At 43.0% G+C, this 288,358-nt stretch overlaps 1 protein-coding gene and 3 long non-coding RNA genes across 12 annotated transcripts; 3 read left to right on the top strand and 1 right to left on the bottom strand.

The window, feature by feature from the left end:
• Positions 1–40,460: 40,460 nt before the first annotated feature.
• On the top strand, positions 40,461–227,914 carry LOC310711681. 3 transcript variants are annotated; one of them, XR_014528575.1, is made up of 4 exons: positions 203,750–204,102; positions 213,506–213,824; positions 225,514–225,602; positions 227,405–227,914. It is a non-coding gene; the product is annotated as an uncharacterized lncRNA (long non-coding RNA). The 3 variants fall into 3 exon arrangements; XR_014528574.1 differs by lacking the exons at positions 203,750–204,102; positions 213,506–213,824 and adding an exon at positions 40,461–40,707; XR_014528576.1 differs by lacking the exon at positions 213,506–213,824.
• LOC310710452 lies at positions 75,782–77,883 on the top strand. The gene is made up of 3 exons (XR_014528069.1): positions 75,782–76,057; positions 77,333–77,446; positions 77,662–77,883. It is a non-coding gene; the product is annotated as an uncharacterized lncRNA (long non-coding RNA).
• LOC310711808 lies at positions 184,725–188,599 on the top strand. Of its 2 annotated transcripts, none has more exons than XR_014528639.1 (3): positions 184,725–184,899; positions 185,041–185,151; positions 188,495–188,599. It is a non-coding gene; the product is annotated as an uncharacterized lncRNA (long non-coding RNA). The 2 variants fall into 2 exon arrangements; XR_014528640.1 differs by lacking the exon at positions 188,495–188,599 and adding an exon at positions 187,892–188,021.
• A 3,420-nt stretch (positions 227,915–231,334) lies between the features above and the next one.
• On the bottom strand, positions 231,335–260,649 carry IRX5 (iroquois homeobox 5). 6 transcript variants are annotated; one of them, XM_083513690.1, is made up of 4 exons: positions 259,470–260,647; positions 257,216–257,655; positions 256,117–256,893; positions 231,335–231,863 (listed from the first exon to the last, which is right to left on the bottom strand). In XM_083513690.1, the coding sequence occupies exons 1-4, from the start codon at positions 259,616–259,618 to the stop codon at positions 231,829–231,831; spliced, it is 1,401 nt and encodes a 466-aa protein (XP_083369816.1). In that variant the 5' UTR covers positions 259,619–260,647; the 3' UTR covers positions 231,335–231,828. The 6 variants fall into 6 exon arrangements, with proteins under 6 accessions (XP_083369816.1, XP_083369814.1, XP_083369815.1 ...); XM_083513688.1 differs by having other exon boundaries at positions 257,216–257,621; positions 259,470–260,646; XM_083513689.1 differs by lacking the exon at positions 231,335–231,863 and adding an exon at positions 238,810–239,288 and having other exon boundaries at positions 257,216–257,621; positions 259,470–260,645.
• Positions 260,650–288,358: the final 27,709 nt, after the last annotated feature.

Here is a 288,358-nt window from a genome sequence, read left to right on the forward strand (position 1 = left end):
CCAAGGGGTTGACAGGCTGGGAGGGGTGTGTGTGTGTGTGTGTGTGTGTGTGTGTGTGTGTTAGGTATAGGCAAGTCTAGTGAGTCCCATTTTGCATACAAGATAAAGATCATATGAAAATTTACATGTTAATAGAACATTTTAGGGGGGAAATTGCCCTTTGTCAATTGATTGTATAAATATTTTATCAAGTGTAATATTAGGGGAAGGCAAGCGTGAAGGTATTCAGCAGCCTTTTTAGCTCCTCTTTTCTTTCTCTCTCTTTTTTTGAGGAAGAAATTAGGACATTATTGTTGAAGAAATAATATAAAATGGGGAGTTACAAGCGCTTGATCTAAACTGTAAAAACCTTTCATGCACTCTGGCAGAGAGGGAGCAGATTAAATCCATAATGAAATGGGTAACTTTAAGTCTGCATAAATTTCCCAAAGCAGTCTCAGTTTCCCGGGAATCTCTCTCGGCTAGATTAATGGCCGGCAGCCCGCCACATAATGAACTAGCTCGCCTTGGCAGTGCGCTCATGAATTTATTATGGTGTCCACCAGTGTGCAATACGGCCTAGACATCTTTATAAATCCTGGATTTAGAAGTGCGGCGATGAGCTATTTCAGTCCTAATGGTAAGGTTGATTTATCGCCCACGGTTTGCTCACCCCACCTCCCTGCTTCCCTTCCCTGACAGTTATAAAAAGGAAAATACAGGTCATATCACTGATGGAAATGCAATGTGAAGGTAATTAGATAATGCCAAATGGATATGGGAAAGGGTGCACTGTTGAAATGTTAAATATGTTGGTAATTTTTTCCCTTGGAGCAATTATATCGGGTTGATTTATTTTTACAGTTTATAATCACTTAACTACCTGTGGCTGATTTTTACCAGATCTTGCGCCTATGGAGAGAGAGAGAGAAGTGGAGCTTTTCACCCAGTAATTGTTTATTGTAAATTCATTTATCTCCAAATACCTAATTTATTATGCAATTTACACACGTCACAGCTCATTGCTGATGAGGAATAATGATTACCCATTTGGTTTTCTTGTAAACTCCTTTTTCTCGGCAGCTTTAGAAAAGAATTGGCTGCCCAAGCTACAAAGGTGTGTGCTTGTATATCTGTGTGTGCATGTACACACACACACACAATCTTCAGAGGAGTCCAGAAGATAACAATACTTGAGAACCTAATAACTGATTTATCTGACGTTTATTACACTTCTCTGAAAACCAACTTCACGGTATGAAGGGAAAACATTCATACACGTTTTAAACGATCATAATTAATCTCAAAGGCATTTAGATATTGAATGTGTTTTAAGGGATTATGACTGTTATTGGAGTCTAGCCAAAACTATGCACACTTTTGGCAACACTGAGAAAGTCCTCTGCTTTCGGTTATTTTTGGCACCCCTTGTGACAATGCTAATGTATTCACTTGCCTTCAGTTACCTTTATTCTCTAGGGTTGGGGGATATATATATATTTTTTAAAAAGACATGGTATATCAGTAGTACCTGTGTATGATTATGTGCATGGAGCCCTCCCATGTATCTCCACACAGGGGGAAAAGGCCAGTGGCGAAGTAAAGGCAGCCCCATGTGGGAAGGGGTGGAAAATAAATTGCATCCAATCCCTAGTTCAAGGACCACCAACCTTTGGAGGTTAATGGACACATTTGCAAACCAGGAAGACTGTTGTGGTCACCCCACACACCCCACAACCACATATGAATGTACGCACTGTAACCACACTCATTCACTCTCACCCACCATGAATTAGGCTTGGAGAAGAGCCTTTATTGGCTACAAAAGAAGGCTCAATGAAGCCTCAATTAAGCTGGGAGAAGGGTGTGGGACAGGACTTCATGGGTGCCAAGGAAGGCCTTTGTGGACCCAGGTGGACCCACAAACACCATGTTAGTGACCCATGCCCTCGGTGTTTTTCAGGGGAAAAAATATGCCCACCCTATCAAAAGGGCTACATTCTATGCAAAAACTGAACACTGGAATCATTTCACATAGATGTAATAGTTAATGTTGCAGTACAGTATATGAAAAATCTTCTTTTAATATTGCAGCATTTATATTAAAAAGAGCTCTATAAACTGGTACGTTAAGGCTTGATTTTTAAATTTTATTTCTATTATTCTTTCATTTTATATGGCATTCCAACTACTCATAACATGCACAGAAATTTGGTTTCCACTTTCACAAGGATACCTAGAGATATATCACACATGTCATGCATTTATTACATGGTTTTAGTATTTAAATGTTACTCCATTGTGACAATACAATGGGAAACCCAGCCAGATGGGTGGGGTATTATTATTATTATTATTATTATTATTATTATTATTATTAATTTAACATTGTTTTTGTATACTCCTTGGAAATGTTTAAATATTGAGAAGCTTAGAAATGATTTCAAATGAACAAATGAGAAACAGCTTACTCTAATTAATATGGCAAGCCCTAAATTGTGACTTTATCCTACAGCCCCTTTTAAAATTGATTTATTGAATGGGACTGAATAGGTTTTTCTGCAGCTCTCATGATTTAATTTAACTGGGATGGAAAAGGGAATTATAACCTTGCTGAAACAATCTTAAATGTTAAAGAACATCACTCTAAAATATATGTTGAATTTTATGTATATTATGTATTTTATTTTATTTATCTAATAACATGTATATCTATCCCTTCTTTGTACTGCTTGTAAAAAGAATTCCCAAGCAGTTTCCAAAAAAATAAAACAAACATTTAAATTCTCAGCAAAGAACAGAAGGTGGTAGTTAACTAAGTTATACTCAAAGTGGATCTCTTCAAATTAAGGAACTTAACTTAGTCATGTTCAGTAATTTCCGTGGGTCTACACAGAGTCAAAACATAGCTGAATACCACCCAGAGTTAAACAGCAGTGATTTCCAAAAGTTAATTAAAATCTAAAATAGGTTAAAACAGATTAAAACACATATCACATTCTATATCAGAGGTGCCAGCTTCTCAAGGAGAAGTGGGGGGAATCTGACATCACACGTGCACTGTCATGACGTCAAAGGAGCCAGGGCGGAGCCAGCACGATGACAGCGCAGCTTCTATGGCCATGGCTCCTCCTCCTCCTGCAGCTGCCAATGACTGGAGACTTCTTCCTCACTCCTTCCCCTCCATGGCAGCAGGAGGAGCAGGAGGAGAAAGAGCCAGTCACTGAAGCCACACTCGACTCAGTGCTTGGCCTTCTTCTCCGCTTTTGAACATCTGCATGGTGACCCCTCTCCCAAAATACTGGGCACACCCAAAAGGACTCGGCCCCTATATATCCGACCACACTTGCTTGAACAAAGTGTTTTTAGTGGGCACTGAAAACAATACAATCAAGGCATCTGCTTGATTTCACAGCTTAGCTGCTAGCACACTAAAACGTACAGTGGTACCTCGGGTTACAAACACTTCAGGTTACAGATGCTTCAGGTTACAGACTCCACTAAACCAGAAATAGTACCTTGGGTTAAGAACTTTGCTTCAGGATAAGAACAGAAATCGTGTGGTGGCGGTGCGGTGGCAGCGGGAGGCCCCATTAACTAAAGTGGTACCTCAGGTTAAGAACAGTTTCAGGTTAAGAACGGACCTCCAGAACAAATTAAGTTCTTAACCCGAGGTACCACTGTACTGCAAAAGTATTTTGTAATGCCAGGAGTTAAAAGCGCAGCTCCATTCCTCCACCAAGCTGGCAAGGCCCTACCTGTGAGTAGTGGCTATTGAGTGCTGGCCTATTACCCATTCAGGGATCTTTGGAGTGCATAATAACATAAGAAGACGCTGGTGGATCTGGCCAGTGTCTCATCTAATCCCACATCCTGTTCTCACAGTGGTCACAGTGAGATGCGGTGGGAGGTCAGCAAGCAGTGCCTGAGTATACCAGCACTCTTCCCTCTTGTGAGTCCCAGCTACTGTTATTCAGAGGCATACTGTCTCTGGAAGATGAGGGAGAGCATGGTCATAGGGACTGGTGGCCACTGGAAGCCTCATCTTCCATGAATTTGTTTTTAAAGCCATCCAAGTTGGTGGCCATCTTGTGGGAGCAAATTCCAGTGTTTAACTGAGCAATAGCTCAGTCAGTAGAGCACAAGATTCTCAATCTCAGGGTCGTGGGTTTGAGCCCCACATAGAGCAAAAGAGATGACACATGTGCCTCTTCCAACTCTAAAATTGTATGATTTACACACACCTTCATCTTACTTGATATTGGGCCTCTCGTATTAATGAAATTTCCCTTTATTTTTCTTTTGAAAACTCCGTGCCGCATTCTCTAAAAAAAAATTACAAGTGACCCACCATCAATCATATGCAGCATTATGGGATAGCAAACAATTATTACCCCCTTTGCTCTTCTCTCCTACCCCTATTTTTCATCAATTTCCCCCTCCCCCATATCTTAATTATTTTTGCTGCATAAAAGGGTAGAGTATACCAGGGCAGAGTTGGGTTAAGATGTAATCAGACCGACTTAAGGATATTAGGTGTGTGAGCAATTCTGTGGCGCCACAAAATGTAAGGCTGTGATAGGAAGAGCATTATTCCCTTGGACAGAGAACCCCAGCAAAAACATTCATGACGCTTGATATCTCTCACTTTTGCATTGACCAGCAGGTCTTTGGAACATAACAAGAATGACTTTGCATTAGATATGCTTACTGTTATTTTGTACCATATACAATATTTTACATTGTGTTTTTGGTAGCTTTTGAGTGGGTATTTTCATTGTTAGCTGCCCTGGGCTCTCATGTGAAGGGCTAATAATAATAATAATAATAATAATAATAATAATAAATTACCACCATGCTAGTGGTTCTGGTCTACATTTTTTTCCACTCCCCTTTTGCTCCATTTTAATATGGAAAATAGTGTCATACTGCAGCTGGATCTATCAAGGAAACTTGGAGGATACTTTTCTTCAAATTACAAAATAACTTTTACACAAGGATTTTGTTTTTTAAAAGAATGCTAGTATGCTTTCAGGACCAAGTTATTGTCATTTCCATTCCCAAAGGAGCTTGAAACTTGACTGAAATCGTATTTCCAAAGCACAGGTGGCACTGTTTCTGAAAGATGAGATTATTAGAAATGTAGTAGTTTGTTGTTTGCATGTTTGTTTGTTGTTGTTTTCCTGCTCACGGCAGTGGGGATTAGATTCACAACTATGTTGCCTTTAACGTGTACAAAACTATTGAAGCATTGGAAAGAAGTTTGAAAAGCATGTTTTCAGACTAGGTTGGGGGAAATCGAACGAGCAGACCAGCTCTTATCGGCCTACCTTTCTCTATCCTCCCCCCTTTAAAAAGAGAAGAATCGTTTTTCGGTGTTTTGTTGTGTAAATGAGCCGCTCACCAATTCTCTGCATCAAACGGTACAAGCAGAGGATGGAATTTCTGTGCATTCCTGGTGAAAACTTGATAATGATGCATATTTGATCAAATATTTGTTTTATAACTTTCCAAAAAAGCCCCAAACAAAACCAGAGAGAAGAAAAACCTTCACACATCACTTTGAGCGGTGATTGCAATTGGCTTGGTTCCATACTGTGTTGTAGGTAAGGCGCATGAAAATGAGTTTCCAGCACATAAACTAATCTGGAGTATCTCTGTCTTTGTATCATTTCTTTAGACTTGATCTCCTGGCTGTCCTTCAGGCAGTGCAGGCTAGTCCATTGGGACAAATGGAGCACAACCTTACCCATGCCCAGTCCAGTGGGGTTGCAATGGATGCCAGTTTCCTCCTCCTCAGTGTTGCCATTGAAGAAACAGTAGGGAGGACGATGAAGACAAAAACTGGCATTAGTTGGTTCAGCCTGCCATTGGCTCTCTGGCTCCATCTACTGTAAGGCTCCCTGCCTTCTGCCCTACCAGTCCCAATGTGCACCAGCCGTCACTGCCACCAGGAACAATGAGCCCTGAGATTTGTCCTATTCTAGTGAGCTGTGGATCAGGAGTGTTCAGTAGGTTGGGCTCTGAGTTTGAGTGGAGCCTTGGCAAAGTGCCCTCTGGTGGGACTTCTCTATTAGCACTGGAGAAAATGTTCCATCAATGAGGGCCCATCACTGAAAAGGCCCTCTTGCCTGTGCCACAATTCCTGCTGGGGAAGAGGGGTTGAGGAGCTGAGGCTCCAGTTCTTCTCTTCCACAGGTTGGTCCATCCTCTCTGATACGTCCTGACACTCATCTCCTACGCCTGCTCCATAACCCCTATAGGACATCTGTTGCCAGTATCTCAGTTTTCTAGTGACAAGGATAATGGCAGGCTGAAAATTACATTTAGCTGAAGTTTTAAGATTTAAAAGATAAGTACTGCTCAGTTGACTAATCAAATAGTCATAAAAGCTCTTCTCTGAGCCATAATTACGTTTATTCAGTCCTGCCCATGATTTATTTTTTATTTTAATTGTCAGCCCTGCGCCACCATGATGCTAATAGAAATGTTATTGCAGCCAATATGGAGCAAAATGATGTCTGATGATTATTAATGAGAGCAATAAGGAGGAATCTTCATATAAAGTCAGCATTAAAGGAGTAATTCATTTCACCTGATATAATTGGATTGTAGCATTTAAATAGCCTGGGACTTCCTCTTAATTGTGATTAGTTGACGCTTCTTCCTTTTAGTATAGCATTGAACTCTTCCTCTGCTACTTTCCCCCCTCTGTTTCTTTTATGAAGTAATTAAACATGAATTGCCCAGTGTCTCTTAATAAATACTTCTGAGGATTTAGTAGCTATTAAACACAATAGTTGCCTGTTAGAAATATTTATGGTAAGCACCCATCATTAGCGGTGGAAAGCTACTTTGAGGTTTAGGAATATGCTAGGCAAGAGTGTAATTATACAAATCCATCAGTCATTGTGGGGGAGATTCACCCCCTATAAAGACAATAATGACTTATGCTAAATAAAAGGTATCTCTGCTCCCAATGGGGCTTACTGCAAACTAGAATTTTAAAAGACTAGGTTATTGCTTTACTTGGTGGGAGGGGGGAATCTCTCTCTGTCTCTTTCACACACACTCACATTGACTTATGTGGACTTTCAGACACAAACAATTCCTATCTGCCTTGCACTAAAGCTTGAAGACATGCACCAGGGTCAGGTAGGGCTGGGGCAGAAATTCAGTTAATTTGTTTTGCACTTAGCAAACAATATACAAACCCCCAAATTTACACTTTTCTGATTTTTTGCAGTGCAGTTATCCAACCAGGTGACATGTACAAAAATGTACCGTATATGCTATAGTGTGCATAAAAATGCACATATAAGTGAAAATAACATAGGGAAAAATGCCTTGTATTAAGGAAACTTGCTGTGAAAAATTGTGTATTTTAGGCAAAATTGCATATAGAAAAGTGGTAATTTTTTAAGAAATTCACACTAAAATACTGATGAATTTTCAAGAGCAGTTAAAAATAGTTAGATCAAAGACATCTGGAGGGCATCATATTGGCTAATTCTGATTTAAAGTGTATCCGTTTTTTAAACAAAGAAGAAGAAGAAAAGCTGGACACTTTAAGTCAGAGTGAATTTGTCCATTTACTGTTGCTTGATTGATGAGTGATTGATTGATTACAACTGGCACTAAAGTGCTGTCTGAATGCACTCTGATGGGGAATTTGCACAGTTACAAAATCTGCTTTTTGAAAACCCCTGTCATGTTTTGAACTCTTGATAGTATGTTGTAGGACAGATAGATTTTCTTGGTGTATCGTTTCAACCCACAGAACAAATAAACAAGTGAAACCTCATGGCTTTCAAATCCGTAGAGGATCAGCTATTGCAGAATGAATGAGCGCAGTGGAGAAGAGCTTTTCAACAGTACAGAATTGTCTATGCATGAGGGGAGGGTCTCCAACAGAGAAGTTTGGTTAGGGATGAGTGGATTTGCTGGTTTTGGTTTCTCTCCATTCTCTCGCCATCTCATGAGCAGGTGGGCAGTGTGCATGAGACTCAGATGCTTTGTGGGCACCAAGGGAAGATTTTGAGGGCACCATTGTACACTGTGGGCACCATATTGGCAACCCCATTCTTAGACATAAAGGCAATCCTGTTTCCATTCTGCTGATGCTTCTGCCCCTATTGAAAACCTGGGCTGTATTCAACATACTATGCCCGCTAGTTGAACAGTAGCGAATGGATCCACTCTAATGGATGGCAGAATTTAAAGTCTTTGCAACAAATGAATCAGTGCCACAGATGTGCTCATAGACATCTGTTGCCTGACATCTGTTTCCTGTATAGCAATGGTTTCTTGTTGTGAAATTTGTTGTGCAACAATCCATGGTCATGCACTTGTGTTTTACCTAGTACAACAATGTTCCACCAGTGCAACAAGTATAGCACTGGATGACTTTAACTGAGCATTACACTGGGTAAAACCCTTGGATTCTGGCCCGAATATTGACTGGGTCAGAGTTCACCTGTAACTCCAGTCAGCAGTACTCAGGATCAGACCTTACATAGCCTTGGTAGAAGAAATGATCAAGCACATCCAGACTATTCTCAGGCTTCATGATGGGATGAGACATTTGGTTATTGCTTAAAGGAAGTAGAAGAGGATAAAGGGGTGGGGAAAATTAACATATATTTTAGTTGAGCATACAAAGGATGTGTCACCAGATTTATGGTGCTAATAAAACTCAATTGAATTAGAATCTTGGCTGAAACATCAATATTATTCGAGTGTTTAAAAAAGAAAAGAAAAGAAAGCATATATTAATTCATCCCACATCGATTTTTCTAGGGGAAATGTGCATTAGTTAGGGGTGAGCCAAATATCTGCAGGTTTTGGTTTTTATATTGAAACTTGCCCTCTTGCCTGACAAGGGAGGACATTTTGTTTAATTGCTGGTCATGTGATCCAAACTCAGAAGGAAACAGAGGTGTTATCTTGCTTTACTTCTTCCTACTATGCACCACTCCTGTTGATGCCTTGTTGTTGTGTGATGGATGGCACACCCAAACGATGAATTTGCTTTTGAATCATGCTGACTTAACTGAGCAATTTCCCTGAAGGTTAAAACAACAGCTTTGTGTGTGTGCTTAGTCCAGTTCCGAATTTGGAAATGGCCTTGTGCTCAAATGATGTCACTGCAACTAATGCAACATAGTTTCTTTGATTTCCTCCTACTTTTTAATTGAGTTATGCAGTAGGACATGAAGGTGAAATTGAAACATGTTTTGGTATAAATTAACAAGGGAGTTCATGTCCATTTATGAAAATCAGATGTACTGAAGGGATAGCCAATACGATGCCCTCCAGATGTTGTTGGACTACAATGTTTGTCATCCCTGAGCATTGACTACATAGTGGGAATTGGAGTTTGGCCACATCTGGAATGCCAAAGGTCCCCCATCTCCTCAAAATAACTCAGGACAGATGTGCTTTGACTCATAAGAGATCCGAAGATACATCAGACCCAACCCTTGAGAGATGCTGCTATAGGGTCTGGAAACCTGTTGTTTCCCTAGGCTTTGAAAATCTGAAAAGAGCTATGTTGAATGCTTAGGGGATCTCTGGATTTAGGAAGGATGAAGTGTGGGGCAGCAGTCATTGGAGGAGAATGCCGCACGGACGTGGGTGAATTAGAGGAGGCAGAAGTGGTTCACAATCCACACTAAACTGAGGTAGCGACTGGCCCATAGACAATACAGTGATCCCAGATCCAGTCAAACCATGATAGGTGGGCAAATTTGTATCCTGATGAATTGGCATCATCACTAGCACAAGTGTTAAAAAGACTGCTTTGCTTACAGTCTGTAGGGCTGCCCTGGTGTAAGTGGGCTGAGTGTTGTTGCTTCTTCCTCTTGTCTTTTCCCATTTAACTGGTTGTGGAAAGTGCTTGAGAGGTTCAGAGTTCAACAGGCTTGGCCGCCTGGGAGTGATGATATGAAAGCTAGCCTACACCAGTGATCTATAACTGTTAAGGAAAAGTGCATATACCGAGAGACTGGTGATGCTGAAATAGAAAGGGGTCTCTCTGAGGATGAGTTAGGACCATTTATCTTTTACTAAGAAATGCCTCAATTTCTCACTTAACATCTGTCTAGAAGTGGTCTGGGGAAGTGTGCGTATGGGGAAGGGGAAAGCACCTAGATTCGGCCTTACAAGTTGCCTGCCAAATAATATTTTGGCGTAATATTCATTGATTTATAGTTTTCTGGAATCCATAAGAAAAACTTGCCATTTACCTTCTATGTTCTTAACCTCACACTAATCTCTACGTAGTCAGTTAAAAAGGGGAATGTTAGCTCAGAAATGGTGCTCTTCATTGGCCTATGTTCTTTGCAGGTTGCTTGTGGATGGTACAGCTAATTAAGAGGTCCCAGGTGGATGACAGCTTGCAGGACCTTAGATCTGAGCTGTCCAACAGCCCAAATGAAACAAAACTGATGTATTAAGTTGAATCAAGAGTGATATATTGGCTCTGCCAACAACAGTTGAGACTTTCTCTTGCACATATGATTGTAAACTTCCGATTTTAAAAATGGGCCCAGGGACAGATCAGGGGATAGAAACTGGTGAATTCTAGTAGAAAGAGAACCAATAGGGAAATGGTTTTTAATTTCCTCCTGCAGCTGTTGGTAACAACTATTAAGGTAAGAAAAATGAAAAACCAAGAGACACAACTGACAGATTTATCTATCCCAAGTAGCAACATGTAGCAGAGAGAGCCCATTCTTGTGTTATGGGAGTGAGGCAGAAGGGGCTTCGCCCTTAGATCTGTGCAGTTGTCAGAAGTTTATTTAGATTTCCTTGTGATGCCCCCTTCGTACTATTTTAGAAGGCTATAGAGCAGGGATGGAGAACTTGCAGTCCTCCATACCTTGCTGGACTCCAAGTCTTCTCCTGGACTTTTATTGAAGCATGGTCACCCAGAAGGGCTGCAGAGTGAAGACCGCTATTAGATTATTTGTAGAATGAAAGCATGGATGCTTGCAAACCCTTGGCCACCTCAAAAGTAATATAAGTGCAACAATATATCTATTGATGTTCTATTTATGTTTTTATGGATCTTTTGTTGTTGTTATCCTTACATGGTGAACTCTGTGCTGATATATTTTAATGAAAGTGTGGATTATAAAATTGTAAGAATAAAAATGAGAATTCCACCAAATGTTTCTCTTCCCTTCGATAATTTCCGAGTGTGATTTCTTTTCTCAGTAATTGAGGGAGAACGGTAAGGGGGAAATGCATGCAGGATAAACTTTGGCCATGATGCTAATTAAAATGCTTTGATCCTTTGGATATTTCACCAAGTCTGCCTTGTGCACAGATGTGCATGCTTCTCAAGGAGCCAATGGTTTCTTGTTCACTTACAGGAGTGCACTGCTGCTCTCGTCTGCTCCCCTTATTTTCTTCCTGGGGCACGTGATCTCCCTCCTTCCCTCCCACAAACACACATGGCTCTTTATCAGCCAATACCACTTTGTTCATCTTTGCCCCCTGTTCTATCTGAGAGTTTTTCCAGGGTGGTTTTGTAGATCCCACTTCCCATTCTGGGATGCTTTATTCTCTAAGTGCAGGTCAAGGAATGGAAACCTTGCTTCAGAGTTCCCTGCCCTTGTTTTGTTTTTCTCTGCCTATGCAAACGAAGGCTTGCTCAGTTTACTGCTGGGACTTTTGCCCCTTCGGGGTTCCTTGCACGGGAGATGTATCACCAATCCTCTTATTGTACCGATATTGATCCCACCTCTCCGGTAATGAACTGTAACAGCTACTCTATTACTCCTCGCCACCTGATTGGCTGAGGATAATATGAAATTAGCTGGCATGCATTGGGCCTGTCAGTATCGATTTCACTATCCAGATTACTTGTTACAAAAGAATAGAGCTGTCTGTGCCATAATTGAACAAGTTAACTCCTTGTCTCATAAAATGTAAGCCTATATTGATTGCCTACTGTAGTATGCAGAAGCAGGAAAGTTGTAATGGTATTTAATCGGCATGGTGCTGAGAGGGCTCCTCCCTCTGTCTCCCCCTCCCCCTACAACTCCCCCCCCCGCCCGCATCATCTTCTTGAAGAAACATGTGACTGATGTTGCAAGAGGACTTGAGGCTCCCTTGCAAGCAGCCAGGAGTGCATGGAATAAATGCAAAGTTAGCTGCAGCAACCAATAGCAAGAAACCTTGTGCTATGATGAGGCTCGTCATGGTATTCTCTGACCAATGGTTGCCCAGTCGGTTCACTTAAGCACACACACACACACACACACACACACACACACACTTCCAGTCAAGCAGTCACATCAGTCTGTTGCAAGAAAAACAACAGAATAATTTTGTGCCACTGTAAAAACTAACAGATCTATTGTGACACCAGCTTTTGTAGATCATTGTAGATCTGGTATATGGCATTTTTGCATGTTTGTACATAAATCTGTTCTCTTCTGTACATAAATCTATGGTATTCATTTGTTTTTTTGTTATGGTCACACAAAAAATAGCATTCTAAAAAATGCATTTTATCCAACATTTTGCATTTTTGTACACATTTTTTTGAGTATTATTATTTAACCAAGAACTAAGGAGGGCTGTATATGTTCTTCTTTTTTGATCTTACAAATTTGAAAACATTGAGAGAGAGAGAGAAACCACTGAATATTTTGAAAAGCCCCAAAATGGTATAGAAAAATTATGAAGTGCATGATAGAGAAAGCCAGAAAAACTACCTGAAATGCAGTTTTATGAATCTGCTTTGGGCAAATAAATAAATTAATAAATGAAGCCTGTGACTGGTGTACCTACTCTAAAATCAGACTCAGGTGTAAAATCAGATGACAGAATAAATTCTACATGGCAGACAATGCCACAATAAAATGCCCTATGCATGTGAATTTAGGGTGTGTATTTACAATGTGTGGCTGATCACTTAAGCAAATCTGTTTGTTTGTTTGTTTGTTTGTTTGTTTGTTTGTTTGTTTGTTTGTTTGTTTGTTTCATTTATGAAACACTTCATTAGCAATCATATCAAAGTGATTTCACAATAGAATAAAGACAATTTAAAACAGCCAGAATCATACATGTAGAAAACAATTTGAAATGCAAACAAATATGGAATGCTCTCTCCAGAAAGGTGTCAGGATAAGACCTTTCTGTTACCCAGGCTCCTGGCTACTTGATGCTGACTCCCGTGGTGCTGCTCATCTTTCAGTAGGATGGGTAGAACTTCTCCTTTACTATATCTTGCTGGATGAGCATTGTATGTGCTTTGTATTGTCGCTGTTTTAATTTTTTTTCTGCATTTAAATTAATTTAAATTATTTTAAAATGTTGTGTTGCAGTTCATTTTATCAAGTTGCTTTGAGACTTTTTGAATTTATTGATTTATTAATAATAATCGTTCCAATTCATTCTAATACGATGCAGGCTGGGACAAACATCTCCAATCAGAAGGTTTGTTCCTTAAGTCTGCAGTTCCATGGTCCACAAAGTGGTGGGAGGATGCAGATAGATCCCAGAGCCACAGGGTATGTGCAGAGAGGGAGATCACACACAGAGCAGAAGGGAGCCATCCTTCTTGCAGTTGTAATCCTTCACTTTTCTCTTGGTGTTCCAATGACACAGGGGCTAAAAGAAAGCATTCTGGGTGAGACATGAGAGTGCTTCTTCCTTGACATTTGCCTTGAATGTTCGGGTGGGGTGTGGATTACATCATTTGTTGCAAGATCACTTGCAAGATCTCCTTACCCCATACCCGCCCTATCAACTTCTTTGATCTTCACATCTGACTCTGTTAGAGGGGCTACGTTATACTCATTTCACACTGGTAAGACCTCATTTTTTTTAGAATGGCACCACCTGCCCTTTGGTACCTTTGGGCACCTGCTAAAAATATTTTTTTGTTTCGGCAAGCCTACCTAGATATCTAGAATGCTGGCATGGGCTTTTATCTACTTTTAGCTTATCGTTGATTTTAATTATTGTTTTGAATGTTTTAAATAGTTTTATCTTTTTAATAACCTGCTCCGAGGTTTAATTACAGTCAAGCAATATATGAATTTTGTGACGGGACACCGTTATCGAATTTGCTTAACAGAGTCTGGCAATAGGTTGCAATACAAAAATTGACCAACAGAATATGACTCTCAAGCGGACAGAGACACAAAGACTCATTTACAATTGAATGGCTGCTGTTTTGTTGACCGTGTGAATAAGAGAAAGTCCTGAACTCTCATAAACACCGAGACTTTCTTGGTTGCTCTTGGATAAATCATACTCTATGCTTTACACTGCTGACTGTGTATTCTTATGCTGCACTTTCACTGTATCCCTTGAGGGTTTTTTGTTGAGGGGCTTGCATGCTATTTTCAAAAAATAAAGTTATCGAAAAGAAGGGGGTTGAAGTAAATAAATAAATTAAATCAGCATGGAACTGGTGTACTTTTTTTTCTTCAACTGGATCCCAATCTCTATGGGGAATTGTTAAAAACAATAAGGGAGGGAGGATCACAAAGGTGATGGAGAAAGGTGGAAACAAAATTTACCATCCCAATCTTCCAATATGCCAGCACAAACCCTGGAGAACTTTGGATCTGGTCGTTCATTTGCTTTCAATTCTCTCTGGGTACTCCTCATTTTTTGAATACCTTATATCTCTTTTAACTAGGTAGTAGCCTTGGCAAAGGTCCTGAGCATGGCCAGATTTTTTTCTCTCCCACCCACATCTCTTGGAGTCAGAATGCAAATCTTAGCAAACAAACAAAATATGAAAAGTCACTTTAAAAAAACACAAAACCTTCACAGCCTTTCCAAAGAAGGGGAGGGAAGGGGAAAACAAAGAACACTAATCAAGCAGCCTTTTATCAAGATACTCTTTTAAAATGCTGTAATCGTTCCTTCCTACCAAAATCCCAAATGTGTAATTTTTAATGGCTATTTAAACAAACTCTTTAGCTTGGCAGATCCTACGCAACCTGGATTGTTTTGTAGGTCGTCCTTTTAAAAAGCATGTTTGTTTGGGTTTGTTTTTTCACCACAAAGTGCCCGGATTTCCCAGGTCTCCCCTCTTCTAATTTAATGCAAATATGTTTCCAGTTCCCATCAAGAGCCAAGTCAAAACTCTGCCTATTGTGGCTGCTCAGAGCTACATGCAATCGTATACCTAATAACCTTGCCCCTAAGCAGATGAGTATTTATTTCAGTCAGTTACCCTTTATAATTACTATATTGAACCTAGTTGTCTATAAAATGGATGGTTTGCTTATACAGTTTACCCAAATAGTTCATTAGGGGTTAAACAAAATGAAATCCCATTTGCGGGGCGTATAATAAATTGTTTCATCTGTGAATTTAGCTGTTCTCCCTAATGCAGACATGGATGTTACAGTGGTTCTCCCTTGATAGGGTTATGGGTTAATGAAATGCTTTTTCTGTTGCTTATTTTCTTCTCTTCTGTGCTGAGTGATAAGTAGCTAACCAACGAAGCTTGTAATTGCAATCTTACAGAAACCGGCCCGATCTGTATATAAATCTCACCATCCAATTACAAGATGTAATAATTTTGCACTCAAGCTGGTAATGAGGTCTAATACTCGCACACGTGATAATCCCCTCTGGATGCTGGCTTGATCAGATGTTGGCTTTGTAATTAGACGGGCAGAAAATCATTATTTCATGTTCAGGAAAAAAAATTAGGTTGGTGGGAAGTTAATTTTCTCTCCACTCTCTGAAGCGTAGACAAGAATTTAATGATTTAATCATGATTGTTAGCTCTTTTGCAATCAATTTGTAATGATTGTGTAGGAACTCTCTTCAAGGGAGGCTGCATTGGGGAGGGGCAGGCAAACAGCCCACTTGGAGGGTTGATTATAAACAGTATCGCATGGCTCCCAAGCCCATTAAAATGATCTTTGTGATGACGTACCACGCGTCTCGCTGCAGCTGAATAAGCTGGAGAAGTGACCTGAGCTGTGATAATCTCAGTTAGATTCCCCCCACCCCACTTCATTTAAATAAACTGCAGGATTCTCTCGAAAAGTTAGATAATTCCACTAATGCTCTAACATTAAAGAGGACGGATCTCTTCAGAGCATCCCTTGGTCACAAGTCTTTACTGTGCTGCCTCCCTAAATTCATTCTTTTGAGTTGCGATTATCAAATCAAATGCTTATTGATATTGTTGGTGGATGTTCTAAATGGGGATTCTAAGATGGGGATTTGATGTTGCAGAAGGATTTACATTAGCAAAACTGTTTGCGGAAACCTGAGCAGAGAATGGGTTTCTGCTGCTCAGATTCCACCTTGTTCAATTTGTGCATTTGATTCTGTTATTGTTTTGAAAATCAACAATATCTCCCTCTCATATTTATTTAGTATAATGTATATACAGCTTTGTTGCGTTTTTGTGTGTGTGTTTTTTAAAGATGACAACTGAGCACAGATCTCAGTTTATAGGCTGACAAGGTCTCATTCCTGTCAGTAATAGTGTGGAAGCAAACTGCACCAACTACAGCTTCCGCATTAAGTACAAGGGGAGCCCCACATAATAATCCAGTCTTGAAGTTTTCATTACCATATCAGCATCTGTGTGGTATACTTACTTTTGATTGCCTCATGGTTTGAATGAGCAGTAACCACTGGACATGGCTATTTTTTCATTTGCCATTGCCCTATAATCTCAAACAGCATAAATTCTTGGTCATTTTTACCTGTGTTTGCCATTTTTAAATAGGTCATGATGAAGTAATGGTGGATTTTGGCAACTCACGTAAAACTATTGCAATTGAAAAAACACTTGACAGATAAATGCTTTCAATTTGACTGAAAACTAGAGATGTCAGTTAGCCATTTCAAAATTTGTTCAGCTTTCATGCAGCCCCAGTGGAACTTGGTAAAAAAGGTTAGTTAGGATCGTGAATCATGCCCAGCTTAAAATGTCAAGACCTCATACTCCCAGTTTCAAGTCTGGTGTTGGATTTGAACATACCTTGATCAACGTTTCCACTTATAAGATATATTTAGGCTTTGGTGCTCTTGTGTGCCTGGGCTCAGATTTTCAGAGCACAATGTATACATTGGAGACTCATGGATTTCATTTCCCTGTGTTTACACAGCTCCTTTGCAGGGTTTCCATAGTAAAACAATCATGGACTTGATCTAGGTTAAGTTAGTCAACCTCACTCAGTGGGAGCTAAGTTCAACTAACTTCAAGCCTTCTTCTTCTTCTTCTTCTTCTTCTTCTTCTTCTTCTTCTTCTTCTTCTTCTTCTTCTTCTTCTTCTTCTTCTGTCCTATTGTGAATGATAAGTCTTAATAAACCCTCTAATTCTAGGGTAGGGGCAGAGTTTTGGGTGATACAAATTTCCCTAAAATGTTTAGAGGTTGGATTGGTGCCATCTTTTTGTATTGTCAAGTGAGAATTTTACACAGAAGCAACACCTTTAGCCAGCCTTTCCTAAGCTGGTACCCTCCATATGTTTTGGACTACAACTCCAATCAGCCTCAGCCAGCAGAGCCAATGACCACACATGATGGGAGTTGTAGTCCAACATATCTGGACTACAGGTTGGGGAAATTTACCCATACATACAGATAGGTCTTACTCTGCTTTATAAAAATGATTACTTTGAATGCACAGGGCTATAGGAAGCTGCCTTGGACTGAGTCATTTATCTATCCAGCTTACTGTTGTCTACAGTAACATTCAGTGGCTCTCAAGGATTTAAGGCAGGGGGTCTCTTCCAACCCAACAATTGAAGCTGGGACCTTCTGCATGCAATGCAATTGCTCTCCCACTCAGCTATGACCCTTTCCCACTGAGATCCAGCCTTTCTACAGAGATGCTTTTGATCAGCTATGTGTTATAGCACATAACTGGAAGAATCCCAGGTAAAAAGCACTGGGCTGATAAAATCTTGGAGATCATGTTTATGTGTAAAGTTAGTGTGGAATAAAAAGTCACGACCCCATGTTTCCATTTATCTCTGATGTAGAAGCCCTTCAACATTCTGGTCATGTTCTAATCAAATACTACAGACAGCCATATTTTGTTCTTTTTATTCAAGCTACCAGCTCTTAGTTATTGGATCCCCCCTTTCATAGAATCTCTGGGGCACTCACTCCTTTGCCTGCCTTAAATGGGTAGGCCTGTCTTCAAAGTTTTTTTTTGTTCTTTTTTATTTTAAGAATAACAAAATCCCTGTCCTTGTTTGCTGGTTACCTCCTTGAGTCAAACCTCTGAGCTGCCTAATCGGTCCATCCTGGCATCATCCCATTGCCTCTAAAGCCTCTTTTTCATGCCTATTTAATGCCTCAGAAGTGCTTTCAAGTGGTCTTTGATAAATCATTGTAAGTGTTATCCCTGGCGCTCAATAGCTGTACCTGCTCGGGAGTCTCTTTCTCGGTTCCCAAGGTAGCTGTTCCTTCTTCCCTTATTTTACCAGTGACAGTAATTCATTCCACTTGAGCTGACTAGCTTACTTCACATTTATTTGCACATGATGAGCAATGTCACTCTCCTTACCCTCTAGACAGTAAATGGTTTTGGGTGTGTGTGTGCAGTCTTAACACATATTAGGCAAAAGGGGTGGCAAACATTTTTTTTAAAAAAAAGAAATGGAAAAAAGGAAAAGGAAAAATCTAAGCTTTGGATTTGGAGCCCAAATAAACACATCATGAATAAATAACAGCTCAGAATTATCTCAGTCATTTGGTATATGCAAAAATAAAAGGTGCGGCATAAACTGGTGGTGTTCCTTTGAGAATACACTGCCTCTTTCTCTCTCTCTCAGTTCCCTGCCAGCTAGTTTAGCTTCCTCCATGCAGAGTTAAATAAAATATTACCCCATCAGGTCAAGAAAATAATTAGTCCTGCATTATTGCCTTCTTCCTCAGCAATCAAACTTGACCCATATGCATTATGCATGCCTGGTACCTTATACCTCCGGAAAATAAAATAAAAGATGGAAGCTGCATATAGAATAGGACGTGGCTGGCTAAGTTTGGCCTAAACACACAATACCTCCAGAGGGAGAGAAAGCAGTCAATTTGCTCACTTTCCTTGAAACGTGAGTTGTGACTTCACCATGGCAATTAAAGGGAAAAAGAAAAGGGGTTTAGCAATCGAAAATGAACTGGAGTGCAAAATGGAGGGGGGTGAATGGCAGCTGGTGGGAAGGACAAATCTCTGCTTTCAGAGCAGAATGAGAGAGAATATGAAGCAGTTTGCATACTTCCACCTACAGCTCCTTCTCAGAACTCCTACACCAGGCGTGGGGAAGCTTCCTCAGCCCAAGGACTTCATTCCCTTCTGAGCAACTGTCTGGGGGTCAGAGGTCAGTGCTGGGAGGAGCCAGTGGTAAAAGCTGGTGGAGCAATGAGGGCAAAGTGGCCATGCTTGCTAGGGCTGATGAGAGTTGGGGTCCAATAGCATTTGGAGGACCACAGGTTTGCCACCCCTGTCTCCGATTTAGCAACATGACATCATTTAGGGTTGCCATATGCCTGGGAATTCCATGACATGTCCTCTTTGGGTGAAATTGTACATTTTAAAGCAAATGTCCTGGATTTTGAGTTTTAAATTTTTGTTTGTGTGCACAGGCGGCTCTGGTTTAGGCTCTGACTCTGGCATGGGCGGTTTGGGCTCAACAACTTTTTGTGTCTGGATTTTTACCTCTCGAAATATGGCAACCCTAATGTAGGCTAAACACAGGCAGTTGAGAGAGAGCACATGGCAGGACAATGCACAGGGACAGGCATACAGTTCAGAACAGAGGAAGCTGCTTTACAGCAAGTCAGACCTTTGATCCACCTAGTTCAGTGTTGTCTACACCAGGCTTCCTCAACCTCGGCCCTCCAGATGTTTTTGGCCTACAACTCCCATGATCCCTAGCTAGCAGAACCAGTGGTCAGGGATGATGGGAATTGTAGTCTCAAAACATCTGGAGGGCCGAGGTTGAGGAAGCCGGGTCTACACTGACTGACAGCAGCCCTAACTGGAAATGTCAGGAATTGAATCTGCATGCAAAGCTACCACTGAGTTATGGCCCTTCCTAAAAATTGCTGCCATTCTCTGAAATTACGGTAGTTGAAAGAAGGGATATTTTTTGACCAAAACAAGTTGTTGACAAATTGAGTGGGTCCTGCTTTCAAGCTTTCCACTGGCATCTGATTGACCACTGTGAGAACAGGATGCTGGACTAGATGAGCCATTGGCCTAATCCAGCAGGCTCTTTATACATTTTTATGTCGTATATCTCTACTACCCTGGTCCAGACAATAATTCATATACGCTAATGCTTGCTCTTGGCATGATGAGATCGCATTATCCAAGACCTTGTGATATCTTTTTGCCCATGTGTAAAAAAGCACTCCTGATGATCTATGACAAGTAGATGTTTTTAGCTGGACTTGAACCATGTGGCAGCTTTGAGAGGTCAATAAAAATGCCCATTAAAAGGGAATGAGAATGGAAAAGACCACTGACCTTAAAAAAACACACACCCCACAACTTGTGACATGATATCAGTTCAGACCCTTCCATTACATTATCCCAGCAAGCCACTAAAGGAACATTAATGCTCTCTTACCCAGTGCTGTTCCATATTACCTATTCATCAAAAATGTGGCTTTTGTGCATTTTTTATTACAAGAATCAACATTGCCCATGTTAATAAAGGGAGAGCTGATTTTTTCCCCTCTTGGAAATAAAATATGTAGAGACATCTTATCTTTGATGTTTCAGAGGCAAAACAATATATATTTGAATGTAGATAAAAGCTGTTCTTTTAACAGAAGATCCTCCAAGTCGTTTCTGATGAAATTCAAGAGCAACCATTTGGAAAAGATAAAAAAGTGAGAGGGATAGAGAAGGAGCTGTCTTTGAGGGAGGGGTATTAACTTAATGTTAAAATGTGGACCTTCCAGATGTTGTTGGCATGCAATTCCCATCAACCTTGGCCATTGGCCATGCTGGCTAGTGCTGATGGAAATTGGAGTCCCACAATATCTGGAGGGGTTGGGTTCCCCATCGCTGAATTAGGAGTGCTTCAAATGTCAGTTGGCCGTTTATACATATCAGGCATCATAGCAAGCAAATGGATGTTCATAACCAGAGTTTCTAGACTGCTTTTCAGTAAGGATAGACGAACTTTACTGAGACCTGCCTTGGTTTGGGATTTTTCTGTGTCCCACCCTCCACATGCACACAAACTGAGACAACATCCTCAAGACATATTAGGGTTCAGGCCACTCTGTCTCCTTCCTGTGCCCTGTGCCACCCTCAAGCCACCTCATCTCACCCCAGTGCCAATGCAGACCTACCTTCCCTTCCCTTCTTTCCTGCTTCTTACGACAACAGGCAAAAATGAGAGGTTTTCCCCTCACTCTCCTTTCCTCTCACATCCCGCATCTCCCAGCATTTCTGATGGAGTTGCTGGAGCTATTAAACTACAACTCCCAGAATCCACTGTGTGGCATCTTGCTTGGAGCCAGGGCACTGCTGCTGTTCCTGCTTTTCTTAGAAGCAGATAAGGAAGGGGTCTGTGTGACTACACTGGGGTGGGTGAGTAGGGAAGCTTGGGGGATGTAGGGAAAATCTGCCAATTTCTGTTTCTTTCATAGGGGTTTCCAATCTTAAATTCGAGGAGCTTATAAAGAATAAAGCAATAATATAATTAGTTAAAAACATTTAAAACATCCAGGAAATTAAAACCAGCAACAAACTAAAAACACATCAGCATTCTTTATATCTGGGTAGACTTGTCTAAACAAAAATGTTTTTAGCAATAAGAGTACCGTGAAGATGCCTGCCTTATGTTAGTAGGCAGGGAGGTCCAAAGTGTAGGTGCCACCACACATTTTTGCAAAGCCATTTCCCTAATATTATGCATTATTGTCTGTACTTCCACTATGCATTTTGATGCACACTTTACCCTAGGATATGTGTTTTTGTACGCATTACTTGGCTGGAGAATTGCATTGCAAAATTCAGAGAAGTGCAAATTTCAGAGGATAACTGCATCTCAGTTTGCATATTGTTTGCAGATCTGGTAGGTTCACCTTTGAATGTGAACAGAATCAAATTTCTCCCCATCCATAGTTGGAAGGCTCATACCCTGTTGGCCCTCGAGTCCTCTGAAAAGCAAGCCTGAAATGAACTTGTGCATCATTCCTACTCCTGAAGATGCTCATGTCTGCATAGGCATTCCCTTGATTTGTTCAGCTGAGTCTCCTGTATTAGTGGCTGCATTGTTTTAATGGAATTGTTATAGATTTTAATTATGGATGGGAATGTTTTAATGGGATTCTTTTATTGTGTCTTTTAATTATGGATGCTTATATTTTAGTGGCATTGAAGCTGGTTTTCACACTTTGCAAACTGCATAGAAAACTATATTGGCATTAAGCTGTATATAATTAATAACAATAATTTCCAATGATGACTCCCCTACCACAGAGCAATTCCATTAAACTTCTTAAAATTGGCCATAAAAATTAACCAAACAACAAACCAGCAATGCAGCTGAAATGATCAGTGGTATTGGAAACAAACAAAGAGAAACTACACCCACTTAGCTGGGCCTACATTTGACAATCAGGATAAAATGATGTCATTTTGACCTACTTTGAGCATGACATGAGGGAGGGAACGAATGAATTTGTGGGAGAGAATCCAAGCTCCACTTTCTGTTCCTTCCACTTCTGAATGGAGAGATTGAAAAATCCAACACTTTCTGTTTTGTTCAGCTTCTTATAATTTTTACAAACTTACCGTAAATTCATTTTGCCACATTTCTGCATTGGTTTCATATTTTAATGCAAAGCGTCCTAATTTGCAAATCTCCCTAATGCTTCCTGAAGCAATACAGGAACCGGAACGCAGCTATCCTTTGAACCTTGCTTTGTTTTGTTTTGTTTAAAAGCATAGCATCTTGTTCTCACAGTGGCGATTCCATAGATGCCTATGGAAAGCCCACAAGCAGCACCTGCACACAACAGGAATCTCCCCTCCTGTGTTTTCCAGAAACTGGTATTCAGAGGCAAACTGCCTACAACACAGGAGGTAGATCATAGCCATAGCTAGAAGCCATCAATAGCCATATCCAGTATGAATTTATCTAATCCTCTTTTAAAGCCATCTAGATTGAAGACCAACACTACCTATGGAAGCAAGTTTCATAGTTTATACACTGTTCCATAACTTAATTATATGCTATTGTATGGTTTTATCTTACTTTTACTGTTGCAAAACCACTTCAATATATATATATATATATATATATATATATATATATATATATATATTTGTGATATATAGCAGTATATAACTATTTATATAGCAGTATATAACTATTTTTATAAATAAAAGTGATATTAAAATATATACAGTGGTACCTCAATTTAAGAACAGTCTGTTTTAAGAATGATTTTGTTTACAAACTCCGCAAAACCAGAAATAGTTTCTTGATTTGAGAACTGTACCTCGATCTAAGAATGGAAGCCAAAAGGTGGAAGGACCCTGGCGGCAGGATGCCTCATTACGGAAAGCGTGCCTCAGTTTAAGAATGGTTTTGGTTTAAGAACGGACTTCCAGAATGGATTAAGTTCATAAACCAAGGTACCACTGTATAGTAATAATGATAATCACATGCTATGTGATTAAAGTATTTCACCACACTAAGCCACACGGAGCCAGATGAAACTATTGTCTGTTTCAGTATAAAGCAGCTTGTTTCTAAAGTCTACACTTCGGGAATTTTAAAAAGTAAAATCTTAACTTCCTAGATGTTTATTCTAACATTTTTGGCAATGGAACGGGTAAAATGGAGCTGAAAGGATGCAGAAGTTGCCATGATACTGTTGAAAAGGCCAGCGACTCATTAAATTCACCACACGAAATCAGACATGAAGCCATAGACAGTTCCGCAAACCCTGTGTGAAACCTTTTTGTGTTCTTCTACTATGTTGGTCCAGTCATTTCCTTTCTGATGGAGAGGCTAGCACGGAGGATCGCCATAAATCCAACATGCCTGCAGTGTCAAATTATTACATTACAAACCCTGTTGTAATTACACAACTTTATTTGTTTCATTTATGATCTGCCAAGTTTATTATGGCATTCTGGATTGGGCAAGATGAGGATTTATAAAGGTGCCTTCAAACTGTTATCATCTCCCACTGCCTTGCTCAGGCTGCTCCAATGGCTAAATCAATGGCAAAGGCAATGCCAATGGGACTGGGATCAATAAGCATGTAAAATTTATCACCTGCTTTCGCTGGCCAGCATTAGATTGTGGAGTTTATGAATGCTTTTTCTTCTTCTTCTGGGGCTTTGAGTTCCCTTTGGCCTGAAATATGCATCCTAATATAACGGTCTCTCTGCATGATATTAAAATTTCAAGAGCTGTAAACTGAGTAAGTTCCAGTTTCCATATTTGAAAACATTGATACCAAGTATGTGCTTGATTTTACTGTTTTATTAACACCCGGGAATGGTTATCAGAGGGATTTCTCTCTCTCCAAATATTGATTTTGTAATGTTCCTCTAGATCTTTGCATTTAATCAGATGCTTAAACTTAATTAATTGTAGCAAAATTTAAGTCTTGTGGTCTGGAGCGTCCCCTATCCAATTCAATGGTGTTTGCAAAGGAGAAAATCTCCAGAGCAATCTTAAGCAATCTCCCACACTGCATTTAGAGTCGGGCAGCAATTTATTCTTGACATTTCCTCACCTGATCACTTCCGCATTGCACACCATGGAAAAGCCACTTTTGGAAATCTAGTGGAATTCTTAGCCCGAGTTTAGTTTGTATTTATGTATTGTTTCCAGGAAGAAAAAACAAATTCACTTGCAACAACATTAACTTGGGAAATCGCAGTTTTGACATGGGACAAAATCTGGGTACTGTTCTGGCATACACACCTTTCCTGCCATTTTAAATATGGCATGATATGATGGTATATTGGTAATAAAAGCTACGGTCCCATAGCACAACAGGTACTGCATTGTGAATGGAACATTAGAAATTGGGACAGAGGTGCTAGGATTATGACCACTAAAACTAAGCAATAAATGCAACTCAGTGTAAGTCATGAAAAAATGGACCCCTATAGGACCTCCTTTTGTCCCCACATCTGCTTGTGTTTAACAGTTCACCGTCCCCCACAATTCTTGGAAACTGATGGCCTAGAACCATACTCCATCAAGGCCTGACACCTGAAACCAGGGATATTGAGCCTGGTCTCCCATCCTGCCCTAAAAGTTTTAAAGCAACAAAATCTGCAATTAGGACTTTTGTAAAATAATAATAATAATTAGGAGAATTTGATATTCATAAAGAGCAAGTAGCTGAAAACAGTTGAATAATTCTTGGACCACTGATGCATAGATGTCACATGTCACTCAATGCTGATGCAATTCCAGAGAGAACCTCCCTTCATTATATCAGAAAATCAGGCCAGTCTTCCAGTAGTGTAGGCTGATGGAGCCATTCACACACTATGTGAGTTCTGTGTCCCATGGCTGACCTCAAAATGGAAGGCTTATTTTCTCAGTATGCTTCAATTTCATTCCACTTCTGCGTAACAATTCCATTTATGTCGGACAACCTAACCCTGAGGAGACATTGTTCAAACAAAAGGCGGGTATGTATAACACAGTAAAGATTAGTCTATTGATGGAGCCTAGCTCTGGAACAATAGGGATCTCCTGTCCAGGATGTACCAGTAAGCATTCTACAAAGTAATAATTTAGAAACATTAGTGGTATGCTGTTGTCATCTTTCATCTTCATATTGCCCTGGCTCCCAACTCCATGCATTTTAGCCCTGGCACATATGCCAGTTTTTAAAGAGCCTTTTGTGGGATATTTGTCACAACCAACCAGCACTAAAAAGCTTGAGGGGATGCATTTGCATTAAAAAATAATTGCAGAGGAATTTCAAGCTCTCCCCCACTCCTTTCTTAGAGGAAAACACAAAGTTTGTGTAGCTTCTGAATTAGGAACAGTAAATGAATGAGGATGTGTATCTTTGGGGACGCGGATGAAACAGCTACTTGAAATGTCAAGGGTAATGCCAAGTTCTTCTGCCCTCATTACACTAGCCTCTGCTTCTCTCTCTCTCTCTCTCTCTCTGTGTGTGTGTGTGTGTGTATTTCTCCACCACTCCCATCTAGACAGAAAAGCAAACATTTTAGAACAATAACTCTGCTTCAGCAGCCTGACATATGGTACCACATAATCTCTGTTTCATTTTGACAGCTCCAAAAGCCAGCAGCCTCCAATAGCAGCTTTGCAATGCAAAGGGATGAATACACAGCTTTGCAAGGAAACAGTGGCACCAGCTGTATATAAACTGGAGACATATATATCTCCTTTATCTGATCATTAGCTATTTCTTAGGGGTGGCCCTCCACCCCATCCACCTGTTGCTTCCCCCTAAGTTATTTATTTACTCCACTCATGTCTCACGGGCACATGATTGGGGCCATAAAAAAGCTCTGCTGGATCAGGCCCAAGGCCCACCTCGCCCAACATCCTATTTTCCCAGTTTCCCACCAGATGCCCATGGGACGCCTGACAGCAAGACCTGAGCACAACAGCACTCTCCCCACTTGTGATTCCCAGCAACTGGCATTCAAAGGCACACTGCCTTCAGCGATGGAGGTTGCTCATAACCATTGAGATAGCTCATAGCTTTTTCCTCCATGAATTTGCCTAACCCTCTTTGGAAGCCATGCAAGTGTACGTCTTGTGGGAGAGGCCACCCTATGCCATACAAAGTCGGATCCTTTGAACTCACAGCTGTCCATGGGGGCGCAGGTCAATTCTGTGCCCAGGGCAGCTGTCTACCACCTCCAACTGGTGCGCAGGCTGAGAGCCTACCTGCCTGAGGACTGTCTCACCAGAGTGGTGCATGCCTAGTTATCTCTCACTTGAACTACTGCAATGCGCTTTACATGGGGCTACCTTGGAAGGTGACCCAGAAACTGCAATTAATCCAGAATGCGGCAGCTAGACTGGTGACTGGGAGTGGCCGCCGGGACCACATAACACCTGTCTTGAAAGATCTGCATTGGCTTCCAGTACGTTTCTGAGCACAATTGAAAGTGACCTTTAAAGTCGAACGGCCACAGTCCTGTATACCTGAAGGAGCGTCTCCACCCCCATCATTCAGCCCGGACACTGAGATCCAGCCCCGAGGGCCTTCTGGCGGTTCCCTCATTGCGAGAAGTGAGGTTACAGGGAGCCAGACAGAGGGCTTTCTCAGTAGTGGCGCCCTCCCTGTGGGACGCCATCCCAGCAGATGTCAAGGAAATAAGCAGCTTTCCTGTTCTGATTGACTGAGGCTCAGGAAGATGTATTTCCAGACACTTGCTCCCTGAGATCCTTTTAACGGGAAAGACCAGAGAATGGGATTTGATCGGGAATCTTCTGATCAAGAACCCTCCTGTGACAATCCATTACATCTACCCCTGCTCTCCACCGGCTGCATATGAAAATGGGCTGCATGCTTACAGTGTTTTCCCATGTGAAGTATCACTCTGACTGGCCCAGCATATCCTTGGCATGGAAGGGGGGGGGAAGGGGATTCAAAAGAAACCACAAATGCTTTTTGTGCTCTAACCCTTGAATCATTGTAGTCATGAGACTACAATTTGGTCTTGAAGTGATCATTAGCCCAGGGGTAGGATTCACATGGGTCCTCCTGATGAGGTTCATATTCATTTATCTGGTTTCATCCTAATTGCAAAAGTCTGACCTGGTCGCAAGCTGTCTGGCCACTAGCGTGGGGCGGACTTCTCTGCCTGGCTGACCTCCTGGCTCCCTCCATCCTGTAGCACGGTAGCAGCGTTTTAACAGGAAGATTACAGTAAATTTGTTCTCTGGTAAACTTACACCAAGCGGAGGGAGCAGAAGGCACTTCCCCGAAACCCATAATGACTGTGTGTCTCTCCAGTGCGGCTCACGTATCACTGGAAATGACAAAGTGGTTTTGAAGCTTGCGAGAACATCAAAGGCTTTCTGTTTGTTCAAGGTCTCAAATATATGGGAGCTGGTGTACAGGGAGCCTTTATGAAAGTCATGGTTCCTTGCCAACTGGAATGGATGAAACCAAAATTGGATCAAGATGCTGACGGAAAGACAGAATGTTGCATGAAACGAAAGATTAAATTGGATTGCTGTGATTCAGCTTTTTTTTTTTAACTTCTTCAAGGGAAGTTGGTGGGGAGGAGTATTTTTTTAAGCCCTCAGAAATTGATTTTTTAAAAATTCATAAGTTGCCAATTATATTAATAGGGACTACCCCTCGCATTTGAAACAGGTTAAGTTCCCACTTAAATAAATTTAAGTTCTGATGGAACTGATGGATTTTGGAGAGGACTTGCACCCTACACTACAACCAGTGTGGTGTAGTGGTTAAGAGCAGTAGTCTCGTAATCTGGGGAACCGGGTTCGCGTCTCCGCTCCTCCACATGCAGCTGCTGGGTGACCTTGGGCCAGTCACACTTCTTTGAAGTCTCTCAGCCCCACTCACCTCACAGAGTGTTTGTTGTGGGGGAGGAGGGGAAAGGAGAATGTTAGCCGCTTTGAGACTCCTTAAAGGGAGTGAAAAGCGGGATATCAAATCCAATCTCCTCCTCTTCTTCTTCTTCTTCTTCTTCTTCTTCTTCTTCTTCTTCTTCTACATTATGACTGTGATCCTCATCTCCAGCTGCCTGGGAGAAAGCCCCATCCAATTCAACAGCGCTTACTTCTGAGTAGGCATGCTTAGGATTGCACTGCAGATGTGCAAGTGGCTAACCAAAATTGGGGGCTGTGGGTGTGGCCAATGCTAACTTAAATTCAATCATTTCTATGGATTTACCTTGAGTAGGACTTAGTTGGATTCAGCCAACTGATTGCCATCTACCCATTTGCAAGACAACTTATAAAACAATGTGGAAAACCAGAAAACGTACTCCTTCTGTGTCTTTCCAATCCACCTTCTGAGTCAATGGCAGTCAACACTTGGGAGTGGGGCTTAAGAGGGGTGCATCATGGCCAGGCACATGGTGAAGTCTTCTAGACCCCATCCTGGTGTTCTCCAGATGTTTCAGACCACAACACCCATCAGCCCCAGCCAGCACGGCCACATAAACATGGGGCTGATGGGCACTATAGTCCCCTGTGACAGCTGAGCACTTCATTTCCCAAATATTTACAGAAAGCATCCAATGGAAAAGGGGATCATTACTCTTCTTTTGAAAAAACACAGTCTTATTTAAAGAAGATGTCTCCGTAGGGCTAAGAAATCCTGTGTTGCTTCCCAAGGGTGGCCACAGCCCACAGCACCGTTAAGTCGGGCTCAGTCAATCAAAGCTGAAAAGGTTCCCTGGCACATATTTTACCATATTAATTCCAAATGCTTTTTTATTGCAATATAACAGGATTTACTTTAATTGAAATGGCCAGATGGAGTGTTTTATTTTTAGTCACTTTAGTATTGGTTCAGAACCCACTAAATTATTACACTGTCATTACTTTAATTTATGAAGACTATTTAACCAACCCGTGAATCTCTAAGAGTGATTTAATTTTATGATGGAAGATTCCTAGAATATATATTTATCTCTCATGTGTGTGTCTTAACATCTCTTAAATTAAATACACTAAATATCTCATTTTTTAAAAAGAAATAAAGGATTTAAAGTCAGCTGTGAATTTTCTCAGCAGGAGTTTTTAATATTAATGCCTAAACTTTGCAAATGACACAGGACATGAGTGGGTTGGGTTTTTAAATCCAGTAATATATCGGGCTTATTTAACATTGATATTTGTACAGTATGGATGGGCCAATCTGCCCGTGTGGGTTTGCCTTGCTTTCTAATTTTTCCAATCCTAAATTCATTTCTCCACATCTCCACATAAATTTGCGTTTTTTAAAAAGTCTTCATGAAAATTCACTAGCATTTTAATGTGAATTTTTCCTAACATTTGTGTTCAGTGTTGCCTAATATACACATTTTTTTCAAAGCAATTTTTGAATAACACAATGCATTTTATCACACTTAATCCTAGTATATGCATTTCTGTTCACATTACTTGGCTGGAGAACTGCATTGCAAGATTTGGTGGAGTGCGAATTTTGCAGGATGGCTGTGTTTGGGTCTGCATATTGTTTCAGAAAGTGTGAATTAGCTGGGTTATCCTTTAAAGGCAAACTGAATTAGTTGTGGTGGGGTTTAAACAGAGTACACTGACTATCAGTGGCGACTCAAGGTGAGAAGCCTTATTAGGCCCATCAGTCTGCCTTCTAGGATCCTTACACTCCTGTTCTGCTAGGGTTTGTTGGCACTGAATAACCCACCAAGCAATCTCACTGGATAACTCATGTTTGTAGTGTTATGAGAGAAGGAGACAACCACCTCTCTGTCTCCTTCTGGCTTGAAGGGAGCAGATCCAAGGGTTCTTCTCTTCCACACGCAAGCACCATTTTCTGGCATTGCAAGGAGGCACAGGACCTTAAGGGAAAACAAGGCAGCATCTCTCGCCTTCCATTAGGAAGTTGTAGCAATGTTCTTTTTATTACTGTGATAAAAGTTCTCAAACATAAATGGAAAGTTAGTGTAGGGCATTATTTTAGGTGCCTGGTGAAAACAAGGCTGTTGGCTGTTTAAATAACTTTTGTGTTGGCTCAGGTTGTGTTTATTTTATTGACTGCTAGGTAATTTGTTAATTGGTTGGGATTCATTATTTCTTTCATAACGTGTTTGCTGTTATATCTGGGGCAGAGCAATCCCAGTAACGGGGAGCCAGGGATGTGTGGGGTCTTGGACCCTTCATGTCATCTGAGGTTCTGCCAGTTCCTGCCAACCAGGACAGGAAGGGGGGCATCTTTTTTCAACAATGCCAACTCCAGACTGTCACAAGGATTTCTTTGGGGGGAATCCACAGGGCTTTGACTCCAGCAAATCCAAAGCTGCTGGTACCCAACCACCTTCAGAAGCCTTCCTCTAGCTTCCACCAGTGGTAGCTCAGGGCCCACTTGGGTAGAGTTGGGGTCAGTAGAGAGGTGATTGTGTGCAAGCATGTCAACACCATCAACTTTAATGGATTGACATTGCTCTGTTACTATGTTTCCTTGAAAAAAAGGAAGGGTACTCCCCCCCCGCCCAGGGTACTCCCCCCCCCCGCCCAAAGAATATTGTGAGCCTACCAACTGTTTGCATTAGGTGGCCGTGGTGATGAGCAAACATAAATTATGACCCAAACTTTAATGTCACTGATGAGTCCATTTTATCAGTTATATTTGGACACACACACACACACGCTGCAATTCTGGGGTGTATGGGTAATAGGGGGGAGGGGCAGTATCTCTGGTGGGAGACATGACATGTTCCAAAGGACATGACATGCTCATGATATGACATGCTCCAAAGGTTCATCCACCTTTGGTCCCCACCCTGCACTCAGCTCTTACCTGTGGCTCTTAGAAGCTGTCAGTACATGACAGCAGCCACACTCCCAGAATGGCTTTGTCTGGCCAGCTAAACCAACTAAGGGTAGCTGATGATTCTCTAACCCTTGGTGGGTTCAGGATGTGCCCTGCATGTGAAGATAGGCTCCTGTGGACTGAGTGGATGAGACCCACTGTGGGTCTAATGGTCAAGAAGGCAGATTCTGCACATTTAGAGGGAGATGAAAGGCAGATGGGGCTCGTGAACCTGGGAAGGTAGCCCATCTAGGAGAAGGAAAACTCTGATCCAAAACCTCTGCGGCCCTGTGGATCAGTTTCAGGAGAAGAAAAGATTAAGGAGTAAACGCTACACAAATCCAGAGTGGAGCTCCTAAGGTTTTTGGATGGCTTCTTGTATGCCTCCTTACAGCAACTCCTTCAGGCAAATGTATTGCTCTGTTTTCCTTTGGACCATATGGGGGGGGGTCTTGTCATCTGGGCAGCCCAGGACTTCCATACGCACTGCCCAGGCTTGCACTCCAGGGAAGTCCATTTCTAAAATCCACCCAGCCAGCCACTCACGCATCTCCATTACGTTTATTAGTCTTTCTGTGTGCAAAACTGGAGTGAATTTCAAATCCATCTCCAGTCAAGAGTCAATTTTGATCCAATCTGTTGCAATTATCTGGTGGTTGGAGGGTTACATTAGTCTAAAGTAGCTGAAAAGCTGCCTGAAGGAATCAGGTGGTTTTTATGGTTTATGGCTGAGATTTATCACAGGCTTTGTGGCCTTTCTTCCGTTCTTCTCATATAACTCAATTAAAAGCATTTAATAGTTATGATGATTAATTCCCTGTGGATAAGAAGAAAAGCAACTTTGGTTGGGACAGAAAACCCACCTTACTCTGATATATTCACTGGAAGCTGTGTAAAGGGGACCACTTATCCCTCCACAGTGGAGGCTGACCCTTAGGATAATGGGGCACTGCCCTGCCAACCTCATTTTGCCCTCATCCAACCCCTACATGTTTCCCTTGTAGAGCAGGGAGGAGGATGGGGACAAAACGAGAATCAACCAGCTCAGTCTGTAATTGGCTCTTTGGCTCCACCTACTGTTCAGCTCCCTGCTTTCCACCCTACCAGTGGTAGTGGGCAGTAGCCACCCTCAGCCCTACATATCAAGGTTGGTGATAAACTCTCTGGGAAGGGATATGCACTTAGGCCTAATGGTTAGACTCAGTCTGTGTCTTGGGTATAGCCTTCTGCAGGCATAAAATGCACTGTCAGAATCATGCTAAGGGGAAAGCATTAACTTGTGTGACTTCCTTGCACCATGTGGGAAAGGGGGCGGCAGCACAGGGGAACCATTTTGAATGTGACCACACCATTTTAACATGCTTTGTCATCTTTTCCTGTAAGCGCTGTTCATATTTCTGTACGGCACCCGGTCATTATGGGTTTGTGGCTCTGCCTTGCGTTAATCTTTTTTGTTGTATGTTAACTAAGAAAACAAAATGCAAAATGGAATGGAATGTTTGTGCTGCATAATCAGTCGGCTGGCTGGCTTCGTATTGCTCGGGAAAAGAAGATAACTTCAGTTTTTGGGGGCTTTCCCAAGCAATGCTGGGTTTGCTTGTTAGCTAACTAGAGCCCTTTATAGACATTTTCCTCTATGTATAGGGTGAATGCGTGGAGGAAGAGGAAAGCCTCACTCCTCATTACCCACATAGTCAGAAGCAATATCCACAAAAGGATAGCCCACGCTGAATACAGGATACATATATAGGCAGTGCAAACTATCAGGAATCCTGCACAATTGGGATTCCCTGATTGCATGGAGAGCCTCCATAATAAGCTGCTGATACATAGGTTCAATTTGCCTGTTATGGAAGGCAAATGAGGGCACATGACATTGGAGGGAGTGGCCAGAGGCAGTGCCTCCCGCCATGTGCTTACTTAAACTTCCCACTGCATCTAAGGATCTCAGGGCAGGCAATGATAAAATCAATGTTAAAATATATAATCCATAACAGCTATGAGAAGAATAAAATATGCCTAACAATTAAACATAAAAACAAAGAGGGAAAGTACTACAATTCCAGCTGAACATGAATAACACCCAAAAGCCTGAGTGAAGAGCCAGGTTTTGAGTTGGCATCTGAATGAAAAAAGATGTACCTGCTGAATTTCAGAGGCAGGAAGAGTTTCCCAATCAGGGAGCCACCACAGAGAAGGCCCTCTGTCAAGTTCCCACACAATGTACAATCCCTACTTGATAGACAAACAGAAGGTGTTTCTGGAAGATCTAAAAACCTGGGCAGGTCAATGTAGAGATAAGCACTCCTTCAGATATATTAAGTCTCCCAAAATTCAGGATTTTATAGGCCAGTGACAAAACCTTTAATTCAGACCGGGATTGTTTTCTTAGTCAATCAAATTGTTTAAAGAACTGGTAAAACATGGCTCCAACTGGTCACCCCATTCAGTATCTGAACAATTGCATTTCCTACCAGCTGCTATTTGTGAGTTGTGTTCAAGGGCAGCCCTCCATAGAGCACATTGCAGTCATCCAACCAGAATGAATCACAGAATGTGGATTCAGCAAAGGAAGCAGGCTTGCAGGTGCTAATGATCAGAAGATTGTCAGCATCTGCAACCCCCCCCCCCAAACCTTTGTCCACAGACTTGATTTCAAACCATATAGGCAGAAGGAAATACTTCACCTGACATCATGGTGACATCAAGTGAGGTTTGACAAGTGGGTGGAACCACCTGTTGAACTGGCATGCAGGGGTTAGGGGATGTCAGAATCTTGTCCACTGAACAGATCCAGTTCTCTTGCTCTGCTATACACTGACTAGTGCAGGTTTCCAGGATTTCAGAGTGGAGTCTTTCTCACCCCTACCTGGAGAAGCTGGAGGTTGATACTGAGATATTTTGCCTGCAAAGCAAATGTTCTACCACTGAGGTATGCTCTTTCTCCTACACCTACATCTTACATTGCTACATCTTGCATTGCTACCTGAGGTTCAGGTAGCTGAACATCGTAGAAATGTCATGACTTGGCGTCACATGTGCGTTATGTTCCAGTTTAAAATGTCAGTCTGGCTCCCAGTTACTGGAAAGAGGCAGATAAACTATCCTTTGACAGATGGTATGAAAAACAGTGGAATATAGCCTTACTTGAGAAATTGTTTAATAATGCCTGCCTGGGATATATGAGGCAAATCAAATCCAGGAAACCACTATGCAGTTGGGTATCCTTTTTGTGTGTCTGACTCTCTTAAACACCCTCAGATACCCTCAGACTCTTAGTTCTTCCAGTCAGAAGATGATTGCTGATCTGCCTTTGAATGGGGAGTATTTTTTCCTAACCTTACCTGTGCTCAAAATAAAAAAATTCCTTCCAGTAGCACCTTAAAGACCAACTAAGTTAGTTCTTATTATGAGCTTTCGTGTGCATGCACAGTTTTGACTATGGCAGACCAACACGGCTACCTATCTGTAACTTACCTGTACTGTGTAACCTGTTTCATAAGAATTTTATTCTGTTTAATTATATAGTACCCAATTCTTTTGTACTTTGATAGGCATGTAATGTTCCAGTGTTGGGGTGTGTGTGTGTGTGTGTGTGTGTGTGTGTGTTTAAAAATGTGAGCAAGGTCACATCTAGAGGTAACTGGTCCTCTTCTGATTGCAAAGGCTTTTCAGAAATGCTGGAAATGAAGGACTCCATCTGGCAAAATGCTACTCTACTTATGCTTGTGTATGCTAAGAATACTTTAAACATTACAACTTCAACCAACACCCCAATTTTTATTTCACCACCAAACTGAGCAGGTCTGCATTATAATTACTAAGCTGCTGGAATGAAATGAATAGTTGGGGTTATCAGCAAATTGTGAAATGAGAGGGGGGAATATCGTTCCAGACCCATCTGCTGCGATGGATCCAGACCTGCTATTTACTTAATTATTTGCTTTTCCTGTCAGTGTCATCCAGACCACTGAAAAAAGCCACAAAGAGTTATGGAAGGAAATTCAAACCGTTTTCATGTGGTCACAGATCTAGGGGAATCATTTCCTCTGCATCCACATGTTCAGCACATTTGTCATGTTCTATCTTTGGGAAGATTGTGGTGCGGCTTTAAGGGAGCAAATATAGCTACCGCTTCAATGTTTCTGAGGTAAAGAAAAAGGGGGGGGCAAGCTTGTGTATTCGTAACATCCCCATTCTCATATAAAAGACTAGCAAGGAATTTGAAATCTGAAGCTATACACTAGGGTTGTGTGATGATCGATAGGCAAATATACAGAAAGGTGGATTGTGTGTGTGTGTGTGTGTGTGTGTGAGAGAGAGAGAGAGAGAGAGAGAGAGAGAGAGAGAGAGAGAGATCCCAGGTGTGGGGAATCATTGGCCTTCTAGATGTTGTTGAATGACAACTCCCATCAACTCCACCACTCCCAAGGGGCATCACTAGCTCACAACCTGGAGCAGATGGATAAGCCAGGAGGTGAACTTGGAGAAGTGGAGATACATCAAAGTCCTCTGTTGATGCCTCTGAGAAGTTCCCATGGCTTTCCCAATATCAGAGGGGGTGGCAAACAATAACTATTATTACTATTACTATTACTATTATTTTCAGTTCTTGACCTGCCTGTTGTGAGCAACAAGTATGGCATATCAACAATTTTAAATTAAAAAAAAAACCTCAATAGGAAAGCTTATCTCTATGTCCCGGGTTTTTTGCTTGTTTGTTTGTTGTGCATCATGGCTTCAAGTTTATTTTCATTTTTTTAAGGAGAGAAGAGTTTATTCCACTAAACATTTCCCTTTGTAATCCACATCAGTTATTTATATCCATGAAGAAAGACAATCCTTTCCATCAGGTACCTTCTAAGACAAATGTCAGAATCTTAAATGTTTTTAAACTACATTAGTTGACAGGGATCTCCCCTCCCTCTCCCAATGAACTTTTCCAGCTACATAACTAGGGAAATTGACAGCAGAGAACATCTGAGAATGGTTTAATGGTCCTAATTAACTCGTGATGTTTTGTGGATTTCCAAACAAGGAACAACTTCTTGTATTATAATCCAATCTCCTGCCTTGTTTTCCATGTTATTGGCAGACTCGTATTTTCTAACCACGCTTTCACCCATTTTCATCTTCGTGTCAGATGTAAGATGAGACGAACTATATACAATGAGACAAATGTCTCCAAGCTTTATGTGAAGGGTGGACTATTTGCAACAGGTGGGGAATTGATGTGTGGGAAAAGGGAGTTTAATCCTTTCACAGCTAACTGATTCTCCCCGGCAAATTCCCAGGACATTTCAACTAATGATATCACCAGGAATCATAATTACCTGGTTTCATTTAAGAAATCGACTGGTTCATAACTCTTGGGCATGATACAAATTGGACATTACTTCCACAGACGCTCTTCCAAAACAGGGGTAGCTGACATAGTGCTCTCCAGTGTTGTTGAACTACAATTCCCATTAGCCCTAGCTAGCATGGCCAATGGATGATGGGTGTTGTAGTCCAGCAAATATCCGAATGGCATCACGTTGGCTATCTCTGTTCTACAATATAATACAATTCATCCAGCATTGTCAAGTTAGGATTTTATGCTGAATGGTAGTGCCGTGTGTGTGTGTGTGATTTTTAGAGGTCACCAAAGAGGTTCAGATCTATTGACCTGAGATGAGGGGAGCTTACTTATCAATTCTAACATTCCCCACCTAGCTTTAGAGTTAGAAAATAAGCTTGGCAGTTATATTCTGCAAGTTGAAAATCCTGTTGAAAATTTGTGTGTCCAGGGACAGTAAATTAAGCATCTCCACCAAAAGATCTCCTAAAGGTATTCTTGACCTTGTTTTCAACCTTGGTCTTAGGCCCCATCTGCGCTATACACATAAAGCAGTATCATATCACATGAAACAGTTGTGGCTTCCACAAAGAATCATGGGAAGTGTAGTTTTCACATTGTTACAATGGCCAGAATTCCCTTCAAAGATGGGCTGTTAAACCACTCTGAGAACTGTAGCTGTCGGGGGAAAGGGGGTCTGCTAACAACTTGCAGAACTCTTAACAAACTATGCTTCTCATGATTCTTTGGGGGAAGCCATGCCTGTTTAAAGTGGTATGATACTGCTTTGAATGTATAGTGCAGATGGGATCTTAATGCAGATACCATGTACAGTTAAAAACTGAACCATTAAAAACATTGAGGTTTCCCAGACAATCATATATTTTTATTATTAGAAATACTCATGAAACCAAAATGTAAAGGTTTGGTGACCTCATGATTTTAAATGTTTAACTGGAAATTAGACATTTTTACAGCAACAAAATGGATTAATTGCTCTAGAATGAATCTTCCACCTGAAAACGGCTTTATTTTTATTTTCCTTAGAATGTGTAGCCATGTGGCAACTGAACTGAGGATTACATTTTACATGTAATCTCTTTGTAAACTCACTCAAGCAAAATGGCAATCAACCAGTTGGGGAGTCAGATTTGTTAGTTTCTACTGAAAAGTTATCACCTCTCTTTACAACAAAGCTATCTACCTTTCCTTCTCTACAAGTCAAAGGCCGGGTTTGGGGATATTAAATTACCATGGATCCCTTTTATAACGTTTTTTTGGTCCTTTATTTTACAGTAAAAGGCTAAAAAGCAGGAGGCACCCAGAAAAAAACAACGAACAAGATATTTAATCTACGGGATTGTGGCTACTGCTTCTGTGGCCTTTGATGTGAGGAGAAATCAGGAAATTGGGGACAGTGAACCTGTAACTCCCTTCTGCTTTTTGCCTCAGATGAAGGAACATAGGAAGCTGCCCTGAACTGAGTCAGACCACGGCTCCATCTAGCTCAGTATTGTCTACACTAACTGGCAGTGACTCTCCAGAATTTCCAACAGGTGACACTCCCAATCTACCTTGGAGATGCTCCTACCTAGACATGCCCTTGGTCTACTGGAATGGAGTCCAATCCTGCAGTCTGCAGGCCACAGGTTAATTATCCCTGCTCTAGAATAATCTAGGCTTGTTGTTGGTTATTGCTGTTGATTTTCATCTACATTAATGATGCAACAGATGTATGAACAGATCGAACAAAGGAAAACAACCCATTATATACAATTGTGACCTTTGGTTATATAGCGTGCCAAAAAGTCTATAATACACTTTCTGTGATCAGCTACAATTGATTCTGAAGGACAACTAACACCAAAGGTAATTACTGTGACAGACAGAAATGTTACATCCTCACTGTACTGTACTTTAATGTGCGGAAATAACCTAGCCTGTACTTTCATCATCTAATTAACGTTCACAGTAAGTAGACAAAGGGGCCTTTTATGGTTATTATTTGTGCCTTAATAATGCGACAGGAACATCATTTGTTCAGGGTCACTTCAACATTGTTTCACTGACCTGGAAGCTGTGAAACAAGGGGGTTAAAGTGTTCTCCTAAGTTGAAACTACAGTCCTTTTCAGCTGAGAGGGCATGGTGAGCATCAGTTTCTATATCTGTTTGGATTTTCTTAGTTTGGTGATGCTCTTAGCATAGATTAATATACATAAACAGAGCTGGCCCAAGACATTTCGGCACCTGAAGCAAACAAAAAAATGGAGCCTCCCCCACACCAGGGAAGGAGGGGTGATTGAAGATCTACATCAGGAACAAGGATGGAATAAAGATCTACTTGAAGATTTGCTGCCCCTGTGGATCCTCACCTTGCCTCATGGATGGGCTGGCCTAGTTCACAAATTCAGTACTTGATGACTGCAACTATCAAGTGAGGACCCTAGTTGGCCAAAGACATTTTGCCTCCTTAAGAGGTACCCCTGCATTATCCATGAGGTGTGCCCCAGAATCCCTTGCACTCTGCACTGGACACACTTTTTGAGACGGGCTCATTGCCAATCTTTCCTTTGTTTTGTTCTGTTTTCCCTAGTCTGAAGGGGTCCTCTTTGAACAAAATACCAAGTGACTGAAATTTGACAAGCAACACTACTCTAAATAGTTGATGTCATCTCTTCATTCTGATTGAGCTTTGATACACCTCTCAAAAAGTCAGCCTGAAATCTGTATCATTCCGAATACATAATGGGATCTTCTTTTCACCTGCACTTAGATTACAGACAGGATGTGTGGTGCCCAAAAGAGGCAAGGAGAAAAAACAGAGAGTGGGCTTCTAACCGGTGGATATGTGCCGAGCCTCCATAGGCGGTGAACGGAGCCCGCCTCCAACAGGCTCCTTGCCTGCTGCCTCCATCCACCTCTCATGGGGGCACCTGATTGCACCCCTAAAAAATGTGTTACTGGGGCCATGCCCCCCCTATGCCCCTGCCTGATAAGAGGAGGAGCTTCTGGAGGCCTGCTGAGGGCATAGACCAGGGCTGATGAACCTGTAGCGCTCCAAATGTTGTTAGGTAGCATCAGCTTGCCAATGGTAAGGGGTGATGGAATTTGTAGTCAGATAACATCTGAATGGCCACAGATTCCCCCCAGCCCATGCTATGAAGGAGTGAATTATGATTGCCACACTGGGCTGTCCCAAATGAGCAGAAAATAAGGGGGAAAGAGTTGCCATTCACTCGTGGTTGACTGATTCTCAGGCTCTCTCCTAGCACCTTTTCCCTGCTGGACTTTGACTCACCTAGAACTCCAGTCTGGTCCCCTCTGCCCACCCACTTCATCCTTAGATACAAGGAACTCTGAAGCCTCACTGTCAACAGCATCTCTCTCTCCAGCTGTTCCTTACTTGCCTTAATAGGTTCCACTGCAGGGAGGAGGACCAGCATGTCTTATCTAGCTGCAGGCTTGCCTCCCAGCTATTCCCCACCAGCAAGTTCAGCTGACCGGGTGTCTGATCCTGCAACCATGCAAGAAAAAACACAGTGGGCCATGATGGATTGGTCCATGGCAGTCCTTCACAATGGGCAACACTAGTATTGGTGCATCGGCCTTTGAAGAGGTCTAATTTATTAGCTAATGTATTTGCCATTGTTGTATGAAGAAGAAGAAGAAGAGGAGTTTGGATTTGATATCCTGCTTTATCACTACCCGAAGGAGTCTCAAAGCGGCTACCATTCTCCTTTCCCTTCCTCCCCCACAACAAACACTCTGTGAGGTGAGTGGGGCTGAGAGACTTCAAAGAAGTGTGACTGGCCCAAGGTCACCCAGCAGCTGCATGTGGAGGAGCGGAGACGCGAACCCGGTTCCCCAGATTACGAGACTACCACTCATAACCACTACACCACACTGGCTCTCTGTGTGTATGACAGTGCACTGTAGAAAACAGGCATCATCACCTTAAGATCTGGAAGTTATGGGGAACTAGACAGTGGAAACGAAGACTGCAAGGAGAAGTGCATTGATTGCTGAGTTCCCCGGTATTTTTCCCACTGGATATTGCATGCCCATCTCAAAACCTCTCTTGGCATTGATGTTCTAGGCACTCACGCTGGAGCTGACCTATTTTTATTGTTTTAACAAAATTACAGGGAGACAATATATTTGACTGTATATATTTGTCAAACAGGGTTGCTGCAGTTTCCCTGCAAATGAGCCCCTCAAGCGTGTTGTGGGGCAGGTGAGGGGAAAGTTTATTGGAAATTATTATATTTGAAAGGGCTTCAGCTATTCCCCAGAAAGTCCAGGCTCAGATGCAGGGTTGATTTCCAGGTTGACCTGAAACCACAAAGTTGATAATCACCTGCCATTGCTTATCATATCTTGAAGCTGATTTGTCAAAAAGCTCAATAAATCTGCTATTAGAAGGGGGGGAAAGTGCTTACATGCCTTTTTTCCCCCTTAAAAAAATTAGACAACAAAATAAAAAGATTGATTGACAAGACATCAATAAAGCTTCTAGCATACTCTGCTGACCTTTCTACTTCGCACCACAATCTGTGTTTATTAGAATTCTGGTCCTATAAATAGGTTTCTGTGGATAAAGGAATTTGGTGGGGGGAGAGATGGTGGCAAACAGCATCTTATAGACTTTTTGCTCAATAATTTTCCTAACTGTTTAATACACAGCTTCCCTTTGAATTCAGCCTGCCCCTCCTTCTTAAAAAATAGGTGCAGCTCCAAAAGGAAACAGAGCTAAACACAATTTTACTTTGAAATGGTGCTTTTAAAACGGGGCCATCTAGTGTAAACAGAACCTATTTAATTCTGAATTTGCTATTATCCAGAAAGGGCATGCACAGCCCTCAGTTGCCTCCTTATATCTTTGTGCTCTTAAAAATTCCCACCTGTTCTGAGTCATTTTGTGCTCTTTCCATTCCAATCTCTGTTTCAGGTTCTTAGCCTATCTGTTGAGAGCTGTTAGGAGATGCCTACAATGTGTTGCACATCTACAGTAGCACCATACGCCTTAAAGGAATCATGGCTTCCCTCTAAGATTCATTGAGACTGTACAGTAGTTTGTTTAAGGGTGCTAAGAGTTGTTAGGAGACCCCTGTTCCCCACACAAAGCTACAATTTTTAGAGTGATGGGTGTTCAAAGTTTGGGACCCTCCCAACAGCCTGGTCTAGTTCCTCATGGAACTGGTCCTTGGTTTGTATGTCAGAGCACATAGTGGGGAGTGTAGACACTAAAGATGTTAACTGGACTGGAGGCGGTTGAGAGGCAGAGGGAAAGAAAGTGCCCTGAGCCCTTGATTGGTGGCTGTATCACAGACAGAAGGGATTTCCTTACTGCGAAACCTATGCTGTGAATATGTGGTTCTTCTGCATGCCCTGCTTGACAGAAAACAGTGTAGTTCTCTTGGAGGCAACCATTTGAAGCTGCGTATTTAAATTATCATATGCAACTCCTCTTCCTTTCAGGTGATACGTTAAGTGCCCACGTTATGAAGAAACAGCCTCCCCGCTATAAGGTAGCTTCGTACTGATATCTGCAGTCCTTTACTATGTTAAAACTACACCACACACACACACATGTCCAGTTAGTCATTTTAAAATGGCAATTTGTGATCCAGCTCCTGACACATTGAGAGAGCCAGGGTAGTGTAGTAGAGTATCAAATAATAACCTGGGAGACCAGGGTTCAAATCCCCACTCAGCCATAAAGTTCACTGGGTAACCTTGGGCCAGCCACTGCCCAAGGATGAGCAGAACCAAGTGCTACACCCTGAGTTTCACAGAAAAAAATGTATAATGATAAATACAAGAAACTCTTGATAAATGATAAATACAAGAAACTCCACCTACTTTACCCCAAATTTGACAGCGCTCCGGGAGCATTCTCTCTGATGTCAGATTTGGAAATACACAGAAAGATGGGCCAGTTTCAAGTGCAGAATAATGTCTTCCTAAATAATATCTACAAAAGACAATCTTGCATGATAAATGTTTCTGGTAATTAGAATGAATGAGCCTTTTGGGGCTCATGGGACAGTCTTGGCAAAGTTCACGTGCACAAAGGAAGGTCTTTGTTGTAAATGCAATCTTTCCAAAATCTTAAAACCCACTCAAGATTCTGGTAAAAACTGGAGCATGGGCCAGGGGTTAGTTACTGCATAAAGAGTTGTAGTGTTGAGATCATAAATAGATCTGGAGGGCTTTTAGTTAAAGTAATAAAGGTGTTCTCTCTCTCCTTCTCTTGCCTCAGGAAGCACTCTGTCTGAAATGTGACCTTTGCTTGACATCAGAGATCAAATTGTTATGAAGCGAAGCAGCCATTTTATTTATTTTCTTTTTTTTAAGAGAGAGAATTTGATTTTAATAAAATATGCTCTCCCTCTCCCCCCCACTGTAAACCTGCTGTATTTTTGTGGGGAAGCAAAACATCTAAAGAAAATCTATACAATTTGGAAGTGATAAACATATTGGATAGTTAAATGTGATTCGATGAAACCAGGAGGCCTTAACAATTGTTTGATTTTAGTTTGATTGTCCCATTTATGGTGGCATAAGGATTTCCATTACAGGGCGCTGAGGGGATGTAGAAGGTACATTGTGTGTAGCGGGGGGATCAGTCGTCTCATCCAACTGACCCTCTTTTATGCTGCTATTCTTGCACAGGGGAGGGATTGAGCAGCCTATGCTCAGGTGCTCATGGTGCTAAGACCCTTCTGTCCCAGCCAAGGAGACATCCAGCCAGGTGGTTCAGACCACAGAGGTGATGGGAACTGAACTTGGTATGGATCTTCGCAAAGAAAAGAGGGAGAACATCAGCTTCAGGCATCTTCAGTCAGCAGCAGGATGCTAGATTAGATTGGTGTTGGTCTTATTTATACTGCAAGACAGTTCTTTGGTCAGGGTTGGGGAAGATGTAGTCCTCCAGATGTTGTTGGACCACAGTTCCCATCTTCCCTGACCATTGGCTGTAGTTGCTGAGGCTGATGGGAGTTGGAGTCCAACAACATCAGGAAAGCCACAGTTTCCGCAATAATAATATCAGGTTTGTGTTGAGAAGCAAGTCACATGTTTTAGCCACAGCTTCCCCATCCCCGTATGCAAGGTGCCCATTAGCATTTGAAAGCTAAGATGTCCAGCATTGGTCAACATCTGGAGTGGTATATGGCCTGTACTGTCAATTAGAGTATAGCAGTGCATAGTTAAGTTATGGAACTTGCTTCCACAGGAAGCAGTGATGGCCACCAACTTGAGTGGCGTTAGAAGAGGATTGGACAAATTCATGAAGGGTAAGGCTACCAAGGGCCACTCACTGTGGTGGTTATGCTCTGCCTGTCAGAGGCATTAATTCTTCTGAATATCAGTCACTAGAAACCACAGAAGGGGAGAGAGCTCTTGTGGTCAAATCCTGCCTGAGAGTGTCCTACAGGCATCCTTGTGGCCATTTTGAGAACAGGATGCTGGACAAGATAGGCCATTGGCCTGATACATGAAGCTCTTCTTATATTCTTACTGGGGCACTTCTAAAACTTTTGCCCACACTCTTTTTCCATTCTTCAAAAGTCTGATGCATCAAAGTCAATTTGGTTTTCTTAATTTGTCCAGAGATATGAATAGTATATATGTGTATATATGTGTGTATATATATATATATATACCCAGGAGACTTGGTGGAGGGCACATTTAGAGCAGGGTATCTTACCCACCCATCTGCAATCATGACATGAAGTGTAAAGCTAAGCGGACCATTTCCATTTCAAAGGATCATTTAATATCTTTTCTGCCAATTTTCTAATTTGTTTAATTAAAACTTACCACTCCATTCCACTTCATTAGATCTATTTAATTTTTCTTATATCTAAGCACTTTTCCAAGTATCTAATTAAAAGAATAGTTTTATAACATCAGTACTCTCCCCCACCCCACTGTTTTACATTTAACATGCATAAGAACAGGAACTATATTTTGCTGTTTATTAGCATTTGATGGGGGAAGCTTCGTCTAACTTACTAGGAAGGAAACAAGGGCAATGTCAAGCTCTTTGGCAGCACTGGGCATCATAAAATAAATTACAGGATGCAAGAGTGAGAGGCTATATCGGGGAAAGCCAGTGTGGTGCCTTTTAGATGGTACTGCGGTTCAGCTCTTCTCAGCTCCAACCAGCATGCCCTATGTTGAAATGTAAGAACATAAGAAGAATCTGCTGGGTCAAGCCAATGGCCCATATAGTCTAGCATCCTGTACTCACAGTGGTCAATCAGAAACCCTTGTGCAGTACCTGAGCAGAAGAGCATTCTCCCCTCCTGTGGTTTTCATCACTATCTTTATTCATGGAGGCAGAGCACAGCCACCATCTCTGTCATCTAAGATCATCTCTGCAGGAGCAACATTGGTCATTCCTCGAGTTGGCAAGGCTCATTTGATAACAAGAAGAAACCAAGCCTTTAGTGTCATTGTTCCAGACCTGTGGAACAAAGGTTCAATAGGTGTTGTTTTCCGTCCGTAAAAAATATGTCATAATTGAGGACTCCCAATTTGCATTGCATTTCCTTTGCATGGTGTAGAAGAACATAAAGATAACTTAACTAATTGCATATCATCTCAGCATAGCAGACAGCAAGACAAATAATGTTGTTTTTGTCAGAAGCCAAGCTGCGGTGGAATGGAAGCAGTGCTGCATGTGAGCAGTAACAGGGCAGACTGGAAATCCAGAACCTTGATGCATCCCTACCATGTGGCAAATGCTTCTCTGTATTCACCCTCCAGCTTGGATGCAAACCCAAAATTACATAGCCGACAACTGCAGTAAGGAATCCCTGATGTAGACTATTATTAACAGTGACACTCTCAATGTATGCCTTGCATTAGAATTCTTTAACACAATGAGCTTTTTTAAAAAATGTATCTCAGAGTAACGTCTAGCTCTCCTGGGATTCTTGAAATAATTCAGAAGTGTTAAGGTAATTCACCACTAGTGAACACGGTTAAACAAAGATTAATCATAGATAATGAGGTTACCATGTACTATTATCTATTTATTTAACGCTCTATAGAGAATCTGATCAAAAGCCTGTTAATGTCAATGGGAGTCTTTTCATTGTTCTTCAGCAGACTTTGGAACACGCCATAAATTATTTTTTTCCTCCTTTCTTCTGTAGAAGAAATGATTCAGGGATTTGTCATGCTATTACTGGCACTCTACTTGGAATCTCCATGGTCTCTTTGTAACAAAAGTTCACCATTTTCCTGCCTTTAGAGAGGCAGATTTCAAAATCTCCCTCCCTCCCTCTCTCTCTTTCCCACATACTTAACTGTCAAGTCTTGGATCCCCCACTGGACAATGTATTTGACTAACACAAAAATATGGTCTTTGTCTGTTAAATATTAAAATTTTAAGTAAGAGGTTGCAACATTGTTCTTTCCGAAAGCGTTTTATCTTTAGCGTTCTGCTGGAAACCACTGTTATGAAATTTTGTATTTAATTTGCATGGCTGCCGTCAACTCTTCTATTTAATGTTTGAATGACAGGTCATTCCAGAAACCCGGTGCTAGGGAATTATGAACAAATTCAATTAGCCAGGTAACCCTCCAGGAATTCACTAATGTAAGCAGAGAAGAGAAATCTCATCTTCAAACTTTCTTCTCCCTTTGACATCCTCAGCCATTTCAAGCACCAAAGAACAAGCCCTACATAATGAGCCATCTCTGGCAACTGTGTGGCAACAGAAACATCTCAAGGGCAGGCTTGACTTCTCTGCAAAAATAGCAACCTCCTGCTGGCTGGTTTATATGACTGTTTTGGAGTACAGCTGTGTGCAAATGGCCTCTGAAAAGTCTCCACTCTGTTTGTAGACAGAGAAATTTGGGCATTGGATCAAATTTCTCCTGCGGGAAGAGAAACTCTTCAGTGGCTTCTCAGGGCTGGGTCTCACCCTTGACAGTGGCATAGTTTGTTCTCTCCCTACTCCCCAGGCCTTATATATATATATATATATATATATATATATATATATATATATATATATATATATTTGTGGCCACTGTAAAATGACTACCATTTTGGATACTCCACAGTGCCCCAGACTAAGCATCATTGTGAAGCATTTGTGGGTAAAATTGTGGTAATCAATCAATCAATCAATCAATAAAAATGGTGGAGAATAATTTGATAAGTGGCCTTTTAAAAAAGAAAGGAAAGAAGAAAATTAACACATATTTATGACATGATGTAAAAGAAATAAGATGTGTGGATATCCATTTGTACACTAATAAGTGGCTACCCACTTATATCAGTTGTCTTCTCTATATGCATGTGGTATAATTAATACATTGCCAGTTTGCTTAATTTGAAAGGTATCATTGCAGCCTCTTTAGTGGGGTGGGATTTGTTATTCCTGCCTTTAATTGTACAGCTGTGTTTTAGGATTGTGGTTGTTCTTAATCATTTTAAATGTAAGACACTTTGCATCACTTGATGATGAGAAAAGTGATGTCATCGTCATCATCATGAGCTCTAACACCATCACGGGCAATCTGATGTTCGATCCGCCATAGAAATCTTAAATGCCCTGATCCTACTGGCATCCAGTGTCAGTAGGGCCAAAAGGCAGGAGTGAAACTGGGGACACAAAGGACCTCTAAACAGATTAACATATTCCATCTGAAGAACTTAAAAGCCTTCACGGTCACTCAGTGTATCCCCAAACAAGCAGAGATTTAGAGCAATTCAGAAGTCAAGCCGGCATAAACCTTTCCTAGTAATTTTGTGTGCACTGTTCCCAAGCACATAGTTAAACTCTGGAATTTGCTCCCATGAGAAGTAGTGATGGCTTCAAGAGAGGATTAAACAAATTCATAGAGGATAAGGTGGTATACCACTAGTCATGATGACAAGGTTCTGCCTCTAATGCCAGCTGCTGGGAACTGCAAGTGGGGAGAGAGCTGTTCTGGACTTCTAATTGGGACATATACTTAGCCACAGTGTGAACAGAATGCCAGACTAGATGGGCCATTGGCCTGATCCAGCTGGGCTTTTCTTATGCTTAATCTACTATGGTTTGTTGAATGAGCCCCAAACATCATTTATTTCTCCTCAGATGGTAGGAGTTGAGGGATGTTTCTTAACCATGGAAAAACGAGATACATCCCTTCATAACTAGATTGTATGTACAGCGCAGGATTGTTTGACAAGATGCTTTTGATCTTCACTCTCCCAGCTTTGGGACCATGGATGGCATAAAGTAGGGTGTTTTTGTCTAAGAAAAAGAAAGAAAGTGGGGGAAGCACAGCTCTAATTGCAAAAGGAGCTGCCTATTTATAATTAACACATATTCCTTCAAAAGGAGGGAAAGTAGAACAAATTCCCAGCCACATTTTATCTGAATGCATTGCCAAGAGTATAAAGCACACCAAACAATGCTATAAATAAAGATGTTGATGCTGAGTTGCCAGATGGTAGGCATCACGTTTAATTATAAGGTTCCCCAGAAGTTTGGAAACTTACAAGAATCTGCAGGCTTTTCTGTAAGCATCTCATTGTCGTGTTAAGTACGGAGGAGAGGATTGTTGCAATCATAAAAGTGAGATATTGGGCAAGATAAACCTTGCACTGAAACATGGCACAGTTCTATGTAAGAGGCAGGATGACAAATTCCAAATTAAAACCATTTGTCTGAGAGCCTATTTTCATCCTCTCAAAGCACTTGATCACAGCAGAAGGAAACTGCAGAACAAGACTATGAAACTTGGCAGGTTTTTTTTTTCATCTCAAGCTCCCCCTTTGGTAGCTGCATACATTTCTTAGCGTCACTAACCAATTCAATGTGGAGCTTGATTTCAACATTCACAAGTGTTCGCTTGGCACGCTTGTTTCCACAAACGCTGCAGTGTGTGAGCTCTGAACTCATGGAGCTTCACCACTGTAAAATCAGTTGCTTTTCAGAGGGATTTTTCACGGCTTTGGAAATCAGGCAACCTGCGGAACTCACTGCCGGGGGATGTTAATGATGGCTACCCAGACAAATGTCTTATTGAAAAGGATAAGTCAATGGACATATACAGAAAGCTTTGTGCACCCTTGGAATGTGCACAAAAGGACAGGACAGGCAACTCAGCTGTGGCTGTTGCTCAGTGATGGAGCATATTCCATGGACCATCTTTAGTAGGGCTGGGAAAGACCTCATGTCTGAAGGTCTGGAGAGCTGGAGCCAATCAGTGCAGAGCATACTGAGCCAGACATGGCACTGATCTAATGCACTGTAAAACACACCATTTCCTGCAGAAGGCTGCCGATTTTGCCACATTCCCTCATTATATCTACTTTAGATTGCTGTAGCACATTTTAGTTCATCTGTCTCATCAAAAACAGGACTGGAAACTTCAATTTGGTAGAGAATGCAGCAGGTAAGAAAACTTCTGGCCTGCCTTTTGGTCCTCAACAGGTGTCTCAAAGTGGTTTCTACATTCAGTAACACAAAAACCCAATGCTGTATATCAGTTGTATCAGTAACAGCCAGATGCACCATCCCCAGGATGATTGGGAGGGGGGGCTGGTGCGACGTCCTGACATCACAAACATGACATCACCAGGGGGCAGATCCAAATGCCCTCTGAACATTGAGGGAACCTGGCTCCCTCAAAAAATACATGGCGGAGGAGTGCCTTGGCCCCTAGGAGATGGCGTCTATGCTAATAGCACACCAAAGAGGCCTAGAACCACTGGAACACATTCCAGCCAGGCAAAACTATTCAGTCCTGGAGAATGGCAGTGAGGGGTGTGGCCTGGAGGTGTGAGTGGCCTGGAGAGAGTTCCAGGGGGGCAGACAGAAGTACCTGGAGGACCACATTCCTGATCCTGAGGTTCCCTGTCCCAGAGATAGACCTCTGTTTCAGCAGTGCTCTCCTAGGCTGCATTCAGACATGGAGAATATTCTGTTTGTTTGTTGGCAAAGAGGTCGCCTTGGATGCCAAGTTATGTCCCTTATCCATTTCTGATGGTGCTGACTTTACTTCTTAACAATTAGTTCTATATCTGGTGGCTGCCACTCATCCAGTGATCTCTCAAGGGTGGAAGGGCGCATCTTGTTATTTTATGTATCTATGGTTGTAAAAAGCCGTGCTCATTGCCACTTCCGAAAAACTGACTCAGAAAATACATGCCGCCAGGGGTGATGAAGACCCCTCCAACTTTGCTTCTCCTTGGGGGCCATTTGTGATTTTATATGACCAGTCTCATGGTTGGCACATTCCCACTAAACATGAGTTTATTTGACAACAGTCATGATTATTTGATATGTTTGGTATAAATATGAACCTGGTATTCCACTATGGGATGTATTTTATGTCATTCATTCTTTTTTAAGCTTCCTATCATTATTGTGAGTATTCTTTTATTTTATTTTGATTTTATTCCTTCTGCTCTTCTTGCTGTTTTTTATTATTACTTTTAGTTTGGGCAAGAAGAAGAAAAGATTTCCTGATTGTCATGCTGGCGCTACTGTCCTGTCTCCTAGCATTCCTTTCACCTTTCAGTACCTGTTGCATTGTGGAACTGTGGCTTTTGGGGATGTACCTTTGCAGATGCTTCTTAGTCCATTCTCCGGCACTCTCCAGCTCTGTGTAAACCCTGGGCTGGAACTGCTCCAGGCTCCACTGAACCAGAACACACAATATATGGACTGAATCCCCTTAACAATATGCTAGCAACAGATGTTTGGGACCACAACTCCCATTAGCCCCAGCCAGCACAGCTGGAGAGCCCCAGGTTGGTGAAGGATGGCTTAGTCCACTGTGTTTAGAAAGCAGCTACATTTTACCCGTGAAAGAGCATGGGGAGTGGAAGCCTTCCTTCTTACTTTTGATTTGATGTGCGTATTCTTCTTCTCAAGAGAACTTAGGATGGTGGCAGGTCGCTGTGGTAGGGTTATAAAATTCTAATTATCTAAGGTGTTTTGTGTTTTTCATGTTGTTTTGATTTATATTGAAGATTTTAATGAACAACTGTGGGGAAGAGATTATGTGGTTTTGTAGCATTTATATCCTTTTATTCTTTCTGATGTGCCTCGTTATAATTTATGAAATTGTTTAAGTGCGCCTTTGCTTTGAACTAGCAGGAGACTGGCAGCGTTTTTCCCCTTCTCACTTTCACTCATCTTCTCTTTTTGTGTTTGCTGTGTAAACTCAATGCACAAGGAGGTGCTGGCTTAGAATCTTTTCAGCCCGAGATGCAGGTACAGTAGATAGGGACAAAGTCTGTCCACTTTAATTTCTCTTCATTTGTCACATTTCTTCACCAGCTTGCATTACCAATAATAATAACAATAATAATAATAATTCATCAGCACTGTAGTGAGCTTTTCTCCTAATATACCAGTTTGCATATAAGTCTTCCTAACAGCCAGTGTGGTCTAGTGGTTAGAGTGTCAGTCTAGGACCTTAGGAGACCAGGCTTCAAATGTCCACTTCACCATGAAGCTCACTGAGTGACTTCAGGCCTGTCACTGCCTCTCAGTGTAACCCATCTCACAGGGCTGTTGTGAGGATTAAATTATGAGAGGGAGAACCATGTTTACCATCTTGAGTTCCTTGGAGAGAAAGGAGGGGTACAAATGCAATAATAAATAAATTATATACACATTTTTGCAATCACTTTCCCTTCACACAATGCATTTTTGAATGTTCTTTTCACCAGTATACACATTTTTAGAAACACTTTCCCATAGTTTATGGTTTGTATTTAGGTTTGGGTTTGGGGGGTTTTGCACACATTATTTGGTTAGAGAATCACCTCACATAATTCAGAGAAGTGCTTGGCTTGCCATTTCATTTCAGGAAGGATAAATCAGGGTAGATTTGCTTGAAAACTGGATGTATTCCTTCATTCCTAACTGCAGATTTTCCCAGGAAGTGTCTTGTCAACACTAATTTGGGTCAGAAGATCATTTGAAGGTTTTGTCCAGCCTACAAAGACTTCAAAAGCTCCCCTGCCTGCCCATCAGGTTCATAGCAATGGGGGCCTCCCGCTACCAGCGCACCACTGATGCGCGACTTCTGCAAAGTTTGCAACCAGGAGCATCTACTTCCAGGTTAGCGGAGCTCGTTACCCGAAGCATTCATAAGGAGGATGGTATGTAACCCGAGGTTCCACTGTAATCAGAACTTCAGAATCAATCAAGATGCAGGGTCAGAGAGCAAACAGGATCATAATAGAACTCAGGAAGGCTTTGCTGCTCATGCTTGGCTCAGCAGGAATAATAAAACTTTTTTTTTTTTTTTTACTCCTTTCTGTCCATGAAAGTCATGGTCAGCCTAAATGAACAGTCAGTCCAAGGCCTAAAGGTACTTCACTGAGAAGCTTCCACCCTGCAGTTCAAAAGTTCACCACATGGGGGAGCTGCACATGGGGATCCTACAGTTCCAAATACCTTCCCATCAACTTTCTAGGCAAAGACAACAAATCATTTCTTGATGATGCTGGTCCTAGTATTTCTGTATTGCAGTAAATTCTGAAACTGTTGAATGATTGTATTCCTTCTTTGCTTGTAGTGAAAGCAGTTGCTCTGGCTTAATATATCAGCTTCCCTCCTCCCTAAACCTATGATACCTGGGCACGCTCCTGAGAGCTGGTACTCACTCACAGAGGAGGCTGCCCAGAGTATCTCTGCATGATCCACTACACTGGGCTTGCTTCCCTATAGTTTGCATCTGCTTGGGTGTGGGCCATGCTCCCACATCTCAGCTCCAGGAGCACTAGGATCTCTCAATCATTCCCAGTGCAGAATTGAACATGACTGCAATCTCTTTGAGGAGTTTTACCAGTGCCTCTAAATAGGCCACTGTACAGTGCTCTTTGCAGTCAAAGGACCCATTCAGGTCAATCACAGACCCATGAGAACACCAGAAGTCCATCTAAGCCAGCATCGTGCTTCCCACAGTGACCTAGGTTGCCTCTCTGAATCCCACAAACAAGGTGTAAAGGCTATAGCCCTACCAGTAGCTGCTGTTTCAGGAACATACTGCCTCTGAACATGGAAAAGACCACTGTGTTAGAGCACATGCTCTCCATGCAGAAAGTATCAGGTATCAGGTTCAATCCCTGGTGTCTCCAAACAGGGCTGGGGTGAATTCCTGGCAGAAATCCTGGAGAAACACTGCCCTTCTATATGGTCAAAAGTGAGCTAGGTCATTGGTCTTCAACTGGTGGGTCGGGACCCACTTGTAGGTTACTGCCTGATCCAAAGTGGGGCGCAACAGGAAAATGACCACCATGCAAATGTGTGACACCAGACTAAGAAATGGGATTTAAAGTGGGTCCTGGGTCTGAAAAGATTGAAGACTGCTGAGTTAGATGGACCTGACTTGGTATAGGTTTATTCAGTGAGGGGACTTGAAATCTGGTTTTGGGTGTGAGGAGTTCAAATTGCAATTATTTTTGTGATTAGACAACATTTAGCTTGGTAAGTCTACGTCTGATGAAGAAGCACACAAACTGCTATCGGAAAATGAAGAATTTTAATTTTACCTTCTGAAAATGTCAGGTGACGCTAAATAATATTAATATATAATATAACGGCAAGTATTTGGCAATCATTTTTAATGATTTCTATGCAATTTCACACACATTTTATTTACCAAGCAAAATTAAATTATATTAACATATTCTGAATTCCCAAGTCACAACTTTTTAGCACCTCTCATTTTCGGAATTTGAATGCTGACAATTTCAACATGCCCTAGGGTAGCGGGTAGGGGAACAAACCATTCCTCACGTGGCCTGTACTCAGGGAAGCAAGCAGCCTCCCCATCCCCCTCATGCTCCCCTTCCACCATCCCATCAGAGCAACACGGGTCATGCCCCCTTCCCCTTCTCTCTCTTCTGCTCCTCCATTTCAATGTCCCTTCTCAGCTCCATGCTCCAGTTAGCAGAAGCATTTGTCGGTACGGCCACTGAAACTGCTTCTACAGTGTGCGAACACAACGCTGACAACAAGCTCTAATTAACCTGGCAGTCTTGCTCCCGAATCTTTTCAGATCAAAAGCGAGGAAGTCACCCAAGACGTTGCAATTTCTCTCCTCCTTTGTTTGTTTGTAATAGCAACTCACTTTGTGTCAGGCCCTTTCGGAATACCTGGTACCATGTTTAAAAATATATAGGAAATTCTCTATCTAAGCTGAACTAATGTAACCTATTTGGCTTCATCATAAATTTAGCACTCTTCTGGGAATCTTTATTTTATTTCTTTTGTTATATTTACCCCAAAAGTGATGAGAGGAGATATAATCTTGATGGGAAGGTAAACAGAGTTTTGTTCAAAGGCAGTTGAATGAAGTTTGTCAGTTCGATGGTAGCCTGATGTTGGGAAAGGGGTGGGGGGTGGGGACAATGATCCATAAAAAACAAACTGTAATGAGAAGAACTCACATTCGTGGGGGAATTTCATGAATCATGTAAAGGTATGCATAAAAAATTGAATATGTACACTTTAGATCTCAGATCCGATAAATATTGCATTAGATTAAAAAATGCACTCTTGAAGCTTACCTGTGTATAAAACATAAGGCTGCATTATGGAGTTAATAAAGGTGCTCTGTCAAATTAACACACTTGAGACCTTGCGTTTGTGTCTGTCAAACATAATAGTTCTAAGAAGAAATTTAAGGGTGGATATATAGACCCATACCATCAAACGACCAAGCCTCCTAAAAACAAAGGGCTGTTTCAAGAAGGTAACAAATGAAATCTGCATTATGCAATACCGCTCTTGATAAATGGATGCTCCCAAGGGGACTGCAATAAAACTCTCTTTATCTGAAGGATCCTCTTAAGTGGAGTTTGCTATTGTGCATGCTATGCAGACAAAGGCATCATCAAAAGCCATTCCCAATTGACTGCCATGCAACTATGTAATAATTCCCATTTCTCTGGAGCTTCTCCCTGAATTCTTTTAGAGCTAAGGTGGTCAAAAGGTCATCTGGGATTTCTGGGAGTTCTCCAGGTGGTTTTAAGTAGATTTGCAGGTGTTTCTGAATCCCAGCAGTTTAACAACAGCAAGAACTAAAAGTCTCCCCCTCATTCCTAAGTTAGGATATCAAGTATGCTCAGAGTTGGAAAGTAAGGATCTACATGTGAACTCCAGTTCTGGTACTAAAAAGAAATTCCTGGGTTGGCCATGTACTCAGAAGCCCCTTGTCCCTCAATCCTCCATCCCCTTTCCTGAACCACTATTTTATGAGCAGATCCTATACATGCTTACATGGATTAAGCCCCATTGAACTCAGTGAGGTTTATTTCTGAGCAGACCTGCATCAGATTCTATTGTTAGATAGAGAGAAGCTTCTTAACCCTCTCTCATAACACTAGCACTCACAGACATTCAATGAAGCTGAATGAATTCAGGACAGACAAGAGAAAGTACTTCTTCACACAGTGAATTGTTCAACTGTGGAACTCGCTCCCATAGGATGCAGTGATGGCCACCAACTCAAATGGTTTAAAAAGTGAATTGGGCAAAATCATGGAGGATAAGGCCATCAGTGGTAACCAGCCATGATGGCCATGTTCTACCTCCATTGCACTGTACTCTTGCACCCAGGCTTTGCTTGCAGACTTCCATAGGCATCTGGTGAGAACAGCATGTAGGACTATATGGGCCATTGGCCTAATTAAGCAGGATCTTATGTTCATTCAATAAGGTTGCCAGATGGCAAGCTGGAGAATGTCCATAACCTTCCAAATTCCAAAAACAGTAAAAAAAAATCAAGGCATTTGCACTCCAGATTTGTCACTCCCTACTCTCCTCCACCTGCCGTGAGGCATATCTGGAAATACAGATGAGTGGATTCCACTCGCACTCACCCATTCCATTCCATTATTATCCCTTTTTTGTTTTGCCCCCACATTCAGCTCTGCCTGCCTTCCATTTTAACATGGAGAACTTCCAAAATGAATTATTTAGTTGGCACATGTGCAGTTTGAAACAGTTGTAGGAAGAGTATAAGGAGAGTGCTGCTGCATCAGGCCAATGGGTCATTTAGATCATCATCCTGTTCTCACAGTGGGCAATCAGATCCTAATAGGAGTTTGTGTCTCCCCACATCCGCCCTGATCTATATAATTTACTAAAGCACACCAGCACATATGTGCATTGACAACCTCGTAAAACCAGTCCTTGATGTTTAGCCATTGGCCCTTAGAAAGAAAATCAGATTTCAAACAAAGACAGGCATTTTAAAAGCATCTATACAGCTGTAACACAAACAATTGATTACATCAGCATATAAAGGAACCTTGTGGTGATTGCACAGTCATATCACGACCCCTTTCTTGTGCGGTAATGTAATGAATGCACATGTGTTGGTGTGTGCATTGATTATCTTTAAAGGGGGAGGGGAAAGGGTACACCAAAAACTGCTGCAAACTGTGCACAGATAGGGATTTGAACAAAATTTGGAAATTATATATGAACCACACTGAGGAGCATAAAGGTATGGTAGCCAACTTCAAATATCAGAAGGGTTGTCCCATGGATTATAGAGCAAAAATATTTTCTGCTGCTCCTGAGAACAGGGCCCGAACCAATGGACTCAAGATACAAGAAAGACGATTTGGACTTAACATTACAAACTTCCTGATGGTAGGTACTAAGAGCAAGCTGTTCAACAGTGGCATGGAACACCTTGGAAGGTGGTGGACTCAGTGGCGTAGCGTGGGGGGTGCAGGGGGGGGGGGCAGCCGCACCGGGCGCAACATTTGGGGGTTAGGGTTAGGGGGCGCAAATCCACGGGTTAGGGGGGGTGCAAATTACTTGCCTTGCCCCGGGTGCTGACAACCCACGCTACGCCACTGGGTGGACTCTCCTTCACTGGAGGTCTTTAAACAGAGGCTGGATAGTCATCTGCAAGGGGCCATTTAGCTGTGATTCCTGCATTGCAGGAGGCTGGACTATATGCCACTGGATGGAGATCCCCTCCAACTCTATGATACAATTCAGGTGATGGCTATGGTTAAGGCCCAACCATGCTGCAGGCCAAATGAGGAGACCAAGCAAGCCTAATTAGGGTTGTGTGTGCCTGAGGTTCCCCAACACAGCCTGAGATCATGTGACGGTTTCAGAACCTCAGCAATGGCTTCAGGACATTCAGCCTTTCTCTTCAGCTCTTAGGACATTCCTCAAGCCATACCTCCTCCAAAGCCATAATTCTTCTGTCAAGGCCACAGCTCTCATTGATTGTGCTATATGTGTCCTGCCCCACACTGGTAGATACAGTACTCAGACTCCAAATTCAGTTTTTGCCAAAGATTTTAATGCATAGGCTGGTATGGTACAGAAGCCAGCTTGCAAAGCTTTCAGTGCCAAAGTAGTCAAGGGACATGGCTAGGTGTAAGCTAAGAAGTTGTTCCAATACTTGACATGCCCCCTAAGCTCTCTTTTGAGGAGTGGGACAGGCACAATTATTTGCTCAGCTGGCATCCAGAGCCACAGGACTAGGCAAGCAAGCAGGCACTCTTTCAAGTAAGCTGGATCTGCTGAGTCTGTTTGCACTGGTGCAGTTGTCTCTGCACCCTCGGCAATTCTCATCCTTGAAGTGAGACTGGCTCACTGTCTGATCTACGCTCAGACATCTCTTAACTGATGGGAAGCAGTGCTGGAAGCATGTCAGCTTTCCTTTTCAGTTATATCCTTTCAAAACAAGCATTTCCCTCTCCCCACCCCATGATGGGAAATCATTTCTCTTGTATAAGTCAAAACGTACACATGTTATTGAGTGTTCTGAGTTTAGAAGATGAAAGGGGGCACACCAACAATTGTGAAATAAGAGGACAATGTAAATAATAACATGACCTTTGCTGTGATGCTTGCCATATTCCGATGATTAAATTGAGTTCATGTTTAACATCCCGATAGCATTCCTGGCAGAAGGAGAAACTTGCCATATTAAATATTCCAATCAGAAATGTTCAATCCCGATTCAATTAAGTTTGGATTGTAAGACAGCAAATTTAAAATAAAGAACACGTGGCAATATTTGACTCAACTAAGTTTTTGAAGGAGGGGAATCAGTTTTCCTTCTATAACTTTTAAATGAATAAACATCCACACGCTGGAACTGAGTGCCAGGAACATCAACTGGTTTTGATCTCCTTGCTTAGATATTAATACTCTGCTCCATCTCCTTTGTTGGCATCCTTAGGGGTTTTCCAACCAATAAAGAGCCAAAGAAATGCAGCCTCTACTACTGCTCCTTCCACTTCTTTTCATTGCATGATGCAATCCAGACCCCATTGAGTTATACCAGATTCAACCTCACTGTCCTGGATGTTGCATTATTTGAAGGCCAAACTTAGAAAGGCTTCATCAGGATCAGCCACTTCCCAATGATCTCTCAGACAATGTTTCAAGGAAGCCAAGCAACTAATCATTTGACAGGTGCCCAGGGGTGGAGGACCTACCAGATTTGCACTTTTCAAAACAATATTTGAACCAAATATGAGACTCTTGAGAGTCCCATGGAATGCAAGAAGATCAAACCTATCCATTCTTAAGGAAATCAGCCCTGAGTGCTCACTGGAAGGACAGATTGTGAAGCTGAGGCTCCAATACTTTGGCCACCTCACGAGAAGAGAAGACTCCCTGGAAAAGACCCTGATGTTGGGAAAGATGGAGGGTACAAGGAGAAGGGGACGACAGAGGACAAGGTGGTTGGATAGTGTTCTCAAAGCTACCAGCATGAGTTTGAGCAAACTGCGGGAGGCAGTGGAAGACAGAAGTGCCTGGCGTGCTCTGGTCCATGGGGCCACGAAGAGTTGGACACGACTAAACAACAAAACAACAACAAAATTTGAACCAAAACAAAATGGACTCAAATGGACCCAGGGTGTCAAAGGAAGAGCAATATCCTCCTCATCACTTGGAAGACCATGCAGATGGACAGTATGTCCAGTGATGACACACCTGTATGGCTTTAAGAGAGGATTGGACTTGAGGGTTTGCCATGGACATCTGGGCAGCCACTGTGAGAACAGGATGTTGGATTAGATGAGCCATTGGTGTGATCCAGCAGGCTCTTCTTATGTTCTTATCATGTTCCTGATTATGGCAGCTACATGTGCCCCATTCTGCCCCATCACCTCAGTACACTCAATCCAGAAATACCAATAAATGGCTGATTAATCTGTTAGCCTTTAAAAAAGGGGGGGACACTGTCAAAAATTTCAAGGGAGCTTGAAATCTTTACAGGTCGAAGAGCTGTCATTATACAGAGACCTTTTGAATCTGTAAGCCACAGCCTGCAATGTTCCAGTTCAATGAGTGACAAGTTAATGTTTCCCTTTTGTAAATGTTGTTCTGACATTAAAAATGTTCACAGACATTTTGATTTAATTACATATGGAGGCCACCGTGTCAATGGACTATAGTGACAACTCATTGTCCAATTACCCTTCACTAGGGATGCCACAATATTGGCTCATACAGGAGTACATTTTTTTTTTTTAAAAAAAATGTATATCTTATTTTGCAGCGTGCAGAGAAGCAGATTTCCTAGGAGTCAGCTTTGGAAAAGGGAGACATGAAGACTTGAGTGTGTGCCTACATTCAGTGGGGGAAGGGGGTCTATTGTTTTTAATTTGTACAGAAATAGGTAGCTGCTTTAGCCAGTGGAGGGTAGCCCGTCATGTTTGAATGGGACACAGTCCCACCAACCCCAGTCTCCCCTCGACCAGCACCCACCTGTCTGCCTTCCTACTTAATAAGGAGTCTGGGTGATGGCGCTGCCTGTCAATTTCCTCCTCTAATGACGTCCTTGTAGAACTTAGCAGGGAAGTGGGTGGGGACATAACTAGAATGAATTGGTTGTGTCACACATTAGTTCTGGCTCCACCTACTGTTTGGCTTCCCTGCCTTCTGCCCTGCCACTCCCAATGGGCAAGAGCCACCGCTGCCTTACACCACTGTCCATTTAGCCCAGTATTGTCTGATCAGACCATTGGTGGCCAGTTGTTGCACACCAAAGACTCTCCATCCCCTTAAATTCAGATGGGATCAGAGAGTTATTGTGTTGACTTGAAGAAAGGCAATGTGGCTACATATTGGGACCACTGATCTGTTCAGCTCAGGGTTTTTGACAACTTTTATATTATCATCATTATTATTTTTTTAAAAAGCGCACACACAGCCCAATTTCCTGGAAAGCTTTATCAACTGAATCTGATCTGATTTTTATTTTGCTTTGTTTTAAGTGAAATGTGAAACCCAACAATCTTGATCTGGCCTTTATTTTTGAAAGCTTGCTGCCTTGCCCTATCTCAGAGAAGAATCTTGCCTGCTATGTTGAATTTAAAGTACTGCCTAAAAGGAGCAAAATCAACAGAACGAGTGAGACCAAAGGGAGTAGAGCTACCTCACCTCTGCCAGCAATGCGAGGAATTTGCCAGCATGTTCCAGATGTTAGGGTTGTAGGCTTTGGACAAACGTGAATACTCTCACTTTCTCAATGTGCAATCATTTTTGCTATGGCCCCAAATGGTTATTTGCTTGGAGATCTGAAATTCTGTTCACTTCCTCACTGAAGATTAATTCATGTGGTGCTGGGGTGATATTGTCATTTCATGGGAGCTGGATTCCATACACGTAAGAACATAAGAAGACCCTGCTGGATCAGGCCAATAGTCCAGCATCCTTTTCTCACAGTAGCCACCCAGAAGCATGTGGGGAACTCATAAGCAGGACTCATGCACAATAGCACTCTCCCCTCTTGCAGTTTCCAGAAATTGGTATTTAGAAGTATTACTGCCTTTGATTGTGGAGACAGGGCACAAACATCATGGCCGGTAGTCACTGATAGCCTTCCTATTGATAGCCACGAGTGTTTAAAGTGGTGTCATGTAAGATGTGAACGTGGCCTAGGTCCTCCTCAGAGTAGATCCATTGAAGTTAATGGAGCTAAATTGGTCTTGTCCATTAAGTTTAGAACATCTAATCTGAGCAGAACTAGTGCTGAATACCAACCAGTATGTTCATGCCATAAACTTTGCAGACATTAAACAGAATTGAAAGTGGAACCACATATTACTGCACTGGTACCATCATGAGCACAAATGATTATGGATGCACAATAAAAAGGATGTCTGGAGGAGGTCAGGCTACTGAGAAGCTGAACGTCTCTCCTGTGGGATAACCAGCCTTATATAATCAACATAATTAAGTCTAATTAATGCATGAAGGGGTTAAAACCATAGCATGAGCTGCACTGCCAGGCTTACCTCACCTTGGGAGAAACTAGGCAATCAAGCCTTTGTTATCTCCCAGTCTACCTGAGAAGCTTGGCCTGTGAATGGGCTAAGCTGGTTGCTCCAGCTTAGCCGCATGGTTCTCACAAACCACTCTTGAGTTCCTATACCAATAATTTAAGAAATTTCACCACTGTAACTAAGTCAAGTGTTACTGCCTATGCAACTTTTTCTGAATGCTGTATGGAAAAACACATGAATCTGACCTTTGGAAAGATGGTAAGCAAACCATTTTTAACCTAGCAAGCTTGTGGTCTTTTTTTTGATGCTGGGGAAGAGGGAAGCTTTGGAAGGAACTCACAAGGGCATATTTTAAAGGTCTAACAGCCTATATTTCCACACTTTACTTTGCTACATGTGATTTTAAATTGCTGCTGGGGTTTTCTCACCCAAGAGCAGCTGTCCTAAACTTGGATCTTGGCATCCAGGAATTCTACATACATGTGCATGCGTGTGTGTGCGCGCACACACACACACACACACACACACTCCTTGCACCAACATACCCTAGTATATAAAGCATTTTTCCATGTCTCTGTGTATATGATGTTTAATTTCGTAGCATGTTAATGTATTTTACTATCATTAGTCTCTTGTTCTCCTCTCAGACAAAACCGGTTTAGAAAATCTACTTTGCTGAGAGAGCTCTGTTCTATCTAATTTGTACACATTTACTAAAGCTTGTCAGTCACACTAAGGCATTTAATCATCTGTGACATTAAAATAAAACACTTTGAGACCCTCTGGCACATAGCCCTCCTGGTAAGAAAGTACAGTAACTGTTGTTCATTTGGCTGGGCAAATGGAATGGAGCACTTGCAGATGCAAAGGAGCTGAGGGCCAAAGAGCCTCATGACCAGGATGCAGAAAGTTATGAAGCAAACTGGAGTGGCAGCATCAATTTGAGTAGGGTTGTCATTCCTGAAGTCTGCGTCATCAGCTACTCGATGACTATGGAAGTCACCATACCCTGCTGTGAAAAAACACAAAGAGTTTGAATCTTTTTAGCTGCTTCCCGAGTTGGTGAGACTCACTGGTAACAAAAAGGAACCAAGCCTTTAGTGTCAACAGCCCAGTCCTGTGGAACTCCCTGCCAATAGAGATTCAGTGGTTGCCTTCTGTGCCATCTTTTAAATGCCTGCTGAAAACTTCTATTCCTCCAGGCCTATGCTGGCAATTAAGAGTACATCCTGCCATAATGGTTAAATGGTGTCTGTTTTTAACTGTCCTAACTCGGTCAGGACCTGGTCAACTGAGTGCAGCCCCCCCCCCAAAAAAAAACATGCCATTCACTATTGATTGTATCTAGTCCAGAGATCAGTTATGATGTGTGAAAGTGTGTCAGAAATATGATAAATAAGTAAATAAAACAGTGGGGGAACAGATCTCAGTTGTCCCACTGTTATGCTTAGTCTGGTCCTTACACCAGGGAGACCAAGGTTCAAACCCTCATTCAACCAGGAGGGTAACTCGGTGACACCTTGAGCCAATCACATTCTCATTCCACTCTATCTCTCAGGATTGATCAAAGAATAACAGAATTGTGGAGTTGGAAGGGACCCCAAGGGTCATCTAGTCCAATCCCAACATGCGGGCCCCCATCTAAATTTAAAACCATACCAGACCCTGCTTAGCTTCATAAATGTGCTAGCAGTTTTAATTGCTGCACCACTAGGAGGATAATCTAGGAACATAGGAAGTTGCCTTAAACCGAGTCAGACTTAATCTTGCCTACACTAATTGGCAGCAGCTTTGCAGTGTTTCATAGAAGGATCTCTCCCAGCGCAATGTGGAGATGTCCAGGGCTGAACTTGGGACTTCCTGCATACAAGGCAGATATTCCATCACTGAACTACGGCCCTTCCTCAATATGAGTCAGGGGAGAGAACCATGTGTAGCCCCTTGGTGGAAGAGAAGAAGAAAAATGGCTTCTGTGGGGGTTGTTTTGCTTTTTTATGATATAATGTACCGGTATTTGTGTTAAGGCTTTTAGATGTGTTGTAAGTCACTTGGAGACATTTGATTAACAAGTGGCTAACAAAATAAAATAATAATAATAATACAATAAATAAGAAAATCTTTTTAAAAATACCTCTCTTCAAAAAGTAATGAGATTAGCAGCTTCTATTATACTGTCCACTCCAGTGGCTGGGAGCAGAGGTCCTCAATACGATATCAGCATTGTTGGAATAACACTATTTTTAATGTGTTTATCTGAAGAAGTTGGTATATCTTCAGGGGTAGTAGTTTGCCTGTTCTTCAGTGCTTATAAACCTTTGTTCTTTTCTGATGCATATTAAGCACCCGATGAAAAATCCTGTTTGTCTGTGGCGTTACAATGAAATACCTTGTAGGAAATGAAAAGGTCAAACATTGCTTGTCAGTGATTTATTATAAACACAGCCTCCTCCTCCTCCTCCTTTTTTATTTCCTGATGCTTTGCATTGGGATTAGCAGTGATACATCACCCAGCTGCTAGATAAAATATGAAGTTGTGAAACTCTGGTCAAACATTGCTGCTAAGGAATGACCCTGTAATCAGCTCCCGGCACACGCAGGTCTCACTTGATTTATCAACCCAAACCTTGTGGGTTCTAAAGGGATGAATTAGTTTAAAAGATATCCACGGGATAATAGCAACAGCAAAAAGGCTATAGGAGGACCGTTTGTCAACTGCCCCGGCCTGCCCTCCTTAATTGCAGAAAAATTGAGAGTGGATACCTCAGGCACCTGACATATAAATCATCGGCCCAACAACAAACGATGTATCAAGCAGGATGCAGAGTGCCTAGAGCCTGCTCGGGTTGCATAAGCCAGGACCAGCCTTGCATTGGCAAAATGAGCAATGCCAGCAGAGTTCAAACCCCAAGGAAGGCTGATGCCTGAGTGCAGCGGCTCACATGCTTTAGGAGCTGGGATGGTGGGAGAAATTTGAACCAGGTTGCATTTCAACACGAATCTCTCTAATTTGCACTTTATAAAACAATATGCAAACTGAAACACAGCCCTCTTTCAAACTGCGTATTCCTTCAGATTTTGCAATGTGGTTCTTCTGCCAAGTGTTACGGACATAAAATGCACATCTTCGGGTAAAATGTAAATAAAAAGGCATGCTTTGTGTTAGGGGAAATTGCTCGTTTGGACAAAATTGCTTAGAAAAATAGGTTTGCTAAGAGACATTCACACTAGAATACAGATTAGCACCCTTCGAAATAAAATCACGAACGGATGTGGAGATGTGGGGTGCTGAACTTAAGATCAGAAATATTAGAAGTGAAGTGTGTGTGTGTGTGTGTGTGTGTGTGTGTGTGTGTGTGTAATTTGCTGGGGTTTGTATCCAATTAAATCCTACTCCAAGTAGGCCCACTGAAATTAATGGGCCTAAGTTAGTCGTATCCATTAATTTCAATTGGGTCTACTTGGAGTAGAACTATTATTGGATGCAAGCCAGTTTAATCCAAAGTACATTTTTAGGCAATGAAAAATTATTTTCATCAATTAATCTAATTGATTAATTTGCTTAATGTGGGTGCTCTAGTCCCACCGCTTCTTGGCGTATGCATGTGATCCTCTGCTGTCCATCACAGTACCTCCCACAAGTTATTTCTCTGTGCTCAGTTTGTTATCTTCCTCAGCTCCTACACACGTATTGACAAACCATTCTGCCCAGCCACTTATCACCATCGTATGCTCATCCTTCTTTCCACTATGTGAGATTATTCATCACATCCCCACCATACATTTAGGAACCATTCTCCTTCCACTTTAAGAGTAATGGCTTCTCACAAAAGCATGCTGGGAACTATAATTTGTTAAGGCTGCTGAGAACAGTTAGATCACCCCCTTAGAAAGCTACAACTCCCAGCACCCTTAACAAACTACACTTCCCAGAATTCTTTGCAGCAAGCCACACCTGTTAGAATGGTATAAGAGTGCTTTAAATGTATGGTACGGATGTGGCTACTTTTGTGGTGCTCAGCTGTTTCTGTTATTGGCTGTCTTCAGGCGGAGAAGAATACATGAGACAGATTGTTCCACTGATGATGAAAAATCCCTTCAAATGAATCTCAGGTGTATGTCTTAATTTTTTGGCAGATGATCTGTCGAAAGTCTGTAAATAACAAATGAGCGTAGATTATGATTCTAGGTAGCTCCCTCCAGATTCATGGTATCTCAGAGTGCCTTCATCACTGGTGGAGCAAGGGGAATAAAAATGCCACTGGTAAATGTGTTGCCTTTTAAGCTTAGTTATAGCTTCCCATACAGCTGTGGACAATAGAAACCATTCTCTCTCTCTCTCTCTCTCTCTCTCTCTCTCTCTCTCTCTCTCCCTCCCTCTCTCTCATGATTGAGGGTCACCAGATTGGCCCTTCTTCTTCTTCTTCTAAAAAAAAATGCTCTGGGATTTCTAATTTCCACCTGGATCAACAACGGTGACAGACAGAAAAGACCACAGTTTAATGTCTCAGGGAAAGAATGGATGAATGATTGTTAGATGATTAATGGATCACCTTGTGCTGAAAGATGACAGCTTCTTTATAATGGAGATGGCTAATGTGTAATTTTCTCGATACTGCCATTTCACAGCCTTAACACGAATGTATCTATTGGGCTGTTTGCACCACGGTTGTTGGTTTTTTGGGTTGTTGTTGTTCTGTTTTTAAAAACAGAAGCCACATGCTTCATTTTATACAGGAAATAACACAAGCAGTACATGCAAAGGGGTGCAGGTTCTATCCTTGAATTTTCTTTATTTAAAAAAATCCATGAAAGATGGGGCAGAATCGACCTTCAATTGAGCACATGCCATACTGACACAGAATGGGAATAAGCTGATGTGTCCATCCCTCTGTCTACACCCTCCTTCTGTCAGTAGATATTGTTTGCAACCAGTGCCACCTTTGTAGTTTAGTGGACATTTACGGTAAATTTCTAGAATGATCATAAGGAAGCAAATGATTGCTTAATGAACTTCTATTATTTATGTATGTATTGTTAATTGTTTTTTTGGAAAATCTTGTGCACCAAATTGTGAGCAACCTGACAGGACCTCATGATCTCAAGTGCTTCACTTTGGCTTTCCCTCTGGTCTGGGTTCTTCAGCTTGGTAGCAATAAATCTGCACTCTCCTTGACTGTTTTCTCACCTTTGGTGGTAATGTGTTTCATTCTCTTTGTTAGGGCTATAAATGTTTCATGATGCTTAAAAATGTTTTCACTTCATTATTCATGGTGGAAAAGGCCATTACTTTCTCCATAACTTGCATGCCAAAGATTTAGCATCCAAGAAGAAGAAGGAGGAGGAGGAGGAGGATAAGCATGTCAGATTTTTAATACATCATTTTAATCAATGTTTCTGAAGACACTCCTTTGTAACTCAGGACTGGATTCTTGTGGTTTAAAGCAGTAGACTGGGACCAAATACAGTGCCAGGGGATCTAGGATTGGCTATGCAAGCCACTCTCCCCGCCCTCAGCTCAGATTATTGCAAGTGGAATCAAGTTGGGCGCAACATCCTGCAAATTGCTTCCCCACAACCCTTGAGTACCCACGGGCACTTTTCTAATCATCTCCATGTTTACTAAAACAACAACTTGGGGGAAAGGGGACTAAGAGTTGAGTATTCCCATTGACATGTAAAGTGCTTTTCTCTATTGGGGGCCTGTGATTTGAACACAAGATCCCTGGTGGACACTGTACACATAGGTTTTTGCAGAGGAGTAGGCCCTCTCAGTGGTAGCAAATGATGATACCTTGTTGATGCTGCTCTGTTCTTCCCTAAACTATTTAGTTAGACAAGAACTAGAAATTTTTCTATCCAAATTATGCATTTCCTACAATAAACAGCTGTATCATTTTCTTACCTACAAGCAATCTCTTTGTGTGTGCTTGCAACAGGTAAAGTCTAGTCTCTAACCAAGACTCACTAGTTTAGACACTGCTTATTATGCATACCGAAAGTTTCAATAAATACTTATCCCTGTTATTTCATTACTTGTGAAGAACAACCAGCCTCTTAAAATGGCTGAATATGGAAGTTATAACAGGAATAGACAAAAAGCTTGACTAAACAACCTTCCTCTCCCAGCCAAAGAAACCCACCTCATCACCTCTGCACTGTTCCTGCCTCTAATAACTGATTTTTAGATGCTCCCCAAATTCAACCTCATTTATCTTACTTGGCTCACTTCCTAAGACTGCATTAGGGATTGTCTCTAAAATTAATGAGAGAGGAATTCTGCATCAAAGTGCATCTTTCCTTTTCTCTTTTAACTGTTATTGCTGCGATGAGCTGAGTAATTAGAATATCCCCTTAATCAGTGCTTCCTTCTTTGCTTGAAAATCGCCCAGGTCTTATCACTTAAAGACAAATAAGTTATTGAGAACTAGTTTTCTCAAAGTCAGCCAGGGCCCTTTTAAAGGCCAAGGAAGCTTCTTCCCATTTAGTCGCATTGGACAGGCTTGGCGCCAACACTTGGTAACCCTGGGCAGTTACCAGGGTGCTAGGCTTACAGCCAACTTGCCTGCTGTCCGCTCTGGGCCTAAGTCAACTCGCCTGCTACACTTCCCCTAAAAGCAGCAGTGGACAGCTGTGACCCTCTTGAATTTCAAATTTCCCACATTCCCTACAGCTGACCTCTGGAGACAACACTGTTGCCAGTAAGTTCATAGCAAGATTGGGGTGGTCAATGCTGTTCGGGGTCTGCTGCTGTCAGAGGGACCTTTTGAATCACACTGTGATTTGACCTGGAGCCAGCCTTGACATCTGACATTCATTTCCATAATGCATATAATGAATTAAAATGGAAGACCTCAGTATGTACACCCCCTTCCTTATTTTAAGAGTGTCTTTGTGTGAAGGGGTGTTACTGCATGAGGCTAGCATTCAGACAGGCACAACTGCAAACCTACTTGAAGAAAATCCTGCTCTTGAATGCCATTGCTACTTCAAAGTAACACAATGGCACCCTACGTGCCATTTTGGTCAGAGCTGGTGTTTGGATTTTGTGCGCAATTGTAGAGAATAGTGCTGAACTTTGTGACTGGCCAGTTTTGAATAAAAATGTGGGAATGCTCCCCTCTGATGGTTCTTCTCTAGTGTAATCTGACTCAGACTGAAGCCCTACCTCTGATACATGGTGGCAACAGCAGCAGCAGCATCAAGGAAGGGTCTGAACAGGAGGTGCTGTGGCAGAGCTAGAAGCAGAGGGGCAGGACACAGTCTTGTCACTGAGAACCAGGCTCCATCTCTATTGGTGGGATGAGACACATCTACTGAGATGAAGAGCATGCATGCACACTCAGAAGTCCCATAGAGCAAGAACATCTCATGTGTGAGCTCACCCTGCCTCGTCTTTAAAAGTTTGGTGGGATGGGTGTTCCAACTGTTGGGAAATTTTCATACAGTAGTTTGGATCTGAACCTCTTGTCTTGCTCATGTATCTTGGACTTGTGACTTTTGGACCTTGTGCTTGCTCCTGAGCCTGTACTGCCATCAGCCCAAATAAAGATCTCTTTCTTACGCTCAAGCAAAAGCCGCTGTCATCATCTTTGGGGAAGGGAGTGTGGCACATAGAGACTAAAAGGGAAACAGCATTTTTGAAGGACTGCAGTAGTACTTATACCTCTGTTTCAGACCCACAGACTCCATCTGCATTAGGAGGAAGAGACAGTTCAAAATTGCCTTAGGACAATGACTTTCTCTAGCTGCTGTGAATAAAGATGTCCACTGGAACCCATCCAGTAGGTACCAAGTGGCAGAAGGCAACGCTGCCATCTGCTGGATCCACCGCTAGCTATTGAGACAGCTTTAAGATTCCTGTTGTGGGGCAGGGAGGGCAGAGTGTGAAACATTTGACATGGCCAAAATGTGAATAGAGAAATGAAATCTGCCTTTTGTTTTCAAAGTCTCTGCAAAGTAGGTTTGTCAGTGGATGTGTATCATTTTATAAGGGGCTATTTTCCTAAGCTTTCTCTTGTCATTATTTTAGAGTAGTAAGGGAAGGTATTGTGACATTTATTACTAAAGGAAGAGGTGAAATATGTACTAGTGAGAAATAGTATTGGAATGAATTAGCTGCTATGTTTTACTCATTAAAAGCACAGATAATGCAGGATATTTTGGAGCCACTAGTGACATAAAATAATCAGCTTGCCTGAACTAAAGATATGAAAACTAGCCTTACTCTTGAAATAATAATGATAATGGATATGTGTGAAACTGTGCCTTTATTTTTGAGGATATTAGCACCTGCTTGCATGTTCCATGTTTAGGGCATTGATTCTCTTGCAGAATTACACATTTTTTTGCATTATAGAACTGATTCAAGACCTCTACTTTCCAGAAACTTTTGAAGTTTTGGCAAGCTTATTTTGTATCCCCCTCCAACCCTGTCTTAAGTTATTGTGTGTACTGTTTGAATAATCATTTGTAGCTGCTTATATTATGTGTTTGCAAATTGTCTTGACACACATGTAACAAGGACCATTCATTAAAAAAATACAGTGTAGGCACTTCACACATGTATTTAACTTTCACAAATTCAATAATACACTGTTTGCCTCCCTCCTATTCCCTTCTGCCTTCTTCTTTCCCTCATCACCACTTGCCTGCTGGTCGCAGCCAAGGGAGCCGGGTGTCACTCAGCATGCTATAAACAGTCAGAGTTGTATCCATTGCTCCACCCACATGGCCCCCAGAGGGAAGATAGTCCTTTAGTTGCAAAGTGACTGCACCCCAGTGTAGGCTGGTGCCCAGTGGGACTAGGTGGAAGGTAGGGAAGCCAACAGTAGGTGGCACCAAAGCCAACAGCTGATGGAGCCAGAGCCAATGGCTCCATCTCTGGCTTTGTCCCCATCCCCCTCCTTGCTGAATTCTACAAGTACAACACAGAGGCTAAGGAGGAAGAGGCTGATAGCCAGGTCCACCCCCTGGACTGACTATGTAGGGTTAGCCAAGGGAAGACTGAAACAGTGAGGCAGTGCCTCATTTGCCCTGTTCTTCTCCCCTGCTCTGGAGCTCCCTTGCTTTGTTCCCGTTCTGAGTGATGAGCTTGGCCACAATCACCTACTGGTCATCCTCATCACCTAGTATAAGGAGAGCTCTATGGGCTACAAACACAGTGGTTGGATTGCTGTTTCTATTCTTCATGGCCACAAAGTAAGCAGCCCTCAACAACTTTAGTCCTCTATAGCTACACGTCATATGATAGTGGTCACCGCAGTGTCCTCTGGCATTGAACTCCATCTGTTTTCTGCAAATAAGTCCTTTGTTTTGAATTGCTTTTGATCGGCACCTTTCTGTCTGCATAAATGTGTGTGTGTTTATTTTATTTTACTTTTTTAAAAAAACCTGTGTTTGGCAACTCCAATGAACAAGACTTTTTCTTTTCTAAAGGTACATTATGGAGCCTTGCAGCCTATAATCACACGAATCCAAAAACATGAGAAGACGATCAGTTTATACTTAAATCTGGTCAGTGTTTTATTTTATGTGGTTGTACCCTGACTATTTTTTGACTTGTTTGTATCATACTAGATGAGCGTTTCTGTCCAATAATATTTCATTTCAGCCCAACCAGTTATTTAAACCGAGTAATGTGCTGTTTTTGCTATTGAATTGAGGGACTAGCACCACCATTATGGTTAGTTGTTCTGTGGATTTTTGGTACCCACCCATTTATTTTGGTTTGTCCTAATTTATATTTATCTAGGGATGACAAGATGAACTTGGAAGCAAAGACCATGTTTAAAGTTGCATTCCAGCTCACAGGATATAAATCATTATGGGCTTCAAGTTCCTCCAACCTTTACTAACTTTTTCTTGCCTAAAGACTGAAATTGGTGTGTGTGTGTTAACTGTCAACCTTTTTTTGTTTCAACTGTCTTTTGGGCTTCCACAGAAAACCTGTTTATTCAGCATTCATCCAGATTGATCTTGTGGTGCATTCAGATGTGGGGAATATTACATTAGTTTTCCCATCTTTAACTCTAGCACTTTTGCCCCATTTTCTAATGTTCCTTTCACACTGCAGGGTCTGTAATGCTATGGAACTGTGGCTACATGACCAATATACCAACAGGTCATGCTAAATTTCATTCACACAAATGGGCACAGTGTATGACACTTCAACAGACATCACTGGATGGTGTTTGCACATCTTCCCATCAACCATTCATTCATCCCACATTTATCAGGATATTTCCCTGTCACTTTCTTAACAGCAAATAAAAAGTTTTAAAAATCATTTTTTTTAAAAAAAAAAAGTAGATTGGTTGTGACAGAATGCTTTAAAACAGGCTTCCTCAAACTCGGCCCTCCGGATGTTTTGAGATTACAATTCCCATCATCCCTGACCACTGGTCCTGCTAGCTAGGGATCATGGGAGTTGTAGGCCGAAACATTTGGAGGGCCGAGTTTGAGGAAGCTTGCTTTAAAAGTTTTGGTCTTGGTGGTGACCTTTATCTTCAGTAGACAACTTCTGGCCTCTGAAATGAGAGGAAAACAATCTATTGAATAGTAAACCCAGAAAATGGAAGAAGTCCTGCAGCAAACTGTGTGTGTGTGTGGAAAATAGTGGGGTACTGCTGGGGGGGGGATTTGAATCAGTTCACAATTAAAGGCGAAGCTACCAAATTTGCACATTCCCAAAAAACGCACAAACCATAAAACAGCCATCCTTCAGAATTTTCACTTGTTCTAATTTTGCAATATAGTTCTCCAGCCGAGTAATGTGTATAGAAATGCACATGCCAACCTAACATGTACATACAGATGCATAGTAGTGAAGATAACATGCAAAAAATGCATTGTATGAAGGAAAACCGCCTTGCAAAAAAAAAAAAATGTGTTTATTAGGATAAATTTGCATAAAAATGCTGAAACACTTTTGGGATATTTTTAAAGAAAAAATGATTTGCAAATTGCAGAAAGGTGGAGAAATAAATCTAAAATTGGGGAGGAAATGATAAACTGGGAGAACTGAAATAGACAGACTTTGAGGTTATACCAGGTGAACCATCTATATTTGACCTACAAGGGAAGAAGACTTAAGGAAGATAAAATGTCTTCCTTTCCAAAGGAAGAGTTGCACTTTATGATTTCATTTGCCATAGGAATAATATAGTGTGGCCTATTTTATTTTTTCTTGAGAGCAAATGTTACGGAAAGCTGCTTTAAGTTCTAAATTTGATATCAGAGTGCTCTTTTGGAGTTGCTATAATTTCAGATAAAATGTCTTCCCACAGGGCAAGAGATAATTTTTCATAAGCTTTTTTTTTAACCAATAAAGTAGTAATCTGCAGTATTTTATTATTTAAAACTCCAGGCCTTTTGGGACATGGTTAAGTAAGTTTGCATGTGATACATGTGTCACACACACACACACACACACACACAATCTCACTTCTCATATATTGTGTGAATATGAGTACAGTGGTCTTTGATATAGTTTTCTTTTCCCTTCTCCAAATGCTTTCTACAACATCTAGTGGAACACACATCTACCTCTAAGTGGTAGTGCTCCCAGTAGAGTTTTTTAGCCGGTAGGAAAAATGATTAGGGGTGATAATGTTAAATACTCCTTCTGTATCTGCTGGCCCAGTACGATAACCTTAGGGTTACAATGCATGTCTGACAAATACGATTCCATTGTCACTTGCGCCTTATGGCAATTTAGGAGGCTTATTCATCATTTTACAACAGACTTTTGTCAGGGATTTTGCTTATTTGCCCTTAACTGGGGTACAGTAGTTGTAAGTTTATCTCTGGGACTCCAGCCCTAATAACCAATAACAAAGTGCTTAAGCTCTGAGCTTGCGAGAAATGGGCTTGCGTTATACTCCAACTGCACTTTCACTCTCCACTGATAAGACAATGTGTCTTTGAGCGAAGGAGGGATTTGCTCAAACTGATCCTGTCGCTGTGCCATACATGAGTCCGTGTCAGATATTGAAGCTGAAAATGGGAGGTTTAAACTATTCAGCACCACCTGCCATTTTGAGCAGAGTGTTACTAGATAGCATGGAAACTTGCTTTTTAAAAAATGAAATATCACACACACACACACAAACAAACAAACAAACAAATATGTTATCATAGAACGTGGGAATGACAAGATGGAGTTCTTTTATTTATTCGTTAAAAATAAAACATGGACGATAATGGCTCAGTGTGGTGTAGTGGTTAAGAGCGGTAGTCTCGTAATCTGGGGAACCGGGTTCGCATCTCCGCTCCTCCACATGCAGCTGCTGGGTGACCTTGGGCCAGTCACACTTCTTTGAAGTCTCTCAGCCCCACTCACCTCACAGAGTGTTGGTTGTGGGGGAGGAAGGGAAAGGAGAATGTTAGCCGCTTTGAGACTCCTGAAGGGGAGTGAAAGGCGGGATATCAAATCCAAACTCTTCTTCTTCTTCTCTCCGTGGCTCCTAGCCACGATGTCTTATGTTCTACCTCCCCTGTCAGAGGCACTATGTCTCTGAATACAAGTTGTTGAGAACTGCAAGTGGGGAGAGCACTGTTGTGCTCAGTTTCTGCTTTATGGGCTTCCCATGGGCATCTGGTTGGCCACAGCAAGAACAGAATGCTGGACTAGATTAAATGGGGGACTCTCCTCTCTTACAGTAGAATATCTGGTCACCCTTATGGCAAACTGGAGAGGGGAAGGAAGGAGAGGAGAGGAGAGGAGAGGGAGGCTGTCAGCAAGAACCAGGTAGAAAACAGGGACAACGGAGGGAGTCAAAGAGATCTGTGGAAGCTTGAGTGCTTGGCCAAGGAGCCACATGCTCATATCCTTCGTGAAGAACAGAGGTCGCAGTTCATGGGTGGGGAGACATTTGCAGTTTGATGGCCACATATCCTTCTGGGTGATCTTCTGAGGGTCACATGCCAGTGGAGCTCCTGGACCATGTTCAAGGTGTTCCTATTAGTACTATCAGTATATTAAACCTGAAAGAGTTTGGTAGCAGTTTACATGGTGAATGGCTTCACCCCATATGTGTCCACTTGAGTGCTATGATATGTGTAACTGGCATTTTTACATCTACCATATAATGTTTGTCATGGACTGCCACAAATGTGTTTTTGAGCACCTATTTTCTGGAATTCCCTACTTACCGGTATATGAAGCAGACAGCATTGTATTGTTTTTGAAGCCTGCTAAAACTTTTCTGTTTAGGTAAACCTATCCAGACTTGCAATATATTGTTTTTAAAACTGTTGACTATCCATTTTTATAAATTTATGTCAGCTTATATTTAATGTTTCCTTAATAATATGTTAAATTATTCTAGGCTTGCAATTTTTAAAATAAAGCTGTATATAAATCTTGTTCAATAAAGGAAGGAAAAGCTCACATTTCCAAATAAATGACTTAAAGTTAATAGTGATGCCTTGGGAAGCTGTCGCTTGCCTCAGTGGGATCCGGAAGAGTCATGCTGACATTTATGAACATGCTATGGCTGTACCTTAGTTTTACAAGGAACAACAAGCAAGCATTTTTACTACATTTCCTTTATGTTATCAAACTCTCTATCTCTTATGAAGACATCTTTTTGAGCAAGTTTTCCCTGACCCATAAGATTGGACCTTGTTTTATATTTGGTAATCCCCTGAAATTTTCTTTTATGTATTTTTACATGGTTTTATTTGACTGATTCGTTGGTTTTAAATTATATTTTGGTTTTAATGGCATTTTTTTGCTTTTATATTGTAAACTGCATAGATAGATAGATAGATAGATAGATAGATAGATAGATAGATAGATAGATCCTTTTACATTGATTCATATGCCTTCTGGATCCCCAATTATTATTTAGAAAGCAGTACCCACTAAGAGTTGCAATGGTGGTGAGAGTATGTTGTTACTGTTCTAATAAGCCACAGAATGTGAAGTAGCTCTCACCATATTGTTTTCACCATATCAGTCTGCAGTGAAGAAGGGAAGCAGATGTATGCAGAGACAGACAACACAGATGAATGACACCCTCAACCCCCACTCAAGGGCATTGTGTGCTCAGAGTTTAGAGCTTTAGAACCCGGCAGATTCAGAGCACAAGGGGTCAGCGCTTGAGAAGTGTGATGCAGAGAACAAAACACAAAGACCGGGCTGCTCCCCCCACCCCGAGTTTTGAGAACATTAGTTATCCTCCCCAAGCCTTTGAAGCTTTCCCGTTCGGGGAGATCTTTTCAATATGTTTCTCCCCAATAATGATTTCTTTAAGCCATTTTAATCAGGTTTTCGATCAGAAAAGGTCATCCCTTGCTGGCATATGATCTTGGCCAGGCAGTCTGTTTTTTGCTTTTCTATTTCTTGGGACCATCGTCTCTTTCTTTTTATTTTATTTTATTTTATTTATTTTAAATGTCAAGTGCTTTATATTATAATTGATGAGGAACGGGTTTTTATTTTATTTGCCATTCTTTCTGCAAGGCCTGCAAGACAGAGCTGTTTCACCAGGCCTTTGGCCAGGGCACAGCTTAACTCCCTCCTTTGGCAATCCTCACAGAACTCTAGCCCAATGGTTGCCATTAATCTGATTTGAATTAATTTTATAATGAAATGATTTTAGAATGTTTTATCATTTTACTGTTGTTAGCTGCTCTGAGCCCGGCTTCGGCTGGGGAGGGTGGGATATAAATAAAATTATTATTATTATTATTATTATTATTATTATTATTATTATTATTATTATTATTAGATAGAGAGGGAGGAGAGAGTTCAAGATGGTGATGACAGCTACATATTGATAGGATCTTTAAAAGGGGGTGGGCAACCTTTTTTAGCCCAAGCACCACATTCCTTTCTGTACAACCTTCTGAGGGCAACATGTTGGTAATGGGATGTGCCAAAGTGTACAACGGTACCATTTTTACGTTTCTACAGTAGGGTAGTTTCTGCACATACTCACACACCCTCCTCTAGCATCTATCCAGACAAGTAAGAGACATGACCAGAACTCAAAGATGCATTCCAGGTAGGCAAAGATTCTGAGAGTGGTGGAGAAACCAATAGGACCCTCTCTTCTGATGTTAACACGCAAGGTGGCCTGTAAAGGAGGTGGTAGATAGATGGATAGATTGATAGAATCATAGAGTTGGAAGGGACCCTGAGGATCATCTAGTCCAGGCTTCCTCAACCCTGGCCCTCCAGATGTTTTGAGACTACAGTTCCCATCATCCCTGACAACTGGTCCTGCTAACTAGGGATCATGGGAGTTGTACGCCAAAAACATCTGGAGGGCCAAGGTTGAGGAAGCCTGATCTTCTCCAACTCCCAGCAATGGAGGAATATGCAGCTGCCTCTTATGGAGATCAAACCTGCAACCTTAGCATTGTCAGCACCTTGCTCTAACCAGCTCAGGTATTTGAGTTGTGAGTCTATGGAATAAAGTACATTTCCTGACATACATTCAGCTTTATGCAGAGGGAATTCAGTTGCAACCAAGAGTGGTTTGTTGCATGACAAGTTATTTTATTTTTTATTGGATTGCATTGCATCTTATTTTTTGGGGGGGGGGAGTGGGGGTTATGTTGCAACTCAGTTGCCTTCCCCTTGTGGCAGACTTAGCTGTAGTCTCCAAGAGAGATGCATTCCAATGTGTGTGGCAATGCAACTCTGAAGTAGACCTGATCCCCTGCTATCCTGCCCTTCCCTTTTATAATTTAAATGACTCAGATGAGGTCCTTATTGGCAAGTCACTGGCATTGAACATTAATGGAATAATAACTCCCTCAGCACATATTTATTTCCTGTTATTAAAATGTATGCATTTGATTCTGGGATGTTTGTAAGCGGGAGCAGCTCTGTAAACTGCAGTTGGCTCAAAAAAGGGGCCTGGCATCACCATCACACTCTCTAATTATCCATCTCTATAAGTGATGTAACTTATGGCCTCCCCAGTGACCTTAATGCTCCCTCTCTCTGTCTCTCCGGTAATTTAAGATTGACTCGCCACATTGAGGTTGTGGTTTTCGTGCATCCTGAACAACAGAGGAGAACGTACACCTTTTAATAAAAAGCCCCCATCTTGTCAGGGAAGGAAGGGGAAGATTTTGCAATTGCTCTGGCTTTTAATGTTTTTGTTTAGTCTGTTGCCTCTCCTAATGCAGCTTGGTTCATTTATCTGACTAGCTAACAAACTACTAAAAAACAATGGATATAGGGCTATATAGTGTTGTGGTTCCTTGGAATTCTTTGGAATAGAATAAAACTCATTTGGAGCCACATGGCTGCCCCTTTTGTTTTTGAGGCCAACCCCTGATCAAAGATTGACTACTGCAGTGCATTGTGTATGGGGCTTCCTTTGGAGACTGCTCAGAAACTGGAAAGTGAATTCTAAAAACACAGCTGCAAGGAAATTCAGGTATCTGGCTGTGACACCCCCCTGCCCTGTCCACCCCATTCAGGCCAAGTAAGTGGCAGCTGTGCCTGTCAGGAGGGCAGCTCTGCAATATCCCCACACTGACCACTCATGGCTACTGCAGAGATTACACTGGCTTGCCACTTTACTGAGAACTAGGCCATGCTTACTGAAGAACGATTTCATTAACTTTTGTCTCCTTTCTTCTGTGCTGCCAGGAATCTGGACTTGAGCTCTTGAACTGCCACATGAAGTCATTGACATACGGTTAAGGCAGCATATCTGGATATCAGAGAGAACAGGAGTGTAGAGCAGTGTTTGAATGGCTTCCTTGACCAAACAAAAAACAACCAGCCCTCCGTTCTCCCCAGTTTACTAGTTCTAATTAGCAACATCAATAAGCAATCAACAGCCTATTCTGTCTCTAGGGATTTCTGTGTTGCAAGGGGAGAAACAATAATTTTGAGATCTGTATTAAGGAAACAAATGAATTTAAAAACAAATATTCTTGATTAACAGAGTGCACAATGTGTGTCAGGAAGCCTCTTCGAGTGCCTGCGCATGCATCGCCTAAGCATGCATGCTGTCCAAAGCCATCACCAAGTCTCATTAGCTGCAAACTCCCACAGATTCTCTTCGCCGTAGAACCCTTATTTGCAGTGTCCTTATACCTTAACTTGCAAGCCCCTTGATTTTGAGACACAAAGAACAAAGTTGGGTAGTTTTCTTTCTGTCTTTAAGCAAAAAAACACACCACTTTCTTGCAAAAGCATTAATGGAGAAGCCAAGCCTGGATTATTTCTTAAATTCATTCAGATGAGGACATGTTCTTCTCCTTGTTGACAAGCAATGTCCCAACCTCCTGCTACCCCCCCCATTCCCCACGGTATGTGTGAACTTCCCTGCCTAACTGACTGTTTCAACCAAAGCTGTGTAATTGCCAAACTATCATGCACACAAACGGCAGGGGAGAGGAGAAGTTCAGTCAGGACCCCCCGTTGTTTGTGTTTGCTGCGAAACATTCCATGTAAAAATAATGACTTTGGCTTTTGGGCTTGCTTCTTCCCCAAACTCACTCTTTTTCTTATTTTTTAGGACAAAAAAAAAGCTCCCACCAGTTGCTTGATGTACTTTACACTTCAGTACTGTGTGAAAATTCAGCATAGCTATTGACACTGAGGCCACATTCACACTGTCTGTTTAAAAAAATGATGATGCTACTTTAAACAGTCGTGACCTCCCCCAAAGAATTATGGGAGCTGTTTTTTGTTAAAGGTGCTGAAAGTTGTTTGGAGGCCCCTAGTTCCCCTCACAGGGCTACAATTCTCAGAGTGGTTTAACAACCAATCTCTTATTACTGGGAACTCTCAAAATTGTATCTCTGTGAGGGGAGTAGAGATCTCCTAATAACTCCCAGCATACTTAACAAACTATAGTTCCCAGGATTCTTTGGAGGAAGCCATGACTGTTTAAGGCAGTATGGTACTGCTTTAAGTGAAGTGTATGGTGCAGACAGGGCCTAAGAAACGTTCTCAGTAAGCAACATATATCACACCAATAAATCAAATAAGATCCAAACCAAGATAAAAATTAATGAAAATGGATATTGCATGTAAATGGTGGAAAGAAACATGAAACTTGACAATCCTATATATTTTCAAAGGAGTATAGCCTTCCTCTGAAGAGGAACTGATTGTTAAAGCACCCTGAGAACTGTAGTTCTCTGAGGGAAATGGGGGTCTTCTAACTACTCTCACCTTCTTTAACAAATTATATTTCTTGGTGGGGAACCAAGACTGTATAAAGCTGCACCATAGTGTTTTAATTGTATGGTGTGAATGTGGCCATTGTTTGGTCAAACGTTGGGGAGATTCATTTTTCTTCCACCGGGAGAGAGAGAAACAAATTCTAATGGAACACATTTAGACTTCCCTATTCATTCCATTTTAATGGATCTTTTAATTAGGCAATCACACTAGCAGAAATATGGCCGTGGGTTAAGCTGAGACCTTAAGCATCCAAGATCCCAATTTGCATTATTTTATTACAGCTGGAATGTATTGACTAAACACTTAAATGGAAGGGGGCAGGTGAGGACCAGTTGTGAGGCCAGCTCATATAGTAGGGCTTGGAACTGAGTTTGGATCAGTGGTGGCTGGTTTCCAATGGAACTGGTAGGGTGGAGGCCAACAGCAGGTGGAGCCAGAGCCAGTGACAAGGACAATTACCAACTAGATGTAAACAAGAAAGCAGACAGATGGGTTATGACTGTGAGTACACTGAGGTTGGTGGGAGAGTGTTCCATTTGCCCTAACAGAGTGGCCTTTGTGGGTTTAGACTATTATCCCCAAACCCGGTGATTAGCTCATGTTATACTAATTCAGCTCCATTTCATCCCCAACAATGTGACTGGGATCATTACACAGTCTGGTTCCTCCTGCATGATGAGTCCAACCTATAGTCTCAAGTCCCTACCAAATGTTGGCTAAAGCAGCACTTTAGGCTTCCCCTGGAAGCATTTTGATGGCAGTGAAAATAAATAGAAATAAATCAAATCAATAAATAATAATAAATCTGAATAAATCCAAGTCCCTTCACAGCTGCTACTGAAAGGAGAGGTGGAATGTGGTGGTCCTGCTCAGCTGAACTCAGCTGGGATTTTAAGGACAGCTAAGAAATGTTCACTAAGATTAGTAACATTTCTGGGGGAAGAACGTTCACACATCTCTTAGGAACTGTGAGCACTAAAACTTATATGCAGCCCAGTTTAACAAAAGTTGCATTGCTAAGCTGTATTGCTTGGGTTTGTGTGGGTCCCCCCCCTTTTCAAGATCCCAGTTCAAGTGAATGATGCCTTCTTGTCTACAAAGCTCTCAAGGGCCCCCTGTGTACACTCAGGGACACCATTGTAAAAAAAAGAAGAAGCTCATTCCTTTAGAGAGAGGATTACTTAAAAATAAATAAAAAAGATTTACTTCGACTTAATCGGGACAGGCTCCCTTCATCTAAGGGGAGGTCTGCTTCTCTTGACAGCCTTACACCACCACATACCAGGAGAGCTTCGTTTGGCTGAAGCCAAATCTCATTAAGGGCAAGCTGCTGCCCATCTTTTAATTAGCCAAGGGCCTTGATCTTAGTGTTCACCGTCTCAGCAATACTGAAGCAATACTAAGGGACATTGAAATGCACCAAAAAGGTACTGGAAAGCTTCATTTTTTAAAAAAGTACTGTGTTTTGTTCACTAAATCTTACATACATCCCCGCCTCCACCTACATTTGATTTTGCCCATTCCTCATGGCTATGATACACCTCTTCCATTAATGGTTGAGTGTGACAAAAGAAATCATCATCATTAAATTCATCACCCAGCCTTCAAGCAAGTCCCAAGGTTAGTTAGAGCAACTTTAAATGAAAAATGAAAAACTTTTACAACATATTGCAATCACAGGTGGGTCCAAAAAACCTGAAAATGCACATCTCAGGTGTCAAAGTCCAGGGCTGCTTTCACATGGCAGTTTATTCCATTTCTAGAACATTTCCCTATTTGTTTCTGCATTATACCTGTTATTTTGCATTTCATGAAAGCCACTTCTGGGACTATAGTGGAATAGTCTTCCTTTGGTAAGATGTGTGTGATAAAGATTTAATAAAAAATAAATAAGCTTAGTAAATAAATAGCCCTACAAACTTCATGGTTCATAATATTATGTGGCTGAGCGAGGCAAAATTAATAATTAACCTAAGTATACTACAGAACAGGGCATCAACCACATTGGTGCCAGTGTGGCATAGTGGTTAGAGTGCCAGACTAGAACCGAGAGACCAGGTTTCAAATCCCCATTTGACCATGAAACTCACCCAGTGACCTTGGGCCAGTCACCGCCTCTCAGGCTGACCTACGTCACAACATTGTTGTGGGGATTAAATGAGGGGGAGGAGAAGCACGTGTGCCACCATGAGCTCCTTGTAGAGATGGAAATGCAATCTATCAATAATAATAAATTATTTCTTTATAGAAAGTGGATGGCTCACTGCACCCTGACCCGGCAAAGCACTGTGCTTGTTTAATACTCCCCAACAGCTCAGCAACCTTGCCATGTTCATCTCAAGCAGAGCTACAGAAGAAATACTTTTAAAATGTCCTGGTGGAACTTGACTGCAAACAACTTCCAAATGAGTTTCTGAACAAAAAGAGCATACAAGGAAACGGGCATAATGAATCTACAGTATGTATTTCAGTAGTTCAAGCATTAGCAAACCCTTCTTCGGTTTTCAAGCCCCAAGTGTTCATTTTCACACAATCCCTTTGAACCAAGCTTTTTACACTCTATTAAAGTGGGCAAAAGTCAGTAGGCAAACTTTATATTGGGAAAGGCCTATAAAATCTAAAAGAGCACAGAGAAAATTGAATGAGAAAAGAAAAGCCCTCTGCATCTTGAAAGTATTTTTATTTTATTTTTGTGATGCTGGGCTAAAAGCCATGGTTTTTCTTGGCTGAATCCCAGTTCCCCATTTGCAACCAAACCATTGTTTTTGTTTTGTTCATTTTATTGGCAATATACAGGAACTGGGTCTTGCTTATGAATGGCTCCCTCGAGAACTGCCAGCGTTGAAGGTCTTCCAATGGAAAAGAATCTTGATGGGTCAGCCAAAGGCTGCAAAAGACCAATCTCTGCAGCTCCTTGCAGAGCTGAATGGAAGTGTGGCAGACATCAGTATAGGGAAGGTTGGATAGAGAGGCACAGGGATGCTATAGTAACATTCTTTCAAAAGGTGTGCAATACGCAGCTCCAAGAACTGTGAAGCCTGCTATGAGATGAAGAGGGAAGGGAATACATTGCCCATTTCCATTTTGACTCCCGCTGACTCTGGTTGCAGCCGTCAGATGTTCTCCTGATCATATTTGTGGCTGAAAAGTACAAGCACAAAAGCAACAGGGCACTGGACTTAGAACTGGGTAGCAGGCATGCAGATCTGAGGGAGATGTCCTCTTCTCCAGTAGACCTCTTAATGCTGCCAACATCTGAAGTGTGTCTGATTATTGTGTCAACAGGTATGTTTAGTGGGAGGATAGAGTAGTTTTGCCCAAGGAAACAATGGTGATGGCTTGTGACTCAAGTGGTAAAGCACCTGCTTTGCATGCAGAAGGTCTCAGGTTAAATTATCAGCATCTCCAGGTAGGGCTGAGAATGTCTCCTGCCCGAGACCCCAAAGAGCTACTGTTGGTCATTGTTGATATTACTGAGCTAGATAGACCAAACTGTCTAATTCAGTATAAGGCAGCTTCTTATGTTCCTAGACTCTCATGGTTAGCCTTCTACCAGGTAGAAGAGGCCTTGTTTTTCAGTCTGGCTTTCAACCTTCAAGGTTGACTGACTTATTCTGCCTCATAATTTCTCACGTTACGGTTGTTCCCACTGGCCACTGGTTTCATCTCCTCCACTTGTGCTATGCAAACTGTTGTTTCCACAGCAATTTTATTGCAATATTGCATGGTTGTTGTTAGCCACCTTGGGCATGATTTTGGAAATGTGGAGTAGAAATGTCCATTGTAAATAAAGCAAGAAACTAATACCTGTGCACAGTGCATGACCTGGATAAGAAGAAGAAATAAGAAAGTTTGGCAGAGTGATGCAATCCAGCCCCTGTAAAGGCCACAGAAGGGAGGGAGAAGACTGGTGAGAGTTTATTTCAGGGGCAACTCCCTTTTTGGACCAGTAGGCACATTTTGAATTATGAGGGTACTGTGGGTGCCAGCCACAAAATGGCTGCCATCATGGTGTAACACAAAATGGGTGCCATAGGGATATGGCATAACACAAATTCTGAGAGACAACCACCCAACAACAACCTTATGCTTACCATGTCTTGCTCGTCTTGATTGTGGAGATCACGCAATACTGATTGCACACCCCCACACACCAATGCTGTTGCTGTCTAATAACAACATGGAACACTCCTTAACATCACGAAAAATATGCAAGGTGGCCACACCACACTCACTCTAACTTCACAGGAATAATTTTTGTTTTAAAAATGAGAGCTCAGGGTCTGAGGCACCTGGCCAGGAACACAAATAAAAGCTTTTGTGATTGGTTTGGCTACCCTGATACATAGACACTTTTATGTCCACCATGGGATAGACAGCCACTCTGCAAAACAGGACATTTAGAAAGTAAAACAAGCTGGAGCCAAGAAAAATTTATTAACAAGCTGATTTCCAAGATTCTCATTGTATTTCAAACATAAATGTTCTTCCTCAAAAGGAAACTACTCAACATATAAATGAAGACATCAATATTTGGATTGGATTCAGTCTCCTTTAGATCACTCTACATTACCAAGGACTTATTGCAAACAATTGTAGTGTGATTAGATGAGGAAACTTTCAGCCACAAGCGTAAAGCTTCAGGAAAAGTCCATTTACTCTGGAGTAAACTGGAAGAGACAAGATTCAGTCAGAATATCAAAATCTTCTTATGTACAATGCATTCTTCTCTCTGAGGAAGAGCATTTGTGTTTCAGACATGGTGGTGAAAAGCTTGTAAATTAAGCTTTCTTTCACCCATAGTTTCATAACTATGTTATTCTCTCCTGTACGTGCCCAGTGAGACATCAGTAAAAGATGAATGAGGCCAATCAGAACCACATCCAGGACTGCAGCTGGCTAGCCGTGTCAATGCTTAGATTACTGGATGGGTGACTGTTCTTATGGCTTAACTCATTACCTCTTATGCCAACTCCCTTAGCTACTTTTATAGAAGGCTATAGGAGGGCATGACTTGGATAAAACTGGTAAGAACCAAGGGGTGGATAACAGGGACATTGGAAGCCAGACCATTCCAAGTCAGACCATTGGTCCTTCTAGTTCAGTATTGCCAACTCAGTGACTAGCAGTGGCTTTCTAGGTTTCCAGATGGTGGTCCTTCTCCATTTCTCCTGGAGATGCTGGGGGGGGGGTCAGGTCAAACCTGGAGACTTCAGTATGCAAAGCAGATGCTCTCCCACTGAACTACATAGGGCTTCAGGCAAGAGTCTTTTCCAGCCTTAATAATGTGAGAGTTTATAACTTGAGCATTGCATTGTGCTTTGTATAAGATGGCCACTTACACAATAAGAAAGAAAAGAAAAAAAAGAAAAGAAAAGAAAAGAAAAGAAAAGAACATGGACCAAATGTGCCCATGCTGATTGATCTGCACATACACACATCTAGAAATAAGTTTAACGGTAAGGCAATCCATCTTTACTAAGTTGGGAAGGCTATGATCAGGTGACCTGTGTGTATCCTGCTCTGTGTGCAGTCCAGTTGCTAACTGTTGATAGGCAGTTTCAAGGCCTCTGATCTCCATTTGTAGGGTGTTACTCAAGTAGAGGGCACCTTCAAGTAGAGGATTGTCCTCTGAAGGCCCTTAGGAGAGAAGGCTATCAACTAGAAAGCAGGATACATGGTCTGTAAACAAGTTCAGCTGAAAGTTATCAAATGCTATATGTCATCCAGTGATGCATATGAAGGTGTTATTCTGAACAAGGACATTAAGTGGCCCTGGTGTTGCTTGGTCTCATATATGGGAGCTTTCATTAACCAGCAGGTTTAGACCTTTGATATACATCCTTTGTTGTTGTTGTTTACCTGCACTGGACCTCTAGGAAGCTTCAGAAGAGCCTAGTTCCTGGAATGACTGGTTTAAAGTAATTAACCTAAGGAACTTTGATCAGTGATGGTCCTCAACAGGAACTCTCCCATCTACCTTTCATCAGGTACAAAACACCAGCCCTGGCCCTTACCAGAGGCCAAAGGGGGAAATTGAGCTGAGCCACGCCTCCTGGCCTTGTCTCTCAGATCCTTGCTTCAGCATGGTATCATCTTCAAGAGCATTACCTTTGATGGGCAGGATGAAGGGAAATCCTTGTTTCTTTGGTGATTTTCAAACACTACTAAACAATGATGTGAGCTAAGAGTGAATTAATGAGAGATTGAAACCCAGCAAGTAGAAAATGGCTTTAAAACAACCCTGATTAGTCTTTTCTCGGTTTCTTAGAGTGCAGGCAAGAGTTGAGCACCAACAAAGACCCCACACTCTTGCTTCTTATTAGTTGGTGGGGAGAAACACCATGCTTTTCAGAGGGTGTTAATTAAAAGCTTTAGAGTCCATTCACAAGGGTCACTTGTTTCATCTTTCCTTTCTCTTTCCATGTGGTTTGTTTGCAGTGGGAGATCTAGCGCTGCTTTGGTAGGCAGTGTTGACTTTTCAAGAGCAAACCAGGATCTTCTTTGTGAGATTAAGGGTGATATCAAGTCATACTTGGAGTAGACCCACTGAAATTAATGGACTTAAGTTACTTAATTCCATTGTTTTCACTGCTTTTACTCTGTGCGTGTATGACCAATGTTGGATATCTATGTCTATATCTCTATTGTATTATATAGCATAATCCATCACACCCAAGATTTCTTCTTTTTCTTTCTTTTCTTTCTTTCTTTCTTTCTTTCTTTCTTTCTTTCTTTCTTTCTTTTCTTTTTTGATTCTGCTGCAGATGGACAAATATGTCAGTTTCAGTTTTTCTCAGTTTCTCATTGTTGCCGTGTTAAATTCAGGCCTTCAGATTCTGCATCACTTTGAGATTCTTTTCTTTTTTAAAAAAAAGTCCTCATGAAAATCGATCAGTTTTGGTACAAATTTCTTCCAATATATACATTTTTTGGTATGCCATTTTGCCAGATGTGCACTCTTTTTTTGCAAGAAATACTCTGAAATATCATGCATTTTATGTGATATGTTCACCAAAATATGCATTTCTATACCAATCTCCCCCTAATATTCACATCTTTTTGTGCAGCCTTTATGATTTTGCTCTACCTTCACAGGCAGAAACAAAAATGCTTCTGGATGCCAGTTGCTGGAAACCACAGGAGGGAAGAGGACGCTTGTGCTTGAATGCTGCTTGCAGGTCTCTCACGGGCATCTGGTTGGCCACTGTGATAACAGGATGCTGCTCTAGATGGGCCATTGGCCTGATCCAGCAGGTTCTTCTTATGTCTAGGAGAGACCTGTGTCTGAAAACCCCAGAGAGCTACTGGCAGTATGTGTGAACAATGCTGAACTAGATGGACCCATGATCTGACATAGCCAGCTTCCTATGGTCCTATATTCCTAAAAGAAACTTCTTTTTAAAATGAAAGGAAAATGATAATAAAATACTACTCTGATAGCTACTTCTATTGCTATCTATTCTCATCAGCTAATATCTACATTGCACTAATAAAGAGAGGAGGAGGAGGAGTGGGTATGGTTGCTTGTTAACAGATCATGCTATTTTGCCACACTGTGATGGAGCAACCACCTACAGTTCCTCCGTATGTTAATAGTAACATAACCCTTTTAAAAAAAAGAATTCTGCCTTTTCCCCCTTCCACTCACTCCACCACCCCCTGTTGGAGCTAACAGCCTTAGGCATGTGCTGAGCTGCCTTTTACTTAATTGGTTCTTAAAGCGAACAGTGAATTACATTAAGTGTAATTTCATTGTCGTTGGATCTTGGTGAGTTTGAGGTGGCACATTTGCCATGGGAGTTCTGGTTCAGTGGCTACATCCGGGTGGGATGCATTTCTCCTCGAGTAATCCAGGAGAATCTCTTTTTTCCCCTCTCTCTCTTTCCTCCCCTCTCTTCCTCCCTTTGAAGAAGAACAGATGTGGATTTACATATCTGGAGGTCTCCAGCCTCTGATGAGATTAGTTGGTATTTTTAAAGCCTACTGGAAGGTGCATATTTAATAAATGCCTAAAGCAAGCCTGTGTGAAATGGTGAGGCCCAGAGAGACTTGGGAGGAGACGCGAGGAGGGAATGTCAGACGGGATGTTGTGCTGCTCTCATAATTGTTGCTGAAAATAGGCCAACACTTCTTACAACACACGCACACCATTAAAGGAGAATGAATGCTCCAATTGTTTCTGATTTCTAGTACAGGTGCGGAGATAATCACAGTCCTGATTCTAAATTATTTTTATTAGCTATTTGTGATATGATCCATACAACCTACTACTCATAATATGTTACACAGAACCAGCATGCCAAATTATCCCCCCCCCTCAACTCTTTCACCCACCCATTACAACTAAGGTGCTGCCCAGTACAGGTAAGCATAGCAGACATGATGAGAGAGAGAGAATCAGCATCCAAGGAATCAGGACAGGATATGCAGTCGAGCTACTGAATGAACCAAAAGATATTATAAGCCACCCGAAGACCAGTATTGTCCACTGTATTCATATATGCAATAAAACAAAAGCAATCCATTGCAAAGGTATCCTTTAGATATGAGGGATATGAGGCAGTCAGCATCTTTTAGCCTAGACTAACCATGGTTGTTGTGAGAATAAAATAGGGCAAAGAGAGGAGCCTGTATACCCCACTGAGTTCCTTGGAGAAAAGGCAGGGTATAAATGTAATAATAAAAGGAAGAGAGAAAGCTGCCTTATATTGCATTGGATGAACTAGCTCAGTATTGTCTACACCAGGCTTCCTCAACCTCGGCCCTCCAGATGTTTTGAGACTACAACATAGGAACATCACTCCTGACCACTGGTCCTGCTTGCTAGGGATCATGGGAGTTGTAGGCCAAAAACATCAGGAGGGCCAAGGTTGAGGAAGCCTGGTCTACACCATCAACAGCTCTCCAGCTGTTTTTAGCAGGAGTCTTTGCTAAACCTGCCTAAAGCTGGGATATTCTGTGCGCAAAGCTGCCATTATTGGGTGATGCAAGATATTGGGGGATAAAGGGGGTCTCCTTTATCCATGCTCATTAGTCATTGGCTGCATTCACATGGCAGTTTATTCTAGCTCTCTGACATTTCCTTAACTATTAATTTATGCATTGTATTTGAGCTTTCGCACAATATAAACTAACATTTGAAAACTAATGGAATATAGTGAATGTTTAGTGCTCATTTCTGCTTCATTCAATTCTAGAAAATATTGATTTGACAAAATTTGGGGTTAATAATAATAATAATGTTATTATGTACAGCCCGCCCATCTGGCTGGGTTGTATGCTGACATACAGTTCTTTCCTGACATTTCCATGGGGGAGCAGAAGCACACATGTTCAGAAAGAGTGGGGGAGTAGCAATTTTATTCGGTGATGTTCATTGTTGTGTCATTGTTAGAGCAACATGCCGGTATATGAGTCAAAAAGCCACCATTCCGTAATGCAACAGGTACTGTAATATGAAACATTGGCAAATGGGACAGAAGTGCTAGCAATATAATCAGGAAAACCAATGCAATATTTGCCACGTGTGAATGCACCCAGTGTCAGTCACAGTCACTGGAAGTAGATGATGTCAATGGGTGCTGATTTTAGACTCTCTCCAGTGACCTGACTTTACCACATTCTTGACACCTGAATTTCTCATTGCTCCAACCCACTTTTTAAAATACATTTACTTAGGCTATGAGGTGGTTCAGGTGGCACCACAATGATAGCTGTTGAAGGAGTATTGACTTCTCGTGCCTCCTCTGCTATTGACTTCTCCTGTTGCGTGCTGGTTAACAGGCAGTGAAAAACGAACATCAAGCAGATGTAAGAGTGAACAGCAGTGCAAGGAAGTAGGGCTGAAAAGTTTCTAGCCCTGACAAAAGAGAGGAGTCAGCCTGACAGCTCCCTTGGTGGGGAAACAGAAAAGAAAACCCATTATCATAAACAGCAACACCAAAGATGCTAGCAGACAAAACATCTCAGTAATAGGTACCCCAAGCATTCATCTACAGCATACTGTTTGATGGGCATCTGACGGCTATCTGTATGCACCTTGTAAAGAGATCATTCTCAGTGGAACTAAGAGTACGAGTCTGATGTTTTGACTCAGAATATATATATATATATATATATATATATATGCTTTCGTAGATTTTCACGGGTACAGGAATGCAGGTTTTGGTGTCTTCGGGTGTCTTCCCGTGTAAGAGTTGGGGTGTCTAGGCGACGTTTCGACGAGGTCTCACTCGTCATCTTCAGGCTGGTGCTTTCGGCTTCTTGTTACTGGAACAGAGCAGGATCTCAGTGTTTGAGTTCCTATAAATACTGTGGGGGGGTGTGGTGTATAGCCTCCGACGTTCTGGGCAGAGGGGAAGTTCCCAGGTTAGTGTGACTTTTCTTCTTTTGTTCCTTAATTACTTGAGGGATATCTTGAGTGATTTCTTGAGTGATATTCTGAGTACCACTTAGGAGGGTCATTAAGTGTGGATTAGTTGCTAAAGCTTTCGTGTCTTGACCTCTTGAGCTTGTGAAGAGTTTTTCTGAGAAGATGGCTGTACTGCACTTAGTTGTGCTCTGGCTTGGCTTCGTGTATAGGGGCGAGCTGTGGTTTTGTGCCCTGTGCCAGCCAGATCTGTGTAGGGATTGCAGGGGGGTGCAGCATCCGGAGGTGCCACTATGGTTTGGCTACTGGATGGTGTCTGTAATTTATCTGTGGAGAGGGTCTGGGTTTGGGTCTGGTGTGGTTGATTGGTGATGGCGTTCTGTGTGCCTCTGGTTCTGGTGTCGGTTTTTGTGGGGAGGGCTAATTTCCAGATGTCTGGCAGGCGGGACGTGTCGTCACGCTTGTTCATGTTGTGAGGGTGTTTCTCTATCTCGATGGCTTCCATGATTATTCTCTTGTGGTGATGTTCCATGTTAAAGAGCAATTTGGAATCTGCAAAATTAATTTCGTGTCCTGTTTCTTTCTTGTGTTGGAAAAGAGAGGAAGTTTTTTCTTCTTTTTTGACGGCATTCTTGTGTTCTGCGATACGTGCATTTATTCGTCTGTTTGTTTGTCCAATGTACGTGGCTGGGCAGACTTTGCAGGGTATTTCATAGACCCCTTGGTTTTCCAACTGGATTTTATCTTTGGGGTTTCTGAGGATATTGGCTATTTTTTGGTTGGTGCAAAAGGCTGTTTTGATATTGTGTTTATGGAGGATTTTGCTAATTTTATCTGTAGTGCCCTTGATATAAGGAAGGAGGGCCATGCCATTGTTTTCTTCTGTGTCTTGGTTTTTGGGGGGTGTTTCTTTTTGGATTAGCTTCGTAACCCTGTTTTGCTGGTATCCATTGGCGATTAACACATTTGAGAGATTCTGTAACTCAGTTGTCAAGTGGTCTTTGTCAGCCAGGCGTTTGGTTCTGGAGATGAGAGTCTTGGCTACGGAGTTTATTTGTGCAGGGTGGTGGTGTGATTGTGCATGTAAGTAACCGCTACTTACATGCACAATCACACCACCACCCTGCACAAATAAACTCCGTAGCCAAGACTCTCATCTCCAGAACCAAACGCCTGGCTGACAAAGACCACTTGACAACTGAGTTACAGAATCTCTCAAATGTGTTAATCGCCAATGGATACCAGCAAAACAGGGTTACGAAGCTAATCCAAAAAGAAACACCCCCCAAAAACCAAGACACAGAAGAAAACAATGGCATGGCCCTCCTTCCTTATATCAAGGGCACTACAGATAAAATTAGCAAAATCCTCCATAAACACAATATCAAAACAGCCTTTTGCACCAACCAAAAAATAGCCAATATCCTCAGAAACCCCAAAGATAAAATCCAGTTGGAAAACCAAGGGGTCTATGAAATACCCTGCAAAGTCTGCCCAGCCACGTACATTGGACAAACAAACAGACGAATAAATGCACGTATCGCAGAACACAAGAATGCCGTCAAAAAAGAAGAAAAAACTTCCTCTCTTTTCCAACACAAGAAAGAAACAGGACACGAAATTAATTTTGCAGATTCCAAATTGCTCTTTAACATGGAACATCACCACAAGAGAATAATCATGGAAGCCATCGAGATAGAGAAACACCCTCACAACATGAACAAGCGTGACGACACGTCCCGCCTGCCAGACATCTGGAAATTAGCCCTCCCCACAAAAACCGACACCAGAACCAGAGGCACACAGAACGCCATCACCAATCAACCACACCAGACCCAAACCCAGACCCTCTCCACAGATAAATTACAGACACCATCCAGTAGCCAAACCATAGTGGCACCTCCGGATGCTGCACCCCCCTGCAATCCCTACACAGATCTGGCTGGCACAGGGCACAAAACCACAGCTCGCCCCTATACACGAAGCCAAGCCAGAGCACAACTAAGTGCAGTACAGCCATCTTCTCAGAAAAACTCTTCACAAGCTCAAGAGGTCAAGACACGAAAGCTTTAGCAACTAATCCACACTTAATGACCCTCCTAAGTGGTACTCAGAATATCACTCAAGAAATCACTCAAGATATCCCTCAAGTAATTAAGGAACAAAAGAAGAAAAGTCACACTAACCTGGGAACTTCCTCTCTGCCCAGAACGTCGGAGGCTATACACCACACCCCCCCACAGTATTTATAGGAACTCAAACACTGAGATCCTGCTCTGTTCCAGTAACAAGAAGCCGAAAGCACCAGCCTGAAGATGACGAGTGAGACCTCGTCGAAACGTCGCCTAGACACCCCAACTCTTACACGGGAAGACACCCGAAGACACCAAAACCTGCATATATATATATATATATATATATATATATATATATATATATCCCTAGTTCCTAAATACATCTACAGTGGTTCCTCTGGTTACGAACTTAATTCGTTCTGGAGGTCCGTTCTTAACCTGAAACCGCGTTCTTAACCTGAGGTACCACTTTAGCTAATGGGGTCTCCCGCTGCTGCCAGTGCGTGATTTCTGTTCTCATCCTGAGGTAAAGTTCTTAACTCGAGGTACTACTTCCGGGTTAGCAAAGTCTGTAACCCAAAGTGTTTGTAACCCAAGGTACCACTGTACTTGGATGTAACTCCCATTAACTTGAACAAAACTTGTTTCTATGCAGATATGCCTGGCAGCTTCTAAAAGCTTAATCCCCAATTACGTTCACACAGAGAAAAATTTGTTTAGGGTTGTGTAAGATAGGAATTGAGAAGAAAATTGGTTCAGATCACATTTAAAGGAGAACCTACCTAATCAACACTTTCAGAATCAATGTGCCAACTGAAACACAGCCATCCTTTGAATTTTGCAATGCAGTTCTTCAGATAAGTGATGCATACAAAATGTGCATTACAATGTGTTAAAATGTGCGTGCATTAGTGAAAATAGCATAGAAAAATGCATCATATTAGTGGCAATTGCTAAAAAAATCCCAATACTGAATTAGGAAAATTGCATATTAGAGGAGATTTGCACTAAAATGCAGGTGAATTTTCCTGAGGATTTTTGTTGTCTTTTAGAAAAATCAGAAACTGATGTGAAGATCAGGAGAATTAAATTTAAGATAGGGGAAAATGAGAAACACAGAGAATAAGAGTGACATATTTGCCCATCTCTAGTGTGTGTTCACAATCCAGAGCTCCCCCCCCCCCCACAATCTCTTACCACATTTGACTTGGGCACATCAATGCACAACACAGATGTGCTGCCCTGAGTTACTGCATGTGTGCATCATTCTGGACTTTTAGTTGCACTGTGACTCGTGTGATAACCCGGAGGCTGAGAGGAAAGGTGTGTCAGAAGGAAGATGTGTGTGTGGTGTGTGTGTGTGTAACTTTGTATGAATGTAACATTTTTATACGTATTTTTGCAATAATTTGTTTAAGTTATCTGTTGCTTCAGTTTTTTTGTATACCACTTAGAGATAGCTTTAATATATTTAGTGGTGCAGAAATTAAATAATCAAATCAAATAATGCACTCGTGCAAGACTTCTTTGCCCCCGAACTGTATCGACTTTTTGTGCTGAAGGCAATCAGCTTGTGCTGTTCGGAGTCCACCATTTCTTATTTGTCATGCATCCCAAGTGTGTAGCACAGACAAATGAATGTGACTAGTTTCTCCACACCCACATTATTTTTTAATAAGCATTAGAGATAATGTTTTGCACTTAATCTAACTAATGCTATTATATTCTGCTGTTCGAGAACGGGCAGTGTGTTCTGTGTCCCCTGTTTGTTTTCTCACTGGAATTTCCACATAATGTCCCTTCAGCTGTTCATCCCATGAATTATAATTGCTGTCAAACTTGGTCTCTTTTCTGAAACTTCTCTCAAAGATGGAGACAGTACAGTCTGTGTGTAACTATAAGTTTTCTCCTGGACCTAATTCCCCTCCTTTTCTTACTTGTAAATTCTCCACTGGTTTCAATTAGGCCCTCTCCAGATTTGTGGAATTCTTAAGCACCAGGAAGCAGGCTCCCAAGCTCCCAACACAGGCCACAATGCTCAGTACATATGAATTTATCATAGGCCATCCTTGTGAAATCACCTCATGTGTCCATCTGAATTAGCCCTGCTGCTCTGTGGAGAGCTCTGCCTAAGTTTGCTCAGAAGGCGAGGCACAATAGTGTTTTAGGCCTCCTGTAAGATGATAGAATGCCAGTTCTAAACACACAAATGCATAAGTAGTATTAGTGTGTCAATTACAGCAACACAAAACAAACAAAAGGTTTGTGAGTTCTGTATACAAGAAATTCAAGTTTTGCAGTCAGAGTTAATCTTGCAATGTTGTGCTTGCATGTTTTTGTTTTCTCAAAAATGGCTGTGGTACCAATGGTATCAAATAGAATGGGAAACAGCCTTATTAGAAAAACTAACCAACAAATTGGAACTGACATAGGGACAAATAGAAGAAGATGCCTTCACCCAAATATGGTTACCCTTTATCACATACACAGCCCAACAAGACAACAACAAGAACCCACCATCAGCATTCGAATCAATCTGGCTAACCTGATCCAAAAGGACACACACACCCCACTCACACACGAAAACAAAGTTCACCACAGCCAATCACAAACAAACAACCACACCCTAGGCCAACCCCAACCTCTCTCACCACCAAAGGAATACAAGCAAATAGTAAAGAGAAACCGCATAAGCGACTCTGACACAAAACCCCACACGAACAATAAGTAGAATAGAAGCATTGCCACCTGACCCCATCACACTCACCATTCCCCCTCCACCTCCTTCTCCCAATGTAACACTAATGTCTCAACAAATGAAACTGATCTGTAGAAAATGTAACTTGAAAAAAGAGACATTGCAAATACTTTTGTAAACCAAGAAATCTTTAATAAAAATATACTAAATAAATAAAAATGGCTGTGGTGTCCTGCTCTTCCAGGAGCTCAAAATCAATAGGGTTCTCTTATTTTATCCTTCTTGGACCTAGGAAACTGCACAGTTGGCAAAGCTGAGAGATACTGACCTCATCCCGTGAGCTTCAGAAACCTGGGTTTCTCCACCCCAAGGCAAGAACACTACATCCGTGCTCACATATAAATCTCTTACTCTGATTGAAGTATTTCGGTCGGCTCAGTTTTTAGATGATTTAGGGAAGCTCTGGATTTGTAGGGGGAAAAGATATACCGATAACAGACTGTTGAGGCATGTTCAGGTACTTGCCTAAATCTGCAAGCTCCTGTTTGTGGACTTCCAAAGCCCCACCCACAACTCACCTCGGGGTGCAGCCCCATTGCTAAAAACCTGACAATTCCCAGGTTAAGCAGGGAAGATCTGCAGGAGGAGGCTTCTATTCAAGTTCTCGTGATCATCAGTAGAGTCCTCTGTGTGAAGGAAGTAGGAAACCTCAGTAGGGCAGAAGCCCCTTGCAGACCTTTTCCTGTTGAACATGAGGACTGAGGGGAACTGAGGGGGCAAAGCATGTGAGAGCATTTGGGTGGGGCTTAGGACCCGGTTGCCCTCTTCCACTCTTTGAGCATGAGCATGCTTAACCTTCAGTGATGGTGAGGATTGCATTCTACTATAACCAGAAAGCTTCAATGACCTCCCTCCCTGGCCAGTAAGACCTCAACTACCCTGCTGTGTGCACTCCTCAAGTGTTTTTGCCTGGCTGGGATGTGTTCTGGAACTGGGTTGATGCCTCTTGCATGCCTTGATGGAGGATGCAGACGTTGGTGGGTATGCAGAAACCTCTGACCTCTATTGCAAGGCACGCCTGTTGCTCCACCCACTTTTGCTTCCGGCCCTGCCCACTTCTGGGAATACAACACTTGAGCTGAAAAATGGAATAAACTGCCATGTGAATGCAGCCAGAATCTTTTAACCTTTGAGGCCTGCTGGCACTCTGAGAGTGATGCGCAAGCTGATATCCAAGAGGAAACCCATTTCAGTTCACAAATAGTTTGTGTAAACTAACTGAGGGTTTGGAAGCCCTTTTAAAAACCAGGTCCCTGCCAGCACAAAAGGAACCAGCTGACTCCAGGGACTGCCTGTTCCCTGTCATGTTTCCATGCCAGTCATTGCAGGTTCTGGCCCCCCAGGACTGACATGGTGTCTCACCCAACGCTTTTGCATTGCTCCTGGTAATTCTGCCTTCAGAAGGTACTGTCGAATCGCTGATGCTGAAACATGATTTCCAGATGTTTTTCCTGATTTACATGAGGCGGTGCATCCGGGAATAATGCTACAGCAAAGCAGGTTAGTGAGCGAGGCTACAGATGAAAGCTGGAGGGGCGGAGAACAGCGGAGAGGCTCTGGAAAATTTTAATGCAAATGTCTTCAGGAGAGAAGCACTCAAACACCTTTGAAAACAGTATTAAAATTCAACTTGCAGACTCAGGGTACTTACACATGCTCATAAATAATATTATATTATTATATTACACACATACACATGCATATTGGGTGGATAAGCTCAACCAAAGGGCAGAATGTGGCCCTCCAGGTCTCCCTGTCTGGCCCCTGGGAATTTCCCCAGGCCACAGCCCCTCTGCAAGCCACATGTCTCACTGGCCCTGTTCTACGCCCACCTCAAATGCTTTTGCTTGACTAAAATGGGTTCTTGAACTGTAATTATGCTTCTTGTTTGCCTGCTTGACAGTATAGAGTGTGTGTGCTTATAGAAGCTTCTGATTTTTACATAGCTAACTTCTGCTACCTCTGATACTGTAGCCCACTTTTGCCTCTGGCCCTGCCCATGACTGACATGTGGCCCCAGGACCATTGACCAAGAGGCAATGTGCCCCTTGAGCTGAAAACGTTTTCCTTCTGTCTAGCTATCTAGCTATCTGAGACAAATAAAAAAAGTGAAGAGTGATTCTGAATTGTAGTTCTATGGGAGGGATAGAAGTCTCCTAACAACATTTAAATTAGTGGTTCACATTGATGCAGTTCTGAAAGGTTCAGTCCACCATCTTGATTCTAAATGTCATCCAACTGTATCTAAACATAGATGAAACCCACTCCTTGATCTCAGGGCCCATCATGCAAATTTTGCTGACAATATCTAAAGTGGTGTCTACATGCATTGCGAACACACAATACCTTTCCAAAATATATAGTAGATATTAGGAATATTAGCCAAACATAAGTAGTAATTAAATAATCTACCAGTAAGAAAAGAATGAACATCATTCATGGTATTGAACTGAATTCAACAAATGAGGAAAATAAATAAATCTAAATTGCATTTTCCTGAAGGTCAATAAATTAAGAGTACACTCTCCTGAGCATTGCTAAAAACGCACATCATTAGATAGATGACTATATTAGCAAATGACAGCCAGAGAAGTGGTTGAGCTATCCATGGTCAAATTAGGGCTAACTTGTCTTCTCTTATCCCTAAGTCTGATTTTGCATGTTTCATTTTATGAATCCCTGGAGAGGGACCAATTTAGTTCTAATTGTACTTTGCTTTCCCATTTAAATGATTAACTCTTTTTCAAATGTGGCTGTTTTTAATAGATATCACAATCTTTATACAGCTGGAAGCTCTTCTTTTTCTAATGTAGATTTTTTTCCCTGCCTGCAAAAGCTTTTCCTTTAAAAAATATTGCACATTTTGCGGTTCTCCTGCAAACCATGTTTCCGATTACACGTTATAATTATTTTCAATCTATATTTTTTAAAAAGAAAAAAAGCTATTTTATAGCAATAGTCAGGTGTGCCAATTCTAAGGAGCAGAGGTGCCATCAGCCCCTTCAATATTCCTTAGCAGGGGGTGCAGCCCACCCAATATTGAGGGGACAGTGGAGGCCAATCCGCCAAGCTGAGAGCGGTGCAGCATCCAAGCTAGTTATATGGTTCCCATGGCACAACAATCACAGATTATGAGGCTGGGAGCCAAACAAGGCATTGCATATAAATTTGCCTCCCTCCTGACATCACAAGTTTCTGCATTTCCTTGCCTGCTAGTCTCCCTCATTGGTCTCCACTGGTGCGGTGGGGCAACTCAGAACTTCATGACACTGGAAATTCCCACTCAATTTTATAGAGAGGAAGGGAATCTAGGTGCATGGTTTCCATTTCCACAAGACTAGATTCAAAGGTGCCCTGTACATGCAGATGGCATCTTCCACTCATGGAAGGCTCGTTTCACACCAGTAGTAGTTTGGGGTAGAGCCATCCTCCCAATACTAGTGCCTCTGCTGATTACCTTGACGGAACTGGAACAGAGGAGCAAGGTAATGGCAAGGTCAAGGCTGCATGATTGAACTGATGGGACTGCCAGATGGGTGGTGACTGTTCTGCCAAGGCAAACACACCACCTTGACCTCACCACCAGCCCAGCCCTATCCAGTCCTGTCAAGCAAACCAGCAGCAATGTGGATGGGTCTGCCTCCACCTTTTCACACTTTGGCCAAGAGTGTCGAGTGAGAAACCAAAACCAAATGAAGATGTTACTGCATCAGGGATCCAAGAAGCTCTTTCAGTCTTTTGTGCCAATAGAAATGCAGAACCTACATATTATAGCTCTTTGGGAATTCAGTCTGAACGCTACCTTATTCAGTCTGGTGTACTCTAGATGTTTTGGACTACAACTCCCATCATCCCTAACCCACATCTATTCTGGCTGGGGCGGATGAGAGTTGTAGTCCAAAGGACCTGGAATGACGCAATCTTATAGGAGGAATGGGCTGCCCTAATGTTTACTTTCTTTCCATTTAGTTATTTTCGGTGGTGGTCCCCCACTTCTGGAATGCTCTCCATGGGGAAGATCACTGGGCTCCAACAATTACATATTTTTAGATGCCAGGCAGTAGCATTCCTTTTTAATCAGGCCTTTGGCTTTTAACTATCTGTGGCTTTTTTGTGTGGGTGGGAAGTTCTAACATAGTAGTGGGGTTCTGGGCTGGTTTAAATGTATGTATGTATTCGGTTTTTGCTTAAATGATTGTAAGCTGCTTTGAGATGTTGTGGCAAAAAAGTGACTAATAAGTTTAATAAATAATTATAATCATAGCCCATTGACTTGCCCAAGACCTCCCAACGAACAAGACTTGTCTTCAGGACTAAGTCCAACAGCTTTTATCCTACAGACTTTTTTACCATAGCATCAGTAGCACAGTGTGTGTATTAGTGAGTGTGTAGGATCAGGGCCATTGTGTTTTTATATGCATTGTTACATATCTTTTGCATCAAGTATGGAAACAGCTGAAGGCAGTGTTTATATCGACCTTGCAGATCTATATACAATATATATTGTAACTCCTAAACCTGAAACGGATTTAAGCTTGGGTTGAATTAGGATGGTTGGGTGTGTGTGTGTGTGTGTGTGTGTGTGTGTTCCTGCTGACTATGATATCCCTGTAGAGCAGGTTTTCCCACTACGAATATATTTGCCCCCTCCTTTTTCCCTTTCTTTCAGAAGCTATAAAAAAACAGCTTTATCTCTAAAGAGCAAATAACACCTAGTACTCCTAACAGATGCCAAGAAATGTGTCTGTTTTGATTTTTTGAAAATCAAAATTCAACTGTGTTCAATAAAATTCAGAAGCCGTTTTCCTCTGTGGAAATTAAAGAAATCCAAGGAAGTGTAGGAAGATAGCGACCTTCCTAATTAAAGCTGTAGCAACTGCAGGAATCCAGTTTTTACAACCACCTCGATCTCGCTGTGCCGAGAACAAAGCCATCCCCCATTAATATTTTATTTCCCCCTTTCTTCCACTCTAACAATGCTCTGTGTTCTGTGTGAGCTCTGGAAAGACATGCAGAGCTATGTTAATTATGGCTTAAATAATTGACACTCTGATTGTGTTGTAGCTTCAGAATTGTATGTGGCGTGTCACTAGTTCTACACATAATTACATCTATTCACTGCCACAGTTATTTTGCCACTTACAGCATCGTCTACAGTTGTGGGCCCTGTGGAATCTTACATGGAAAGACAGAAGAACTTTTTCACCAGGTGACCTTCAATGGCTTTTGGGTAGTTTTTAAAGATATGGTTGAAGGCCAGTAATGAAAGTTTACGAACTTGTCAGTACCAGTCTGTTAATTTTCCTGGATCAACTATGAATGAAATGTAATTGGATATAACTCACAATGCTTAGGCATGTGCCAGTGTGGTGTAGTGGTTAAGAGCGGTAGTCTCGTAATCTGGTGAACTGGGTTCGTGTCTCCGCTCCTCCACATGCAGCTGCTGGGTGACCTTGGGTCAGTCACACTTCTTTGAAGTCTCTCAGCCCCACTCACCTCACAGAGTGTTTGTTGTGGGGGAGGAAGGGAAAGGAGAATGTTAGCCATTTTGAGACTCCTGAAGGGGAGTGAAAGGCGGGATATCAAATCCAAACTCTTCTTCTTCTTCTTCTTCTTCTTGTAGTAAACGCAACATGGCCTCATCCACTTGATAGTGGACAATAGGGTCATTATTAATGTCCTTTGGAGGGAATTTATTCATTAAATACTTCTATTTTCTTACATTTATCATATGCTCTAACATTTCCCTAACATAACCCACTACCACCACTTGCCCACTTGCCACCTGCCACCTTATCCTGACCAGCTCTCTCTCTCTCTGCCTCCCTCACTCCCCCCTCTCTCTCCACCACTGCCTGTGGGTTGTAGCCTGTGGTTACAGGCAAAAACCATGGCAGAGCAGAATTGGCAGCCATAGAGTCAGAGTCCACATTGCACCAGAAGTGCATCATCATGCTTCTGGAAAAGCTAGCGGTCTGGGCCTGGGAAGCAGGCAGATGCCATGGTGCAGCAGTGGCAGTGTTAGCCCAAACGGTACATTGGGGGTTACTTTCAGAAGCCGGGGCAGCTTCTGTAATTCCTGTCCCAGTAAAATTGGGACAGTTGAGTGGCATGCATGTATATATTACCTTTCTTGCAATATGGACCTCATATGTGGTTCCCAGGTGGTTTCCCATTACAAGACTGACCAGGGCCAGACCTGCTAAGCTTCTGCAAGGTCACAAACCCATGTGCCTCCAGACCATACCTAGGGAAATGAATTCCCCAAGCCACTATATTTTAGATTCTACACATTGCTGGGTCATTAAGAACAACTAGAAGAGCTAGTCACAGTTTATCAAATCCTTCTGTTTTGGAACTCATCACTCAGGTTTGGCTGAGTCATTCTGAGACCTTGCTATACCAAGGCATTCCTGAGGCACCACAACAGAGCTACATCTTTTTTGTTTCTCAAGGAAGCTCTTCAGTCAATATGGCTGTTGTGCAAACACAGCTTCCAGTCAAATGTTTGTCCATTAAATGCTAACTAAATAAGAAAACATGGTTTCCTTGTGGATGTTTCTCCATAAGAACTAACACAGCTTATGAACAATTAACTACGTACATGCAGACACATACCTAGGGTCCCTTACACCCTTGGCAAGAATCTGTATCAGTGCCCCCATCAATAAACTGTATCAATGCCCCCTCCCCCAAAAAAATCACTTTACTGCAATGCCATATTAGAAATTCCTACATTTTATGTGACCTAGGTACTCAAAGCACAAGAGCACTCTTCCTTCCTTTGATTTTCAGCAGCTGGTATTGCTGGTATTCCCAGTGTGAAAATAGCTTTTGTCAGTTCTCTGCCTTGCTTCCCAGGCAAGGCCCATTCATTGTTCCAGTTCCAGAAGGCTAGGGATGCTCATACAAGATCTCACAGGAACTCGGATGGCCCTGCAAGATCTCACAAGAGCATCCCAGAACCAATGGGTGGACCTTGCTCACCATCAAAGCAGAGAGCTGGGGGGGGGATGTGTTTGGAAAACCTGGGACAAAACAAGTTTTTAAGCTTGCATTTAACTTGTGGAATATCAACCAGCTGGCCTTCAGCTGCATATGGTTGAATTGTGCAAGTTAAAGGCACATAATGGACGCTCGTGCTGTATATACTTCTTAGTTCTGTTTTATTCTATATTGTTCTTGTATTTGATGTGCATCACCCTCAGCTCTTTCTGAAGTAGGGTGATTTATAAACAAATACAAAACCAACTACAAAATATTTAGAAAATGGCAGCTCTCAGGAAGAGATAGCAAGAGAAATAGTGAATCAATATTTATGAAATACTTTTTAAGCCATCTCATAAATTTCATGATAAATTGTTTTTATCATACAATATTAATCCCTTACCGTGTCCTCAGAGCAGATAGGTCCCAGTACATGAAACTACCAGATCATGTCTGCTCTTGCCATTACTCTTTAAATGCCACAAATGCTGACAGTTTTGCCTTGTCCATGGAATAATACTATTTGTGATCCCAGGAGGTTTTGCTCCATAAGTATATACAAGCAATTTCCTCCCCACCCACCCCCAACCTCTCTGGATCTGATGATATGACTTCTAAAATTCAGCATTTTGTGATGCGTCTCTGAACAGAACTACAAGTTACATGGCAATAATGCATTTCCAAAACTGTGTTCTCTGGGTACTGTCAGGGTAGGACCAAAGTCCAAGACTCCACTCCACAGCATGACCAGGAGGAATCCCAAAGACAGCGTATCACTTTTTGAACTTAAGTAAAAAAATAACAACCATGCAAAGTGTGTGGTGTGTGTGTGTGGTAATGGAAGCATAAAGAAGTTGTCTCCAACTAAGTTCTACTCATCGTAGACCTATTGAAATTAATACAGTCACATTCATTCTGTCCATAAATTTTAATAGGCCTGCACTGAATAGAACTAAAATTGGATGTAACCCAATACCTTTCAGTCCAGAGTCTAAAACTACCCAACTACATGAATGCTATTGCAGAGGTATTTTCAGGGTGGAATTGACAGATGAGAAAGAGTGCTCAATATGTTCTCTGTCCATCACTACTTCCCACCCCAACCTCTTTCTCAGCTGCTTAGCCGCCTCTTTCCCAGCAGCCAGGCACCAAGGCTTACTACTGTGACAAAGAGGAAGCTGGGAAGGGCGCTGTTCACTCAAGTCAAGCTTGATGGCTTCTTGTGGGCATCTGGTTGGCTCCAGTGATAACAGGATGCTGATCTAGATGGGCCTTTGCCTTCTTCCAGCAGAACTCTTCTTATGTTCTTATGTTCTATTCATTTGACTGGTCTACGCCAAAGGGGCTATCCTTATGCATGATAATAAACTGATTCTAGGGATGTTTCTTCCCCATGAAGAGTACAGCATTGTCCAACTATTCACCAGGTGTTATCTTGATTTGCTGTGGGGTGTACACAGTCTACAAGGATCTCTAATTCTGCTAATTTGCAATACACACACATGCTCTCTCTCACACACATGTAATGAAGATAGTCATGAACCACAAATCTGTACTATAGCAGAGGCCTTGGTGAAATAAAGACACCAACTGATATTGGATTTCCCCTCCTCTTAAGTCTTGTCGTTAAAAATCAACCCTGATCTTGCCATAAGCAAAGTATCCACCTGCTGCATAATTGATAACAATTGATTAAACACTTGGTAGAACACCTATTAATGAAAATTTAATGTCGAGAAGGACCCCCTTGTTTTAAAGGTAAGAATGAAGTTCAAAAACTCTCCAGTAACTCTTGGAATGGAGCTTTTCATGGAGAACTCCCCCTCCCCACCCCCCCAAAGAAAAAGAATTCTCTTTCTACCCCAATTCAGTGCAACAGCAGAAGCAACTTTATAGTATATACTGGCAAATTTGCTACCTATAGCCAAACAATGGAAATTGATGGCATCCATCTGGTACAAGACACAATGAAGTGCACCTCTGGGGGTGAAGTCAACACCAAAGTGACCTTCCAGGAACATAGGTCTGCACAGTATGTATGGAGGTCCTGGACTGCCCAGACGAATGTCTTGGCCTCACTGATGTAGTCCAAAAGAAAGCAGAGTGATGTGTTTGGCACCAGCTTGGCTGCAGGAGTTGCTGGAAGAAGACAAGCAAGATCATACCTGTCAACTTTTCCCTTTTCTTTTGTGGAATCCTATTCGGAATAAGGGAATTTCCCTTTAAAAAAGGGAACAGTTGACAGCTATGTGCAAGGTGCCATCCAACCATCTTAGGAACTCCACACCAGATTTGTGTAGGGTTCACTCCTTAGCCTTTTCTTCTCCCAAAGATATCCTGCAAGGCTGTAGAGGTTTAGGATAACAGTTTCTTTTCTCCTAGGTGGGCTACTTTCGCAGGTTGATGAGGCCCATCTGCTCATAACTTCTCTCCAGCATGTGCAGAATCTGCCTGATCCAGCTGTCTCCTCTTATGGTGTTCTGCAAGAGCTGACAGACACTGCCACCCCCTGGACCAGATGTCAGTAAGAAGGTGAGGAGGTGGAGGATGCAGTGGCGGAGCTTCATGCTCCGGCACTGGGGGGCGGAGAGCAGGCGGGGGCATGGTGCACTGCCTGCAGGGGCGCGGCGCCCAGTGTGGGTGGGGGGACAGCCACAATGGCACCCCACCGGGATCACGCTGTCAGGGGCAGTGCGCTCCCCCTGTCCCCCACTTCCTCCGCCAGTGGGAGGATGGCTGGGGGCAGACTGAGGTTGGCAGTGGGCAGTGCTCCAGTCACTGGCATCCAGGGGTTCCAACTTGAATAAAATATTGTGGGGGCCCAGGTAAGCCCACCCTACATAATCAACCACATGACGATTATGTGGAATCATTTATACATCATTTATACACATGACACACACCATTTGAATGGGAATGCCTATCAACTTTGTGAGAGCCCAGCCCCCACAATATTTTATTTTGGGGGCCGAAGTCCCCATGGCCCCTAGGAGTTGGCTCCTATGCTGGCATCCTAAAACCTTCTCTCCACCTGCATATTACGAAACATGCAAAATAATTGTGATGATGACGATGTTCCCACTGGCCGTACCAAAATCTGAATGTATTAGTTTGGGAATACTTTATTTTAAATGATGCACAAATCAAAAATCTACTCAACAAGTAATAGCATAAAACAAGCACTGGTTCCAATTCATGAGCTGTGCACCTGCGTTGTATTCCACTCAGCTGCAGAAAAAGGCTGCCATGAATGTAGAGACAACATTGTCTTTTCTTTTTCCTCCCCCACTCCTTTTGCTACAAAAAAGTCATTAAATTTGACACGAATGGTACATTTTATAGTAATTACTCAGGAACACAAAACAAAACCTACCCAGTTTCACAATGCCTATGAATGTCCTAATGCACTGAAGATTGGTTTTTACATTCTGTTTGAAGGAAACTGATTAATTGGTTCTTTGTACCTCCAAATTGAATGCACAGTGTAACCTGGTTGTTGTTTTCTGAGCAGAGAGCCTTGGGGGATGCCAAACCTTGGACAGGAGACTGGGATGTCGAAGAGTCCCCAAACTATTGTGTGCAGCGAGCTGTAAAAAGTCATTCAGAAGAGAAACACTTTCCCATCCTTTATTTATTTGCATTGAAATATTTATCTGTGATGTGAGGCATTCATAATAGATTGTCAATCTCTTGTGCTTTGTGATGAAGCTGGGTGACTCGCTTTGTACTCAGAGCATTTTATCTGCCACAAACAATTTCATAATTCACACATTTACAATGTATAAATGATTCCTGACCTATTCCTTGTTTTGTGTTGCAGTGTGTGTGTGTTGGGGGGGGGTGCTTGTTGAAAATAAATAGTCAACCCTTTAATTTTCTAAATGGGGGGGAAAGAATATGCCTCACCAAAGTAAATTATTAATTTTGGAACTTGAAGATTAAAACTCAATCAGCCTTGAAAATTCATGTCTTCCTGCACTTTCCTGATAATTGAAGGAAATTATTTATGTAGCATAGATTAATATTGTTTCATGTTCTACCTGACACACCAGATTAAAATATGACTTTGAAACAGAGATGGGTAGGGACGAAAATACCCAACACGGACTGCCTTGTCCCCGAAAAGCAAAGTGTCAGATCTTTGGTATGCCAGGTTGCAAAAAAACCACCCTAGTTCTTTGCCTTTCTTCCTCTGCTATCCAAAGTGTATGTGCAGGAAATAAAAGATGAGCAACACATATTTCCAAATAATTCTCATAATTTGAAATGTGCCTCTGGTCTCCAAAGAATATGACCCTGTGCTACAAACAGTGACCCACTGCTTGCTAATTTTGCTTGTGGATTCTATTTCCTACCCACCCACTGCCTTCACTGCCACATCGCAACCTGTGTTGGATCACCTTTGTTATCAAATTCCGACCACTTGTGTTGTCATCCAGAGGGTACGTCATAGCAATCCTGTAAATAGTCCTTTCCTTTTCACCATTCCATAGGGAAGTCAGAACCTTGTCAGGAGCATCAGTCATACTAGCCAGAAAATCCCCCACAGCATACAGGAATCACTGAGTTTCCATACATCTCCAGAAGTGGACCACATGAATCAACCCCTGTCCTGCCTGACACACATGCAGGTTGGAACTCCCACTGTCAAGTCTAACTTCACCAGGGTATTGTCTATCCATGGCAAGTACAACACGCCCAAACACAGAATCAAAGTGCACCCTGTGGCAGAAACAAGACTGGGTGGATGCTCTGCAACAGTAGTAGCGGCTTCTCCACCCCTACCACTGAGGCTGCCTTGGGTAGTGGAGTGAGTGGCAAAGCATCAGGATCCCTGTTACATCTCTTTGGCCCATGCATACTGGCTTCCTGGTGAGAGGATGGAAACCCTGTAAGTGAAAATGATGCCCAACCCACCACCCTATATTGTTGCTGTACCGGACATCTAGAAGGACACAGCTGGAACAGGTCAGGGCCACCCAACCTACCCACCCACATCTCTGTAATGCACACCTTGTCCATGATCAGATCATGGATGGTAGATATTTTATTTTTTCTGACCAACCTGGTCTAAGAACATAAGAGCACTGCTGGATCCAAAGGTCTTTCCTGGCCAGCATTCTACTTCACCTAAAGACCATTCAGATGTTTCCATGAAGCCCATAAGCAGGATATGAAGGCAGTAACCCTGTCCCACTATTATTCCTCACTGACTAGCATTGCCTGTGGTCCCCTGCTCTGGCTCATACAGCAGAGAGCCAGCATCTGAACCACAGGGCACTAGACGCCATGACACCTTTCTCCTTGGATATGCTTGACCACACATGCTATTTAGCTGTGTTGTGCTAACTGTGAGACGGCATCACCACTGCTATTTGAGGTCTGATCCCATCCACGCACAACTCAGGTTGTGCAGTGGTGGGGGGAATCTTCCAGTTCCTATGCTACTGTTTGGAAAAGAACAGAGGGAGTTTTAGGGAGCCACAACAATGTTGTAGAATGGAGCATGAGAGGCAAGGACACAGAATTTTAGCATCATGCAGGTTGTCACTGAAATGTGCAAGCCCAAAGTCTGCCATCGAAAAGAGAGTGGTTCTGGGCAGGTATCGGGTATCTACAACTTTGTGAACAGATGACCCCATGTGGCCAGAATTACAAGTTAGAGCATCACCCCTGGCCATTGAAACAGATCTGAGGGACTCTATGGTCCCTTAGATGCCATAAGAACATAAGAAGAGCCTTCTGGATCAGATCAATGGTCCATCTATTCCAGCATCCTGTTTTCACAGTAGCCAATTAGATTCCTGTGGTGAACCCAAGCACCTGTGGTATTCAGAAGTACTACTGCCTCTAGCTGTGGAGGCAGAGCATATAGCCATCATGTTGCTGAACTCCAACTTCCATCAGCCAGAGCCACCATCAGCAATCAGCAATGGCTGGAGGTGGTGGAAAGTCTAACAACTGCTGGAAGCCCACAGGCTTCCAATCATTGCAGAAAAGAGTACCTAGGTTAAAGCGGATTTGCCATTCCCTACCAGTCATTGGCTGTCCTCTACGGGAAAGTCTGTGAAGGTTTCTGGTTTTGTCTGGAACCTTGTCACAACAATAAATCTTTCCCAGCTCTTCATTTGCTATTACTTTTGCCTTGCTCGTTGGCCAGAACTCCTGGCTCTGATCTCTGGTTGGATTCCTGACTCCAAGTTCCTGGTTCTAACTTGATGACAGACCACAACTTAGCTAGGACTAATTTTAAACGTTTGCCTTATTATCTGTAAACAAGCTAAACTTTTGATCTTCAGGCATTGTTGGACCCTCATCATTCCTGAAAATTGGCCATGGCAGAAGGAGCTGGTGGGAGTTGTACTCCAAAGCTACTGGAGGGCACAACGTTGGGGAAGGCTACTGTTTATTCTATTTCTCATTCCCTGGCATTTGAGATTCTTGCGGCTGGAGAAAGGCAATTAACGAGTGTTAATTGGCAAGCAAACCTGATCTGATTGTATTTTTATTCATACAGTAGAACAAACAGATAAATAAAATTAATTGAATCTAAATCTGTGCATTGTAGAACTCAATTTTCTGGCCTGAATATTTCCCATTTGCAAGTGTAAATTTTAAAAAACACAGGAAAAACCCCCTGCATAAATAGGACATTTAATTATTTATGCCCAAGACCCTTAAGTTGTCATTAATTAGCAATTTAAAATGACTTGATTAACACATTAACCCTATTTTAGGGAAACCTTTAAAAGACGCATCTGAACATGCTCTTCAATTTCTTTTTTTTTAATGTGATTTTGTTATTTTAACACACATACACACACAAACATTTCTTAATGCCTTTCATCAGTTAGATTACTATGTCCTAACAGACTTTCTGGAACGTTTAATTATTTACTTTACAAATGCAGGATGCTGTCATGATATTTGTAAAAGAGCGAAGAGTTGTGGGGAGGGGGGAGGGATGAAACACACAATGTAGCATTATCAACTCACCCAACTCTTGATCAGACGCTGGGGTTTGTGGGTGGAAGGAAGGAAAATGAATCAGAACAAGATCAGCATAACGCTGTGCTAGCTAGATGTATACAAGAGAATATTCAATAAGCATTGGGAATAGTGTACAAAAGTAATAACACAATTTACCATTCTGTATGAAAGAGACATCTGAGAAGAGGTGGATTATTTGGTTTGTTTTGGGGGTTTTGTCCCCCTTTCCCCCTATCTGTGCTGTAGATAATGTTTGGAATCCTTCGCTGGCAGGCTCAATCTAACCAAGGAACATTTTACATTATCTCTTTCAGAAGAAACATTTACTTATTTAATGATCGGTTATTTACTTTGGCTATTAATTATTCATCCGTCTCCGAGAGATTACCATGCCAAGCTGGTGCCGCTCTTATCCAATTCTCGAAGCCTTTTCCCAGGCAACCATAGCAGAGTAGATACTTGACAACTCAGCGGGGCATCCTCTCTGCCACATAAAAAGCAGATGGCGGCACTTAAGCGCTTCCGTCTCCTCGCCAACGGTTCGTTTGCCTTTGAAAAACGTTGCGCAGCAGACTGAATGGATGGTTCAACCTGATGCCTTGCTTTAGTGAACAAGGAGACCGGGAAGTTAGCCGGATAGTCACAAATCTAGAAAGGGCCTTTGCGACCCCAGTATTCTTGGTGATGACTTGATTCCATGGACATCACCAGGGCTGGCCCCTGACCACTCCATTCCCAACTGGATTGGAAGATGAATCTTTCTTACTTCATTAATGGTGACAGAATAGCATCCTCCACAACACCTATGGGGAACAAGCTAGTTTAAGAAGACAAAACATAAAAAGAGCCTGCTGGATCAGACCATTTAATTCAGAAACCTGTTCTCACAGCGGCCAACCAGATTTCTGTGTGAAGCCCTCCAGCAGGACCTGAGTACATGAGCACTCTCCCCCTCCTGTGGGTTCTAACAACTGGTGTTCAGAAGCATTACTGCCTCCTACAGTTCTGTAGTTTAACTATGTAATGCATGAAGAAGTGTGTTCTTCTATCTGACCTAAACCTTCCAACATTCAGCTTCATTGGATGCCCACCAGTTCTGAAGTTAGGAACCGGTGTGGTGACCTGTGTGCCACACAACTCTGCCCTCTAACTAAGGGGAATGGCAAGGGGCTGCAGAAGGAATGGCCAGGAGAGCGCCTGTTGCTTCAGGCACACACACACACACCAGAATATGCTTCCTCACTCTGCCTAATGGTAGGGCCAGCCCTAGAGACCTCTATGTGGAGTGGAACAATCTGAGTCACGCTTTTTCTATTTAGTCCCTGTATGCTGCGCTGCTTCTGGATAGGTGGGTTGATATATTCCTTCAGAGATGTAGATTGCTAGCAAAGTCTCTTTCCCCAGTGAGCTCTTTCTCTCAACCCCTATGAGGTTTTCTTTACTCCGACTCCACTTAAAGAGCCATCAAGCTACTGGACTGTACCAAAGATTTGTGCTTTGGCAAAAGTGCTTAATATCTTAGGGAGGGAAGGCTCAATGAGAGTGTAGTAAGCATCCTGCCAGCATCCTACTTTGCCTATACATGCAGACTAAGTCAAATTTCTTCCCGTTCCTACTTATGGGTGAGCGCATGCAAAAGTGAGATGGATCAGAAATAGACTCATTTATGAGGAGATGTCAGGGATTGGACCTAAGACCCTTTACATGCTAAGCATGAGCTCTGCAACTGAGCTATCACCCTTCCCTTTGATCTTGCTGTGTTTCTCTTGCAAAATACAACAGCATCTAACACCAAATACAATGCTATCAGTAAAATATTACCAGTCTGATTGCTTTGTTAAGCCAGTCTATGAAATAGTTCAACTTCCCTGGTAAGAGAGAGAAGAAGAATTTTCAAAGGTCTGGAAAGTTTCATGCATCTATTCATTTTTATTTTTACTTTTGGGGAAATTGTGTGTCTGCTTGCTTGCTTGCTTCCTTTGCTTAGGAGGATAATGAAAGTATCAGCATGTATTTCCCAAAAGACATTTCATTCCATATATATATATATTCTAAGAAACGAGTGTCACCTCCCTGTTATTGTCACTGGGAAAAAAATAAGAGAATCGAGGAGACAGAAAGAAAGAGAAAAAGAGAAACAACTGATATATTTTTTCCCCTTTCAAGAAAGAAAAGAAAAAGTGAATCAAAAACACACGACTTCTTGTTTTCAAGAAGAAGGGCCAAATTTTTTATATTATAGTAACAGCTTTGAGATCAGCAGCTGTGGGATTACATGGCAGAGGTTTGTAAAAAAAAGAATCAATAGCTGATGCTGTTCGGAGAGAGGAAAAGAAAGGACAGCTAACTAGACCAGATTGTAACAGTTCTACAAGCAGCCACACTGCTCACCTTACAACGGCGCAACCCTGCAAATTATTAAATAATAAATCACAAAAGTCGAACAGTCTTGGGTGGACAGAATGCGTTTGACTGCAAAGCAGACAGAGGGCTATGAATTATTCACATCTCAAGCAAAGATAAAACAGGGTGAGAAGAAATGAGAAGAATTCTTCCAAACAGGTTCTCCTGTACTGAAATATACCTTTTGATTATATATATATATATATATATATATATATATATATATATATATATATATATATATTTATATATATATATATATAGTGTGTGTGTGAGTGTGTGTGTTGCGGGAAAGGTTTCGCCTGGTCCGAATTACACTTAAACTAAGAAAGATGGAGAAAAATGTAACCTAGGTTTCAACACTATAGAGGGAATGGAAAATGTTGCAGTATTAATAAGTAACTTCAGAAGGAACATGCCTATAAAATATATAAAGGTTACATTATGAGCAATTTTAAAAATGCTTCCTCAGAGCCATTGTCAAAGGGATGTAAATATATTTGTGTGTGTGTGTGTGTGTGTGTGTGTGTGTGTGTGTGTATGTATAATGTACGCCAACGTTAATATCTTATGCCCAGCAAAGGTTTGCATCCATCTCAAGCCACACTCAGTATAGGCCCTTGGAAATCAATGGGCATCATTCATTAATGGTACTGATTCTGATGGGTCTGCTCTGAGTAGAGCTCAGATGGATATGGCCCCAAAGTTTTTTGGTCTCTTTGGAGATGGGCGAAAATTGAAGTTTTGTGCCTAAAGGAAAAACAAGCGATTGTTTGTTGCATTCAAAGGCCCTTCTTGAAAAGTGAAAGGCAAATAAAATTCAGTGATTACAAATTTGACAGGGTGGAGGAATACTTTTATTTATTAGAAAATAAGAGGAGCAGTTAGAATGTAAAACACCAGAAGAATAAAGCAGCAGAAGAGACTGTCAAAACAGCCTAGTCAAAATGGGTCCTTGAAGTATGATAATGCCTCTGGCTTGCTAGACTGTAATGGTGTGGGGGTGTTAAATATCTGACTTTTGTCAGAATGAATTTTGGAATTTAGCCTACTATAAAAAGGCAAGAGTTTCTGCTGTTCCCTGTCCATTTTTGCCCTTAAGGGATGCAGGTGGCGCTATGGTCTAAACCACTGAGCCTCTTGGGCTTGCTGATCGGAAGGTTGGCGGTTTGAATCCCCATGATGGAGTGAGCTCCCATTGCTCTGTCCCAGCTCCTGCCAACCTAGCAGTTCGAAAGCATGCCAGAGCAAGTAGATAAATAGGTACCGTTGGGACGGGAAGGTAAACGGCGTTTCTGTGTGCTCTGGTTTCCATCACAGTGTTCTGTTGCACCAGAAGCGGTTTAGTCATCTGGCCACATGACCCAAAAAGCTGTCTGTGGACAAAACACCGCTTCCCTCAACCTGAAAGCGAAATGAGTGCCACAACCCCATAGTCACCTTTGAATGGGCTTAACTGTCCAGGGGTCATTTATCTTTATTTTTACTTTTGCCCTTAGCCCTGCCCTGGGTTTCTGTTTCCTTCAAGGAATGAGGCAAAATATAGACTATTGTGTCTTTATGATATTTGGTTATCTTATCTATATATGCTTTATTTACACTTATATACAACCTGAAAGTTCAATGGAGGGACTCACAGCAGCAGCACCCCTGTTACGGGGGGGGGGGCTAATGAATGCATCAGACAGAGCGTCACTATAAAAACCTGGGCTCCGCATTGCAGAGACTTGACTAGCAGCGTGGCACAGGGCCAAAGGTGTGCTCCGCTGCATGGTATTAAACAAGAGTATTAATGTCCATGTTCATCTTGCCAAAATAAGGCAAGAAAACCTTAATTTTCTTCAATACCGAAGAACAGACCAATCAAGAGCCATTCTTTGTGATAGCCAGCCAATCACAATCTGCATAAGGGACCTTTGAACTTTAAACCTCCTTTGCAAACCAGCGGCCCCTACAGGGGCAAAACGGAAGGAGCAAGCATGGCTGCAGATAGCTAGATAGCTTTGCAAAGCCTGCAAAAATGTTTATTAACACCTTAGTCAATAAAACTGCAGTGGGGTCAACAAGGGACACATGCCAGTTCAAGTTTTCCATTAAGCTTGTTTGCCCTATACAATGAATGGAAAAACATAGAAATTCACCAAAAAAATAGCCAAATAAAGGATTTTATTCAACTCCAAAGGTAATAAAAATGCCATACAGGGATGGAGGGGTGTAGACCTGTGTCGTGACATCATCCCCAAGATGTGACAACATGCACTCAGGATCTCCCTCCTGGTTGACAGATTGGGCTACACCGGACTTGACAAATGGCAGAAACTTATCACAATCACAATACATGATGCAGAAGCCCATTCCAGGTGTAGCAAGAATAGATGGTGCCAACCAATTCTAAATGACAAAAGGAAATGTATATACTTTGAAAGGTGAAAGACAGGTGTATAATCACTGCCTTGAGTGACAGGGGACATGTCTCAGATTTCTGCTTCTCACCACACCTCTTTTCCGACATATTTCTGACGTTTTGATGATGCTTTTTGAAATGTATTATGGGTAACTTTGTAAACTTTTAAAAGTAGATGTGAGCTTTTGGTCAGGGCTTCTTCTTTGCTTGCTCAGGGACTGAAGCCTTGTTGCAACAATAAGGATCGGGTTCACTAGCCTGTGTTTTGCTTCTTTTAACTTGGCTGCAGACTCTGCTTGAACCTGACTGATTCAGAATGCATGGGACTAAATCCTGATGAAGTTGGGACACCCCAAGTTTTGATTTTTCCTTATCACCCCCAAACACACCAGCTTACTGCAAAGTAGCAGCGACAGCATCCTTTCTTTGCAGCCTCTCTTGCTCTGCAGAACACTTCTCAGCTTAACTGTTCCTCCCTGCTTCATGATTACATCATTGTCACCCCACTTCCCTAAACTAAGCCCTCTTTATCTACAGAGGGAGGGATGGCTCTATTCATTTGTATTCTAACACCTATTTCCTTTAATGCTTTGAACTCCTAATGGTTAATTCTCCCAGGCTGTCAACCTCACAAAGTGGTTTGCACATGTTGATTTGGCTGGGATTACAATGTCCAATATGCAACCCAGGAAGTGTGCCTAGAATGCACGCCACACTTCCTTAGTTTCTAAATCCTAGATCAGGCATTCCCAAACTCAGCCCTCCAGATGTTTTGAGACTACAACTCCCATCATCCCTAGCTTAAAGGACCAGTGGTCAGGGATGATGGGAATTGCAGTCCCAAAACATTTGGAGGGCCAAGTTTGGGGATGCCTGTCCTAGATAGTCTGACACGTAATTTTTAACACAATCTTAATAAAGCACCACACACAGGAGGCTAGTCCTGACTTAAATGGCTTTTGACACTTAGCTTAATTACAACCTTAAATAAACATCAGTCTAGGTATCACTTCACATCGGAGACTGGTTTTTGCCACTCCAAACCTTTATTAAATTCTGGAACTAGTTTGATCTGAAATTTTGGCTATCTTGCACTCCCAAATTTATAAGAATATCATGGGGAAAGAACCCCCCTGTTTTAGCAGCACATTGCAAGGTGCTTTGAAGTCCCAACTTCAGGACGTCAAAGCACCTTGCACCCGAAGTCATTATGATGACAGGTAATTAACAAGTCAGCAGCCTCACCCACCTGTATAATGTTGCCTGTGAGTTCATTCTTGATAAAGATCTGGTCCATGAAGCCAAACTGGTTCCCTGCCCCTGTTTTAGAATTTAGCCTAAACTTTTTGTAAGCAATTAATTATTTCCTCTGCTGGCCGCTTTCTGTAGCAGCCTTGATTATGGATCCCAACCAATTCCTTTCAAAACACCTGAGTCGTGAGGTGGTGCTGTCAATTAGCAAAGACATGTGAATCTGAGGTGATTATTTATAACATTTTTACAGAGCAGGTTATCCTGGAGTCATTGGAGAAATCATCATGTGGAACGACTGGAAATTCATATTAAGACCTGGACTTACTTGAAAGTCTGCAAAATTATATTTTAAAAATACCATTCAGGGGAGGAAAAACCCCCACTAATGACATGCCTTTTCCTTGATGTTTAATTCAGAAATCAAGTTAATGCAAGCTCGCTTGCCTTAAACAGCAGACGAGAAGGCCTGCTTTGCTCTTAATCATTTGCTTAAACTGAATTTCATAACGAAAAATTTAATTTGCTCTTAACAACCAGAAGGAATAAAAACTTTAAATTATTGGTAGCTTCTCCTCCCACCCCAGTTCTCTTCCAAGTTTTGAAATCCAGGTGCTTCTTGTTGGCCACATAGATTTAGGAAGTTTCAGGGTAGCACTTCAACTGCTTTTTTAAAATCTTTGTCTCATCAGCACCTGCTATTTTGAGCTGGGGCAAAGTTACTCACATCTATAAATTGAGCTTGACTCAAGTCTAATGACTTGCATAACATAATGTCAAGAGAAATATAATAATAAATGAATAAATATGCATACACTAGAATCATGGCCTTCTGTACTTTCCTGGTCATGAGAGCAGTAGCACCTTCTGCTTTCAATTTCCTAGCTGCAGCCCCATGTACAGTGCTTTACGGTCATCCAAATGGCAGGTCACTAAGGAACAGACAACTGAGGCCCACACTACCCTGGTCCAGGAACAGCTGCAGTTGACAAACCAGGTAAATTGGGCATGAACATTCAAAGATACTTTAAAAAGATCTTAAAATAGATCTTAAAAAGCAGAGACATCACCTTGCCAACAAAGGTATGTATAGTTAAAGCTATGGTTTTCCCATTAGTGGTGTATGGAAGTGAGAGCTGGACCATAAAGAAGGCTGATCACCGAAGAATGGGTGCTTTTGAATTAAGGTGCAGTCCCATGGACTGCAAGAAGATCAAACCTATCCATTCTTAAGGAAATCAGCCATGAGTGCTCACTGGAAGGACAGATCCTGAAGCTGAGGCTCCAATACTTTGGCCACCTCATGAGAAGAGAAGACTCCCTGGAAAAGACCCTGATGTTGGGAAAGATGGAGGGCACAAGGAGAAGGGAACAACAGAGGATGAGATGGTTGGACAGTGTTCTCAAAGCTTACTAACATGAGTTTCATCAAACTGTGGGAGGCAGTGGAAGATAGGAGTGTTTGGCGTGCTCTGGTCCATGGGGTCACGAAGAGTCGGACACGACTAAACAACAACAACAATTATTCATAGACACAGGGGCCACTTGGGACTCCAGTGAGAGTTTCAAATCAAGGCATATTCACAGGTTATGAACCTATTCCTAGTGTAACTCCCTGAACTGGTCATCCACCTAACTTCCAGACATATGAACCAGCCATTCACAGAATCTCTGTCATATTAACATTCAGGACTGGCCCTATAGACCTCCGAGCTCTGATTCCTGGCTTGAGCCTCTCAGCTTGACCTCTTGGCCTTTGTCTTTGGTATGGTTCCTAGATCACCTTTGACAACAGCCTATGTGTTTCCCTGGCAAAAATCTAGGCAAGTGTATAACAAACACTTGTCATATCTTGAGGAGTCCTGGATGACCCCAGATTGCATTGGCATGAAGGGATCCCACTTATACTGAGGGTTCTTCATAGCTGTGTTGTCTTGAATGGCCATCTCTTCATCATGATAATAAATTATTGCTAGTAGGTTACTGCAAAGACATTGTAATGTCTGCACTAATGGTTGGTGTAATGTTACTTACAAAGGAAATCAATAGAAATGGTTTAAAATATTAAGGAGACATAAGGGTGTTCTCTCTCTCCCCCCCCCCCCATGATGTAAAACAGGTGTTCCCCCCTTTTCTTTTAAAGATGAACAGCATGCCAACAAACAAATGTTCCCATGTTGAAACATTGTTTTCGTTCACTGAAAAATAAATGTTTTCATTATTGGATTTTATTGGGTCACCTTAAAAAAAAAGCCTCTTGATCCTTACCTCTGCAGCTGATGGATTTATAACAAAATCTGTTATTTTACGTACATTTTGTTGCTAAAAAGGATATCTTAATATAACAGCTGATACTTTTTAAATCCACATTGAAACAACTGTTGGTTTTTTTTTAATGCTGTTGTAAAACTCTTTGTAGGGTATTCATAGAAAATGTTTTATTAATTGCCATATGTTTATTGATTTCTCTTTCAAGTTGGTTCTTTTGTTCTTTCTTTGTAGTGGCAAAAGATCTCCCTGCACCATCATTTGCAACTTATCTAAAATGTCAAAGGTGTTCTTTTGAAGTTTATTATAGATCACATGTTGTACAGGCCCTGACTTTGGCATATTTACAAAAAAAAAAAAGCACATACTTTGAAAGCTCACAAAAGAGCTAGGGCTGTATTAGTTAAGGAAAGGAAGAATTTTATTTTGTGAGGGTTTTCCCCCTCCTCTCTCCCCTTTCCTTTTTAGTTCCTTTGGAATTTAAACCATCTTGTGCTAGGAAAACATTGATGCTAAAATAATTGTGTTAGAACTTTTTTTTTATCTTGTTCAAGATATTGTTTCTTGAGGCTAATTAAAGGTGGTAGTGCTCAGAGATGACACTGCTCACCATAATTTTAATCCCTTTCCTGATCCAGATTTCCCCTGTCATATTTTTCTACACTCTGGTTATAAGCACATAAGAAGAGCTCAACTGGATGAAACCAATGGTCCTTCTGGGACATACAGCCATGTCATGTCTGCTAGACATGATGGCCATGCCATGCCTCCACAATCAGAAGCAGTGATGGTTCTGAATACTGGTTGCTGGAAACCACAGGAAGGAAGAGGGCTCTTGTGCTTGGTTCCTGGTTATGAACTTCCTATTGGGGCATCTACTTGGCCAGTGTGAGAATCAGCTCAGGACTAGATGGGCTTATATGCCATCAGAGCTTCAGGACAGAAGCTCAGAGCTTCACTTGGAGGAATGCACATGAGCACAGAGATCAGGATCCCCCACCTCAAATGCAGGCAAAAGCTTGGCAGCTTACCACCTTTTAAAGCAAGCAAAGTCATAACACTACCATTTAAGTGAGGGACCTCACCTAAGACCATTATGACCAGAGACTATATTTAGCAAACTGCACCACTGAGCCTAGCATCCTCGTCTCACAGCAGCCAACCACATCACTTCAGGAAGCCCACAAGCAGGGCATGCCAGTAGCGGCCCTCTCCTGCTGTTGCTTCCTAGCAATTGGACTGCAGTGGCACAGTGCCTCTGGACCTGAAGAACCCACACAGCCTCCATAACTAACAACCATTGAGAGAGCTGCTCTCCAGTTATATTCCTAATCCCCGTTTAAGGACATTTATGGACATCATCACCACATTTTACGGCACCAAATTCCACAAATTAAATGTGTGTTAAGTGAAGACGGTGATTGGGCAGGATATAAGGGGTTAGGTGGTGCTTTAGGTATTTTGGAATATTTTTAAAAAAATTATTACAAGAACCTAAAACCTGGAGCAGGGGAGTCTCTGGTCTCACTGAGTCTTTTGAGTGGCAGTGCTACATCCTTGGGCCAGAGAGGCAGTGGCCATCGCCTTGTCTTGTGGAAGCACCTCTGAGGCCTGCCCTTTCGCTTCTGATTTAGAGTCCTTGACTCTTGCCACCCAAACAAGAGGGATCTGACTCTTGGTTCCTTATGCTGAGGGGCAGGATCTTTTCACTGGTGGCACCAATGCACTGCATTGCCCTGCTGAAGGAGGTTCAGCTGGTTCCCATTGCTGCCTTCCTTTAGGAGATCCAAACGATCTTCACATACAAAGACCTTAAGGGCTGGGGACAAAACACTGAGACTTAGAAACTGGGGCGGGAGGGGGGGCTTAGGTATGGTTCCTTTTTGTCAACCAAGCAAGCTGCCTCTATGTTTCAGTTCACTTTAGGACCTGGCTGCTTCTGATGTGTGTTCAACAACGAGCCTAGTTTTAAAGGAAGAAGGGAACAAAAAAGAAAGATAAAAAAGTTAATAGTGGAATTCACTGAGTCTTAAGCACACTATTGATGTCTAAGTCAGCAGATCTTTTTCGTTTGAAACCAAAAAGTACAGAGGGTTTTTTTTTCACTCTCTCTCTCCAAATATAACCTGGAAAAGCTTGCACTTTGATCTAAAGGTGGTTCAAATGAGATCCACACTGAGTTTAATGTAAGGGGTTTCACACTGTGTGTGTGTGTGTGTGTGTGTGTGTGTGTGTGTTAAAAAAAACTTAGTAGAATCAAGAAACAGGGATGCCCGTGAAGTTCTCAGAAATGAATTTCAGAGACTTGCAACAGGGCACCTAAAAGAAAAGGTGAGCATTAAAAAAAACACACCAAATTATTCTCTGGTACAGTGGTACCTCGGGTTAAGAACTTAATTCGTTCTGGAGGTCCGTTCTTAACCTGAAACTGTTCTTAACCTGAGGTACCACTTTAGCTAATGGGGCCTCCCGCTACCGCCGCACGATTTCTGTTCTCATCCTGAAGCAAAGTTCTTAACCTGAGGTACTATTTTTGGCTTAGCAGAGTCTGTAACCTGAAGCATCTGTAACCCAAGGTACCATTGTACATGGTAAAATCTGAGAAGAAGACCCTGAATACCACTAGAGATGTTACAGAATTCTGACAAAAACAGAAACAGAAGCAGAATGGCTTATTCATCTCATGTCCAGAACAGAAATCAACCCAGCAAATATAATCAGTATTCAATGTTGCTGCTTTCAGTAAACAAATGATACATAATTGATTATTTCCTCTGCCCCCCCCATTTGCATTGCACATCCTTTGTCACTTTTCCTCAAAATTGTGCCCAAAGTAGCTCACAGCTTATCATATGAACTGCAAGTGTAAGAATTCTCTCTATATAGCAACAATTAGAAACCATTCAAAATTGGAAGTGATCAATTAGAATTAATCAAAATATCAATAAATAATTTAATATGATCTATTTATACAATGTTTTGTGTGTGTGTGTATCACAACCTGTGCAACATTTTATATAGAAAAATGCTAACTTGATTTATCAGCTTAAAACTAAGCAGAAGAGAGGATAATGATGAACTCAGAAATGTAAATAGCAGTATGCAATGCATCACCATGTTCCAGAGGCCCTTGTATCTAATATTTTGTATACAAAAGTCTATCTTCAGTCATCCAAGGAACTAGGGGTTGGTTATGTTGGCCTCCACCAAGGGTGCAGGCCCAGTGGGGCACAAAAATTGTGCCTCTCAACTCTCAACCTGCCTGCCCATGTGTGCATTCCCTGAACCTCTTCTTTGCTGCTCTGGGCAGCAGCAGGGGGTGCCTATAATACACCTTTACCCAGGGCTGGCCCACCCATGAGGCAAGATAAGGCAACTGCCTCTGGCAACAGAATCCACAGGGGCAGCAGATCTCTATGTAGGGTGTTTACCCTTCCTTGTTCCTGTTACTTCTTCTCTGGTGGTGGGTGGGGGCATTTTGTGGTTTGCCTCAGGTGCCAAAATGTTTCAGACTGGCCCTGCAGGGTCCCCACTCCATCTCATCCCTGAGGCTCCACAGACACTCTTAAGAACATAAGAAGAGACTTCAGGGTCAGACCATTGGCCCATCTAGTCCAGCATCCTCTTCTCACAGTGCTCAGTCAGATACCCCAAAGCAGCACCCAGGCACAAGAGCACTCTCTCCTCCTGTGGTTCCCAGCAACTGGCATTTGGAAGCATTACTGCTTCCAAGCATGGAGGCAAAGGTCACGGCTAGCAGCCATTGATAGCCTTCTCCTCTGTAAATTTGTCCGGTCCTCTTTTAAAGCTGTCCATTGCTGCCTCCTATGGAAATAGCTTAACTACGTGCTGCATGAAAAAGTAAGTTTCTTTTATCCACCCTGAATCTTCCAACATTCACCTTCATTCGATGTCCATGGATTCTACTGCTGCGTGAGAGGAAGAAAAAGTTATCACTACCTTTTCCATACCAGGCATCCTTTTACACCCTTCTGCCATGTTACCACTGACTTGCCTTTTCTCTAATCTAAAAAGTCCCAAATGCTGTGACCTTCCCTCATAGGGGAGCCACTCCACCCCCTTGACCCACAATGGCTGTGATGGAGGGGAACTGCTTCCCAGCAGCACCAGGAAGGCATCACATTGTTCGTTCCATCATGTAAAGATTTAGCTTTTGCATATTGGAAACAGCAATGAAGTTGGGGTGTTTCCTCAAAGAGATTAGTTCCCACCGTCCTCCTCCACCGCCACAGTCATTATTTTTCATAGGTTTCATGAGGCAGACAGAGCAGTAAACGTGTGGTACTCAGGGGACCTTCCTAGATGCCTGTTTGACAGTGAATGTGAAAAACCATTTCTGATCAGTGCACACAGAAAGAAAAAAAGAACAGAAAGAAACCCACCAAATTATCCGGCAAGGACAACAGTAGTAAACAAACCTCAGTCCAGCCCCTTTTTTCAGGGATGTCATTTTGATCTGATGGGTCTGCTTCGCCCCTGTGCTCCTCACCCTCCTTCCCTTTTATGCATCAGCTACGCACAGGAAGCCCCATCTGCTCCATTTAATGATTTCTGTTTGATGAATTTTTCTGTATTCATAAAGGGAGATGCCGTCACTGGGGACAGCCTGAAGCTCGCCCACCCCTACAATTTTTATCAAGCTCCTAGCCATAATCATTCAAGGCTCTGCTCTTAACACAACACACACAATGCAAGAACCATCAGTTTCTTTCTTTAAAAAAAATGGGGAGCAGGGACAGTTAGCTTCTGATTCCTTCATCAACTGTAATTTGGAGGACGCCGGTTTAATTAAATGTGTGGCACTAGTCAATCAGTCACCGGGAAAACAAGGGCCCTTTCACCAAGGGAACTAGTGGCACTGGCTCAGGCTAAATATGAAGGAGCTCCCCAGAAAGTCCTAAATCTTGTGTGTTTCCAGGAATGGAATGGAAAGAAAGTTATCAAATAAAAAAATCTGTTTGCTTGTGGCTGTGCTGTGACAGCTTTGTTAGTCCTAACAGATGACAAGGATTATTCAATCAATATAGATTTGCCCAGAGAGTGCTGCTGTTTTGAGGCACCTTCAGGAAAATGACATCCATTAAATATGCACAAAGGCCAGTTCAGGGCTCGTGGTCTCTCGCTTTTAGCTCCTGCTTCCCCCCGAGTTGTGTCAGGATCAATTTTTTCTAATAGATATCACTTATCCTACATGATAATCAGCCTATCATAGCCCATTGATTACATGACAGCCCGATTTAGGTCTGGTCTGGCAGATAAGAAACACAGGGAAATCTCTTGTCGAGGAGGTAAAATCCTTTTACAAAACTTGCCCCTGAAGTTTTAAATTCTTAACACCAATCGGAGATATTCAGACGGAATGCCTAAATCATTCCTGCATCACCGAAAGCCCTTTGTAGTGTAAGAATACGTTCAGAAATATTAACAAGAGAGCTTTTTTTTCCATTGGGATGCTAAATTATGGAATCAGCAGTGCAATGGCTAAACCAAAGGATCACCCATTTTGACTTGGGGCTCAAATATAATGTGGAGGTTTGCTGGAGGGGAGGTAGGAGGACTATCTCCTAAACCTTCCTTTAACTGTGCAGATATTCACCTTTTCAAAGGCTGTACCTATCAAAGTTGCCTTTATATGCTGCTGATTTAGTACCATTTATTTCATGCTTAGGAGAACATAAAACAAGAACTCTTCTTGAAATGAGCCAACCAGTCAGGGATCCCATAGTGAATGGGATGGTAGAAAGAGGCTCTGTAGCCAATCAGATCTGGTTTCAGTGATGCCAGCTCATATTTTAGGGGGTTCAGATGACCTTCCCACATATTGAAAGAATAAGTGAGAGGAGTTGTGGGGCCATCAGACCCAGTCCTGCCCCCCGAGGTGGCCATGCATACCCCAGTGTACATCATCTGTGCATTCGGCTGAGGTGCGAAAGGGCTGATCTGCATAAAACAGTATGTGCTGAGAACCACGTTGCACATAGGTTGAACATGTGAGCATGTGGCCATCAGACATGACAAGAGTGGAGTTAGCCCGCATACCACCCATCCTCCTCTGCACTCAAACACATCCTTTCAGTATGTGTGAAAGGGATGTCTGTATATGAACACACTCTTTCGAGAATGTGAAGCTGTCACAGAGGGCAAGCCAGCTGAAGGCAATGCTTTCTAAATAAACAAATACCTTACAAAGAAATTTCCAAATGAAGGAGACAGCTTTTGGCCTAGAAATAAACTCATGAGAATTGGCCATTGCTCAGCCCTCTGTTTTACATCTTCATCCTAATACTAAACGTAGCTGCAGTGGTGCATAATGTGCAAGGTGCATATACAGCCATGGCTTTCCCCAAAGCATACTGGGAAGTACAGCTTGATGAGGGCAATGAGAGTTGTTAGGAGGCACCTATTCCCTGCACAAAGCTGTAATTCCCAGATTTCTCTTGGAAAAGGGAACTGTAGCTCTGGAAGGGGAATAACTCTCACAGCACCCTTAAAGAACTACAGTTCCCAGGATGCTTTAGGGTAAGCCATGGCTGTTTAAAGTGGTACTATACTGCCTTAAAAGTACAGTGCAGATGAGACCTTGGAATTAAAGAACAGGCACGTTATAGAACTTCAAAAATGACTACTGTCACTGTGTCTCTCAATGAGCTATGTAGTCAGCTACATATAATGCCCTATATGTGCCATGAATGAAATCATGTAATGAGCAATGGGGGGGGGGCTGCTCCCCAGAGGGTATATTTCCCAGAATCAAGATTTTTTTTTCAGGTGGGTATTTTACAGTGAGGGATATATCTGTATTTTACTCTGGATATCCAAATATGTAGAGCCATCTGCTCAACTACACAAGTGCAGGCACCCTGTTTTTTATTTGTGCTGCTATATTGCCTTTGTCACATGATGCCATAAAAATAAAGGTTACATGTGGCTAAACAAATACTCGCATCATTACAACAGGCTTTGCTTTGAAGCACTGGAACAATGGCTTATTGATTACAGATTTTTGCCTAGAATGATGCATAAAAGTAAAACCATCAACAAATAGCACTCATCTGTTAGTGACCTGGAAGAATTGGATCTGCTCTTTCTATTAAATTGATGTTGTTGAAGATATGAGCATGTTTGCATATTGGCATTTTCTGTTACACGAAGGGTTTTCAAAATACAGCTTTACTCTAATTCTAGCTTCAGCTTGAATTGCTTTTGCTCCAGAACAGCTAAACTGGAAGCCAGTTACTCCCAAACAAAGGGAACAGATCGGTACAGCTGCATCTCTCTATGACAGCACCTTCATTACAATTTTGTAATGATGCAATATTTTCTTGGCAATAGAATGATGGACCAGCCCTGGAAAGAAGCCCCAGGATATCAGAAGGACAGCCTTCTCCCATATGGAGCTGTCCATGCACTGATTGGCCGCATGAACTGCAGCATGACAAGGCTCTTACATATTTATTAAACAGAGTTATATATTCCCTAGTGCACAGCTGGGAAAGCTATCACATCAGATATGTCATAGCAACTTCTTGTATGTGGCTTCTGATCCTTAATCTTCCAGCATTACTTGAACATGAGAATAATTCACACTTCTTATGACAATCTCATTGCAAATATAGATCAATGGCATAATATTCTGTAAAGTTCTGCTGTACGAGCCCCACACTGAAACCAACTGGAGGAAGATGAGTTGACTTCTTGATCAACTCACTAGTAGATGAAATAAATTAAAAGTAGCACCTTAGAGACCAACTAAGTTTGTTCTGGGTATAAGCTTTCGTGTGCATGCGCACTTCTTCAGATACCATGCACACGGAAACTTATACCCAAAACAAACTTAGTTGGTCTCTAAGGTGCTACTGGACAATTTTTTATTAATTTATTTTGACTGCATCAGACCAGCACAGCTACCTACCTGAATCTAGAATCACTAGAAGATGGTTGGCAGATATCAATGACTGCTGCCTCAGCACAGCAATTCATGCTAAGTTTTCAGGCACTTCATTGGAAGTTAGGCACATTAAAATTGATGTGACATCATCCTGATTCATACACTTGCAGTCCTCTTCATGTGGTGAAACAGAGGGAAATGCCTCTCCTCTCCACTACCTGCATGTATGCATTGGCAAAAAGGGAGAAATGCACCATTCAGAAAAGGACAAAAGAATTCAAATGTATATTTGCAAATTTAAATAGAAATGTGGCACATCTCACTACAGCAGAAAATACTCTGAGCAAGTGGCCTTCCTTCCTTGCATTCTTTATCATTAAGCAGGAGATGGATTGGACAGCCCTTCAAAGAGATGGCTTCAAGCAGAGGACTGTTCTGCGATGACATTTCAGACAGAGGACTGTTTCAAATGGAGGACTGCCCTCTGGAAAGTAGGACACATGGCCACTAATAATTTGATGTGTGAGATGAACATTCCGCATGGAGATCCATGCACACAGACAGGGGCGTAGGAATCGGCATGGCGCCAGATGGCACCCCTGGCACGATTGCAGCCATGCCAGATAGCGTGCCCCTGGGCATAATCAGCCTGCCCCCGGGTGCATGGCATGTGCTGGAGCGACTAGCTCCATCGCTGCACACAGAAATCAAGTTTGTAGGACCAGCTCCTTTTCTTTCGAGGGAAAATGTAAAACAAACTGAGCCTTTGTGTGGAGCACCTGCATGATACATTGCACAGGAAGCTGCCTTATTCTGAGTCAAACCATTGGTCCTTCTTGCTCAGACAGTGTCTCTCTAGGATGTCAAACTCACAAGCCTCTCCCAGCCCTACCGCAAGACACCAGAAATTGAATCTAGGACCTTCTGCATGCAAGCAGATGCTCCGCCACTGATCTATGGTATTCCTTGGTGTATATTATATATTTGGCAGCAAAGGGTATGCATCCACTCTGTCCCCATGCAATGGAGATTATTGACCCAGTTTAACTGGGTCATATTTTCATGGAGATATATTAAGGTTTGGAGAGTAAGCCTTTTGTTAATTGTATGTCTTTCACTTTGCATGTATTTTAATTAATCAATAACATTTTATAAAGTGGCTTAAAACAACTGAAAATCCTGCAAACTTGACTGGGGGGGGGGGCAGTAGGCATATGGGTTACTTCTAAATAATCAGCATTTTTCAAATTAACCTTGTCAGATAGCAATGCTATCAGCATATCTTTCCTCCTGTTCTTGATCCCCTCCAAGTAATTAAAAAAAGTGTCGGGGAAAAGAGTATGTACAGTATGTCATAAAATCTCTCTGAACTACCTATATTTACCCCTGAAAGTGAATTCTTGATAAGACCTAGGATATCAAAGAAGCAATGGATCAAAGTAGTTTTAATAAGCAACGTAGTGTTTGTAGAACCTGGGCTTTCATGTCTCATGTTTTGTTCAAGTTCTTAATTTCAGTTTCTCGCCACAGAAGGCACTTAAGATAACTATCTATAACCATATTGTCATGTTGAATCCTTTGATTATTTAACATGTACACCTTAGTGAAACAAAAATGCCTTTCTACCACCACCCCTCCCCTGTAACATTTGGACTTCATTGTGTTTTGCACGAATGGTGGATTAGATTTTTGTCTGAAACTCTCACTGTTAAGTTGGATGATTTTCTGTACCGTTTTCAATACTTTACAAGGTAAAACATGATGGTGTGGTATGTCTGTGGCTTTGTCAGTGTGTGCATCAGCTGATGGCTGTCTTCTGTTTGGAAGGTCTCATTTCCCCCCAATTTAACCCTGAATGCCCCAGCTCCCCACAAAGAAAAAGAAAATATAATTAAATGGGGATTTTAAAATAGAGAAAGCAGTAAAAAGACGTTCCCCAATGAACATGGGTCTGCCCTTTTACAAAGGATGAAAAATGTTCTTATCCTTCTACAAAACCAGGGCTTGTTGGATAGGCAAATCTGTCAGTTTTGGCTTCTCTCGCTTTCTCATTTTTCTAATCTAAAGTTCAGTTCTCTGCGTTTCCACACTTTGCAATTATTTTGTATTTTAAAAAGTTCTCGTGACATTTCATCAGCATTTTAGTTAGGATTTCTCCTAATACACACATTTCTGTAGGCAATTATGCTTAAAATCTGCATTTTTGAAAAATCACATGCTGAAGTGGGAAATAAATAGGCCGAACAGGCCTATGGGTAGCAATGGACAAAGATGTATGTTTCAGCTTCTCTCTGTTTCTCATTTTTCCAGCCTAAAGTTTAGTTCTCCACATTTCCGCATTAGTTTGTGAATTTTTAAAGTCCTCATGAAAATTCATCAGTTTTTTCTGCCATCTCCCCCCATAAAATGTCTCCTATTTTCCCCAATATAATGCAATTTTGCATATTATTTTCACTACTTTCAGCATAATTATGCACACCTATGCTTGGTATGTCCATATTCATACACATTGCTTGGTTGGAGAACTGCATCACAAAATTCAGAGAAGTGTGAATTTTCAAAGAATGATTCATGGGCCCCTGTGGGTGTCATACATACATATATATATATATATATATATATATATATATATATATATATTCTGGTAGCACCTTAGAGACCAACTAAGTTTGTTCTTGGTATAAGCTTCCGTGTGCATGCACACTTCTTTTATTGTGCATTCATGATAATGTGTGCTAACATTGGTACTGGGACAGTTATACATTATCCCAATTTCAAAACTGTACTCTTATTCCCTGCAAAGGTTTTGGGGTGCTCATAATGCTTCATCTCAAGTCTGAGTGTGTCCCGTAGCTTCCTGCTGGAATTCTGTAGCTTTCCATACCACAAGTGTTCTGGGTTTTGTTGTCTCTGTCTCTTGCACTGCAAGAGTGCCCTTCCAGATGGCAATAAAATGAAAGTGGAATCATGTTATGTTATCCATGGCATGCTGAAGAAGCAGCCCAGTCTGGAGATGCTCTATATTGTAATCTGTGAATAGTCCAGGAGGTGCAAATTAGGTCTAACAGAAATAAGAATAGACATTAATCACAGCTATGGGGATAAATGGCCATATTTCTTAACATAATGATCTGTGATGACATCAGCAAAACTACAAGTGCAAGTGCAAGCAAGAAATTTGAGGGAGGCAATAAGAAGTCCCATAACCTCCTTCTTGGGCAAAACCTCCTGATTTGAAACATCTGGGTCAACCATAACCAATCCACAATCTTTCATTGTCTACTCACCTGAAAGCCAAGCAGTGAGGCATAGGGATTACTCACCACCACCCATGCTAGTCACTTTTTTACAGTGGTAAGCCTCCATTTCCCAAGAGTTAGCTGATGGGGCAGTTTGTTTTCATATGCTATCCCCCACGGTCCTTGCTTGGCTATGTCAGCCAGGCATCATCATCTCCGGTCTCAAGCAGGGAAGGCCAAACTGCCCCCACCTGAATAGCAATGAGTGGTGTTGCCCTTGGGGAAGGGCCATAGATCAGTGGTAGAGCATCTGCCTTACATGCAGAAGGTCCCTGACAGAAGTGTGGACTATGCTGAGCTAGATGGTCTGATGGTCTGACTCAGTTAAGGCAGCTTCCTGTGTTCCTGTGTTCCATTCAGCTGGCATTGTGTTTGGCTGGACTGGAACAAAATGTGTTGTTATTTTATTAAAGTAGCCTTGTGGCATTAGTCAGATTTCAGAGAAACACAACAATGACTGTGTGTGTGTGTGTGTGTGTGTGTGTGTGTGTGTGTGTGTTCCTCTGATCATGAATGTTGGTAAGCTTGGATGAAAACTGAATAAAGGCTATTTCCTCCTTGTTTGAACTCAATTGAGAATTGGCAAGGCTGTCATGCGCTTGGGCCTGTTCGAAGAGCCAGGAGCAAGACTAGGACGTGACTTGCTCCATTTTTCATTTCCGGGTGCACATCATTCTGGCTCGGAGCCAGACTGTGAACAGCAGTCTCAAAATGTACATAGATATCCAGAAAGAAGGGGGGGATTCATATCCTGTTTGATGAAAGCTTTACTGACATGAATAAAATATGGACTTAGCCCCAGCTGGCTCCTGAATCACCGGCTGAATTCAAAACCAGCTAAAACTAGAAGGTGGAGGGTGAGTTCACACAATCAGAAGTGGATGGGCATGCCTGTGCAATTGCTTCAGAGGTAAGCAATGGCATTGGATGCCACCAGTGAGCACCATGCTAGCTTGCTCTGCATCTAAGATCGACAACGTCTTAATTTTAAACTGTTCCAGTGTCCATGCTAAAAGAATTAAAACATCCATGCTAAGACTGTTAACAAAACTCCTTTGCAGGCTTATGTATAGATTTCCATTTGGATCTATGTAAACTCATTTTTCCCTGTCTCCAATTTTCTAACTTCAGTGAACTGTCAATGACAGACAAGTCGAAAAATGGATGCCTTGAACTTGGAAAATATTTCCTTTTAAATTATTGCCTGCCTTTCTCTTCTTCTTGCTATCAAGAATTTAAGATCCCTCTTTGAAGGACTCTTAAATTAATAAAGCATTCCAGAATATGGTTAACTACTTCATGTACTGCAGGAATTCCTCCAAACCTGGAGGTGATAAAAATATACCTCCCCCTCCGCGAGCTGTTATAGTATCACAGTTTGAGTATGCAAACTCAACCATAATTTATACTTGGGAACATGTGCCGTGTCATTTCCAGAGAGAGGGGAACAACAATTTACAATTAAACCTTTCCTAAATGACATCATGTTTTTGCTAGAACTTCAGAGTGAATTTCAGACATTCTTATTCTTTCTCTTTTCATTCTCGTTACTTACTTAAGTAATGTAGATCAAAGATTTCCACACTGGCTGTAACTAATATTGTTTCCTGGCCTAAACAGATAATTGCCCTTCTGGATGTATAAAAGACATCTCGCAGAGCAAAGCTGAAATATCATTAATAAGGTGGATTGATTTACTCACAAATTCCTCCAGAAGTGTGATTAATAAGCCATCCCCTGGTGTTAGATATAATCTTCAGATCTCTCTTCACGGCATGACCATATTTCTGCAACAACTGCACTATTCAATCATTAATCATTATGCTCAGTGAACAGTTTATCTTTGCTAATGTGCAGGCGACACCGAACAACAACTTTTTTGTTACGTGTAATGAAGGAGACATTTGAAAGAGGGAAAAGTGTAAAAACCACTGATCCCCATGTCTAGGGGTGGGGGGTGAGGACAGGAACTAGGCTTCTGCATTACAAACCTGTACCTGTACCTGTAGGGAACCTCAGCGTACGAGCTACATGTGGAACTCCAGGCCTTTCTAGTTCTCCCTCAGAACTCTTCCCAGGCCACACACCCTCCTTAGCCACACTCCCTCCCTAGCCTGACTCCGTGCTTCCTTGTTTCTATGTACAGTATAGCAATGGCTAATTGTGTCTAAGTTTCCATCTGCCCATATAAATCAGCCTGTGCGAATCTTTTTGCCATATGCACATGCAGTGCTATTTTTCTGAAAAAAGAGGTGCTGGAACTCACCATGAACGCCCCCCATGAACACCTCTTACAATGGCAATTGTGCCCACCTGAGAGGTGTTGGAACTGAGTCCCAGTAAGTTCCAGCTGAAAAAAAAGCCCTGTAGAAGTTTTTGTGTGGGTGGAATATAGTCTTATAGGGGTCAGCAAACTTTCTCAGCAGTGGGCCGATCCACTGTCCCTCAAACCTTGTGGGGGGCCAGGACTATATTTTGAAAAAAAATAAAAAATGAACAAATTCCTATGCCTCACAAATAACCGAGAGATGCATTTTAAATAAAAGCACACATTCTACTCATGTAAAAACACGCTGATTCCATGACCATCCACGGGCCAGATTTAGAAGGTGGTTGGGCTGGATGTCGCTCCCGGGCCTTAGTTTGCCTACCCATGGTACATGGTACCCATGGCTCTGCCCACTTTTGTCTCTAGCCCCACCCATCATTGATATCCTTGGGAGGTTGCACTTCAAGGAATGTGGTCCCCCTGCTTGAAAAGGTGCCCCGCCCCTCCGTAGAACAGTCCCCCTGTTGTCCCACAGCCATTTACCCAAGGGGGAAAGAGACAGGCAACAATTAAACACGTGCAATGCCTAATGAATTACTTTCCACCTTCACAGTACCAGTCCTTGGCATGAATCAATGGCCCCACACTGAAATCCACAGGGCTTCCACCAGCTTCCCACAACAGTGCCAAGACCCTGTCGCTGAAGGAGAGAGCCTTACTCAGGGTTCATATTCATAAACCGCACTGTCACTACAACTGATGCAGTATCAGCAACGATAATTATCACTGTGCTTTCGGCTTCCACAGAGCAGACGTTTGTCTGATCCAAATGGAGGCCTGCCAACTTGGCTTCTGCTACACTTACTGAAATTAGACAGCCTCTTCCCCCCCCCACCACCCCCGCTTCTTCCCAGCTTGGATTGCACTGTCACCCACTCATGTTAAACTGTGAAGGAATTAGTGTGGTTTAAAGTGACATTTCTGATGTTGTCTCCTGAAATTCGAGTTCTGAATTATGAACTATGGGAGGCCCTGCTTCTGTAGCTGCCGGGAGGAATGTAAAACGGAGATGGACTCTTGACTTTCGTTTGGCAATTGTTGGTGGAAGAATGTGGCAGCCTAAGGGGGGGGGGGGATAGAGGACACTTTCTTGTGAGCAAACCAAAAGAAGCCAAGTTTGATTACATGGGGGTGTGGGATTGTGCAATGCATATATGAACACATGAAACTGCCTTATGCTAAGGCCACATTCACACTATTATCTTTACATATATATATATATATATATATATATATATATATATATATACACGAAAGCAAATATATATATATATATATATACATATATTTGTTTTCGTAGATTTTCACGGGTACAGGAATGCAGGTTTTGGTGTCCTCGGGTGTCTTCCCGTGTAAAAGTTGGGGTGTCTAGGCGACGTTTCGACGAGGTCTCACTCGTCATCTTCAGGCTGGTGCTTTCGGCTTCTTGTTACTGGAACAGAGCGGGATCTCAGTGTTTGAGTTCCTATAAATACTGTAGAGGGGTGTGGTGTATTGCCTCAAAAGTTCTGGGCAGAGGGGAAGTTCCCAGGCTAGTGTTCTTTTCTTCTTTTGTTCCTTAATTACTTGAGGGATATCTTGAGTGATTTCTTGAGTGATATTCTGAGTACCACTTAGGTGGGTCATTAGGTGTGGATTAGTTGCTAAAGCCTTCGTGTCTTGACCTCTTGAATTTGTGGAGAGTTTTTCTGGGAAGATGGCTGTACTGCACTTAGTTGTGCTTTGGCTTGGCTTCGTGTATAGGGGCGAGCTGTGGTTTTGTGCCCTGTGCCAGCCAGATCTGTGTAGGGATTGCAGGGGGGTGCAGCATCCGGAGTTGCCACTATGGTTTGGTTACTGGATGGTGTCTGTAATTTATCTGTGGAGAGGGTCTGGGTTTGGGTCTGGTGTGGTTGATTGGTGGTGGCGTTCTGTGTGCCTCTGGATCTGGTGTCGGTTTTTGTGGGGAGGGCTAATTTCCAGATGTCTGGCAGGCGGGACGTGTCGTCACGCTTGTTCATGTTGTGAGGGTGTTTCTCTATCTCGATGGCTTCCATGATTATTCTCTTGTGGTGATGTTCCATGTTAAAGAGCAATTTGGAATCTGCAAAATTAATTTCGTGTCCTGTTTCTTTCATGTGTTGGAAAAGAGAGGAAGATTTTTCTTCTTTTTTGACGGCATTCTTGTGTTCTGCGATACGTGCATTTATTCGTCTGTTTGTTTGTCCAATGTACGTGGCTGGGCAGACTTTGCAGGGTATTTCATAGACCCCTTGGTTTTCCAACTGGATTTTATCTTTGGGGTTTCTGAGGATATTGGCTATTTTTTGGTTGGTGCAAAAGGCTGTTTTGATATTGTGTTTATGGAGGATTTTGCTAATTTTATCTGTAGTGCCCTTGATATAAGGAAGGAGGGCCATGCCATTGTTTTCTTCCGTGTCTTGGTTTTTGGGGGGTGTTTCTTTTTGGATTAGCTTCTTAACCCTGTTTTGCTGGTATCCATTGGCGATTAACACATTTGAGAGATTCTGTAACTCAGTTGTCAAGTGGTCTTTGTCAGCCAGGCGTTTGGTTCTGGAGATGAGGGTCTTGGCTACGGAGTTTATTTGTGCAGGGTGGTGGTGTGATTGAGCATGTAAGTAGCGGTTGGTGTGTGTTTTTTTCCGGTAGATAGTGTGTCCTAGGGAGCCATCAGGTTTTTTGTAGAAAAAACCTTTTTTGTAGAAAAAACCTTCCTTGACGTCCTAATCTACAAAAAACCTGATGGCTCCCTAGGACACACTATCTACCGGAAAAAAACACACACCAACCGCTACTTACATGCTCAATCACACCACCACCCTGCACAAATAAACTCCGTAGCCAAGACCCTCATCTCCAGAACCAAACGCCTGGCTGACAAAGACCACTTGACAACTGAGTTACAGAATCTCTCAAATGTGTTAATCGCCAATGGATACCAGCAAAACAGGGTTAAGAAGCTAATCCAAAAAGAAACACCCCCCAAAAACCAAGACACGGAAGAAAACAATGGCATGGCCCTCCTTCCTTATATCAAGGGCACTACAGATAAAATTAGCAAAATCCTCCATAAACACAATATCAAAACAGCCTTTTGCACCAACCAAAAAATAGCCAATATCCTCAGAAACCCCAAAGATAAAATCCAGTTGGAAAACCAAGGGGTCTATGAAATACCCTGCAAAGTCTGCCCAGCCACGTACATTGGACAAACAAACAGACGAATAAATGCACGTATCGCAGAACACAAGAATGCCGTCAAAAAAGAAGAAAAATCTTCCTCTCTTTTCCAACACATGAAAGAAACAGGACACGAAATTAATTTTGCAGATTCCAAATTGCTCTTTAACATGGAACATCACCACAAGAGAATAATCATGGAAGCCATCGAGATAGAGAAACACCCTCACAACATGAACAAGCGTGACGACACGTCCCGCCTGCCAGACATCTGGAAATTAGCCCTCCCCACAAAAACCGACACCAGATCCAGAGGCACACAGAACGCCACCACCAATCAACCACACCAGACCCAAACCCAGACCCTCTCCACAGATAAATTACAGACACCATCCAGTAACCAAACCATAGTGGCAACTCCGGATGCTGCACCCCCCTGCAATCCCTACACAGATCTGGCTGGCACAGGGCACAAAACCACAGCTCGCCCCTATACACGAAGCCAAGCCAAAGCACAACTAAGTGCAGTACAGCCATCTTCCCAGAAAAACTCTCCACAAATTCAAGAGGTCAAGACACGAAGGCTTTAGCAACTAATCCACACCTAATGACCCACCTAAGTGGTACTCAGAATATCACTCAAGAAATCACTCAAGATATCCCTCAAGTAATTAAGGAACAAAAGAAGAAAAGAACACTAGCCTGGGAACTTCCCCTCTGCCCAGAACTTTTGAGGCAATACACCACACCCCTCTACAGTATTTATAGGAACTCAAACACTGAGATCCCGCTCTGTTCCAGTAACAAGAAGCCGAAAGCACCAGCCTGAAGATGACGAGTGAGACCTCGTCGAAACGTCGCCTAGACACCCCAACTTTTACACGGGAAGACACCCGAGGACACCAAAACCTGCATATACATATATATATACACATATATAATTTTTATTAGTTTTTTTTAACATATCATTTTCAACAGTAATTAATCATACTTTTACATCTTATTCAAATTTTTGACTTCCATCAATCCTGTCTGAAAATTTTCCAATCTAATCTCTCAGTATGCATTTCTTATCTTCCCCATTACATTTCAAACTCATAACCAATATCTCTATCTTTTTCTACTTTGTAACATTTCGTATATTTCTCCTTACAAAACTTCTTGTAGTCCTACTAGAATAATTTGTTGATTACATTTGCTCTTCAAATAATTCATATATGTCATGGGCTCAGGAGCAGAGGCACAGGGGAGAGAGGAGATGGAGGGCGAATGGGAAGAATCTGAGGGCAGCGGGGGGGAGAATGACAGTGACCCGAGAGATTCCATGAGCCTCTCCAGCGAATCAGAAGATTCCCAGAAGGGGGCGCCGGTGGTCAGGGCAAGGGGGGTCCCAGGGGGGACGCACCAGAAGCAAGGGGCCAGCGGGGACTCCCAAAGCAGCAGCTGGAGATCAGGACCAGCTTCCCCACCAGAGCGTAGCGGGGGGGGGAAGGTTCCCACGTGTCAGGGCCAGCGTCTCCTCCAGCAGGGAGAGGAGATGAGTCAGGGCTGACCACGCCTCCATCGGAGAGCGGGGGAATGGAGGGGAGGTCAGATCCAGCTAGCATCCCCGAAGGGGAGAGCAGTGACAAGAGCAGTGTAACGGTCAGGAGGAAGGTGACCGGCTGGGCGCGCGCGCCAAGTTCAAATGTACAAGCGCGCGGGACAGCAGAAAACCCGGATTGGGAACCAGGTCCTAAAGCCCGCCGGAAGCAGGGAGAAGACTCAGGGGACTCAGCGTCAGAAGAGTCTAGGAAGGGGGAGACCCCAGCGGACAGGCGGACCCAGAGGAGGAAAGAGCAGAGGAAGAGGTGGAGCAAGGCTAGAGTCTTAAACTGGTGTCAGGGGGGAGGAGACTCAGACGGAGCTTCAGCGGTCTAGAGTTTCAGACGTAGAGCTGCACGCTGCGGCTGTGAAACGAAAATGAACTTCAATAAAGACTTTTGTATATAACAACGGAGTGGCGTTGGTCCTTTGTGAGCTGGGACCTAGGGCAGCTCTGACAATATACTTCTTCCAATCTTCTGTAAATCTCTGGTCCCGCATTTTGTCCAATTCTGCATAGTCCATTAATTTCGTCTGCCATTCTTCTTTCATTGGAATTTCTTCTTGTTTCCATTTCTGGGCTAACAATATTCTTGCTGCAGTTGTTGCATATAAAAACAATCTAACATCTTGACTATTAATGTCCTGACCTATAATACCAAGTAAAAATGCTTCTGGTTTTTTAAAAAATGTATATTTTAACATCTTTTTCATCTCATTATATATCATTTCCCAGACGTTCTTTACTTTTTTACATTTCCACCACATATGATAAAATGTTCCTTCTTTTTCTTTACATTGCCAACATTTATTATTTGTCTTAGACATTTTAGTTAATTCCACTGGTGTAATATACCATCTATATATCATTTTCATCATATTCTCTTTCAAAGCATTACAGGCTGTAAATTTTATCCTTTCATTCCACAACCTTTCCCACTCTTCAAGCTGTATATTATATCCAAAGTCTTTTGCCCAACACATTCACACTATTATCATTACTACATTATTTGTTAGATTTATATACCACTCTTCATCATAAGATCTCAGGGCTGTTCACATTAAAGCGGCAACATGATACTCTCAGCAGTCTTGATAGTTGTTAATTGTTGTTGTTGTTTATTTATTTATATCCCGCCCATCTAGCTGGGCTGCTCCCAACAGACTACAAAAAGCACAATAAAACATAAAACATTAAAAACTTCCCTAAACAGAGCTGCCTTCAGATGTCTTCAAAAGTCAAAGAGTTGTTTAATTCCTTGACATCTGATAGGAGGGCGTTCCACAGGGTGGGCACTACTACCGCAAAGGCCCTCTGCCTGGTTCCCAGTAACTTCACTTCTCGCAGTGAGGGAACCGCAAAAAGACCCTCGGCACTGGACCTCAGGTTGAGCGATGGGGGTGGAGACGCTCCTTCAGGTATACTGGGCCGAGGCTAGTTTCCAGGATTGTTTAGTGGAAGCTATGACCATTTAATCATGGTTTCCACCAAATAATTCTGGTAACTAGAGTTTGTCAAGAGGGCTGAGAGCAAGTGTCCCTATTTTCCAGGGACATCCCTGATTTAAAGAAGCAATCCCAGTTTCTGATTTGATCCCGGAGTGTCCCTCTTTTCCTAAGGACATCCCTATTTTCATTGGAGAAATGTTGGACGGTTTGGAGTTATTCGACCACCAAGCTAAGTGAAGGCAATCCTGTATAGGGAAGGGGTTTTTTGTTTTATGATGGGGAGAGGGGGGGGGAGCTGCCCAGAGTGGCTGGGGCAGCCCAGTAAGATATGTGGGTATAAATAGTAAAATTATAATTGTGTAATGGGACATCCCTATTTTCACTGGAGAAATGTTGTGAGAGTTGTTAGGAGACCCCAATTCTCCCCCACAGCTACAATTCCTAGAGTGGTCTAACCATCAATCCCAGGGAACTTTAGGAGCTGTGGTTCTGTGAGGGGGGGTCTCCTAACAACTCTGACCTTCCTTAAGAAACAACAGCTCCCAGAATTCTTTGGGGGGGACCCATGACTGTTTAAAGTGGTATCACAATGCAGTGTGTGATAAATGTGGCCTACAGTTGAATTCAGATGGCATTTTATCCCCCCTTCCTGATGTTTCCTTAACTGTTGTTTTCCACATTTTATGTGCTCTTTCATATGAAGAGAAAACCACTACTGGAATTATAGGAGAATTTAGCGGAAGTTTAGTGCTCATTTCCACATGGTTTCAAAAAGAAAATCTGTTTGCAACTCGGTTGATGTAAAAAAATAAAAAAAATGGAAGGAGTTTTGTATTGTAATTCCATGTGATGGAATTTGGGGGGTGTCCCGGCATACAGTTCTTTCCTGCTGTTTAACATTTAGCATGACATGGCAGTACACCAATCAAAGAAGCCACAGGCCCATAATGCAATAGGTACTGCAATATAAAACGAACTTTAGAAATTGGGGCAGAAGCGCTAAGATTGTAACTGGGAAAACTAGTGCAATAAAACCCACATCTGAATGCAAATTCTGTCAAATCATTGGTCCCTCTAGCTCAGCATTCTCCACACTGTCTGGCAGAAGCATTCCAGAGTTTTAGTCAAGCTATTTCCCACCCCTACCTGGAGATGCTGGGATTGAACCTGGGACTTTCTGCATGCAAAGCAGATGCTCTACCACTGAGCTGCAGATTGGGGAAGCCTTTCTTCCCACCCCTCTCCTCCACGTACACTCAAATCTTGCATTTTAAAATGCTCTTTGTTTATCTATTTTATTTTTTTGGAGCAGACAAGAGATCAATTGCCTAATTGTATTGTTTTCTGGCTAGCACTTATTCCCTGCCTGCCCCTCTAACTTCAGGGCAGAGCTGCCAGGAATGAGAATTTGATCTGTTCATCTTTGTGCCATTTTTTTTTTCCTCCACTGTGGAAAAGTCTATTGGCCAGAAAGTCCTGTCACGTTTCAGATCTAGCTCCATGTGACAAGCTGACCACAATGACCTGGTGAGCTCAGGAACATTTTGTCATTATCATTTTAACATCAGAGGAGCACTCTGTGTTCTCTTCAGCCTGGCCTCATATTCAGTATTTTGCTCACAATTGTGCGACCTATTTGTTCTCCATCTACAGACATTCCTGGAGTGAGATAGCCTGGCCATGACTATCTATGCTTGGCAACCTCATGTTTGCGTGACAGCACATTTGGACTACTTGAAGGAGAGGTGTAGGGGATGGTTGAAGATGCACTCCCACCTGCCCATAAGCTTTAAGCTCCCAATTCTTCCTTTGAAGCCCGACCCTTATCTGCCCCACACCTGATGTCATGTGGGATATCAAGTGTATGAGAGAAGTATGAATGGCTTCCTGAAAATGGCATTGCAGGCCAGATGGGGAGGGCTGGAAGGCCGTGTCTGGTTTGCAGACCAGATGCTCCCCATCCTTGGGCCCCAACCTCCCATGCATGCACAAAAATAGAGAACTATAGAGCCCAATATTCTTTGTGGAGTATAAATCGATGCTACAGATACATTTTAAACATATCACATGATATAGCCAATCTGAGCAATTTCTAGCTCAGGGGCACACATTGTCAGCGAAGGTCCTAGTTTCCCCACCCCCCTGGTCTAAACTAGAATGAGGATTCAGCCCAGACAGAGTTGATAACTGTCCACACAAAAGGAGCAATTGTATATGTTTACAGCCTGACAAATGCACTCTCTAAAAAAACAGTGCCTATTAAGCTTTTCAAACTAGGTCAATGTGCAAAAGCAACTGTACCAGGAGTATGATTAAGATGCAACAGCATAATGATCACATATGGCATTGTCTTGTCTCCTCCATTCCCATGAGTCATTGTGCAGCAGTATGATTATTTTAGCTGCTTTAGGAAGCTTTGTCCCCACTGCCGCAAGAAAGCAGGCAAATATTTCCTTGCTTCCATTGGAGTTAACACGGGTCCTCCTTTGTAAGGGTTCAGTTCAAACATGCATCATTCTTTATTCATGCTCTATGAGGAAGGAGGACTGTATCAAAAGATGCAACTCATTAACTCCAAAGCTCATCATCTGTATTAGGCAAAGGATGGCTGTGATGCAATGGTTACCAGAAAGGGTGGTGCAATTCTAGGCTGCATCAGTAGAAACATACTAGCTAGTTCTCAAAACGAAATGGCACCACTCTGCTCTGCTCTGCTCTGCTCTGCGCAAACTTCACCTCTAGTACTGAGTCCTATCCTGGGCAATGCAATTTCTCAAGCAATTGCACCATCAGCTTTCTTTTTTTAAAAAAGAAGACAGACAGCACATTTCATGTAAATAAATAACCACAGCTTTGATTACTGTTCTCTTTAATAGGCTGTAGTTTCAGACAACTCGGTTGCCATAACTCCTTGTCCTATATATGGCACAGTTCCGAGAGGGAAGAATGTTATTATTCCTGGAGCCGCTGTGCAGTTGTCATCTAATATTCATATGCAAAACTCTTGCTTCCTTTAAAAAAATAATGTTTGCGTTGTATGATTTATTTGATGTGTGGTTTAGAGTTTTGTCTTTTCTCAAACAAAATAAAGTGTCTTTCACCAAGAGAGACAATCTGCTCCCTTCCCTTATGCCTGGCAGAAAATGTCAACACTGTTTCTGTCACTCTTGGATTCAGCAAACAGTGAAGGATGAAGTGGGTATAAGGCGCTTTTTTTGTTTTCTTTCATTCAGAGATGAACAGAGAGCTCCGAAGATTCCTTCCTTCACTTCAAGAACTGTGGTCTGCTGTAGCATCCACTGTGGTGTGCTGGAGTCATGGAGCCATCCTCTCATGCTGGCGTTGCTACAGTTGATCTGGATGGAACTGGAGAGTGAGGTAGAGAAGGGCAGACCCTCCAAGTGTCCCTATTTTCCAGGGACAGTCCCAGGTTCACAGCAGCCAACCTGGTTTCTAATTTGATCCCAGAATGTCCCACTTTTCCTTGGGATATCTCTATTTTCATCAGAGAAATGTTGGTGGGTATAGAGTTATACAACCCCTGAGCCAACTACACAACCTTTAGAAGACAACTGAAGACAGCCTTGTATAGGGAAGTCTTTTTTTTATAAAAAAAGTTTAATGGTTTATTATATTTTATATATGTTGGAAGCCACCCAGAGTAGCTGAGGCAACCTAGTCAGATGGGTGGGGTATTATTATTATTATTATTATTATTATTATTATTATTATTATTATTATTGAATAGGATGTCCCTATGTTAGAGGGTATGGAAGTGACAGTGTCAGAGCTGTGTGGGTTCACTGGCAGGAATGTCTGATTGGCTCTACCAGAATGCCAAGGCAGCCCCAACCTCACCACCCCCCTGCTTCTCCCCAGCCTCATGCAGTTAAAATACAGCAATGCCAGAAGTGGTTCTGCCCCACCAAACAAGGCCACTGCTGAACAAAAAACTTTGGACAAGTTTTTCCCTCCAGTTTTCCCTCCCCACAATTGCAAGCTTCTCTCTAGAAATTATCATGTGGGCACAAACAAATATTTGTGTGTAGGGTATGTGAAGATGGCACATACCAGCTAGGGATGAATAGACCACGCAATTTCTGGTCTGTGCCAGTTTTGCACATGCTTATATGTATTCCATTGTGTCTATTCCATTGTGTTTCCACACTAATCTGCAATTATATGCATCCATATGACTTCATATGTCCCGGGGGAACATATACAGATTTATAACCGAAATACCCACCCTGAAACAATGTTTAGGATAACACCCACAGTGTAGGTCAGGGTATCTCAAAAGCTGTTGCATCACATATGGGGCAATGAGATGGCCATGTGCATAGGTCACATGATTCCCCAAAACAAACTTTTTTTTTTAAGGGTATGTAAAATTCATTTCAAATGATAGAAAATTTATATCAAGGGGGGAATTATATCAAAAGGTGTAAACTCAAAAAAGGGGAAGGGCATAATGTGAAAAGGAGAAGGGGTGCATGCCGCTTTGTGTGTGTGTCACAAAGACTAGTCTATTCTTCTCACAGTCTTTACCACCTCATTTCCATATGGAAAACTCTTTGTGTAAAATAACCTCCACAGGAAAGTCTCTAATGTCATCATGTTAGGAAAGAAAGTAGGGGGAGCAAAACTGTTTATTAAACCGTTATTTCTCCTGCTATAGTAGTTTAACAAATCTTCATAGGCTGTTGTTGTTTAGAAGAAACAGGCCCCTACAAGACAATAATGTGAATGAGTTACCACTTCTGCACATCAACAATATTTTATGTATTTATTTCATAAAAAGGATATACTCTTTGACTGTAAAAAGAAAACCCCAAAGCAGTTTACAGAACTAGTAAATTGTTAGCGGGGAAACGCACAGTTAAATCCAACTATTTAAAACCTTAAGAAGATTAGTTCAAGTTGATGAGGAGCTAAAAACCAGTTTAAAACACATGTGAACATTGTACATATCTGAGTGGGGATTTCCAAAACATGAATGCTGCCATACTAAAAGATTGATTTCCTACACATGTGGAATGACTATTATGTGGCACTTCTATCAGTGCCAGATCTACAGATTGAAGTGGCTGAGTTAACATACATGGGGTATGGCGATATTGCAGGTAAACTGATCCCAAGCTGTTGAGGGCTTTATATACTACTAGTAACTCCTTGAACTTCTCACAGTTAAGGTTGGTCAACAACAGTAAGTGGGCCAACCTCTGTCTGCACTGTCAACAAATAAACATTTGGATCCCACCTCAGGCAAATCTCTTTGTGGTTGGATTTGGTGAAGTCTACACAACGGGACAGGACATATTTGCTCCACTATATTTGACAGAAAGAGAAATATTTATTTTCCCTAGTCCTAATGAAACCAGAGAGCTGCAAGATGGTTTGGGGGTTTTAAAAAGAGAAACCAACATGAATTTTGGTCTTGGTTTTATGTCCTGGTACACAACTATAATTCGCTGACCACAACATGTGTTTGTCTCTGGTCAGACCATCGTCTCTCTTACTCGCCCAGACTGTGAATTCCTTCCTTAATTAGATTTTTTGCTATATTTTTATGAACACTTATTTTTAATATGCATTTATGCCAGGAAACACAGAGAGTTGCTGATTCTTAATTTAGAGCCTCCATTCTGTGACATCTCAGCCTTGAAAAGAAACATATTTGGGCTTTTTAATTTGACTTACTCTGTTGCTGCTCATGTTTCGCAGACGAGCTCCAAGACTCCAAAGTGATGTTGATGTTGACAATGCAAAACAGCATAGTTGGAAAAAGAGACATCCTATTATTTTTGTTTGCTTCTGTAGAACATTGGCAAGTGCATACCCAGAGGGATGGGGAGGAGGAGGGAATTTATGATAAAGCAATGCTGTCAATGTAATTGAATCTATTTATAAGCCACTTCCCAATAGAGGTTCTTAGCTTCTTAGAATGATTTGTTTTAAAAATCCTCTGTTAGCAGCCAGATTGTTGGTGGGTCAATTCATCTCCTCGTTAGCCATTTTGGATATAGTGTGAATGTGCTATGCATCAATCAATTGCATAGCACTAATGTGGCTGACAGTGGTGACGCTATCATGAGACATGGTGAGGCAGTGGAGATGGAGCCATGTGGCCTGCAGGCTCAAGGCACTGGTTAGTTCTCCTACACAAATAAACAGGAATCATGCAAGAGCAAGTGCTGATTGGTGGGACTGGATGTGCCAACAACCTCCTGCTCAGATGCAGTGGAGTCTGGTCCATTAGGGCAAATGAGACACTGCCCCACCAACCTCAGTCTAGATGCCTCCTAGCCCACTTGGCTTCATACTTAAAACCAAGTAAAAGGGTGGTCCTGGCTATCCGCTTCCTCCTACTTAGGCCACATTCACACCATACTTTTATAAAGCTTTGATACCCCTCTAAAGAGTCACAATTTCCCTCCCCCCCCCAAAAAAAAAGAATTATGGGAGCCATAGTTTGCTAAGAATGCTGAGAGTTGTTAGGAGACCCCTATTTGCCCCACACTGCAACAATTGACAGAGTTCCCTGTGAATATGGATTGATGGTTCAACCACTTGCAGTTCTGTGAGAGGAATAGTGGTCTCCTAATCACTCTCAGCACACTTAGCAAACAACACCTCCCATAATTCTTTGCGGGAAGCTATGACTGCTTAGTGGCACTGGCGGAGGAAGAGGAGTGTGGTGGGAGCGCACCGCCCCGGCAGTGTGATCCCGGTGGGGTGCCTTCGCAGCTGCCCCCCACCCCCGGGACACACGGCAGCCCCGCCCCGCCTGCTCTCTGGCCCCCGGTGCTGGAGCATGAAGCTCCGCCACTGCTTAGTGGTATCATACCGCTTTAAATATATGGTGTGATTGAGGCCTTATTTGCAGTTTTGCCCTTGTGGAGCTCAGAACGGAGGAGGGTGGGGACAAAACTGGATTAGCTCTGCCAATCATCAGCTCTGGCTCCACTTTTTTTTTACCTCTGTGCCTTCTGCCCTATCAGTCTCAGCCATCATAGTTTAGATGGCTTTGTAAGGTCACCCAACATACTCATGGGGATGGGAGGTTTCTAAATGGCTACTGGTCACAATTCAACCTCCAGGTTCAGAGACCTCTGGTTCCAAACTTAATTCGTTCCAGAGGTCCATTCTTAACCTGAAACCGTTCTTAACCTGAGGTACCACTTTAGCTAATGGGGCCTCCCGCTGCCACCGTGCGATTTCTGTTCTCATCCTGAGATAAAGTTCTTAACCCAAGGTACTACTTCCGGGTTAGCAGAGTCTGTAACCTGAAGTGTTTGTAACCCGAGGTGTTTGTAACCCAAGGTACCACTGTACCCTTAAAGCACACAACTTCCTCCAAAGAACCCTAAAAATGTTTGTTTACACATCATAGAGCTACAATTTCTAGTACCCTTAAGAAACTACAGTACACAGGATTCTTTGGGGGAAAGCATGCACTTTAAATAAGCTTTAAATGCATGGCTTATACATAGCCTGTGACTTTAGCCCTTCATTCCACTGCAGGTCTAAAATGGCATCAGACTTTTATGATGCCATTTTAAATCTGCTGTGGAATGAAAATGGTAACGTCTTAGAATGGACTATACTACTTAAAATAGTAGGTGGGAAATACTTTTTTAAATGTGCATTATATTAAACCTTCTTATTGTTATAGGTTTGTTTGCTTTACTTGAAGGGACCTTGTTTATGTGGCAGAACACTAAAAATGTCCATACTTGGCACTTTCTCTAAATAAATCTTCTCAGGATTCTTTGGAGGAAGTCATAATAGTAAAACTAACATAAATAAAACCAACATATCTGCGGTGTAGCTAGACCCAGAAACAATGGAAATAAGTGAGTTACAATGAAGAAATAGGTGGATTGTTCAAACTGCTGTTGACAAAGTGCTTTCTCTGTCGCATATAGGCCACCCATTTCTTTAAGAGTGATTGCACCATTTATATTCAATTTCTCTCCATCTAGCTCACTCCTCTGACCTTAAGCCATGGGAATAACCCCATAGGCATCTAACTTTGTTATCTTTACAGGGAACTTTAATTGACATTGAAAGAAAATGTGCTTATCCTGGAGCCCAGCAGATCAATACAAATTTGCAAGCTAGTAAGTTTATTTTGCTCTATCTTCCTTGAAAACCATGCAGCAAATCTCCAACTAAGGCAAGCCATTTTTGCCTCAAAGCTTGAGGTCTCATTGTTCCAAAGGTTTCAGATTGTCCAGAGAAAACCATCTCCTGGTCATACTAAAAAATAAAACAGCAGCAAATTGGTCAGCCTTCAAATAGCCAGATCATTTGTGATCTGAGAAGACCCAGTAAAGGAGTTAAATATCTTAACCTGCTTTGTTTGTGGGTCTGACCCCATTCCTACTCTACCTTTAAAGCAGTATTGTACCACTTTAAACAATCATAGCTTTCTCCAAAGAATCCTGGGGACAGCAGCGTGCTAAAGGTGCTGAGAACCTCTATTCCCTTACCAGAGCTGCAATTCCCAGAATGATTTAGCAACCATTGCCTCTTCACAGGTAACTCTGAGGAAGGGAGTAGAGGGTTTCATAACGATGCCAAGACTACATTTCCCAAGATTCTTTGGAGAAAGCCATGACAAGTAGTATGATCACTAAATGTATAGTGCAGATGGCACCTGAAGTGCACAAGGGAAAGTAACTACTGGGGAGAATCCTGTGTTGTTAAAACAAGGGTGTGGAACCTCAGACCCAAGAGCAGCATGTGACCCTCCAGACCTTTCTGTCTGGCCCTTATAACTCTCCCAGGTCTCCCCCATCTTTAGCCCTGCTTCACATCCTTAGTGTTTTTACTAGGCTGGTATGTGTCCTTGAACTGAGATAATGCCTCCTGCTGGTCTGAATGGGCAATGGAGTATGTGAGTTTCTGTAGTAACTAGGCTACTTTACAAGGGTAAAATATAGATTTGTTGGTCTACCTACTTTTGCTTCTGGCACTACCCACTACTGTTATGTGGCTCTCAAAAGTTTGTCCAGAAGAGAATGTGGCCCTCTTGAGTGAAAAAAGCTTTCCCACCCCTCCTTTAAAAGAATCAGAGCCCATTCTTCAGAACACCAAACTTTTGCCTATTTCTTTATTTTTATTATTGCCTGACACGGGCTTTCATTGAGTGTAAACTACACAGCCAGAGCTTCAGGCTTTGATGTGGCTAGAAAGTCAAATGGGAGCATGTTTGTCTTCCACCTGTCACCACTTACTCGCCCCAGCTACTGGCCAGTAGCCCAGCTAGGTTGTTTTTTGTTTGTTTCTTTGATTTTTACTAATAGGGATTAAAAAATACAGGTGCGGTGCAAATGTCCGTTTCTGTTTGATCCCCTATTGGCATCCTGACTCCTGCTCAGACCTTGACAGCAGAGGCTGTTACTTGAGAGTAAGGGAGAGCTCTTTAGTGAGGAAAAGTTTTCATTTAGGCTCAGCAACAGGTAGGGAGTGACAACAGCCTCAAGTTAGATGGCAGGTGAGGTAAGACTGGCCCACTAGAAGAAGTGGTTCAATCTTAAGGAGTCCAAACAGTTAAGAGCTGTGCAGAAGCAACAAAATTGTTCCAGTGGGTTGAGACACTCTCCTAAAATGCTGTCAAAGATGGGGCACGGGAAGCTTACTCATGAGACACTCATGTCTTGCAAGATTGTCAACATTGCAGACACTCACTCTACTGCAGAGCAATGTATGGTGAGTGCACAGCTTTAAGGTAAAGCAATCATGTATTCACAACACTGCAGAACTGTAGTTTTTTTTTAAGAAAGTTAAATCCTCTCAGCTAACTTTAGATACTTTTTTAAAAATCACCCTCTTATTATAGCTATTATAAACAAACACAACCACTAATGAAAGGGTTTGATGTTTTGCATGAGATGGAAATACATTTCCGGCACAGAGAAAAGACATGTTCCAACTCAAAATAGCAGCATGCCAACCCAAGTTGGCTTCATGCCTGTGTTTATTTACATGTTCAAATGCATTTACAGTGAGGTTTCTTTCCCAGCTCACATGCGCACATACTTTATCGTCAAAGCAAATTGGCGGTGACCTTAATTATGTTCATTATGAGACTGGATGCTAAGGTCCACTTTTGATGTCCCCAAGAAGAGGTGTTTTTCTGCACAAGTACATGTAGTTCGTACTCTTATTGACTTCTTTACTATGCAATGTAGCTCATCAATCCTGCAAAGGGGTTAGTGGGGTAAGTGGGATTGGGGAGGTCTAATGAGTTGGAGGCCAGAGAAGGGGTGATGAAGGGGTAGGTGGAGTTGGTGAGCAAAGTGAGCAGGGTCACAGCCCCTAGCATTTGTGTGTGTCTATGTATGCATGTGTCTGAATGTGTGTGTGTGTGTGTGTGTGTGTGCACGCACTCGCACAACATCAGGTAAAGGAACTGGATCTGGCTTGGTCAAAATGGCTTGGTGGGCTTAATTAGACCTGTGAGCCAGTGGTGGGTGCCCTGCCCCAAAGTTTATGGGTGTAATAGCTCAACTGAACTAGATCCCAGGGCTCTGGAACATTATAGAAAAAACAGTGTAACTTTAGGAGCCTAGTTCATGGCAAAGCAGCTGGTACTCCAATATGGCAGTGTGGGAGAGGATGGTGGTAAAGTGTTGGAGCATAGAGCTGTGTTTGTCATGTATACACTACCCTACATGTCCTATATGTTAGCCTTCTGTCTTCAGATGATGTATAGGATGCAGCCTTATTGCCAGTGTTTTGAAGTAAGATTAAACTGCCAGGTCAGATGGTTTTGGGGAGGACACCATCTTGTCCTTTATGTCAGGTAGTAATATTCCTTTGACTGGCCCTGCAATAACTCATGGGAGAGCACATGCTTTATGCTCAAAAAGTCCTCACTTCTGTCCCCAGTTAGACGTAGCAGGTGATGAGAAGGAAGATCACTACCTTGTACCTTGGAGAGCTCTTAGCAGACAGATTAGACAGTGTTGGGTTGAGTGGACAATGCAGCTGCTTATGGTCTTAGGACTCATGCCTACTAAGGTTGTAAACCTTTGTCTGGATTAGGAATTAGGGAGAGTATTGATTCACTTTGCATTTTTAGCCCAATCTATCAAATTCACACTTTTGGTAATGAGATTGGAACTGAAAGACAGCTATCCTTCAAAATTCACACTTATCCAAATAATGCAATGCAGAATTTCAACCAAGCAATGCTTGCAAAAATGTGTCTGCTAGGGGAATGTTTTCATTCAAATGAATACATTAAGGAAAACAACATACAAAATTCATTATATCAGGATAAATTTCTAGCCACAATATGTCCATGGCAAGACTGCATACAAAAATGTGTTTATTAGCAGAAATTTGCACTAAAATGTCAAAGAATATTCATGAGTATTTTTATTTTATTTTAGGAAGAAAAATCACAAATTGCTACAGATATGTGGAGGACCGAATTTAAGATTGGAAAAAAATGAGACAATGGAAGATTTGAAATTGACAGATCCTTCCCTCCCTGGTGTGGAATATATGTCCTCATTGTGTTCACACGTGGTAAAAATTGCAAGTCATAGAAATGACTAAAGTTGAACTCCTCTCTTATGATTACATTTACTATATATCCCACTTTTCCTCCAAGGAGCTCAAGGCTCCCTCCTTCCCTCTCTCAACAACCCTGTGAGGTGAGTTAGTCTGAGATGCAGTGCCTGGCCCTGCAACCCTATGGCTGAATGAGGATTTGAACTCTGGTCTCCTAGGTCCTAATCCAGCACTCAACCACTACAGAACACTGCATCTAGAAGGAGATTAAAAAATGTATATAGTTGCATTCATTTATATTACTTCTTCCATCCTCCACCTGCAATCTTGTGGTAGAGCCCAGACACAGGCCTCAAGCTTGCAAAAATGCATTAGCCCAGCCTTGCTAGGATTAGTATGGTATCCTTTCAATTACTTCAAGAAAATGTGCCAGTTTTCTGTTGACTATTTTTAGGCCTCCATCTGTGCTAAAGAACAGAGACATTATTAAAATAACTGAGATCTGAAGAGTGAAACAGGCCTGTTATAATTTGTTACATAAACCCCACTCAAAAGTATAGGGTGGTGTCATTGTCCACCCCCTTCTCCGTCATCCTGAAGTTATTTCTTAATTTAAATGCTGCATATGTGTATTGGAGAGTGGAGCAAGCTTTGGGTGAGGATGGAGATTATTCTAAAAGCTATTTCTTTCGATGCCAAACTAGGATTATTTTGGATTGTAAAAACAAAACAAAAAAACCCTAAATCCTGAAAGTATTACACATCTGTGAAATAAATACCTGACATAAACACTGCAGGAGTCATCTCTGCCCAAACCAGATGTTTGAACCTCTTGTGTTTTTAAAACCTTAGCCCATAACTTGGAGAAACATGTGCTTTAAGAGGGGATACAGTCATCACAACAGCAGCATGCTGTGATGGGCATTCATGTTGATGAGCACCAGAAAGCAGTGAAGTTAAGCATTTGATAGATCCCCAAATCCAGAAAGTGCTCAGTGTTATAAGAACTTCAGAAGAGCCCTGCTGGATCAAGCCAAAGCCCCATCCTACCCCCACAGTGGACAACCAGATGTCTATGGGAATGCTGGAAATGACCTCAGTGCAACAGCACACTTCCCCTCTTGTGAATCCCAGCAACTTGTATTCAGCAATGTTCATGCCTCTGACTGTGGAGACAGAACATAGTCACTGTCACTAGTAGTCCACGGCCGTCTTATCCATTAAAGCCATCCAAATAGGCAGCCATCACTACATCACTCCCCACAATGCAGCCATGCCCCATTATAATGCATTTGATGGTGAGAATGCTCACTCCTGCACACCCTTGTCTCCTTCATGTTAAGGGGGCTGAATGAAGGAGCATTGGATGAGCTTTGCCCAGAGATTCAAAGCCAGAACCATTCATTAATTTGCAAAGTTTATAGACCTTAGTGGACTTGATTGTGGAAATGAGCACAGCTGGTTTGTTCACTCAGAACATAGGAAGGAGTGTCATAGCAAGTGCAAGAGATTCATCTGGGGAGTCAAAATAGGACAAAAGATCCATACTAGAGCCATCCTAAGACGTACACATCTTGATCTGTCTATTATCTATCATCTACCTACCTATAATGTATTCCACTTTCAGTGTTCTAATGCTTGCAGAATAACTAAAAGAAAGCCAAACAATGATGAAAATGACAAAACTACTCAGCACACCAAATAAAAATAAGAGCGCTTAGGAAATAAGTTCTGAAGGCACGACCAAATGGAAAGCCTTGCTCCTGGTGCATAAAATATTGTGACAAAGGGACCAAGATAACACACCAGGGAAAGTAGTAGATAGGTAGCCGTGTTGGTCTGCCATAGTCAAAATAAAAAATTCCTTCCAGTAGCACCTTAAAGACCAACTAAGTTAGTTCTTGGTATGAGCTTTCGTGTGCATGCACACTTCTTCAGATACACTGAAATAGAAGTTGCCAGATCCTTCTATATAGTGAGAAGGTGGGGAGGGGTGTTACTCAGAAGGATGGTGGGAATGGGAGATAGGCAGATAGCTGGGAGAGCCTGTTGACGACTCTTAACGACTGTAATAGGTCTTACAGGAAAAGGCAAGGGGTGGGAAGGTGAGAAATGGTTTAGTTATGTATAGTGAGATAAGAATCCAATGTCTTTGTTAAGCCCAGGTCTTTTCATGGTTTTAAGTTTGGTAATGAGTTGTAATTCAGCAGCTTCTCTTTCCAGTCTATTTCTGAAATTCCTTTGTAGTAAAACAGCTACTTTGAGATCTTGTATAGAAGATCGTTGTGTGGGATGTTGGAGATCTCTGTACACCAACATCCCACACAACGATGGTTTACAAGCCATAAGGAACACCATATCAGATAAAACCACAGCGGACCTTGCCACCAAACTCTGCCAATTTGTCCTTACCCACAACAACTTCAAATTCGGCGATGACCTGTTTCTTCAGATCAGCGGCACAGCAATGGGCACCCGCATGGCCCCACAGTATGCCAACATCTTCATGGCAGATTTAGAACAACGTTTCCTGAACTCCTACCCACTCAAACCTCTCTTGTACCTGCGATACATTGATGATATTTTTATCATCTGGACACATGGTCAACAGACCCTGGACACCTTTCACAAGAAATTTAATGATTTTCACCCCACAATCAACCTTACAATGAATCAATCTATGCAAGAAATACATTTTTTGGACACTACTATAAAAATACAGGATGGGCGCATAGACACCACCTTATACCGCAAACCAACTGACCGACAAACATATCTACATGCCTCTAGCTACCATCCCAAACATACCAAACAGTCCATTGTATATAGCCAGGCACTGCGTTACAGCCGCATCTGTTCCAATTCTACAGACAGAGACTCTCACCTAAGGGATCTACAGCAAACCTTCTCAGAACTAAAATACCCAGCAGATGAAGTTAGACAACAGATCAACAGAGCCAGACTGATACCCAGAGAGAACTTGCTGCAAGACAGACCCAAAAAAGAAAATAACAGAACACCTCTAGTCATCACATACAGCTCCCAAGTTAAAACAGTACAACGCATCATCAGAGATCTACAACCTCTCCTGGACAATGACAGTTCTCTTTCTCAAGCTCTGGGAGGAAGACCTTTCATTGCCTACAGACAGCCACCCAATCTTAAACAACTCCTAACCCACAATAATACTACAACCAGACTTAACACAGACACTGGCACCAGAGCCTGCAATAAACCCAGATGCCAACTTTGCTGCCACATACACCCGGACAACACCATTACTGGCCCCAACAACATCACACATACCATCTCGGGACTATTTAATTGCTCATCGTCTAACATTGTGTATGCCATCAAATGCCAACAGTGTCCTTCAGCTCTCTATATTGGACAAACAGGCCAAACCTTACGCCAAAGAATAAACGGACATAAATCTGACATCAAGAATCACAGAACAGAGAAACCAGTAGGAGAACACTTCAATCTCCCAGGGCATTCTATACAAGATCTCAAAGTAGCTGTTTTACTACAAAGGAATTTCAGAAATAGACTGGAAAGAGAAGCTGCTGAATTACAACTCATTACCAAACTTAAAACCATGAAAAGACCTGGGCTTAACAAAGACATTGGATTCTTATCTCACTATACATAACTAAACCATTTCTCACCTTCCCACCCCTTGCCTTTTCCTGTAAGACCTATTACAGTCGTTAAGAGTCGTCAACAGGCTCTCCCAGCTATCTGCCTATCTCCCATTCCCACCATCCTTCTGAGTAACACCCCTCCCCACCTTCTCACTATATAGAAGGATCTGGCAACTTCTATTTCAGTGTATCTGAAGAAGTGTGCATGCACACGAAAGCTCATACCAAGAACTAACTTAGTTGGTCTTTAAGGTGCTACTGGAAGGAATTTTTTATTTTGACACCAGGGAAAGGAGTTCCATATTTTGGATGCCACCACAGAAAAGGCCCTCTTTCTGGTAGCTGCTTGCCTGACTTCTGAAGGTGAGAGAAATCAAGGAAAGATAGCCTTAATTAATCTACTTAGCTGGGGCCAGATGCTTCTGTTGCAACATGCTCTGTGATTTCATAACTGTGTGGTGGTGGTGATGGATACTATCCTACATAATTTTGATAGTGACATTTTGCCCTGGATCCCATGTGCTGTGCTCAGCAAGCATGTGGACTCCCGCTGCTGAATGTCTCCTGCTTCTGTAACGTGTCCAGTTCAGAAAGCAGCGACTTACCGTAAATATTGAGCATCATTAACAACCAGGACTATTCAAGAGCAGCTGTTCATGATTGTTTCCTAACGTTGGGCAAAACAACAAAGCTTTAAAGCACAGCACTTGGGGGAATTTATGAGATCCTATTTACCAGCTCGGGCAGAAGTCCAGCAAAGAGGGGGGGACTAATGATTAAAACTGCATTTTCTTTGTTGATCTTTGGTATTTCATACCTGCTTTCCTCATTCAGCTCCAGTTTTTGTGACTATTCCATGCCATCTATATTTAAGCATCATCTGGGGAAAGTAGAGCACCCTTCCTGTTTCAGAAGACCATATGCAAGAGTTCCTCAGGAGCATTTACTTTTCTACCCAATGCACAGTTCCTATACACTGAATTACTGTTGGTATGCACAATTAAATAAGCCTATAGACTCTAGAAGCAAATGTCAAACTGAGAAGAAACATCTGATGCGAGAGCTTTATATCAGAGCTTCTCCAGTTGGTCTGTTTATTGAGCATTCATCCTGATTTCCTTACACAAAGCTTGTGTGGTTAGACTATGTCTGGTCCTTATTGAACATTCATTCCAATTTGTTTGTGGGCTGGTTATGTGACAATGAGCTTTCATCCTTAGTTGTTGGTGGGATGTCTATTCAGTGGTACCTCGGGTTAAGTACTTAATTCATTCCGGAGGTCCGTTCTTAACCTGTAACTGTTCTTAACCTGAAGCACCACTTTAGCTAATGGGGCCTCCCGCTGCTGCTGCTCCGTCACCGTGCGATTTCTGTTCTCATCCTGAAGCAAATTTCTTAACCCAAGGTACTATTTATGGGTTAGCAGAGTCTGTAACCTGAAGCGTATGTAACCCGAAGTGTATGTGACCCGAGGTACCACTGTACATCACCCTGTTATGCATTTCAGTGCATTTTTGCATGACTCTCCTAACAGCAAAAACTCTAAGTTAGTTCTTGGTATGAGCTTTCGTGTGCAAGCACACTTCTTCAGATACACTGAAACTATGGCAGACCAGACCAACACGGCTACCTATCCAGTGGCGTAGCGTGGGTTGTAAGCACCCGGGGCAAGGCAAGTAATTTGCGCCCCCTAACCCGTGGATTTGCGCCCCCTAACCCTAACCCCCAGATGTTGCGCCCGGTGCAGCCGGTCCCCCCTGCACCCCCCATGCTACGCCACTGTACCTATCTGTAGCAAAAACTCTGTTGTAGTTTTTAAAAGCAGATTTGTTATGTTAGGATGACAGAGGGCTTCCACCTTTTCAATGCACACTTTGCATTACATTTACATTTGTGTACACATTACTTGGCAGGAGAATGACATGGTAAAATTCAGAGAAATGCAAGTTTTAAAGTATGGCAGTGTTTTTGTTTGTGTTTTGCTTTGTAAACTGAAAGGTAGATAGGCTTGCTTTTGAATGTGAGTCAAAACTTCTCCCCCATCTCCAGCAGACTCTCATGCTGGATTGGACTTTTGGGTTGAACCACTAGAGCTTCTGCATTTGTAAGTTTATACTTCCAGATGATGGCTTTTCTCCTCAGAAGGTTTGAACTTTTCTGCTGCAAAAATTCACGGGGACCAATTTGCATTCAACTTCAGCTTCATCGATGCAACTGAATGTTTGACTACTGCCTGCTTGTAATGACTCTTCAGTGCAGCCCATTGCTATTAAAGCAAAAGGGGGAATTGGGGCACAAATTTCAGTGGCCATGCCTGCAATTTGTTCCAAGCACCGTACATGCCGTCCAGTTGCCAAATTCATTTTAAACACAGCAGGAGATGTTTGGGAAATTCATTAACAGCTGAGAAACCATTCACAAACCAAGGAAGTAGGGCAATGTCAGTATTTCTTATGACTTTCCCCTTTGGTGCTTTCTGACTGGTGCCTGGTAAACTTTAGCAGTAGCAGGAAGAATGATTAGCATAGATTGCAAAGTGATGCTTTCTTGGAGAATGCCCACATGTCTTTTTCCAATGACAGGAACAATCAGTGCTTTATAATGTACTACATAAACCCAGTGCATGTTAGCAAGTAAGGTGCTTTTGCAAAGAACAACACCCTTGAAATGTTTATTATTGTTCCCCCTTTATTCCCCTTCGCTCCCCCCGTCTCCCGGCCCCGTGTACGAGTGATGTTCTGTGAGGTTGGGTTGACTTTTCATCTGGTCTGCATGCTGCCAGGATGGATGAGAAAGATTCAAGTGATGTCAGATCTGAAAACCCAGAAACCTGTAGACAGGTTCTGTGTGAGCATTGATGCCTCTGGCAACTGGTTCCAAGGCAGAGCATATGTTGAGCGCCTGAGGTTTTAATAAGCTGTGTCGATGTCTGAACAGCACGTAAAGAGCATGGAAGATGACAGGCTGACCCAGTCATTTTCATTAATTGGAATCAAGCTATTTTTTCTTTTTTTACATCTGGACGGGATGGTGCTGTAGAAAGCTAAATGGCTTATTTCCATGGTCTTGGTGTAATAATTTTATAGAGTGACAAATGATGCAATCCTTTGAAGACTTACTTGAGAGTAAGCCAAATTGAACTCAGTGTGACTTGCAGCCAAGTAAACAAGCATAAGATTTATTATTATCTTCACCATTACTTTGCTTAATGCCAAAACCTAAGCAGTTTACAAAGTATAATAACCAATTACACAATTGTTTACATATAAAATCTGTAATTAAAATAGACAAAAATCCCATTACAAAATTAAAAAACATGCATAATTAAAATAATGAACCCCATAAACACAGCAATTAAAACATAGGACTTGGGTTATGGGAGCAAGGAATGTAGCAAACGTAACCAGTTTTCATGTACTGATTTCAGTATGTAGGGAAAATCCATTTTTCATATTACCTAATCCAAAATTGTGGGGACAGAGTGTGAAACTCTAAAATGGTCTCCCCCTCCATTGCAGCTTTGAACAGTTGAGGAGCGCATCATTAGGCTAGTAGCCAGAAATTGTTACCATGTGATGATGGTAAGGAGGTGGATATATCTCTATCAATCTATCAATCCATCTACAGTGTTTGTGTGTGTGCTACATCACATCATAAGTCAATGCAAAGCTTCAGACCCATCATTGTTCCTACTTTGTGCCCAGCCCATGCAGACAGAGATCCTTACATGTAAGTAAGAAAGAAATCTTTATTCAGGCAAGCAACCAGAGGTACAAACTTGATTAAAATATCGAGGTGTCCCAGGTAAGCCCCACCCCACATAATTGATTATATGATGTGGCACGTGCACACCACTTAAATTGCAATGCCCATCAGCTTTGGGGGGCTGGCCCCCTCAAATATTTTACTGGTGGGGGCCAAAGGGACCTCAGCCCCTAGGAGTTGGCTCTTATGCAAGCAACAGTACAGGCTTAGCAGTAGTCACATAGTTCCAGGAGTCTTGGTGCAGGTGTTCAGGAATCAGGCAAGACATTAAGCACTGGACAGAAGCAATGAAGATGTCCCAACAGAAACAACAAATATGTCCCAACAGTTTTTGCAGTGCAAATTTCAATGGATGGCTGTGCTTGTATTGTTTTACAAAATTAGGTAGACTTGCCTTTAAATGCAAACTGAGTGGTGTTTGTCTCCCATCCCCAGTCACAGGTTAGTTGCTCCTGTCCTATATGAATTTTTGTTGTTGTTTTGTATCCCAACCTTTCCCCAGACCAAGACTCAGGGCAACTTACAAAAACTTATAGAACAGGGGTCAGCAACCTTTTTCAGCCATGGACCGGTCCACCATCCCTCAGAGCATGTGGTGGGCTGGACTATATTTTTGGGGGGAGGGGGGGAATGAACAAATTCCTATGCCCCATAAATAACTCAGAGATGCATTTTAAATAAAAACACACATTCTGCTCATGTAAAAACACCAGGCAGGCCCCACAAATAACCCAGAGATTTTAAATAAAAGGACACACTCTACTCATGGATTCCCGGACCATCCGCAGGCCAGATTGAGAAGGCAATTGGGCCACATCCAACCCACAGGCCTTAGGTTGCCTACCCCTGTTATAGAATAAAATCATATGAAAGACCTATGAAAACATTCAGGAAGTTCAAAAACACTAGCCCAATGGGGCATATAGATAAATATGCATTTGGTTTCAGACTAATAGTGCAATCCTAATGAGGTCTACTCAAAAGTAAGTTCCACTGAGAACAACAGAGCTTACACCCAGGTAAGTAGGGTTAGGATTCCAACCTTACAGAGTGTACACATTGTACACTGAAAACACAGTTGAAGCACATGATTTCCTCCAAAGAATCCTGGGAACTGTAGTTTGATTGGGGTTCTGGAACTTGTAGCTCTGTTGGGACTAAACTACGTTCCCAGGATTCTTTTGGGAAAGTAATATGCTTCAAGTGTGCTTTCGATGTGTGGTGTGTACTGTCTTAGTTCCTTCAAGTCAGAATGTGAAGATCAGATGAGTTCCTAGACTGAAGTCTGCCAAGATCCCATTCCTTGAGCATCCATGCAGAATCCTTTGCATCTCACAAAGATCCCATGGAACGTACTCAGGATGAGTCGATGTGTAATTTGTTCCCCAGAGGTGCAAAGTTTGAAAGACCCAGAAACTCGAGAGAGATCAATTCTACTCATGTCCCAAAAGGGCACATGTGCATGAATTTCACTTTGGGGCCCTTTCAAAACCAGCATAAAGAAATCTGACCTCAAACTCTGCCTCTCTCCTCTCTGCATCCTCTTCTTCATTTGCCCTGCACTATTAAAATGACAGTTGTCGCCCATGTGAAGATTAGAAGATCCACGTTGGGCACGGCATATGCTTTGAAGGAATCTTGCCCCAGGCATTCATCATCCAACCTACAGGGATAACAATGTGTAATGGGAGCACTTTCGCCCCCACCACCCTAGAACTGTGTTAAGTATACCAATGTTATTAAATTTTACAATTTCCACAGGGGAGTGAATCAAAGCTTCCAATAAGCAAATGAAACGTGTATCATTTGCCCTGTCTCCTTAATTCTTCCTCTGCAGCATCTGATTGCATTTCTCTTATCAGTTAGTTGTTTCTTCCATGTTGTTTGAATTAATTTCGCTTTGTCTCAGCCACTTCCGCAGGAGATAAAATGGGCTATTGCAGGCTAATTATTTCTTTTTCAAAAGAGAGAGAGGCTGGGGGAAGAAAAGAAAAGAAACTCCTCTGCCTCTGATTGTTAAATCAATAGCTTAAACTAACTTCTCTTTATCTGCTGCTATTTATATCTCAAGGCATCCTAGTATTGCAGCGGAAGTTGCAGCCTGATTTTGAGAAGGGAGAGAAAACCTGCACACATCTCTCCCTGCCAAACACACACACCCATTTTAAAAGTTGTGCATCAAACCAATTGTTTCTGATCAGAAAGTGCTGCACATGATTTCCCCATATACCATTTATTCAATATTTTCCTTCTATTTATACACCTCATTTTACTTCCATCCTCAAACCAGTGTTCGTGTGATTCCCAGCAAATCCAGAAGCTGCATTGCTGGGGGTTGGACTAGATGATGCTTGGGACCACTTCCAACAATTCTAGGATTCTAGGATTCTAGGATCACACCTGCTTAGCTTCAGCAAAGCAGGAACATAGGAAGCAGCCTTATACCGAGTCGGTGCATTGGTCCAGCCAGCTCCGTATTGGCTACCTTGACTGGCTGCAGCTCTGCAGGGTTCCAGACAGGAGTCTCTTCTAATCTTAGCTTGAAATGCTGGAGATCAAACTTAAGAGCTTCTGCAGGCATGCAAAGTAAGTGCCCTGTCACTGAGCTAGATGCCCCAGTGGTCTGACTGGTAGCTTCCTGTGTTTGACATAGTATCGTTCAGCTTCTTCTGTTATAAGACATGGCAAAAAAAAAAAATCTGTTGTGGGTCACTTGTGTTGACAAGGTGGGACATATAGGCATCCAATCTGGTTCAACACACATCTGACAGTAACATACGGATAAGATATTCAGTAACATATTCAGTAACACACCAATAATGCATTCAATCACACAGCAATCTTGTTCAGTAACACAAACGCAGGCACGCACACACTTCTTTATCTGGCCTGCAGAGATGCTACAGGATTATGAAAAAGTATTTGTTTGAGAGGTGTGCTGGTGGAGCCCTTATCTTCTCAACCAGCAATTTCAAAACACATGAAGTCCGCAAGACACAATTAGATCACTATAGTTCTGATCCATGCCAAACCCACAATTTAAGTCCCTGCTTAAGTCATGCTGCTAACAACAGCTTATTAGCTCATAGGATGCATGCTTTCATGTGCTAATACAGCCATCCTTCCTAATTCCTATTAAAATCACCCTTCTGAAGTATTTGCATAAATCTTCCCACATTTCTAACTTTTAAGCAAAATGAAGCAATAACCCCCCCACACACCAAAAAACCCCCAACCTGTCAACTTGGCCAGAGGTCAAACACAGGCCTGATCATCCCTCTCCCCTGTTTGCTTGGAAAGGAACCTTCTCATGATGTGACATGAAGGAAGAAGTGAGACCTTAGGATTATTGGGTCATGATTCTTTACAGTTAAGTAACCAGAATGGTGAATTGAGCTTGAAGAGCAATACGGAGCATGCATCTTTCACAGATTTATGATACATAAGAACAGCATGCTGGATCAGGCCAATGGCCCATCTAGTCCAGCATCTGGTTCTCATAGTAGCCAACCAAATGCCTGTGGGAAACCCAGACGCAGGATCCAAGCACAAGAGCACTGCTCACCCCCCTCCTGCGGCTTCCAGCAACTGGTATTCAGAAGCATTGCTGCCTCCAGCTGTGGAGGCAAAGCATAACCAATGTGGCTAGTAGCTTCTCCTCCATGGATTTGTGTGATCTTCTTTTAATGCCATCTAATTGGTGACCATCACTGCCTCCTGTGGTAGCCAGTTCCATTGTTCAATTTTAGGTGTACTTAATTGTATTCACATTTATGTACATGCAGCTACATTAAGAACATAAGAAGAGCTCTGCTGGATCAGACCAAGAGATTAAGTTGTCCAGCAAACTGTTTTCCATATTAGCCAGCCAATCTAATATGTCACAGAGCAACTTCTTTGGTTATGTTAAATCATGGCACTTAACTAGCCAGCCATATCCATCACCTTGACAAATGAAGCTTCCATCCTTTACATTCTACCCTCACAGACGCAGGATCTCAGGTTCTGAAGGGGACCCAGGGTTCCGTCCAGACTGACCCCCCAAAAAAACTCATAACAATTCATTTCTTTCCTCTGTTTTCAGTCCCCAACTTTCAGCACAGTTTTTTTTTTAAAGCAAAAAATGAAGATGCATAAGCAATCAAAAGTGATATTTTCCTTGTGTAAGTAATTATGTCCCTTGTTATTTCTTTGTAAAGTAATGTGTGTTCATTCCTCTCTCCAACTCCTCCTCTCTCACTCCTCCTCTCTCTTTTAGTATGCCCTGGAAGGTATATATTTCGGCTTAATTTTGTTTAGAAATTTGAAAAGCAAGCGAAAAGCGAGGCAATGATTATAGACTTTATTTTAAGAGTTTGATTTTGGTTTCCCTCTGTTCTTATATCAAAGATAAAGTGGAAGCAGTGGTGTCATGTTCAGGTAATGAGATTTTATATTAAAAAGAATAAATTAAGTGTGGGAAGCCGCTGGCGGGGAGGCTGTGGAAAGCCCTTTCTAGCTCACTAAAATGGGGGCGGGGGGAGAGAAAGGACTTTATACATTAATGTAGCAAGCATCAGGAGTTATTAGGTACTGAGAGCCAAAGCTCAAAGGGATGTCAGGTGCTTCAAAAGTGAAGGCACATTCTGTATTGTTTATATTTAGAAGCGGAGAGGGCTCCCCCTTGGAATATTTCACCCACATAATTTAAAATATCACACATACTGTACATGCAAACCCCTATCAAATGTGCTAGAGAAGAGAGAAAGTAGCTGCTGCTAGATGAAAAAACATGTTCCTCTTGCAAACTTAGGGTCTTGTCAGACCAGTGGTTGTTTTTTGGGTTAGTGTATCCTGTAGCATAGCATTGATACCTATAACAATACAATAGTTAAAATAAAAAAATTCCTTCCAGTAGCACCTTAAAGACCAACTAAGTTAGTTCTTGGTATGAGCTTTCATGTGCATGCACACTTCTTCAGATACCTGGTATCTGAAGAAGTGTGCATGCACACGAAAGTTCATACCAAGAACTAACTTAGTTGGTCTTTAAGGTGCTACTGGAAGGAATTTTTTTTATTTTGACTATGGCAGACCAACACCAATACAATAGTTGTTACATTAAATCAGGGGTAGTCAACCTTTTTATACCTACCGCCCACTAATGCATCTTTCTTGATGGTAGAATTTCCTTACCGGCCACCAGTGCTTGATGGAAGGAGGATTCAGCTTGTGCCATAGAACCCCCTACCGCCCACCAAGAATCCTGAAACGCCCACCAGTGGGTGGTAGGGACCAGGTTGACAACCCCTGCATTAAATGAAGGAGGCATAGAATTGGCCAATGTGAGTGCAGGGGCACAGGACAGCAATTCAGTTAGGTGAAAGCACTGCAGATCAAAATGCGAAGGCGCTTGAAGAGAGAAACAGTATATAGGTGTTTATACTGTAATGCTAGAAGCCTCCAAGCTAAGACGGGCAAAACAGATTGCTTGGTCTTAAACGAGGGCATTGAGGGTATAATGGAAACCTGGTGGAACAGAGAGAACCCATCTCCAGATATAAATGTTATAGGAAGGACAGGGAAGGACATGCCAGAGGTGGTGTCACTCTGTACATTAAAGAGGGTCTTGAGCCTAGCAAGCCAGAAATCCCAAAAGGGCATCAGGAGTGATTTAGTAGTGGGGACATCTCATCCCTCTCTTCAAAACACTAGAGGAGATGTAGAGATGAAGACTGAAATCAAGGAAGCATCCAAAAGAGGAGGCGTTGCAGCAATGGGTGACTTCAACTACTCTAACACTGATTGTCTACAACTGTGTTCCAGTCATGAAAAAGAGATAAAATTTCTGGATACCCTATACTGTGATTCCACCCCCACCCTCTACACCACATAGCAAGGTAGCAATCCTATAGCGAGATCCATTGGAATGAGTGGGGTTAGGATCCAGCAGATTTTGGCTGAGCCAAGAGTTTCTGGACCCAGCTAGGCTGCATCCGTGTAATTCCCCAATCTTGGCTCAGCTGGAGATATCACCCTGTGTATCACTTTCGTCCTTCCTCAGTCAGGATCTAGCTGGCTGAGGTGAGCCTTTTTAATCTCAAACCAGCATAAGTCCTGAAAAGCGGATATTGAAGGAGTAGAGAGAGGTGGCTTAGGCTAGATCCTAAACCCAGTGAGCATGGTCATGTGACCTGGCTACCTGACTTAATTTACTGGCAAAGCAGTGGTGTGACTGAAATTCAATTTAAAGTTTCGTTTTCCCTCTGCCAGGCTTAGGCCAGCTCAGCCAGCAGTATTGTGCTCTGGAACAGAGTTTGGATCTAGTATACTTTACCCTGTCTTAACTTTACAGCAGCTTTTTGTGTATAGTGCTGCCCTGCTAAACAGTTTTTAAAAAGAGCCCTCTTCCGTGCACTCTTCAATTGCTTGTCTCAGAAATTTATTTTGCTCTAGAAAACAGCTCTGGCCTTGCTCTTTCTTTTCTGTGTCTATTTAAAACAAAAACAAAAAACCCTGCCGAACATGGTCATTTTTTTAAAGGAAAAGGAAAAAGAAAAAGTGGGGGAATGTTAAAGAAAACAGTGTGACATTTTTCTTTAATGGCTGATTCTTTTTTAATGTCAGCTACATTTTTTAAAGCACGAGGCCTTGGTTGTAAGTAGCCTCATCACTGCCACTGTACATCAGCCTGTGCTATTTGATCATTAATTTATCACAGTTCTAGCGGTTTGTTTGACAGGTGATAGCGCTTTCATCTAATGGCTACACAGCAAGCGTGTGGTACAGTAAAGCGGCGATGCCACTGACAAGACTTAGCATTCAGCAGACAACAGCCACTTTTGCAGGTCTCTATTGATTTCCTGAAATCATTGTAAAGCTACGGAACTACTCTGGATAATGAGTGCCGATTCAGCTGGTCTTGATGTAGTCTTTTTTTTAACTAGTTTTATCATGGGGTGTATTATCTGGATGCTATTAATAAATCCTCTGTATGTGTGTGTGCTGGACACATTTTGGGGGGCCTGGACAAACTTTTGAATATTCTAAAGTTCAGCCCCAATTTTATTTTATTTTATTTTGGGGGGGCAGGGATACAAAGCAAAAGTGGGGGTGGCCACCTCCCTTTTGCATTTCATGAAGTTGAGGATGGGGCAAAAAATTCACTGGTGTTCCTCCAGTGAGCCACTATCTTTAAATAATTAAGAATGCCCTTTGAATCAAGTTGTTACATAACATTACACCAGGGCATTACAGGGATTTAAATATGGCAGTGGGAAGCACAGGTGGAGCTGGGAGGAGGAGTTAAATTCCTACTCCACCCTCAATCTTTGCCCTAGCCACTCCGCCAATTAGCCAATATGGCCATATATGGCAAGGGTGTGCAACCTCTCTGGGCTGCAGCTGGGCAATAATGTGAGTCAGGGTGATTTTGCTCCTGCCTGAGATGAGCTATTATGTCAACCTTGCCACACTGAATTGAATCAAGGTACCTGCAAAGGTCTCTTTTTCTGTACTCTACTTTTTTATTTATTTTTCCATATCTCTTTGTTTTTCTGCTCTATGTCCATGCGCTTTGCAAGAAGTGAAGTCGTCCAAAATTCGTCTGTTGAGCGCTGAAGACCTCTGGGTGATTTTGTAGTTGTTAAAGTAGAGCAGCAGGGGAACCAGAGAACGAAAAGGGATATCTGCTTTGGGGCTGTCTTGCTTTTCAACAGTTTGAGCTCTGGACAAAAAATCCAAAACTTCACAACCTGATCCAGCTAAAATGAGTTGTGTGTTAAGTTATGTTGAAAGCAAGAGGACTTAGAATAAATAAGTTGGTTTCAATGGGGCTTAATAACTAGCTGGATTGAAGCCTCTCAAGTTCTAGTTTGGATGAGCCTGCCAATTTTTGCTTCTCTCTTTTCCATTTTATGGATATTTCATTCATCCTATTTCCATTTCCAGGAAATCCTTTCCATTTTTGTTTCTGTTTTTTTAAAAAACAAAAACAGTATTCACAAAAATTGTATTCATTTTTGTGCAAATTTCTCAAAATTTCTTTGCAAGATATTTTCCTTAATGTTTTGTCATTTGTCATTGTTTTTTTACCCGTGTGTGTTTGTATCCATTTTCCTACAATATACACATTTGTGTGTACATATCTGTTTAGAGTATACACCCCAAAATGAGTAATAAATAATAAAATGAATAATAGTTCCAGAAGCCATCTCTGTTCCATCACTCATCACTACAAGACTGCTTTGTTCAAATGTAAAGGAAATAAATACACTTATAACATATAGAAATCCTCTATACTGAAAGCTTGTTCTTTAAAGTCTAAAGCTCTGGCAAACTCATTAGCATGCTGGTGACTTCTACTCACTGAAAGTGAGGAGGGTAAGAATCTAATATTCCTAAGGATAAGAGAGGAGGGGGAGGAACACTTGGCATCTATTCCTTTGCTTCCAAGGTTTAAAATTTTCTTCTCTAGAACAATGCCAAAAAAGCTTTTTTCACACATTAGGGGAGTATAATATTGCCACTTACAACCTTCCTTTTTATGATTCTGTGTCTTTATTCTGGAGTCATCTACTATATATTTTGGAAAGTGGTTTGTCTGTCAGTTTTGTTTTTATAGTTGTTAGCTGTCTTGAGGGGGTAATACACATATGTAGGTAGGTATATGTTGTGGCATGCAATAAACAGAAAATTTGATTCAGGCCCTGATTCAGCACTTTAGAAAATAGCCCATCTAAAGTACTTCAGAGTCCAGGAATTGGCGAAGAGAAAGGAAGGTTCTGTTTCCCCTATTTAGTATTGCATAATTTTGAAATCTGCTGTAACTCCCTTTTTTGGCAGAAGTTGATTGAATTTGCAGGCACAGTAGCCCTTCCACAGTGGATAAAGTTGGACAGATTACTGGCAAATATGTCTCAGAGGTCCTGTTCTAGGTGCTCTTAAAGTTTGATTTATAAAAAAAATGAAAAGAGAACAGTCTATAACTTCTTATTTTTTATAGAAGTAGATGGAATTTGCAGACATGTATTTCAGGAGCATAGCTGCAATACTTTTCCCACAAGGATGGCTTGTATAATTTAGGGGAGGGTAAAAAAAAATTAATGAATCCCTTACACTTACACATTTAGTGAGCAATTGGTCTAAAAATGACGTACTTTAGAGAGGTGTCCCAAAGTAAGAAACCTGAACAATTATGGAGAATTGTGGGAGAATTGTGCTGGAAGTCTTTAAAGTTGATTGGAGAAAGGGGTGTTGAGGGGATAAAAGAGATTTTATATCTTCCCCGTGTTAGCTTTTTTTTTTGCACTACATACTGATTCAATAGCACTATAAATGTTTGCAAGTTTTATCATATTTAAGTTGATTAAGCCTATTGATTTCAGTGAGTCTCTTCTGAGTACTATTTAGTTGACTACAACCCACTGAAAACAAGAGAAAACATCTGAATTTGCAGACTTGCAACCTTAGCACCACATGGCCTCAGCATGGAGGGTAACACCAGGTATCCCTCAGATACAGCAACTGCAACACTTATGATGATTCCATCCTCAGTGGCCTGTTACTCCCACTTTCACTACAGAACCCTTTGACTGGCATGAGATCAGCTGAAGAAGGCAGATGCAGAAATGTTTTGCTTTAAAACTTTAATAGCTTTGTTATGTTAGTCACTATATGTTAATCACTGTATGTGTGTATGTTATGCATATAGAATTATAAATGCATAGGATTAGTTGTAGTAGTAGTGTATTCTTTTTTAATATTTTTTATTGGTTTTACATAAATTTATACACAATAATTATAACCACTCCAAAATACAAAAATAGAAAGGTTATTTCGAACCTTTGGACTTCTTCCCCTCCCTCCATGGGTTCTATTTTTTATCTTTTTCTTTTTTTCTGCATCTTTTACCATTATCAATCTGTTGTATATAATCATAATAACCAAAGTTCATTTCACATTACAAGTGTCATTGTATCCCTGCCAGTGATTTTAACTGTCTAGAGTGGTCTTTTCAGTATATTAAGAAGTTATTCCAATCTTTTAGGAATACTTGGTCTTCCTGGTTTCTGATCTTTCCCATCAGTCTCACCATTTCTCCGTATTCCATTAGCTTGGTCTGCCATTCCTCTCTGGTCAGTACTTCTCCTTCCTTCCATCTCTGGGATACAAGCATTCTCGCTGCCGTCGTTGCATACATAAACAGTCTTTTTCTTTTCTTTTGGTTGTTTCTCACCTATTATACCTAACAAAACAGCCTCTGTGGTTTGTTTGTTTTTGACAAAACTTTTCTTTAACTCATTATATATCATTTCCCAGAAAGCTTTAACCACTCCACAAGACCACAACATATGATGGAAAGTACTCTTTCCCTTTACATTTCCAGCACAAATTTGAGCTGGTTCTGTACATTTTCGCAATTTTACTCAGTGTTGGATACCAACGGTACATCATTTCCATATAATTATCCTTCAACGGACAGCAAGCCGTAAACTTTAAATCCTCTTTCCATAACCTTTCCCATGATAAAAGTGGTATGTTATAACCAAAATCTCTTGCCCAGTGTATCATCACTGATTTTACTTCACCTTTTGTAAACCATTCTTATAAGTAATGTGTACATTTTTGAAAGTAGTTTCACATTATTTTCCAAAACATTTGGAAAAACATTTTCATAAAACATTGCAACAGTAGTTTAAAAAAAGAAAAACAGCTGACGAACCTCCTGACCTGGTGTCATACATGACTGACATTTAGGTTTGGGAGGCAGATCTTGTGGAGGCCACTGGGCTTTACTCCTTTCCTCTCCAACTTACTACTATCAAGTCTTAATTATATTCTTTATGGAAGAATCCATTTGCTTATCCTTCACCACCTATAGCTGCAACACCTCTCCACAACAGATTCTGAAAGCACCTAGATAAGCTGAGTGTTAAGGCAAGCCCTGAGTAAATGTTACAGAGACTTTGCATGAATATTATGAAAAGAACCTTATTCACTAAGGAGACATTTCACATCTAGGCCTACAGCTTTCCAGACAGAAGAGAGTGATAAGGAACATGACCTTCTCCAAGTGCCAGAGACACACTTGACAGGGTGAAGAATGGAACGGGTGAAGAGAAGGTAGGGTGTTTGGGGCTTCCTTGTTGCAACGTTAGCTTTGTTTCTGGTTGATGAGTGGCACTGTGATCCACCTCTTTAGCACTTCCACCTCTGTATAAACCTGGGAAGACTGTAGGGTGTTTCAAGTGTGGATCTTAGACTTGTGAGTATAAGCCAGAGGGCCAAGGATAACCTTTCAAGTACGTGTCTAGGTGGCACTTCTGACTAGTGAACAATGGCAGGTTAAGGGTCCTTGTATGTATTTACAAAGCTCTGAACAATTTAGATCCAGGGTACTTTAGGGGCCACCCTAACCCTCACATCCCAGCTCAATCACAGAGATCATCTGCAGGAGTAGCATTGGCCATTCCGCAGGTAAAGGGACTCCTGACCTTTAGGTCTAGTCGTGACCAACTCTGGGGTTGCGGCGCTCATCTCGCATTATTGGCCGAGGGAGCTGGCATACAGCTTCCGGGTCATGTGGCCAGCATGACTAAGCCGCTTCTGGAGAACCAGAGCAGCACATGGAAACGCCGTTTAACTTCCCGTTGTTGTGGTACCTATTTATCTACTTGCACTTTGATGTGCTTTCGAACTGCTAGGTTGGCAGGAGCAGGAAAGGAGCAACGGGAGCTCACCCCGTCACAGGGATTCGAACTGCCAACCTTCTGATCGGAAAGTCCTAGGCTCTGTGGTTTTACCCACAGCGCCACCCGCATCCCTCAGTCCCCAGGTAGGTGAGGCTAATTTGAGATTGATATGAATGTGAGCCTTTAGTGTCACTGGCCCACTCCGGTGGAATGCTCTTCCAATAGAGACTCAGCAGGTGCCTTCTATTTTAGCCTTAATTTTTTCAAGTGTGGATTTGAGCCTTCTGAGTGTAAACCAGGGATGACAGGAGTTTTAAGCCAACCACATCTGGGGACCTAAGTTTGAAGAACACTAGTGTCAGACCCTCCAAGTGTTCCTAATTTCCAGGGATGTCCCTGAGTTAGAGAAGCTATCCCGGTTTCTGATTTGATCCCGAAATGTCCCACTTTTCCTTAGGATGTCCCTATTTCCATTGGAGAAATGTTGGAGGGTATGGAGTTATCCGACCCCTGAGCCGTCTAAAGGCAATCCTGTATAGGGAAGTTTTTTTAATGTTTAATGTTTATTATGTTATTATATTTGGAAGCTGCCCTGAATGGCTGGGGCAACCCAGTAAGATGTGTGGGGTATAAACAGTAAAATTATCATTATGGAATGGGACATCCCTATTTTCATCAGATACATTTTTTAAAAAACATAATTTTGTTTATAGTTCTCATTTGTATACATTTCAATAATTTTACAAAATTTATAACATTTCAAACAATTCAGCTTCCTTCCTCCTCTTTAGGCAGTTCCTTAAATTTGTTTTATCATTTCCTGAATAGTCAAAATTAACTTCTGCATTTATTTATTTATTTATTTTAATTCTATATTCTCTTTAAAACTGCAGGTTATTACAATAATCATGCCAATATCTTTATCTGTTTACAATTTGTCTCTAGATATTCAATAAACCATATCCATTATTTTATAAAAAGTTTGTTATCTTGATTTCTTATTCTTCCGGTAAGTTTCGCCATTTCTGCATATTCCAAAAGTTTTTGTATCCATTCTTTTCTCGTTGACACCTCTTCTTCTTTCCATTTCTGGGCAAGTGACATTCTTGCAGCTGTGGTTGCATACATAAATAGGTTTCTATACTGTTTAGGTAGTATCCCGAGCTACAATCCCAAGAGGAAAGCTTCTGGGGTTTTTTTACAAACGTTATCTTAAACATCTTTTAAAATTCATTATGTATCATTTTCCAGTAAGCTTTAACCTTACAACAGGGCCACCACATATGATAAAAAGTACCTTCTTTCTCTTTACATTTCCAGCACTTATTCAGTTTTGATTTATACATTTTTGCTGATCTGCTAGGTGTTAAATACCATCTATATATCATTTTCATATAATTTTCTCTTAAAACATAAATTTTATATCCATATTCCATGATCATTCTCACGCTTCTGTCTCTATACAGTGGTACCTTGGGTTACATACGCTTCAGGTTACATACGCTTCAGGTTACAGACTCCTCTTACCCAGAAATATTACCTCGGGTTAAGAACTTTGCTTCAGGATAAGATCAGAAATCGTGCTCCGGCAGCGCGGCGGCAGCAGGAGGCCCCATTAGCTAAAGTGGTGCTTCAGGTTAAGAACAGTTTCAGGTTAAGAATGGACCTCCAGAATGAATTAAGTACTTAACCCGAGGTACCACTGTATTATGACCAATGTCTAACTTGCCCAATGTATCACTGAAGCTCAACAGAGAAATGTTGGAGGGTATGTGTTGTAGACAATATTGAGCTAGATGGACCAACGGTCTGTTTCACTATAAGGAAGCTTCCTAAGTTCCTTTGTTGGAGTGTGTGGTTTGTATTGTTCTGCTTTAATTTGTTACATTTGAGACTAAACATTCTGGATCATCTTCTCTCAGTTCTTTGCTTTGTCCTTTGTTTGCTTTGGCTCAATCCCATTTTAGCAGCATTAATTGAGGGTAACATTCTCTAGTTTGCTTCCCAGCACAGAAGCCTCATCAAAATAGGGTGTTCAGTGGGGCTGTGTTTACACCCTCATTGTCTCTCCATTCTCTTTTCCCTCCCTTCTGCAGATTCCTGTGTCATTATTATACTCTAATTTGGAAACCTTTTGTGGTACCTTTCCAAAGTCTCTTGTGTTGAAGTAACCACCTCTGACTGTTTGTGACTAATTACAAGTTAAGCTCCTGATGGATGTCCTTATAATGAATTTAGAATTTTTGCTGCTCTCCATGAAGAGAGTTGTGTGGGTTTTTTGTGTGTGGGGGTGTATGATCTCTCTTCATTTTTTATGGGGATGCTCCAAAAATGAGAAAACATTGCCCAAAGGAGCTTTCTCACTTTTCCTTACACAATGCATAAACAGCAAGTTTTGTTACATTATGTATTCACTACATAAGGCTTTAAAATAATCAGAACACACACACACACACACACACACACACAAAATTCACCAGGAAAGCTTCAGGGGCTAAGTCCCAGTTTCTTCATTACGAAAGCTGGAGAGGGGGAGTTAAACTGTTGTTTTATTTTATATTTGCAGAGGTTGCATCCACAATCCCTTTTGCTTACAAACAGGAATATTGAGTGGCCTGTACTGGTTATTATCGGCAGTAAGTGGCTTTGCTTCCATTCTCTCCTTTCACTTTTCTTACAGTTTTTGGGTCCTGTTGTGCATTCTACTTCTGAAAGTCTTAAATGGCTCAGGACCACAATACCTCAAGGACCCAGTGGCGTAGCGTGGGTTGTCAGCACCCGGGGCAAGGCAAGTAATTTGCGCCCCCTAACCCGTGGATTTGCGCCCCCTAACCCGTGGATTTGCACCCCCTAACCCCCAGATGTTGCGCCCGGTGCAGCCGGCCCCCCTTGCACCCCCCACGCTACGCCACTGCAAGGACCACCTCTTTCCATATGAACCAACCAGACCCTAAGATCACCTTCTGAGGTCCATCTCCATGTGCCTCCTCAACAAGAGGTCTGGAGGGTGGCAACTCGAGAGTGGGCCTTTTCTGCAGTGGCTCCCTGTTTGTGGAATACTTTCCCCAGGGAGGTTCACTGGGTGCCTTCATTATACACCTTCAGGTGCTGGGCAAAAATGTTCCTCTTCAACCAGGCCTTTGGGGTTGATCATTATCCAGTGCCCTCAGCTGAAATTAACCATCCTTGCCTTTTCAAACTGACAGGCTCTCTAGCTATCTTCGCACAAGACTCAGACGCAGTTAAAGGCATCGCCTTTGGTCCTGGGTGTTCATCATCACATATTGAATGCAGTGTCTGTTAACAGCGGCACTGTTTATATTGGGAAGTCTATGCAGACAGAAACCCCTTTTAAAAAGAGGGCAGCAGAGTTTCTGAGCTTCACCTCATCCCTTGCATTTCATTATGTGAGATAATTATGAAAGGCAGACAAGAGCAGTAATTATTGCCTGTTATTTTCCCGCCGATGAAGCACCAATTGATGTGTTTGGATTTTGTTTTCTTTTTATTTGCTCTCTGTTAGTTAAAATTCCTTTGTATGCCAAGTTCCTAAGAGGCTTGCAAGGAGACAAATACGTTGGGCTTTGCATTCTTCATTAAAATGTTTTTTTTTGTTTGTTTTTTTATGATGAGTGTCCAAATATCCCTAGTGAATGAAAATGACATAATTTGCAAATACCCCACAGGAGCAAGACCTGGTGTCTGCTAGGGATTTAAAGATGTCTTTTTCTATATTTAATGCCTTTGTGACAGAGAAACAATGTTTAAAATGTCAACTTCCGGGGGGTTGTGTGTGTGTGTGTGTGTGTGTGTGTGTTCATAATTATGGCTTCTATCGTGCCAAGCAGCAGCTCAGCGGAGTTCAAATTTACATAGTAAAGTTTTGTGTAACCAAACAAACATCCCCTAGTCTGGGTGCATCTGGGCGGCCTCCACCCAGCACTTAGCCTGCCTACAGATGAATGTTTTCTGCCTTCTCAAGTTTACATAAATAGCTGTAAATTCCTATAATTAACTGAGGAGGAAAAAAAGTCATTCATTGGGATTGAAACAAAGACATGTTTGTTTATCACTCTCATTGGCGTCCCCAACTCATAACATTGGTGTCAGCCAATGTTTTTGGTTTTGTGTTAAACAAAGCAGAAGCATCCCAGAGTGCAATGCTGCCAGGGACCCAACAGGCCACCGAAAAGAGGAATGGAACAATCCTGACATATTATTAAGAATGCTCTTTTCCCTCCCTCCCTCCCTTGCTCTGTATCTGTGCTACTCATGGGGGGATGACCTGTCTTTCCGACAGGCAGAAGTTAGAGCAAAATGATGAAGCTTTCTGCAAGTGTGTGGGGCGGGGGGGAGCCAGTAAATGATGGTTTCCTCAGAGACTTTTCCTTGCCCTGTTTTGGTAAATAACTCAGTGGGCAGGGCAGGCTTATTGATCATTTTATTTTCTCTTTTTTATACTCCCCACCCCTCCCTTCAAGAAGGAGCCTGGAGCTATTTCCAATGTAGGAAAAATTAGCAGGGGGAAAGGGGTTCTTAAAACATGTGCAAAGAATTCAGATGCATTGGTTGATTATTACATTTAAATCCCACCTTGTACAATGTCCTCATAACAACCTTGAGAGGGAGGTTAGAGTTTTGTGGGTGAGGAGGAAATTGAACCCTGGTCTTCCAATTCCTATTCCAACATCTAACCACTATACCCCACCGGCTCACAATCAGCTTATTAAATACAGTGGTACCTTGGGTTACAGACGCTTCAGGTTACAGACTCCGCTAACCCAGAAATAGTACCTTGGGTTAAGAACTTTGCTTCAGGATGAGAACAGAAATCACGTGGCGGCGGTGCAGAAGCAGCAGGAGGCCCCATTAGCTAAAGTGGTACCTCAGGTTAAGAACAGTTTCAGGTTAAGAATGGACCTTCAGAACTAATTAAGTTCTTAACCTGAGGTACCACTGTACCAGCAGTTGATATACATAGGACAGATAACTTTGCATAAACTTTTTAAATATTGCATTTTTAATTGCTATAACCCCCTCCCCTAGGACTTGATGGGGAAGGGTGGGTAAGAAATTGATGAAACAGCAACAAAATTTCCATCTGCTGCTCCACCCACTTTTAGGGTTGTCATATGTCTAGGTTTTCCAGAAATTATGTCCAGGGGCAATTTGCAAAACACGGGAGTTTGTCTTGGATTTTTGGCAACATACAATTTTAGGAATTTTTCTTTAAAAAAGCTCAACAATGTGTCCGGATTTTCACTTCTTGAAATATGGCAACCCCACCCACTTTTGCCTCTGCTAGCATGTGGGCTCCAGCAGGTTTCCCAGAGTATAATGTGGCTCACAGTATGAAAAAGCTTCCTGTCCAGATAGGTGCTATATTTCCACCATTACTAGGAACAATTGAGAATATGAAGATGCATTTTGACTTCATGCTCTTTATAAAATTAAACAAAAATCAATAGGCCAGGAGTTTGCATTGGAGTTACTTTCTCTCAAAACCATGGTTTCCACATTAAAACTTTTGAATTTCCTTAAACTCCATTCATTTCTTGCCATCTGCCTTTGATAGAAGGCCTTTGGCCATGAAGACTTTTTAAAGCTTGCAAGGAACATTTCTCACTGACTGGTATTTAAACGCCTTTGTGACTTTATGTACATTGTCCTTGTGCCATGGACCATTATGGCAGGCTCATTAAAGAAAAAGTACCGCGATTAATTCAGGAAAATTGGACACCAGGGCTTTGATGAAACAGAATTGTATTGCTGGCATTTGAGACTCTTCCGTACAATTTTAGTGTGTGATATTTTTAAACTGACTTCCTTCCTATTCTATATTCTCCTCCTCTGTTTTCATTACTCTTCTGGTGACCTCAGTACTACCTAAATACCCTAAAAGACTAGGTGAACTGTGCTTAAATTTGAAGTGGCTGAAATTAGAAACAGCCACTTAGGAAAAGTGGCATGTTAACAAAGCAACACCGATTATGTCCAAAGCATCTATATTTTATACACAAGTGACACTGCAAATGTCTTGACCCTTTAGTCTGTATAATCAGCAAATCTAACAGCAGCTAAAATGAACTTAAGGGGATAGAAAACTTCCATCAAATCTCCTCTCTCTCTCTAGCAACAGAATTCCTGGAATGTGTCTCCATAGTCCTAGGTGCTAAGAAATTTGTCCTAAGGGCCGGACTATGGCTGAGGAGACCTGTCAACAAAGTGTCTTTCTGCGGGCCCTCTCCTATAACGATAGCCCTATAATGTGGAGCCTGAAGAACTTACCCTGTTAGGAGACAGTGGCAGGCAGCTCACAGCTGCCATCTTTCTTTCTGACAGTGAGATGTTGAGTGGTTCCATGCATTGTGAGGAGTAATGACCACCACCACAAAAAACATGGCACCCACCTGTAAAAAGGGCATCATGTTATGAGGAATCAGCCACTTCAGCCCACAATGCCTCAGAATGACTGGATGTCTGCTGTATTGCCAGAAACAAAGATGGTGGCTGTAATCCACCCTCCCTCATAGGAACATTTTGGGTTTTATTAAAAGGGCCCCCAGTAGACCCTGCTGGAGCAATGGAGTCCTAGCAGCTGCCTGAAAATGCCACCCACTGATGCTGAGACTTTTCCTACCCCAGTGTATTCCAAACTGGTGATAGGTGAGCACAGTTACATTATGAATTAAATTCAGAGACACACTGCTATTCTAATGCCTAAACGGGGTTCCTTTTAGAGTGTGTGGCAGTAAGGAAGAATTGCTCAGCTTCAGTAGTCCACCCTCTATGTTTCTGCATGATTCACTGGTAGAAGGTGAGCTCAGAGCAGTAACTTGTACAGAGATACACTTAGAAACATCATCTGATGCTTCCATCTTCCTATAAAATGCAGAGGCATGGAAGAGGCTCATGGCACACCAACACACCACCTGGAATGAGTGCTCTAAATCAGCAGATGTTCTATAACTGCAGTAGCCCTTGGAATAAGTATATCTTCCATAGTTATTCTTGGGGGGAGAAATTCAATTCATTTCATATTTAAAGGTGACCTTCCAAAATTTATACTCTCCAAAGCAGTATGCATACCAAAACACAGCCATCCTTCCAAATTTGCACTTCAGCCAACCAATGTGTACGAAGATGCAGATATTAGGTTGAGATGTGCATAAAAATGCAGGTATATTAATGAAGATGTTGTACAAAAATGCATCATATTGGGGAAATTGCTTTGCATACAAACTTGTATATTAGCAGCATTTTAGTGTGATTATCTTCTGAGTCTTCATGATTTTTCAAAAATAAAATAAATCACAAACCTTTGTGGATATATGAAGAACTGAATTTAAGTTTGAAAAAATGAGAAACTGGGAGAAACCAAAAGAGACAGATTTGCCCATCCCTATGTAAGTGGCCACCACTCAACACCCAGCTAAGTTAGGCCTTAAAGATAAGCAGGGTTGCCTCTTGCCCTATCTCATGCGACCAATGAGCTGCAGAGATGAGCAAGAGCAGGAATGAGGAACCTGTTGTCCTCCAAACATTGTCAGACTCTGACTCCCATCATCCCCAACCAGCAAGACTGGAGGCTGGGGATCATGGGAGTTGGAGTTCAACAACATCTCGAGAGCCATTCCTGGACTTAAAGTTGAATAAATGCTCTAAGTCACTATAAGGCCGTTTCATATGTCCCAACAGGAAGAAAATGTCCCTAACAAGCTATTAAGGCAGCAGCAACAGGAGAAATGCACTTGAATTTGAATAAGAGGGCTTTGACTGTGCTTTGTTGTTTTCACCCAAAATGCAGTTATGCACAATGAAGGGATCAACTGTCACCTCTCTGCCTCTGTTTGGGAATTCGTTTCCCATTTCCTTGCCTGCTTCTGCCCTTCTAATTTCATTTCCAGCCATTTGCATCTTAGTAACCGCGTCTGTTTTCTTTGGCACCAAACTCTTCCCAAAGCTCTTTTCTATAAAACTAAAAATACCCCACTGTGCCGTAACCACTTCATTACCCCCATGCAACAAAAGCTGTTGCTGTAACACCGGAAAATACACTGAGGTATTCATTACAACTTTGTCTTCTGCCATAATATCATGCAAAACAAAACACACACACACAATTGAGAACCTACAATTAAAATGATGGTAGGTGTACTGGCAGCTGCCTCTGAGCGAGGATTTTAATAATACATTAAAACCTTTATTTTGGAGCTTTGCAAAATATAGAATTACAGCTGTACAAGGCTACTGGTACATCACTCGGAGTCAAGGGAGGAAACCTCGCCTGGCAGCAAAATTGGGAGTGAATTGCGACATCTCTGCAGAGCATCACTTTTGTGATCCCTTTAATCCAGGTAGAAGAAAACAGCATTGAACTGAAAAATGACATCTTAATAAGCTTATATTTACTATTGATTTTTATCGTGCCCTGAAGAATCCTGTTTAACATTGTTGTGCATAACTGAAATTGCTGTTTCGCTAATGTGTGAAGGAACTAACTCCATGTCTTGGGAAGAGAGCATGTGTTTTATTATTTCTAATCCAATTGGGTTGTGACAATTCTGTCTCTCCCTGTGCTTCCCCAAAGCAACCACCCTCATTTTCCAGATGTTAGGAGCACAGGAAGCTACTAGTCAGACCACTGGTCTATCTAGCTCAGTATTTTTCCCAGGGGAGACTCTCCTGCATTTCAGGGTTTCTCCCAGACTACCTAGAGATGATGGCGACTGGACCTGGGACTTTCTGAGTGCAAAGTCAGGTTCTCTACCCAGGTGCTCTATCACTTCCCCAAAAGAAGCATAGCTTCACTTGAAGGCCTATCCAAAAGGCAACAGATTCTGTGAACTGCCCTGAGACCTCTGGGTATAAGGTGGTATATAAATTCAATAAAAAAATAAACAGGTGGGGAAACTGCTGTCTAAACTGAGGTAGTCAAGCACCCCCCTTTTTTTAAGTACGAAGGCCCAAGTTCCTTAATAGTATACTCATCGTCAAAAGGCTGGTTTACCTTCTGGGCCAAAGACGTTTTTGAATAAAATTTATTGGTGAGGAATTAATAAGGGCATCCTTTTTCCTGCTGGGGGGGGGGTGTCTTACTACCATGAGAGGATCCACCTGGACTAGGAGGGAGAGAGGCAGGTAAGACATTCTCCTGGGCTGCCCAGTCCACCAGGGGGACGCAACACTTGCCCTGCCCCGGCAAAGGCAACCCATGCTATGCCATTGCTGCTGTCTATGCAGTGACAGTAAGAGCTGTTCAACACTGGAATGGATTGGCATAGAAAGTAGTAGACTCTCCTGCGTTGAAGGTCTTTAAGCAAAGATTGGATAGCCATTTGTCAGGGATTCTTTAGCTGTATTTCCTACATTGCAAGGGGTTGGACCACATGACCCTTGAGGTCTCTTCCAATTCTATGATTCCTGTCAGCCCCATTCAAGATGCCCTTGATCCAGGGTGATGGGAATTGTAACCCAATACCTCTAGAGGGTACCAGGTTGGGAAAAGCTGGTCTATACTGACTGGCAGCTTCTCTTTACAATTTCTACTGGATCTTTTTTTCCAGCACTGCCTGAAGATAGCGGAGACTGAGCCTAAGAACTCCTTCCTGAAAGACATGTGCTACACCACTGAGCTACACTCCTTCTCCATAGTCCTGCCTGGTTGGCTTTCCTCCATTTACTAAACCTTAAGCTGCACTAAGCATATATATGGTTACTGGGCAGAGAAGGCTTTATAGCCCACCTTGATCCCTTGGGTTAGGTTGCATTATAAATCTAACTTACTAAATAAATGTGTCACTTAGCCATGCTTTCAATCATATCACAAGTGCTGATTTCTCTCAGTTCTTGAAGACTTTCCGCTCTCCACTTCTTGACATCATGCTCTGCTCTAGAAAATATTTGTGGGTTTGCCAGGCCAAAACTGGGCCTGACATAAATGGCCACAGTCCCAAGAGATCCCTTTGACTATGCTTTATCTTTGCAAAGGGAGAAGGGACTGCACTTAAAAGAGCCAAGGAATGTTGAGATTGCTCCCCTAGGCATAGGCAAGTTGGTGAGAGCTTCTTTGGAAATTGCAGAAATATTGGATGGGGCGTTTTCGAATGTGGATTATGTCATGTGTTCAGGGACTATTTAAACAAAGCAATATCGACAATCATTCCCTCTCCTGATCTTATAAATAAGCATTCAGGGAATCCTTGTGATGATGAACGCTTGACAGGGGAAGCTTGTAACAGCCTACTTCTTGGCCTACTGCAAATTATCCTTTTAAACCAGAGTTGGCATAAATGAATTGCTAACACATTTGACCCTTCGCGTCTCCTAAAAAGCTTGCCATTAAGGTCTGGACAAGCAGGCCAGTAGCTGTATGTAATGGCAGATAACTAATTGCTCGCTTGAAAAATATACTCTCCTAAAGGGGCTTGAGGTTCCAAAGCAGGTCATAAGTCAGAGGGATGCTCCCTGTGTCAAGACCAAAATAATTCTAGCAAAAGCTACCACTCCTTCCAAGCACAGCTGCTGCAAGAGCTACTGTAGGCCAAGATATTTTGCCACCTGAAGCCAAGGAAAGATAGTGCCCACTTCTATTTTATGCACAAAAGTCAACTACCCCAGCAGATGAATCTTATAGCAACCACTGTGTTCGTGGTGCAGAATCCTACTCTGCAACTAGAGAGCCCCAGATTAGCTTAGATGGTGGGGGGCAGGTCACAAAGCACACTATTCTCCAACAACTTGCCACCATACCTTCACCCCCTGAAGGCAACCTCTGCTTAATGTTAGAGCTGGCCCTGACTCATGTTATCCTAAAACATGAATACAGGGTGGGGAAGAGCTTATCCTTCACAGTTGCTGCAGAGAGCAATGTCAGTGTTGCAGATCTGGAACTGGGAAGCTCCTGGGCTGAAGGTTGGAAGATAACCCAGTGAGCTAACGTGGCCTGATATTCTTCAGAGATCTCAATCTGGGTATTCCATTAAAAAAATCCATGGATATTAACTATAGCAGAGAAATTTGGTTCCATTCACATTTGAAGGTGAGCCTACCAAATCTGCACTTTCTGAAACAACATGCCAACTGAAACTCATCCATCCTTCAAAATTTGCATTAGTAATTTCTGCAGTAGATTCTTCAGCTCTCCTGCCAAGCAATGTGTACAAAAAATGCATGTGGTAGGGTAAGGTATGCACCCAAATGCATATATTACTGAAAGTGGCATACACACATGCATTATATTAGGGGAAACTCTTTTGCAAAACTGAATGCAATAGGCAAAATTACATACAAATGTGTATATTAGGAGAAATCTGCACAAAAATGCTGTTGAATTTTTAGGAGGCCTGATGTGGAAATTATATTGCCTTTGTGACTTTTTTCATATTATTTCTTTCTTGAAAACTACCCTGGGAATGCATAATGAAGGCTGGTATAGAAATCCCTGGAGCTGGGATGGGAAACCTTTTTCATTCCCTTTGGGGCAACCTTCAAGGGACCACATGCCAGTGGAGGGTTGGGCCAGAGGCAAAAGCAGGCAAAGTGGTGAATGCAAATTTGGCCTTTGCAGAGTAGCCTAGTTTCTACATACACTCACACACCCTTCTCGGTCCTCCATCCAGGGAAGCAAGAGGCACCAGCAGAATTGAAGGATGCATTCCAACCAGGCACAGACACTCAAGGAGGGCGCAAAGTAGTGAGGAGTATGATCTGGGGAGAGGGGTGTGTGGTTGAGGAGGGGGTATAGTTTGGGGAAAGGCCCCAGGCCGAAATAGAGAGGCCTGGAGGGTTGAATTCAGTCCCTAAGCTCAATATTCCTCCCTATAGACATAGGGCAAAATTACAGAGAGAGAGAATAAATGCTTAGAGTTTTGCAAACCCAGCCAGTGAGCACATGGTAGCCAAGAGAGAAGTGCTTGATGACCCTAAACATGCCCACTCATTTCTAAGTTCAATGGGACTTGCTCTTTAATAAGCATGTGCTTAAGATGCAGTCTTGGTGGAGAGGCTGTACCAACTCCAAGACCTGAAATTTTTGTTTCTGAAGCAATCAACCTGGCTCTACCCACAAATACTAAATTTAAGGCTACGTGTTTATAAAAGGAAACATTCAAGCATGTTCGTTTATGGTGGTCAGCCGTGTCTCTAAATAAATAAGACCTAAACAATGCCGATGACATTTTCAGCATCGTATCCACCCAACAATTTTTCCCTCCCTGGGCTTTAAGATGGTTTTTTGTTTTCCAGGGTGTATTTTTCCCTTTAAAAAAACAAAAAAAACCTCTATTCTAAACACCTGCCTTGGGACTCCAAAGCCCTCTTAATTCATCTCACATTTCAGAAAGGCTACCATTATTACAAAAGTCACATAAAGAACAAGTTGGGCCCGTTTTACAGAAATTTGTTGTTTCTTATTGCTGCTTCTGCTTGGTTGAGTTGCAGTTCATAGTGTCAGCTGAAGAGCAAAGGGCTGCATGCTGGAAATGATGTGCAGGAGAGGATGTCTTGGGGTGCACCTCAATTGCCTTGTAGTTTAGCATTCTATAGGGCAGGGGTAGGGGAACCCCCAAGCCCCTCTATCTGACCAGCCAACCTCCCCACTGCTCTTGCTTAGCACCCAACTTGAGAGTTTTTGCCTCTCTGAAATATGTCCTTGAACTCTGATCATGTCTCTCGTTGTCCTGGGTGGAGGATAGAGAAGTGCATCTAGAAACTAGCCTACAGCACAAAGGTTAATTTTACATCCATTACTCTGGCATGTGCCCCCCTCCCAATGAAGGCTGCCCAGAATGGAATGTGGCCCTAGCTGGAAAAGCTTCCCCACCCCTGCTGTAGAAGTGCATCCTGCAACAATCTTTTGCAGTGTGGATTACTCCTGTTCAGGATTTCAGCCAGCCAGTTATTATCTTTTCCCAAGATGTTCCATTCCATTCCTTCATCACCCTTGTTTTTCCACTCCCAACAGCCAATCAGCTGTTGCAGGCAACTGAGCATGCTCAGAATCTTCCTGGCTGTTTTGTGGACCTGGGTGTGTTTCATTCAGTGCCTTCACCAGGTTCATGGAGATACATCTTCCTCCACCACCTCTCTTTACATAGGGGGTGTATCGCCAGCCCCTCCAGTGTCTGCCACCTGGTGAACCAGACAGCCGGACAGCCACCTGTCCTGCCCTGTCCTCTCACAGAGGCCAGGCTGCACTGCACCTGCACGACCACCCAACTGTGCATGTGTGGGCTCACAGAGGCTGCACACACATACCCCTGAAAGCTCCAGGTCCAGCCCACTGGCAGTAGCTAAAGGGTGGAAAGGCAGTGCATGTGTGCAACAGACAGGTGCCTGCACTGTGGGTGCCTCCAAAACCTTGCCCTGTCGTGGGGCTGGGAAGGGCAAGGGGATAAAACCACTGATGCTAGCCTTTCCAACTAACCAGGCTTTTCTTAGGAACTGGGTGCAGGGGATGGGGGAAATGGTGTTGGTACAGTGGTACCTTGGGTTAAGTACTTAATTCGTTCTGGAGGTCCATTCTTAACCTGAAACTGTTCTTAACCTGAAGCACCACTTTAGCTAATGGGGCCTCCTGCTGCTGCGGCGTCGCCGGAGCACGATTTCTGTTCTCATCCTGAAGCAAAGTTCTTAACCTGAAGCACTATTTCTGGGTTAGCAGAGTCTGTAACCTGAAGCGTATGTAACCTGAAGCGTATGTAACCCGAGGTACCACTGTACTGCATACCATTGAGTACCGCCAGAAAAAAGCACTGCTTTCATTCATAGAGGAACTTGAAGAGAGATTTCCCACATCCTGGTCTTGCATTCTAAACATAAACCCTGAGAAATAGGGAGATTTTGTTTAGAGCTGCCCAACTTGAGGGACGCTGTCTCATGGAACACTCACTCCATTCTCTTGGCCAGATCATATGAGTGAGACCAGCATCAAAACCTGGGCCTGCTCATATACAGATCAAGCGTTTCCCCATGGCTTGCTCACATTTTGACGGCAGTAAACTGCACCAACTGTTTGTTTGAATAGGCCGGATGCCTTACAGAAATAGCAGGTTGTTCCTGCCTTATGGCAAGCAGACAGGAGCCCATCAGCTGTTGACAGACAGCAGAGGCTAAATGCAGCAGTGACTGCTGAGGGACTCAACTTCCATTGAGCTGTTTAATCAGTGCTATGAATGAGCTCTGTGCTGATCCTTAAAAATGAGAAGCAAATCTTCTCTCGAAAGCTTCCTGGCCCCCTAGTGCTATTGCTGTTTATTTTTTATTTGGACTCAATATTATCTTTAGCATTGCTTACAAAATTCTGCTCATCCAACTTCCTACCAGGATTTGGGGATTCTAAATTGCCTGGTCTTGCTTGTGAAGCAGCAATGACCAGGTTAGCAGTCTTCTAGTCCTCCAACTTTTGATTTCTGGACACTGATATAGTCAGTTAAATCAACACATTCCACTGTGGATTTCAAGGCAGGTCCCATCTACACCATGCATTTAAAGCAGTATCATTCTGTTTTTAAACAGTCATGGCTTCCCTCAAAGAATCCTGGGAACTGTAGTTTGTTGAGGATCATGTGAGATGTTTGGAGACGCCTATTCCACAGAGCTAAATTTGTCAGGGTGGCTTAAAAATCCATTCTTATTCATAGGGAACTCTGGGAATTCCAGCTTTGTGATGGGAATTGTGAAATCCATACTAAAATTATGATTGATTTTCATGAGGACTTATTTTCACATCAGTTTGCATTGAAAATGAATGTGCAAAACTGAACTTAAAATTGGGAAAAATGAGAAGGGAGAAAGAAACCAAAATAAATTTGCTCATTCCTGTGTCCAGCCTCTGCCTGAAGACCCCAATGAGAGAGTGAGAGATCACCTTTCTTCTAGGCAATTGGTTCCATTGTTTAGCATACTTGTATCAAAAAAAGTTTCTTCTCATTCAACCAAAATCTACCCTCCGCCACTTTAGCCCATTAGATCTACACAGTAAAAGAAGACCCAAAAAAGCTTACAAATTTCTACACAAACCCAAACCCCAAAGCAACTGATCCCTTCATGATCTGACTCAGCTTCCTTTGTTCCTGTGAGTATGCAATAATAATAATAATAATAATAATAATAATAATAATAATAATAATAATAATAATTTATTTATACCCCACCCATCTGGCTGGGTCCCCCCAGCCACTCTGGGCGGCTTCCAACAAAACACTAAAATACAACAACCTATGCCAGTGATGACCCCAAGCAGCCAGCAAGATCATTCATTGCAGGTCTCTAGCAAAAGCAGAATTCAAAATAAAAACAGCCCTAATGTGTGCATATGCTGCAATGGCAAAAAGCCTTTGGTTTGACCACAGCAGCACCATCTCTGTTTTGCCTAGTTTCTCCAGGTAGCATGTCAGGCATGCACTGTAACATAATTGATGCCTCAAGGTTACTGGCTGCACCTGAGACCCTCCAACCCACCCACCCCCACCTCTCTCCGTCTCCCCAGGCTTGCAAGTAAGTGCTATGTTCAGGACCATAAAATGGATCAAAACCACTTTGGGTGCCACATCGGCAATTGTTTTAAGAAAGCGAGGGGAAAGTTATGAATCTGCCGGCACTAAATCTTGACTCCCAATTGGTTGAGTGTCTGATCGATGCGCAGTAAATCCTCGGCATGCTTAACTGTCTCTTAGAATATAGAACTCATCAAAAGTCATCACCATCAATGTGTCCAGCGATGCTTTAATTCAAAGTTACAACCACCACTGCAACTTCGCAGGCAAAGGGGAGCAGAGGTGCAAGGTCTGCGATCGTGCTTCCTCTGGGAAAGCAGCACTAATGTTCAAAAACTGCGAACTCTGACCTGTGGGGAAGAAAAGGAAGAGGCTTCCCACCTCCCATCTCTTCTCTTCCTTTGTTAACCAGGTATGTCTTGTTCACCACTTTTTTAAATGTTAACCTGTTTATAACAGAAGTGGCTGGTGGAGGGTGAAATGGTGTTGCCCACCTGGCTTCCCAACAGAGAGCTTTTGACCAGATTAGATTGTCTTGTTTGTCTTAGGCAAGCTACTCTGGGAGCCTGTAAAGGCTGGAGATCAGGTAAATAAATAAATAAAAATTGAATAAAATGGCAGCTACTGTGATTTCAGCACCAAGGTGATGCTTGCTTGACTTACACTCATCTCCTCTTAAGTGTCATAAACAAGCAATCCCAGAAGCAGGTTTGAGCAAGTGGAGAAGGAGAAGGTTGAGAGGACTGGAGTGGGGCAGGGATGGAAGTGGTTGAATAGATCAGTGGTTCCCAATTAGCTAAGCACTGAGGACCCACTATTTTTCAAAAGCCAAGCCACGGACTCCCTGCTTTTGAAAATATTGATAACTCTTATTTTAGTTACCTTTGCAAAGTGATTTTTGGAACAAATTGTGGAGTGGCCCCTAATAAGCAAAGGATTTTTGGTATACTAAAAAATCGACTAGGGCTGAGCAATATCCGGTTTTCAACATTGTTATATGTCAGCAGCTAAGCATTGTGATATTCTGATATGCCACGATGTCTGGAATTGGAGATCAGGCGTGGGGGTGAGGGAAGGAGAAGCCACAGAAATCAGGCGGGTGGGGGAAGAAGAGGAAGTGGAGTTACCTCCATGGTTTGAGTGGGAGGGAGGGGCATGGGGGATGCATCAAGCTGCCAACAGTAGGGCAGCCAGTGGTGGCAGCCAGTGAAGATGAATGCCCACTGTGGCTGCTGCTGCTTTCCTGAGAAAAGCTGCTCCGCCTCAGTGCCAGGGGAAGGTAGTTCCATGGTGCCTTGAAGTGAGGGCAATCAGCTGCCCTGGTCTCCCCCAACTTGAGGGAAGGTAGCTCAGATCAGCAGCATTATCGGCTGAGATCATTGTGCGATATTGGTGATGCCTTGAAATTGGTTGCCATGCTCTCCCTCGCATGAGGAACAATATATTGCTGCATATTGCCAGGTCAACATCGTTCTTGCAGTATGATTTCAAAACCAGTTTTGACCAATATATTGAAAAAATCACACAGCACTGAAACAGACCAGAAAAATTGTGATATTACCATGCAAAAATGACAAAAAAAAAAATAGTTGGGAGGAGGCAAGGGATGGGGCTGTGGACCCCCTGGGTGTGTTCTGTGGACCCCCAGGGTTCCCCCTAATTGGGAACCACTAGCCTAGATAGGGTTAGACCTCTGGCTTGTTCTAGGTCCCAGCACACATGACCACTCAGAGAGTGGGGGAAGGAACATAGCTCAGTGCTTTGCATGCACAAGGTCTCCAGTTGCATCTTCAGTGTCTCCAGATAAGGCTGAGGAAGACTCCTGGAGAGCTGCTGCCAGTCGGTGTGAACAGGACTGGCTAGATGGGTCTGATTCTGCATAAGGCAGCTTCAAGTGTTCCTGTGACATCAACCCTGCTTCTGGCTTCAAGGAGATAACTTCAAGGCATGCTTGAGCTTTGGACACATGTACCCCCACTTTCTTCTTCAATAAATAAATGGCTGGACCCCAGTCATCCTATAGTTCCCATGACATGATGCCCAACTGATTCCAAGAAAAAGCTTTGAATCTATTCTAGAACTCCCTCCAGTTGATCTTCCCTGCAGACAGACACCTTCCCTGTTCCCTCCCTATTCAGGCTTTGTGGGAGCAGAATGGAGTATGCCATCCTCTGCAGATCCAAGCCACCTTCTTATTTTGGCTTCTTTGGCTGACTTTTACCTGCCTTATCCTCGCACTGCAGCCTCTGTGAGTCTCTCGGGATTTCTTTCGTCTCCTTGAGTTGAGCATTCATGTCTGAGTGAGTTATGCTCCTCTCACTGGTAATTTTGCAGCTTTATTGGATTCCTTCAACTTCACTCAGTAAATTCCAGTGGCTATCAGGAATGGAAGGCATGCAGAGCCCCGATTGAGGATTTTATTGACTCATTGAAGTCTAGATAATGCTGTTTATCCTTTTCCAGCGACAGCACAGGCGTGTGAAGTGCAGCAGCTTAGCTGAGAGTCACCGGCAGAAATCATCAAGCAGCCCCTGCCTCCTCTTTCCAAGACCTCACAACTACTGACGAAAATTGGTATGTAAGCATGTCCTCTCACCATGGATCCCAACAGACATCCTTTTCATTATGATGACTTGTGCTCATGATGTTATTGCGGAAGTTATATGCAGTCTCACTTTCAATACAATACTTGCAATACTTTTGGGCTGGACATAACTGCTTCATTTCCAGCGGGCATGTCCTGTAGCTTTCTGCTGAAATCCTGTAGGTTTTTATACTATAAATCTTTATACCACTTTTTTTTATACTAGTTTACTTTTTCTCCCATTTTTGCTGTGAATTTTGAGATGCATTGCAGAAAAACTATCACGCTATTTTCAAACCCGCATTGGCTGTGCACTCACTGTGTTTCCATTGTTATTCCATCTTTTCTCTCCAAAGAGCTCAAGGTGGGATACATGCCTCTCCCCCTCTTCATGCAATCCCCACAACAACCCTGTAAGGTATGTTTGGCCAGAGAGACAGTGACTGGCCCAAAGTCATCCAGCGAGCTTCACACCCATGGATTTGAACCCTGCTCTCACAGGTCCTGTTCCAACACACCTACCTCTACACTGGCTCACAGTCCATTTTCATACAACAACATTATTATCCAAAATTTGCATGTATTCTGTACCTCTTTTATATAAGAAAGGTGTCTTGCTTCTCAAACCAGCTTCACACTGACTGGAGTCCTTAAGCCATTCCTATGCATAGGATAAAGACATCCCTATCTTGTCACCACTGCCTGGCATCCATACAAACAGAAACTAATGTGGAACTAATGAAGTTGTGCTGATGTGAAAAGCTGGGAGGGGGGGGAAGAGCTGTGAATTGCACTGGGCCAGGGGGGCAGGCAACCTCCCTGTGCTCTAAGGCAGTAATGTGAGCACCCCCATAATGTGACACGATGTTTAGACAGTCCAGTATAAGCCCACCACATATTCACTATTATTACATCAATGGCAGGTGGCAGAATGCACCTGCAGAAAAACCACCCATCTGGAAAAGACCATCAAACTGCTGTTTCAAAGAGGATTCTGGGGAACTAGAGTAGAGAGAATCTTCTGGGGAACTAGAGTAGAGAGAGTACTGTTGTGCCCATCCAAAGTTGTTGCTGAACACTGGAAGATTCGGGGCAGGTAAAAGGAAGGACTTCTTCCCCCAACATGATGTTTTAACTGTTGAATTCACAGCCTCAGGATGTAGTGGTGGCTTCCATCTTGGACCGCCTTAAAAAAGCCCTACCTGGCAATTATGGGGATTGAACCTGGAACCATTTTCTGCATGCAAAACGGATGCTGTTGTATTGAGCTTTGGCCTGTCCTCATCAACATGGATATGATAAGCCTGCACATATTTTACAAAAAATGATTTGAGTACAAAAATATTGGAAGACGTGATGTTTCAAAGCAATTAAAATAGATAATGCTCAGAAAAGAAAAGAAAAAGGAGTTTAGACGAATTCGTGGAGGATGAGGTTATCAATGGCTGCAAGTCACAACAGCTGCATTCTCTGTCCATTGCCAGAGGCAATATGCCTCTAAGTTGCTGTGAATCACTGGCAGGGAGAGAACTGTGGCCCTCACATCCTGCGTGTGAGCTTCCTGTCAGCATCTGGTTGGCCACTGTGATAATAGGATGATGGACTAGCTGAGTTTTGGGGCTGATCCACCAGGGCTCATAGGCTGCTTTTCTTTTCTTTTTTTGCCCAGATACTGTACCTTTTATAACTGAATGAAAGACAGACTATCAACAGGTGCAGTGCAGGGTTGTAGTGATGAAGGAAATCTACTTGCTATGCAGCTGTTAGAAACACAACACTCCTGTCCGTGAGCACACGGGACGGGAGGCTGGGGAGATGGCAACCCTAGGTCAGACTTGCTACCTAACTCGAGTGAAAACCTTGAAGAATGGTCTCCGTGTTTCATTCCGTGTCCTCTGAGGCCCACGGCCAGTCAAACTGAGCGGAGGGCTGTGCTAGAAAACCTAGCAAAATCGGGAGTGAGCGTGATTTATCACGTGAGCAGGGAAAAGTATATTGGAAAAGGTGACCGGCCACGTCCCCAGGTTGCCTAAACAGACGGAGAATGAGTGCTGCAGATACGTCTGGGTTTTAAATGCCGATTTGCTGGTCTCATTAATCTGCTAAATTACCCAGCTCAGATTGCTTTATGCGTAAGCATCGCATCCAAACAGGCCATTTTGCATTAGCTGCCATCAGAAAGAGGAAACAGCCGCAGAGGAACAGGGGGGAAGCCACAAGGAGAGACTTATTGGCTGCAAAAAGAATCCTTAATAAAATCCTTATACACCACTGTTCCCAAGAACCGTTTTGGCGTGTGTGTGCTGGTGTCTAGTAATATCTACTTTGGTCCTCTGGTCAGACAACATTTGTTCTGCGTCAGCCAAAACCCAGTGCCAGCAACAATCTGGGGTGCAGTCTTATAATTAATAAGCAGGTATTCATAGAGCCTGACTGACTACTCAGAGTTGAGCATAGCATAGGATTCGTTGATTAGGAGCAGAAGCTAAGGGAGCAGGGAAAATCTGGCATCAGAACAATCTGAACCAGATTTCTGAATATCAATCCTGGAATTATTTAGGACAATTGTTTTTCGTTTTCTTTTGGGGGAGTTGTGTGTGTATATTTATAATGAATTGTTGCAGACAGCAGAACATTCTTGTCACATCGACACAATTAGCTGGCTAGCCTCAGTGTGCAGTGATTTGCTTTGATTATTTAATCGATTTTCTTTTCGTCTCTGTTTTTTAGTAAATCTACCTAAGCCCTAATGAGACCTCCCTAAATTGATTAGATGCTCTGCAATTTCAGCCTAGTTTACACATTATTTCGGAAAGCTGTCAAGATCCTGTGACTTTCATTTCATTGGATTTAATGATTGCTGGGAAGGAGAGCGAAGGGAGAAAAGGTGTGCATTACAGCCAGATACAATCGTTTTTGTCAGTGTGATCCTTTTAAGTGCAATTCAATTAAAGTGTTATTCCCTAATTTTATTATTGTGCTAGCTTGAGTGCTAATGCTAGCCACCAATAAAGCAACAGGTAGATAATGGTATACAATTTAATTTAACTAATTGGAGTTTAGTGATCTAACATGCTTTTCATATCCTAATTCTTTGAATAATCTTTGATTTTTGCATCTCCTACAATTTTTTTAATGGAAGAGGGCAGGCGAAAACATCAGTTACATTTCAGATTCAATTATCGGTTAACATCTGCCTTTAACAGCGAGATCAGTATGCACACGAATTCCATCTATTACCTGCTCCATGCATCCATTTCCCATTGTCTCCATGTTTGACCTTGAAATTAATTTATCTAACTGTGCTTACATTCCTTATTATGTTATCTCCAGTCTTGTAGGGCCAGAAACATTTTCACTGACTAGATTTTGGCAGAGTGACAATGCAGAGAGAGTCAACCACAGAGAGGAACATGTTCCTCAAGCAAGAAAACAGAAGTATGTGGGTCCCCCCCCCCTTCTGAATAGAAAATGTGGTGTGTTATTTGCAAGCCCCTATAGAAGCCCTCAAGTGGAATTTTGCTTTCAATTCCATCTCTTGTCAGATTTTTTTTTTTTGAGGGGGGGTATCTCTGTTTATTTTTATTTCATGTGACTTTCTTTGCATGGCCATTGCTGCCTTGTTAATTGCAGTTTGATATCCTGGCTGTTTTTTCTACAAGTATGTTTCTATTGCAGCTATACTGCATTGTGGGTTATTATTTTCTTCCCAAACACCTTCTCCAGGAGCCAATCCTAAGTGTCTGACTCACCTCCTTTTGCTCTGATTGGCTCCAATCAACACAAAAGGTAGGAAGACTTCTTCTCAGTGCCTACAAAGCTCCCTTTCATGCTGATTGAGTGACTTTTGGATTCTGGAGACAGGGACCCTGTCTTCAACCCCCTGTCCTCCTAGGCCACCTCTAGATGAGAATACAAAAATTGCTGGTCATGTATCCTTTCATATTATGGTTACTACTTATACTCTTAGTCGCCAATCAAATAGAAGAACTTACCAGAAAAAAAACCTTTGTGTGCATATTTCAGCAGCATTTCATATGCGCTGTGCTCTCAAATGCTTTTGCTGTCTTTCAACTTAAGTGTTCGCTGACCGCTCTTAATGTGTGCAAAATTCCTTCCTGCCTCCACAACTGTGTCAACACATGTCCACAATTTCCTCTGGAGCAGCAAGGAAATATAGCAAAGCTGAGCTGATCGTTACAAAGTGATTATAATCCCATTGTCTCTCCTGACCTTGATTGTGGCAGCATGGCAAGATCTCTGTTTCTCTCGCCACGTGCTTTCAAAGAACTGCTCAGATTATGGGGGGGATGGGACACAGGGAGCCATAGTAAGATCCACTAGGTGAGAAGTGAGGAAGCTGTGACCCTCCAGATGCTGTTGAACTACAACTCCCATCATCCCTGACCATTGGTTGTGCTGCCCAGGGGTGATGGGATCTGGAGTCCAGCATCTGGAGGGCCACCAGTTCCTGCACTAGCCCCCACATCCTGATGCCCACCTGTGTCCTCTCCCATAATCCATCTAAGAACAATCACCAAAGGGTTGGGGCTCATCTCACCTGCCTCCCTATTGTAATTAAAGCACTGCTTCACCCTGGATCAAGTTCTGAAATGTCTCGGCCAGGGGTTGAGGAAGCTGTTGACATCAAGATGTTGCCAACTTCAACTCCCATCAACCCTGTTGAGTGTTGCTAGTGGAAGATGGCTTTTAGACTCAACCATTGTAAGAGCTATAATGATTTCCTCCTAGCTTTTAGACTCTTTATGTGGGGAATCTTTCTTCTATCTCAGCTTTGAGAAAATAAAAAGAACACTGCAATTTGGGCACGTCTGCAGTGCTTCCATTGAAAACTGGACAAAATGCACCTCTGAGAATTCCTTTAAGCTGGGGTGTCCAAAACCTTAGAACCGTGTGTGTGTGTGTGGTGGGAATGAAAGTAGATTTGTGAGAAGACATCACTGCCTGTTCCACACTGCATTTGTTGCATGCAGCACTGTTTCTGTTCTGCTGCACTCTGTCTTCTACCAAAAACTACAATATTTGTCTCACTTTCCATGGGGTGAAATTATGTAACTTATGTAATTTACATAATTAAATAAATCATATAAATCATGTAATTACATGGCCATTAGTTATTCCACCCCATTCATTTCAATGCAAAAGAAACAGAATGGAAATAGAGCGGAGGGTCACCAATTACATATTATTTGTCAATTGAAAGCAGCAACAGCTAATACCAATCAAGTTTGCCATATTGATTTCCATTCCAGATCCAAACTAAATAAGCAAACATTTGAGATTTCTATTTCCATTTTCATTTGAATACTTCAACATCCCTCTTGTGAATGACAAAGCATGTTGCAAGGCTTTTCCTTCTTTCATCCATGAAACATGTGGGGGGGTATGAATCCTTCATGCTTCTATTTCCCAGATGAACAGATGCTTAGTACTGTTGTAGCTTTTAGAAAATGGCACTACATGGACTCTATTGAATTGGAATCACAGTACATTGCAAAGGTTACATTGCTACCAAAAAAAAATTTAAATGCAAAATCCTAGAGAATAAGAGTAACACCAATGATGAAAAATTGTAGAATAAAATGCATGATTACCCCCATTATGGCTGAGCTAGTTACTAAGAATGTTAAGAGTCATAGAAGGCAGACAAAGTTGTAATAAATGTGCTGAAAGCCGACAATCTTTATGTCTAGCAAATGGAAAATCAAAAATGCAGCCATTAATTGATGTAAGAGGAAATAAATTTAGACCTAAGCTTGTCCACCGTGAATCTGATGGAGCAGTCATCCCATTCTTCAGGAAAATGGTTAAATGAACATATATAAAGCCTACAGAGTCCCAAGATGAGAGGATTTAGTTTCACGCAAATTCCCTTCTTTTGTCGTTCTTTCCCGCCCTCCTCTATTTTCCAGAAATATTATAGTGCCACTGTCAGTAGCAAGGATACATTAAACTTTAATGAGAAAGTGGCAATGTGGGAGGGGTTGAGAGAGAGAGAGAGAATGATCTTCACATATTACTTTGCCTCCCTCGATGGCCTTCTATGCACTCAGTAACCTTTGGCACATAATGGGCAGTATAATTTTGAATACACTTTACAGACGACTCATGGAATGGTGCTTCAGAAAGATAAATCCTCATGATGAGAATGATAGAAAGTCACAGGAACAGCACCAATGGCCACAATCTACCATAGTGTTTGAGTGCATTCAAACGTGGGGAATATTTGTATTAGTTTTCCTGATTATAATGCTGGTGCTTCTGTCCCGTTTTCCAGTGCTTCTTTCACAGTGCAGTGCCTGTTGTGTTATGCAACTGTGGCTCTTTGACCAAGATGCCAGCATAATGCACTGAATACCATTCACACCAGTGGGCATGGTGTTACACAACAGCAAATAACATTGGACAATGTCACTAATCCATCTGCACCCCTATCTGGACAAGGATAGTCCAACTTCTGTTGTCTGTGCTATGGTAACCTCTAGGTTAGATTACTGCAATGCATTATATGTGGGGCTGCCTCTGAAGACTGTTCAGAAACTTCAGCTGATGCAGAATTCGACAGCACTGTGTGTAGTGTATAGAATCATATTGTATCTGGATTAATGCATTTGGATTAATTCATTTTCCACTGGTACATCATATTAGACTGTTAGACCATTGTGAGCCTTTCATGGCACATTTTGATCAACACTGACCCCTATCTTAACTGCCATGCAGCCCGGGAACCAAGCACATCCCTTCAGGACTATCTATTTGGACCTTGGGGCTGTCCACAGGCCCCACATCTAAGGTACATTGACCACACCTTCCCTGAACACTTTCTTCTGGCTAGTATCTGACCTTCCACTATCATATTGCCTCTTGCTTGCCTGAAAGTAGGATGGAGGGTGCTGTAGGTGTGTGTGAAAGGGTGAGTGTTGTGTAGCTAGAATGTCACCTATCATACAAAGGTAAGAGTTACATCCATTGCTCTGCTCACTTTTACATCTGCCCCCCTTACCACTGGCTTGTGTGGCCCCTGGAAAGTTTCTCACAAGGAAATGCGGACCCCAGACAGACAACCCTACTTGTATTCATGTGTTTCTGTCCTTCATCTACTCCCACCTCCCCAATTTGACCCTGCCAGGGCTTATTTCATAGACTCTGACCCCATAGACACTTATCGTATTCCAGACAGCCTCTGAAAAGAGGCTCATATCTAGTGTGGCTATAGATAAATGTATGCAGGATCTTTGCTTAAAGTGGTAATTGAATTTGGTGGTTTCTGTGCATGTGTGGTGCCATTTTGACTCCATAAGGGCTGACACTGAGACAGTGACTTTACTTATAGGATTCCTGCCCCCTCCCTAGCCAGGCTGACCTGGTCAAGCTGTTTTACCTCTCAGTCTCAGTTTTCCTCACCTCTAGAACATAAGAATATTGTACCTGTCTCCCAGGGATATTATGAGTCGTAATTAGTTTAAGTGCTCTGGGAACGAAGCTTTCTAAACATCATGTATTATTACTGAAATGAGTGTACGACTATTCTGGAAAACCAAAGGCATTTCAAATTACCTAACAGCTACAAACCCCAGTCATTAATGTGAGTACTTAGAAAAGCAGATGCCCATTGTTCAAGCCACTGGGGAGATTATGTGTTTAAAAACGTAATTAAATATAAAAAATGTATAACACAGGAAGCCTGCCGATGACAGCACTAAACAGATGATCCAGCCCAGCAATTGTAACAAAGGAGGTGTTAAGAGCTCCAGTCTGCGCTGGGACTAGTATAGAATTGTGAATGCCACAGAGATGGCATGGAATTTTGTGGGGTTTGTGTTCCATGGAGTTTAATTTATTCCCCCACCCGTGCATGATCATGGACTGCCCTGTGAAGCTGGCCATGAGGGAGATGCAAGGATCTGTGTCTACTTTTGTTTCTGCATTCATTTCCATCGGGTTGTAGCTATTTAAGTTCTACTCAGAACAGTCACATTGAAATAATGGAAATGCCGAACGTCTGCATTAGTTTTGTCATTCATTTGTTGTCATTCACTCCACTGAGTGGCACATTCAAAAGTGCCTTTATGAGCAACACAGCCATGACCCCTCACAGCTATGCCCCTTCTAAGTTTATATAACCTTTTAAGATTATACAATAATAATGATTACAGATGCATCACAATAATCAATGCAGATCCCCATGTGTTGCCTTTCATTTAGATCTATTTTCTGTGCATGTACATGGGCAAATAGGGTGTTAGGGGAGGGGTAGTATGTCTGGTGGGGACACATTGTTCTCCTTCTGGATACTTTTCCACCTTTGGACCCCAACCTGCACTCAGCTCTCACCTGTAGCTGTCAGCATGTGACAGCACCCACACCCCAGGACTGGCTTCGACTGGTCAGTTAAACCAGGTGAGAGTAGCCAATGGGTCTCAAGCCCTCAGTGAGTTAGGGTTTGAGGCTCCAGTGGATTGTGGTGGATTGTGTGGATGAGACCAATAGTACAAAATGTGGTTTCTCCACATGGTGTAGAGGAAAGTGAGGGGCTTGTCAACTTGGGAACATAACCCATCAAAGAGAAGGAAAACTCTGGTGCAGGATATCTTTGAGAGAAGAAAAGGCTAAGGAGTAAACCCTACAATAATCTGGAGTGGAGTCCCTAAAATGGTTGGATAACTCCTTGATGCTTTCCTCTGGCAACTCCTGCAGCGAAGCTGGTGCCAAATGTATTGCTCTGCTTTCCTTTGACCCACATCAGTGCACCAAAAAGGGGGTCTTGTCATCTGAGCAAGGGGGTGTGGGTACAGTGATGACTTTGTTCTGGCTATGCTATGCCTCCATGGCTGGAGAGAGTAATGCTTCTGAAAACCAGTTTCTGGAAATCACAGGAGGGATAGTGCTCTTGTACTCAGGTCCTGCTTGTGGGCTTCCTATGGTCATCTAGGTGACTACTGTAAGAACAGGATACTGAACTAGATGGGCCATTGGCCTGATCCAGCAGGGTCTTCTTACATTCTACTCAATGTTATTTGAATTGTAGATCCCATGAACCTGAACCAACATTGCCAATGATATGGGGTGTTGGGAGTTGTAGCCCAGGAACACAGAGATGACATCACCATGGTGGTCTCTGGTGTTGACAATGCTGAGCTAGGTGAGCCAGTGGTCTGATTCTACATAGCGTAGAATTCTACATTGTACATGAAAGAACCTCACACTTTCACACACACACACACACACACAGAGAGAGAGAGAGAGAGAGAGAGAGAGAGAGAGAGAGAGAGAGAGAGAGAGATTGTACTGAGGTCATCACTGGCTGAAAGCCAATTCCCACCCCAGGCAGGATGAAAAGAACATTCTGCATAATGAAATAGCTAAACTTGGCTCTCCGATAGATATAAAAAATAATCCAATGAATCTTGTGCTTCCATGGGCTACCCCACTTCACAAGAGCTTCTCTTTTGTTCTTGCAACTCTAGCATTTGAGCCATTTCACTTCCTGATGAAGGGGAGATGGGGGGAAGAGGGACCTCCTAGGACTCCACTTTTATGCTTCACATTTCACCAATCAAGAAGCAGGTGTCCCTGGTTTTATGCCTAATTACCCAGGTCAAAGGATGTAATGACAAGGTTTCTCTTAGATGTCTCTTCGGGAGAGTCTGCTGTTCAGATTCCTATCAACAATGAAAACCCGTGTGCAGCAAAATAATTATTTTCCATGAGCCTTTTCAGGTTTTCACCAAACAACGAGGAGAACAGCAGGAGTTTGCAAATGGGAATATCTTTTATTGATGGCAAAGATTTAGTGCCTCTTTGTATGGGAGTTTCAAGGCCATGCAAATCCTTACGCTGGTAAAATATGGTATTGTTCTTAAGAAAAGGTACTTAAAAACTGGAGCAGAGGAAAGACTTTTAAAATGAGTTCCTATAATTGTCTTTATGATGAATTTTGTAATTTTGTAACTTGTCCTGTGAAGAACTGGTAGTTCCCCCCCCCAAAATTCTAAGATGATTATTTTAAAACAACAACAAAAGATTATTACTACTATTGCTGTTATAATAATTGTTATTCTCTGACAACAACAACTGTGGCATTTCCAATCATAAAAGGGTATTTTCTTGACTGACCAACACACATAACACTTGAAATTAAACTTTTAATGTGGGTCAAATAGTACCCAAAATACTGGATCTGCAACATGGTAGGTAGGGGTGGGTGAATCAGCTTGTTTTGGTTTCTGTCCATCACACAGGACAACACAGAAAACTAGTTGTGCTGTGGGCTGCTCCAAGGTAGTGTGACCTCCTATACATCTCCCAAAAAGATGAAATGGATCACCAAAATATATCTGTACAGCCATTTGCCCAGTATATAACAGCAAGACAGCAGCCTGTATAAGGAAGGATATGATCTAAACCAGGGGTCTGCAACCTTTAAGACAAAAAGAGCCACTTGGACCCGTTTCCGAAGAAAAAACAACAACTGGGAGCTGCAAAACCATTGTGACATTTAAAACAAGTATATCTCTGGAGCCACAATCTGACAGCGGGCGGGAAGGTGACGTCGGGACGGTGCGTGGCTAACGCACGCACCGCCCCCATGTGACGTCACAGCCAGTACAGCGCCTGCCACAGTGAGAAGTGTCGGGGCGCACAATGCGCCTCCTCCCCTCGCTAGTATCTGCCCCGGAGCCGCAGCAAAGATGTAAAAGAGCCACATGCGGCTCTGGAGCCGCAGGTTGCAGACCCCTGATCTAAACAATGACAGGGAGAAGAGTCAGTCTGGGTAATGCATAGTTAAATTATATAATTTGCTCCCACATGCAGGCTTCTTGTCAAATAGCTGCTTGGCCACTGTGAAAACAGAATTCTGCACTGGAATGGGCCATTGGCCTGATCCAGCACAGCTCTTCTTATGTTCTTAACCTGGGACAGGTGGAGGCAATTGTTCAACTCAGTACAGGCGTCTCCTGGTATTCTAAGATGCTCAAATGCATATTATACCATAATCAAATCACAGAAAGGTCCAATATCTAGCCCTTTTCTCATCATCTTCTAAACCAATTCTGCCCCCCAGTCACCACTGATCTTTCTGACTTCCCATCTGAAACAATGCCAAGCTCCTTGACCTGACTCTTTTTAACCTCCCCTGCCAAAAAGATTCTTAATATAAACAGGACATTCATTATGAGGTCTTGGAAGGCTCTTTGGCGGCACAATGATGTACCAAGTCATATTACCCCCTTTTTGTGCCTATATATATATATATATATATATATATATATATATATATCCATCCCTGGATCTTCATTGATCCATCTTGAATCAATGCTTTTAAAAAATCTTAAGACACATTTTAGTTAAGAGCAAAAGCCTGCATTTTATGTTTTGACATGCTATTATTGATTGGGAAGGAAGAGAGAGCAGGGACGCCCCACCTGACTGTCTCTCCAACTTCCACGTCTGGCAGTGTCTGGTAGCACGACGTCTTTAATGGCTTTGCTCCTGTTTTCGCCTTTCTATTTGCTGGCATTCTGCTTTATCCTCCCAGCCCACAGCACGGGGCCTTTCTCAGGGTTTTTTTAAAGTAATCAATACCCCCCCACTGCTGGCCGTCACTCATATTTGGCACACTTCTAAATTATTCAGGGGTCTCTCTTGAGCCATATAAAATTTCTATTGCATTTGTCAATTGCCTGATCAATAGTTCATTTTTCTCATCCTCAAAGACGCACACAGGGTTTTGAACTTGGAAGTCTGACTTCCTCTCTTCTTCTTCTTCTTCTTTGACTATATATATATATGAAAGAAAGAAATTTTAACAGGAAGCAGACTGTGTTAGCTACAAGTTTCAAGATCCACTGTTGTATCTTGATATGTCACTAAGGTGAATTCCTGTATCTCGACACGTATTGCATCCAGGTTTTTCCTCTGGTACCATTTGCCGCCTACATAACGTATGGCAGGATGTGCTTTATTTCTCTTTGTGGCTGTGCTTACCTGTGACCCTTTCACCCTCCGCTGCAGAAGATGCTTACACCGGAGGACTGTCTGAACATCCAGCATTAATGACATCTGACATTTAAGTCAACCTGAAAGAAATCTCTGCAAAGGCAGTCACTAAAGCTAATACCGTTGACGTCTCTTTAAGGAGTTGTATTGACATTCTTGGTTGAAAATAATACCACTAAGGCACGTTGCGTTGAAGTCTCAATCAATTGGGTGGCTATCTTCTGCTTTCTGCCAGCTTTGAAAAAGGGTTGTAGAACAAAAAAGGAACAAAATAATGCCTTTTATATCCAAAGTATAGATTTGAAAAAAGAAAAAGTAGCAGCATTACTGAAGGTATGAACTAAGCCACCTACCCCTGCAGCAACTTCAGCTTCAGCGCTAGCTTTTTTAAAAATTGTGCAAAGCAGCGTCAACTTAGCCAAGGAAAGGGTCCTGGCAGAGTGAGGCAGCTTGAATTCTTTCTTGCTTTAGGGCAAAAATGGGGGGATGAAAGAGCTGGAAACAAGAAAAGCTTCCCCGCCGTCATTCCAACAAGGTAAACATCAAAACTCCAATCATTTGCTGTTGTAGTTTGGTGGCTCCCATAAATGTTTTAGTTTTAAGAAGCTGCTGATCTCAGTAGGTTAAAGGGGAGGTTTTGGTTCTTCCAGAATGATAACAACTCGACTGGCGAAGAGGAGGGATGTGGTTGTGCAAGTCATAACCTTGCTAAATCCCAAGAATGTTGCAGGGTTGATGAGGGTCTCATCTTTCTGTTCTTCTTTGGGTGAAATCCACTAGTGCTGTGACAAAAGCTGTCCTCACATTTCATAAACTTTTTCTTCCCCTTTGCAAACAAAAAACAAACAAACAAAAACTTTTCACTGTTCTATTTTGGATATATTCTTTAAGCTTTTATATTCCACCTTTCCTCCAGGTCATAAACTGATGTGGAAATATGGAGAACTGAATTTAAGATTAGAAAAGTGAGAAACTGAGTGAAACTGAAATTGACAGATTCACCCATGCCTAGTGGTAGGGCATCTGTCTTGCATGCAGAAGATTACAGGTACTGTGCCTGGCATCCCCAGGTAGGCTTGGAGAGACTCCCTTCTTGAACCCCAGGAGCACCACTGCTGAGCTAAATGTTTAAATGGTCTGCCCTGGAATAAGGCAACTTCCTGTTTTCCTATGAATGTGTTGGTTGCTTCAAAACATTTTAAATTGTTCTTTTATTCTGCCCTATCCAGTGTCCTGTCCTTGCAAGTCACTTTGAGCATTGGAAAAGTGGCACATAACACCTCCTGTCACTTCTGGAGCACAATAAGTGTTCTGTGGAGCTAGCTGAGAGATCCTCAGAGTTCTTCAAAACAAAATATAATTTTGATAAAGATGGCTTTCTCTCCAAATCTCATAGCCCAATGGATGCCAAGCTGAACTTCAGACACAGATTTAAGCCCCTCTCAGCTGAGAATGTTGGGTTGTCATGGCACTCTCTATCTATCTTTCTATCTATCTCTATCATCTACAGGGATCAGCAAACTTTTTCAGCAGGGGGCCTGTCCACTATCCCTCAGACCTTGTGGGGGGCCGGACTATTTTTTTGGGGGGGATGAATGAATTCCTATGCCCCACAAATACCCCAGAGATGCATTTTAAATAAAAGCACACATTCTACTCATGTAAAAACATGCTGATTCCCAGACCGTCCACAGGCTGGTTTTAGAAGGCGATTGGGCCAGATGTGGCCCCTGGGCCTTAGTTTGCCTACCCATGATCATCTATCTATATCTATCTATCTATCTATCTATCTATCTATCTATCTATCTATCTATTATCTTTATGCCTCAGTTTGCATCTGTAAAATGAGAACATGTGCAACCTTCCTAACACAGTTTGCTAAGCAGGACAGAGGTGGTAATCCACATGAAAACCTTCATTCATTAAAAGTACTATATTAGTGCTTAATAACGATCAAAGCCCATTTTGGCATTGTTATGTGGTCAATATAAGACCATATATATCACACACATTTTATTGACCCAACTATCCCAATACAGTGGTACCTCCGGTTAAGTACTTAATTCGTTCCGGAGGTCCGTTCTTAACCTGAAACTGTTCTTAACCTGAAGCACCACTTTAGCTAATGGGGCCTCCTGCTGCCACCGCGTCACTGGAGCCCGATTTCTGTTCTCATCCTGAAGCAAAGTTCTTAACCTGAAGCACTATTTCTGGGTTAGCGGAATGTGTAACCTGAAGTGTATGTAACCCGAGGTATCACTGTAGTATGTAACAGGCAGTCAAAGATGCATGAATTAATATGCACCAATTAATAGGAGCATCAATCCCCAAACTAGGCAACAGGCTTGCAACTAGGTCTTTGCATTAATTAGTATCTGCTAATAAGTGGTTATGAGGTTGCTATTTCTCTTGGGGGAAGTGGCAACTTTAAACTACTGTTTGCATTTCTCTCTCTCTCCCTCACTAGAGCATGAAACTGTAATTAAGGACCTCACACCACCAAGGATTAAGTACGCAGCTGTTCGGCCAAGTTCTCTCTTCCAGTTTTACCGTACCGATGGCAGTGCAATATAATCAGGGAGTGTGGTAACAGAGGAGTGCTATGGCAGCTGGGATCCATAAGGAACTCCTGCCCAGAGCTCTGCTGGTCCCATGAGTGGCACATGAAAGAGTTTTGCTCACGATGTGCTCCCTTTATGGCAGCATGACCACTGAACATCTCAAAGGGCTATTGGCTGCTAAAAGGCTCACATTCCTTCCAATGGACAAGCTGGCAAGGATTAATTTAACCCACCTCTTGGCAGCTCTGGATTTCCATTCAGTGGCCATCCTCAGCCAGTGAAGACTGGCTTCAAGAATTCTACAGAGAGGCAGCTGGAAAGTTTGTTATAAAGCTGTTCAGGAATCCAGGATGCTTGCAGTTTGGCTGCAAGCTGATCTGAGACTCAAGGAAGGAGACTCTGACTCCTCACGTCAGATGTTTCAAATCCCAGTTTCCCTATGAGGAAACATAACAATGTTGGGGGGGCAGTATAGGGGGAAGATGAGTGGGGGGCATGGTAGAGGTTTGTGAGATTGTGCATGGTGTAGAGAAAGTGAATAGGTAGCTTTTCTCCCTCCCTCAAAATACAAGAACTTAAGGACATCCAGTGGAGCTGAATGCTGGAAGAGTCAGGACTGATGAAGAGAAAATGCTTTCTCACGTGGTATACAGTTAAACTATGGAACTCACTCTCACAGAAATCATTGGTGGCCACCAACTTGGATTGCTTTTGAAAAGGATTAGACAAATTCATGAAGGATAAGATTATAGATAATTACTGACTGACCACAATTACTATGTAGTAGACCTCTGAAGATCAGTGGTTCCTTGAGTTCTAGAGAGAAGAAAAGTGTTCTTTCCATATTCTCCACACTATGCATAATTTTATGAACTTCTGTCATGTCCACCTTACTCAACTTGTTCTGAACTAAAAAGCTCCAAATGTTCCAAGCTTTCCTTATAAGGGGTTCGCTCGGTAGACAGTGTGGGTGCCTCAGATTGGCTGAGGACTTATAGGACTTTGGCATTCTGCCCTTGCTTGGTCAACTGAACAGTGCCAATGGGAGAGCCAAGACCAGAGTCTTGGAGGGCCTGATGAGCCCTACAGTAGGTGTACTGAAGAACAGCATGATTGGTTTGGAAAGGACATGTTGTCCCAGAAGCACAGGCAGAACTGCAAGACCAAGGTTGAAGGTCTGCCTCAGCCGAGCTTTAGGCTGATGACTGTTATTCCTGGTTTAAATAGGAGGGCCATGGATGCACATAAAAGGAAGCAATGCCTCTGGTGAGTTCCATTTGTATCCACATTTACAGATCATTATAACTTGGCATAGTTCCATAGGAGTCAAACAGCCAAACTTTCAGCCTCTATAAATCAGCCAAACTACTCTGATTTATACCAGCTGAGGTCCACAGCATAGGTCATCTGCACTGAGAGGTGATTAGCCAACTGCTGACCCACCAGCTCTGTGCCTTTTGGCTCTGATTCCTTCCCTTGTTCATTTTTTTCCCCTATTTGCACAGCAGCCATTAAATGACTAATTGTAGTGAACTTCTAACCACAGTGCCTCCTTGTGAATTGTGGATAGACAGCTGAACAAGTGGGGGTGTGTGGAAATACTGCAAGCATTTCATTCTAGATCCATGTGGGCCCCATTGGTGAAAAAATTGGGAGACCATTCCTGGCTTTTGCATGTTCTATCATATGCCTAGAAATCATCACAGGTTTATTATGCACTGGTCCTATTATAGGATCACAGAGCTAAAACAGAGAGAAAGAGTTACATGCAAACTACATTGCCACCTTTACACATGGGTGGAAGTGAGGAAGGGAGGAGAACATTGGGATGTAGGAAGCTGTCTTATACAGAATCAGGCCATTGGTCCCTCTAGCTCTTATTGTCTGCACTGACATGCAGCAGATCTCAAGAGTTTCAGATAGGACAGTCCCAGTCCTACCTGGAGGTGTCAGGGATTGATTCACTCGGCCAGTGAACTTCAGCCCTGGAGAAATTACATGTTCTCCTTTAAAATAGTTCTGCAATACAAGATCAATGGTATTACATGGAGGAGGGATACAATTCAATAGGAAGAGATTAGATCCAAGGTCTCATCTCTAGCAATTTCAGTTAGATGTGAAAGAAAGCCTCTGCCTGACATCCTGGATGGCTACTGCCTATCAAAGTAGACAACACTGAAGTAGTCAGCAAATAGTGTGACTTGGTGAAAGGCAGGGCCAGTCCAAGACAATTTGATGCTTGAGGTGAAGGAGAAGGTGGCACTCCTGCTTGACAGACAAAAGCCAGTTGGATTGGCAGTTGAACCTTGTTTTGACACTGATGGGCTGGTTTTTAACTAACCAGATTTTGTCAGTTATGGTTAAGCTTTTAAGGATGTGAGAATTTAACAGCGCGATCCTAACCATGGCTACATGGAAGTCCTATTGTATTCTCTGGGCTCACTCAGGAGTAGAGGAGAAATTCAATTTTGTTTGCATTTTAATAGGAAACTACCAAATTCACACTTTTTGAACCAATGCATGAACTGGAATGGAGCCATCCTTCGAATTCACACTTCTCTGAATTTTGTGATTCAGTTCTACAACCAAACAATATGTACATAGATTCCTATATTAAGGGGGGGGATATGCATAGAAATGCATGTATTAGTGAAAATAACATGTAAAAATGAATTATATTAGGGGAATTGATTTGTACAAATGTGAATATTAGTCAAATCTCCATACAAAAAAAATGGGTTTATTAGAAGAAATTTGTAATAAAATGTTCATGAATTTTCATGAGCATTTTATCATGAACTGAATTTAAGACTGGGATGAAATGAGAAATGAAGAGAAATGAAATTGAGAGATGAATCCATTTCTGCTTCCAGATAAGCAGGGTTAGGATTGCAGCCTTGGTCTATATTTTTCTGAAATTGACAGATTTGTCCAGGTAAGGAGTGTTACGGTGTGTTAGGTCTGTAGCTTTGCTCTGTGTTCTTCAGTGAGCCGGATTGTGTGTTTGTGTACACACATTTGCACATGTGTGAGAGTGAGAGAGACAAAGCAAGATGTTTTAAAATATAATTCTCAGGATTTGATAAGTGAGAAAATGGAATAACAAATATAGGCATACAAATAATTAAAAAAACAACTTGTATTCCTTAAGATGTATTTACATATTTTGCCTACAGTGTATTACGATATAGGTATTACAACTTTGCACAAATGATGGCAGTTCCCTCCTGACCCCTCCATTTTTTAAAAATTGTATCCTTCAAACAAAATCTTGAAATATTTATTGGGGTAGCCATATGGAGGAAACAGATTATGAGGGAGGATGAAGCTGTTCCTTTTAAAAGAGAGAATACAGGGAAACCACATTAAGAAGCACTTCACATTCTTCCTCCCCTTCCCCCTGCCTCCAACCCATCCCAATCTCCAACCCACGAGGGACAACTTCCTTTGATCATCTCAGATCCATATTGACATGTCCCAGGCCAACCTCCCCTCTCTAATCTTTCAGTGCTCTGCTTGTGGAGCACATAGCACTACATACATTCATTACTGTTCAGAACAAGGGATTGCACAGACCCTACTTGGAGACCACAAGTAGACTGGAGTTATTGGTTAGAGATCATTTACATGCCTCCTTGACTGCTTTGCCTTCCTCTAGAGGGGGCTCTGATTTGCCAGGAGAATTGAGTTGGAACTTCTCCATTGTTCTCTCCTTCCTTACACATGGCTGGGCCGAAGAGAGTAGAAGTGAAATGGTTTCACATATAGCTGTTCGTTGTGGGGGTTGTATTTCTTTTTTCTCTCTCAATCTGACCTTCTCTTCTTCTTCTTCTTCTTCCCCCTCCCCTTCTCATCTCCCATGTCAGGTGAAAGAACTTCTGGAAGAGACAGAGTGGCCCAGAGCACATGTCATGAGTCAAAACACAAAAGCCCTTAAAAGAAGTGAGTGAGGGGTACCGTTCTGCCATGGGAGATGGGCAAAATATATCCCTTGGCAAAATCACAGACACTTGTAAAGTCATGCAACTCCACAGCAGGGTGTTTATCTCTTCCCTGCTGCAAGGTGTCAGGGAATCGGTCTGCGTCGACATCTTGAGCTATCAAGTGGGGAATGGCATTGTTTGCTTCCAAATCAAGGAAGTTAAAAAGCAATGTGCAGGGCGTGTAAAGGCTTTGCCATCACTACAAGTGTGTGTTTGTAAGAGTTGTTCAAGAGCAGAGCCGGAAAGTCATGTCTCAATAGATGTCAACCATTTTGACACTTCCAAAGGACAATTCAAGCTTCTGTTAACAGGGCTTTGACTGTGTTTCCAGAGAGACTGTCTTGCTCTGCTTGCCTTGAAAAGAGAACAGTCGTGGGTGAGTTGGAGCTGAATGCTTTTGTCCCCATACCTCAGCACTGTGATGCTCTAAAGATTTTGTCGTCTACTAGTAATAATAATAATAATAATAATAATAATAATAATAATAATAATAATAGGATTAGTATATCTTCCTTTCCCTTGAGGACCTGAGGTCATAAGTCAAACAGCTTACTTCAGGCCACAGAGGAAGGAATGTCTAAATATTTGCACCTGGATCCAGAGCCCCTGTGCATGAAGAGCTCCTGCAGGAATGAGCTGCCCCATTCAGTGACTGGAGCAATTGTTCCAGTAGTAGATAGGTAGCCGTGTTGGTCTGCCATAGTCAAAATAAAAAAATTCCTGAAGAAGGAATCTGAAGAAGTGTGCATGCACACGAAAGCTCATACCAAGAACTAACTTAGTTGGTCTTTAAGGTGCTACTGGAAGGAATTTTTTTATTTGGAGCAATTGTGTACATGTTAAGGGATGTGTGAGAAGAGCTGTGCCCCCTTTCCACTGGTGTGAGGCTGCAGAATATCATATCCCAAGGGACAGCTCTCATGCACAATGCAGGGCGGTAATAGTGCTGAGTCCTTGCTTCTCACACAGTTCAGTATTGCAATCATCTTCTCTCTCTTCTCCAATCTCTGCAGTTGAGGAAAGGTCACAGGGCCAGATTCTAATAAGCCTCAGCACAAATTAAATCTTGAATTAGGTCCTTCAGTGTTGCATTATTGTATTATATTATATTATTGTTTTTAATTGCTACCCCTCCCTTTAGGCAAGCTCTTACAAGGGATCTTGAAATAAAAATGCTAAAAGCAGGAGGGAAAGACTGCAGCTTAGTGCCGGGGTGGGAAACCTGTAGTGTTCCGGGTATTGTTGGACTCCAACTCCCATGATTCTCAGCTAGGATGACCAATAGCAAGGCATGATGAGAGTTGTAGTCCAAAAAACATCCAGAGAGCTACCTTTAGCTTAGTGGTAGAGCATCTGCTTTGCATGCAGAAGGTCCTGGGTTTAGCCCCCAGCATCTCCAGGCAGACTCGGAAAGACTCCCTGTCTGAAACCCTGTAGAACCACTGCCATCCAACACACACATTTCTGAACTAGATGGACTAGTGGTCTGACTTGGTAAAATGCAGCTTCCTGTGGAATAATTAATGTGTAACAAAAATAGAATCAGACACATACAAATGCAATTTAACAAGTAAAAGCAAGGAGAATAAAAAGACATAAAAGAGTCTGCTTCTCCCATATGAACCTACAAAGGTTCTGAGATCTTCAGGGGAGATCCTTTTCTCAGTCCACATTCACAGCCATGCCTGGTGGTGACAAAGGAGAGGGCCTTCTCAGTGGCTGCTCCCTGGGTTTGGAACTCGCTTCTTAGAGAAGCTCAATTGGCTCCCTCCTTGTTGCCCTTCTGCCCGCAGGTGTAGACATTTTTATTCCAGCAGAGTTTGGGGAACTGACTTCTTGTAAGGAAAGGGCTCATAATGCTGTGCTGTATTATTATTATTATTATTATTATTATTATTATTATTATTATTATTATTGATATTTTTATTATTAGGAGCCCTGGTGGTGGTAGTAGTATCTGCAGTTCAGTAGTTCTTTTTGACATTATTTTAATTCCATATATAGTCTACTTTTTAATGACAACCTTTGATAGGTTTTTAGCTATATTTGTTTTATCAGTATTTAATTTTTATGAGCCAGCTTGTTTTGGGGGTAAATCATCCTCATCCTCACATGAGAAAGGGCTGTATCAGAAATCTGGCCTTGTGAACCATGGCTCATAGTTAGAGCTGACATATTGATGCTGCAAATGTGTCAACTGAGGCATCCTGTAAGATTGTCACTGTGCTTGTTTTCTAACTCATGAAAATGGGCAGACAGATGGCTTGAAATGAAAGTCCATTACGGCCAACCAAGGGGTATGTAACAACTAGGCACCATTCCAAAAACTAGCCTTGGTGGCTTGGCATTTGGTGACACACACCAGAGTCACATTGTTTGCATTCCTACCATTCTAACTTATCAACATGTCTCATCAACATCCTCCAAAAGCCCAACAGTTTACAACTGATTTGGCTGGTGCACTGAATAACAAACTCTCGAAGTATCTGTGGTTGATCCTTCATAATGACATGAGTCCTGTTCAGAAGTGGTTGGATAACAGAATTTGTGGAGTTGAGCGCAATCCCACACACCACAGGTCCACCTACACAAAACTGTAATTGATCTCTGATTTGCATCATATGTCCTGCATACAGAACTTTGTCCTTTTTTGCTACAGCCAGTCATGGAAGCATGGAATTCTGGAGTCCTAGCACTGCCTTTTTATCTGCAATTCTTACAACTGGTTTGGTGCTAGATATTTGACTTTTTCATATATATTTACATGGCATCTCCTCCTCCTCCCCACAGAGACTAAACCCTTTATTTTTATTTTTAAGGGGAATTCAAAGTGCTGACCTTTAAAGCCCTAAACTGCTTCAATCCTGTATACCTAAATTAGTGTCTTCACTCCCGTTGTTCAGCCCAGGCACTGAGATCTAATTATGAGGGCCTTCTGGCAGTTCCCTCATGGTGAGAGGTGAAGTTACAGGGAACCAGGCAGAGGGCCTTCTCAGTAGCTGCACCCACCCTGTGGAATGTCATTCCATCAGAGGTCAAGGAAATAAACAACTATTTGACTTTTAGAAGACACCTGAAGGCAGCCCTGTCTAGGGAAGTTTTTAATGTTTGATGTTTTCCTGTGGTTTTATAAATTGTTGGAAGCTGCCCAGAGTGGCTGGGGCAACCCACTAAGATGGGCAACATATTAATTGTTGTTGTTGTTGTCATGGCTGTAGTTAGGGTCATCGCTCAGCAGCAGGGCATCTGCTTGCATGCAGAAAGACTCCGGTTCAATCACCAGAATCTCCAAGTAGGGTTGTGGAAGAACACTGTTTGAAACCCTGGAGAACTGCTACTAGTCATTGTTGACAATACTTTGCTAGACAGACCAATGGTGTGGCTCAGTATAAGGCAGCTCCCTATGTTCCAAGGTAAACTAGATAGTTAACCATGCTGGAAATGGTGTTGGTTAACCAGTAGGGGGAGACTTCAGACAGTTCAGGATGCTTAAGCTGAAGTTACATCAAATGGATTTATCCTGTTTCAAATAAAACACTGCTTACATTATTAGCTAGTTGTTAAAAGTTGAAAGGTATTCTTAAACAATGTTGTGGTGTGGTAGCTCATTACTCTGCATTCACTGTTCTTGCTGCAGCTCCACAGCATTCCTCAACAGTCATTCCAATTATGGGCTATTATGCTCCTCTTTGCAGTATGGGTTGTGGTCACCTGACCTATAAAAATGCAAGGGACTTACAGAAGCATCATGTTGCATGAGGTCAGTGGGCAGACAGGACTGATAAAAAGGGAGGAAGGGCTATGAAAGCTTTCTAGGGCTAGGAAAGAGTTCAATTGCCAGTTGCGGAATATGACTTGAAACCCTAATCAAGTGATACAGCAGGGATGGAGACCGTGTGGCCCTCCAGATGTTGTTGTACTTACAACTTCCATCAGACCCATCCAGTATGTGAAACAGTCAGGGAGGGTGGGAGTTGTATTCCAGCCACATCTGGAGAGGCACACCTTCCCCATACAACCATGGAGCCTCAAATGTATGTTGGTACAAGTGTGAGAGATAATGTGGTGGTGAAAACTTGTCTTGCTGTTCTTTTTTACCATCCATCAACTAATGAGAAAAGGAATGCATCCAAAAGTTATGAAAGGGGAGGAAAAAGTGGGGATGTTCTCACAGGTGGGATACAGAGTTTTGTTGTGCTTACCTTCTGACCGAGGTGGCCATAAAGTGTTTGTGAAGGGTCTTTTCTTTCACTCTGCAAAGTAGCTCTCTGGTGATCTGAACTCTAGTGCCTTGCAGGGTATCTCCCTTTTCAGAAAACACAATGCTATCCTTGGCTGGGCTTTTCTCTAAGCACAGGAAGCTGGGGAGACTGTCTACTGTGCACCTGACAGCTGTTTGTCATTTTCCTTGATAGTCTCCCATGCCTCAGAAGCAAAGCTCATATCCATCAGGAGCTGTGCATTGAATATTGTGGGCCCAGATTCAGCTGATGTCAGATCAGCAGCCCCTCCCTGTTGAACTTCCAGAAGCTACTAAAAACCATATATTTTTTTCATTATTCCAGAAGGAATTTTAACTTAATTCTGATTTTATAGTTGACCTGTATTTGCATTTTACTGACCTTCACAAACAGCAGATAGAGATCAATGTAATTAAGTGTTATATACATTGCCAAAATAAAGAAATAAAGAAATTTTGAAAACTTTTAAAAGAAATCAATGTGGGAATCTTTTTTTTTTTTTAAGAAGTGTAATAGGAAGGACTTTCCTTCATACAAAATCAGCAAACCCATCTTAATCTTAGGCAATGGATAAGTAGTCTTCCGGACTTCCTGTGCTTTGGTTAAAGTTCAAGGGAAGATCAGATCAGGAAATTTCATCCTTTGTTGAAAATACATACATACCAACTCCACTTTTCCTGTTCCTGATCATCCCATGTTCAGTTAGGAAGGTTTGGGTGGGGGAGCTATTTACCTGTGTTTGCTTCATAAAGCAAGGTTCCTAACCATGCAGAGGCTTCTACTTGCATTCATGAAATCGTAGGAATTACCCCATTCAATGAAGGAAAATAGGAAGGCACCATATATATGGCTTGATACTTCCTTTTCAGGCACAACATATGAAGTGGGCTACAGTCTCCATACAAGGCAGATCTCAATGCAATGGTCAAAAAGGTTTCACTCTGTTCAGTGGAAATCTTCCAGGTATTTTCACATACACACAAATTCACTGATGTTACAGGATTTCTAGACAAGCTGTATTGAGCATTCATCCCTGATTTCTTCACACAAAGTTTGTAAGGAGGATAGACAATATCAGCTATTTTTATGAGTGATTCCCTTCCGATTTGTTTGCAGAATGATTGTATAACATTGCGATAAACCAGGTATAGGGAACCTTTGGCCCTTCAGAAATTGCTGAACTACAACTCCCATCATCCCTGGACATTGGCCATGCTTGCCAGGGCTGATGGGGAGCTGTAATTATGGCAAGCCAAAGGTTCCCTACACCTATGGGGAAAGGGCTAAAAGTGTTGCTTGAGCTGTAAGATTGGGATGAGGAAAATGTGGTCTGCCATGTGCTGTTGGACTACAACTCTCATCAGTCCCAGCCAGTATTGTCAATGGACAGGGATGATGGGAGTTGTAGTCCAGCCACACATGGAGGGCCATGTTTTTGCCATCCCTGCTCTATGCTCTGAGTTCAAGTGGGCTGATAGCCAGACCTTTCAGATATGACATATAAATTTATATAGAATGTTCCTTGAGGATAGGAACCTTGCAAAACACTGTGTTAAATAGATACAATACTAGCTTATCTCAACGGGATTCTTAGAGGATCAATTAACTTTGACATCTTATTCAACATGTGAAACTGTTTCTTATCTCTCATTAACATGGCTGCATTTGTGACTAGCAAGTCTTCCAGCTTTGGCCAAGAACCCAGATATTAGCAGTCTTCCATCATTGTTGCCTCAAAGGATAATGCAAATTATACTTTTCCTAGTGAGTTGCTTCAGGTAGCAAGAGAGATACGGGAACAAGTTTGCACAACATTTTATTTAATTTAAATTTTGGAAGATTGACTCGCACCAGCCGGAGCCAGGAGAAAAGAGTTTAATGAGTGTTGTTTAACTAATTGCCAATTATCTTTGAGCAGAGTGGTAATTTCCAGCAGCTGTTCATAAAGCAAGGTTATAGTCAATTTATACTTTGGTGTTGCCAAATTGGGTAGGTAGCAACATGTGGGAGCAGATTGGCTCCATCTTATATAGATCTTTTTAAAAAGATCTATATATCATTCCTCAAGAAGGAGGTGAGTGGGGGATGGGAGAGGAAACTTGGCACTGTGTTTTTCCATTTATTTGGAGTTACTGAGTGCAGGGCACATCCCAAAGGCATTTTGGTTTTATTGAATCACCTTAGATGTTAATGCCTGATTCTATTTATGTTTACTTAGAGATAAGTCTGATCGCAAGGGTGGGCAGATTTCATGTTTTGGTGTGTTGTTTTGGGGTTTTTTACTAGAATCATGGGATCCAACAGCCAGGCCCTGAAGCCAAACACTGTTCAAGAGTAACAGATTGGAATGAAGTTCATGATCCTCCTCCCACACTCCTTGCCTCAAGTGCTTTTAATTTCAGCAGTATAATTTAAGGTCTGGATGTGCTGTACCTTTAAAATGCATTTGAAACATAGCCTTTATCTCAAAGTGTTGTGGGCGCTGTAGTTTGCCCAGCAACTCTTAACAAACTACGGAATTCATTAAGGGGAAAGATTGTGCTTCAAATATGCTTTAAAGGTATAGTGTTTGCACAGCTATAGTTGCTGCTACTGTTTGACCATTTAGCATCAGAAATACTTGCTAATCTATGGCAAATCATTCCGAAATCTACCAATCAAGTAACTAGCTGTGGGCTACAGCTAGGTAGGTCATAACGGCACTATCTTACTGTGAAGAAAGCCCCATTCCATTCAATGGGGCTTACTCCAGTGTAAAGTGTCTACAGAATTGCTGTGTAAGGGCTGCTACAGACTGGGGGATTTTTGCATATATTTTCTGCAACATATCATTGATGCAATGATAGTGCATGAGTGATGGATTTATACTGGACCGTCCACACATTATTAGCTGTTCTGAGATACTTCTCTGATGTTACTGCCTTATTGCCTTCTGGAGGGGAGCTATTGAACTATGGCACAGTGAAAGCAGGACACAAAGAAAAACCTGGAACATTTGTTGGTATAAAAAGTGACAGGATTGCAGCAGGACATGCCCTGAAGTGGTATGTTCACTGCAAAACTTTTGCAGCCACAAATTGTTTTGAAAGCAGGATTGTGTATAACCACCCCAATACCATCACGAGTGCAAAATATTCCTGAATGCATCATAAAAGGGCCCTAAATCACTCAATAGCAGAATCTCCTGGAAAATCCTTGAAAGTCACATTGCAGGAGCTGAAGTCTTCAAGTGGTTTCCTTATTCAAAGTCCCCCACAGAAAACTTTATTTTTGAAAGGAATGGCAAACACTGGCTATATGCTTCCTTCACTCACCCACCCCTTCCCTCTTTCAGAAACCCTGACACATTTTCATGCCGTGGGGTGTACCCGTCTAACTTAGGCAAGCCTTAACAGCTCACGTTTCACTGTTTTGTCTCTTAGCATTATAGACCACGTTTCTCCGCGGCTTGTAGTAGGGGGTTTTAAAAGAAAAGGCCTCAAATATGAGTTTATATACAGTGCCAGATTTTGTTAAGCACATGAGAGGATTCCCATGCCAATTTATAACTAAGTGTCCCTCCTGGCTGTGTCTGTTAGTCTCCCTGGAACAGCCAAACCTACAGATCACTGTAAACGTTAATCTTCTTATACTTTCAGGTATCAGGTTCCCTTTGATGTTACCAAACATGTTGACTCCTATCTTGGTTGAATGTGCAATCCAGACATAGTTAGCATTAATAATGTTTTGTCTACATCGTTCTCACTGAGTGACTAACAATATAGATTTGCTTCCAAAACCACACTTCTCTGGTATTTTCATAAAGTCGTCTCTAGAGCTAATGCAGTTTGTTTCCTATCTTCTGCTTTTGTTGAGGTGCGTAGATACATCACACTTTACTGGGGAGGGGATCATTTATGTCTTTTATGGGGCAATCCAATCTGTGTCTACTGAGAAGTAAATATAGGGTTTAGGGATGGATGAATCTGTCAATCTTAGCTTCTCTGTGTTTTCCCTTTTTTTTCCAGTCACAGATTCAGTTCTCTGCATTCCTGCAGCAATTTAGTGCAAATTTCTCCCATCATGTGGTTTCGTATGTAGTTTTGATTAATATACACATTTTTGCAAATGATTGGGGCTCAGTGCTCCCTTAAGTTTGATACATAAACTTGCTCTCAGGTAAACACTTAGGCGGGAACATCCACTCCCATCCATAAACTTGTCTGGGAAAATAAGAAAATTCTTTATTCTCAATTACTTGATCATTCATGAGAACTGCTAATTAACAAGCAAATGTAAATAGTGATAAATTATGCTCAATTTTGATGTTTTCCATTTAGCAGAGTATTAAGTTGCAAGTGATATAGTGCACACTTTAAGATCTCATTAATTTTGATGCCATAATGGATGAGAATTCCTAGAGGAGTTTTTTAAGGCCAGAAATATGAATGGTATTAGCTCAACAGTTATATGATTAAGCAGTAAGACCTGCTTAGGCAGGCAGTACTTGGGCATGATTGACGACTGTAATTGATTGACGTGCAGAGGTAAAGCCAAGGGCACCCATTTACTGGCTGGGTCAATCATCTCATGGCTGTGGCCAGTTTGGGAAGGCTTATTACTCTACTGATATAGTGAGTGTTATTAGAAGCTTTTAATGTGTTTTTAATGCTAAAGTGGTAAATTTTAACTAGGGTGAACCTTAAATAGGTCAGTGTGAGATTGTCGGGATTGGAAAATATTCTGATACTTTGGTAATAAAAGATCTGATTTTTTTTGTTGGGCCTCTTCTGTGGTGGCACCCCAATTCTGGAACACCCTCCCTTAGGAATCTAAAATAGACTTGCTTTACTGTCTCTGCCTGCTTTATAACTTTGTAGCTATGTTGCTTCTCAGTTATCTTACTATGAAGAATGTGTGGTGTTGATGTGATGTTTTATTACATTGTGTTTTGTTGTTGCACACCTCCCTGGAATCTGTGACGATGAACTTGAGAGTGTCCTGAATCTTATTTAAGAATGATATCCTCTTTATTCAAATAAGCAACTACTAACCATGATGGCTGTATATACGTACTGCCTCCAGTGTTTGAGAGTATTTGCCTTTGAAGACCATTTTCTGAGGATCGCAAGTGGAAATATTGCTGTTGCACTGATGTCCTTTTTTGTGGGCATCTGTTTGGCCACCATGCATACAGGATACTGGATTGGATGGGTCACTGGTCTAATTTAGCAATGGAGAGAAAAATGAAAGGAGCATGTGGGAAAGTGGCTAAAAGTGCAAATAACATACAAAATGTGTGTAATATAAGGAAAACCGCTTGCAGAAATATGTTTATTAGAGGTGTATATTAAAATAAATGTGCACTAAATTGTTGCTAGAGTCTTGTGAGTGTACAGTTCCTTTTTTAAAAAAAAATGCAAATTTGTGCAGAATTATGCTGGCTTAACTCAAAACTGGAAAAACTGAGAAGCAGAGAGAAACTGAAATTTGCAATTTCACCCCTCCCTGTTCGTTCTTATGCCAGTTTCATTTTCAAGCTGTCCCCCTTATTCACAGTACAGCAAGAAGAAAGATCTATATTCTAATTATACGGCTCCAAGGGAGGACACACTTAAAGGAGGTCAAGGTCGAGAGGCTTGTTGGCATCAGAAGCCTAACGCCCTGCTACTGAAGCATCGCTTCACACTCTCCCACTGATGTATCTTATTGCAGCTCCCTGCCCTCCTCATTGTGCAAGATAACAAGGAAACTAAGAGGAGGCAGAGACAATAATAGTATGAAATATTGATGGACTCTTACATGAAACAGTCCATAGATCCAGCTGAGGCTCTTGTTCTTCCTGAATTGAAATCCACCAAACGGACCTCATTCCAAGGTAAAAATAATCATTTTTTTTAAAAAAAATCTACAGGGGCAGGTGTTTGTTGCATACCTTCCCCACACTTTCTTTTCTTTAACAAAGTTCTGATCATCACCATATAAAAACCTATATTAATGTAAGAAGTTGTGTGATGTGTCTTAAAAGAGGAAGGGCAAGGTGTTGCAACCAACTAAGTTCTGCTTGGAGTAAACCCACTGAAATGAAGAGATACAAGTTAGTTCATATCCATAAATTTCAATGGGTCTACTCAGAGTAGAACCCCCACTGGATACAGCTGAATGTGCCCTGAAACCTCATTTATCAAAGTCATGAGGGGAAAACCTAAAATTAAGGGTTCCGTCTCATATTTTAGTGAGGGTGAAGAACCAACATCAACAAGAGAGCCAGAATAGTGATATAGTGGTTAGAGTTGTGGACTAGAACTTGTGAGACCAGGGTTCAAATCCCCGTGGACCAGACACTTCCTCACAGCCTAACCTACCTCACAGGGTTGTTGTGAGGACAGAAATGAGAAGGAGACATATTTATGCCACCTAGAGCTCCTTGGAGGAAAGATAATAATGTGATAGATGAATAAATGCATCCATTAAGAAAGGTCCTAGAAGACCTGCTCCCTGCCTTGGAGGCCTTTTTCCACCTTCCCAGGGAGGACAGGACCCTGTCTGACTCCAGCTACCCAAAGCTGAGGCTGCTGAAGAGGCCAGAGACCACCCTGGCTGTCATTTAGTACAGACCCAGGTCATTGAGCCTGAGCTTCCACAGCTGCCAATCACCATGAATCACCATTGGCAGGATTGGCAGCAACTGTAGCAGATATGCTCTATGCTTATGATAATGTTTATTCTCTTGTTGATTATGCTATTATAAAGGTGCACTTTATATTTGACTTCCTTTAGTCATGTTTTCTTTTGAAATGTTTAAGGTATTGCTTTAGTCAACTTTGCTGCATTAAATGTGCATTCTGTAGTTGACCGACCTCCTTCGTAATGTTCTGTTTTGAGATCTTGAAGGTAATGTTTTTCTTTTATGTTAATTATTTTTCTTTGAATATATACTTTGTAGTTGACTTTCCACATTCTTTGTTCTTCCTCATTCTTCTTTGTTTCATTTGATCTTTTAATATATTGTAAACTGATTTGAGATTTTTTTTTCTTTAAAACATAAAGTGGTATTAAAATGAAATGAATAATAATAATTGTTCCACCCACTTTTGATATTGCTTCTTTCTCCACCTTCCACTGGCATGTGGCCCCTGGAAGGTTGCCTATGAAGAAATGTGGCCCTTTGTCTGAAACTCTACCCATTGTGTAGACCAGTGATGTCCAAACTTTTTCCAAAGAGGGCCAGATTTGATGAAGTGAAAGTCCGTGAGGGCTGACCAAAGGACCGACCAAAGTTGTTAGCCTTTTTTAGGATTGAAGTTGTTGAGGGTTTTTTAGGATTTTACCCCAGGAAATGAACTGCCACAGAGGCCAGATTAAACTGACCAGCGGGCCGGATTAGACTCCCGAAATGGACTTTGGACATGCCTGGTGTAGACAATGCTGAACAGATAGGCCAATGGTCTGACTAAGTAGAAGACAACTTCCCATGCTCCTGTGTCTGAATAACACAATGTTCTTCTGCAGGAAATGTCTTGAAGGGGATGGGAGTGTTTAAGGGAAACAGTTGAACTTGTGACAAAGGCAAATGGGGAAAATATATGAAATCTGTCTTCTCATTCATTCTCTTCTCTTCCCCCACCCCCCACCCCACCACCTCCTTCTTCTTTTGAATTGGATTGAAACCTCTATCATGAAGAACATGTCTGATTGGATTGAGATGTCCCCATCACAGGAAGCAGGCAAGGCCTGATGCCCCAATAACAGAAGCTGCACAAGCAATTTAACATGTGGCTTCAATCCAATTCCCTGAGCGATTCCCCCTCTTTATGTGTGACAACAAGACAAAGTGTTGCATGTGTAGAATCACAGGAGGGAATAAGGAGACGCACCGGTCTGAGCAGCTGGAACAACTCGTCTGTAGCTTAGTAGCAGATCATTGGGCTTGGAGTCTGCAGAACCAAATCTAATCCCACCATTTTCCCTCCCATTTAAGAATTCTGTATTTATTGCTTGGTGTTTCCGTTTGACTAGAGAGGGGTGTTAAATGGCGTTCTGCCAAGTTTTCAGAACATGGAGAGTATTAAAGGGAATCTGTGTTATCCTTAAGCAATGGGAAGGGCCATAGCTCAGTGGCAGCACATAAGCTTTGCATTCTGAAGAGTCTAGGTTCAATCCCCAGCATCTCTAGGTAGGGCTTGGAATGCCCCCTTCTGAAACCCTGGGGAGCCACTGCTAGTCAGTGTAGTCTGCTAATGACATCAGATGTGGGCAGGTAAAAAGATGACTGGGCAAAAAAAGAGACTTCTTGAAGCACCAACAACTGGTAGCACTTCAAAGCACAGTGCAGAGCTTTCTGTGAGGGGAGCCCTGCTTTGAAGTCCCAGCAATCAACTGGTTGCGGGGGCTTCAAAATGTCTCATTGGCTGAGGTTATTGAGCCCCACCCACCAGTCAAATTTATCCACAGAGGGGTAAGGGAAATAAGGATCTGACTCAATGGCCAGAATCATGTTGTAGTCAATCCTGATCTAGGTGAATATAGAAACATAGGAAGGTGTTTTACATTGAATCAGACCATTGGTCCATCTAGCTCAGGGTTGTCTACATCAGAGGTTCTCAACCTGTGGGTCCCCTGATGTTGTTGGACTACAACTCCCATCATCCCTGAGCTCTGGCCTTGTTAGCTAGGGGTGATGGGAGTTGTAGTTCAACAACATCAGGGGACCCACAGGTTGAGAAAGGCTGGTCTACATTAAGAAGTAATGGCTCTCCACTGGCCATTGCCCATATCAGCTGGGGCTGAAGTGATCTGTAGTGCAACATCATCTGGAGGGCACCAAAATGGCTACCCTTGACGTATATCAGTGAGCAAATAATGGTATGCCAGAGACGATAAAGAAGAGGAATAGAATGATAGAATGATGCATCCATCATGGGACTTTGGAGGGGAGTGCAAAAGACTTGGAACTTGGGTTCTGGTTGACCCAGCCCCTGCCAAAGCCAAGAAGGAATGCAAGTGGGACCAAGGCCACATCTACACCATACCATTAAAGCACATGGCTTCCCCCAAATAATTATGGGAACTTTGGTTTAATAAGGGTGCTGGCAACTGTAGCTCTGTGCGGATTAAGCTAAAGTTCATGGGATATTTGAGAAGAAGACATATTTTAATGTATGGTGTAGATGTGACCCAAGTTTCCATACAAGTCAAGACCAGGAAGCAAGTCTGTGATGGAAGCTTTTGCAGAGGCCAAAGTGTATCATCTTACCTGTTGTAACCTACTGGGGAAAAGACAGAGGGTACATTGAGTTGTCTCCCTTCCTTCCTTTGGCCAGAGTCTTTCCTACAGCTCATTCCATTGGTTGGTCAGTTGCTTTGGAGGACAAGATCAATAGTGGCTATTAGTCATGGATCAGAGGTGGTATACCACTGAATGTCAGGTGCTGGGGGCAAAAAGCAGAAGCTCCTGCATTTGCAGGAGGGTGGCATGCTGTGGCTATAAGATCCTACTTGCAGGCTTGGCTACTGTCAGAACAGGATGCTGGACTAGATGGGTCTTTGACCCATCCAGCAGGGCTCTTCTTGTGCTCATACGTTCATATTCATGTTCTGCTTAGGGCTTTTGATAGGCATCTGATTGCCTATTGTGGAAAACAGAATAGGTCCCAGGACATGGTTTGAAAGCACATGAGGCCACTACCTTCCTAGTGCTGATCAAGTCTGGGTCTGATCAGTGCCAGGGTGGGTGCATCTCTAGGAACCACTTGTATGCAGTCTTGGGTTTTATGATGGAAGAAAGATAGAATACAAATACAAGAAAAGAACTAAGCAAGTACATTAGCTAGGCCTTTTATCTGATCCAGCAGGGTTCTTACAGTACATGAGTTGAATCTGCTGCCTTTTAGGTCAAAATTCAAGAGGTGCTGCAGGTGCAAGTCTTGACATGTGCCGAAAGCAAGTGTGTGGAAGGCCGGAGGAAGCTTTTCCATCGGTGTATTCAAAAGCCCTGAGAAACACCTGTAGCCTCTTTCCATCCTTATCCGCTGCTCAGCTAGCTGAGCTGAAGAAACTCTCTGATCATCTATTAATCTCTTTTGTTGCTCAGAAGGCACCGCAAAGGCTTCAGCCGTGGAAGCTGTCTAATGATTCTCTTAAGATCAAAAGGCAGGTGTCATAAAGGTTATTAATATTTTCCAAGTAAAATAGTGTTTGCTTTTTAAAGCCCCTGCCAAAGCTCTCCTGAAATGTGTTTGCCATTAAAAAGAGGGGGGAAAGAGTACTGGATGCCTTCAGCCAATATCTAGGTAGACAATTTCCAGACCAATTTGTGATGCATGATTAACAGATCAGAGAGGGATTTTTTTTTTTCTTCAGAAAAAAAGAGTGTTATCTGTGAAATGTTCCAGAGTGCCTACTTCACCACTTGAGCATCCCTGTTTATAATAGGCAACAAATGTTGCATTTACACAACAGCCTTATGGAGCCAAAGGTCGCCATGTTCAAGTGCAAAACTATCTGAAAATGGCTCTGGTTGCTTGACAAAAAATGTGCTTTTCTCCCCTAATTAAACTGTTTGGCTCCCTATTGCAGATCCCAATACAAAAGAAAAAAATTCCCTGAACATGAAGCAATAGTTTTCAACTGCTTCACTCTGGAGGAACCCTTTATGCATTGCTTTGTTGTCTGCAAAACTGCTGTTGACTGTGCTTTGCCCTATGTGTTGCATAATCTAGATCAGGGCTACAGAAGTTGTAGCTTCCCAGTCTTTGCTTTGCTTTGTTGTCTGCAAAACTGCTGTTGACTGTGCATTGCCCTGTGTGTTGCATAATCTAGATTAGGGCTACAGAAGCTGTAGCTTCCCAGTCTTGTTGAACTCCAGCTTCCATCAGTCTCAGCCAGAATGGCCAGCTAAAATGATGGAAGTTGTAGTCCACCAAAGTCTACAAGGTTACAAGTTACCCATCCCAACTCTAGGTGGTGACCAAATAGTTATAATAGACTTGGCTAAATACCACATACAAATTAAGTGTGTGCTCCAGAATACTCTACAACAGGAGTAACCGTAATGGTCCCTCCATGTATTAGAATTCAACTTCCGTCAGTCTGCATGGTCAGTGGTCAAGGTTGGCGGGAGCTGGAATTCAAGAGTATCTGGAGAGTGCATTTATGAGTTATCTCTACAATGTGCAGCAGTAGTTTCTGGGACATGTTCTAAAAGAGCATTTTTCCAGTCCATGTGGTGTGCCGGGTCCAAGCCATCACTCTGTGCAATTAAACTATGCCCTTAAAATGCACTTTGGAAGGTCAGTAATGTCCTTCAGCCATGTGCAGCCCTCTTGCCAAGGAAACTCTGTTGAGCAGGTTGGAAACCATTCTGCTGTAAAGTATTAAGAATGTATTGTTTGTGAAATGGGTTCATCAGGATGTCCTTTCATATAAGCAAACATTGTCCCTTGAAAGCTAGAAGCATCATCTCTTTTAAAATGAAACCTGGGGTTCCCTAAGCAAGCTTTCATTAGAATCTTGTATGCCTTTGTGAATCACCATAGAGAGCTTCTAAGAGTCCAGTGATCCAGAAGAATACAGAAAGGCATCAGAGCCCAAAAGATCACTGCTACATAAGCCAAGTCCCAGTCTAAACATGAGGTCTTTTGATAGTGTCTCCTGTCTAGGAGGACCCATTGTATAGGGTAAGTGTACAAGGCTAGTATGGATCTGAGGACAATTTACCGTGCAGGAAGACATTCCAAATGGAAGTTCAGGTGGCTCAGTTCAGTTTGCATGAAGCAGTCATGTACTAAGGGTCCCTCGAGCTATTACAGGCATGGGGAAGCCTTTGGGCCTCTAGATGTTGCTGAACTATAACTCCCATCATCTCCAATAAGCATCCCCAGGGATGATGGGAGCTGTAGTTCAGCAACATCTGGAGGTCCAAAGGTTCCCCGCACCTGCTCTATCCCCAGTAGCTCTTAACATCTGGTCACAATAGCGTCATGATGTGTTCTGCTCATGGGCTTCCAAGAGGCATCTGGGAACAACATGGTGGACTAGACAGACCTACTGGTCTAGTCCAGCAGGGCTTTTCTTATGCTCTTATTAACTGCATCTGTGTGACTGAACCATTACAGCTCTACCACTGCAACTAGGGCTTTTCTGTCATCTGATGTCACCACAAAGGCAATACTTTCCAAGATAAAGTATTCAGTAGACAGCCATCATATAAAGTACAATAGTTAAATATAAGCTGGAGCTTGGTCCATAAAGGCAAATGGAGCTCTACATCCCCAGCAACCACAGTCTGCTCCCAGCCAGCCCCCACCTGACTTCCTTCTTACTTACATCCAGTTCAGGCAATGGCACTGGCTGTTAGCTTCCTCATCAATCTCAGTGTTGCTCTTGTAGACCTCAGCAAGGAGAAGGATAGGGACAAAGCCAGGGGTCTGCAACCTTTAAGACAAAAAGAGCCACTTGGACCCGTTTCTGAAGGGGGGAAAAACTGGGAGCCGCAAAACCATTGTCACATTTAAAACAAATATATCTCCGGAGCCGCGATCTGACAGCGGGCGGGAAGGTGACGTCGGGACGGTGCGTGACTAACGCACGCACCGCCCCCATGCGACTTCACAGCCAGTACAGCACCCACCACAGTGGCGAGTGTCGGGGCGCACAATGCGCCTCCTCCCCTCGCTAGTATCCGCCCCGGAGCCGCGGCAAAGGTGTAAAAGAGCCACATGCGGCTCCGGAGCCGCAGGTTGCAGACCCCTGGACAAAGCTAAAATTAGTTGGCTCCGCCCATGAATGGCTCAGGCTGCATATACTGTGGACTTCTTTGCCTTCCTTTCCACCAGTCCCAGTGGACACTAGCCACCACTGCAAGTGAACATCACATTTGGGAACCAGCTTAATCAGGCAGTCCTACAAGTGTTTACTCAGAAGTAAGCCCCTTTGAGTTTAATGACACTTACTCTCAACTAAGTAGGCATTAGGATTGCAGTCTTGGTTGCCAATTACTCTTCAATATTTCAGGCACTGTAGAAGAGGAAGGTAGGAAAGATCTTTTTCATATACCATGGAAGACCTTTTTTTAAAAAAAAAGATTTTTTTTAATGTAGATCAGATGTAGATCAGATTTATTTATGTTCCAACACAAGTATTTCTGACATAAAGGGCAGCTTCTGAATGCAGTGGAGTAATGAAGTTTCTTGCAAAGCACAACACGGAACCAGCCTTACTTCCTGCAAATTATAGATTAGAACCTTTCCTGGCCTTTGTAGAAGTCACCATTCCATTTTGGACAGGTTAAGTATAGAGTTAAGAAGCTTTTATTTCAGGAACATGAAAGAAGTTTTGCATGGAGTTTTCCCAAAAGGGAAGTAAATAACACCTAAGAATATAGCATGTAATTTCAACGTCAGTGCTGATGTCTATGTATACAGGTTTTAAAACCACCTTTCTTTGGATCTTCTTCTGTTCTCAAAACAGTAGTTAGAGTTCAACGATGTCCAAATATAAGCATACAGAGCTGACAAGGTACCCGGCAGAGATGCAGAGAGAAAAGATGCAAGAGTTTAACTGAAGCAACTAGATGCTGCAGCACCATACATATGTTCCAACTCTTAAACTGGTTTTACATATTCTCCTGGTTAAACTGGAATTCAGGAAGAGTGGAACATAGCTCATAATGAACCAGAGGAAGAACAGAATAATAAAATGAAGGAAATCCTCTCATCACTACTTCATAATTGAGGCTGAATGTGCAATCAGCCTGGACACTAGGCCTTGCTCACAGAAATGTTGCAGTGGGATGATGACTGTGGTGGTTGCATAGTACCATCATGACTTGTAGTCATCAGTTGGCTTTCATGAATTTAACTGTCTTCCTTAAAGTCATTTAAGCCAGGGTTGTTGAACTACAACTCCCATCACCCACATGGTAGCTGTGGCTGATAGTCCAGTTACCTCTGGAGAAGTACAGGTTCCCCAACCCTGGTCTGAACTAAAGGCTATCACATGTTGTAGAAATAAGTTCCACAAATCAGTTAAATGATGTAAGAGGAAGTGCTTGTCTGTCCTGAATCTCCTGTCAAACAGTTTCATTGCTGGACGTGGGGAAGCGCTACTAAAGTAATCACTGGTTTTATGCCAACCCAAGCACACACTACTTTTCAAACGTGTACTGTAGACTTATCAAGGATCAGTTAACAAGTACACCTGGATCACTTGATTTCACAATCCTTGATGACTGGTACTTGATGTGATATGAGAAGATACAAGAGTGCTCCCTATGATGTTTTGATCTATGATGAATCACCTTCAAGTTCCCCCCACACTGCAGTCATTACTTGCATACATTCTAAAACTGGTCCTAAGGTTCTCAGTTATTAAGGCTGCATTCCTATCACCAAGGAATTCTGGGAACTGTAGTTGCTGAAGATTTTTAGGAGACCCCATATTTCTCTTCTAGAGCTACAGTTCTTAGGAGTAGTTTGACATTCATTCCCACTTCCCAGGGAACTATAGCTCTGGGAGGGAAATAGGGGTCCCCTAAAAGCTGTCAACACCCTTAACAAACTACAGCTCCCAGAATTCTTTGGGGAAAGCTATGATTGTTCAAAGTGATATCATTGTGCTTTAATAAAAGGTAAAGGGAACCCTGACAGTTGAGTCCAGTTGCGAACAACTCTGGGGTTGTGGCGCTCATCTCGCTTTACTGGCCAAGGGAGCTGACGTTTGCCTGCAGACAGTTTTTCCGGGTCATGTGGCTAGCATGACTAAGCCGCTTCTGGCAAAACCAGAGCAGCACACGGAAATGCCATTTACCTTCCGGCCACAGTGTTACCTATTTATCTACTTGCACTGGTGTGCTTTCAAACTGCTAGATTGGCAGGAGCTGGGACCGAGCAATGAGAGTTCACCCCATCGCGGGGATTCAAACCACTGACCTTCTGATCAGCAAGCCCCAGACTCAGTGGTTTAGACCACTGTACCACCTTTTAATTATATGGTGTGAATTCAGCTATTGAGCTGAGCTTTAAGTTTAATGGAAATAGAACAAAGCAGCATTTGAATGTTAATATATTTATTGATTTTTTTTTACCAGTTGCATTGCTGGGGAAAATAGGTTTTCCTTTTAGAAGCGTTCCTTCAGATTACAGATCCAGCCCCAGAGTTTGTGTATAGAGCTCTTGCCTTCAAAGCACTATCAGACCAGTACCCAATAAATCTTCAAAGCACTCTCAAGAGGCAAGAAAGTTGTTATCAGGACAACTGTGATAAAGAAGGATTAAGGAGATGTCTCAAAGCCAAACAGGAAGCTAGTGTCAGAGATTGGAAAATTATTAGCTGTCATGATGACCTTGCAACTGCCATTCATGCTAGTGCTGTACCAAAAAAACAAAAACAAAAAACATCCTGCATTTTATTTTATTTTTTAACCATTCTCCATCAGTTAATGAGAAAAGAAACTGATTTAAACATTGGGAAATAAGAGAGAAAATGTTGGTGAAGATTCACTTGGGTGGGGTGCAGCGTTTCTGTTGGGCTTACCTTACTTTTGCAGTGACCAAGGGACACACAGCACTAATTTGTGCTTTCTCTGCCTCATGCTGACTTGTTGCAATGCGTGCTACACATGGTCACCTTTCAAGACCATTTGGAATCTTCTAAGGACACAATTCTTCTCCTTACAGGTGTGAATCTCCAGGAGCACATTACACCAATGTATCTGAGCCTGTGCTGATTCCCTGTTGTCTTTTCAACCCAATTCATTGCATATATTTTTACTAATAAAGCCTTCATTATGTCAGTGGGGATGGCTACATGATCATGCATGTAACTGCAGACCCTCCAAGTGTCCCTATTTTCCAAGGATATCCCCAATTTAGAGAAGCTGTCCCGGTTTCTGATTTGATCCTGGAATGTCTCAGTTTTCCTTAGGATATCCCCATTTTCATTAGAGAAATGTTGGAGGGTATGGTGACTGGTACTAACATAAAAGACCTTATGCAGGTCAGGCCCAGGCGACATATATACCAGGTAGGCCATTGTGGTCTGTGGGAGCACTTCTCCATCAAGTTCCAAATACATCAGAAACAGACTCCACAGGAACTCAGAGCAGGGCTTTTTGTGTGACTACCCCTGTTCTGTGGAATTGCATTTCTCTAGAGATATAACAGTTGTCTACTATCTTTAACTTCCGGAAACAACTGAAAGAATTTTGTTTTCTTTTACAAGCTGGATGGATAGATCTCTAACATGGGTGTCTCTTTTGTATTTTTTAAAATTTTATCTGATGATGTGGGTGCGATGGGTGGGTGGGTTGTTTTTAACAGGAGGGGTAGCCACTTTTATTGGATTTTGTACATCACCTTGATACATGTCTGTGGAAGGTGGTAGACAGATAAATAACTGTTCCATAACCTCTTGTTATTGAGCCCTTTTATCATGAGAACTGTGGACTTTTCTGTGGACTGGCCCAACGTTGCTTAGTGAGCATCATGGCTGAGCAGGAATTTGAACCTGGATTACTCTAAGTCTATGTCCAACACTGTAGTCACTACTGGCTCTTTGGAACGTGCAGAGATGCCCTGGGCATTCTTCTGGAGTGGGTCTTGTAGGTTTCCAAATACAGCTTTGCCAAAAGACCTGAGTCTGAACTAGAATGGCATTGGACAGAAGTTTAATTTTTCAGTGATCATGGATTTTAGGGCTGAGCTGGATGAGCACAGATTTCTTTGCTTGATATTTTTTTTTGGGGGGGGGGGATGCTTTGGCACTCAGAAAGTGCACAGAAAGGCAAAGAAGCTGCCCACCATGATGTTGATAGCTGTTCCTTGGCTTCTGCATGGGTTTGTGCATGCATGTGAACTCTTTTTTCTCTTCCAGAAGCAAGAGTGGAAAGATTTTGTTTTTAAGGTAAAAGGGAGGACTTTCCTTAAAAACAAAATAAGTGGGCTTACCAGTCACAGGCATTGGGTAGATAACTTTCCAGTTTTCTGAACTTTGATTAAATCGCAGGGGAGGTGGTGTCTCCCAAGGGGCTTCTTCTGATCAGGAAGCATGGACAGATGGGGAGAGGGCCTAGTGCTGGAGAAATGTTCAATGGAAAGAGAAACACAGGCACCAATCTTGACCACCTTGCAATGAGAAGGGATGCTCAATCTCATTCTGAATCAATTTTCAATGCCCTACAAATGAGGCAAATTATATAAAGCTCTTTTGTGGGGGAAGGAAACTGCTGAGAAATAGGAGGACAAGTTTTGGTGTGGCATTATTTTACACGCGCTCAGAAGCAATACCTTCTGTAGCACTCACTCCTGGGCTAATCGACCACTATGGCAATACTGAAACTCTTGCATCCAAGAATAACTTCTGCTGCAGTAAAAAAAAAAATGGCACAGCCTATCCCCTGATTAAAAGATAAATCAAAATTTGTTAAGAGAGCGGAAGAGTTGGAGGGCTGATTGCTAACACCAGTGGGGAGGGGAAGGGGAGAGAGAAAGATGAAAGGAAAGCCTAATCGGAGACTTTCTTTAAGCTCTGTTGATTACTGAGAAGCTTTTGACATGGCTCTGTTGCAGGCAAACAGGAGTGGCGACCCTCTCTGATATTCTCCAGCTCACCCGGATGACTCCACTGACACGAACAGCTCAGCCCTGCAGAAATAGTGGTGAGTTAGTGCATGTTCCAAGGGAGATAATGGCAAAGTTATTTTGCCTTTGGGCTCAAAGTCTGTATGTGGGGAGTGAGCAGGGGGAGAAAGAGAGTGGGGGAATCCCTTGCAAAATATTATGGAAGGGTTTTCTTTTAAGTCCCTTTTAGCCCTCAGGAGCAGGCAATGTTCAGCCAGGTCTTGTTTCACCAACATAATATCTCTTTATGAATAGCTGGAGGGTTGCTAGCAAGTGTACTCATTTAGCTGTGGAAGGGATGTTTAATAGCCATCAAAACGGCAAACAACTTGACAACTGTTTGATCAACTGAGATGTCACCCGCAGAGATGAAATGACATATCTTCGGGTGATATGTGTCGGTCATTATTGAGTTGACTGTTAGCAGGAGAAGCAAGCTTTTTAAAAAAGCAGTTGTGTCAGACCAGAGCTTGACATTATGGGGGTCTCATGGCTACTGCTGGAAGCAGCAGACCCACATCCCTTTCTCCTCCTCACTTCCCCAGACTCACGATGTTGTCACATCCCAAGTTTCCCTGCCCTCAGTCAACTTCATTGGCTGCCCTTTGCACTGGCAAAGAGTGTTGCCAAGCAGTGATGTCACTGCATGGATAGCACACATTGCAGGGAACAGGAGAGGAGGAGACAGTGTAGGGCTGCCATTTTGTGTGGCAGCTGTGTATCCTTCACAAGTGTTGCTGCAGCAGCAAGAGCGGCAACAACAAACACAAAATAGGCATGTGTGAAAACCCAACAGATTTATTGTGGCAAGGCTTGTTATAGGCATGAGTCTCCTTCAGATGCATGAGCAGTGATCACCCCCACATACACATAGGCTTCATCTGCACTATACGTTTAAAGAAGTATCATGCTACTTTAAGCACTCTTGGCTTCCCGCAAAGAATCCTGAGAGCTGTAGTTTGTTAAGAGTGCTAAGAGTTGTTAGGAGACTTCCATTCCCCTGGCAGAGCTACAATTCTCAGAATGGTTTAGCAATCACTTCCCATGGAACTCTGAGAATTGTAGCTCTGTGAATGGGAATGCGGGTCTCCAAACAACTCTCACCTCTCTCAACCGACTTTATATCTCAGGAATCTTTGGGGAAGCCCTGACAGTTTCAAGGGGCGTGTTTCAAATGTATAGTGCAGTTGGTGCCAAGCGCTAGTGTAGTTCAATGTCGGTTTTAAAAGGACTGCATCATTCTCAGGGCATAGTCTGAAGGTACAGAATGTGTCAATCTTGCTAGGCAGATAGGGGTCTCATCAGTGCTGGAATGGAGGCTGGGTTATTGGCAGAAAGAAAGAGTCAACCTGAATTAAATTGGGCGAGGTGGAATATGGGTTAGCGTTTTGATGACTGAGTCATGCGGATCCTGAAAACACAGTTGCATGGCTGAGGGATAGGAATAGGTGAACCTGTTGACTTTGGTTTTGCTCAGTTTCTATTTTTTTCCCTATCTTAAATTCAGTTCTCTACATCACAACATCAATTTGGGGTGGCTATTTCAAAGTCTTCGTGAAAATTCATCAGCATTTTAGGGCAGATTTATCACAATATGCACATTTTTACAAGCTGTTTTCCCTAAAATAATGCATTTTGTATCTTATGTTCACTAGTATATGCATTTTTCTGCATACTTTACCCTAGTACAGGCATTTTTGTACACTTTACATTACTGTAAAACTGCACTTCAAAATTCGGAGTTGTCCAAACTTCAAAGAAGTGTTTCAATTGGTGCAAATTAGCCAGGTTTCCCTTTGAATGCAAACTGAATTTCTCCCCAATCCCACTTGACTTGCAGAAGTATGTTGCAGAGGGTTGGACTAGATGGCCCTTGGAGCCCCTTCCGATTCTATGATTCTATGAAATTACATCATTGCCACAGGATTTGACTCCTCCCACTGCAAGCCTGGGAGACAACAGGGGAGCATCAAAGACTTGAAGGGCATGCAAAAAAAGAGTCTTGAACCTATGCCAAGCAATTTGTTCTGGCTTTAATAAAGATGTCGTATTTTAACTCCAAATGTCATTCTTATTATTATTTTTAATCCCGTATCAAAACTTTGAGCAGCATACTGCAGCATGAATAAATGCTACCCGTCATTTAAACTTTCAGCAATGTTTCAAAGCCTTGCAAATGAGTGATAGCCATTTATAAATGTATTCATGCATGTGTATATTCATCAAAGTGATGCAGTTAACAAGCTGGTAAAAGACAAAGTGAATAGCAACAAAGAAACTGGTGGATTATAAGTTTTTAACTTTGTAAAAGCTAATGCAGAACAACTTGATTGTTAATTTTGTAGTCTCTTTTTGCCCAATGAGAACACTCTTTTCTTTCCATCTCTCTCTTTACTCACTGTCATCAGGATCCTGCCATTTTGGAATCTTAAATTCCTTCCCCTCTAAGCAAAGTGTCATAAGTGATGACACAGAGAATACTCAAATTGCTCAAGCATTAAATATTACAGCAGGGATGTCCAACCAGTAGACTGCGATCTACCGGTAAATCCCTGCTGATCCTGGCAGATCGCGGGATCCTTATCGTGTACAAAAAGTTACGGGGCGGGGAAAACTAAAAAAAACTCTGTGCAATCCTTCCCCGCAAAAGCTCAACAACTCCGGGCACTTCCCTCCTAAAAAAAGCTCAGCCACCCTGGGCAATCCACCCTCCCACCCCATGCACGCTCCTCCTCCCTCCAATGACAATGGGTAGATCACTGCCAGTTTTTTAATACTGGGAGTAGATCAAAGTCTCTTGGGAGGATAAGAAATCCATGATGTTGCCTAATTTCATATTTCCTGTCTTGGAAATGCAAATCTCAGCAGCTGGTAATTATTAGAGATGGATGGACAACTCGAAGCCTGGTCTGTGTCCATCTCTTATTTTGGATGCAAAGGGATCCATTCTGTCCCATTTCAACAGTTAATGTACTGATGGTTTCTCCAACAAGCCACAGATATAATGAAAAATAGGCAGTTAAGAGGTGGCCTGAGGATTTAAAATCTTTCTTCCCGTTTCCTTAACAGGGACTAGCTCCTTGGAGTGGCTAAGAAGCATGGTTGTTGCCACTTGGGGTGTAAACAGGACTGCAAATGTCCCTGGAAATGGCAAGATGTGATGACGTCCTGCCTCTTTCAAGGACATTGTATGGGGGGGAAATGGTTTTTCTTATGGAACCATGGCAGCAGCCATATTTTCTTAACTTCCATGGGTTTTTCCCCCTGATGATATCACCAGGAGCACTAAAGGGGAGACTTGAATCAGTACTGAGTTCACTATAAACCAAGCTATTTTCCTATTTTTTAGGGTGGTGGGAGGTAAATAGCTTGGTTTTCCAAGCCCAGTCATGAGCTTGGCTTTGAGAAGCTTTATGTATAAGGAAGCCTTCTGCAATATAGTGTTCTCTAGATGTTTTGGACTATGAACCACAGCAGCCCCAGCCATCACAGCTGTGCTGACAAGGGATGATGGGACATGTAGTCCAAAACAAGCTGTGGGGAGGTTGCTGTACAGGGGATGGGTGCTGACAGCAACAAATTTCCATGAAGTATTGCCTTTCCGATGCGTTCATCAGATGCATAATTGAGCATAAATGAGATGAGCAAACCTCTTTTAATTGAATGCAAAGAAGAAAAACGAGGTGTACAAGTTTGAACTGAGTGTTGCCGCATCAAATGGCCAGCCACCAACTTCGAAAAGGTTAATGGACTGGCAGCAGAACCACCACACATAAGCTGTGTGCGCATTACCATTCGCTCTGACTCCAGGCCGCTCCCACCACTGCTATTTGAAGCCCGCTACACATGAAGTTAGCCGTAATTGACATGTATCCTGTAGTTTCTTGAGAAATGCTGCTGCTTGATGTGTTTCCCCTCAAACCAGCTTCCATCCGATTTGAAAATGTAAGCTGTGGTTAAGCTGAGGTGTGTACATTTGAGACGGCCATTGAGCATGCTCAGTAGACAGATGCAGATTGCAGCTTCATTGAACAAGATTTTTTGCTGGGGATTTCAGGCACAGGAGGACAAATGAAGTGAAGACGCCCTGTCGTTAGGTGTACACAACAAGTGCAAATGCAACTTAAAACATGATGGGGCTGGGAATGACCTCACTGTGTTTTAAGCCACTAATGTCTCTACAGCCATAGATCTACTTTCAGGCAAAAGGCAAAAAAGTTTCTCACATGCATACATGCTGCTCTCCCTGTCCTGGTCCTATGAGCCATTACCCCTCACCTCTGAACGGAGAAAGACTTTACACAGCATCATAATTTAGCAAATTACTTCCTCAGAGGAAGGTCAAACATTTTACCATTCGATCAATAGGAAGCGACTTACAAATCATGTGTATCGATCATTGCAATCATTCAGAGGAATGTAGGGCAGACAGTAAAACCGCATGCACTTAGTCTTAATTGCCCACATTAAAGCAATTATACCCCAAAACTGTCATTGTCTAATGCTGTGCACACCACACACTTTAATACATCTTGCTAACTTCTTAGCGATGCAGATAGAATCGTAAGTCAGCCCACCAAGGTTGTAGCACTAAATGCCTAAAACATTGCTGGGACTATGCAAATTGGACCGTGACTTCTTTCACATGGAAAGTGAGCATTTAAAAACACTGATCACGGGGAGGGAGGAGGCATGAAAAAGCAGGTAGGAACATAGATACATTGGAGACGTAAATACACCCTGAAACAAATACCTCATTTGGTAGTTCAGATCAGGTCTAAAATATTGCCACTCCCAACATATTCAGAATAACTGTGTAGTCTGGGCTTTTCTTCATTAGCGGAAGCTAATTTTGGTGGGGGAGAGAGGTAAGCAGCTTGTAGTCTAAGTTCTTCTTTTATTTCATCAGTTGCTTCAGTTAGTCTGCAGATCTTATTCAGGTTGTATGTAATGTCTGTGGCTGGAAAATGCATGTTTGATGCATGTACACAATACAGATGAATATACAGCCTATAAACAATCTTTGCCTGTTTGTTCTGAGCATAACACATGTAGACGTGATGTGGAACGATGTCCTGGTGAAATGGAGGAAGTCTCATGGAACCAAATAAAGGGTGGTCTGAAACAGATGTGAGGGACCTTCAGCCCTCCAGGTCTTGCTGCACTACAACACCCATCAGCCTCAACAAGCATCGCCAATAACCACAGGTGATGGGAGTTGTAGTTCAGCAACATCTGGAAGGTCAAAAGTTTTGCCACACTTGATCTAAAACATTCTCTGGTTTTCTATGTGGATAATATTGTTGCAGTCTGAAGTGGTAGGCCCCATGGATTGACAACCTCATGAGAAGCAGGGCAAATTCTTAAGGAACCTATGTAACTAACTCAAGTATTTGGCCACTGAATGTGGGCTGAAGGAAATGTGTTGGTTAAGGCAGCCCAAAAGAGGAGTGATTTATGATTACCGCAAATTGATAAGCACTCATATCAATGTGACGGTAAAACACATTACGTTGTTTTAGCCCCAAGATGGGGAGTCTATGGTCCTCCAGATCTTGCTGGACTATCACCCATCAACCATGAACACTGGCCATGCTGGCTGAGGCTGATGGGAGCTGAAGTCCAACAACATCTGGAGGGCCACAGGTTCCTCATCATTGCTTCAGCCAGTACTACAAATTCAAAACAGTCTCTTGTTTACTGATGCAGGCAGTTCAATTTTAATAGTATGTAATATTCCAAAACCAAAGAGAAAGCACAGACCAACTCAAAAGGTTATATATTTTATTGTACTTTTAAAGCATATGGTTTATGGTGAGCGTCTCTGTTTGGCTATACACTCCTGAATTCACCACCGATTCTTGCAAGAGGTTTCTGGAGGTTTTCTAGTCTTCAGCATAAGGTGGGCAGCTGATGCATCTAGTCAAAGGAGGAGAGTGGTGTGTGTGTGTGTTTTCTTGTTTTTGTTTTGCAAGCATCACCTTGGAGTTTATTGTCATCATTTTTTGCTGTACTGGAATGAAGACCTTTCAAAACTTACAGACATGCCAACTTGACAGACCAAGCTCTTCCTCCAAGTTTTGCAATGGTTCGATGCCAGGATTAAAATACTTACAACCACAGAAGGGCTCACTTCTTCTTCTCCAGATCAGTGTATGAGAGGAGTGTATGAGAAGAGAGGAGACTGACTCTGTCTCCAGTTGGTCACACTACCTTTAAAAAGATGACTTGGGAGTGAGGGATTCCGGCCAACCACTTGCTGGTTCAGTGCTCAGTGCCTTGTGCAGCTGGGTGTCCACCTAAAAAAGGGACATTCTTTGACAAATTAATGAAGCAAAGTTTCCTGGAGATAATGGAAAGGGCATCCCATGACAGTATTGCCTGAGGCGTTATGACAATGGACCTCAGAAAGATTGGATCTACCAATCATCTCCAGCCATTCTCCCATGTCCTTAGAGGCTTCCTCCCCTTGGGGAGTAGGCTTCCAAACCCATTGTTCTCCTTTATGCCAGGGTCAACATCAGGGGTCAATGTTACCAGGTAGCAGCCAAACCCTAAAGGGAGCACCGTGCCCAACCTCACCCCACCCTGAGTTGCAACTCTTCTTCCCTGCTGTCATTCCTGATTCATTCTTCCTTAACAAGAGAATAAACAGTTTCAGGAAAAAGAAGAATGGAGCAGCAATTTCTGCTCACCGTCCCAGGGAAGGCTGGTTCCCTAGGGGGGATGGGACACTGCTCTGTAGTAATCTCAGTCTGCCCTCATCCAGCCCTTGCCTGTCTCCCTTCTTATATACAGTCAGTCCAGAGGGTGGCTCTGGTTGTCATTTTCCTCCTCCTCAGTCTCTGTGTTGTCCTTGCAAAAGGACAAAATTAGAATTAGTTGGCTCTGCTGGTCTTGACTCTGGCTCCACCTACTGTTGGCCTCCTGCCTTATGCCCTACCAATTCTAACAGACACCAGGCACCACTGCACTGCTCCCTCTACTTCCAGGCAATGGTGTGAATTGGGTAAGTGACTGGGTGCGGTGTGGTGTAGCTAAGTGAATAGGTAGCACACGAATAGCAAGAGTTGGGGCTGCAACCTAGTGTGGCCTTGTTGGCTGATATGAAATACTCATTGGGAAAACAGGACTTTGGTCACATACTCCTATCCCTTGGTGCTTTGTTACATCTGCCTTCAGGCCTGCGTCAAAGAGTGAAGGAGGAAGAGGGAGGGAGGGGCACTGATCCATGCCAGGGGGGTGAACCCAGAGGGGAGGCATGCAGCCAGGGCCTCATCCAAGGGCGCCTTCCCGTCTAGGGCCCAGCCCTCATCAATCCAATATTTAGGGCAGAGGTGCCCAGGATTTTGTGACATCTAAGAAGACCGCTTTGTGAAAATGGTGGTCTTGCCAAAAGAATTCCATTTCTACCTTTGCCTCTTTCATTATAGCAACAATCGAGCGCTTTGGCCGGTTCCTTTATGAAAGTTTAAAATTGGTTTGTCCACTCCTCTCTCTTTTTCTCCACCCCCCCTTCCCCTCTTGCTTCTCACACCTTATCTGGTTTCTGCATTCTTTGCTTCTTCAGTAGTCAAAGTGATTGAAAACTGAGCAGACCACCCTTCCCCACAGCCACTTGTCTTCACATTTCTCATTTACCACCCAATCAAACGGGCCTTTTGTGGATTGCCATTCCCTGTCGTTGCCTCTGTTACATGCAAGGTATTCTTCAGGTCAGGCAGGTTAAAAGGGGGGGGGGAGAGAGAGAGAGACTCCAGGAAAGGAGATCCACTTCGGCCTAGCTCTCTGCAGCCACATCGCTGCTGGAACCAACCGCCCAATAGAGGAAAGATATACTACCCCTATTTGATGAGCAACGGGCCAATAAATTCATTAATCATCATTTTATGCCTCATCAAACACTTCCCAAGTTCCTCCATGGGAGTTATACAAATTAGCGGGTGAAAAGGCAGTAATTTTAGTTTTGCTAGGTAAGTGCTTTCTGATTGCCTTCCTCAACAATGCTCCCCTTGACAAGCTAATAAATCAGGCCTTTTGGAACCTTCCTGCAAACAATGACTTCACATAGTTTTTGCCGCTGGTTTTTGGCTGGAAAGAGCCAAAGAGGATGATCTGAAGACCAGAAACATTGGGCTTTATTGCCAAGTGAAAGCTTTATTTGTGAAGAAAAGAGGTAAAAATGAAAAGGGAGGCTGAGGGTTAAGGAGGGATGGGAGAATTCATTTTTATTTTTTTATTGAGCATCACTGATGGAAGAGAGAGACATTTCAAGTGGTAATGATGACACTGGACCATATATAATAAGGACCAGTTCCAGGAACAGAAACACAGAGAGCTACCTTATTCCAGATCAGGCTGCCATTAGTACATCCAGCTTAGTAAAGAACAGTAGCTCTCTAGAGTCTCAAATCTTTTTCTGTGTCTAGGTAAGCACCATACATTTAAAACACCCCCCCCAAAAAAAAAAAAAAATCATGGGAACTAAAGTTTACCCCTCACAGAGCTACAATTATCAGCACTCTAGGTGCTGTTCCTAGGATTCTTTAGTGGGCGATATGCTTTAAATGTATTTCAAATGTGCTGTGGGTACACAAACTCAGACAGAGATCTTTCTTACTGCCTCCTATCTGATTCTCCTAACTGGAGATTGCAGATTATAAAAAGCTTGGACATGTAAAACCTGTGTGGATGTATCTTAGCATGTATTCTGCAACCGGGTTCATTTGCAGTGTGCATGGCACACCTCAGTTTTATCCTATGTGTTTGCAGGGCTGCCCAGTGCACTCCTTCTGCTGATATCTGAAGCTGCCAACACTAACCACAATCCATAGGTATCCTGCAGTTTCTTGAGAAAGCTTACTTTTGGATGTGCGTCACCTCAAAGCAGCTACCATTCAGTTTGAAAATGCAAGTTGAGGTGTGCATGTCTTAGACATCCATTGAGCATGTGCAGATGAGAGCTGCATTGAAGAGTTTGGAGGGAATGTTGCAGGGATGGGAGAACATGTAAAAATGTGACTTCAAAATGGGTGGGCAGGGGGGAGAGACACCTCACAACATTTCAAGCTGCCAGTGTGTACCTAACCACAGTTTGTTTCTAGGTTGCATAAGGTTGATCTGTATTAGCCTAGTATTAAATTGCCCCAAAGCAGTGTCTTTTAAGAACGTTCATTGCAATTAATTTTACATGCCGCATAATGACTGTTGGGAGGGATGGGTCACATGTAACCAGAAATACAGGAGGATGAGCTTTTCCTATGTTCTCTTTAAAAAGATGTTCTGTCTGCGAAAAAAGCACCTTGTCTCTACCAGCTAGTCAATGCCAGGAATCCATAGGCCAGTGCTCTGTCCCAGGAGGGCGCTGCTGATATTCTGCCCTTCCACTCTGGCTCTTTGCTAGGCCTACACGCTTAGGCTTCTGCCACTTCCCTGCCTTCCTTGCCCCCCCCCCGCCCCCCACCCACTTGAAATCACTGGGAACCACTCATCAGTGATCTGTGCTTTCTGAATTGCAGCCTTCATCTCATTCCAGGGGCTCAGCAGCAAAGGAGGAAGGGATGGCAATGCAACCAATCTCTCTTTGCCGCAGCACTTTGAAATATACACACTGTTAGCCGGGTGGACAGGTGAGGGGCAGTTACATAAATCTAGAGGCTGCTATTGTCAGAAGTAACGGATTACCAGGGAAAGTCGTAATAGAGACTGTATTTAATCTGTGACCAATTGATTGCTCCAGTGTTTCAGGTATTTGTAGTGTAGGTTTAGATTTGTTGGGTGGTTTTACAGAAAGCCTCTGGGGTGTGCTGTCTTATCTTTTTCCCCCTAAATTGCTGCCTTTGACAGTATCATCCCTTTTTGGGGGGGTGGGGGGGTGGAATAGAAGAAACTTGGCCGTAAATCACTGTACTAATCAGCTGTCACCAGCCAACATGCATACATTGGCATTCAGCCGGCAAAATTTGTTTTGGAGAGGCCTTTAGCAACAGAAACCATGTTTGTATCAATAACCATCTGTTAGCTTTTCCTGCATAAGTATGTACAACACAGAAAGGAACAAGGCAAAAAGACGGAAAGGGAGAGAACTGGGAAGGGGGAGAGAAGAGAGAGTATTAATTACCTGTTTTAGGGGGGTGGAAACCTCTAGAAAGGTATACATTAAGTGCCCAGAGCTTGGATTCTCTACGAAATAAAGCTGCAGTGTGCTCATTTTCGCTTCCTAGACAGTCCCACTGGCTGATGTCAAAGGGGATTTATGAGAAAATGTATTTACGTAGGGAGCTAGCCAATGCATGCTTCAAGAGCTTCTGCGATTTCTCTCCCCCCCCCCCCGCCTCCAATGGGGCATTCAAGGAAGATTAACCCAAGAATTTGGATCGGATGGAACGCTCGGCAGAACGTCTAAGTGGAACGTTCGGGGAGAGAAAGTAAAATCGCTCTACGTGCAGGTTTACTGGGAAGAAAGGCCCGCTGTGCTCAGCCAGACGGACTCCCTTACTCTGTTTAGGATGGCAGCCTTAGAAATGGGGTTCCCCGGTTCTCTATCTCTGAAATCCGCTCGTTCTAATAAACAGGGACGAGGGAGAGAGATTAAAATAGGCTAGAGGACTGCTTTCTCTGCAGCAGTCTAGACCCGAGGTGTAACTTAAGTACGGTGCGCCTCCTCTTCTCTCGGTTAATTTTCCTTCCTCGCATGACTGCGTGCTTCTGGAAATAACTTGGCAAACGGGGAGCCGTTTATCTATTTTATCACGGGACCTGATCCAATTAAATAAGTGCACATTTAAATTTGTATCCATCAAGACAAGAGCAAAGAGGGGGAAAGGCGGCGGCGGCGGCGGCGGCGCTAGGGTGTTTGTACAAACAAATGTCCCTTGCCGAAAAGAGGGGGGGAAATAGCCCCATAACTTCTAATAACCCTGCTTGGTTCTGCTTCTCTTTTACTCGGTGGATCCACCAAGAAAGTCAGGGCGGTTGGGGGACAAAAGAGCTACCCAAAAAAGTTTTTGGTTTGCCGTGTGTGTGTGTGTGTGTTTTCTTTTTTGGGGGGAGAGGTGTTATGGGGCACGAAATATCAAAATTCTTTGCAAGCGAATAAATCAACAGCCGAGAATGCCTTCCTTAGCAGCCCACGTCTGAGTCCCGGATCCCAGCTTCTGAATACAAGCTGGAACACGAAACTAATTATAACAGTTGAGTAAGTGGGTGGCTGGAATGGGGAGGCGTTTCTGTTACAAGTACCACTTTTATTAGAGGAGGGCTGCGCTTTAGCACCGGGGTTAGTCACAGTTCAAGAACAGCTTTGCAAACAGCAGAAAAATACATGCATCGTTCTTTTGGGGTGTTCGTGGAGGGCACTGCTCGGCTCTCCCTTCCTTAACTTGAGTTTAATAATTGTTCAGATTCTTCAAATCCCTTGCTCAGAACCATTGCGGTCCCATAGACTGTAAAAAGAGGTTTCGACCATCGTCCCAGAACCAGAAAGTCGCCACATTCCATAATGTAGGTGAGCACACAGGAACGACAACCGTGGGCCTTTACTCAACCCACATTGAATAAAGTTAGGGTTTGAGTATATTGAGTGGCATGTGGGGGGCGGGGTTGGGGGGCGTTAGAACTATGCGTGAAACGATCTACCGGGTGTATATCCCTTTTTCTTCCGTGGATTCAGGCTGGATCTCAGCAGTAAAGAAGAAGAGCGCAGCAGCGCGATCCTATTCTTAAATACTGTAATAGTTGGCGTGATGAACCCGCATAGCTAGGGTGGCCAGGCACTTCAGACTCGGCTTCAAGTTCCATGGAGGTGAGAGAGGCTTACTTTCACGAAAGTGGGCATTGGATTCAGGGCCGGGCTGACGCGGAACAACAAATGACCCCTCTCCAAGCATGCGTGCGCGCGCGCACATGCACACGCACCACGCACCAATGTACTGAGCATTTTATATCCAACAAAATTATACTCAGCGCATACCCATTGAAAATAATGGTCTCGACCAACTTAGGTCCATTCATTTCCGTGAGCGTAGCTTATATACAATTCATCTTGCTTTATACTAGCGAGGGGTGGAGTGGGGATCCTACGTTTCATTGGCAATGAAGCAATACTAACTTAAATAAGGCCTGCAGAAAACCATACAGGGCTTTCGACGTTTCCTTGGAAGTTTTTTTAAAAATGATATTTTTAATGAAACAACAATAATAAATTAAATAATTAACTAACTGCTTGCCCTTTCATGACACTCAATATCAGCTGTCGGAGGCAGATGCCTCACTCTGCCTAATATTAGAGCTGGAACTGACATATTGTAGTTTTGATATAAATAAATAAAAGTGTGTGTTTTTTTTATCATAATAAAAAGCAGAATCTGAAATAAGCAACAGGTGTACAATCAGGAAGCCACCATATTCTTCCACCCATTTCCCCTTCCTCAGTATTTATGGAGGGCTGCCAGGAGCGCCGAGACTGATACTTAACCTCCTCAAAATGCACTTGCTTTGAAGCGAGGTCGACTGATGTCGTCGGAGCTGGTGCCTGGGTGTATGTAAGAAGCCTGCGGTTTCTAGTTGGGTGGGGCTTGTCTTCACAGAAACCGAGAGGATATTATGACATCCTCGCTTTTGTGATTTTATTTTAGGGATGCGTACGACGCTCTTCACTATTAAACAAGTTCCTGGGGTGGCTTACGATAAAGTGATTTAATCATATAGAATACTGTATGTTTTCTGTTGATATGGCGTGCGTGAGTGGCACCCGGAAGCCCGTCCTATTGAGCTAGGTGAGACCTACTTCCGAATTAACATTCGTAGGGAGGTGTGATGTCACTGTGAGAGGGGGGGGGTGCTTTCACAATCCGTCCTATATAAACCAGGGGAAATGGCAGTACTTGGATTTTTAACAGGGGCTTTTAAATCAGACAGAGGCGTCTGGTTGTCTAAACTGTGGGTTTATGCTGGGGGAGAGGACTTTTCACCAATCCTCAGTGCATGGGCGTGGCCAGGATTTATGTTGTGGGGGGCAGGCTTCATGTTAGGGGGAAAGGCTCTCTGTTTGGGGGGCAGATCCTCAGTAGGTTAAGCATTTTTATTGATTTACCTGGTATGGGGGGGCAGCGGCCCCCTGCCCCCCCCCCTTGGCTACGCGCATGCTTCAATGATAATTGTGTTGCAGTGATGCAATGTTGGACATGTTAGACATGGAATGAGTTAATTCGTCGAATTAAATTGTTTTTAAAAGCCAAAATAACAGAGGATCTTAAAAGTATTTAATCAAAGTGTACAGCCCTCCTTATTGCCACAATGTAGACTTTACACTGAAGGTAAACCTCTCAGAAATTGAAGTAAATTCGGGATCCTCTGCTTAGGTCTAGCTCTTGACTTCTTAGACACACACACACGGGGGGAAAATCACCAACATTGTTTGTCTCATCTTGAATTAGTTAGCTTGTCCAATTTGCCAGTTCTGTGCCAAGGCAAGGGAATGCATTCAGGGAAAAGAAATAAATAGCAAAAAAAAAAAAAAGACCATTGAGAAAGTGGGCTCTCCGCCGTTTCACTTCACGATGCCTTGTTCTGCGCTCTCCTCTTTTCAATCAGCTTTAGCGGGCAGGGTGGGTGGGTATTTCTGTGGTAGCTCTGCAGGGCCTGGGGTCGGGGTGTTCAGTGTCCCTGGTTGCAGAGAAGCACGGGGAGGATCTGCCCTCAAGGCGCGCGTTCCTGTTGCTTCTCTGCATGAACAACAAAGAGACAATCTTGGGGCGCTCGAAAGCACAAGGATGAGTCAAATGCTGCTTGTTATTTTAAAGGAGTCTTAAAGGAAACCTTGTCGATTGTAAATACTTTTAAATCACAGAGTTCGGGTGGAGGGAGAACCGTGTGCCGCCTCTTTCAGAACCCTGTGTTAGACTGTCAACTGCAAAACTTATTAATAGACGGTATCTGGCTGGAGGTGAAGATTGTATCACCACGGTGCGGTGTGTGTCTCCCCCCTCAAACCTCTCTGCCCCGCCTCCAGTTGCCCAACAGCTGCAGGAATCATACGCCGATTCTTCTGTCCCAAGAGTTTGCCCTGAGGGGCATGTGGGTTTCTTGGTTTATTTAAAAGCTTAGCTACTGGAGTTATTTAAGGAAAGGCTATAATTGACCACCTATTTTACTCCGCTCGCTATCTGTGGCGCTGTCAAAAGAGAGGAGGGGGCATTTTTGATGCCGTGCCCTTGGACACGTGGGTAAGTTTGTCTTAGGAGTGCAACCCTGTGATCTGAACTATGGGGGGGCTAGCCTTATTTACTCAGACGTACGCCCCAGTGTGTTTAACGGGACTTAATTCCAGGAAAGTTTGCACAGGATCTCAGCCTTAAGTTTGTTCTGCAAGAGGGTCTTATTTAATAGGGAAACGTGGCCTCTGGTTTCCAGAGGAATGGCTTCGGCTCACTTCCCAATGAACCAAACTTGGATTTCTCAAACTGCCCTCGCTGCACTTTTCACGACAGCTGCTTATAGACTGTAAGCTCCGTGCGGACAGGGACCTGCTGCTTATTTGTCGCGAAGTATCCCGTGCACTGATATGTTACCAGGGAGAGGAGCTGCTCGACAGAAGGAGAAGGAGCCCTAATTTGGCATCCTGGTGGCTATCGCCTTTCTATGGATCCTTTTCTCTTTTAGCTATCAGTATGTTGCCAGAGACACATCAGGCTTATATTGGAAAACAGAAGTGCCATCTAGGCAAGTTTATAATTTTCTCAGTCTCGCCACTGCTTTACAGTGATTGGCCTTTCTAGCAGGGTTGTCGCAAGGGCTGCGGAGAACACCTATGCAGAATGTTTTGAAGCACCCCATAGCTACAATCCTCTATATACATAACACACATCTACTTGTGAGGGAGGCCCATTGAATACAGCGGCATTTACTCCCGAGACCTATACAGGATTCATTTGCAAGTCGCTATAAATAGAGAGAGAGAGCTAAAGGAAAGTTCTCCCTGCGCTGATTGCAGAAGGAAAACATTTAAATCAGCATACGCTGAATTAATCAATGGGACTTAAAACTGCTTTACAAACTTTGGCTGGATCGTGTCCTAAATATTATTTTTCTCATCAAAATGCACCCTTAGGCTCAGTAAATCGCTACAACTGCTTTGTGGATAGGGCTATACAGCTCTCTTTCAGCTATGTCCACCAACCCAGAGCGCCTGCTAGAGCAAGCATATAGAACTCAAAGATACCGTATAGATAGCTAGCAAAAAAAATCTCCCCAATCCACGGTTGGCCAAAACCTTATTAAGACCAATAAAAAAGGTCACAAAATTGTGGCAAGGTTCCGCGTTCTCCAAGTATCTTCGCTAGGCAAGATGTTACACAAAATGTCTCAAAAGAGTAACCTCCTGCAGATGGCGGAAACTTGCGACTTCTTTTGTGTCCATGCCTTAGCTTAGCAAGAAAGTTGTTCCACAACTCAAGGTTTTGAACTCGTTTACTGTAGGTTCCCGCAAAGGAGTGCGTTTAAGATTGCAGCCTTAAGAGCTCAATGCCAATTCTTGGTAATCTACGACTCCTATAGATGGTTGTTTTACAAATGACAACCCAGCTCTTTCCCGGCCAGCTCCCCTTCTTTCTCTCTGAGTAAGGCCGCGGCTGTCTCTTAAGAGCAGCTACGCTCTAAAAGTCCGTTTCTTTCCCATCAGAAAGACTGGCCTTCTTGTCAGGGACCCGATCCAGTTCAATCTCATTCATTTTCTCGAGGGGCGTGGGGAGAGGCTTAAGTACCACTCTGCAACTGAAATACCTGTGTTTTATCAACCTGTGATAGTACTTCACTTACTTGATATACACGGTGCCCAGAATTATTAAGGGCAGGAGATGAGTGGAAATTCTATCTAGTTAATGTGACTTATTTTAACATCCCCCATATGCGCGCGCGCGCGCGCACACACACACACACACACACACACAGAGAGAGAGAGAGAGAGAGAGAGAGAGAGAGAGAGAGAGAGAGACGCGCGGGGGGAGGCATGTTAAAATAAATCATATTAATCATATATATGTCTCTGTGTGAAAATGTATGTGTGGTTAACATACGAAGTTTCCCTACACTGCTACAAGCGTTCTTTCTTTCTTTCTTTCTTTCTTTCTTTCTTTCTTTCTTTCTTTCTTTCTTTCCAAACCAATCGTTCTTTGGTTTTCACCAATCTCCCCCTCCCCGCATCTTGTAGAGGTAAGGAGGCTGCAGGAATGCGAGTCTACAATCAGCCATCTGTCAGTTACAAGTGGCTTTTTCTTTTTTTGGTCGTGAGGAGAGGGCCGAACGCTAGGATACGCTTTCGTGGCGCTGGGGGGGGGGGGAGAGAGAGAATGGAGGAGGGGGAAGCAGCAGCCTGCCCGCAGACTTTCCCTTCTTCCTGCGGGTCTGTCTCCGAACAACTCCACTCCAAAGGAAACAGCTGGGCTGCATTGCTCGCACCCAAAATTAATTAAGAGCTCCGTTCGTGGGGATTTGATGATTCAATAAAAACCCAGACTCTCATATTCTCCTCTGTGGCTGCAATGATCCACTTCACTTTCTCTCTCTCTCTCTCTCTCTCTCTCTCTCTCTCTCTCTCTTTTTACTGGGGGGAGATATATGTCCCTAGATAGGACGGACCGGCCTCTTCCCCTCCCCACAAGCGAAGAGGGGAGGGTGTTTCCAGATTGTCTCTAATGCTCACACTAATTCAAAATTGCCACTTGTTTGCAAGGTTCGGGGAGGGAGGGACGCTCCCTCTCCCTTTTCAAAATGATCGTGATGAGGAACTAGAAAGTGGCGGTGGGGGGATTGCCAGTGCTGTCAAGAATTAACGTACTGGTCGTTTGGAAAAGCAGCTGGTTTGGGGGGTTTTTTTGGGGGGGGAGGCGGAGGGGTCTGTGTGTGAGACGGTCTAGCGCCTTGCCAAGTCCAGATGGCCTAATACTCTAAGCAGGTCACGTAAAAAAAAAGGAGCGGGGAGGAGGGGGAGAGAAGTGGTTGGTTAGGGGAGGTCATGGCTATCGCTTTACACGTCGTGAGCCGAATTCGATTCGGCTCTAGGGACCCCAGGTTTTGACGGGCGAGAGTGAGGCTGCGCGGGGGGTGGGGGAGTTTCTCTCGCGGTTAGTTAATTCGAAGCAAAAGAATGTCTGGCTGCAGCCTGTGCAACAAAAACCACAATTAACAACAACGCCCACTTGTTTTGTTAATTTCTTTAAAAGCAAACAAAACTTTGCTCCCTCCCCAGCGATTTCAGTTTGCAGCCCCCGTCTCAAGCGAGAAGAGGACTTTCCCGAGTTTTTCTCACAGCCTAGAAGGCTCCGGGTGGAATAGAAACTCTACCTCGTTAACCCAAGGGGGACTTTGGGGGGGGCAGGGAGCTCACTTTAGTTGCCCAGTAACTTCCGAGGATGGAAAACTGTGCCCCAGATTATTTAATTTCTCCTTTCCCCACCCCCAGGAACGTTTGACTTCAGTGCAAATAAAGACAGGATCAGAACCCCTTTCAGTGAATCCGAACCTACCTCAGCTCAGTCTAGAAGCAAGAGTATTTAACGCGCGTTCACGCTTCAGATATCTTAACGCGGGTTAAAGTCGCTGATTGCAAGGATAATCCAAATTAGTTAACCACGAAATAAGCCTGAATGGTTCCCGCACTAATAAAGACCAGAGCATTTTATTCCGGATATGTTCACCTGGAATGACCACCACTAACAAGAGAGGCATTTAGGACAGTCCTTCCACCCAGAGTCATGCAATGGGGAAACGGATCCTTTTGTCAAACACGGGGATTTGAAGAAAGAAAACGCCTTTAAAAATAGGTGCGGTTTATTTGTCCAGCGGAAATCGCCTTAGCCATATTTCATATGCATCGACTCAAGTCTTTGGGTTGCCTGTTGAGGGGGGGGGCGTTTCTGGGTGGCTGTCTTCATGGGTGTAGCCACGAGGGGCAGGGAGAGACAGCTGCCCCCCCAAATAAAAAAAAATACATAGCAAACTGAGGTTCTGCCCCCCCCAAAAAAATCCTAGCCACGCCCATGGCTGTCTTACCGCAAGTTCTTAAAATCATCTCCCTCTTTTGACGCAATTGGATATTTAATATCTCTTTCAATCATCTAGAACATGCTTCCTCAACCTCGGCCCTCCAGATGTTTTTGGCCTGCAACTCCCAAGATCCCTAGCTAGCAGGACCAGTGGTCAGGGATGCTGGGAACTGTAGTCTCAAAACATCTGAAGGGCTAAGGTTGAGGAAGCCTGGTCTAGAAGACGTTTTGTATTAGTATGTCACATCCACACCATACACTCAAAGAATAATTATATACCACTTTAAGAGACATGCTGCCCCCACAAAGAATCTTGGGAACTGTGGTCTGCTAAGAGTCGCCTATCTACTCTCTAAGAAACTACAATGTTCCCGGGATTCTCTGGGAAGTGGCGAGTGGGGAGTCCGGTTTGAGTCCAAATACCTGGGCCTTGGATTAGCCGAGTTGTCTGTGGATCGGGTTCAAAGAGGACGCTTTTAACTTTAGCAATTTCCAATCAATGAGCCCAGGCCGGTTCAGCGGATGAAACAGATTTCGGGGTCCGCTCAACTCCAAGCAGCTAATGCTCTCCTTAATTTTCTCTGAGCCAGGTCTATCTATCTATATCTATCTATCTATCTATCTATCTATCTATCTATCTATCCAGCTATCTATCCAGCTATCGATCCAGCTATCTATCTATCTATCTCTATCTATCTATCTATCTATCTATCTATCTATCTATCTATCTATCTATCATCTATCTATCTATCTATCTATCTATCTATCTATATCTCTCTATCATCTATCGGTTCATCCTTTAGGATCTCTCAGGCCAAGTAATGGATCTGAAAACTGTTCCAACTGGAGTCGAGGTTGGACTGGCACCCTCCTTGGGAGCAAGCCCGTTGAACCCAGACGGATTTACTTCTGAATAAACCTGCATAAGATTACCTGGCACGTTCCCCACCGCCCCCCTTCTCTCAGATCTCTGCTGGCTCCCACTGAAAGGGTTGTTCAAGCCTATACCCACTTACCTGGTAGGAGTAGTAAACACCAAAGTGTTAGTTTACAATCCTTAGGTTAGTTCTGAGTAAACACACATCGGATCTAGGATACAAAAAGGGTTCCAGGCTGGCTGTGCTCTTTTACATTGTTGATTCCTGGGCGGGGTGCGTGTGACTTTGTTGAAGTTCGTTGCTTTCTTGTGATCAAGATGATGATTATTATTAATAATAAGTGAACAAAAATCGTCCTCCTTTTTGGAGGCTGGAAGAGAGAAGTTTCCCCCGTAAACTTGATTAGTTTAATTTATTATATGAGTATTATATATCCTTAGTACATGTGGCATTCCACCTCCCCGCTTCTTCCTTTTTTCCCCCAGGAGAGGACCAAGTCGGAGGAGTGTTTGAGCATAAGAGGTGCCAAAGAGGGCAAGAGATGATTGGTGGCAAGGGCTTGCCCATCAGAAGGTCAGCAGTTCGAATCCCTGTGAAGGGGTGAGCTCCAGTTGTTCGGTCCCTGCTCCTGCCCACCTAGCAGTTCGAAAGCACACCAGTGCAAGTAGATAATTAGGTACCCCTCCGGCGGGAAGGTAAAAGGCGTTTCTGTGCACTGCTCTGGTTCGCCAGAAGTGGCTTATCATGCTAGCCACATGACCTGGAAGCTGTACACCGCTCCCTCGGCCAGAAAAGCGAGATGAGTGCCACAACCCCAGAGCCGTCTGCGACTGGACCTAACGGTCAGGGGTCCCGTTACCTTTTTAGCTACCAAAAAAGCTACCAACAGCGCAGGACCGGAACTAGCAGGACCGACGTCTGTCTGCTGCTGCGCAAGAAGCGAGTGCCCACTGGTTTCTTTAAATTGGGAGAAATCAATAAACGCCATTAGAACCAAACAGTTGAAATAATTTCCCTGCCCAATGGGCATCCTGGCTTTCCATAAAATCCATGCAGTGCTGCGTTGCGTTTTATTCCTGCCTTCCTGTTCCCCTCGCCCCAAACCAGCGTTTCTAGTCCTCATGACCGCAAGAGACCAAAGTTTTCTACTTTGCTAAATGTAGACCACCACTGCAGGATGGAGAAGATACATGAATCTGTATTTGTGGCAGCCCTTCTTCACTCCTGCATAGACTACCCAATCCTTGACGCGGTTTCTACTAACGGAACAGTAGTTACATCGCAGCTCACTTGGAGCCTATAGGCCTACTTTATTTGCTAGGCATCTGCCACTCTCAAAAGATGTTCACCTCGCAAAGGACTTTGCTGTCTTTATTGTGCTTGTCCTCACAACAGCCCTGTGAGGTAGGCCACTCATGAAGATTATGAATGTGAGAGCACAACACATTGGCCAAGGCCACAGGATGTCGCTCCCAGAGCTAAGTCCACAAACTCTCACTCCTGTTGCCTGTTTGGAAGAAACAGACAAGACCAAGGTCACCACAGCCCAACTTAGGTGTAAAGATTCCACTTTGCCTTTGTCGCTTAAGCCTTGCAGTTTATTAGCGAGAAATCTCTTGTTTTTTTGCTTTGGAGATGCCCAGTTTTCCCCCTGCCGCAGCCGTCTTCCTCCAAAACCAGTTCGGATTAGTCTAATCGAACTTCAGGGGAGCTAAACCGAAGTAAATATCCACTAACTCCTGTATGGTACCTGGCTCCTTGCTGGATTAAAACCGGTGTCCGTGGGAGGGAATCAGAAAGTCTCCTGAGCTTCACTCAGAAGCCATCCCGTTGCAATCCGTGTGATTTAAATGCAAACGAAACCGATTTGAGTTTAGTTACCCAAGCCCCCTAGAATATCTCCCTCCATCCTCCCCCCCCCAACTCAGTCTTTGTGGATATCTTTGGGCATTGGGGAAACAGCTGTTTTGGGAGCTGGCTGCACAAAAGCTAATATATACTCTCTTTATTGGAGCAGGGATTTCTCTCCTCTTTCCCCCTTTCTTGCAAGAGCATGACAAACTCTCCCTGTTTCCCCCTCAACCCTGAAAGCAGCGTGTGAATAAAACAATTTGGAGGCTACGGAACCATCTTTTATTCATACTGCCTTTAAACAAGAGTGGAAAATATATTCCCACCGGCCCTCAGGCCACTGGAGCCAGAGAGCGGATGATCTTCGAAGCCAGCAGCATCCTTTATCCTCATTGGGAAAGTGTGCTTAGAAACTGGCGTGAAATCGGTTTCAATCCGAATCCTCCGAACCCGAATGACCCTTCGTTTTCACCATAGCGTTTCAGGGACTGCACGCAAAGGAAAACTAGATCCCAGATTCGTCACCACACACACTCCACGGTAAAGCGAAGTAGAATTCGAATCAATGTAGTCACAATAAAACATCGGTGGAAGCCTCCAGAATGACAGTAATACGCAACCACTAAAAGCGGGGAACGCTCTCTGGTGATCATTTTAAATCCGAGTCCAGCTCTGGAACCGTGTGTGCGTGGGAACTCGGATGTTAACCTTTCGGAATTCAAGCCGGAGTCAGCATCTGAGTGGAGAAGATTTAAGGGGTAAAGGGGGACGCTCATCCACTGACACGTGTGCGCATGTCTGTATGCCCAAGCTCCCTTTCCCCTTCCCCAAATAATACCACTTTTATAATACCACTTCAGTCAGAACATCCAATTCCCCATATTCGCAGACCATTCGAAGTAAATCAAGGGGTTTAGGCAAGGTTTGAAAGCGTAAGGGCTTGGAGGAGAGAGCTCTCTGTCACCGCAGATCTGTGAAGATGGTTCCTGTGGGTGTTTACTCGTAAAAAAGTCTTACTGAGAGCAATTGGACTTGTGCCTAACTAGGGTGTGGCGAAGTGGACAAAGAAAGTTTGGTGTGTGGAAGGGGACTTAGGTAAGGGTCAATTCTCGGCTCATACCTGTGAAGCTCACTTGACCCTGCTTCGAGTCTCCTTCTCTAACTTACCTTGCAGGGCTGTAGTGAAGATAAAATGCGGAGTGGGAGGGAGACGGACTCTGCGGGATTCTTTTATTAATTATTATTATTATTATTAAATAATGAATACTGCCTAGAATTGCATCTTTACGCAACTCTGTCCTGTCCAGGTTTTCCTACCGCTTTAAGGGAGGTATCCTCCTGAATAAGTGTACACAGGATCGCAGCCTTTAAAAAATAGTAACAATCGCGTATTCGAGGGCCCTAAAAAAAATCAGTTTGTACTGCCCAATCCTATCTAAATTTTACTCGGAAATATATCCCACTGAGTCCAATGGGGTTTACTCCAAGGTAAAGTACACAAAGGACTGAAGGTCTGGACTGCAATCCCGGGCACACTTCCCTAGGCACGGGTCCATTTGAACTTGGTGGGACTTACTTCTCAGCAGACACGCATAGGATTGCATTGTTAAGGGCGTTTTGCAAAGCGCAAACTGAATCTGACATCAAGAGGAGTTTAAAAATCCCTTTGGATTAGTTTTCCTTGTTACGGATCTGTTCGTTGCAGGTGGTTTAAATGATCATAAACTCCGAGGAAATGTCAGACAATAGAGCCCTATTCTTGGTGGGGAAGTTTCTTCCTCCCGTTAAAAGATGGGGCGCGGCAGGTGGGGGAGAGAACCACTTTCCTATTTTTACCTTTTCATCACCAATTAAGCCTCCACTCCTTTTGAATCCGGAGGGTTAGGTTAGTCTTTATAGAGTAAATCTGTTCTTCTTGGGCAGCACCTCTTTAAACGAGCCCCTCAGGAGTCCCAGAGAGGGTCACCTAAACCAGAGCAGTTGCGTTCATATGGTAGTGTGCTCCTCTGCCTTCTGCGCGTTTCCTTGAAATAGTTGTTTTATGTTTTATTTTTAACAGTTTGGAAACCGGTTCCGAATACGCCTCCCGCTTCTCCCATTCAGGAAGGAAGCACTCGTTAATCTGCTATTGCCGCCCATGCAAACATACACGGCGTCAGACACACGTAGAAATATTTCGGTTAAACTGGTTTGCTGGGATTAAGACCCTCTAGATATTGTTAGACTACAGTGCCGGTCATCCCTGACCTTTGGATCGGTTGGCTGAGGCTGATGGGAATTGGAGGAGGGAGGATATGAGGAAGGGGCACATGGGTCTACCACCCCTTGTTCCAAGCTCATCTTTGTGGAAGTTTATGCAGACATTGAAATCAAGTTCTGGTGGGAACCTTCCTTTCAGTACTGACTCGGTCCTGGGAGGCATGATGTCTCTGAGCATGTGCAAAGGGTTCTTTCCTTCTGCTGGGGGGGAAAGCCCGCATCTGGGATGGAGAGGGGGTTTGGAAACAGGCTTTTGATGGTGAGTTTCATCGCTCTCTCTTTGGAAATGATCAACCCCTGTTTTGAAGGCCTCAGTCAAATAGCAGCCAGGAGCCAGGAATCCCAAACGAGTAGAGGTGAAAAGGAAAATGGTTTTTGCAACACTGGTGATTTCTCTCCCTCTCTCAACTTGAATTGAATCTAGTCACTTCCATGCTTTTTATGGGACGTTCCTCCACACACGCACACTTCGCCTATTAAGCTTACAGCTGGACGTTCACTACAATCCTAAACACGCAGACTAAGGAATAAGCTCTGTCGAAGAGAATGGGATTTACTCCCGTGTAAACATTTAGAGGATTGTACTCCCAAACCCACGTGTCTCCCCAGCAACTATTACGTGAAGCGGCCACCCTCTCAGCAGAAGTGTGAGACCCACCGAACAAAACTTATATCCGAGTAAACATGCATAGGCTCCAGCTGAACGCCCTAATGAATCTTTGTTACCCCCCAAGGAGGTGATTTCGGTATTTCAGCCGCCCTAAGAGATGTTCACATTTCGAAACGATTGTTTTCCCGTGTTGTTGTTTTTCCAGCTGAGACAGATCCTTTGGGCACTTACTCGGGAGAAAACCCCACTTAACGCGGTGGGGCGACGCCGACCTGCCTAGAGAATCCACCTGCGCCTGTTTAGCTCCTTTCAGTGACTGCTTTTTGCAAATCAACCGGTTTGAGGATCAACCGGACCTTCGCGCTAGACAAAACGCCTGCACTCAGTTTACAGGTCCCTGGAAGCCCTGCGCTCCAAACAGGAAACCCGACTTGTAAACGGAGTGCCTTTGACTTCGATTTATATGCAACCCACTTGCTAGCAAGCGCTTCCAAACTTAGGCAAAAGTGGAGTGCGAACTTTCTGAGACTTGTACCTCAGGACGACTTCCCGGCTCCTATCACTTTGATTTGCAGGTAAAGCTGCGCCCCTGAAAGGGAAAGGAGGGGTGAATAATCGGCTTTTAATCGCCATGCGTCTGAAACCCAAACGAGCCGATCATTAGTTAATTACCACCGAGTTTGTAACAGCCTCTGATGACTGCTCTCTGAAGTGCTGTTTATTCCAACCGTAACCTAAAAGGGATTTTCTTTTTCTGTTTTTAGGAGGTTAAGGCCAGGGAAGCGGGGTTGCCTTGTCTTCTCCCCACCCCCTGAAAGTGAGATCTAAAAGTTATAAGTCTGCAGCGTGGAGGAATGAAGCAATATTTGGAGAGGGATCAGAGACAGAAAGATTCCGGCTTTGAAATTACTGCTTCATTATGTTTTCATTTAAAAAAAAAATAAAAATCAGAGAAACTACTTTCCCCCAGACCATTCCGGGGCGCTGGCAAACGGTTTGCAGGCGTTTGTGTGTGTGGACGGAGGGGAAGGTTGACCTCACCTCGCTGCGGTTTGATCTGCGCGTCGCGGTTTTCGATTTGCAGAACAGAGATCTGGCTGGAACCCGAGGCCAATCAGTCCTCGCAGCCCCTATCTAAACCTGCAACATGCACAGCCCCGAGCTTTAGAAGGAACCCTCGATCTCCAAACGAGAGTCAACTCGGCGCCTTTCAAACGCTATCCAGGGCATGTGCGCTTGCAGAGGAAGAAGTCTCGCACTCTTAAGCGGGGCATCAGGGTTGTGATCCTACGCGAAGGGACTCCGAAAGCAGTGAACGCTTTTTTTCCAGGAACGCGTTTGCATGCTTACTTAATCCGAAGCAGGTTTGCTTGAAAGCCCCATGGTCCTCAGTAGGATTCCCTTCGGATGGGGAACGTAGCTTAATGCCACACCGAGGGCTTCAGAAATGTTATGACCTGGAAGTCAGTCTACTTTGTGGCATTGACGCATTTGGGCGCCCCCAGCCTGTTGCCCTATCTACATTCACGGATTTCGACGCCACTTGTCTCCCTGGCCAGTACCTTTTCCATCCCCCTCCACACGCACTTCCAGTACCACCCCGCTTTCAAAATACTGGATCCGAAGTCCCAGCCATTAATTCGGATTTGCCCCCCTCCTCCCCATTTGCGAGAATACTTCTATTACCCCAAACTTTGTTTTCAAGTCCAGCTGTTTTCTACCTTTGTGTGAATGAGGAAGATAACTGCCCGGCTGCCCCCCCAACCCCCCCACACAACCCAGGATGGATTCACACTCGCTGCAGGTTTAATAAATTAGAGATCCACACGTTACACCTTTACACGAGTTTTCTCTCTCTTCCCCACCGAACGTTCGAAACGTCTCAGAAAGCTGGAACCCTGGACTGAAACTGACAAGCCTTCTTCTCCCACCACCCCACATCCATAAACTTCACGGGGGGTGAGTTGGCTAGCGCACACCTACCCATTATGAACCGCCTTGTGTTTTGCTTCTAACGCCATGCAGAGACCACTTGTTATATTTAGAAGACAAAAAGCGGTTCCTTTCACTAACGCAAGTGGATCGAAACTGGTTTGACTCCTGCTACTTTGCACGTTGCGATTCCGAAATAAATTTAACTGAAATCAATGGGAATGACTTTCCTTTCGATATCTAATACGCCTGATTACTCCTAATACGAAGGAAATTCCACTGGAACGCATAGAACTTCTTTTCAAGTATTGGTGTGTGTTTGGGGGGGGTCTATTTAGCACCACGGCATATCAGCCTCCTACCAGATTCACGTGGTGTCCCATTTTGGATGCTCAGGAAAATTGTTTTGCCTCCTCCCCCCAAAAAAAACAGCATACATACACACTATTTGGGATGAAATGACTGTTTTGTATGTAACTTCCTCCCGAAAATACAGTTGGTGGGAAATATATTCAACCGTTGCACCCAGCCAAGTTTTACTTAGAGGAGACACGTTCATATTAATGGACTTAAGTTTCTCTTGTCCATGAATTTCAGTGCGTCTACTCTGAGTAGAACAAACATTGGACACAACTCTAAGCTCCAGATGTTTTTAGATCTTTAGACATAAAAACAAAAATCACCCCGTTTAAAATAAAAAATGTAAATTTGTTTCGGATGTCATTGTAAACGCTAATTACCATAACATTATTTTTGCTGCTATAAAAACAACAACAACCCGAAGACATGTTTTGCTAAGGGTATACCAGACAAATGCATGTTAGTTACACATGTATTTGAAATTTCACCTGGAGAGGAGAGTACACTTAATTTTTATTGGATTTATTATCTATTCATAATCCTAGTTCAGCCTTAACTAGAATCAAGAAGGACAGCAGGCCGGTTAGTTGTATCTTAAAGGAAATTGATTAATTCCCTTAGGAATTTAATACATCAAAAGAAAACCTTATGGAGACTGCTGGCGCGCCTATTCAATATCATCATTATTATATAGAAGGAACCAAGGTTGACAATATTTATGTTTAAGTTACTAACCTTATATTCTGAGTTTGTGTGGTGTGTGTCCCCCCCCCCCCAAATTCAAAGACTGAAAGAATCGTGGTTATTAAAATTATAAATAACATCAGCAACAGTCTCGAGGCTTTCATATAAGTGCGTGCTGAAAATGGTCGTAATTATTTTTTTAAAAAACCATACCAAGTATAACACGACCTTCTTTATTTTAGAATGTCGGGAAGCTAAACATTATATTTACGGTATATTTAAAAGGCGCCTTTCAGAATTGACAGATCGGATGGCCATTTCTAATAGGCCAACAGTTTCCCCTGAACTCAACTAAGGTCAACGAACCATTCGCAACTTTCTTTTCCCTTAAATGATGGAAGTAAGTGCAACAGGTTGATTTGTGGAGAGTTCCCCCCCCTCCCCGCCATCACTCCCCCTCCCCGCATCACAGTTCAGATGAACGATTTGACCTGGGTATTGAATCGGTGCTTTCTTTGAAATCATTATTTACAGTATTCTTATGGCCCTAATATGTGATTGTTTACACGTTTAAACAGCTTTGACTTCTTTATTTAGATTTATCGGCCAGGCTAAAAGAGTATTTGTATATACCCCGTGGTTTCTTGGGGGAAATCAAATCACATCTCGGTCGCTTTGAGGGTAAAAGGAAAAAGATTACCCCCACCCGCAAATCGTTTAACTGTATGTAGCTAAACCAATTAGCAGCTAATTAATTATGCGGGTCCAGTCGAAGTTCCGAAAAGCTCGCAAAAGATTTATACAAATATAGGGAGACAATTTTTCCTATTTTCCGAGGCAGTGACGAAAGTCACGGATAAGTGGCTAGGAACTGACATCCGTAGAAAATCCAAAGTAATTGGGGGGGGGGTATTCTCTCTCTCTTTTTGCAGGAAGATATTTAATATTTTTTAAATGCTGGAAGTGAACTCCGAGTTGAAAGATTAAGCAAACGAATACAAGTTGTCGCCTTTCTAAAATCCACGAAAATTCATTGTCATCTCGTTCAAATCAATGGCGTTTATTCCTGAGAAAATATTTTTAGGCTCCCTGTGTTAAGGAAACAATCAAGGCAACCGGGTAAGAATCAACTTAACTTCCCTTCGATGACGTGGGTTCGAGGCTGGGATGCCAATCAATTTCCAAACAGGGGTGAAAAATAGAAAAAGAAAGCTATCTTATTTCACTTATGAGTTGTGGGTTTTCTTTTGTTTTTAATTCTTTTTATATTTTAAGGGCAGTGTTTTCCTAAATATTCAATGCCCCTTTCCCATTAATGGAAGATATATTGGGGGGGGATACTTTTAATTTTCCTTTCTCCTCTATTTAAAAGCCCATAACCCTGAGACCTGGAAATAAATCTGAGTCCCCCAAAGAACCGGCAGTATGTGTAGGAGTGAGACCCTCACATCAAATCGCGACCCTAGGTGGTTAAGTTTCCTGAGCTCCAAATGATTTAGCAAATCGGAAATCCATCTTTCTTCGGAGCCTTCCTTTCACCCCACTCAAGTTTCCCGTGGATGTGCTAGATTTTTTTTAAGCGCTTCTTGTCGCTCCCTCTTTAAACTCGCCCAACTTTCAAAAGATGAGCGCTATGTTTGAAATTCGGTACAAGTGTGACACCTACCTGTGAATTTGGGAAGCAATCCAAAGGCGACCCTCCTCAACCTTCCATTTGTATGTGCTAATCTCCGTACAGGCAGCACGCACACCCCGCCAAACCATCAAGTGCTTTTGCAGAATGGAGCCGCCAATAGGGGGAATAATTTTAATGCTAAACTTGAGGCTAGCAATGCAGGGAGATATTTCGTCTCTCTCTCTCTCTCTCTCTCTCTCTCTCTCTCTCTCTCTCTCTGTGTGTGTGTGTGTGTGTGTGTTATACACGCACAACTGAAATGTCTGTCCGTATACACACACACAAAGAGAGATGCACACTGTATATGCACAAACAGAGCTATTTATCCATCTGTTTCCCCAGTGTATTCTCTTTTAATATGTATTCCCCCTATCCCTCTCCGTAAAAACTCTGCAGACCTTTGAAATAGTAATAAGGGATAAATCTGGCATAAAATCGAACTCATTAGCAAAGTTCACGAGCTGACTGCTTTGCATAAAGCCCGACACTGATTAAAAGTAATTAGGTTAAGAGACGGTCCGCTGTTGCCATCCTGCGCTTTTGAGTGCACTTCCACAGGAAATCTCCATCCTCTCCTCCTGTATCCATCCATCCATCCATCCACCCCGCTCGACAAGCAGCAAGCTACAAGCGATAGACGTTCAGAGTCGCCCGCTAGCATCCACGGGACTGGGTCCCCAGGGGGGCGGTGGGGCAAGGGAAACCGGGGGGGAGCCTTAAGACAGCAAGCTGACATATTCGGCTGCGGGGTTTTTTGAGGGGGGGGGTTTGCTGCTTTTACTGAATCAGTTCATGGGTCCCAGCTAGCTCAGGGAGAGTCCAAGGTCTCTCTGGCAGAGATCTTTCCCAGCTTTTCTGCCCGAAACCCTTAAAAAAAAGGAGATGCAAAGAGACCGGACCAAGGGACCTTCTGCGCGCTTAACGAGGCAGAATTAGAAGGCCACTCATCCTACGCGGGGATCAGACCCACATATTTTCAGACTGAATTAACTCCCCTGACAGGCCCTCATTAGATCCGGAACGTCACCGGCGCTTCCTTTCACAAGTCAATCACCTGTACATATTTCACTGCATCCTCCCTCCCCCGCTCACCCCTGTATACTTTCGCCTTTCTTCCCGGTCCCACCTGTCACCAAATCCATCAGGTGGAACTTATGCCAAATGTAGAGGCTTTGCCCAAATCGCCTGCGTTCAGGAAACATCCGTCCCTCACTTGGAAAAGTTACTTTCAGTTAAATTCTTAGAGTGCAGATTTCCGCTTCCCCTCCCCTCTTTCCCCTTTTAAGAGTGGTGGTGGAAGGAATGTACTCTAAATATGTCTTTTGTTATGGGTCTCCGCCCCAACCCACATTTCCTTCTGTCGGCTCCACTTTGCCATCAAAATGAATAAATAAAATAATTTGTATTTTTTTAAACAACTCTGTGCTTTGATTAAATACCGACAAAGGGGCATCTGCATTTTTATACTTAATCCCGTGGGTTGACCGGCTTCTCCCGCTTCCCCTAATTAAAAAAAAAAGTTCTTCGCATTGAGTAATAATATAATACTACTAATCGTAATTCAATAGGCATAAAAATTTAATTTAAACTTGTATATATAGATATAGATAGATTTTAAAACTATGAAACAATTTGGGAAAAGACACAGAAATGTATATATATATTTATATATATATATATTTATATTTTATATTACCAAAAAAACCAACATTGATGGCTGTACAGGCGGTTGGATTTCATAATTTACTTCAAAGATAGTGTTACCGATTTAAATACAAAAAAGCTACATTAAATATACAGAATAACATTTCATACAAATTGTTTCTGCCTTCCCCCACCCTCCCCATGTGGGTATTTTTTTCCTCTTCCCGCACTTCCTGCACTTTTTACCTTAAGACATTATTACTATTATTATTTTTATTTCTCCTCCCAAGAGCTGCTTACTTTCTGCTTTCTCAAATAAATTATACCACTGATTTTGGAAATTGGAGTGGTCTGGGTTTCTCTCCCCCCTCGTTTTCTTGCTTTCCTCCTTCCGCACTTAGTTCTCTCCTTTTTTAATTAAAAAAGAAACCTCTGCCAAAATCAAGTCTGAATTGGTTGTAAATAAATTAAAACCAACAACAATAAAAAAGCAGAAAAAAATAGACAACATAAAAAATTAAAAAGAAAAGACAAATCAAGGGAGAGGGGATAGTCCGGTCGTGGATGACGAAGAGGGTTTAATCTGGGAAGAAACTCAAGATTAAATATGCGACATACCTTTCTTCAGTTCGTAAGGCGAGTCTTTACTAAGATCAAACTGGGACTGGCTTCTGAGGATTTTAGTTTCTTTAGCCAAGGCTTCCGCTCTGTTCAAAATAGTCTGGTTTAATCCGTTAAAATGGGGGCTGGGGTTCCCCGCCGTCGCCGCGTTGCCGGAGAGGTGTCCGAAAGAGCTGTAGTTCGTGTAACCCGGGTAAAAGGGGCTGGTGGTGTAATAGAGGGGCCGCGAGAGGACCGAGGCGCCATTGGGGAAAGGGCAGTGCGTGGAGGAAGGCGACCGTGCCGTCGGGGATTGCGCGGAGCCGGCTCCGGCTAAACTCGGAACCTGCGGGGCCGCCTCGCCGCTGCCCTCCTTCGATTTGTCCGCTGAGGTGGCGATCTCCGCCAAAGACCACAGTTTAGGCTTGGAAAGGGCCCCGGCTCCCGCCGCCGCTGCCGCCTGAGGAGCCGCCTGGGGCGAGTGGATCACCGACGTCCCGTTGCTGGAAGGCAGGAGAGGGTGCAGGTCCGTCGAAGGGGGTCTGTACTGGGCGGGCAGCGGGTGGGCCGGCTGCGGGTCCTCTCCTCCGGCCGGGTGCAGCTGCTGGTGCGCTTGGAGAAGGAGGCGGCCCGCTGCAGCAGCAGCCGCTGCCGCCGGCAGACAATGCGCCAAAGGCGGCGAGGCCCCGGGGCCTCCTTTAGACAGCGCCTCGTCGGGGGCTTCTTTACAATCCGAGTCGCTCAACGCGCCGTCGGCTTCTTTGCCTGCCGCGCCTCCCTTCGGGTCTCCAGCACCTGAGGACAAGGGCAGAGGGAGGGCGACACACAGTCCTTGAGGCCTCTTGGAGCCCGATCCTCGGCCTTCCCACCCACCCCGTCGAGTCCCAGGTAGGGGGGGGAACACCTTCCCAAAACGCGCCTTATACACTACTCTGGAACCAAGGTTTTCTGGGGACTAATCCAGATAGTTTCTCTTTCCCCCTCATGGCGTTTCAGCCCCATTAAGTCTAGCGATCCCCTGCTCCTCCCTCGCCCCAGACCGACCCCCTTGCCAAAAAGCGTACAACCCAGTTCACCTCCCAAAATCCGTCTCCTCTCATCTCCATCGGCCGCTTACCTATCTCGATCGCCTCCAGATCGCCCTTCTCCTCCAGCTTCTGTGGCTCCTCCTCGTCGTTCTTCTCCAAGTCGATGTTCTCCTCTTCCTCCTCGTCTTCGCTCCGGTTCCGGGGAGTCCAGGTCATTTTATTCTCCTTTTTGAGGCGCCGCCGGGCGTTGGCGAACCAGGTGGAGACCTGCGTGAGGGTCATCTTGGTGATGATGGCCAGCATGATCTTCTCGCCTTTGGTGGGGTAAGGGTTTTTCCGGTGCTCGTTCAGCCAGGCCTTGAGGGTGGCCGTGGCGTCCCGGGTGGCGTTTTTCCGGTAGGCCGGGTCGCCGTAGGGGTAGGATCCCAAGGGAGCCGCGTAAGGGTGGTACCCCAAAGAGCCGGCCATGCCGGGGGTGTGGTCGTAGGGCGAGCCCTGGAGGAAGGAGAAGGAGAGGCAGAAGCGTCGCCTGAGGTGAGAAGGAGACCTCCTAATAATCATTCTTGAAATCCATATCTCTGAGAAATCAAACCATCTCCCTCCCGTTTGAAAGGGTCCTCTCCACAATACGTGGTTGTACCCCCATCTCCATAACAGACTCGGCCTAAAAGTTGGAGTGTCACCATACCTGGGGGTGGGAGTCAAAATAAGTCTTTCCTAAGCTAAACACGAGTTGCCCACCGGTGTCTGAATGCGACCAGAAAGTGTATCTCACCCACCCACTTCCATCTCTGCCAAATTACCAAGCTATAAACAGTAACAAATTACACCTCAGCCTCCTCCCCTTCTAATTGAACGCAACCTTTTACACAAACCCACACACCCCCTCCCCCCTTTCACTTGGAAGCATGACAGTGTCTAGACAGATAGCAAGCTCTGCCTCCATGACCCACCCCCCACTCCCGAGGGGGGATTTTCCCGACAATAAGCCTTAAACCGAAATATTCGGATTCAACTCTATTCCAGTCCAAGTGTTTCCAAGAGGCCTACCTCGCATTCTTTTTTAAGAAGCTGCGTTATTTAGATTGGAAATGTAACTAGAAGAAGTAGTTCAAGCATGGAAGAGGAAGCCCTTTAGTTTTGGCTTTGTTTAGTTTCAGGAGGGAATAACCACTTTATTCGCTTTCTCTTTGTAGATTTATTGAGCTACTGAAAGCGTTTCTTTTACATAACTTCTGGACAGATGTTTTCAGATGTATTCCATACTGCCTGAGATTATTGTGGAAGGGGTAGGTACATTTTTAAAAAGATACTGAAACTTCAAAAAAAATATTTTTGTACCTACTCTAATCTTCATCTTCATCATGGGATGGGAATTATAGCTCTGCAATATTTGGGGAGCCCGATTAAGACGGCAAGGAAATGGCAAGGGGCAGAAGGGTCACCCCCTTATCCAGCTTTTCTTTTGGGCATCTAAACTGCCGGATTTGACATGAATTAAAACATCTGAAAATCGTACTGGAGAGTGTATGTGTATGTATAGACACGCACCTTCACTGAGACTCTAACTCTCATACGCTTTTCTAAATTAGAATGAAAAGGCACAAACGGAAAGCCTCGCTCTTCTTAGCCCCTTCAAGATCAAAGCTGCGTCCCTAATCACACACTGACCCGGAGTCACTTTGCGGGGTTGACTTCCGAGCAAACACGCTTAGGATCGCCGTGCTCTGCTGCTGCGTGGCGACCTGGCGTGCTTTTACTCGCGCGTAAAACAGCCGCCAAGGATCGTGGCGCTGCCCGGCTTCCTTGGGAGCAAAAGTGGAGCTTACTGTGGAGTAAAACCAGATCGCGCTGCAGCTCCCGTTCAACTCTGTATTTGGGGGGGGGGGGGCAGGGGGTGCTGATAGTCCAGAGTTAAACCAGCGAGGAGAAAGACGCTGGCCGGCTGCAGGCTTCCTTGCGAGAGAAATGTCCCATTGATCTCCGCGCAGGAATCCTTCCTCCTGCAACCGATTTCTTTTTAAGAAAATACGGTAGGCTAACCATCCACTGAGGAGGTGCGGCCATGGAAGGTGCCAAAATCCACGGGCAGCTTTTCTTTCCTGCACCCCTCCCTCTGCACTTCATCTTTCCCCACTTTACCTGCCGCTTTCGTCTATGGTTACAGCCTGCAAACCTCCAAGCTCCAGCCCCCTGGGTTATCTCCACAACTCCCCAATAACACCCGCCCCGCCAAGTCTTCGTCCCTGAGCTCTGGTTCCATCCCTCTCTCGGTCTCCTCCTTTTCCCACAAGCGGCCGGCGTGGAGGAGGAGGAAGAGGGCGACCCGAGCGCTTCCCTTACCACGTAAGAGGAGAAAGCGGCTGCGGCCGCGGCCGCCGGATCAGCGCCGTACTGGAGGTGTGAGTTGTAACCCGGCGAGGGCGCGCTGAAGGCGGTGGAGCCGGCGTAAGGAGAGAAAGCCGAGCCGGACGACGATCTGCCCAGCTCATCCGTCCTGGGGCCGGAGATCACGCTGGTGCTGTACGCCGGGCAGGAGTAGAGCGCCAAGGAAGCCGACGGCTGGTACAAATAACCCTGAGGATACGACATGGCCAGAGGCAGGCATATACCCGCCAGGCAGCGAGCGCACAGCCACCACCGCCGTCGCCAGGAACTGCGTCCGTCCTCCCTCCCTGCCTCCCTCTCTCCCGGGCGCGCTGCGCGTTTCTCTCTACGGCGAGCGTCGTCGAGGTCTGCCTCGGAGGGTGCTTCTGCAAGCCGGGGCTAGCGGGCTCGACGCGCGCGCCCTCCTTCGCCGCCTCTCCAGTGCAGCCGAGCTGAGCTTGGACGCACTCCGGCGAATGGCTCCCTTCTTCTTTTCTCCCCTCCTCTTCCTCCTCCCCCTCTTCTCCTACTCCTTCGCCTTATCTCTCTGCCTCCCTCCTTTGGACGGAGAAGGGCGCTTTCTCTCTCTCTCTCTCTCTCTCCCCCACCCCACTTTCCTTTGCGCGCTCCGCCAAAAGGTCCGGCCAAGACGCGAAGTTGGAAATCGAGGATTCTGACGCCTGCGACGCAGCGCGGCCGAAGCTCCACCTTCCGCGGGTGTTGGCAAAGCAAAAAGGGGGAAAAAGTGGAGGGGGGAGAGAGAAAAGAAGAGGGGGAGGGAAACGAGAGAGAGAGAGAGGAGGAGGAGGTTGGCTCCTGCTGGGCTTGCCACAACCAAAGCCAACCAGCCAGAAAACCTCTCTTTTTCCCAGCCCCTCTCTCTCTCCCTCTCCCTCTCCCAAGCTCAACTGCGCCGGCCTCTGGTTGGCAATCAACAGCCAAGCTGTTTAGCGAAGATCACCTCCAACTTTCTTCATTTGCTAAATACACCATCAGCGCAATTTCTCTTTTGATTTATAGCGAGGAGCTTTTGCGCTCTCTCTCTCGCTCGCTCTCTCTCTCTGGCTCCCTGCGCTGGAATGCAAAAGGCACTCAGTTGATGAAATAGATTTCATAACAAGATTTAGTAGCCATTAAAACACACACACGCGGGGGAAATAAAATCATGAATCGATGCTTCCCGAGTAAACATTTGAAAAAAGAGCAGTTAATGTGAGGGTTTTGTTTTTGTTTCTTAAACTATCTGCAGAGAAGAGATGCAAGAAGATAACTTCTGTTCCACACAGTTGCTTCGCGATCGTGTTTCTCTTGTCGCTCTTATTATTGTTGTTGTTGTAGCACATATTACTGCTGGATGTTGGTGAGCCACAAGGCCCTTTACTCACGAGGAATCCAGCTGTGGATTTCTTCTCCTCCCACCGCTCAAGCAGCACCACCCCTCCCCTTTCGACAGCAGCAACTGCGGGTTAAACGGATTGGGCCAGCCGCTTGACACTTAGCGAGGGGGCTTAACGAGTCCTCCGCAGCCTGCTTAAAGCAGCGTGCTGGAGCTTGAAACGTTTTGGGGATGGCTGGGGCTTGGGAAGCCTGCGTGGGTGCCGCGCGGATCGCACCGTTCGGCCTGCTTGGCTCAGGGCGGCGCCAAACGCCTGGAGGCGCGCGGACTGGCAGGCCAGCTCACGCGCTTTGGGGATCGCGGCGACATACACGAGCGAGCCATATTTTGCCAATTAGTTTTGCGTTTTGGCAGCCCGAAGTCGAGTTTGGGAGCAGGCTTTTGGACTGGACTGGGGACGGGAGGCGGGATGAAAACTCAACTAAATATTTCTTTTCGGGGGAGTGGGGTGGCGGAAGGACATGTCCTAGTCTTTTTTCCCAACCTACCTCGCCGGGTTGCTGTGAGGAATACCGCACTCTCCCTGTGTGTCCCAACTGGTATACTGTGGATAAGTATCACGGATTCATTCCGCTCGACATTAATAAGAGAAGTATAGGCAGCTAACGCACAGCCGCGAGCTCGTGCGTAAAGGTCGATGAAGGCCAATGGAACAACTCAAAGGTGCCCAAACCAGGGGATCGACGTCGCGTCGCTCCATCCCCTCCCTGGTCATCTTAGCGGGCTGTTATTTGGTGGAATTGTAGCATACCTGTTGTTACATGCGGAACCAAAGGGCATAGGGCAAACGCCCCCTCAGATGCTGGGGAGATGTTTGTAAATGTGTATGTATGTTTATTTAATACGCACAAAGAATCCAAGGTGGGCGTTTTAAAACTGTTGTGATAATAGGGGCAATTTCTTACCTCCCGCCATCAGCCTCCTTGGGATGGAGAAAAATGCGCGCGGGGGGGGGGGTTGATAAGGAGAAAAGTGGGGTGGGGTGGGTATGATGGGAGAGACCTGCCTGCTGAAAGAGGTTTGTGCAGAACATCTAAAAGAATAAGCCAGGTATCTTTACTACACGCCCCATTTAAAACTCATAAAAGGATAGAAGAGAAAGCAGATTAAAACCATATGGGCCAGAGGGAAATCCACAGCGATCGTAGGATGTAATCGCCTTTGATTCCAGCAGATATATAGGCCAGCAGGAAGATACCTTCGCTTGTAGGAAAATGCCCTCTCTCCACCTCTTTTTTGGCAGGGGGGAGGCGGAGATGGGGCTTCGCTTGTGTGAGGTGCCTCCGCATCACCTTGTGGGTGTTTCTGTCTTTCAAATGCACTCTGTATCCATCTCGACGCCGGCTGATGAGCTTTCGAAGTTTCCTCTCGGGATCCACAGACAATGACACACGCACACAGAGCCAGTCACAATACAAACACGTTAGCATGCCTGCATCTATCCATACAGCACATAATCTCAGCCCCCCTCTTGGCGAAATCCCTGCCCGGCTTGCTGATTTATTTATTTTTAAGGGTGCACCGGGGTCTGGGCCTGGAATGGGGTTTCTTTCCTATAGCTCTGGTCTGGTGCCCATTGCGTGTGTCCTCCTTTCCGCGGAGGTCGTTCTTGCCAGATTGCGGCCGCTCTTTCAGCCACTTACTTAGATGAAATACACAAGCAGAGTGTCAGTTTCAAAGCCACGGCAGCAGCCGCCGCCGCCGCCAGAGGAGCGATGATCGCCCTCCGCTTTTGGTCTTGAAAACTCCGAAGCAGGGAGAACTTTGGTAAAAGCAGCGGAGAAGCGTAAGGCTGAATTCGGCGCCTCTTGTAGCTTGCTTGCTTCTTTTACATACTGGAGACGCGGGAGACATCGGGTTTAAAGGAAAAAATGGAAAAACCCAGAGGGGGGATAGATTGGCGCGGGTCGGGGAGGCGGCTTAGCTGAGAAGAGCAAATTTCTCCAGACTGGCTCTGAACAGTGGGTACCCATCTGTCAACTAACCGGGTCTTTCCTTCTGAAACTGAAGGATCTAGGAATGTTCTAAATTTCTGACCCCCCGATTCACTCCCGAGCAAGTTCCATTGAAATCTGCCAAAACCATCTTCTTCTCAAGTACTGTATGTGTCTTTTCGGGAGGGTTTTTAGAAAAGAAAAAGAAAGAAGTGTAAGTTAATAAGCTTGCTGATTATTTAAACTCACCCGGGAAATAGTTGCTATGCAGTCCACAGATCAGTGATTTTTATTTTATTTTAACTGTGTAAATACGGAGAGGAAAGGAGGGCGACTCCCAGGCTGCTCTTGGGACCTAAGACCCATGGAGCAAAATGAGGCTTGCTTTCAGGCTAACCTGTGTAGGTTTGAGGTGCTGCTCCCCAGGAATAATCTACAGGTGCGCGCACCCGTTGCAAGCAAGGCCCTAAGCGTGTCTTACTCCGGAGTAAGTCCTGTTAAATTCAATGGGGTCTCTGCAGGATTACCACGCTGCGCTTTTCTTGCACCCCATCTACTCCCCCACCTCTCCTCACCTCATTTCCACCCCCCGCCCCTCCACTGCCTGCATGTAACGGTCAAATTATGCCCATGAGGGGGCAACCCGCAACCCAGTTGAACCGAATGTCTTCCAACCATTGACTTCTCTGGCACCGAGTTATCTGCACATGTTGTTTTGCCGTGGAAGACAAAGCAATGCCAAAACTTCAGGGGGCGGGAGGATTCCCCCCCCCCCATTCATTCTGTTGAAATCTCTCGGAGAAAGAGGTGGTGGACTTCTTTCTCTCAGTGCCTTGACTTGTAGTTGTTAACTCTTCGGGACAAAGGGAGGGGGACGAGGAAGGAGGCGGGGAGCGGGGGAAGATCCTGTCATGCAAATCCGGATTCAGAGCAAGCAAGTCTCCTGGGGTTTCTCCCCCTGCATATTTATCGATTTCTTTCTCTGATCGCTGCTGCTAATTCTTTTTATGCGTTTGAAGGGTGAATTCTTGACTGGAGGAAACGCCTGCTTTAAATAACAATAAGAGCAATCATATAATAAAAGAGCGCCGCGTCTTTTGGTGTGTGTTTATATGTTGTATGATTACGCCGTAATTAGATGGTCTTCAGTATAAATTCGTGCTAAAATTTCCTTTCCTTTATTTTCTTATAATTGGAAAGAGGATTTCTAGGGGACACACGAAAATCCTCCAGAGAAGGTTGGGACTCGTTCATTTTATTTATAGCCACGATGTAGAATAGCTAGTCTACTCGGGAGTAAGCGACGTTAAATTCAATGGAAACCGTGTAAGCTCATATAGGGCGGCAATTCAAGCCTACGGAAGTAAATTTCCGGCTGCTAAGCTTGCTCACACGTCCCATGGGAGCAAATCCTCTTGGACACGGTGGGACATACTCCTGAGTAAACAGGTGTATAGGTTATGCTTTGTATTTTACTTTATTCCTCACGTGACTCACCTCTTTGGAGATTCCCTGAAGCCCTTCCAGGAAATGGAAGATGGGGGCTAGATTCTGTGCTTCAGCCAGCGGATCGCACAGGGTTCTTGTGTACCTTTAAAAACTGCACTATGCTGGTGGCGTTTTGTATGTGTGTGTTTGTAAAAAGTACCCCCCCACACACACACACACTATAAAGCATTTCATTGGGGCAGGGGCGATATGCTTTATATGCAAAAGGTCCCAGATTCGGTTCCCGACCTCTCTAAGCAGGGCTGGGAGAAAATCTTTGCTTAGAATTCTCAAGAGTCGCTGCCAGTCAGTGTCGACAATTCTAGGTTGGATGGACCAATATTCCTGGTATAAGGCAGCTTTTCGTGGGTTTTGTATGTTTTCAGTTTTCCTCTCAGAGAGTACATAACTGTCAAATTCGGAGTTCTATTTATTTTTCAGCCAGACCACCTGCAAAGTTTCGATCATTCCCACTGCTTGAGATATTAGCAGATAAATCGGGGTTGGGAGGAACCTGGCTGGGAGACACTACCCACAAGAATTGTGTTAAACAATTGGCCGAAAGAAGGAAGATTTATACTGCCCTCATATCTCTCTCTCTATTTTTGCTGCCTCCTTCCCCAATGAGAATTGAGTGCAACCGTCAGTTCGGTTTTATGCACAGTGTAAATCCCAGACACGTAGTCTCCACAAATGCAAACCCCATTGAGCGCAACGGGGCACCTCTGACCCTCCAGATGTAGCTGGACTCCAACACCCATCAGCCCCCCTCCAGTATGGCCAATGATCAGGTAAGACGGGAGTTGTAGTCTAGCAATACCTGGGTGAGCAAATTACTCCGTCCCTGGATTGTATAGCCTTAGTGCACTGCAAATTCCTGTGGTCTGCGGTGCTTTTCCTCCGCCTTAGGAATCTGGGTTTTGATAAGCGCCGCAGCAGAGGCGAAACCGATTTTTAAACTGGGTTATTGTGCCGTGACATCCCCCACCCCAATTCATCAGGGATCCTGGGGGTGTAGTAGGAAGCAGCGAGACTGAAACATCAGGAAATGAAGAAGAAAATGGTGAAGAGGAGAAGAGCTGGCGGCGGGCAAATCAAGAGAAACAGCAAGCCGGCTGGGGAAAAAAATCCCCGCCAAAGCAGCGTTCATTTTCCGCTAAGAGCACAGGTAACGTTTGGGACTACATTACCCAAGCGCCTTTCTTCCACCAAGCCCCGCCTATCTCTCTCTCTCTCCCCGCTTATTGGTGTTGGCCTTTGGCGTTCTGCCGGACGCGTCGTCCCGATTGGCGGAAAGAGCCTGCCACTCGGCGTTGCTACAGAGACGCGAGTCAAACCTGGGCGAAGGCGCTATGGCCCCAGTGGACAGCTGCAGCCTCGCGCCCTGCTCGGGTTCTTTCCTGGCGCTTGCAAAGGAGGGATCCGGAGTGGAAAGGTGAGCAGGGGCTGGGCGGGTGGACTGGAAGGCAGGCAGGCAGGCAGGCAGGCAGGCAGACAGACATCCTCTAGGGGGAGGAGCAGAGCTGTGCATCCCCCCTTTGCAATGCTGTGGCTCGGGATGCACCCCCCCTTCTCTCCGCTGATTAAGGTTTGGGGTAGGATGGCTCTACCTGCCTTAGCTTTTGTTCCTTGCTAAATTCCTCCTGGTTTTGCAGCACGCTGCAGGATGGGCTTAGCTTGCTTTTGATGTAACGATTGCAAAGCCATTCATTCATTTTTTATTTTATTTTTTGCATGGGGGCGGCGGCAGTGAAAGAACGCAACCGTGGTGCTCAACGTTTTAAATAAAACAGATCATTATTAACCCAGTGTTCAAAGCGAGGTCGTCATATTTTCTCTTCTAAGATTCCCGGTTCAGGTATTTGGGATACCCGTTCAGTCTCTCTCTCTCTCTCTCTCTCTCTCTCTCTCTCTCTCTCTCTCTCTCTGCCCCGGCTTCCCTGCTCTCTCCTTCCCCTCCCCAGCAGAATAAGGGCTCAGCAAATTTGTGCATCGAGGTGGGTGGGGGAGAAGCAGAGCAACCCTATTGCACATAACAGAGGTATCTTAATACGGATTAATTACCATCCCAGGCACCTGGAGCATATTTCGTGGTGGGTTTTCCTTTCGTGGCTGGTGGTTTCGGAAAGTTCTTAGTGATTGATTAAAATGGAATAGAAGTGTGTTCTCAAGTACAATAAGGGGGTGTGTTTTGTAGGCTGGTGAGCAGAGTCTCATTTGGAGTAGATGTGAGTTGAGAACTCATGTGCCTGTGTGTTTCTTAACACTTCTTCTTCGGGGGTTAATTTTGCATATATCCTGGTGTGTGTGTGTGTCCCCTTATGGAGATGCTCCCCCAAAGTACCTGAAGAGGTGGGGCAGCCCCCACTTATCAGTTCCCCAGGCAGTAACTTATCTTTCTCTATTTCCACAGTCACTGTGGAGTGAGATGGAGTGGGGTGGGGGAGCAAAACCAAAACCAAACCAAACAAACAAAACTGAAAAGCAGTTTATTGAACCATGATACTAAAATGATCAATGAAAGCAAGACAGACAAGGTTGTCTGCAGGCTGAGTTGTGTAAGGTTCTGTTTACATGTCTTTTCTTGAAGGACCTCATTCCTCCTTCTCATATTCTCCAGATGGCTACAATTTTACTTCTTCAAGGTTTTGGTTGGTCCTCATCAAATGTATTCTTTGTGAGGTTTTGCAACTTGAGGCTTACCTGCAAAAAAGTCCCATGAATTGAAAAGGGGATTTCTTCTCAAGTATGTGTGTATTGGATTGCAGTCTTCACCTGCAATCCTACACACTATATACTTGAGAGTAAATGCTGTGAAATCAATGGGACTTTCTTCCACTTTAGCATGGTTAGGATCTGGGTGCACATCTGCAGTCTGCTTCCTCAATATTAGTCATATTAAAGTGAATTGAATTGCTACAAACCCAGAACATGGTCCCCAGCTTTTCTTGGTTCAGAGTAATGCCAGCACACAAATTGTGAATGACAGCTGCAAGTAATATTGCTGTATTCTCCTTAGTGAAAAGTTTAGTGTTGCAAATTAATATGCAACTATCAGTGCACAGTTATTGTGTTAAAATAACAGTGATGCAGAACTGTTGCATTCCTGTTGTTAGCGATATAAATGTAAATTCTTGGTACCTGAAAACTGCAAAACGTTAAAATAAACCCAATGCTTCTCTAATTCCCAGAGTAGCAGTTTGATTTCCTTGGCTAAATATGTATGGTCACATGTGGCTTATTGAGGTTTTTTTTTAGTTCTGTGCTGTCTTTCATATAGCTCAGGACTTTATGAAAATGGCTATTTAAATTCTGGTCAAAATAAGTAGATCGGCTAGAACCTCCCAGGCATCTTACTAAGCAGACATTATTTCTCTGTGTGAGTTTGAATATTTTCTAAGGAGGTTTTTCTTTTTACATTTCATTTGTCCTAAAGAATCAAGAATCAGATTCTACATTTTTTTTTAATAGTGCATGGTGTTTTGCCTTTTGGAAACATACTGGCTTTCTGTAAAATGAATTCCTTGGCATTCTTACATGCTGAATCCACACAGGTGTGCACTTTGATCAGTTTTCAGCGTGTCTGTGGCACAGCTATTTGTCCCCAAGTTAATTTTTAGTGCTTCAAATCTCTTTCTTCCCTATGCCTCTCTCAAGACTGTCATAATCTCCCAACAATTGCACTCAGCAAGTAAGATATCATCTTGCAAAGTTTTGAGTGTATTTAATGTCCGTATGGTCTGTGCATAAGTGTGTGTGTAGTCAAATGAGTAACCCAATTTGTTTCTCGTTCAATTGCAGCAGAGCTGTTTAAAGAAGCTTTCCACTCCAGTCAGTGCCTCAGAGGCAGAAGGTAAGGTGGCTGCTGTGTAATAATAACCTTTTCTTGGTGATTTACGTTCTGCTAAAAATGATAAAGCTATTATTATTATTATTATTATTATTATTATTATTATTATTATTATTTATTAATGTGCAAGCTTTGGACTCTGTTTGGTGAATGAAATGCCAACCAGGAACGTGCTGCTCCATTGCAGATGTAAATGCCTTTCATGAGCTGTCCTTGCCGTAGCATTCCTCTTGCTTAGCCACTGCAGTTTTAAGAGGACTGTAGATAATTTTTCAAGGTATTGAAACATTTAGCCGTGGCTTCTTCTGCCGTGGTTGTCACCTCTGCTTTGTGTCAATTGCAGATTCATTTCGTAAGGATGTCTCTATTTTCTGCTTTATCTGCACATTGATAGATCCTGCCGGACCAGGCTGAGGGAGGCTTTGCTAGGAGATGACTGTGTCTGGAAACACACACACACACACACACACGAAGGAGCTGAAATATAATCTGCTTTTTAGGGGGTCTGTTGGACTCCTTTTGATTAAAGGAAAATATGAGCTCGATCTGGAGATTTCTCCCCACTTCCCTGCATTCTGCTGTGTGTCGCTTTAGCAAATAGTTTCACCAGCGCAGAAGGCACCGTAACATCCTGCTTGATAAGTTTGGCTTCCCTTTGCATGGATCAGTTTGGAACGGCTTTCTTTGGAATTCATGCATCTCTTCGCACCGGGGGCACCTCATGCCTGCCAAATACTTCCACTGCAGTAGTAGCTGCATCTTTGCAAGCAGGGGCAGAACATTATCAAGTACCTAAATACGGGAGAGGATGACCCAGCTCCACTGTGAGGAGAGCGGAACTGTGCTGAGATCTCCAGCCCCCCCTCAGCACACTTCAGCTTGAGCACACATACCCCCCCGTCCCCCCCCATCCACACATGTGCATGGCTCTTGACTTTCCCCCTCTCCATATTATCACAACAACTTTGTAATGGACATTAAGGTGAGGGTGAGAGTGTGACTGGCCTCAGGTCACTAAGGAAGAAGAAGAAGAGTTTGGATTTGATATCCCGCCTTTCACTCCCTTTAAGGAGTCTCAAAGCAGCTAACATTCTCCTTTCCCTTCCTCCCCCACAACAAACACTCTGTGAGGTGAATGGGGCTGAGAGACTTCAAAGAAGTGTGACTGGCCCAAGGTCACCCAGCAGCTGCATGTGGAGGAGCAGGGATGCGAACCCGGTTACCCAGATTACGTGACTACCGCTCTTAACCACTACACCACATTGGCTCTCAAGGGAGCTTCATGGGTGAGTTGGGACTTGATCCCTGGTCTCTCCCAGGTCCTAGTTAAATACATTGACCACAACACCTTTCTGGCTTTTTCTGAATACCTCCATCACTCCCAACTGAGGGTGGGGGCAGAAGAAGAAGGTTCTCATGAGCCCTCTAGTAACCCCCACACTTTCAGTTAGACTGGATAATCTCTTAAGGTTGTGATATTTCCCTTCTCCTCTGCATATGGTTGACTCGGAAACCTAGAGATCTGAAATATTTTTGTTTTCCATCCTGGAAGAGTTCATAGTCCCTGCACAGGCACACACTTCTAGATCTGTATGCTTCGCGTTATTAATAAAAATATTAGCGTGTGCAAATGTCTGTGCAGTGACTTAGTATAACTCTCTCTAATTACAGATTTAATATCCCCATCAAAAAAACAACAAAGAGTCTGGTGGCACCTTAAAGGCCGACAGACTTATTACAGCCGAAGCGTTTGCATTTCGTAGCCTTTTAGGTGCCATAAGACTCTTTGCAAGTTTTGCTGCGACAGACTAACACGGCTAACCCCTCTTGAACTTAAGCTTCCCATTTTACCCATGGGGAAACCAAGGCGAAGAGGGAGTAATTTTCTTTCTTTTTCTTCTCCTTCCAAAGGCCACCCAGGGAGTTAATGGCTGTTATGAAGTTGAACCCACATCTTCTGGACCAGGACCAACACCTCCAGTTATCTCCTTCTGCCATCTATTTGTGTTAGCCATTTTGGCGTGCTGTTTTAATTTCGCAGATGTGAATAAGAGGGGTTTTCCCTTCCTTTATTTTTTGAAGGTTCATACACACACACACACAAGTATGTACTGTACTGTATATATATGTGTGTATTATTATATACATATACACATATATACATTTCAGCCTTTTAAATAGAATATTACTGATAGATATGGAGACCTACAAATGCTGAAGTTGCATTATGGGAAGTGGTGGTCTGTTTGCCCTGCGAAAACCCAGGCTCCCCCCCCCCCGGGGTGCCAAGTGTGTGTCTAGACAGTGTGGCTGCATGCGGAGGCTTGTTTGATTGGAATGCTCCCCAGGCTGAAAATATTCCTTACACATAGAGTATTAGATGTTGGGGGAAGTCTATGCTAGGTCTCTTCTTCCATGATATTAACCTTGCAGTCCTGTACTCATCTCTTGGAGGTAACTGCCATTGAATTAAATGGGACTTACTCCTGAATGTATATGGCAGGTGTGGCAAAGGTGTGGAAGCTTGGTCAATGGTCATGGATGATGGGAGTTGTAGTTCATCAACATCTGGAGGGCCAAAGGTCCCCTACATGCAATAATAGGGATGGGTGAACCTGTCGGTTTTGTTTTTTCTTAGTTCCTCAATTTAGTTCCACTTTCCACAGTTCCACATCTGTTGCAAAACTTTTTTTCAAGAGTCCTCGTCCATCCTACTGAGAATGTCTCCCGTTACATGCCTTTTAATATGCAGTGTTCCCTAAAATGCACATTTTTGCAAAGCAATTTCCCCTAACATTATGCTTTTTGGGGGTATATTATTTTCACAATTATATTCATTTCATTGACACTTTGCCCTTGTGCACTGCAAAATTAGAAGGGTGGATTTCACAGGATTGCCAATGCTTCTGTTCACTATTTGTTTCAAAAATGCAAACCTAGGTAGCTTGCTCTTGAAGTGTGAATTGAATCATATTTCTCCCCCATCTCTAAGTGCTGCTAACCCTAATATTTTTGTACAGAAAAGCTTTTTATTTTATTTATTCATTTTGGTGTCCATGTACTGCTTCCTCTCAATGAGTTCAAGGTAGATTAAAAAAAGAAATAGAAACCAGGTCAGGTGAGCATAAACAACGTAAAACAACGCAGATAAAGTAACAGTTAATAATCAGAGAGTTTGAAGTATTTAAAATTAATTTTAAGAGGCTGTGGTCTTTGCCTAGCATTGGATAAAGAACTATGAAGTTGGCAATGGGGTGTTCTAGAATTCCTGGGCAGGATGTTCTGCAGCTGGGCCATAACTATCCAAAAAGTTGCCTCCCTGGTTGATGTTGCCTGTGATGAAAGTCCTACTTTCATGGTCCAAAGACCTTAGTGTTCGAGTGTAAATGCATGCTCCACTTTTTAACCCAGAGATGCCTCAGGTGGCGAACCATAAGGTATAAAAGCAATCTCATTATAAGAAAATTAAAGAACAGTCAAAAACAGCCAATTGGAAAATAGTTTTGAGACAGACAGTGCCTATTGCAATATTAAGGAAATCAGCCAGCCAGACAAAACTAACAAACGCCTCCTGGAATATACAAGTCTTTAATCAGTAGCAAAGAACAAAGCCATTTGAGAGAGTTCCAGACAGATTTCCTTGGGTGTAACTGGTGAGAAGGCTTTCTCTCTTGTTCCATCAGCTGTATTTCTGAGGAAGGTGGGATCCTCAAAAGAGCTGCTTCAGCTGATCTGTAAGGACAAGCAGGCTCTTCTGGGAATTCCAAACTATTTAGGATAGCCTTCCCCAATCTCATGCGGTCCAGATGTTCTTGGACTCCAGCTCCCATCAACCACAGCCAGCAGGTCAGGGAAGATGTGAATCAGAGCTGAAGATATATGGAGGACAGCGGCTTATCAGCACCACATTGAAATGAGCCTGGAAACAAAATGGCGGCCAGGATGACCAAATGACAAAGTAGCTACATATTCCATTGAACTGATACTGAGGGTAGGTATGGGCAAATCTCGGATAGGTTCAGTTTCTGTCAGTTTCTCATTTGTCCAATCATAAATTTAGTTATCCACATTCCTACATCGGTTTGTGGCTATTAATTTAAAATGTCCTCATGAAAATTTACCAGCCTTTTTGGTGCAAATTTATTTCAATATACACATTTATGTTTGCGATTTCACCCCCTAATATCCATATCTTTGTAAAGCAGTTTCTCCTAACATAATGCAATTTTGCATGTTGTTTTGACTCATACATATATACATTTAATGCATATTTTACCACAATATATGCATTTTTGTACACATTACTTGACTGGAGAACTGCATCGCAAGATTCAGAGATGTCTGTGTTTTAGTTTGACTATTGTAGTAATTAGCAAGGTACCAGTCTCAGCTTCTTGGCGTCAACATGTGCTCAGAGGTACCCAGTTCTGTAACTCTCAGACTGCATCTGCCTGGCTGAGTCATCGTTTTGCACTAGTTGGCCTAGGTTAAGCCACTGTAAAGTACACCAGATCCAAACTCCGTTCAGGAATGGAACTGCTGCTGGCTGAGCTGGCCTAAGCCTGGCAAAGGAATGAGCAGCTCAGGATGTAGTGGATCTCTGACTCAGACACCTGATTCCAGGCTCAGGTGGCATTAAGTCCCCAGCCCTGGCTCAGCTAAAGATACACCGACATAACATGCTCATCGTGGCTCAGCTGGCTGAGCCAAAGCTAGCTGAGCCGAGGCCAGAGTAAAAGGGGTGTTCTGGTACCAGTGAGACCCAGGGTGGGTGGTGGGTAGGGCTTAAGCGAGATCCTTAACTTGGTCATGTGACCTGGCAACCAGGCCTAGGCCACTATTTTAAAGGCAGTGTTCCTGCTGCTGAATAAAGGTTGGAACTGGTGTAACAGCACACCAGCTGAACTTAAACCAGTTTGCTTTATGCCAGTTTCTTGTGCATAGGACACTTCCCTTGAAATAGCATTTGAGTTATACCACCCTTTTTGGAAGCTTACCTAGTGGCTGTTTCCAAACAAGTGGGAGCTGCAACAAAAGGCTATAGTGTGGAGTCTAGCCACGCTGTTTAATTTCCCGTTTTCTATGTTTGAAAGAGGTGGAAGGGCTATAGCTCAGTGGAAGAGAGTCTGCTTTGCAAGCAGAACATCCCAGGTTCAATTCCTGGCACTTCCTGAAACTTGGAGAGCTGCTACCAGTCAGGGCAGACAATAGTGAGCTGGATGGAATGAAGGTCCTACTCAGTATAGGCAGTTTTCTATGTTTCCATTTTTCTGCAAACACAGTCAGAGTGCCATGGGCACTGAGCACGCTCAGCCCTCATTGGGCTGCTCCCCCCCCATTTTTTTTAAAAACACTTTTGCAAACTTCTCTGAAGCCTGCCTCTCTCTTGTACATGAGTAGTGCTGTTTTGCTATGTGAGTGACAGCACTCATTGCCCAAATGTTGGAACTAGAGGGAAGGATATAATCCTTTTCTCTGTATGTGGTTTTTAAATCCCCTAACAAAATCAGTAATATCCCAAAACAAACTGAATTACAGTACAGGGTGTCCTGACAAAATGGATTGTTTTTGTCTCTTTGGGTTTTGATGGGACTTGTAGTCCAACAACATCTGGAGGGTACCACACTGGCTATTTACCGTACCTCAAGTATTTGCCTCTTTATATTTTTCTGTCTCCTATTCCCACTTCTGCCTGAATTTCCCCCACTTCTTTTTGGCAGTCCTTATGTGAATTATATACAACTTATTTTGAGTCTCATAATTATTTGTTCTTTCTTTCATTACAAAAGAAAGAAAGAGAATAATGTTAAGACATTTACTTAGAAGCAGGTTGGACAAGAGAAGAGAGGCGGTTTTCCCTTGCTTGGAAAGCAGCACAGAATCTTTTTTTAAGCTGGGTGAAAAGCAAAACCTGGCTGTCCTGCTTTGAATTAAATCAATATGCCGGTTGCTGAGTGATTGGTGTATCAGGCATGTTACCCTGAGAAGCAGGTGTAACAGCTCAGAACACTTTTTTCGTCCTCTGCAGCTTTCTCTACGCTTGGGAGTGTTTTCGTTGGCCTTTGATAAGTGCTTAAGCTTTGTCCTGGAGGTTGGAACGGTTCCACCAGTTTGTTCCGACAGGCAGAAAGTCCTTGCCCAAGACTGCCTCCCTTCGTTCCAATTGACGCCCTTGTTTGCTAAGGGCTGTCTCCAGTGCTTGTTACCCTCCGAGTAGACCCACTGAAATGGGTGATGTAGGCCTGTAAATTCTGATTGGCCCACTCTGCAAAAACTTAGTTGGCTGCAACCCAGAAGCTCCGTTGTACAGGTTAGATTCTGAGAAGCTGGCGTTTCATGGGAAATGCCCATTGGTGTCTCCTTTACCTTTGCAACTCTGCATGAATTTTGCACACCCATAGCGCCGCCTAGGAGAATTTGAAAAAAATTGAACTGAGAAGAGTGAAGGATTACGGAAAGTGTTTATGTTGGCCTGTGTGTGAGTGTGAAGGGGGTAAATGCAACAATAGGGAGCTTCCTTTTCAGCTGCTGTTCTGTTAGCATTATTTTACGGGATGTAATTCTTTTATAGTTGTTCTATTGATGATTTGCTAATGGTGTTATTTATTAATTATATTCATTTATATCCCACCTTTTCACCTGACTGGGACTCGAGTCAGCTCATGGAAATTAAGACAACATAGGTAAAAAGCTAAAAACACAGAAAAACAATCATTAATCTCAGATAGAATTAAAAACAACCCCCCCCCCACAAATCTACTAAAATACAGATGATGAAAACAAGAAAAACAGACAGCATTATTAAAGCTATTTCCTTTAAAAAGCAGTTAGCTCCCAAAGGCCTGTCAGAATAAAAAGTTCTTCACCTGCTGGCAGCAGGTGAACAAGGTGGGCGTCAGTCTAGCTTCTCTAAGACGGGAGCTCCAAACTCTGAGAGCAGCCATTTGTGCTGTAACTATCGTATTCTGTTGCTGTTGTTGCTTGTAAACTGCTTTGGGATTCCCTTGGATACAGAGTGGCATAGAAATACAATCTATCAAATCTAAAGTTCTTGTTGGTTACCTTGTCTTCTTCATGCAAGGTAACATCGGTCATGATAAGAGGTGCCCTGGTTCATTGAAAAATACTCCTATCTTGCCAATCTCTGGGGCCCAGCTGTCCCTGATATTATTATTATTATTATTATGAAAGGATTTTTTAAAAAATAAAAAATACATTAATATTAATCTCATGTGTCTTGCTCTTCCTGCAAGAACCTCAGGGTGGTGTGTGTGTGATTCTGTTTTGACAAACTTGTAAGGTAGCTTAAGTGGAGAAGCAGGGACTGTCCTGAGATTGCGTCATGGCTGAGTGGGGATTTGAACCCAGTTCTCCCTGCTCTTGACATTCCAACCACTATCACATCTGGGTGCTGATGGAAAAAATGATAGTTATTTGTTCTCACGTATTTTTATCCCATGTCTCTTTTGATCCACTCCATAATGCTGTGCTCCACTCACATTTTCATCAGCCTGACCTACCTCAGATGGTTCTGAGGATAAACGTGGGAGTTGCGGGGGGGGGGACGGGACAGGACAGGACACCCCTACCCTTTCAGGAAAGGTCAGGTATAGATGCAGTAAATAATAAACACTATAACCCCACGATGAATTTATTTCTCATTGTTCTCACAGTTTTGGGAATGACTGCCCTGTGCCACATGCAAATTTTGTGCCGTCTTCATATTCAGTATTGATTATCTTGCTTTTCTATGAGCATGAACCCTCTCTAGCAGAAGCGGAGAACCTTTGACCCTCCAGATGTTGCTGAATCACAGCTCCCTTCATCCCTGAGCAGTGGCCATGTGTGCTGGGCCTGATGGGAGTTGGAGTTCAACAGCATCTGGAGGACCATAGCTTCCCTGCCTTGGCTCTAGGATGCCTTTGATTAACAGCCTGATATGTTTTGTGAGCAAAACAAAAAATCCTCTCCAAACCTATGATTAGCCACTGTGCTGACGGGCGTGGCAGGGGAAAAGAGGGCAGGCTATCTGGTTCATGGCAGGCTTGGGAGCCTGATAGAAGGTTTTGAACATTTCCTGCTGATATCCCCCCCCCCCTCCCGATTCGGTTCATAAACTCTTAACGTTGTAGGGGAATAAAGTGGCTTTGGTTATACCCCACACCTGTGTTTTGCCTCTTTATTTCAGGTCTCCTGATGCAAAAGTGCAAATCAGGTGAAATTTGTGTTAAAATGTGAGAGAGTTTAAATAAATAGTTGTCGAATGTGGCAAACTGTATTTAAGATTAGAAATAGGAGAATTGGAAAGGAAGTGAGATTGACAGATTCACCCATCCCTACCTTTTGCCCTTTCCACCATTTTGTAAAAGGTCTGCTTGTGTCCACTCATTTGGCCTATAAATGTAGCTTTCTTTTCTTTCCTTCTTCTGTTTTTCAGGTGTAGTTTGCACGGCTTTCCTAAGGCACACATGGAAGTTGCTCACCAAATGAACAGAAGTGAAAGGAGGCATGGCACCACCACCATTTTTTTATTTTTTGAAGAAAGCTGAATTCTTGGCCACCCCATCTAGGGAACTCCTAGGTTGCTATAGTGAAGAGAATGTGAAAGCATCTTGCTTCTGACAGTAGCCCAACCACCACCATTGGGAAGCCTGCAATCAGGACATTAAGGGAATTGTCCTGTCTGGTTGATGTCTGGAGCATCTGATACTGAGATATACTCCCTCTGAAACTGGAGGATCCTTTTTCTTTATATATTCTGCCCTTCCTCCCAAAGTAGCCCAGAGCGGTAAACACAAAAGTGATTAAACACAAAGAAAAAACATATTAAAAAACCCTCAAAAGCATTAAAAAACACACACAAATGATCCATGTAGCTATTGATTGAACTATCTCCTATGCCACGGAATAACGCTTAGGACAACTTTCCTTTTGCAACCTGTTGGTGTCCTTACATTTTGGACTACAACTCCCATCAGCCCTGGCCAACATAATAATTAGGGATGTTGGCTTTTGTTGATTGCTATATATTGTCTGGTTTGGTATTTGTTTTGTTATGTTTTTAAAACCAATAAAGCATTAAAAATAATAATAATTAGGATGTTGGGAACTGTAGTCCAAATCATCTGGTGGATGTCAGGTTGGGGAACGGTGGCACAGGGAGACAAGCCCTATATGAAGAATGATTATCAGCTTTTCTCATTAAATAAGCTAGCTTAGTGTTGTTTTGTTTTGCTGTTTCTAGAAATGTCCTATAGGTGACAGAACAGAGTAAAATAGCTTCTTCACTGTATCCAGAATAATAATTCTTTATTATATCTGATATACGTTTCCCCACAGGGATCTGGGTGGCCACAGTGAGAACTAAGGGGGCCAGAAGCCCGATCTCTCCATATGAAGCTTTAATTATGGTTTTAATTCTGTCTTTAATGTATTAGTTATAATAATACCTCACCATTCCCCTGAGGAGCTTAAGGTGGTGTGCATGAGTCTCTTCCTCCCCATCTTGTGCTTCACAACAACCCCGGGAGGTAGGTTAGGCCCAGAGACCTTGGCCCAATGAATCTTCATGGCCGAGTGGGGAATCGAACCCTGGGGTCTCAGGTCGTAGTCCAGCACTCTAGCTATTATAGCACCACACTGGATCTCATTAGAGAAAAATAAAAAAAATGGCTTAGATTTTTCTGCCCAGGTTTGTTTGGGGAACTTCCAAATGGAAGCAGAACACAGAAGCCGCTGTTTTCCCTATCTGCGTCTACATCTAAAGTGCCGCCTTGATTACACTTTAGAGCACAATCCATCTTCAGAGGTGAATTTATAGAGAATCTTTATGAGGAAGAACAGCCATTGATTTGTTCTGAGCTTGCGGATGAAGCCAAGAGCCGACTCTTCGATTGGCTAAAATTTACTTAACTCCGTTAGCATTTTTAAGACGGCAGGCTTGTTTTACCCGGGACGGACTTCCTGCACAACTAGGAGCGGTGAGTGATGTTGACGGCAGAGGCAGAAGCGCCTGCTAAGTGTTTAAATGATGACACCATTATGTGAAGTGATTTTTGAAATGAGAAGATTTCGGCCCAGAATTACCGCAGCTCTCTCATCTCCTTTTCAAATCTTTACTTTGCCAGCTACGTGGATGATGATTGATTTGTTTGTGACAGATTGCAGGAAACAGCCATTGATTTTTCAATATTTTTACCTTAAAATTATTTACAGTTGTAACCATGGGGATGTATTTCCATGGGCTGTTGGCTTCTGAAAGACGAGGGATAATATTCCCTGGTCCCTGACAAGACAAATTACCTGTAATGAGTTCAGTAGCTGAAGGGTATGCTTTTATTTTAAAATATGTCAATAACCTCAGTGACTAAACGAATATTGATTCAGCATAATGAAGCCTGAGTAATGTGAAAATGAGCTCTTCAGGGGTAGGCAAAGGGGGAAGGCTATCCCCCTCCCTTTTCTTTCCCTTGCTTACAGCAATGACGCTTTTCATTCTTTATGGCTAGCTGTCGAAAAATATGCAGCGTTATAAACAAGTCACTGGCTGTTAAACAATAGAGGGAATAAACGGAGGCTCTCGACCCCAAAGGCTGGTATGCGCAATGCATTTCTAAGATAGCAAGAACAGTCTTGGAAGTCGGTTCTCTGTCTTAAAGCAATGCTCTGCATATGGAAGTTTCAACCAAAATTGCATTCGCCACACAAAGCCTGAAATGCTAGGGACTCATTAAGATCTGTTCTTCAGGGTGAATATTTGGGCAAAATTTAGTCTGTGTGTCCAGGAAACAGAGGGAAGTGTAGAAGTCCAAAAACAGCTTTTACAAGTTGCCGTTTTCTCCTCCGGCCACCCTGTTTTGTGGTTAAAGTGTTGGACTAGGACCTGGGAGACCAAGTTTGAATCCCTACTTGGCCATGAAGCTTGGGCCAGTCACTGCCTCTCAGCCTAACCTACCTCACAGGGTGGTTGTGGGGATTAAAATGAGGAAGGGGGAGAACCACGTATGTCACCTTTTACTCCTTGGAGAAAAAGGCTGGAGAGAAATGCAATTAATAAAACAATAAACTAGTCTCAGCAGGTGCTGGCAGGTAGCTGTAGTACTTTGTCCCCACTTCTCCTGCCCTGCCCCTCAGAACCCTGCATATGCCATGCGGATGTTTCTGGACTCCAGCCCTCTCTCATCCTCAGCCAGCATGGCCAAAGGCCAAATGTGATGGAAACAATACAATCCACCAACATCTGGAGGGCTATGGGTCCTCCATCCCTGCCCAGCAACAACCACTCTGTGAAGAAGGTCATTATTGCTATCTCCATTATACAGGTGAAAGCTGGAGGCTGGCACATGGTGGTTTACCAAGACAACCTTCCTCAATTTGCAGGAAGTCTCGGCTTCAGTCACCTGCATTTTCAGGTCAGGATGGACATGTCCTTTGTCTGAATCCCTGTTGGGGCCACTGACAGCCCATGCAGACAATGTCAGTCAAGATGCACCAGTGGCCTGATGTAGCATAAGGCAGCTTCCTCCGTTGCTAAAGATAACTGCATCAAGTGCCATGGATTTCTGCTTTGTATTGTACGCTCAGGTGCTTATTAAACACTGGTCCATAAAAATAATCTCTCAGCTGCTCATTTAAGACGTCCCACCCCTTTTTCATCACCTGTCCCATCCAGTTTTGCTTCCATAGCATTGGCATTTTATTTTTCAAAAATCAACCTTTGATGGTTATATTCCCCTTCCTGCCCGACAGTTGTTAGAAAGAAAAAGATTCCTTAATAATATAAGCTGCCTCTAGTTTCTCCTCTCTCTCCTTCCAAAATGAATTCTTTTTTTATTTGTCATGTAGGAAAGGCTCCTATATCTATGGGTTGGTGACAACAGCTGGTGCCACAGACTTCGTACATAATTCAAATATAGTGGAAGCATTTCCCCTCTCCTCTGCTTTATTTTCTGTGTGCACACATTTCATTTCCAGTGTGGTTCCGTTTGCCTTCATTTGATCTGATCGTTGCTTTGACCTGTCATATTTTATCTTGGTGTCCTTTAGAAGGACCATATGCCACTTCCCTTAGTTACCTTGTGTGGTAGAAAAGGGGAAGTAAATTATTCCTGAGAAATTGCTGCCAGGCTTCCCTCTTCAGTGTGTGGAGCTCTAAAAGGCTACGGGCACCCATTCACCCGGGTTCAACCCTTGAGCATTAAATGGTTGTGCATAGGTGTTGTGGGTCTGCTGGAGATGCACCTGACGGATTCACATTCTTCCCTCCCAGACTCATCTGCCATAAGCCCAAGCATTCAAGACGGGAAAGTCCCAAGGGAATAAATGGGGATACAGCTTAAGGAAGAATTGTGGTTTATACTGATCTCAGTATTTGAAAGGAGCTCTGTTAGATCCATTTTGCACTGCACCATAGGCACTAGGGTGTTTGCAGCTGAAAAACCTGTAAAGTAAGAAGGAGCAGAACAAACTCTTAAAATCCTGATGGATGTGCACAAGAAAGTTATGATATCTGGAGATATCCCCACTTTCTACAGATGCCTTTCTCCCCTTTGCACTTGATCTCCTTTCTTCTAAAAGCACCAGTCAGATGCTGTAATGGAAATCCTGTGTTTTACGAGAACCCTTGGGCTTGCTGATCAGAAGGTCGGCGCTTCGAATCCCCGTGACGGGGTGAGCTCCCGTTGCTCGGTCCCAGCTCCTGCCAACCTAGCAGTTCGAAAACACCTCAAAGTGCAAGTAGATAAATAGGTACCATTCTGGCGGGAAGGTTAACGGTGTTTCCGTGCCCTGCTCTGGTTTGCCAGAACCGGTTTAGTCATGCTGGCCACATGACCCGGAAAAACTGTCTGTGGACAAACGTCGGCTCCCTTGGCCAGTAAAGTGAGATGAGCGCCGCAACCCCAGAGTCGTTCGCGACTGGATTTAACTGTCAGGGGTCCTTTACCTTTTTTAATAACATCAGTGGCCCATCTACTACAGCATCCTGTTCTTATAGTGGCCAGCCACATCCCTGTGGGAAACTCTCAGGCAGGACTTGACCACAAGAGCACTCTCACCTCCTGTGGCTTCCAGCAACTCATATTCAGAAGCATTGCTGCCTTCCAACTGTGGAGACAGAGCATAGACATCATGGCTAGTACCTATCAATAGCCCTCTCCTCCATGAATTTGTCTAATCCTCTCTTAAAACCACCTAGATTGATGGCCTCCTGTGGGGTCCACTGTTTTATTTGCTGCTTAAAGAAGGACATTTTCTGTCCTAGGTCTTCTAACACTCAGCTTCATAGGCTGTTTCTGAGTTCTGGTGTTATGAGATAGGGTGAAAACCTTTTCTCTGTCTGCTTTCTCTCTGCCATAGGAGCCAACTCCTAGGGGCCGAGGGCCCTTCAGCCCCCCCTAAAATATTTGAGGGGGCTTTCCTGCCAAAGTTTACCTACCTGCCCCTCCCCCAATATTTTATTCAGGTTGGCACCCCTGCATAATTTTATAAACATCTGTCTGTCACACCTTTTATCTGAACTAAAATGTCCCAAAGTGATATGAGACAGTAAGTGAACCAGAACTCAGATGTTCTTTAAAATGTGCACTTCTCTGGAATTTGCAATGCAGTTCTCCAGTCACGTGTCGTGTACAAAAATTCCTATACTAGGGTAAAGTATGCATAAAATGGCACATATTGGTGAAAATAAAGTGCAAAAATGCATTATATTCGAGAAAATTGCATTGCAAAAAAAGGTATATTGGGCAAAATTGTGTACACAAATGTGTGAATTAGGGGAAACTTGCACTAAAATCTGAAGTTTTTAATGGGGACTTTTAAAAAACTGAAAATGTGGATAAAAAACTAAATGTGGAGAACCTTAGAGAAGCTTAAATTGACCCATTTGCCCATCCCTAATCGTGTGTGGGGCAGGTAGCAACATGGGTGGGAAGGAAATTTTTGAGAAATTGGAGGACCAGTTTCAGCACAGCAGTAAATCAGTTTTGCCCCATGAAAAATGGTGAAATTCAATGAGTTATCCTTAGCCACTTCTTAATTGGTAGCCATGGGAAGAAGGTACCGGTAAGTGTTAGCACTTCCTTGCTCCAAATCTGAATCCTGCAATGCCGGCAGTTAATAGCAGATGCAGCCTTGGGATTCATGACTGATCATCTCTTTTCATCAACCTAAGATTTGAGCTTTGCCTGAAGTCTAGAGTCTTCAATTGCCACACACGGTCTATTTTTAATCCCCTTCCAGAAAACAACTTTGAAATGGGTTTGCTCCTGCTGCTGCTTAATCTTCCATGTGTGGTTCAATGGACGTACCATGTAGTTATCCCTAATTAAACCTGCGTAACACTAGACTTGTGTGTTTCATATATAGCATAGGAAAGGGCTGCATTAGGTCAGAGACTCAAAATCGTACCTCTGAATGCACATAATGACCCGGCATTAGCGTTTAGGTTTGCAATGCTGTTTATTTAGCAACTCAAGATAGAAAACAAAATGTAATCTTGGAGCAGACAGAATCCATTTTATATATATATAAATACTCCAAATAATAGGTTGGTTTCTCCCAGACTTCCTGGCTCTACAATGATTGCTGTATTCTGTGTGAATATTTCTAGATCTCAAACATTTTTGACTTGCTTGCTTTACTGTCTATTTTTGCTACACACACACACACACACACACACACACACAGTGTGTGTGTGTGTGTGTGTGTGTGTGTGTGTGTGTGTGTTTCGACAGGACCCACAAAGTACATTTTTAAAACCAGGAGCTATAAATTCAACTTCAGCACTCTTCTAATTCAGGTTGGAGTGAACAAAGTGTAATGCACTTGCGAATGTTGATGTGGCCGTTCTTCTTTGTTAAGTCTTAAGATGGGTGGGGACCTTTGGGCCTCCAGATAGTGTTGGACTCCTGTTCCCATCAGCCCTTGCCAGCATGTCCAATGGTTATATTCAGTTGATCAGCCAGAGTGGCTTGCAAGCCAGTAGAAAGGGCACCACCCATGCCCTCAGGTGTGCAATATAAAAAGTACATGACACAAAAGGGAAAAGAAATGAGGAGGGAAGAGAAAAGCAAGCAAATTCAGGCACCACATTATTAAAGTTAGAAAGTTCCAATAATAACCAGCTGTTAAGGAAACAGGTTGCTCACCATTCAGAAAATAGGCCTTGCCAGGCTCCAGAGAAACAATCTGCCTAACCAACTTTCCTAGAGATGGATATAATGTAGCTGGAAACTGTTGACCTTACAGCAGGGGAGTCTTTTCCCAGCTTTAAAAATGTCTTTATTTTGATTATGGGGGTGGGGTGGCTGGGCCACCTACCACCATAATTTTCTCAAAGCATCTATGCATATTAAATTCACACTCACAAATCTGATGCAAATGTTTGTGTCATGACCTGATGCTGTGAGTCTTTTAAGTATCCAGCATCACCCCTCCCTTTCAGAGTAGGGCAGGGATGGGGAACCTCAGGCTTGCGGGTGGGTCAAATGTGTCTCCCACCCTGGCTCTCTCTATCCAGCCCCCACAAGGAACGTCGCTCACTGAGTGATCTTGCCCGTCTGGAATCTGTCCTTATTCATATGGTTATTCATATTCATTATTTTACATTGATACATTTCTTTCAAAGATCTCAAAGCATGATGCATGGTACTCCCTCAGGTCCTCGTTTTATCCCCACAACATTTTTTTTAAAAATACACAATACACTGTTTTAATTGATACAGCTCCATTTATGTACACGACACACTGCAGTGAAAGCATAAGAAGGCAGCTCCCTTTCCCAAGGTGTCTGCAATTCAAATAACTTTAAAGATAATTCTGCTCTCACTGAACAGAAAAACAGTACAGTATATGTTAGGAACCTACAGGAGCACTGATGCCATAGTGATGCAAAACTGAGAAAATACCGATGCACACAATTTCCAAAAGTGCCACGCCCCCAGAACTTCAATAATCGGCTTTCATAGACCTCAGAGTATGAGAAGAAGTAACCCATGACCTTCACCAGGGCTGGGCGACCATTGGATGCCACTGAATTCCCAACAGTTTTAAACTGATTTTAATACTGTAACTCACCCTGGGACCTTGGGATAAGGAATGTAACTGTCAGGGAACTGCCATCAGTGCCGGAGGGAGAGAGCAAAAGCCAGAGGGATTCCAGAGAGCGTCCAGGGATCGGGAGAAGCAGCCCATCTTCTGGGGAAGAGAATCAGCGTAGCACCAGTGGAGAAGGGGGGCAGATGGGGGAAGCGGCGAGGCGGTCCCATGACTCCTTGCCTGGGACCAGCAGGGAGAGTAGGGGTCCCCCGCTGCCCACGCCCTCCTTGCGCAGAAGGCTTTCATGCAGAGAGAGTAGGAGGAGACTAGGCGTCAAACAGCTTCTTTGCTGGAAGAAGTTTAAGAAACGCCCACTGACGGATTCTGCCAGCGATTGAGTCAGCCACGGGTGAGTGGCTGTCCGGACAGAAAAGGTTCACTTAGGCAACCCAGCCAGGTGTTTGCACCCAGCCGGGGAGATAAGCACCGGCTTACGCACGAGCAACCCCTAGAACCATTACAGTAACTAACACTCTTATTGGCAACAACAGCAACCCTGTGAAGTAGGCAATACCGAGACACAGTGGTCTGCATCCTTGTTCTACTCAAAGTCAACCAATTGTAACGAATGGACCTAAGTTAGTCATGCCCATTCATTTCAATGAGACAACTCTGCACAGAATGAGATGGGTTTATTCTCACACATCATCTGAATATACCTTGACCTGGGAGAGACCAGGGTTCAAATCCTCACTGAGTGACCAGTCACTATCTCTCAGCCTAACCTGAGAGGCAGTAACTAACCTAACAGGCAGAGGCAGCCCGTCCCATTTCAACACCCGAGGCAAAATGGGAAAGTGCTGCCTCTCCCCGCCCCCCACTGCCGCACCTCATCCCCATCATTTCCACTGCTGGTGGAATGCCTCCCCTCTTGCCAAACTTGACGAGAGCTGGGGTGTTCCGCAAGGCACTGCCATTCATTGGACCGCCTCCCTCTTGCCAGTGAGAGACTGGGCATTCTGGCGGCAGTGGGGTGGTGGGGTGGGCAGGGCACTGCCTCTTGTACTTCTGCCACTTGAGGTGGGTTGGCTCTGCTCAGCAAGTAGTTGTAGGGATGAAATGAGGGGGAAGAACTGTGTGCGCCACCTTGAGCTCCTTGGAGAAAGAGGAGGGATTGAAATGCAATAAATGCAATATATAAATAGGCTGCTAATCCTTGCATGTTTTGTTCCCACTTCAGCTAAAATGCAGACTCTCTTGCTGATTCATCCCGAACATTAGCAAGTGCCCTCAGGCGGACTCAGTAAGAAAGATGCAGCAAAGCTCTGGCCTACACAGTTAATTAAACTCTCTTGCAGTCTTTTTGGGTAGCTGAAAGATTGTCATAGTTCCAGAGGCCGGGGTGGATTTTCTCTGGGGCTAGATGTCAGCAGTGGGACATAATGAAAATGTTCAAAAGATGTTTAATGCTTTGCCGATCTTAGGGTGTAAGTAGGTTCATACGGGGGAAGACAGTCCTCAAAGTATTGGGGTCCTGAGCCAAACAAAGCTTTATAAGTCAAAATTAGCACTTTGAACAAGAAACAAGACCAGTCTGAAGTCATCTATGAAAGGAGACTGCAGGATGGTAATTCCAGCTTTAGTCAAGATTGCCAGGCAGGAATGTCCTTAACATTTCAGACAGCCTCTGATCCTCCTATGTTTATAGAGTTCTGCTATATAACAGGGCAGAACCTGGAATGAACGCTTGCTCTCTGAGACCAGTTTTAACCATATTCAGTCTTTTTCAGTTCCGGCTGTCAAAAAAGTATTCTGCTCACATCCACAGACTCACATCCACTGTGTTCTATCGTCAATAAATGTGATGCAATCCTTTAATTACTCACTTTGCCTGGGAACTAATTTAGAAAGCATTGTGTCTTAAAATTCAAAAACAAAGAGGCCAACAATGAAAACATACACCCAAACATTGAATTTTGGAAGGTTCAGGACAGACAAAAGAAAGCACTTCACACAGTGCAGAGTTAAATTGTGGGACTTGCTCCCACAAGAAGCAGGAATGGTCACCAACTTGGATGGGTTTAAAAGAGGACTGGACAAATTCACAGAGGATAAGGCTATCAGTGCCTACTAGCCATGATGCACCTCCACGGACAGCTGTGAGTCCAAAATGACCCCAAGGCTGTGCACCTGATCCTTTAGGGGCACAGTTACTCCATTCAGGACCAGGGAGTCCCTCTCCTACCTGTCTGCCCCCTGTCTTGTTGGGATTCAACCCTAGTCTGTTGACCACCATCCATCCTCCAACCACCTTCAGACACTCACACAGGATATTCACTGCCTTCACTGGTTCTGATTTAAATGAGAGCTAGAGCTGGGTATCATCTGCATATTGGTGAGCACCCAGCCCAACTCACCTGATGATCTCTCCCAGTGGCTTCATTTATATGTTAAAAAGCATGGGGTAGAGGATGGAGCCCCGATGCACCCCACAACTGAGCACCCAGGGGTCCGAACACATATCCCCCAACACTCCTTTCCAGATATGGCCCATGAGAAAGGAGTGGAACCACTGCTTAGCCAGTGCCCCCAGTGCCAGTACTGTGTACCCTTTTGTACCTCCAGAAAAAAGTACCTGTGCTCCCAACTCCCAACCCTCCTAGATGATCAAGGAGGATACCGTAGTTGATGGTATCAAAAGCTGATGAGAGTTCCTGAAGAACCAGGAAACAGCTTTCTGATTTTGCTGGGTCTCTAGTAAGTTTAAATGCTTTACTTACACAACTTCCAAAGGTCAGATTCATGTGTTATTCCATTCATCAGCTAGAAGCACACAAGTAGAAATACAAAATATAGTAAAATGGATCTAAGCAAATGGTCTGAGCTTGTAGTGATCAAGATCTGGTGTGTCCTATCTCATTGAGATGACATGGTGAAAGAGAATGAACAAAGAAAAAACTTAACTTCCTTCCAGGTGAGGGGTGTGACGTAGCTAAGTCTAGGAATACAGATCTATGACCACAACCCCTTCATGCACTGACTACTGCTATGCAAGCTGCTTATATTTAACTGTAATTTCCCATCAGCGTCTAGTAGGCCACTGGACTAGATAGGCTATTGGCCTGATCCAGGAGGCTCTTCTTATGTCCTTATAGGTTACTCCTTCTTTGCAGACTGGCCCACACTAGTCCCTCAATTGCCATGACATATTGTGTGAATGCACAGGGAAGCAACCAACGTGGGATGCCATTCGTTTGAGCTTGCATGGATGGTGAATTGATAGAGGACGGTCCACTTCCATTTGCTTCCAAAACCATAATTTGGATGTGCCTTATAAATGCCCCCCCCCTTTAGCTGTTTGCCATTAGGTATCTCCGATTCAGACTAAGCAGAACATCTAAAGCACAGGTGGCAAATGATTACTGCTGTTGCACTCTGCCACAAAGTCTTTATTGAATGTGGACTTCTAATCTGCAAGATGCTGTCTTTGAGAGCATTTTAGCATGTCACCTCGGGCTGGTGCTTGCTTTGAGCATGCTCCCCCTTTGCCTCTCTTCTCTGCTAATTAGGTTCTCGTAAACATTTGCGGTGTCTGAACGCCACTTGTTGAACTTCTCCGCTTTCCCAGCTATAGCCGAGTGTACAGCGCCTGTAACTATTAGGTGATCATGTTGATTCGACAGCCCTTTTAATTTAATAGAATAACAGGGAGGCAGACTAGCATATCCGTTAATTTTTCAAAACATTTTTATTCCACACAAATTAGCGCAGGTCCTGGAGGGCAAAATGACAAGAGGTTACTGGTAGACTATGTATTTAATTAATTGGGAAAAAAAATGCTCAAATTGCTTTTACAGTTGTTATTAAAAAGTAGAATCAGTGTTGCCACTGCTCGACCATAATTAGCACCCCAGGGAATTAAATATTTAGCATTAGTAATGTTACAGCACTAAGGACACAAATTTCTATTTTTGTAATGAAAGCAAAACAGTGTAAGTGTAAATCGGGGAGTTGACAGTTCTGGCATGTGAAACGGTCTGGGATATTTCAATAAGACACCTCATTGGACAGCGAGTCTTTCCACATTATTGTTTGGAAAAGATCTGCGAGCTGAAATCCCAATAGATGCCCATTACCCTGAGTATTTAGACTTCTAATTGCA

This window comes from Podarcis liolepis (genome assembly GCF_965112155.1).
Source record: "Podarcis liolepis genome assembly, chromosome: 7".
NCBI classification, from domain to species: Eukaryota; Metazoa; Chordata; class Lepidosauria; order Squamata; family Lacertidae; genus Podarcis; species Podarcis liolepis.

Coding starts and splice junctions, on each gene's coding strand:
- IRX5 (XM_083513686.1), bottom strand. CDS start 259,718: ATGTCGTATCCTCAGGGTTATTTGTACCAGCCGTCGGCTTCCTTGGCG. Junction 257,622..259,469: donor CCGCTTTCTCCTCTTACGTG/GTAAGGGAAGCG, acceptor TCCTTCCTCCAG/GGCTCGCCCTACGACCACAC. Junction 256,894..257,215: donor TCTGGAGGCGATCGAGATAG/GTAAGCGGCCGA, acceptor CCTTGTCCTCAG/GTGCTGGAGACCCGAAGGGA.